This window comes from Prionailurus viverrinus, chromosome C1, assembly GCF_022837055.1.
Source record: "Prionailurus viverrinus isolate Anna chromosome C1, UM_Priviv_1.0, whole genome shotgun sequence".
Taxonomy (NCBI): domain Eukaryota; kingdom Metazoa; phylum Chordata; class Mammalia; order Carnivora; family Felidae; genus Prionailurus; species Prionailurus viverrinus.
Window position 1 is genome coordinate 126172203 of NC_062568.1, and position 288358 is coordinate 126460560.

General features: G+C 34.4%; 1 protein-coding gene and 1 pseudogene across 1 annotated transcript; both read left to right on the plus strand.

Moving 5' to 3' along the window:
* Positions 1 to 25702: 25702 nt before the first annotated feature.
* Positions 25703 to 208265, plus strand: COL11A1 (collagen type XI alpha 1 chain). Its single transcript, XM_047868859.1, has 67 exons — positions 25703 to 25826; positions 28851 to 29038; positions 45060 to 45064; positions 45785 to 45947; positions 69404 to 69532; positions 75150 to 75266; positions 75873 to 75965; positions 78306 to 78560; positions 79327 to 79389; positions 80908 to 80949; positions 81919 to 81981; positions 82651 to 82725; positions 84358 to 84441; positions 86585 to 86641; positions 90167 to 90220; positions 93437 to 93490; positions 93624 to 93677; positions 93850 to 93903; positions 95091 to 95144; positions 95273 to 95317; positions 96493 to 96546; positions 97021 to 97065; positions 97321 to 97374; positions 97833 to 97877; positions 103705 to 103758; positions 104899 to 104943; positions 105988 to 106041; positions 106122 to 106166; positions 111155 to 111208; positions 113263 to 113370; positions 116333 to 116386; positions 121185 to 121238; positions 121372 to 121416; positions 121557 to 121610; positions 122125 to 122169; positions 125960 to 126013; positions 132185 to 132238; positions 137207 to 137260; positions 139953 to 140060; positions 140667 to 140756; positions 141014 to 141067; positions 155912 to 156019; positions 160399 to 160506; positions 162155 to 162208; positions 163354 to 163407; positions 163903 to 164010; positions 168354 to 168407; positions 170008 to 170061; positions 171321 to 171374; positions 176557 to 176610; positions 177434 to 177541; positions 177835 to 177888; positions 178774 to 178827; positions 179854 to 179907; positions 185890 to 185943; positions 186069 to 186176; positions 186636 to 186689; positions 195872 to 195925; positions 196811 to 196918; positions 197396 to 197449; positions 197551 to 197586; positions 197679 to 197732; positions 199496 to 199745; positions 202493 to 202605; positions 204006 to 204074; positions 206375 to 206608; positions 207837 to 208265. Exons 1-67 carry the CDS (start codon positions 25703 to 25705, stop codon positions 207981 to 207983), a joined length of 5250 nt encoding a protein of 1749 aa, XP_047724815.1. The 3' UTR covers positions 207984 to 208265.
* Positions 208266 to 228138: 19873 nt separating this feature from the next.
* Positions 228139 to 240599, plus strand: LOC125171704 (glutathione S-transferase A4-like; annotated as a pseudogene).
* The last annotated feature ends 47759 nt before the right edge of the window (positions 240600 to 288358 follow it).

The following is a 288358-nucleotide window of genomic DNA, read 5'->3' on the forward strand; positions in this document are numbered from 1 at the left end:
GTATGGATTCCAAACATAGGTGTTTTATAAAGCTCCACAGATAATTTTGATGCACATCCAAGGGCTTATGGATCTTCTGTAACAAGAAATTAAATACACACTAAAATGGGAATGTGTCTGGCTTGTATAACAGGGTACTGGAAGTCAAGTAAAAGGTTATTTATCTGCTATGTACAGATCATTTGATAAATATTCAATTACCCAACAGTAATGACTCTGCAAAAACTGATTTGATAGATCAGCTGATTGTAATATAGAAAATGCTTTTTTCTAATCCTCCTCTCCATAGCATGTAATAAACTAAATACTAGCAAATATTGATTTTCTCAACATTAAAGTCAAATGCTTGTATTGAAACTGTAATTTTAGTTTTATAATAAACATTTTAATCGGTTTGCCCACTGTAAATCAGAAATGCCAAACTTTTTAAGTATCACCCTCTCAGCTGGCATTTCTTCTTTCCTTTGCCATCCTCAGAGTTGTGATATTATTTCTGCTTTCAATTTTTATAGAAGCTTTTTATGATACAAGAAAGTTCAGGGTTAAGGTGTTCAATAACCGTGAAAATTAAATGACTCACTTCTATGTGCAATCAGTGTTAAGTGCCCTGACTACAAGGATAGCATGCCAGTGTCTATTCTCATGGGGCGTGTGTGTTATCAGGAGAGTGCTGTGGTTAGGACAATGGACTAGGGCCACATAACAGAAGACCGTATGGATAAATTTTTCTGCATAGCACAGAATCATGTGACTAATTAAAAAAAATACAAGGAGGTGGCTAAGTTGGCAAAGCCAGTATATACTTTGATATTTATCAATATTAGCTGGTTCCACTTGGCTGCAACCATTGGGTCTTCTGACAACCTGAGAACTGGGGCCTTGATGCTATTTCTGGAATAGCCAGCTCACTGTAAAGTCACCTGAAGTTCTCCAAGATAATTAGTACAGTCACACTTGATACAGAGTTATGGTCATTATGAACTTGAAAGATATATGAATGAATTATCTTCCTATTTTATAAGGGGATACATTAAACAAAATGTGTGTACATATTTAGAAAATTTGTTAAAAGACAAAGATGAGCCTGACATTTTTAAACCTTAAATGTGATCATTCTTGTTAGTATCCAAATTATAGCATGTTTTAGGACATAAATTATAAGTAGTTTTTTGTTGTTGTTGGTGTTGTTGTCTTTGAGGATTCATATATTGGACCAAGATCTCTATTTAGATTAATTGAGAGGATAAGATATTTATTATAAGCATTTAAAACAATTTTTAATGTTTATTTATTTTTGAGAGACAGAGAGAGTTAGAGCATGAGTGGGGGAGGAGCAGAGAGAGAGGGGGACACAGAATCTGAAGCAGGCTCCAGGCTCTGAACTGTCAGCACAGAGCCCGACATGGGGCTCGAACTCATGGACTGCAAGATCATGACCTGAGCTGAAGTTGGATGCTTAACCAACTGAGCCACCCAAGTGCCCCTATTATAAGCATTTTTTAAGTCATAATGATTTCTTTCACAGAAAGTTATATCAAATAGAGTTTTAAAATAAGTGTCATTAATTAATTACAGTTTAAATAAAGTTAATAGGCTGTCACCCCCAAAGTTTTATTTCTACCCCAGGTATTTTCCCTGAATTCTAGACTCATACCCAACTGCCTATTTAGCCATTTCCAGTGGAATGTATTAAGTCATCTCAAAATTAGCATGCCCCAAACTGAATTGCAGAACTCCTGAAACCCATTCCTCTCACCATCTTTCCCATGTCAGCTAATGGCAAAACAATCAGTCATGATGTTCAAACTAAAATGCTTGAGTAGCTTTGACTCTTGTTCTCTCCTACTCCAGTATCCAACCCATCAGCAACCCTGTCTGCTATGTTTTCCGAGTATATCCAGCATCTGACCCAGTATTTCATCTCTCAGTCCAAAACAGCAAAATTGACAAAATTTTACACCTCGAGAGTGGCAAGTTGCTTCCTGTCTGCTCTCTATACAGTCTGTTCCACTGTAGTGCCCTCTGTAGTCGGTTCTCAACACAACAGCCACAGTGGTCTGGAAAATGAACTCATTCAGGTTATTCCTCTCTTCCCCTTAACTTCCAGTAGGTTTCCATCTTAACTTGGAATAAAATCTAAACTCCATGAACATCCCAGGACCGATACAACCTGCCTCCAACCTGCTTCACCCTTACTTCTCTGACCGCTTTTATTTTCTTTGCTGAAGACATAATTGTCTCCTTGCATTTCCTCCAACTCCTCCCATTTGGGGCAACTCCTACATCAGGTTCTTTGTACTTGTTATTCCTTTTGCTTAGAATGCTCTTCTGTCAAAATATCAGGACAGAGGAGCCTCTTCGGCCTTGCTAGACTTTGCTCAGACATGATCTAATTTGAGCCCTTTCTACCTTTCTTACTTGATATTAACATCCATGCCTCCTCAACCTTCATTTACTGATTTATTTTTCTCCTATGAATCTATTTGTCATTTATAAAAAGTAATGACTTATTTAAATTAAAGGTAGAGATTTTATTTTAAGACCCTATACAAAATGTAGAATTAGTTATTTTTGGAGTATAAGGAGTACAAATGTTGTCTTAAACTATTTGGATAGCATCTAAGCCATTCTTATCCAAATAATTTCCATAGTTTTTAATTTTATTTTACATATTTTCAGACATAGTCAATGTGACACTTCAATTCCACTTGGTAGGGGCTCCTGGGTGGCTCAGTCAGTTGAGTGGCTGACTCTTGATTTCTGCTTAGGTCATGATCCCAGGATCATGGGATCAAGCATGTTGTTGGGGTTCTGTGCTGAGGGTGGTGGCTGCTTAGGATTCTCTCTCTCTCTCTCTCTCTCTCTCTCTCTCTCTCTCTCCCTCTCCACTCCTCTCCCCTGCTCATGCACACACTATCTCTCTCAAATAAAAGAAAAAATTAAAATAAAAAAAATCTGCTTGGTAAATCATTTTACTTATTTGATGGACACCATGCACATTGATCCAGTTGTTTTAAGAGACTATAATTGCATCAAATGGTAATGGGAGTTTGTATTTTGTTTCCCTGGTTTAACAGAGCAATAATGTGGGACTTGTGGTTACTTAGAAAGTAGATGGGTGATATTTGCAGGTGAAGACCTAAAAGACACTACATATAAATATATTAAATGTTGTTAAGGAAATGAACATACATTCTGTTATTCAAAGCAAATTTATTTGTTATTTCGAATCAGTGCTAAATCGAGGCTAGGATCCTGCGATTTATGCATTTCTTTCAACCACCGAGTAGGTCAGAATTAGAATGAACAGTCCATAGTGGGATGTGGGTACAATGGATTGTGGTGGGAGTCACACTTTTTCCATTACTTCTTCTTCAGAATATTTCACTATGTATTTCTTTTACCCTGGCCTATCCAATTTTGAATTTCACTGTGTAACTGATTTTTTAAGCTGGTATTTTCGTGAGAATGTAAAGAAGTACATTTACATTTGATTGTTGGGTTTCTGTTTTCTGAAATGGTATTACCATTAGTCTTTTTAGGTGCCTGGTTTTGATGAAATTAACTTCAAAATTCCTAAAACTACAGGCTACTCTTTTATATGTGTCTTTGTTCATGTCATTATCAATTTAATGCTATTCTTTGTTTGAATAGCAATGATACAGTTTTTCCAAGAAGCCCAACAAAAACTTGAGCCTTGAGATACTTATATTAATTTTATTCATTTTTTTTCTGTAGGGATATATACTCTCTCTAAATATACATTTAAAAGGACAAAACATTTCAGTTTATTACAGAATCTCTTAGGGATAAAAGGAACTCTAAACACTTCCCATACCCAGGCGTATTTAGGTGTAAGCTCTACAACCAAAATCTTAGAAGCTTGCAATTTATTAATGTATTCAGTTACTTATCCCATTTTATAGTACAAATATTATATTATAGAATACAGAAAAAAATCTGATCATTTCAGGTACAAAGACATATGTTGGGACATAGGAAATTTATGTAATTTCTGTTGACATTATTTGTGCCACAGAGTCACTTAAAGATGAACTTCCAAACCTATGTTTTTTAATATGGGAAAATTTAGGTCAATATGTTTTATTTTCTAATACTTCATGTTTGTTTGCAATACAAGGTTGGTATGTAGCATATATGTGTTGATATAAATGTAGAAATAGTATCAGAAGACAGACATTAAAATATTAGTTTTTGAAACTTTTTTTAAACTTGTGTAATTATTTAATTTATTTTTTTAATTTAAATTTTAGTTAACAAACCTTTTACTAAATAACTCACATCACAGTTGCTGTATTTAACTTACACTTAAGTTATTGAATACAATACAAAAGAAATTATTGAAAGGGGAAAATGCCAATGATAGTGTATTAATGTCTGTTTATGCTATAGAGTAATAATGGAAATGTGAACATGAAAATACAGATTCAAACTCATTGGATTGCATAAGCTGTCAGGGAACTTCCTGGATGATATCTGATGGACCTTTAGAGATGGAAACCTGTTCAGTCTTCTATTCTTTTGTAAGGAGATTTCCCAAAGTGGTCAGGAGAAATGGATAGCAGGAATCAAGAGAATTCTAACTCTGGGGAAATATGGGTGGTGCTCACATGAACTATAAAAGATGTTGAAAAAAGTTGAATATTTAAGGACAAAGTGCTTTTAGATATTATTTTGTATTTTTATTATTTATTTATTTTATATTTTTAAATAATTTTTAAAAATTTTTTACTAGTTTATTTATTTATTTATTTTTAAATTTACATCCAAATTAGTTAGCATATGGTGCAACAATGATTTCAGGGTAGATTCCTTAGTGCCCCTCACCCGTTTAGCTCATCTACCCTCCCACAGCTCCTCCAGCAACCCTCAGTTTGTTCTCCATATTTATGAGTTTCTTCTGTTTTGTCCCCCTCCCTGTTTTTATATTATTTTTGTTTCCCTTTCCTTATCTTCATCTGTTTTGTCTCTTAAACTCCTCATATGATTGAAGTCATATGATTTTTGTCTTTCTCTGACTAATTTCACTTAACATAATACCCTTCAGTTCAATCCACGTAGTTGCAAATGGCAAGATTTCATTCTTTCTGACTGCTGAGTAATACTCCATTGTATATATATATACCACATCTTCTTTATCCATTCATCCATTTGATGGACATTTGGGCTCTTTCCACACTTTGGCTATTGTTGATAGTGCTGCTATAAACATGGGGGTGCATGTGTCCCTTCGAAACAGCATACATGTATCCCTTGGATAAATACCTACTAGTGCAATTGTTGGGTCGTAGGGTAGTTCTATTTTTAATTTTTTGAGGAAGCTTCATACTCTTTTCCAGAGTGGCTGCACCAGCTTGCATTCCCACCAGCAATGCAAAAGATATCCTCTTTCTCTGCATCCTTTCCAACATCTGTTTTTGCCTTAGTTGTTAATGTTAGTCATTCTGACAGGTGTAAGGTGGTATCTCATTGTGGTTTTGATTTGCATTTGCCTGATGATGAGTGATGTTGAGCATTATTTCATGTGTCAGTTGGCCATCTGGATGTCTTCTTTGGAGAAGTGTCTATTCATGTCTTTTGCCCATTTCTTCACTGGATTTTTTGTTTTTTGGATGTCGAGTTTGATAGGTTTTTTATAGATTTTGGATACTAAACCTTTATCTGATATGTCATTTGAAAATATCTTCTCCCATTCTGTGGGTTACCTTTTAGTTTTGCTGATTGTTTCCTTCGCTGTGCAGAAGCTTTTTATTTTGATGAGGTCCCAATAGTTCATTTTTGCTTTTGTTTCCCTTGTCCCCGGAGATATGTTGAGTAAGAAGTTTCTGTGGCCAAGATCAAACAAGTTTTTGCCTGCTTTCTCCTCAAGGATTTTGATGGCTTCCTGTCTTACATTTAGGTCTTTCATCCATTTTTAGTTTTTGTGCAAGGTTCAAGAAAGTGGTCCAGGTTCATTCTTCTGCATGTTGCTGTCCAGTTTTCCCAGCACCACTTGCTGAAGAGACTGTCTTTATTCCATTGGATATTCTTTCCTGCTTTGTCAGAGATTAGCTGCCCATACATTTGTGGGTCAATTTCTGGGTTCTCTACTCTGTTCCATTGATCTGAATGTTCATGTGCCAGTACCATACTGTTTTGATTACAGCTTTCTAGTACAGCTTGAAGTCTGGGATTGTGATGCCTTCTGCTTTGGTTTTCTTTTTCAAGATTGCTGTGGCTATTCGGGATCTTTTCTGGTTCCACACATTTTTAGGATTATTTGTTCTAGCTCAGTGAAGAATGCTGGTGTTATTTTGATAGAGATTGCATTGAATATGTAGATTGATTTGGGTAGTATCAACATTTTAACAGTATTGTTCTTCCTATCCAGGAGCATGGAATCTTTTTCCATTTTTTGGTGTCTTCAATTTCTTTCATAAGCTGTCTATAGTTTCAGCGTATAGATTTTCCACCTCTTTGGTTAGATTTATTCCTAGGTATTTTATGGTTATTTTGTGCAACTGTGAATGGGTTCAATTACTTGCTTTCCCTTTCTGTCAATTAATTGTTGGTGTATAGGAATGCAACCGATTTCTGTGCATTGATTTTATATCCTGCAACATTGCTGAATTCATGATTTCAATTCTAGCAGTTTTTTGTGGAATCTTTTGGGTTTTCCATATAGAGTATCATGTCATCTGCGAAGAGTGAAAGTTTGACCTCCTCGTGGCCAATTTGGATGCCTTTTATTTCTTTGTGTTGTCTGATTGCAGAGGCTAAGACTTCCAATACTAAGTTGAATAACAGTGGGAGAGTGGGCATCCCTGCCTTGTTCCTGACCTTAGGGGGAAAGCTGTCAGTTTTTCCCCATTGAGGATGATATTCATGTTGGGTCCTTCATATATGGCTCATGATCTTGAGGTATGCTCCTTCTATCCCTACTTTCTTGAGGGTTTTTATCAAGAAAGGATGTTGTATTTTGTCAAATGCTTTCTCTGCATCTATTGAGAGGATCCTATGGTTCTTGTCCTTTCTTTTATTGATGTGATGAATCATGTTAATTGTTTTGCAGATATTGAACCAGCCCTGCATCCCAGGTATAAATCCAACTTGGTCGTGGTGAATGATTTTTTTAAATGTATTATTGGAGTTGGTTGGATAATATCTTGTTGAGGACTTTTGCATCCATGTTCATCAGGGAAATTGGTCTATAGTTCTCCTTTTCAGTGGGGTCTCTGTCTGGTTTTGGATCCAAGGTAATGCTGGCATCACAGAAAGAGTTTGGAAGTTTTCCTTCCATTTCTATTTTTTGGAACAGCTTCAAGAGAATAGGTGTTAACTCTTCCTTAATTGTTTGGTAGAATTCCCCTGGAAAGCCATCTGGCCGTGGACTCTTGTGTTTTGGCAGATTTTTGATTACTAATTTGATTTCCTTACTGGTTATGAGTCTGTTCAAATTTTCCATTTCTTCTTGTTTCAGTTTTGGTAGTGTATATGTTTCTAGGAATTTGTCCATTTCTTCCAGATGGCCCATTTTATTGGCATATATATAATTGCTCATAATAGTCTCTTATTATTGTTTGTATTTCTGCTGTGTTCGTTGTTATCTCTCCTCTCCTATCTCTTGATTTTATTTATTTGGATCCTTTCCTTTTCCTTTTTGATCAAACTGGCTAGTGGTTTATCAATTTTGTTACTTCTTTCAAAGAACCAGCTTCTGGTTTCATTAACCTGTTCTACTGTTCTACTGTTTTGTTTTTTTTTTTTTTTTTTTGGTTTTGATAGCATTAATTTCTGCTCTAATCTTTATTATTTCCTGTCTTCTGCTGGTTTTGGATTTTATTTGCTCTTCTTTTTCCAGCTCCTTAAGGCATAAGGTTAGGTTGTGTATCCGAGATCTTTCTTCTTTCTTTAGGAAGGCCTGGATTGCTATATATTTTCCTCTTATGACCGCCTTTGCTGCATCCCAGAGGTTTGGGGTTGTGGTGTTATCATTTTCATTGACTTCCATATACCTTTTAAATTCCTCTTTAACTGCTTGGTTAACCCATTCATTCTTTACTGGGATGTTCTTCAGTCTCCAAGTATTTGTTACCTTTCCAAATTTTTTTCTTGTGGTTGATTTTGAGTTTCATAGCATTGTGGTCTGAAAATATGCATGGTATTATCTCGATCTTCTTGTACTTGTTGAGGGCTGATTTGTGTCCCAGTATATGGTCTATTCTGGAGAACATTCCATGTGCACTGGAGAAGAATGTATATTCTGCTGCTTTAGGATGAAATGTTCTGAATATATCTGTTAAGTCCATCTGGTCCAGTGTGTCATTCAAAGCCATTGTTTGCCTGTTGATTTTTTGATTAGGTGATCTGTCCCTTGCTGTGAGTGGGGTGTTGAAGTCTCCTGCTATTATGGTATTACTGTCTATGAGTTTCTTTGTTTGTGATTAATTGTTTTATATATTTGGGTGCCTCCACATCTGGCCCATAAATATTTACAATTGTTAGGTCTTCGTGGTGGACAGACCCCTTGATTATGATATAGTGCCCTTCTGCATCTCTTGATACAGTCTTTATTTTAAAGTCTACAGACTTTATTTTACAGTCTACAGTCTACAGACTTTATTTTAAAGTCTAGATTGTCTGATATAAGTATGGTTACTCCAGCTTTCTTTTGTTGACCATTAGCATGATAGATGGTTCTCCATCTATATATATGAATATTCAGAGAGTCCCCCTTAACATTTCTTGTAAGGCTGGTTTAGTGGTCACAAACTCCTTTAATTTTTGTGTGTCTGGGAAATTTTTTATCTCTCCTTCTATTTTGAATGACAACCTTGCTGGATAAAGAATTCTTGGCTGCATATTTTTATGATTCAGCGCATGGAATATATCCTGCCACTCCTCTGGCCTGCCAAGTTTCTGTGGATAAGTCTGCTGCAAACCTGACCTGTCTTACCTTGTATGTTAGGGACTTTTTTCCCTTGTTGCTTTCATGATTCTCTCCTTGCCTGAGTATTTTGTGAATTGGACTATGATATGCCTTGTTGATGGTCAGTTTTTGTTGAATCTAATGGGGGTCCTCTGTGCTTCCTGGACTTTGATGTCTGTGTCTTTCCCCAGGTTGGGAAACTTTTCTGTCATGATTTGCTCACATAACCCTTCTACCCTTGTTTCTCTCTCTTTGTCTTCTGGGACCCCTATGATTCTGATGTTCTCCTTTCTAATGAGTCACTGATTTCTCTAATTCTTAATTTGTGCTCTTTTGCCTTCATCTCCCTCTTGTTTTCTGCTTCATTATTCTCTATAAGTTTGTCCTCTATATCACTGATTCTCTGTTCTGCCTCATCCATCCCTGCTGCCGCTGCATCCATCCGTGATTGCAGTTCAGTTATAGCATTTTTAATTTCATTCTGGCTATTTTTTACTGCTTTTATCTCTGCAGAAAGGGATTCTAATCTATTTTTGACTCCAGCTAGTATTCTTACTATCGTGATTCTAAATTCTGGTTCAGACATCTTGCTTGTATCTGTGGTGGTTAAATCCCTGGCTGTTGTTTCTTTGAGCTCTTTCTTTTGGGGTGAATTCCTTCGTTTCATCATTTTGAAAGGAGAAAAGGAATTAATGAAGTAGAAAAAATTAAAATTAAGAAATTAAAATTAAAAAAATAATAAAATTAAAAAAATTAAATACACACACACAAATCTAATAAATGATGCTAGATCCTAGATGTGTTTTTGTCTGGGTGTTGACAGTTGTTTGACATATTAGAGAAAAAAAAAGGGAGAAAAAGAAAAAAAAAAAGGAAATTGGTTGAGAATTCGAAAAATGAATACACTGAAGGGGATTAAAATGAGATGATTGAAGTAAAAGAGAATTTAAAAAAGTTTACACAAAAGTAAAGAATACAGTCGGAAAAATAAAGGAAAATATTTTTAATATAAATTAAAAATAAAAATGAGTATTTTCTTGTTCTATTTTCAAGGAAAAGAATAGAAAAGAAAAAGAAAAAAGAGAAAAAATGGAAATCGTTTGAAAATTTGAAAGAGTGAATAAACTGTAGTAGACTACGATAGTGATAGAAGTAAAATAGAATTTGAAAAAGTTACATAAAAGCAAAAAAAATTAAGAAAAAATAAAGAAAAAGTTTTTAATAGAAATTGAATATAAAAATTAATTTTTTCTCTTTCTGTATTGAAGGAAAAAAGCTAGTGTAAAAGTGAAAAAGAAAGAAAATTGAATAGATGTACCTGTTAACAGATTGAAATAGGACTGAAATTACTTCATTTTCCCCTAAAAGGCCAACTGTGTAGCTCTTTATAGTCCATAAACTAAGTAGGTGGTGAGACTTGTGTTCTTGAAGAGCAAGGTTGGCCCAGTTGGGTGGGGCTCATTGTAATGGCTCCATTCTCCACTAGATGGCGCTGCTAGCCTACTGCGGTGGATTGTTGTGGGGCTCATAGGTGTATATGCACATGCGCGGAAGTGGTGAAAATGGTGCCAGCCAGCTACCCAGTCTGTTCTCCTGGATCAGCAATCATGCACCAGTCCTCTGTCTTCAGCTTTCATCCACTCCCTGCTTCTTCACTGTCTGTGACAAAGCCCCAGGCAGTACCTCTCTCTCTAGTTTTGTCTCAGATGCGGCTGTTTTCCCTGGCCCTTAATTCTGAAGGACTGCGGCTCTGACCCGTTCCGCCCCTCTGTGGGAGGGTCTCACCAAGCAATGGCTGAATGTCGGCTGCACCCAGGAACGCTTGTGGGACCCTGCTGCTGCCAGTGCCCCGAGACTGTGGCCAGGTGCCAGCCCGCCCCAGAAAAAGTTCACGAGGTAGTGTAGCAGCAGCGTTTCAGGGACTATAGAAAATCACAACACACATCTGGCACCAGGCTTCACCCTTAAAGACCTTGTTTCCAGCACCAGCAAATGTGGCCATTTTCTGGGGTCTGCTGGAACCAGGTGGCTTCAACAGTCTCTACCAAAAGTCCTTCCAACAGTGGTACCTCTTTTCCCCATGTGGCCCAAGAACCTCCCGGACCCCACTCTGTTCCTGGGGATTCACCCTTCCCACCAGAGCACCACCAGGTATGGAGCTGTGGAGTTGCAGAGTTTCCACTCCCCTCGTTTACTGTCTTAATGGAATTTAAACCGTCTTCTTTCTCCTTTCTCCCTTTGTAGTTTAGTCCCTGCGGCTGTTTCCAATTTTCTACTTTCTCTCCAGCTGCTTTTGGGAAGGGGTGCTTTTCTCGTATTCTGTTCCTCCCCCCACCAGTCTCCGTCTTCTCTCCACCTGCAAAAGTGGCTCCCTGCCCTCTGCCGGCTTCTCTTTCCCCAAGTTCACCTCTCCATGCCACGTACCTGCTGAATTCTGTGGTTCAGGTTGTGCAGATTGTTGTGTTAATCCTCCAATCATTTCTCTGTGTAGGATATTTTAGTGTTGGTCTGGCTGTATTTCATGGATGCGAGACACAAAAATCTTCCATGCTGTTCTGCCATCTTGGCTCTTCCTCAGATACTATTTTTATTTAGGACTTACTATGTGTTAGACCTTATCATCAGAGATTAAAATGCTTTATCCTATTTAATTCTCAAAATGAGGCTAAATTAGAGAAATTAAGTCTTAGAGGCATAAGTATGTTACCCAAAGTCACAGGGATAATAAATTCTTGGACCAGACATTGAACTAGATGTTGGAAAAACTTGGATTAGAAGTTGGGCAGTTCCAGCCTTAGAAGCTAAGTTATTAACTGTTGCCTATTCACCCGTCATATCCTACCTTTTAGACTCTTTATTAAGACCTCTTGTGATTCTGATGTAGAGAAGTGTATTGGTGTTAGTTAAATTATAATACTAGTCACTTGACTCTGACTTTTCTTTTGTCAACCCTGCATTCCACCACCACATAAACAGTAGCACTTCTGGTGTTTTGATATTTATCTAAAGCAGCAAAGCATTCCATGACTGGATGGGAGATAGTTTATAACTCTTTCTGTGTTTTGTTTTATTTTTATTTATCCGATAATATGTCTGATATGTGGCCTGTGATGTGAGGTACAAGGTAAGGTAAGTGATTCCCTAGAAGTGGGAAAGCACCTACTTTACAAAGGCCACTTGAGAACTGTGTTCTTGCCACACTTGAATAAAATGGAAACAATCTGATTTGGAAAGCACTTCAAGGTGCTGTTTGTAAAGGCCATTTCCAACCCTCTTCATGTTCCTTCTCAGACTGGTGGGAAAGAAACTTTAGCTCTAAGTCAGGATGTAGCTGCTCAGTCATTCATTTATTCATTCATTCATTAAATGTACTTTTATTGATTACTTACTATGTGTCAGCTGCTATGTTATTTATGAATACTATAGTGAACATCTATAGTGCTGATGTTTGCTGTCAGAGGGTTTACAATCTATTAGGGGAAGCAGACATCAAACAATAAATTATAAGTTTAGCAGAGAGAGAGAGGGAAATTAGGTGGTATGAGTTTGTAACAGGGAGTTTAGACATACCCTGTGCCTGAGTGAAAATGAGATAATTAAGCAAGCAAACAAAATAGAGTGTGGAGTTATCCAAGGGGAGTATAGGGTACTTGAGATCATGTGAGTGGGTCATATAACCAAGCCTGGGAGAGATAAGTAATGATTTCCTGAAGGAAGTAGTGATTAGGTGGAGATCAAAAGGTTGATTAGGTCTCAGTCCACCTGGCTTTAATCCTGGCTACCCATTAGATTAATCTGGGAAACTTTTAAAACATTAATGCCTGCCCTCCCTGCCTCCTGCTTCACCTAGTCATTCTAGTTATAAGTTCTTATGTAGTACCTAGGCATTCTTATGTTTTAAAAGTTCTCTAGGAAATTCTAATCACAGCTAGGGTTGAAAAACAATTATCCTTAGCCAATTTAGGAAGGATTGAAAAAATAAATCCCCAGAAAGGGAGCACAATATATTCTAGAAGCTAAGAGAAGTTTATTTCAGCTGGATCATAACATTTGGGGTAGGAGAAGTAGATAGGAGTTAGTGTGGATGTTTCCTTTGGAGATTGTAGCTCTTAATATCCATGGTGGATATCTGATTTTTCTCAAGAGGTCCTCAGCAGCCATGATACACCCAGGGAAAATTTGGACATTTAAATTTATTCAGTGCTGATGTCTTGTCAGGCAACTATGAGTAGTTTCATTTCCTTGTACTCTATGCTGTCTTGTATCTGTGTTGCATATCTGATATTTCTGTCACCCTCCTCTTGGCTTATAAACTTTTACCCATCCTTTAGGACTCAGCTTAAAAGGACCACATGGTAGAGGGGCACCTGGGTGGCGCAGTCGGTTAAGCGTCCGACTTCAGCCAGGTCACGATCTCGCGGTTTGTGAGTTTGAGCCCCGCGTCGGGCTCTGGGCTGATGGCTGGGAGCCTGGAGCCTATTTCCAATTCTGTGTCTCCCTCTCTCTCTGCCCCTCCCCCTTTCATGCTCTGTCTCTCTCTGTCCCAAAAATAAATAAACGTTGAAAAAAAAATTAAAAAAAAAAGGACCACATGGTAGATATTTCAGCTACTGTTAGCTATACAGTCTCTATCACAGCTATACAACTCTTGTAGGGCAAAAGCAGCTATGGACAGCATATAAGTGATTGGGTGTAGCTATAGTATTATAAAATTCTTATTTGTAGATGCTGCAATTTAAATTTCGTATAATTCCCCTGTGCCACAAAATTATGCTTCTTTTAATTTTTTTAGCCATGTAAAAAAAACATTCTTATGTCATGTACCTTTGCAAAAATAGTCAGAAAGGTCTTATCCCACAGGCATAATTTTTCCTGCTGCTGTGCTAAGACATTGTCACAAATGCCAGCTCACAAACTTAGGTAAATATTTTTATTATTTTCATTTTACGGATATAGAAACTGAGGACAAAGCAGTTAAATACTGAGTCCAAATCACACATATGCTAAGTGCCAGGGGTGGGATTCAGAGCAATCCCAGTTCTTCAACACTATGTATTGCTGTCATCTACTCCTTACTGGTCATGGGAGTGTGTGAAGTTTAGAGGAGGAATTAATTAGAGATGAAACAATCAAAGCATTGTGAGCCTTTACATCAGTAATCCATGTGGACACTGAAGGCAACAGAGGGAAAGGATTAAAGACTTGGGACAGACTAATCAATGAATGAGTCGGGATGTTTAAGAGATCAGCAGAACATAATAAAAAAGACATCGTAGGCCCTCAAATTTTTTGTTTCAAGACAAGAGAGCCCTGTGAACTTCAGAGAAAGTTGCTTCTATGTATTTTCACATTATCGTGTTTCATACTCAGCCAGTATTTTATAGAGCTCATGTACGTGTGTGTATGTGTGTGTATACATATCTGTTCTTTTCTAGTTTTAGTAAAAAAAAAAAAAATTAAGTATAGGCAAAAATTAAAACCAAGGGTGAAAAGTGCTGTAATAGAGGTAAGCATATATCTAAATGAGTTTTGGGAGATAGGAAATGCTTTCTGGAGCAGATTACACATCACTTATATCCTAGGTATTCCTCAGGTGAAGCTAAGTGTTTCAGACAGGGGAAATGTAGGAGAAAGAAGATGAGGGGTTCTGGCCAGTCTGAGTTCAGTATAGCTACAGTGCTGAATGAGGAAGGAGTTAGGGGAAATGACAATGAAAAAAACCAAAAAAACAAATGCTGGAGGTGCATACCACACTAGGGGTGGTACAGGCAGGACAAATGGATGTGTTCAGATCTTCAGGATTTTATATGCAAGTTCTGTGCATACCATCCAGAAGTTACTGGGTTCACTGAAGGAATTTAAGCAGCAGAGTGACATAAAGCCTGGTGTTTTGGAAACTTACTCAAGTTGTGGTATGTAGAATGATTAGAAAAGACATGGAAACCAGTTAAATGGCTATTGTAGTAATGCACTGGGCTCTGATATCTTATTCTCCCATTTAATAGACTGCGACAGTATACAATAAAAGGCAGGAAAAACATTGTTTAACAAAATATTGTGCTGATTGGGTACATCTGAAATTCTAATCATGATCTATGGCATCAGCTATTGGCAACAAGAAAACAATTCCAATACAAAGGGCATTTAAGAATTGCTTTGAAAATGGAAATTTTGCTTTTTTAGATATATCAAGTTAAGCTATAACAAATTACTGCTTTTAATCTTTAAACAATTGCAATTCAGTTAATAAAATATGAAGAAGCATTTCGCTGTGTGTGTATATGTATATGTGTATGTGTGTATGTATAAAACCATGGAATTCTTATTATGAGAATTTGTTAAATGCTATGATTATGAAATCAAATAGCAGGCAGATTTCAAAGTGGCTTAATTTATTATTTAGTTTGCTTGAAGGGAAAAACTTTAAAACTTGATTAACCAGGTTTTACATTTTTTGTAACTTGATATGCCTTTTTATCTTTATTTTATTTTTTAAAATGTTTAGTTATGGGAGGGGAGGAGCAGAGAGAGAGTGAGACAGAAGATCCTAAGTGGGCTCTGTACTGAACCTACTAACCTTGAGATCATGACCTGAGCCAAAGTGGGACGCTTGACCAATTGAGCTACCCAGGTGCCCCTTGATATGCCTTTTTAGAAAAACAAAAAAAAAAAAACCTAGTTGAAATCTAGGTTTTTACTTGTCGCTATTTTTAATTGATTTTTGAAGAATGAATTATTTCATATAATGCGTCTCTATAAAGAATTTTGTGAGGCTTTAAAAATAGAGCTCTTATTTTGAATCCTGTAGAGGGAATGTGTTTTTATCACACTATTTCAAAGTAGGAAGAAGCACGTGTGACAAAATCTGTACTCTTGGAAAATATCATCCTGTGGAAAGATATTTTGGAGAGGTGGCATGTGCAGTTTATTTTAGTTATTATTTGCCCATAAGCAATTGGGACCATGACCATGGGACTGCATCATTTTCTTCATAGAATTACAGCCTTCATAGCTGTGTTCATGTCTGTCCTTGAGTCTTTACCCTATTCAGATGTACTTTTGCTAATGGCCTCAGAGCAAGAAGATAAGACACAATAAGCAGATAAGATGCTATGAATTTTATAAATAGTCTCTTTAAGAGGAATTTAGACCCTGAAACATAAATTGAGTTTAATTTAAAGCAAATATAAACATCAGGAATCAATTAACTGTCTCAAGATAATTGTATATTTATATTTATGTTTTAACTTTCTTTTACAGAGTTTTTATTTATGGGGTACAGCAATGAAGGTGGTGAAGTGGAAAGAGCCTAGATTTGATGTTTGCCCAGATCTCAGGAGTATCCTTAGTCTGTTTTCTGGCTCTCAATTCCTTCATCTGCACAGTAGGGATAAGAACATATGCTCTGAAAAGTCTGTAAAGAGCTTAGCTTAGTGACTGGCACATATTAGGCTTTCTAGACATGAAAGCTATTAAAAATTACTACTTTCTTGGGCGCCTGGGTGGCTCAATTGTTAAAGAGTCTCAACTCTTGGTTTCAGCTCAGATCATGATCCCAGGGTTGTGGGATCAAGCCCTGCATCGGGCTCTGTGCTGAGCATGTGACCTGTTTAAGATTCTCTCTTCCTGTCCCTCTGCCCCATCTCCCACTTGCATGCTCCCTCCCTCAAAAAATAGAAATTATTAAAAATTTAAAAATATTATAACTTTCTTTTTTACTTTATGATAAGAGAAAAGAAAGTTAAGAACGTCCAGTATCCCTATGGGCCTAAAATAATTGACCATCACAAGCAGGACTACAGCAAAAATGTTCTTGAATGCTGTTATTCTTTTAAGTATTCCAAGGCTAAACTAGAGAGTGTCATATTTGGTAGAGTTGATGATCCCTTTGAATTGTCTGATTTCCATAAAGAGAATGTTTTTCTCTTCTTTTTTAATAATTTGGAAGAATGTGCCCTATAGTGGATAGTATGTTGATTTTCACTCAGAGGCTTGATAAAATAGGTATACAGAGTATTGTTAAAGGAAATTACACTTGTTATACTCTAAAAGGAAAATTATATAAACCTTCATCCACATATATTTGTACATGTGGAAGTAAATGCCCCTAAAATTTAATTAACTAAGGAAATGACCAAGTATACAGTGCTCACAAGCACTCATTCATTCATTCATGTATTCTGTAATGAACTGGTGGTTATTATAAAAAAAATAGTTAAAAATAATAATTTTATTTTTTAGAGTTTCCTAAAGTTTATTTATTTTGAGAGAGAGAGAGAGAGAGAGAGAGAGAGAGAGAGTATGCCCATGCACAAATAGGGGAGGGGCAGAGAGAGAGAGAGAGAGAGAGAGAAAGAATCCCAAGCTGGCTCTGTGCTGTCATTGCAGAGCCTGACATGGGACCCAAAACCACAAACTGAGATCATGACCTGATCCAAAATCAAGAGTTGGTTGCTTAACTGACTGAGCCACTCAGGCACTCTGAAATCATAATTTTCAAAGAACAACACCCCGTTACAGGTCACTCTTTATGGATCGTGATGAATTGTGATGATATTTTCTGATTCTAAAATCAGTCCCATTCCCATTCTCATTAAGTCCTTCCAGAAACAGTATATTTATAAATCCTAGCATATTTTGAAATTTGATAGAAATTCCGTTTTGTTTTGTTTTGTTTTGTTTTTTTACCTGACATCAAAACTTTTCAAATCAATAATATTGGTTCACTTCTACTGGTAGAAGTGATCTCTTTTACTTCTGAACTAGAACCTATATACTTGCAGTAAGGACTTATATCTCAGACATGCTCAGTAATACATTGGCCAACACATAGCCTTCTCTGAATATTTTTATTTTTGAATAAAGACAAAAAGTCAATAGAATATAGGCATGTTTTGTTACCTATTCTTTTTAACAACTTTTAACTTTGTGTGTACAATATGGCCAAGTAACTGCACATTTTGCAATCATTATGTATAATGTTCATTGTGAATTTGAACCATGAAAATCACCTTTATGTAGCTTATAAATAGTTGAATAGTAAATCTATTAGAAATTAATGGAATATGTCCAGATGCTGGCCTTCACTTTAACTCCAGATAGTGAAATTACTTAGAATGATTAAAGACTTTATAAATTGTAATGGAGATGCATCAGATTGTAAATTTACATATATTCTATTATATATTAAATACATAATATATACCAGGTAACAAATATTTTATATATTCAATTCCAAATCTGCTTATCCCCCCCAAAATATGAATATCTTCTGTTTGCTTTTCCACAAATATATTCTTGATTTGAGATATTTTGCATTGAGAATTTTTTAGTTTATATTTTACCTGCTGCCCCACTTCTCAGTCTCCTACCCAGATAACAGGGAGATGTGTTAAGTGACAGATTTGAGAGTAGAATAATAAACAGTTTTCTCTTTTAAAAATACTCATTTTTATGCTAGATTATTTGTTCAATTTTTTTTGCCTTTAATTTATTTTTCAGCTGCTCCAGTCGATGTACTAAAAGCTCTAGATTTTCACAATTCTCCAGAGGGAATATCAAAAACAACGGGCTTTTGCACAAACAGAAAGAATTCAAAAGGTTCGGATACTGCTTACAGAGTTTCAAAGCAAGCACAACTCAGTGCTCCAACAAAACAATTATTTTCAGGTATGTTCACTTTATTACTAGAACTGTCACTACTTTGCTAATTATTTTGTGTCTTTTTATCATGCTGTATAATGCACAATTATTGGGGCAGATATAATTCTTTCCTATATAGGACACTGAATACGTTGTGGTCACTAAGGTGACTTAATGGAAATAACTGATGATTTAATAATTGCCAGTTTTAATTCAACACAATCACAGAAGATATGTTTATTTGAAAATTTAATAATTTATCATTTTATTTCCAGATGATAAAAATTGAAAACAACATTATATCTAGCTCATTTCTGCATAATCCTATAGAATTTATTCACTGGATAACATGGCAGTTTTACCCATAATGACTACCCATGTGGCTTGAATGGGCATGTGGATTTAGACATACTTAGTGAGTGTCTTTATGAAATTAATTTAAGTTTCTGTTGAAAGAAATACTTCTTTAGAATATATTATAAAACAGATAATTCAGTATTATTTTGGGATCCTGTTCTTCTCTTAAATAGAGTAAAAGCCCCATGTCACAGTTATAAGGAGATCTGGGTTTAGAGAGTTTGTAAACCTTTACCTGGAAAGTTTTTGTAATGGTATTGAAAAATACCTGGTGAATATTATTTCTTTCCATGAAAGTATTGATTAACCTGATAACACTAATTATCTGCAATCAAGATAATGTAGGGAAAGGGAGTTGAGTGATGAGCTGACAATTTCTGAGTGTCACATAGTCAAAACAGTAACTTGTTACAAGTCTGCTGTTGCACACATCAGTTATTTTTTTCTTACAACTGTACTGAATTGAGTGTTCCCATCCTTATTTGATGGAAGAGGAAATAGAGTTTCACTCAGGTTCTTGGACTTGTCCACATTACGAGGGGTCTTGATTTAATCCAGGTCTTGTCTGTTGCCAAAGCCAATATTCACTATATTATCAAGTGTTTCTTTTTAGTGCTTTGGAATCCTCTCAGAAATAATTTATTGTTTATTTTTTTTTAATGTTTATTTATGTTTGAGAGACAGAGAGACAAAGAAAGAGCACACGAGCATGGGAGGGGTGGAGAGAGGGAGACACAGAACCTGAAGCAGGCTTCAGGCTCCAAGCTGTCAGCACAGAGCCCGACATGGGGCTCGAACCCACGAACTGCGAGATCATGACCTGAGCTGAATTCAGATGCTCAACTGATTGAGCCACCCAGGCACCCCAAAACAATTTATCATTTAAATTCTTCATATAATCCTCTCCACTGTCCCTACCTGAAGGGATTTGAATTATCTCTTTTCACAAAAAACTGTTTTCTAACAATAGAAAAATTAGAAATCAAGGGACTAACTACAAAACAAGGTAATATATTTTTCATGGATGGACATTTTAAAGTATTTTTGCAAACACATTTATTTTGATCAATTCATTGATCTTTCCCAAATATTTCTTGTTTTGCAATCCTTTGTGATGGACAAAAGCAACAATCCACAAATACAAAGAATGCCAATGCACAATTTTTCTGACTTTGGAATTAAAAATTAAAATAGTTATTAAATCCATAAAAGTATGTTAAAAATCAAATTTAAAAGCTGCAAATGTAAAAATAATGTTGCTTTTCTATTTATCTGCACTCCAATGCAGAAATAGGATAGGGATGGGAATTGTCAAGAGAAAAAAACAGGGAAAAATACATTAATGGAAAAGCTTTAGAAATACTCAAAAAGTTAATTTTTAATTTTTTATATTTTGGTTCATCACTTCAGGGTCAGTTTTTGTGCCTTCCAAATTGGTAGTTAGTTTGATTAATCCAATCATTTCTGTTATCCGTGGAAAAGAATATAATGTATGCCTCTGGGCTCTCCTTTCATGAGAGTTAACAATATTCCTTTATACTGAAGGGTTTTTTTTCCCCCTTCTCACAGTATTGTGACTTAGGCACATAATTCTCAAAACAGTTATTTCAGATAGGAAGAGACTCCTCTGATAGAGACCTCATCCGCCCGTCCCACACAAGTGAATTTAACTTAATCTTCCATTTGGGTAAAGCTTCCTGTCAAACAATGCGAAATGGCAATTAATAAAAATGATCAGTGACATTTTCATAGTTAAAAACATCCAAACAATGAATATTATTCTTTATCAAATGAGTAAAAAAGATCTTTGAAAAATTATTTGGAATACTCTTTCTTCCATTATGGGAAGACATAATAGCGACTTCTTTTCTAATGAAAAAAGTAAGTAGTAGTATTGGAAAGTTCAATATTGGGGTGGGGTTGAAGGGTTATCAGATGGTCACTGCAAAATTCTGTTTAATTAAGGTACATGCCCTCTAAAGTCCTTATTTGAGACCTTTAATTTAACTGTCTGAGAACACTGTACATGTGACCTGAATAGAAGCTATAATTTACAAGTTCTATCTGCCTTCTCTAGAACACCTGCTGTGGGACAGATGCTATACAAGAAACTTTGTGTATATTGATCTTTATCTTCATATCCATCTGGAGAGAAGACTATTTAAGCCCAAGTAATGGATTAGGTGTTAGAAATGTAAAGTATTTCAATATAATCACAGAACCAGTGAATGATGTGAAGCTGAGAGACAGTCTCTGTCTCTTTTAGATTAAGTGAGCTTTCTCACTATGCAAAAATGGCCTTCCCTCCTCATTTTCAAAATCCTGCTGACCACCAAGCTACATCAAAAGGTATTTTAGTTAAAGGGAGACATATGACACATGGAAATATATTAACCACAATTTGAGAAAATTAAAATCAAATAATGAAATTTTGTGACTTTTCTATATAAAATTTATTTATGCATGCACTGTCTATTGATATTAAAAGCCCATTTTAAGAATCAGTATTTTTTCTCATTGCCACGTTTCACTCTTATGTGGACCCTGAGAAACTTAACAGGAACCCATGGGGGAGGGGAAGGAAAAAAAAAAAAAGAGGTTAGAGTGGGAGAGAGCCAAAGCATAAGAGACTGTTAAAAACTGAGAACAAACTGAGGGTTGATGGGGGGTGGGAGGGAGGGGAGGGTGGGTGATGGGTATTGAGGAGGGCACCTTTTGGGATGAGCACTGGGTGTTGTATGGAAACCAATTTGTCAATAAAATTCATACAAAAAAAAAGAATCAGTATTGAATTTGATATATTCAGTGTGAATTATGATTATTATATATGTATGATTTTATGTTTACATGCATATCAAAAGTAGTAATAGTATTTTTTCTTTAACAGCAGTCATTCAACAGAGTGGATGCTTTTACTTTACATTTATACATTTCAAAACACAAATTATTTAAGTTGAAAATTTTCACATTTTATTTTATCATGTGTACTGATCACTGTTATTTGAGATAAAATTTCACATAGTAAGTGGTTGCATTCCTGTTGTTGAAGTAATATCATAATGAATTCTCTCTGATACATTTAGTCAGTTATGGACAGTTTTGCTTAGTGTTTTATAGGGAAGAAACTAAGGTGAGGTGCCTAGGTTAGGCTGAATATTTTGACATCAAGTCATGATTTTTTAGGTAGCTAAATTCTCTTTTTCAAATGTCATAGCATAAAGATTATAATTATAATCTTATTGCCTAATTTGAAATTGGGAAATACTTTGGGGTGCCTGGGTGGCTCAGTCGGATGAGCGTCTGACTTCCACTTAGGTCATGATCTTGTGGTTGTCAAGAGCCCACGTTGGGCTCTGTGCTGACAGCTCAGAGCCTGGAGCCTGCTTCCTATTCTGTGTGTCTCTCTGCCCTTCCCCCACTCATGCTCTGTCTCTCTCTGTCTCAAAAATAAAATAAACATTAATTTTTTTTAATTGGGAAATACTTATATAATTGAAAGATTTTACTCATTAGTGGTTAGCACATGACAGTTTCAAAAGTCGTTCTGTACAAATTGGATCATTAATTATAATTTGTTATAACTTATTTAATCTTATATGAATATATTCTTTCCTGGAATTCTTTTTTCCCTAAATGTCTCTATGTAGACATTAATTCATGATGGTTTTGCAAAAATGGAAAAAAAAATAATTGTTTTCCCCTAGCTCATAATATTTTAGCATCTTTTTTTTTCAATGTAGGAGATATTTGAAAAATTGAGGTACATTTAGGGAAAGAATTCCTGTGATTCTCAACATTCTGAGTACTTATTTGAAGAAAAAGTTGGCCATGGAGCTTCTTCAATAGCAGGCTGATTACCTACCTAGATTTTTATTTATAGTATAAGCAGGTAAAACGCGTTTTATTAATTAATGTTTTATTACTTTTCCATTTTATTTATATGATTATCTTTCTTCTGTTGATTTATATACAAATAAAATTGGATGTCTTTGTGACATCTAAATGAAACAAAACTATATCTATATTTAAATAATTTTTGATGTGATAGCAGAGCTTTTATGACCTACTTGTGATATGGCAAAGTTGTTTGGTAAATTATTTTTTAAAATAAAATTAATAATTTTAAATAAATAACTTTTTAGTTTGGAGATACCTATTTATCTATGTAGATATAGATACGTATGGATAAAGATATAGAAATACATACAGATATAAGTAGATATTATAGAACCAAATACCTAACATTAATTGACTGCTTTCTCTGTGACATACTCTTATTTAATTTCCACATTTTAAATAATTCCAGGGGCGCCTGGGTGGCGCAGTCGGTTAAGCGTCCGACTTCAGCCAGGTCACGATCTCGCGGTCCCGGAGTTCGAGCCCCGCATCAGGCTCTGGGCTGATGGCTCAGAACCTGGAGCCTGTTTCCGATTCTGTGTCTCCCTCTCTCTCTGCCCCTCCCCCGTTCATGCTCTGTCTCTCTCTGTCCCCAAAATAAATAAAAGTTGAAAAAAAAAATTTAAATAATTCCAATTTCATAAAATGTCTCCTACTACTTTAAGTGTCTACAAACACTGCATATGCAGATGTTTTATATGTTATTTAGCCTGTCCCAACCATTACAGGCTATTTTAATATTTCAGGATTATAAATAGTGTTTTGGTGAATTGATGTAAGATACCTTTACACACAAACATTTCTCCTATTCCAATAAAGTTTTAGAATTGCTGGTGTCCTATAATCTTTTGAATTTGAATCCGTGGCAGTCATATTCAGAGTATTTTTATTATTTTATACTACCATGTAGAATAGAATTTAGAATGAATGGATTGAATATGGAAGCTCCTGGTGTTGTGCTAGATATCACTGATTACACACGCACATAAACACGAGTTTTGCACACGGAAAACTTTTTAACTGAAATAATCTCATCCTTTGAATTATAATGCCCATTTTACTTCTATTCCAGGGTAGATAGAGGCTCAAATAAGATATATATGTAAAAGTATTTTTGAAGAGTAAAATGCAAAATTTAACATGCAATGTTTTTATAAAACATATACAAGCAGCCATTGCTTAACTATCTGAGAAATATTTGTGATAGTCATTTAACTGATGTGTTTACTTAATAAATACTTACTAAGCACCTAGGTAGATCTGGCCCCATGCTGGATATTTAGAGTATAGTGGTAAGAGGGAAAAGAAAAAAAAAAAAAAAAAAAAAAGACAGTTTGCCCTCTTGAATTTAGAATCAAATTAACCAAGTATCTGATAGTTCAGATTTATAATGCTATAAGCTTTTTATTGGTGAAATTGCCTTTTGTGTGATAGGAAAAACTGATGAGAAACTCTTTAGCTTTTTTTTTTTTCTTTTCTTTTTTTTAAAAAAAATTTTTTTTTTTTCAACGTTTATTTATTTTTGGGACAGAGAGAGACAGAGCTTGAACGGGGGAGGGGCAGAGAGAGAGGGAGTCACAGAATTGGAAACAGGCTCCAGGCTCTGAGCCATCAGCCCAGAGCCCGACGCGGGGCTCGAACTCCCGGACCGCGAGATCGTGACCTGGCTGAAGTCGGACGCTTAACCGACTGCGCCACCCAGGCGCCCCGAAACTCTTTAGCTTTTAATGGATGACAAAAAAATACCTTCATATATCGTGTCCTTGCGATGCCTCTTTAAAGAGAGGGTGTATGGTCACAGATTAGAGAATGCTGAAAATACAAATCTTAGATCAAAGTGGTATTTTTTTATTTTAAAAGTTCTTATTGTGCATTTAATATTGTACTGGCAAAATGATTGATATTGTTTCCTAACTTTGAGTTAGGATTCAACTTTGAGTTGAATTCTACATAGTCATTGTGCTTTAAATGAGCAGGTTTAAAATTTGAATATAGCTTGGACAATTATTTCAGAGAAAGCTTATTATCATCCCTTTCCCATTTGTTTTTTAATCTGTGTTGTTTGAATTTACATGACTTGTTTTTTAAAATTTATTTATATTCAAGTTAGTTAGCACACAGTATACAGTCTTGGTCTCCAGAGTAGATCCCAGGATTCATCACTTCCATGTAACACCCAGTGCTCTTCCCAACAAGTGCCCTCCTCAATGCCCATCACCCATTTAACCTATCCTCCCCACCTCCCTCTAGCAGCCCTCAGTTTGTTCTTTGTGTTTGAGTCTCTTATGGTTTGCCTCACTCTCTGTTTTTATCTTGTTTCTCCTTCCCTTCCCCTATGTTCATCTGTTGTGTTTCTCAAATTCCACATATGAGTGAAATTATATGATATTTTTCTTTCTGTGTTAGACTTATTTCACTTAGCATAACACATTCTAGCTTGATCCATGTTGTTGCAAATGACAAGATTCATTCTTCTGTATCTCTAAGTAATATCTCGTTGTGTATGTGTGTATATATATATATATATACACATATATATATATATATATAGAGAGAGAGAGAGAGAGAGAGAGGGCACCACTTCTTTATTCATTGACCAGTCTATGGACATTTGGGCTCTTTTAATAATTTGGCTATTGTTGATGGCACTGCTATAAACATTGGGATGCATGTGCCCTTTCTAATCAGCATGACTCATTAAGGCCACCTAAGAAGTTAAAAAATTAGGGTGATCCAGGAATAATTTGGGAATTTGACATTCCTGAGCCTTTGGCCTTCTCTTCTCAGGAGGAACTTTTCCAGAAGATTTTTCAATATTATTTACAATAAAACCCAAAAAAGGAATTCAGTCTTTCCTTTTATCTATATATAACGAGCATGGTATTCAGCAAGTCGGTGTTGAGGTTGGGAGATCACCTGTTTTCCTGTTTGAAGACCACACTGGAAAACCTGCCCCTGAAGACTATCCCCTCTTCAGAACCGTTAACATCGCTGACGGGAAGTAAGTAACATAATAATTCAATGTTTTCACCACGTTGAAAGCAATTATCTCATTTAACCATTCAACAAATATTCATAAAGTATGAAGCAGTTTTTTCTAGAGATTAGAGATACGGCAATGAACAAAACAATAAAATACCTAATTGCACATAGTTTCTTTTAGTCTGGGTAGACAACGAGGAAGATAGGAGATGGTGGTGGAGGGTGCAATTTTAAGGATTGAGATCAGGGAAAATCTCACTAAGAAGGTGACTGGTGAAGAATCTGGGGTGCATGCCTTGCTAATAGTATATACTATTATATACTAACTAATAGTATACTAACTAATTATACTAACTAATAGTATATACTATTCCAGGAGGAGGGGAAGCAAATACACAGCCTCTGATTCCAAGTGTGGCTGATTTGTCTAAGCAATGTCAAGGATACCCACGTGGCAGGAGCAGAGTGGGATGATGAGGATGAGCCATGGGAGGCCAAATGGTATAACGCTTTGTCGATGGGTCTAACACTTTGGGTTCTATCTTGAGTGACGTGGGAAGTCACCGTAGACTTTTTGAGCAGAGGAATGACCTGACTTGACTTGCCTTTTATTCAAGCATGTTAATATTGACAATCATAAGAAGTTTTCATAATGCTTGATATGGGGTATGTACTGTTTGAAGCAATTTATATGCAGTCAACTCATTTAATTTTCACAACTCTTTGAAGAAAATAATGTTAATAAACCCATTTTACAGAATAGGGGACCGAGGCACAGAAAGTGTAAGTAACTTGCCTGAGATCATATATTTTCAAAGTGGCAGAGGTAGTTAGACTCGATAGTAACCATCATACTCTTCTGAAAATCATCCTGAATTCTGAATTCTGCATTGTGAGCATTGCCTTTCACTTAGGGAACAGCTAAATACAAATAAATGTTTGCTAAATTTACTTGGCATTTTATTGCTGAATCTAGGCTTCTAAAATTAGCCTGATCTGAAATATGACATTTAGTCATAAATGTAGGAAGGAAATGGCCATGCAGATGAAAAAAAAATCCACGCTCAATGTATCTTTGTCAGGACCATGGAGAAAACTTCATCTTAGTGGCAGGAAAAACTAGGCTTTTATGAGCAATTTAAATACTATCCTTAATAATGAATATGAAAAGTGATGCTATGACAATAAATCAGGGTAAGGAATTTAAGGGGATGCTGTTTTCAATAAAGCATCTCTTTGATATTGTTGCACTGAGCAAAGGCATGTTGAAAGTGAAGGAGTGAGCCATGTGGGGATAGGGAGGAACAGCACTTCTGGCTGAGTGAAGAACATGTGCAAAGGACCGCAAAGAGGCAGCAATGTGGCTGGAGTGTAGGGAGCGAGAAAGCAAAAGTTGGGCGTGAGGTCGGCGGGCCAGAGGACACTCCTGTGAGACAGAGTAAGGACTTCAGCTTTACTGGGAATAATACCTTGTTTTTAGCAAGGAGACTTTATCTGACTTGTGTTTTAAAATGGTCACTACACAGTTGCATGAGAGTGGAAGCAGAGACCATTAAGGAGTCTAGATGAGAGAGCTTCCAGATTGGGTAGTTGAGACACACTGGATTCTGTATATACACTGAGTAAAAGATTTTCTGATGATGTGAATGTACTGTGTACAAAAAAGAGAATAATTAAGAATGGTTTCATATTTTGATAATTATATATGATACCATGATTATGACATATCGTTATTATCAGAGCTGAAATTAATCAACAATAAGGTCAAGTTTAGAGTCCTAATCAACTTTTAACAATTGAATTCATTTTTATTTTCTGTTAATGAAAAGCACATACTTACAATAGTGGAGATGGTTTAAGTTAAGACACAGGCTTCTTGGCAGAAATATGTGTAAATTTTACTCTCACAGTATTAAGTGGCTCCAAAATAAATCTTTGCTTGATTCAAACTAAGCAGACGCCTATGCTAGTTGAATGTGCTATGGAAAGACCAAAGATTAAGCGTATATGGAAATATACTTGGTCCTCATCAGTAGCCATGCCAAGTCACATGAAATAGACATTTTAGGAAGGCTCCTGCAACTTTTTAGGTACTTTATTTTATGGATGTAGTCCTAGACACTTCTGCAATATTAATCTAGCGTTTTTCATTTGGAAAAAAATATATAAACCAGAGTGGTTTGCAAAATCCAAATGACGTTCACTCAGTGGTTTATGTTAGCACCAGATAGTGTTAATAAAACCCACCATTTTATAGTAAGATTAGGGTATATATGTTTCCACAGAGCTGGCCATGTCTACCCCCTAAGCCTGTCATCGCTGCCCTGAATTAGCTGGAGCAGTAGCTTCAGAGTGAATTGAGACTCTCATTCCACACATGCGTTGACTATGCTTTCTTTCAGTGTTCCCACTTCCTGCCAACCCTGGAAAGAAGGAGAGATATTGTGTCTCAGTTTTGGATCCTGCCCACAGTAGTGATCTATAACTGTCTTGAAATTAAAGTGGAAAAAGAAAACGAAAGCACTTGAAATAAATGTGAATAAAGACAGAGAAGCACATTGTGTTTTACAATTAGAACGTTCAGTTGTTCCAGATGGAGCAGTCATTCAATAAGTAGACGTACCCTTTTACAGTTCATCTCAGGGGATCTCTAGAGCAAAAACAGAACAAAAAAATTAAGTGGAATTCCTTTTGGAAGAAAACATTTACGTACATAGAAACTATTACTTACCTCATGTCCCACCCCTGATCTCTATCACATATACTCATCAGGACATGGTGAGATTAAGCTTTTGTTGCAACAACACAAAGTGTGGCAAAGGATGGGCACTTCCTTATCAGCATAGACAGCCACCCCTGGTGTGCATTTTATACCACTTGTACCCTTTTTAGTATCTAGCACTATTCTGGGTAAACAGTAAGTCGTCACCTGTTAACTGATTAATAAATGAGCCTACTTTTTGTACATTTTCAGCTCACTTTCACAATTTAAAATACATTGTATTTTAAAATGAGTAATGGTGTGGCAACAATATCTTTGAAGCTTACAAAGGAATTGGCTTTTTTAGGTGGCATCGGGTTGCAATTAGCGTGGAGAAGAAGACTGTGACAATGATTGTTGATTGTAAGAAGAAAACCACAAAACCACTTGATAGAAGTGAGAGAGCAATCGTTGACACCAACGGAATCACGGTTTTTGGAACCAGGATTTTGGATGAAGAAGTTTTTGAGGTAAAAATAAATCAAACCTTATTTGAAGCTGAATATTATTAAATCAGATGAATTGAGCTAATAACTGTAACAATCAATATATGCTATAAAGCAAAGTTGAAAACGAAAGGATGACCTACTTTCTTCCCCTGTGGGTATAGTGGTGATGTTTTCTATTGTTCCGTAAGAGAATGAGTACACAATGATGGCTGTAACGACTGGGAAACATTACAGAGATTGGTTGATTTGAACACAGGCATGCTTTTCTCTTGGGAAGGGCAAATGGCTTTACTTTTGGTACTTTGTATTATTTTCCTTGGAGAAAAGAACATTTTCTTTGCTTCCTTCTCTGGGAGATTAATTTAAGGAAATGTACAAGTCAGATATTTTGCTTTTCTCTGTTCTTCTAATGCTTCTAAAGTATAAAATAGAGATCATATTGCAAAAGTTGAACTTAGGTCTTTAAAACCACTTTTTAAATAATGTCAAGGTCATAGTAAAAAGTTTTCTTCCAATTATATTTCACCAATTATGGTAATTACATTCTTTCTTTTAATTCTTCAATCATTGGATCTGGTAATGCATGCTTTAATTTTCATTGAGTCAATTATTAACATAACAAACAGACTGAGTCCTGATCCCACAAAAGGATGCACTCCTGAGACATCATTCAGTACTCTGATCATTGTTTTTATCCAGTTTCTGAGTAATTTATTTTTCAAAGTGTAATAAAGTAAACTTCTGTGATATATAACAGATTAATAGACAAGGTTTACACAGAAGATTTTCTGTATTTGGATATACACACAGACAGTGTGTATGTTCATAGAAAGAACAACATACATTCCGAGTGTCAGTAGAATGATGCATTCCTGTACTTCTATACATAACCTATGGCATAATTTTAAATATAATTAACATTTGTGACACTTTCAGGTTAATTGAGATTCTGTTTGTTTCTGATTTTTCTCTACTTGTAGGTACGTACCTAAGCCTTTGACTCCAAACAAAATGTTTTAACACATTACATCATACTAAATTAAATGATAAACTCATTCAGGCAATATATAATAATATAGTCTCAGATCTTCCAATATCATCTATTGATTGCATACAAATGATAATGACTATTTATTTATTAGATGAATATTATAAACAAATTAACTTAATTTCTAGTCTCGCAAAGTTCTATTTTGAAATTAAACTACCTATGAACATCAGTTTCACAGGCTAAATTTATTTTTGTAATACACACAACCTTATTTCCCAGGAACATAAATGAGTAATACGGACAAAGTATATCAGTGGATGGTTTCATTTCATATATTAGCTTAGTCTATTGTTATACATAGTTACAGAGTCTATGAAACTTAAAGCAATGGAAATTAAGAGTAAATTTTGTTCATCATAAGTGATAAGAATATACACAGAAATACAAAAGAGGGGTGCCTGGGTAGCTCAGTTGGTTAAGCCTTTGACTCTTGATTTCGGCTCAGGTCATGATCTCACATTTTGTGAATTCGAGCTCCACATTGGGCTCTGCGCTGACAGTGCAGAGCCTACTTGGGATTCTCTCTCTCTCCCTCTTCTCTGCCTCTCCCCTGCTCTCTCTCTCTCTCAAATAAAAAAGTAAATAAATTTTAAAAAGTTAAAAGAAAGAAATATAGAAGAGAAAAAATATAAATATGTTATATAAATAAGAATATAAATAAAACATGTATGTTAATACATATCAATTATTAATATTCTCAAAATTTACTGCCCTGAAAGATATTTGTTATATGTACATGTTGATTACGTCTCTTTTTCATACAGCTCTTCCCCTCTTACTCCTAAATCCCCACATACAGACTATACACCCCTTTCTTTGCCATACACTACATTCATACTCACTGGGGTCCAGTTTAGTTTTTGAATTAGGATTTTAGGCTATCAGAATATGTTCTTTTTTTCAAAATAAATAATTGAACCTGATGTTGCATCTTTTAAAATATGTAATAATAGCCTCTGTGTTTCATAAGCTGATTACAGTATCAACTCCTAAAATACATGAAAATGATTTCCATGAAGTATTTCCATATGTTTTCACTACTTCTAACCAAACTACCTCTGGTCAAGAGGGCCTCTAGTAAATTACCAAAGACAGATGTACTAGAAGCAAAGATTATTATATATTCTTTGATTAATTCTTAATTTTCTAATCCATAATCCACAATCTAAATCCTAGAGTAACTCCAGCTGTTTATTTGGAGAAACTGCTAAACTACTAAGAAGAATAATTTTTAAAACACTCATTATTGAATTCTTTAGGCGTGTGATAGTGAGTAGTGAAAATAAGTTTATTATGCAGCTTTGCATCTTGGAGTTTCGTGAAACACTGTGGAGCTTTAAAAAGAATATTTATTTAAAATATCAAATATAAGAAGATGTGGTATATATACATACAATGGAGTATTACTTGCAATCAAAAAGAATGAAGTCTTGCCATTTGCAACTACGTGGATGGAACTAGAGGGTATTATGCTAAGTGAAATTAGTCAGAGAAAGACAAATATCATATGACTTCACTCATATGTGGAATTTAAGATACAAAACAGATGAACATAAGGGAAGGGAAGCAAAAATAATATAAAAACAGGGAGGAAGACAAAACATAAGAGACTCTTAAATATGGAGAACAGAGGGTTACTGGAGGGGTTGTGGGAGGGGGGTTGGGCTAAATGGGTAAGGAGCATTAAGGAATCTACTCCTGAAATCATTGTTGCACTATATGCTAACTAACTTGGATATAAAAAAATAAATTATAAATATAATATATATTTATATGTATATAAAATATATATTATATATAATATAATATGTTTAATATAATTTATAATATAAATATAATATAATATAATATATTTAATATAATTTAATATAATATATATATAAATATAATATAATATAAATTATAAAAATAAAAAAATAAATTATAGAAAGTAAAATAAATTAAATAAAAATAAAATAAATTAAATAAAAATAAAAAAATAAATTATAGAAAGTAAAATAAATTAAAATAAATAAAATATCTAGTATAAAAATATAAAAATAACTTTTATTTCATATGAAGTACAATTAGTTTTGAAAAAGTAAATAAATGCAGATACTTCACTATAAGGTTTATCATTATCACTATATCCAAAGTCATTATACATAAAATTAAACTTTTGTTTCCTAAATTGTGTTATTGTGTGGGTATATAAATTTCAAAAGCAATTTAGTTTTCCCCACTTGAAAAAAGAATATGAAGAAAAGAAGTAATTCAAACACAGATTTTTAAATCAGAATAAAACTTTCTGACTCCTTTTATGAAATTAGTTCGTCTTATCTGAATCTGATGTTAATATATCATTCTCTAAAAATTTACTCAAATACTTTTATTTTCATTTTGTTTTACATTATGGTATCTGTCTATACTTTTGAATCTCTCGCACTGAATGTGTAGAAGTTAAACTAAAACAGTAAGAGATGGGAATGGTACCATGTATGCATATTCTAGTGTTTGATAAACAGTTGTATTGGTGAGATGATATAAAAACATCCGTGAGTTATTATTCTGAAAACTGGAAATGTCATTTCTTTGGAAACAGTATCATTCCAATTTAGATGCAAATTTGTTTATTATATAATTACATCTCTATCATCCCTACATTACCCTACATTTATGGAATGGTACTGGTATGGAAAAAATGCTAAACATGGCCTTACTTGAACTGCAATCCGAAGATACTTAAGAATTCAACATTAAACAGATAAAAGCAAACCCGATTTTTTTAAAGTATGACGAATTAGTTTATATGGAAATGCCAAAATGAATATATAGAGTCATCATTCAGATTATATAATTTCATCATAGTGGAGTGAATATAAAAATTGACTATGGAATCAGAAAAATCTGATTTTGAATCTCACAATAGCTTAATTATATTTCTCTATGTAATTACTTTATGTAAATTTTAATTTCTTATTCTTCAAATGGGAATAGTAATGTAATCTGTCTATAAGTATATATTTTAAAAAATGAGCTCATGTATGTAAAGTACTTAAAATACTAGTATTAATTATGCATGTATATGGTTGTATATTATGTACATATGGGTAACTTAATTATGTATTACTGTGTAGTTTTCTTAATAATAATGTATTAATTACTTATATTTAAAATCATCTTACAACTATGACATGTCAAACATTCTTTTAAGTTTATTTATTTCTTTTGAGAGAAAGCAAGCTTGAGTGGGAAGGGGTAGAGAGAGAGAGGAGGAGAGAGAGAATCTCAAGCAGGCTCTGCACCATCAAGAGTTCGATGTGGGGCTCAAACCCACGAACTGTGAGATGATGACCTGAGCCAGAATCAAGAGTTCAACGCTTAACTGACTGAGCCATTCAGCACCCCAACATGTCAAATATTCTTATACATTTTTGATAGGGGTGAGCAACAGTGATCCATATATCAGTCAAAGGTTTTAAGTGGTCTTTTTGTCTTGTAAATGAAGTACTTGAATAGGTCCTGGATTACTGCTTGTTTACAAGCTGTCCTGCAGGGATTAGATAAATTTTCCCTTCTGAAACAGGTAGCATCTAGGTATAGACCTTAGCAAGCAAAACGTGGTCTGGGTAGATGAATACTTTCAAACAGACATAAAATATCCAGCCAACCCTAATCCACGGCCTTTTGGGGTTTTGTTTTGTTTTGTTTTGTTTGTTTTGTTTTTTCCTAGCTTGATAATACACTTCAAAGATGTGTGGAAAGCTGAATTAGAAAAATAACTACATTGCCTGTATTCACTATCAATAAAATTACTTTTGTAGTCTTTTTTTATTTTTAATTTTTTTAAATGTTTATTTTTGAGAGAGAGAGACAGAGTGCAAGGGGGGACGGAAGGGCCAGAGGCAGAGGGAGACGCAGAATCCAAAGCAGGCTCCAGGCGCTGAGCTGTCAGCACAGAGCCCAACACGTGGCTCCAAGTGATGAACTGTGAGATCGTGACCTGAGCCAAAGTTGGATGCTTAACTGACTGAGCCACCCAGGCGCCCCTACTTTTGTAGTCTTTTAAACAGGAATTTTCTTCACTATATATCAAATTATAGCCATTATAACTCAAGTTTTCAAAGCATTGCTATTTCAATCTTTTTTTCTTTTTTAATGATCAAAGCAGGTTATTACAAGTCTTTTTTTTTTAATAGTCTTCTATTTCTTTTGAAGCAATGAGAAGAATATAATGACAATTTAAGTGGAAAAACTTGTTGATGAAATTTTTCATTTTTTCAAACTTCTCAGAAAAGATTTTAGCATTCAGTTTTCTTGGGAGAAATCAATGAATAATAATTTATATAAGCTACACAATTTCAGTGGTTTTATGAGGCCAGAAAACCTACCTTAAAGTAATAATAGCCATCTCAAATATTCCAGTAAGAATTTGATTACTGCTTTATGATGCCTGAGTATCTTTTTACTACATATATTTTCCAATATATATGCTTTTTAAAAACTTATGTCGGGGGGTGTCTGGGTGGCTCAGTCAGTTAAGTGTACTACTCTTGATTTCTGAGTTCAAGCCCAGCATCAGGCTTTGTGCTGACAGCGTGGGGCCTGCTTGGGATTCTCTGAATCCCTCTCTCTCTCTGACTCTCTCAAAAATAAGCAAACATTAAAAAAAAACCCAAAATTAAATTAAGTTTCATTAAAAAAATTACGTTGGTAGACATGGTTTTCCTATAGAGTGACATAACAGGATGAGGTAGCTTTCTTATTTGTCTACCTTTCCCAGTATATATACATTTAGCTCATTGCATCTGAGATTTTTAAACTCTATTTATTGAGATATAACTGAAGTAGAATCAACCGCAAATATTAAAAGTGTACATTTGATCATGGTCTACATTTACACCTCCCATGAAACCATCATAATCAAGAAAATAAACATGGCCATCACACCCAAAAGTTTCCTCCTGCACTTTTATAATCTATCTCTTCTCCTCCCCTAACCCCAGGCAATCACTAATTTGCTTTTTTATCGCTATAGCTTTTTTATTTTTCTGACATTTTCATAAACAGAATGATACTGAGTATACTGTCTTTAGCTTGGCTTTTATCACTCAGCATAATGTCTTGGAGGCTTATCCATGTATCATATATTTCATTTTTTTTTTGCCTTTTTAAAAATTGCTGAGCAGTATTACAGTGTATGAATAAACCACAGTTTGTTCATGCATTCATCCTGTTGGTGGGCATTTGGATCATTTCCCGATTTTGGCTTCTACATATAAAGCTGCCATGAACATTCATGTACAAATTTTGTGTGGGCATTTTTTTTTGTCTTTAAAAAAAATTTTTTTTGGGGGGGGGGCCCTGGGTGGCGCAGTCGTTAAGCGTCCGACTTCAGCCAGGTCACGATCTCGCGGTCCGGGAGTTCGAGCCCCGCGCCGGGCTCTGGGCTGATGGCTCGGAGCCTGGAGCCTGTTTCCGATTCTGTGTCTCCCTCTGTCTCTGCCCCTCCCCCGTTCATGCTCTGTCTCTCTCTGTCCCAAAAAAATAAATAAACGTTGAAAAAAAAATTACAAAAAAATTTTAATGTTTATTTCTGAGACAGAGAGAGAGAGAGAGAGACAGAGCATGAGTGGGGGAGGGGCAGAGAGAAAGGGAGACACAGAATCCAAAGCAGGCTCCAGGCTCTGAGCTGTCAGCACAGAGCCCGACTGGAGCCTCGAACTCACAGACCACAAGATCAGGACCTGAGCTGAAGTTGGTCGCTCAACCGACTGAGCCACCCAGGCGCCCCTGTTTGCCTAACTTGAATACCTAGAAATGGAATTCTGGGTTATTTGGTAGGTGCATATTTACTTTTCAAAAACCAAAGAAAGTGTTGAACTGCATTTCAAAGTGTCATTAATCATTTTACATTCCCTCCCACAGTGAATGAAAGTTCCAGTTGTTCTGTATCCTTGCCAACCTTTGATATGGTTATTCTTTTAGATTTTAGCCATTCCCAGTGGTTGTGTAGTAGTATTCATTGTGGTATTAATTTATATTTCCCCTATAACTGATAATGTGAAGCATTTTTTAGGTTTTCATTGGCAATTTCTGCATCTTTGTGAAGTGTCTTTTGCCCAGTAAAAAGTGCTGCTATATTTTGATTATGGACTGTTATTTATTTTTTTATAAACCCTTAATAGTTTGTTTGATAGAGATTTGCAAATACTTTTCTAGCATATGTCTTACCTTTTTATTTCATTAATAGTGCGTTTTAATTTAAAGAGTGAATGCTTTTCATTTTTATAAAGTTTAATTTGTCAATTTTGTGGTTATGTTTTACATGTTTTGTGTTCTAAGAGATCTTTAAATTTTTTTTAATGTTTATTATTTGTGAGAGAGAGAGAGAGAGAGAGAGAGAGAGAGAGAGAACGAGCAGGGGAGGGGCAGAGAAAGAGGGAGACCCAGAATCTGAAGCAGGCTCCAGGCTCTGAATTGTCACCACAGAGCCCAACGCGGGGGCTTGAACTCACAGACCGCAAGATCATGACCTGAGCTGAAGTCTGCTGCTTAACAGACTGAGCCACCCAGGTGCCCTATTCTAAGAGATCTTTATCTACAGCAAGATAATGAGAATTTTCTCCTGCTATCAAACATACTGTAGTGTTAGGTTTTACACAAAAGTCATGCCTCATTCTGAGTTAATATTTGTGTATGATGTGAGGTAAAGGCCAATGTTGATTGTAGACAAGGATATCCAGTTCATCCTTTATAAAAAATACTTTCCTTTGATTCATTGGATTGCCTTGGCTTCTATGTCAGAAATCATATGTAGTAATACATATGAGTAGATTTATTACTGAACTATTTATTATCCTATTCCATTGATTTGTCTATCTTTTCACTAACGCCAAACTATCTTAATTACTATAGTTTGATATAAAGTTTTGATATTAGGTGAGGTAACTGCTCTTACTTTTTATCCTTTGTGCGTGTTGCTTTAGTAGTTTTAGGTTATTTACATTCTATATAAATTTTGGAATAAGCTTATTGAATTCTAAAATAAAATTGGGTTTTTAGTTAAATAAAATTTGGTTTTAATTGGAATTTCATTTAAGCTATAGATCAAAATGAAGAGAATCAAACTAACAAACATTAAGTTTTCCATTTCCTGAATATGGTATAATTTTCCATTTATCTTGTTCTTCTTTAATTCCTCTCACAATGTTTTCTAGTTTTCAGTGTAGAGGTCTGTTTTCCCCTGAAAATAAACATGATATGATCTCATTCTATGTAGATTTGTTGACAATTATTTTATGACCCAGCATGTAGTCTATCTTGGCAAATAGAGCACATGCCCTTAAAAAGAAAGTGTGTCCTGAAACTTTTGGATTGAGTGTTTTATACTTGTAATAGATATTTTAAAGTCTATAAAGATTTTTCACATCTGGGTTATATGAGTTGGCATATATTATCTGAGTTGGAATAATGGAAATTATTCATTAATACACTTTGTTTTTTAGAGTTGTTATAGGTTCAGAGCAAAACTGACCAGAACTTAGAGGGTTTCCGTATATCCTTGTGCATGTGCATGAGTGTGCACACACATGCATACCCAGCCTCTTCTACTATTAACATCCCCACCAAACCAATACATTTGTTGCTATGTGTGAACCTGCACCGACATATCATTATCAACCAAAGTCAATAGTTTATATTAGGGATCACCCTTGGTGTTGTACATTCTATAGATCTTGGCTAATGTATCATGACATATATTCACCAATGCAGTATCTTATGAAATATTTTCATGCCTCCCAAATTTTCTGTGCTCTCCCTATTCATCCCTCCTTCTCTTCTAAATCCTGACAAACACTAATCTTTTTAAAGTTTCCATAGTTTTGCCTTTTCCAAAATGTCATAAAGATGGAATCATACAGTTGTAGTCTTTTCAGGTTGACTTCTTTCACTTAATAGTATGCATTTATGTTTCCTCCATATACTTCATGGCGTGATAGCTCATTTCTTTTTAGTGCTCAGTAGTATTCTGTTGTCTGAATGTTACACAATTTATTTATCCATTCATCTACTGAAGCATATCTTGGTTGCTTTCAAGTTTTTGATAATTATGAATAAAGCTTCTATAAACATGTATATGCAGTTTTTTGTGCAGACATGGTTTTCAACTCCATTGGGTAAATGTCAAAAAGTATGATTGCTGATACAGTAAGAATATGTTTACTTTTGTAAACAACTGCCACACTGTCTTCCAGAAGAGCTATGCCATTTTGCATTCCCAGCAGCAGTGAATGAAAATTCCTGTTGTTCAACATTTGGATATTGGCCATTAAAATAGGCATGAAGAGGCTCCTGAGTGGCTTAGTTGGTTAAGCATCTGACTTCAGCTCAGGTCATAATATCGTGGTTCATGAGTTTGAGCCCTGCAGTGGGCTCTGTTAATAGCTCAGAGCCTGGAGCCTGCGTTAGTTTCTGTGTCTCTCTGCCCTTCCCCTGCTCATACTCTGTCTCTCTAAATTGAATAAACATTTAAAAATTTTTTTAAAAAATGCATGTGGTAATATGTCATTGTTTTAGTCTACATTTCCCTGATGACATGTTGAACATCTTTTCATATGCTTACATGTTGAACATCTTTTCATATGCTTACATGTAATCTGTGTGTCTTGTTTGGTAAGTTGTCTGTTAAGGTCTTCTTCCCATTATTTATTTATTTATTTATTTTAGTTTTGTTTTGTTTTTTACAAATATAAAGGAAATTTATTTCTTTACAGAAAATGAGATTATTCATATTCATTGTTCTGCAACTTGCTTTTATCACTTAATAAAATATCATGGATAGTAGTGTAAACTTTTTTTTAATGTTTTATTTTTTATTTTTTAAAATTTACATCCAAATTAGTTAGCATATAGTGCAACAATGATTTCAGGAGTAGATTCCTTAGTGCTCCTTACACATTTAGCCCATTCCCCCCGCCCCGGCCCCTCCAGTAACCCTCAGTTTGTTCTCCATATTTATGAGTTTCTTCTGTTTTGTCCCTCTCCCTGTTTTTATATCATTTTTGTTTCCCTTCCCTATGTTCATCTGTTGTGTCTCTTAAAGTCCTCATATGAGTGAAGTCATATGATTTTTGTCTTTCTGTGACTGACTAATTTCCCTTAGCATAATACCCTCCAGTTCCATCCACGTAGTTGCAAATGGCAAATTTCATTCTTTTTGATTGCCAAGTAATACTCCATTGTATATATATACCACAAGTTCTTTATCCATTCATCCATCGATGGATATTTGGGCTCTTTCCATACTTTGGCTATTGTTGATATGCTGCTATAAAAATGAGGGTGCATGTGTCCCTTTGAAACAGCACACCTGTATCCCTTGGATAAATGCCTAGTAGTACCATTGCTGGGTTGTAGGGTAGTTCTATTTTTAGTTTTTTGAGGAACCTCCGTACTGTTTTCCAGAGTGGCTGCACCAGCTTGCATTCCCACCAACAATGCAAAAGAGATCCTCTTTCTCTGCATCCTTGCCAACATCTGTTGTTGCCTGAGTTGTTCATGTTAGTCATTCTGACAGGTGTAAGGTGGTATCTCATTGTGGTTTTGATTTGTATTTGCCTGATGATGAGTGATGTTGAGCATTATTTCATGTGTCAGATGGCAATCTTCTTTGGAGAAGTGTCTATTCATGTCTTTTGCCCATTTCTTCACTGGATTTTTTGTTTTTTGGATGTCGAGTTTGATAGGTTCTTTATAGATTTTGGATACTAACCCTTTATCTGATATGTCATTTGTAAATATCTTCTCCCATTTTGTTGGTGGCCTTTTAGTTTTGCTGATTGTTTCCTTTGCTGTGCAGAAGCTTTTTATTTTGTTGAGGTCCCAGTAGTTCATTTTTGCTTTTGTTTCCCTTGCCTACGGAGATGTGTTGAGTAAGAAGTTGCTACGGCCAAGGTCAAAGAAGTTTTTGCCTGCTTTCTCCTTGAGGATTTTGATGACTTCCTGTCTTACATTGAGGTCTTTCATCCATTTTGAGTTTATTTTTGTGTACAATGTAAGAAAGTGGTCCAGGTTCATTCTTCTGCATGTCGCTGTCCAGTTTTCCCAGCACCACTTGCTGAAGAGACTGTCTTTATTCCATTGGATATTCTTTCCTGCTTTGTCCAAGATTAGTTGGCCATATGTTTGTGGGTCCATTTCTGGGTTCTCTACTCTGTTCCATTGATCTGAGTGTTCTTGTGCCAGTACCATACTGTTTTGATTACAGCTTTCTAGTACAGCTTGAAGTCTGGGATTGTGATGCCTCCTGCTTTGGTTTTCTTTTTCAAGATTGCTTTGGCTATTTGGATATTTTCTGGTTCCACACAAATTTTAGGATTATTTGTTCTAGCTCAGTGAAGAATGCTGGTATTATTTTGATAGGGATTGCATTGAATATGTAGATTGCTTTGGGTAGTATCAACATTTTAACAATATTTGTTATTCCTATCCAGGAGCATGGAATCTTTTCCCATTTTTTTGTGTCTTCTTCAATTTCTTTCATAAGCTGTCTATAGTTTCCAACATACAGATTTTCCACCTCTTTGGTTAGATTTATTCCTAGGTATTTTATGGTTATTTTGTGCAACTGTAAATGTGATCGATTCCTTGATTTCTCTTTCTGTTGCTTCATTGTTGGTGTATAGGAATGCAACCGATTTCTGTGCATTGATTTTATATCCTGAAACATTACTGAATTCATGAATCAATTCTAGCCATTTTTTGTGGAATCTTTTGGGTTTTCCATATAGAGTATCATGTCATCTGAGAAGAGTGAAAATTTGACCTCCTCCTGGCCGATTTGGATGCCTTTTATTTCTTTGTGTTGTCTGATTGCAAAGGCTAAGACTTCCAATACTATGTTGAATAACAGCGGCCAGAGTGGACATTCCTGACTTGTTCCTGACCTTAGGGGGAAAGCTGTCAGTTTTTCCCCATTAAGGATGATATTAGTGTTGGGTCATTCATATATGACTTTCATGATCTCAAGGTATGTTCCTTCATTCCTCTTTTCTTGAGGGTTTTTCTCAAGAAAGGATGCTGTATTTTGTCAAATGCTTTCTCTGCATCTATTGAGAGGATCCTATGGTTCTTGTCCTTTCTTTTATTGATGTGATGAATCACGCTAATTGTTTTGTGGATATTGAACCATCCCTGCATCCCAGGTATAAATCCCACTTGGTCGTGGAGAATAAGATTTTTTAATCTATTGTTGGAGCTGGTTGGCTAATATCTTGTTGAGGATTTTTGCTTCCATGTTCATCAGGGAAATTGGTCTATAGTTCTCCTTTTTAGTAGGGTCTGTGTCTAGTTTTGGAATCAAGGTAATGCTGGCTTCATAGAAAGAGTTTGGAAGTTTTCCTTCCATTTCTATTTTTTGGAACACCTTCAAGAGAATAGGTGTTAACTCTTCCTTAAATGTCTTTTGGAATTCCCCTGGAAAGCCATCTCGCCCTGGACTCTTGTTTTTTGGGAGTTTTTTGATTACTAATTCGATTTCCTTACTGGTTATTGGTCTGTTCAAATTTTGTGTTTCTTCCTGTTTTAGTTTTGGTAGTGTATATGTTTCTAGGAATTTGTCCATTTCTTCCAGATTGCCCATTTTATTGGCATATAATTACTCATAATAGTCTTTATTATTGTTTGTATTTCTGCTGTGTTGGTTGTGATTTCTCTTCTTTCATTCTTGATTTTACTTATTTGGGTGCTTTCCTTTTTCTTTTTGATCAGACTGGCTAATGGTTTATCAATTTTGTTAATTCTTTCAAAGAACCAGCTTCTGGCTTCATTGCTCTATTCTACTGTTTTTTGTTTTGTTTTTTTTTTTTTTTTTTTTTTTTGGCTTTGATGGCATTAATTTCTGCTCTAATCTTTATTATGTCCTGTCTTCTGCTGGGTTTGGATTTTATTTGCTGTTCTTTTTCCAGCTCTTTAAGGTGTAAGGTTAGGTTGTGTATCTGAGCTCTATCTTCCTTTTTTAGGAAGGCCTGGATTGCTATATACTTTCCTCTTATGACTGCCTTTGCTGCATCCCTGAAGTTTTGGGTTGTGGTGTTATCATTTTCATTGACTTCCATGTACCTTTTAAATTCCTCTTTAACTGCTTAGTTAGTCCATTCATTCTTTAGTAGGATGTTCTTCAGTCTCCAATTATTTGTTACCTTTCCAAATTTTTTCTGTGGTTGATTTTAAGTTTCATAGTGTTGTGGTCTGAAAATATGCATGGTATGATCTCGATCTTTTTGTACTTACTGTGGGCTAATTTGTGTCCCAGTATGTGCTCTGTTGTGGAGAATGTTCCATGTGCACTGGAGAAGAATGTATATTCTGCTGCTTTGGGATGAAATGTTCTGAATATATCTGTTAAGTCCATCTGGTCCAGTGTGTCATTCAAAGCCATTGTTTCTTTGATGATTTTTTGTTTAGGTGATCTGTCCATTTCTGTGAGTGGGGTATTGAAGTCTCCTACTATGATGATATTACTATTGATGGATTTCTTTTTGTTTGTGATTAACTGATTTATATATTTGGGTTTTGCCACATTTGGCGTGTAAATGTTTATAATTGTTAGGTCTTCTTGGTGGATAGACCCCTTGATTATGATATAATGCCCTTCTGCATCTCTCGATACAGTCTTTATTTTAAAGTCTAGATTGTCTGATATAAGTATGGCTACTCCGGCTTTCTTTTCTTGACCATTAGCATGATGGATGGTTCTCCATCCCCTTATTTTCAATCTGCAGGTGTCTTTAGGTCTAAAGTGGGTCTCTTGTAAACAGTATATAGATGGATTTTATTTTCTTATCCATTCTGTTACCCTATGTCTTTTGATTGGAGTATTGAGTCCATTGATGTTTAGAGTACTGAAAGATACGAATTTATTGCCATTATGATGCTTGTAGAGTTGGAGTTTCTGGTGGTGTTCTCTGGTCCTTTCTAGTCTTTGTTGCTTTTGGTATTTGTATATATATACACACATATATATATACATATATATACACACATATATACATACATATATATACATGTATATGTGTGTGTACATATATATACATATATACACATATATATACATATATACACACACACACATATATACACACATATATACATGTATATATGTGTGTATATATATGTTTGTATATATGCATATATATATGTTTGTATATATGTATGTATGTGTGTGTATATATGTATATGTTTGTATATGTGTGTGTGTGTATATATATATATATATATATATATATATATGTATATGTATATCCCCCTTAAAATTTTTGCGGGTCTGGTTTAGTGGTCACAAAATCCTTTAATTTTTGCTTGTCTGGGAAACTTTTTATCTCTCCTTTATTTTGCATGACATCCTTGTTGGATAAACAATTCTTGGCTGCACATTTTTCTGATTCAGCACATCGAATACATCCTTCCACTCCTCTGGCCTGCCAAATTTCTGTGGCTAAGTCTGCTGCAAACCTGATCTGTCTTCTCTTGTAGGTTAGGGCCTTTTTTTCCCCTTGTTGCTTTCATGATTCTCTCCTTGCCTGAGTATTTTGTGAATTGGACTATGATATACCTTGTTGATGGCCGGTTTTTGTTCAATCTAATGGGGGTCCTCTGTGCTTCCTGGACTTTGATGTCTGTGTCTTTCCCCAGGTTAAGAATGTTTTCTGCTATGATTTGCTCACATAACCCTTCTACCCCTATTTCTCTCTCTTCCTCTCCTGGGACCCCTGTGATTCTGATGTTCCTTTTTAATGAGTCACGGATTTCTCTTATTCTTAAATCGTGCTCTTTTGCCTTCATCTCCCTCTTGTTTTCTGCTTCATTATTCTCTATAAGTTTGTCCTCTATATCACTGATTCTCTGTTCTGCCTCATCCATCCTTGCTGCCGCTGCATCCATCCATGATTGCAGCTCAGTTACAGCATTTTTAACTTCATTCTGGCTATTTTTTACTTCTTGTATCTCTGCAGAAAGGGATTCTAATCTATTTTTGACTCCAGCTAGTATTCTTATTATCATGATTCTAAATTCTGGTTCAGACATCTTGCTTGTATCTGTGGTGGTTAAATCCCTGGCTGCCGTTTCTTTGTGCTCGTTCTTTTGGGGTGAATTCCTTCGTTTTGTCATTTTGAAGGGAAAAAAGGAATAAATGAGGTAGAAAAATTAAAATTAAAAAAATTAAATTAAAAAAAACATTGAAATTGAAAAATTAAACACACACACACACACACACACACCCCTAATAAATGATGCTTGACCTAGGTGTGTTTTGGTCTGGGTTTTAAAAATGGTTTAACAGAGGAAAAAAAGGGGGGAAAAAAAGGAAATCATTTGAGAATTTGAAAAAATGAATACACTCAAGTATGTTAAAATGAAATGATGGGAGTAAAATAGGATGTGAAAGAATTTACACAAAACAAAGAATATAGTAGAAAAATTAAAGAAAAATATTTTTAGTAAAAATTAAAAATAAAAATGATTTTTTTCTCTTTATTGAAGAAAAAGAAAAGAAACTAAAAAGAAAAAAAGAAATCTGTTGAAAATTGAAAGAGTGAATACACTGTAGTAGAACAAAATAAAATAATGGGAGTAAAATAGAATTTGAAAAAATTTACATCAAAGCAAAACATATAGTAAAATATTAAAGAAAAGTATTTTTAATAGAAATTGAAAGTAAAAATGAAGTTTTTTTTCTTTCTGCATTAAAATAAAAGAAATGAGAAAGAGAAAAAAGAACAAAAAAGTTAATCATTTGAAAATTTAAAAAGGTAAATACACTGAAGTAGACTAAATAAAATGATGGAAGTAAGGTAGAATTTTTAAAAAATTTACACAAAAGTAAATATAGTACTTTTATAGTACTATAAAATATAGTAAAAAAAACTATAAAAATATAGTAAAAAAATCAAAAATATATGTAATAAAAATTGAAAATAAAAATGAATTTTTTCTGTTTCTGTATTCCAGAAAAAGTAGTGCAAAAGAAAAAAGAAAGAAAATTGAATAGATGGACCTGCCTACCGATTGAAATAGGACTGAAATTACTTCGTTTTCCCCTAGAAATCAGGCTATATAGCACATTATAGTCTATAAACTAAGTAGGCGGTGAGGTTTGTGTTCTTGAAGAGCAAGGTTGGCCCAGTTGGACAGGGCTCAGTGTAATGGCTCCATTCTCCACTAGATGGCGCTGCCATCCTACTGGGGTGGATTGTTGCCATGCTAGTAGTGCGTATGCACATGCGTGGCAGCGATGAAAATGACATCACCCAGGTACCCAGTCATTAGTATCAAACTATGTTCTCCCCGATCAGCAATCGTGCACCCGTGTCTTCAGCTTTCGTCCACTCTCTGCTTCTTCACTGTCTGTGACAAAGCCCCAGGCAGTACCTCTCTCCCTAGTTTTGTCTCAGATGCGGCTGTTTTCCCCGGCCCCTTACTTCTGAAGGACTGCGTCTTTGACCCGTTCCGCCCCTCTGTGGGAGGGTCTCACCAAGCAATGGCTGAATGTTGGCTGCACCCAGGAACGCTTGTTGGTCCCTGGTGCTGCCGGTGCCCGAGTCAGTGGCCAGGTGCCAGCCCGCCCCAGAAAAAGTTCGCGAGATAGTGTAGCAGCAGCGTTTCAGGGGCTATGGAAAATCACAACACACATCTGGCACCAGGCCTCACCCTTAAGGATCTTGTTCCAACACCAGAGAATGTGGCTGTTTTCTGGGATCTGCTGGGACCAGGTGGCTTCGACAGTCTCTACCAAATGTCCTTCCAGTAGTGGAACTGCTTTTTCCCCGTGTGGCCCGAGAACCTCCCGGACCCCACTGTGTTCCTGGGGATTGGCCATTCTCACCAGAGCACCTCCAGGTATCGAGCTGTGGAGTTGCAGAGTTTGCATTCCCCTTGTTTACAATCTTAATGGAATTTAAATCCTCTTCTTTCTCCTTTCTCCCTTTGTAGTTTAGTCCCTGCGGCTGTTTCCAATTTTCCACTTTCTCTCCAGCTGCTTTTGGGGAGGAGTGCTTTTCCCGTATTTCCCCGCCCCCCAGTGTCCGTGTTCTCTCCGCCTACAAAAGCAGCTCCATGCCTGCCTCCAGCTTCTCTCCCCAAGTTCACCTCTCCGTGCCACGTAACTGCTGAATTCTGTGGTTCAGGTTGTGCAGATTGTTGTGTTAATCCTCCAATCAGTGTTCTAGGTGTGTAGGATGGTTTAGTGTTGGTCTGGCTGTATTTCATGGATGCGAAACACACAAAAAACTTCCATGCTGTTCTGCCATCTTGGTTCCTCCCTCTTCCCATTTTTAAAAATCAGGTTGCTCTTTTTCTTATTGTTAAGTTTTACATTTGCGTGTGTGTGTGTGTGTATGTGCATTTTGTATAATGGTACTTTATCAGATGTGTCTTTTGAAAATACTTTCTGTCATTCTGACTTCTCATTCTCTTGATATTGTCTCTCACAGAGGTGAAGTTTTTAATTTTAATGAAGTCCAGCTTATCAGTTATTTTTCATGAATCCTGCCTTTGATGTTATATCTAAAAAGGGTTCATTGTACCCAAATTCACAAAGAATTTTCTTCTGTATTATCTTCTAGAAGTTTCGGTTTTGCATTTTACATTTATATCATTGATCCATTCTGAGTTAATTTTTATGAAGGGTATGGGGTTTGTGTTTAGATTCACTTTTTACACGTGGGTTGTCTGGTTTTCCTAGAACCATTTGTTGAATAGACTAGCTTTGCCTCATTGTATTGCCTGACTTCTTTGTCAGAGATCAGTTAACTCTACTTATGAGGGTCTCTTTCTTTTCCCTTGACATATTTGGTTATTTTCAACAATACCACACTGTCATCTTAATTATTGTCACTTCATAATAAGTCTTGAAGTAAAGTAATATTAGTTCTCCAACTTTGGTCAATACTCATTCAATATTGAATTCTCTATTTTGGGTCTTTTGTCTCTTGTTATAAACTTTAGAATCAGTTTGACAATATACATGACATAGTCCTGGGATTTTGACTGAGAGTGTTCAATCTGTATATCAATTTGGGAGAACTAACATCTTGACAATTCTGATTTTCTTATCCATGAATATAGAATATCTCTCAGGTATTTAGTTTTTCTTTGATATCTTTCATCAGAGTTTTTCCATTTTTCTCATGTAGATTTTAGACATATTTTGTTAGGTTTAACCTAAATATTTCATTTTTTAAGTGTTAATACAATGGTATTACATTTTTAATTTCAAATTCACTAGTTAATTGGTTGTATATAGGAAAGTAATTGACTTCTGTATATTAACCTTATATCCTGTAATCTTGCTCTAATTACTGAATAGTTCCAGGAGTTTGTGTGTTTATTTTGGATTTTCTATGTAGACAATCATGTCATCTGTGAACAAAGATAGTTTTATTGTATCTTTTTTTTCCTTTCTTTCCTTTCCTTTATTTGTATCTTTTATTTTCCTTTCTTGTTTTATTGTATTAGCTAGGACTTCCAGTACGGTATTGAAAAGCAGTGGTGAGAGGGGACATCCTTGCCTTGTTACTGATTTTAGTGGGAAAGCTTCAAGTCTTACCAGTAAGTATGATGTTAGTTTTAGGTTTTTCATGGATTTTAAAAAATCAAATTGAATTAGTTTCCCTCTATTTCCAGTTTTCTGGGAGTTTTTTGTCATGAATAGATGTTTGATTTTGCCAAATGCCTTTTCCTCATCTATTGCTATGATCATGTGGTTTTTCTTTTTTGGCCTATTAATGTGATTACAGTAACTTATTTTCAAATGGAGAACCAGCCTTATGTACCTGGGATAAATTTCATTTGATCATGGTGTATAGTTCTTTTCATATATTGTTGGTTTATAAATTATCGATTTGCTGATATTTTGCTGAGGATTTTTGCATCCGTGTTTATGAGAGACTTTGGTCTGTAGTTTTCTTGTAATGTCTTTGTCTGACTTTGGTTTAGGAAATACTGTCCTCATACACTGAGATAGAAGTATTCCCTCTGTTTCTGTTTTCTGAAAGAGAATGTAGAAGATTGGTATAATTGCTTGCATAAATGCTTTGTAGAATTCACCAGTGAACCATTCTTGGTCGGATGCTTTCTGTTTTGGAAGGCTATTAATTATTGAATAAATTTCTTTAATAGATATAGGCCTATTCAGATGATCTATTTCTTGTTGTATGAGTTTTTGCAGATATGAGTTTTGCAGATTGTGTCTTTCAAGCAATTGGTTCATTCCATCTAGTTCACATTTGTGAGCATGAAGTTGTTCATAATATTCCTGTATTATCCTTTTATATCCATGGGATCTATAGTGATATACCCTCTTTCATTTATAATATTAATAATTGCATCTTTTCTCTTATTTTCTTAGCCTGCCTAGAGACACATTGCTCTTATGTGATGTACACACACACACACACACACACACACACACACACTGCTATTTTCCTTTTTACTGAATTCTGCTCTAATTTTATTATTTCTTTTCTTCTGCCTACTTTGGATATAATTTGCTCTTCTTTTTCTAGTGTCCTAAGGTGGAAGTTTAGATAATTGTTTTTAGATTTCTCTTTTATTTTACTATATGTATTCAATACATATTTACTATATGTATTCAAAATAAATTTCTCTGAGAACTGCTTTCACTGCATCCCACACACTTTGATAAGTCGTGCTTTTATTTTCATTTAGTTCAAAGATATTTTTAAATTTCCTTTGAGATAATCAGCTTTGACTCTCGTGTTATTGAGAAATATGTTGCTTATTCTTCCAGACTTTTGGAACTTTCCAGATAACTTTCTGTTATTGATTTCTTAGTTTAATTTCATTGTGTTCCAAGAACAGATACTGTATGATTCTTTGTTTTAAATTTGTTATTGTTTTGTGATCCAAAATATAGCCTACATTGATGAATGTTCCATGTGAGCTTAAGAAGAATGTGTAATCTATTGTTTTTGGATGAAGTAGTGTATAGATGTTAATTACAGTTGATCCTCGAACAACATAGGTTTGAACTACATGGGTCCAATTATATGCAGATTTTTTTAAATGTATAAAGTATAGTACTGTAAATGGATTTTCTCTTATGATCTTCATGACATTTTTTCTTTAGCTTACTTTTTGTTAAGAATACAGTATATAATGCATGTAACTTACAAAATATGTGTTAATTGACTTTTCATGTTATCATTAAGGTTTCTGGCAACAGTGAGCTATTAATAGCCATGTTTTGGGGGTGTCAAGGGTTATACCTGGAGTTTTGACTGTGTGTGGGGTCAACATCTCTCACCCCCATGTTGTTCAAAGGTCAACTGTGTATCTAGTTGATTGATAGTGCTGTTCAGTTCAGCTATGTCTTTGCTAATTTTCTGTAGCTGGATATGTCCATTTATGGTAGAAGTGTGTTAAAATTTCTAACTATAATATTGGATTAACCTATTTCTTGCAATTGTGTCAGGTATTGCCTCACATATTTTGATGTTCTGTTATTAAGTACATACACATTGAGGATTCTCATTTCTTTTTGCCAGTTGACTCCTTTATCATTCTGTAATGTCTCCTTTTATCCCTGATAACTTTCTTTACTCTGAAGTCTACTGTCTGAAATTAATAGACATATTCTTGTTTCCTTTTGACTAGTGATGGCATGGTATTATCTTTATCCATCCCTTTACTTTTGATCTATATGTGTCTTTATATTTAAAGTAGGTTTCTTGTAGACAGCATATAGTTGGGCCTTGTTTTTGATCCCCTCTGACAATCTCTGTTTTTTAATAGGTATATTTGGACTTTTGATATTTAAAATGATTATTGATATACTTGAATTTATATCCACCTTATTTGTTACTGTTTTCTGTTTGTTGACCTTATTTTTTGTTTAGCTTTTGTCTTCTACAATTTGTCTGCCTTTTTTTTGGTTTAAATTGGATATTTTATATGATTACATTTCACTCCTTCTTTGCATATTAACTATACTTCTTTTTAAACTTATTTTAACTGTTGTCCTTATATTTGCAATATACATTTTCAGTTAATCCAAGTCCACTTTTAAATAAAACTATACTATTTCACAAGTAGTGCAAATAACTTATAATAACAGAATAGTCCTAATTCTTTTCTCCTATACCTTGTATCATTGTTTTCACTTGCTGCATTTTTTCATAATCGTGTATAATTATACATATATATTTGAATACATTTTTGCTGTTATTATTTTAAACTAACTGTTATCAGATAAATTAAGAATAAGAAAAATAAAACTTATTATTTAACTTTTACTTATTTATTCTTCAGTACTCTTCTTTCCATTACCTACATTCAAAAGTCTGACCTATATATTTTTTCTTCTCTCAAAAGAACTTTTAAAATTGCTTGAAATTTAAAAAATTTTAAATTTAAAAAGAACTATTTATTTATTTATTTATTTATTATTTTTTAATGTTTATTTATTTTTGAGACAGCGAGAGACAGAGCGCAAGTCAGGGAGGGGCAGAGAGAGAGGGAGACACAGAATCCGAAACAGGTTCCAGGCTCTGAGCTGTCAGCACAGAACCCGATGCAGGGCTCAAACCCACGAATCGTGAGATCATGACCTGAGTCAACGTCGGATGCTCAACCCACTGAGCCACCCAGGCGCCCCCCAAAAAAGAACTAATTTTTAAAATTGCCAACAGATTCCCTCAGTGTTTGCTTGTCTGAGAAAGTGTTTATTTCTCTTTCACTTTGAAGAATAATTTTGTAGGATATAGATTTCTAGGTTGATGGGTTTTTTATTAACACCAGAAATATTTTACTCTATTCTCTTCTTTCTGTGTGGTTTCTGAAAAGAAGTCAGATGCAATTGTGATCTTTGCTCCTTTATAGTTCAGGTGTCTTCCTCTGATTCTTTCAAGATTTTTCCTTATCACTGATTTTCTGAAGTTGAATATGATATACTTAGGTGTAGTTTTCCTTTGGCATTTATGCTGCTTTAGGTTCTCTGAGCTCCCTGGATCTTTGGTTTGGTGTCTGACATTAATTTGAGCAAACTCTCAGTCATTATTACTTTTAATTCTTCTCTCTTACTCTCTCTCTAATTTATTCTGGTATTCTCATTACATGTATGTTATATCTTTTGTAGTGGTCCCACAATTCTTGGATATCATGCTCTTTTCCCCCTCAATTTCTTTTCTCTTTGCTTTTCATTTTTGGAAGTTTTCATTTTTGTGTCCTCAATCTCAGAGATTCTTTCCTCAGCCATGTGCAGTGTACTAATAAGCCCATCAAAGAATCTTCTTTATTTTCAATCTCTAGCATTTCTTTGTAATCCATACTTATAAATTCCATTTTTCTACATATGTTATCCATCTGTTCTTGCATATCATCTGTTTTTTTCATTAACATCTTTAAAATATTAGTAGTAGTTTTTTAAAAATTGCTAGTTGGATAATTCCAAAATCTTGCCATATTTGATCGTGTGTGGTTCTGATGTTTGTTCTATTTCTTAAACTTGCCATTTTAACCTTTTAGCATGATTTTTAACTTTAATGTCAAAAAAATGGACATTATGTGCTGGGTAAAAGAAATTTGGTAAAGAAGACTTCGGTGATGCATTGGCAAGGTGCAGAGAGAGGGTGAACGTTCTGTAGTCCTGTGATTAGGTCTCAGTCTTCTAGTGAATCTGTATCCCAGATTGTGAAGTTTACCACTGCATTTCAGTTCTTTCCCCCCACACTAGGTGGGACAGGATGGCAACATGTAGCTGGAGATGTGTATTTCTCTTCTGCCACATGGAAGGGGGCTGGAGTTGGGTACATCCCTTTCTCCAATTCGGTTTGGCTCTAATAAAACACCAGCAGGTTAGAATCTGGGAAAATAGCTTCTCCTGAAGGTAGTCCTTGTTAAGAAGAAAAGAATGCCATGGTGTATTTAAAACCGGTTCATTTTTTCCCTTATGAAAGCATTTTTTCTTCTGGAAGGAGGGAATTTTTCTCCAATATTCACTATGAGGACCTGGTAGAGCTCCTGGTGGTAAAACTCAAGAGAGGAGGCCTCCTTATGACTGAGTGTTAAAAAGTGTTTGAAAAATAAACTTTCTTCTCTTGATTATTTCTGAAAGTAGGTGAAAATAGCAGATTGTGCTAACATAGCAGCTACATTGGCTTTGTAAAGGACTTCAGTGTATAGTGTACTATTTTAAAGACTTCCATAACTGAAAGAAAAAATGAAATGTATTCTGGAATGGGATTGTATTACTTACTCTGTCAAAATAGCATAGTGTTAGCAAAACAGAAAAACAACCAAGCTTTGACTTTACCACGGTTGTTTAGTTCTTGTTCTGTGAATCTTTAGTTAACATGTACATTTGGGAATGTGACTGTGGCTCTTTTTTTTTTTAATTTTGGAAAACATCGTCTGGAATCAGTTTTGTGATGAATGTTTTGTGTAATGTAGTAAGACATCAAAATTATTTTCTAAATTTTATGAAATATGTACAATATTAAGAGAAGTAACAAATGTGGATACCAAAGACGAGGTACAAATTTGATAGGGTGGTATTCAAGCACAATCCAAGTAAAACTTGATTGTAACAAACACAGGTTCAATACAGATTAGAGCAAAAAATCTCAAGGCCTACTAAACACCCATGTAAAATTAGGATTCAGCAATAACATTGCTTTAAAGACGCACTCATTCATGGGCATGTTGAATTTCTCTAATATATAGAAAAGCTAAATAGATTTTTCTATTGTTTTTTAATATATAGAAAAAATAAGTATGTCTGATTTCTAAAAGGGGATCTTATGGCTCTCATGAAGAAATAGTCTAATATATATGCACAACAGTATCTTATACTAGCACATTTTCATTACTTTAACAAATTTAGAAGTCAGATTTTGTTAATTTTTGTGAATAATTTTTGTTAATAATTAATAATTATTTACAAAGTTGTGATGAAAAATAAGATATTCACCTTTTGATTTTTCTGTTTTGGGGAGCTATTTAAGTCTGACTACTGACCACATATACCAGTAGACCAAAGTATAACATTGGGTTCTTTTTTTGAGGGCAATCCTTAGCCAAGTCTGAAAGGAACATCTGTTTTTGGCTGTTTGACATGTAATTACATTCTTCATTGCTGCACTTTGAGTTGGTATGACAAGTGTGGTGGGGGCCAACACACAAAAATGTGCCACATTATTTATGAGTGAGCTTCAGTGATGCTGGTAGGACATTTCTGAAGTTCTCTCCAGACATCACTGTACTTCATTATATAACAACCATGTGGTATACTGTTGCCATTCAGACTGTGATCAGATCTGCACCATTGTAGTGTGGTATGCAGAAAACAGGCTACATTTGGGGACTTTATTGATAGTTTATATAATTTTATAGTTAACAAGATTCATGGTTGAAACTGTTTTAAGAAACTCAATGGAGCATTCATTTGAGTTGGATTGAGATTTCAGAGCTCTATAGAAGATCTGTAGTACCAGTCACACAGGATATTGCCTGTCCTCTCAAAGGAACTTTGCCATTATGGTTAGGTTCTTTATGTTTAGTGCATCACTGGATTATCCACCGCCACAAGGGCACAATAAAATGTCACATTGTATTTTGTCCCTTTTATAAATTTTGTCTCTGATTACCCTGGTGAAAGGTGATACTCGTCTTCTTTGTAATTTTTTTCCTTTTAAGATTTATTGTTCATCTGCAGCATTTTGTTAACTTCTCAAAGAATAAGCCATTTTGAATTGCATTCTTGTTGCCGTATCTCTGCTACATTGTTTTATAATTACCTACTAATGGTTAGCTTTCTCATTAGACTATAAATTCCTTGAAAGCAGGATTTATAGTCTATTAATTTAGATATTCCAGCAGCAGCACCAAACACAAAGCTTGACACAGAGTTTATAACCCCTGAAGATTAGTAGATACATGAATGAGTGCTGTGCCTGGTAGTGGTTAAGACTTTATTAGAAGTGTCTGGGAGGAAAAAGGGCAGGGATAGCTATCAGATAGTGTGACTTGGCAGGTGTTTATTAAGTAGTTGACTATCTCCTGTTGAAGCAGAATAAACATCATATGCCAAATATTGTGCTTAAATAATTGATAGACGTAAATAAATAGTTGTAACAAGATATGATTGTGTCCATAATAAAGATAATGTTCAAGTGAGGGAATCACAACTATATCCAAAATGATGAAAAATAAAAAGATATTTAAAGATGAGGGCACAGGTACAAAAGATGAAAAGTCGAAATGAGAACAACAGATATAAGAAATGTCATTAGGTTTGGGGGCATTTGATATATGACCTGGTTGAATATGTTAGTGCCTGTTTGTGGACTGCCTTTTATACCATGCTGAGGGGGGTGGGCTATAAACCATAAGTCATGAGATGTCTCTTTACATTGTGGGGTGCAATTGACAGGACTTGGGGATTTATTGGTTATGTGGAGTAAAGGGACAGAGGAACTCATTACTATGAGATTTCCATAGCAAATAGTTGATGTTTCCTTCTTGCAAACATGAGCTGTTTGGAATTTTAGCTAAGTTTAAAAATCTTTAATTTTCTTTTTTATGGTTTATGCATTATGTGTTTTAAACAAAGCTTTATATTGGCTAAAAAGGCCATAGGATTATCCTGGACAAAATAATCTTATCTCACCAACTTCCTATATCTTTGGAACTTTAGAGTAAACACACAGTTAATGTGAAATTATTATTCGTTCAAAGGAATATAAGAATGTGATAGATTATTAAAATATGTTTTAAGTAAGTTCTTTTTAGAAATGAGATCTTTTTAAGGCATGACCTAGTTAATTTCTATTTACAGTATGACTTAGTCCTTAGAGGAGTGGCAAGTATACAGAAGTACCAACAAAGTATTATCTATTATTCTAACTATTAGTGTTATCTGTTACTTGGATATTTGCAAGAGCCTTTAATTGATCTCCCTGCTTCTGTCCTGCCCATCCATTAGTCTGTTCTCTAAACCTCAAACAAAGAAGAGCAAACCTATTCCTGTCACATAGCACCTGGTTGAAATAAGGAATAAGTGAATGAGGAATGTCACCTTTTAAAAAGTAACCATCCAGTAGCTTCTCATATCATTTATAGGGCAAGTTAAAGTTCTTTCAGTATTCTTTAGGCTCATATGTGAACCAACCCAACCCCCTGCCCCTTTTCTCTGACCTTATCAAAGGCTCCTCTCCTCCTTGCTTTCTGTGCTTGACAAGGCATCCTTTCCTTGAACACACCAAGTCTTCTGCAGCCTTGAGGCCTGGGCATCCATTAATCTATTCTCCAGATATCTGCATTATGTCTTCAGTTCATCAGGTGTCTCTGTCTCAGTGTCTCTTTATCATTGAAACCTTTTATGATTACACATCTCCCTTATCCTGCTTTATATTCTTTATGGTACTTATCACTTTCTGATGTACTATATATTGTTTATTTTCTATTTTTCTCCTCTGGAATGTAAGCTCCAAAGGGTGTAGAGGCTCTGTGCTATATCCACAGGACCTAGAATAGTGCTTGAAACTTAATACATATATATATATATATATATATATATATATATATATATATATATATATATATTTTAATTGTAATGATTATTTATTTTAGAGAGAGACAGAGCATGAGCAGGGGAGGGGCAGAGAGAGATAGGGAGACACGGAATCTGAAGCAGGCTCCAGGCTCTGAGCTGTCAGCACAGACCCCAATGTGGGGCTCGAACATATGAACTGTGAGATCATGACCTGAGCCGAAGTCGGATGCTTAACCGACTAAACCACCCAGGCTCCCCAAAACTTACTATTTTTTAATGAATGAAATAAATCTACTTTCTAGCATCCATTAACTCAAGAGCTATAGATCATCTACAGCAAACAAAAAAAACAGGATGCAAGGTCTGTTACCATATTTGTAACCATTTCATAATTTTATTTTGAACTGAATAGAGCCACATTGGTAGTTATCTTTCAGTAAGAAACCTTGTTAGAAAGTATAAGATAAATATGCACCTTGTATGTTAATGTTTTCTACAATTTTAGTCATTTTCTGTGTTACTAGGTGAATAGCTAGTACATCAAAAAGCAGTACATTCGAGTAACATAAGAATACTACCCATTTTCTTAAAACTGATTTCTGAAGCTGATTTTGGGATACCAAGAAATGTAAAGTCTCGTGCGAGTAGCAGTTCTGTCTGTGATTATGTGGTTTCCCTCATTCTTCCCTTTGAATTATAGCTAAGATGCAATCTCTGATGCATTTTTCAATTACACTAAAATTCTGAACATTTTGGCAGCTTTCCTTTTCCACACAAAATAGTTTGGAAAGAATCGTTAACCGTATGGAATGTTCAAAAAAAACTACGATGGAGTTAATGTTTTGGCAGATTCAGAAGTCTGAGTAGACAAGAAGCATAGGTTTCAATTAAACTTCTGATAATGAATGTCAGTTCTTGAGAATTTTATGTTATGTTTAAGATTTAATGTCAGTTTTGTTCCTGGATATACAATCAAAAGCCTCTACAAAGAAGGATCATACTTACAATAAAGCTCTAATATCAAACGTGAACAGAAGTTTTAGTGTCCAGGGTGTATCTTATGAAAATGTTGTATAATTTTGTTAAGCTATTGCTTTTACAGTGACATATGCTGGAAACATGCTATTGTAAAAGCTATTGCTTTTACAGTGACACATGCTGCTTAGCTAAATGCATTCTTCTTTTTCTTCTATATGGTTTTTTTTTTTTCCTGATGGGCTTTACTTACAGAATAATGACTTTAAGGCTCCTGAAACTCAACTTCTTTGGAATTTATTATTGGAACAATTACAAATGGATTCTCCAGCAACATTTCTTAGATTTTATAGTGTCTATAAAGTTGTCTAGAAGTTTGCCATTCAAAGCTGTGTTCTCCTTTATTATTTTTTTTATATATGAAATTTATTGTCAAATTGGTTTCCATACAACACCCAGTGCTCATCCCAAAAGGTGCCCTCCTCAATAAGCTGTGTTCTCCTTTAATTGTCCTCAAATAATATAATAATTAGACCTTGTTTGTGAAGATGTTACATTTTAAAAACTATTTAAGTACATATTAATTTTTAAAGAATCTCTAGGGAATAGAGGAAAGATAATAGTATTCTCGACTTACAGGTATTGAAATCAAGTCTTGTAATGATGAATAAATTAATATCCCAGAGATCCACTTATTGAACAAACATTTAATGTGTACCCACTATGTGCAGGCCTATTCCAACCAAGCATGGTAGAAGCCTTAGAGAACAAAATGGACAGGTTCTTGCTTTCATGAAGTTTATATTCCAGTGACTTTATTTAAACAGTATAGATTGGCTGATTAAGTGGAGGAGCCTAGACTATAAACTGTGCTTTTCGTCTAGATTGTTTGAATCCTTTAACTGAGTACATACATAAAAGGAAGATGCCAGTTACCATTTTAAGGCGTTTCTTTGGTCTTAAAGACCTTAAGGTCTTTATTTGACTTCTCACACTCCTTGTGAGCCCACACCATGTTCCAGAAGAAAACAGAATTTCTATTCAGGTGATTACAGAGGTGTGAACAAGGAGTCCAGGGAACCTGGGGATGAGCATTACTTCCTTAGGGCTAAAGAGGCAAGGAGCAGAAATAGTGGCCCAGAGCTCACTGAAAGCTGGAGCCATGCAGAAGTGCTTTCTGGCAATGGCAGTAGTGGTTAGGGGGCCAGACCACTGTGATAAACCCAGAGAGTGGGAGGAAAATGACTCCAACTCCTTCTCTTCTCACCTTGCAAATTCTTGATAGTAACTTTCATTGTCTGAACTGGATCCAGCGTGAGAGTCTAATGGTGTCGGGTACAAGGGTCAGGTTTTTGGACACAGAGTAGGAGAGAGAAGTGTGATTAGGATTGGGGGGTGCCAACAAAGAATACCAAGCATTTCTGTATTTAAAAGAGACACTGGATACTTTATCATTAATTGTGTCATTTATGCCAACCCTTTCTGGATCATTGTTCTAATTTTCCCAGATGGAAGTTGTTCCCACTCTCCCCACCCGCTAGCTGCCATTTTCTTTCTTCCTCATAATTGGAGTATAGTAGGTACTCAAGAAATAAGTTTCTTATATATTACGTTTTGTTCGTTATTAATCTCCTTTACCAGGCTATAAGCTATCCGAGAATGGGATCCGACTCTGATTTCCCACTTTATTCCTCTTCCTTCTACCAGAGAGTCAGCATGTTACTTTGCCTTAATAAATATTTATTGACTGAACACATAGATGGATGATTGGTAAACCACCAAGGAGAAAAGTTCTGAAAGTTATCTGGCTGTTAAATTCCCCTGTCAGTTACGATTAAGAGCTGTAGAAGAAAAGCGATTATTATCTGGCTGATAATGTATCTGTGCCTATTAACACAAATTATCATATATGCTAATATATAAAAAAGAAAAATAATTTGTCTTGGGAAAATATGTAGCTTGTCCTAAAATTGTAAGGCATACAGTACCTCCTGAAATTAAGAATGTTGTATAGCAGGTTTGCTTTTGCATTCAAGAAAAATACAGTTCTTTCCAAATACTCCCATTTCAATAGGGAATTCTGTCTTTCAACTTTGAAAGCAGACCCCCTATTTTTCACTGTTCAATAGACATGTGTACAGATTGGCTATATTCTGTCATAAGCTAAGAGGTTTTCACATTGACATCAAAAAAATCTTTTTTTTTCAAAACTAAAAAAAGAGTAAAGGGTGTATTTATTGTTTTATATACTTAAATGCATAATTTTAAAATGCTCTTAGGCTTATATGTCTTATAAAATGGCCAATTTTGCTTTAGTAAAACTTCAGTTCATGCAAGGAAATGTATCATTCATTGTTACACAGCAGAGGAGTGAACCAGTGTAAACATAAGGAAGTATTTTTAAAGCTCTGTTATTTCTGGCACAGCGTCACTGTATATAGAACTAGAATAATGAATGTATAGAGATGCTACAACCAATGATTTCTTTTCATCTAGTGAGAGATATTTTCTTTACTCTTAAAAATAGGCAATAAAAAAGGTGATGTCGAATTGATATGTAAAAAAAATGATTTCCAAATAACTGGCATATTTGCTTAGAGGAGTAAACGAGTATGTTTAACTGTTAAACTCTTTGTGGAATGATGAAGATGATCTTTTTTTTCATATTCAAAAGGTGATAATTACTTTAAAAATAAGCCCAAAATTTACTGTCGAGTCAAAGGCTATGAAAGTAAATGTCAAATTCTGCTGTTAACTTTGTGAGACAGTCAGTGAAAAATCATACCTACATACAAAGGCCATATTTGACCTATGATTTTTTTCTTAAAATTACTTTTTAAATAAGTCTCAGTATGACTTCCATTTTGTTTTAAAATCCTCTTTTTAGACTTTTGAATATTATTTTCAATATTCTTTAAGAAAACAGATCTTTGTAAAAAGTATGAGATAAATTTGTTTTGGGAAAGTAATTAAATTGTGACATGCATTTTAAATGTTCATTATTTAATGAAATTTGAAATGAAGAATCCTTTTGTGATTTAAGAATCATCTCAGTATTTTCAGACTTGTTATTTAAAATCTTTATATGTGTTTTCTAAAATCAAGAAAGCACTAACTGTGTTATTTTACTTCTGATTGCATTAGTTTAGACAGATAAAATGCAAAAATGCAAAAGATATGTAATTCTGAGGTAAATATTAGTGTATATATATATATATATAAGTCTGATGAGAATACATTTTTCTGTTCTTTTTTCCCATTGCTGACATGAAGTTGTCATATTTCATTAATATGGAATTAATGATACAACCAGGAATTGTTTTTTTAAAATACATTTATTTATTTTTAAATTTACATCCAAGTTAGTATAGTGCAATAATGATTTCAGGAGTAGAATCTAGTGATTTATCCCAAGTGTCTTCCTTAATGCCCTTCACCCATTTAGCCCATTCCCCCACCCACAAACTCTCCAGCAACCCTCAGTTTGTTCTCTATATTTAAATCACTCATATGTGGAATTTAAGATACAAAACAGATGAACATAAGGGAAGGGAAGCAAAAATAATATAAAAACAGGGAGGGAAACAAAATATAAGAGACCATTAAATATAGAGAACAAACTGAGGAATTGTTTTTTTTATTAAAACATAATTGACATTTAATATTATACTAGTTTCAGGTATATAACATATTGATTCCATATTTATATACATTGTGAAATGATTGCTACAATAAACCTAGTTACCATCTGCCACCATACATAGTCTTTTGCAATATTATTTACTATATTCTCTGTGCTGTACATTACAACTCCATGTCTAATTTATTTTATAACTGGAAGATTGTGCCTCTTAATCCCCTTCTCCTATATCGTCAATCACCTTTCACCCTCCACCCCTGGGCAACCATCAATTTGTTCTATCTGTGAATCTGCTTTTGTATTGTGTTCATTTGTTTTGCTTTTTGTATTCCACATGTAAGTAAATCATATGGTATTGTGTTTCTCTGCGTGACTTGTTTCACATAGTCCATTACCCTGTAGGTCTATCCATGTTGTTGCAAATGGCAAGATTTCATTCTTTTTTGTTGTGGCTCAGTAATATTCCATTACATGCACACACACACACACACACACACACACACACACTCACACCATTATCTTCTTTATATGTATTAGTGTTTCTGTTTTCATTGTATGAATACTCAAAAATTATATTACAAGATCGTATGATAGTTCTAGTTTTAGTGTTTTAAGGAAACTCGTAGTGTTTTCCATGGTTGCTACACCAGTTTTCATTCCCACCAATAGTACGTGAGGGTTCTCTTTTCACCGTAGCTTCACTAATGTTTGTTATTTCTTGCTTGGTTTTCTTTTTGGTGTGTGTGTGTGTGTGTGTGTGTGTGTGTGTGTGTGTGTGTGTTTGTGTTTAATGCCTTTTTAGCCATTCTGACTGTTAAGAGGTAATATCTCACTGTGGTTTTGATTTGCAGGTCCTTGATGATTAGTGGTGATGAACATCTTTTCATGTATCTGTTGGCCATATGTATTTTTTTTTTTTTGGAAAAATGTCAATACAGGTGCTCTGCCCATTTTTAATCAGATAGTGTGTTTTTTGATATTGAATTGTAGGAGTTCTTTATATATTTTGGATGTTAATCCCTATCAGCTACATCATTTTCAACTATTCAGTAGGTTGCATTTTTATTTTGTTGATGTTTTCCTTCACTGTGGAAAATATTTGTAGTTTGATGTCCCATTTGTTTGTTTTTTCCTTTTGTTCTCCTTGCCTGATGATACAGACCTCCCAAAATATCGCTAAGACCAGCGTCAGAGAGTTTACTGCTTATGTTTTCTTCCAGTTTTTTGGTTTTAGATCTTACACTGAAGTCTTCAATCCATTTTTGAGTTCATTTTAGTTATTATGTAAGTAGATAGTCCAGTTTCAATCTTTTGTATGTAGCTGTCGAGTTTTCCCAGCACCATTTATGGAAGAGAGTGTTTTTTTTCCCCATTGTGTAATCTTGCCTTCTCCATGGTAGATTAATTAGCCATATAAGCGTGGATTTATTTTAGGGCTCTCTCTTCCATTGATCTGTTCCATTTGGGCTCCTTTGTGGTTTCATATAAATTTTAAATTTATTTGTTGTAGTCCTTTAAAAAATGCCATTGGTATTCTGATAGGAATTGCATTAAATTTGTGGATTGATTTTTAAGTTTTTTACTTGCATAATTAAAATGAATTTTGAAATAGTCTTATAAATGGCTATTTAAACTCAGTATGAACTCTAACATAATTTAGTTTGATGATTTTTTTTAAACCTCTGGTAAGTTTATGTAAGAACTTGTTCCCTTCAAATTCTTTATTTATGCTTAGGAGTATACTTTTTTAAAAAAATAATTTCTCACTTTATATTATCTCCAGTAGACTGAGGGATATTTACGTGTGGTGATACTATTAAGTTTGTGATCATCTATGAGTACACTGAGTTCTAGCTCTTTGCCAAATTAAATCAGCCAATATTACTGCAGCATCTACTTAATACCAGTTCCTGGATATAGCCAGGTATTACCCTAGTTATAAATAAACAAAACTACTTTGCTAAAAGCATTCTTTATTCAATTATAAAGACAACACTTACAAGGTATACATTTAAAAAACAAACTAATATTAACTCAGTCTGTATTAGTTTTCTAGGGCTGCCATAACAAAATACCAGAGACTGTCTGAAACAACAGAAATTTATTGTTTTCATGGTTCTGGATGCTACAAGTCTGAAATCAAAATGTCATTAGGGTTGATTTCTTCTGGGGCCTCTCTCCCTTGGCTTCTAGGTGGCCTTCTTCTCCCTGTGTCTTCATGTAGTCTGTTTTTATTGTGTCTGTGTCCTAAATCCCCTTATAAAGAGACCAGTCACATTACATTAGGAACCACCATAATGACTTCGTTCTACCTTAATGATCTCTTTATAGGTTCTGTCTCCAAATATGGTCATATTGTGAAGTTATTTAAGACTTAAAAAAATATGGAAAAATCTGGGTTGGTTGGGGGTGGGGGGACACAAATGAGCCCATATCACTAAGTCTAGGCAAGTTCATTTTATCCTTCATTAGCAATGAAAAAATGGATATCAATTGCTACAGAAAATCTCCCTGATTCTTATTGATTCCTATAGCTTAGTTTGGCTTCAGTGATATGACCATACAATAGGATACAATTCAAAAGTAAATGAAGGCCATTTTCTTAGACAAAAAATTGAACTTATTCCAGAAACAATGATTATCATTCAATTTTGTAGACATAAGAGTTTCATCCAAAAATATTTCCTTTTGTTATGTTTTTTTTAACTGAGTAAATGCTTTTGCCATCCTGCTATTACTTCCTCCAGAAATTAAAGAATTGCCTTCCATTCCTCTTTAATGCACCTTTCTCCATCTTTCCTGCCATTCTCAACACACCCCATCATCAGCACCCAGTCTCCTAATCTTTTTTTCTAATATGTCAACTCTGTCTCCTTTGTGTGCTCCTGCTTCTGCTTAGTTTAGTTTCTCAAAACTTAACTACGCATACTCCTAACAGATTCCCATGCTTCCAAAATGGCTGCTTCCAATTCATCCTTTCCTATGGCAGCATTGATCAATGTCCTCCATTGTTCAAAACAATGATACTCCATAACTACCAGAATTCAGTTCACACACAAGGCTTTTCTTAAATTGCTCCCCCTCTTTATCTCTTTCCACTCTCAATGCTCACTACTCATTATCATCAGCTAGGGCTATCCTTCCAACTGTGTGGCACTGAGGGTACTTCTCAGACTTCATCATGCAGTTTTATACCTTCAAAGTTTTGGTTAAGATGCTTTTTCTCTTTAGTGCTATTTCCCTCTGCATATTTTTTATCAAAGTAACTCCTATTTTCTTATAACTTATCATCAAGATTTTTCCAAGAAGCATTTCATAAAACATTCATTCCCATTGAAATACCTGCATGTTTTATCCTTGTGAGGATAAAAGAGACAGGAATGTGCTATGGGAAATTTGGAGGCTAGATGATTTTATAGAACACAATTGCAGCTGTGTGATTTATTTCAGCATTAGGGGAGATGAAAACTTTAATTCTAGAAACTTATGAAATTCAGTGACATACATCATCAATAGATAACTTGGAGTCTATTTTTCATGGTATTACAAAAGTAAATTATTCTCTTAGAATACAAGTAATATCCAAGTTTTAATATTAAAAGTCTGAGTCTTCCAAGATTACGAGTGGAATTAAAAGCTTCATGCCTTTTTATACATACTAGTTTCTAGACTGACATTCAAGAGACTATTTATATATAAACTGTATAAAAATGAACTCTTGGAACACCTGGGTGGCTCAGTGGGCTGAGCGTCCAACTTCGGCTCAGGTCAGATCTTGCAGTTCGTGAATTCTGGCCCCACGTCCGGGTCACTACTGTGTGCCTGTCAGCACAGAGCCTGCTTCAGATCCTCTGTCCCCCTCTCTCTGCCCTTCCCCTGCTTGCACTCTCCGCCGAATAATTTTTTTAAGTGAACTCTATTTGAGCCACTATAGTTGAAGATTGATCTAGCCTCTGCATTTGCTGTTTTGGTTATATCTGAATTTCGTCTGCCATTCTTGTGATTTTATTATGTCCCAGGCACATAATCCATTCACAGGTCACACTGAATTGAACATGACAGCTGATAAGAGCTGGTTTTCCATTGCTCACACTCAGGAATCAGCTTCTGCGCCGTACAATTCAGTGGATACTTAGGCTGGGAACTGACTTCAACCAAGCACAGGTTGGTTTCACATAGGATGAAGAGCTGAATTTCAAAAATCAGACACTTAACATTGACACATTGACATTTGACCTTAAAAACATTAGACCAATTTCATATACCACATTTTTTTTCAATAAATCTGATCTCTTGTAAATGGGAAAAAAAGCTAAATGTGTATTAACTTGTGCACTTCATAGACACAATGTAATTATATTCATTGCATAGAAAATAGAAATTGCTAGGCTTTATAGAGCTACACATACACACGCAATGCCCACACATACATCATAAACAAAATGAAAAAAAAACAAATATAAATTACTAGAATATGTGCATTATATTTAAGTTTTGAAAAGAAGATATGCTATTACTTATTCATTGGTTTTGATAAAAATGTGGCAGGATCCTTTTGCAAGGCATGTGACATTTAGAGGAACCTCATTTTTATAGATAGGTGCCATTTGGTTTTCTTACATTTGCTTTGCTTTCTACCTTAGTCTCATCCTGTCTGTATGCAAATACTACTCTAGAGACTTGGTTGACACAGCTGTAGATAGTAAGGTAATTGCATCAACTCTAATTTTGGCTTTGTAGATCGTTAGAGGAGGAGGCTGTCTTTTTCATACTTTGTATGCTGCAGATGCCAATATTACTTGGTAACTTCACCCTTTCCCAGCTGTGGAAGTTTTTATGAGTATTGAATATAAATATTTACAGTTTATTCAACCTGTCAGGGTGCTTTTGTTTATCTACAGACTGTCTCACAACATGTCCTATGATTAACATAAAACACTGTAAAATGCCTTCTGGGGAAAATTATACTGTAGTTTTTAAGTGATTTTTTCAGTTTCTTTCCAGTACTATATTTTATGGCTAAATATTAAACACCTGAAATAAGAATTTATAGTGGAAATATTGGCAGGATTCCATTTAATGAAGTCAAGTAAGAACTTAGAAAACCAGTATTCTTCTCAAAAATTTACTATTTAAAAAATACCATATGCTTATAAGATAGGGAATTTTTTTTTTCTGTTTCAGCAACAGCTTCACTTAGTTCGTTATATTTCCTATAATTAAGTATGGAATTCTGGAGTTCTGGGAAGGACCTTAGATATGATCTCTACATGTATTCATTTTACAAATGATGAATGAGATTAAGTGACTTGCATAATTCCACATAGTTAATGGCAAAGTTTGGAGAAAATTCAAGAGTTAGGATTTCTAATTAGATGCCAATACTCACGATGTACTCAATGATGCCTCATTATTATTTTTTTTGACAGTGGAATGACAAATTGTGCATTCAGAATTCTGTTTGTTATTTATTATTATCCATTTATATAATTATAGAATTATTTGTATATAATTCAGTAGTGGCTACTCAGTAGTATATTGATCAGGTAATGTTTGAGAATGGCTATCAATAAATTTTAAGAACTTATATTAATTTGCTGTGAGCATGTTTAAAATCAGAAGACATTAAGGAAATATTAGAGCCTTTCTAATCTATTTACAAAAAGAATCTTGAAAAAATCTCAGAAACAGTCTAATTTGATTAATTAATTATATTGCCTCATGACATATGGAAGTAAATAATTTTGATGTTGGAAACACTAATAATAGTATGACTACTATAAACCGTATAATTTTCAGCTGGATATTTGCTGATTCTGCTTTGTTTTATGTTTTACTGGGAAATAAAGTAGATGTTTTCTTATTTGGGTATTACCTGACATATGAACATGCTATATGCACTTTTAAAACACTGTTTGAATGAATGATTTAATGAAAAAATTAAACAGCTGTTGTATAAAATTGCTATGAATTCTTTCTTAGTATTCATTGTTAGAGACTCTTTAAATTTAATGTTGATATTTTCAGACAATAAATAGCTCTAAATAGCTCCTGTTAACAAAATGAAGAAAAGCTGGAATAATTTGAAATTATTCAAAATGGAATCAGGAGTTCTCCTGTGAATCATTCTCATGTACTCAAACTTACAAGGCCTTGAATCACCAAGTCAGATAGGTATTAACACAAACATTCTTCTGGGCCTGAGTATAGTTCTGAATTAATATGGCCATGACCCATAGATTTATAGAAAACAGTTTCATGTTGAATTAGACCTTGTGGAAACATTCAGATTGTTTCAGGAGCAGGATATTACAATTTTTCTCTTGTTTACATAATTTCCAGAGCCAGTTTGGGGAACCTCCTGAAATTAAACTCTTTAGATAACCCTATTACTAATTACTCATAATGTTTGTTATTAAAATTATACCGAATTCAAAGTAAGTGAATTTTAATGTGTGCTTGGATACTCCAATTTTTTCTTAATAAAAATATACCAAATTTATGCTTTTTTATTTATAATATGAATTTTTCTGGTTTCTGCATTTCTTATTCACCTTTGTAGGTAGAAGTTCCTTTTAATATGGACTCCTTTGCCAGAACACAATAGTAGGATCTATGTTTTCATTTAAAAATTTTCATATATCGGCCCCTTGGGTGGCTTAGTTGGTTAAGCATCCAATTCTTGATTTCAACTCAGGTCATGATCTCACAGTTTCATGGGTTTGAGTCCTACATTGGGCTCTGTGCTGACCACGAGGAGCCTATTTGGGATTCTCTCTCTCTTCCTCATTCTGCCCCTCCCTCTGCTCATTCTCTCTCTGTCTCTAAATAAATAAATAAATAAATAAAATTATCATATAAGTTTGCCTAACAATAATAATTCAGTTCACTTTTTTCATTTTTATTTTATTTATTTACTTTTTTTAAATATGAAATTTATTGTCATATTGGTTTCCATACAACACCCAGTGCTCATCCCAACAGGTGCCCTCCTCAATGCCCATCACCCACCCTCCCCTCCCTCCCACCCCCCCCCACCCCCCACCCCCCCCGCATCAACCCTCAGTTTATTCTGTTTTTAAGAGTCTCTTATGGTTTGGCTCTCTCCCTCTCTAACCTCTTTTTTTTTTATTCCTTCCCCTCCCTCATGGTCTTCTGTTAAGTTTCTCAGGATCCACATAAGAGTGAAAACATATGGTTATCTGTCTTTCTCTGTATGACTTATTTCACTTAGCATAACACTCTCCAGTTCCATCCACATTGCTACAAAAGGCCATATTTCATTCTTTCTCATTGCCACGTAGTATTCCATTGTGTATATAAACCACAATTTCTTTATCCATTCATCAGTTGATGGACATTAAGGCTCTTTCCATAATTTGGCTATTGTTGAAAGTGCTGCTGTAAACATCGGGGTACAAATGTCCCTATGCATCAGCACTCCTGTATCCCTTGGGTAAATTCCTAGCGGTGCTATTGCTGGGTCATAGGGTAGATCTATTTTTAATTTTTTGAGGAACCTCCACACTGTTTTCCAGAGTGGCTGCACCAATTTGCATTCCCACCAACAGTGCAAGAGGGTTCCCATTTCTCCACACCCTCTCCAGCATCTATAGTCTCCTGATTTGTTCATTTTAGCTATTCTGACTGGTGTGAGGTGGTTTCTGAGTGTGGTTTTGATTTGTATTTCCCTGATAAGGAGTGACTTTGATCATCTTTTCATGTGCCTGTTGGCCATCTGTAATTCAGTTTACTTTGATTGAACTCTTTAGTTAATATTGAAAATATATTACCCTCAAGGCACTTGGGTGGCTCAATTGGTTAAGCATCCAACTTCAGCTAAGGCATGATATCTTGGTCCGTGAGTTCGAGCCCAGCATCAGGCTCTGTGTTGTCATGACAGCTCAAGAGCCTGGAGCCTGTCTCAGATTTTGTGTCTCCCTGTCTCTCTGCCCCTCCCCGGATCACACTCTGTCTCTCTCAAAAATTAAATAAACATTGGGGCACCTGGGTGGCTCAGTCGGTTGAGCATCCGGCTTCAGCTCAGGTCATGATCTCACAGTCTGCGAGTTCGAGCCCCGCGTCGGGCTCTGTGCTGATAGCTCAGAGCCTGGAGCCTGCCTCGGATTCTGTGTCCCCCTCTCTCTCTTCCCCTCCTCCACTCATGCTCTGTCTCTCTCTGTCAGAAATAAATAAACATTAAAAATTTTTTTAAATAAATAAACATTAAAAAGTTTTAAAAAAGAAAATATAATCATCCTCTTTATATATTTACAGTTGTTAAATTTTATTTACTTTTTTATCAGCTTAATATTTACATTTTATTTGTCTTATTTTATAAAGAATATACTGTGAATGTAGTAAAATTGTTTTACCGAATGGATGCATATAGTATAGATTCTATGAACCACAAAATAATAGAATAAAACCTTAATATTAACAGCTAATTTGTAAAACAGGTGTGAATTTTTCTCTCAAATCTGTGAGACTAGTTTTTATTAAATTTTTAATTTTAATCCCAGTATAGTAAACATGCAGTGTAATATAAGTTCCAGGCATACAATATAGTGATTCAACATACATACAACACCTGGTGCTCATCACAAGTGTCCTTCTTTAATCCCCATCACTTATTTCACCCATGTCCCTACCCATCTCCCTTTTGGTAACCATCAGTTTGTTCTCTAGAGTTAAGAGTCTCTCTCTCTCTCTCTCTTGCTTGCTCTCTATTTTTCCTTTGTTCATTTGTTCTATAAGGCTATTTCTAACATTGAAATGTAAGTGTTAGTACTTCAGGTAATTAAAAATAAACACACGGGGCGCCTGGGTGGCTCAGTCAGTTAAGCAGCCGACTTCAGCTCAGGTCATGATCTTGTGGTTCACGAGTCTGAGTCCTGCGTCGGACTCTGTGCTGACAGCTCAGGGCCTGGAGCCTGATTCAGATTCTGGGCCTTCCTCTCTCTCTGCCCCTCCCCTGCTCATGCTCTGTCTCTCTCTGTCTCAAAAATAAATAAACATTTAAAAATTTAAAAAAAATAAAAAAATAAATAAAAATAAACACACAAAACAATAAAACAAAAATAAACTGCATGTTGTCTTGAATAAATCTTGCTCTAAATATATGTGTATCTATATATACTGATTACATTCATGTTTGTTTCTTGACAGGGGGACATCCAGCAGCTGTTGATCATAGGTGACCCTAAAGCAGCATATGACTACTGTGAGCATTACAGTCCAGACTGTGACTCTTCAGTACCCCAGGCCGCTCAGGCTCAGGAACCTCAGGTTGATGAGGTGAGGACCATGAGATCAGGGCTCATTTTCTCCTTTCAGCGGTACAGACATAGTCTTGCAGTTTTGAGGCTTATCATTATTATTCAGTTTTAATTAAACCTATACTTTCTATTTAATAGTGTTTTAATAGTTCTAGGAAGAAGTGACTTAAGGAAGATTTTTGGTATTTTTTTCCTCTTAAGTACTCTGTTTCTTAAACTTCTTAAAAATAGAGATTCCTTACTTATATGCTATATATATGAGCATATTTCATTTTGGGAGAGGTGAGAAAAAGGTAGTTCTCTAAAAGCTATATTTCTGCCCTTGGCATTTAAATAATTAACACACAGCCTCAAGATAAGGGTGACAATTCTTCTGGTGTACTTGCCTTTGGCAATTCGCACAGATGAGAAGGTGACATTAGAGCTATCTTAAAGTTTCAGGCTCTGTTGAATACTTAAAGAGATTTTTTTTTTTCCTATTTCTTAGAGGGCTAGGCTACATTGATATGTGCATTTTCTTTTTCTTCTACAGAATTTGACATAAAGAACAATGAAATGAAAAGCAGTAGGATCTAATTGTAGCTAAAAATATTCATATACTTTCATTCATATTATGTCACTGTATTTGAAGTTCAGGTGTGAAACCTTTTTTTCCAGGCTATTTTTGCAAGAAAATTTACTGTAATGAAATTTGACCCTATTCTCTTCCAGGCCAAAAAAAAAATAGCCATAGCAATTTTATCAAAATTGAATACCCCCAAAAAACAAAAATATAGTACAACACATCCTTATCCAGATTTTTTGGTAAAATCCTTTGGTGTGGGTCTTCTGGAAATTAAAAAAAACAAGCAAGCTGGAAGGAAGTTACTCTTTAACTGACAGCAAAACAACTTAGATTCTTTTTTCTCAAGGTGGGGAGTGTTACATTTTAGAAGTGGGGGTTGGAAGTTTGAAAACATCAAGGCTGTCTTTATGTTTGAAAATAGCTCAAATGGCATTCTTCTTTCTAAATATACTAATTGGTGCCACCTTTTGAGTTTTACTCTTTTAAAAGAGGTTAGGATCTTATCTTTTAATTTATTGGTATGTTTGCATGTAAATTCAATTGGGATTTTACCACTTAAATGCTTGAAATATCTTTTTTGACATCACTTTTCTTTTTAAAGTATGACAGTAAATTCTGTTGCAATGATCTTTTCCATGACTTAATATGGATGTTTTTCTTAAAACAGGATAAAGGCTTAAGAAGCTGACAGAAAAGCAAATATGAGAGAGAAAAGAGAAATTACTTGGGTAGTTGTTTGCTTGTTTCACGGTTCACCAGTGGTTCATTCTTCTTATTCCTTCATGATTTATTTAAATAATTTTTTTTTGTGAATTCCAAAAGGATAGGTTAAATACCATCAGGTTTAGTACTTTTATATCTTAGAGATAATGTGTTAAATCAGTATTGAAATTTAAAACATTTATACATGTTGTACCTGTTCGATATTGATGAGATTTATTTTGCTCCTATTTTAAGAAAGATAAGTTTGTCCCTTTTAGCAACAGATATGGCTCTGATTTTTGGAAGAATGAAGGTATGCTTTCTTAATATATCACCTTGAGGTGTTTTGTTACTATATGTTAATGCTATCATGCCAGTTAAACAGTTATTTTAAAGCAAAATAATTCTTATCCATTTTTTTCTTAAGTTCATTTAAAAGTAAATTTGCTCTTTTCTACTTTGAGTTATTGATAACATATATTTAACATTCGTTAAGAAGTTCAACTTGTTTTTACTAGAAGAGTGTGTGGGGAAAAACAATGTATTGCTGTAACAAAAAACTGCATGAAAATCTGGTTGGGTGATGCAAAAATAGATAGCATTTCTTACCGCTTTCTATATTGAATGTGTTACAGTAAAAATTTTTTTGAAGAATCAGCTGTCACATTTTTTTCCAATTCTGATTACATTGATACTTCAATAGTAAGTAACCATCCTATGTTATACACTTATTAAATAAACTGGTTAACCAAATTAGTAACCAGTTCTTATAATAATAATTTTGAACTATAGCCATTAATATGTCATTATGTTTCAAATATGCATTTTAATAATTGATCTACAGATGTTATTCCAGTACAGCATAGTAAGCAATGCTATTTACCAGTGAATAAAGAAAATAAAGTGCAATACAGAGCATCAACCATTCATGTTGCACTTTATATTGCTTAATTTTCCATTAACAAATTTGTAACAATGCATATTCATTAATCTATTTGGATTAATAGGTATGTCAGTTTCTTTTATAAATTAACTCGTGCTTTTTCCAACTTGTAATTGTGGTTTACCTCATACACTCTTAATAACATCTTCTAAATCGTTCTTAGGATTCAATTGTGTATGTGTTTGGCACATCATCATCATAGAGTGAAATGCATAACAGAGATAGATTTAAATAGAGCCAAAATATCATCAAACTTTAATTCTATTTGAACTTACACAATACCATTTACGTAGAAGAGTAACTGATACCAAAATTATAATGTTTGGGGATTTTCTCAAGTAAGAGTATCCTATTATCTTTACAAGAAATTAAATGTGAAATCTATATATGGTTATTTCTTAATTTATTATGCAAACTATAGTAACTTATACATAGTAGGCAATTGACATTCTTTTTTTAAAAGGATGAACAAGGAAAATAAAGCAAAGACAGTATTTTATAGACAAATTTAAAAACCAGTGTACTTCCCCAAATATATTACCCTAATATTTTTTGCACTTAATATTTATCATATATTCTAGTTCTCATAGATATTTAGTGATGCCACTATTTTTCTACAAGCTAAATAAGAACAGATTATGACATTTCTAGAAGACTTCCTTCTCACTACAATTTATGCTAGGCTACTAACATATCCAAGCTGAAATCGAAATCATTCCATCAATGCATGTCTTTTTGCATGTATTCATCTAATTTATTACAACTAGTTCTCTCTGTTTTCAAGATTTTCAAAATTCCATGGTAAGGAAAGACGGCCATCTCCAAACATAGGTTATAAAGCTTCATGTATACTAGCAAAGTGCTAAATACACTCAATACCATGACTAAGGGGATGCTGTTTAGAAAAAGAAATAAGAACAGAAGGAGTGATTCTTTACACTGACTCCTGAAAGACTCTAAGAAAAAAGATATGCTTTAGTGCCTAAGGAGGTGAGAATATTATTTTCTGCATTATTCCAGAGTCACAACTAGTCTGGTTAATCTTAATTTGGAAAGAGTTTAAAAAGAGGAGAGGCTTATGGGGGTTAGAAGATGTTTCCTCCTACAAGAAAAAGAACGACATGAAGTTAATGTACATTAGTATATTTTTGAATACCATGCTTCATTTGAGATCCATTAAACCATGGACTTTAAAAATCAGCCCTTTATGTCTTTGTTTATTGTCTTATGTTTTTAAAATTAATTATAGATGCACACAATTTTGAAAAGTCTGCTTAATTTTAAAACTCTACGGCATAAAATAGACTATCAAATCTTTTGTTTTTAGTGTTTTACTTCCAGCTGGCAGCTAGTAGTTGTATAAATTTCTTATTTCTTAGTTCAACATGAGTGATCATAACCACAGAAAAGTTATTCACTATACAATATTCAGTCACCATTTATGTCTTTTTAATATGTATCTAAATCCAGTATTTAATTATTTTATTTACTTAATGATGTTAATAATGTTTACATTAACTTTCCTAGAAGTAATTGGCCCTTATCTTTTTTTTTTAAATTTTTTTTCAACGTTTATTTATTTTTGGGACAGAGAGAGACAGAGCATGAACGGGGGAGGGGCAGAGAGAGAGGGAGACACAGAATCGGAAACAGGCTCCAGGCTCTGAGCCATCAGCCCAGAGCCCGAAGCGGGGCTCGAACTCACGGACCGCGAGATCGTGACCTGGCTGAAGTCGGACGCTTAACCGACTGCGCCACCCAGGCGCCCCATAATTGGCCTTTATCTTGATTGCAGAGGCAATTAAGAAACAAATGCTCAGTGTTATATATGTGCATTTTTCTATTTACCAAATTCTGTACAAATTCAGTTAGAATAAAGCTCTTGTTGAAGTTCTTCAAATGGATGTTCATTGATAATGAAGCTATCACTGAATAGATAAAAGTATGAATCTGTTTCAGTTCATCTAATCAAATTACAGTGTTTACAGTCATAGAGAACACTAAAGACATGTCTGTTCAAATTTCAATATGACCTTCAGCTGAACCATTTGAAAAGTTTACTCTAGTGAGGCTCATTTAGGGCCAGATGTATAATGATGCCAGGAGATCAGTTTTGGACATGTCTCATTATATGTCTGTGAAATTTGCACTCATTTGCATTGCTATAGTTAATAGAGCTAATTAGAAGGCACAGTGATCACAACTTTCTAAAAGACATATGGTTAACAGTTACTTTCCTGGCAGATTAAAAAGGATTTTCTGGCAATTTTGAAATGCCAAGATTCCAGTTGGGATATAATTGGAATTTTATCAAATATAATACTAAGGGAAACCCAAATAGGTTGCCTTTAGCTTGTATATATTAGGAACACAGCTTGTTGAGTTTACTGCTTAATGTTTTTGTATGTATTACTTAGTGTATTTACAGTTATTTTGCTTAAAGCCAATGATTAATATATGTTTCACAATAACTATATTCTTGTTTATAAATTAAAGTTTTGATAGAGACATTTGGCTGTGAAGGTGAACACATTATTTTCCTTATTCAGTATATATGACTGTCTTGTACATCCCTCTATTAAGAAACATACCTCTCTCCAACTAAATTTTTTCAATACAGAGGAATCTAGTATAAAATATCATTTTCCAATTTGAGTTTAGTTTAAGTAGTTTACAATGTCTGAGTGCTATGCTTTTTTGATAGAGGGAAAAAAAGCAGGATTTTTAAAAGGTGAATAATATGTTAGTTAGAAACAGATCTTACTTTGAATCTTTTAATGTGTTGCTAGTATTCTGTGCTCATTTTGATCTTAAGTCTATGGCAAATTAGAGATTTCTGAACAAATTTTAGATTTTATTTTTCATTATTCTAGCGTTTGGTTTAGACTTACCTTATGTTCCTTGCATTTCCTTTTCCTCCTCTCCACTCTCTGACTTCCAATTTAAATATCCTTTCATACTTGGAAAGACTATCCTCCATATTTAATATTTTAAGCATGTAGTTTAATGAAAAAAAAGTACCCATTGGAAATACACTAAAAGTCTTTTAGAGGAGCCTTGTGTAACAATTTTTACAAATAAAAATTAACAAGAACATTTAACAACTGTGACCAAGTATATTACTGCTGTGTTCAAAATAAGTCATTGGCTACAAATTTTGAATATTAATTAAGTTTGGATTAATATTCACAATTTTTAGTTTCCTCACAATCCTAACCACTGTTCCGCTTAGAAAAACAGCTTTGTTGCTCTTATGTTATTATACTCTGTACACTGACAGTATAATACTTCTTGTAATATAAAATAACATTTAAATACTTGCCTCTTAACCTTTACCCTGCGTAAAAGTTAAGATGATTACCACTTTGTTATTAGTATTACCTGCAACTAACAAAATCGCCTGATATTTTTTCCTTTGCGAGGTAGTATGCACCTGAGGATATTCTGGAATATGACTATGAGTATGGGGAAGCAGAGTATAAAGAGGCTGAATTTGTAACAGAGACACCCACTGTAGCTGAGGAGACAATAGCACAAACTGAGGTAAAAACAAAGTAGCACCTGTGTATATGGTGTCCTAGTGTTTGTCATTCCGTGGTTTCTTATGTCCGCTGTTCCTCAAACTCATTGTAAGCCTTTCATCCACCTGATTTCTGTGACCCAATAACTGTGATTCTTATTTGACAGTAGCTGCCCCGAAGGAATGATGCTCATTTTGCTTTGCTTGTCCTTCCTTTCATCCATGCCCTGCATTTCCCTTTTCACTGTATTTATGTTTTCCATTCCATCTTTCACCACGTTTTACAGAAAAAGAAATCCAATTTCAAAAAGAAGACGAAGACAGTGGCCACTAACTCAAAGGAAAAGTCCAAAAAGTTTACACCCCCTAAATCTGAAAAATTTGCATCCAAGAAGAAGAAAAGTTATCAAGCAACAGCAAAAGCCAAACTAGGGGTAAAGGTAGCAAAGAAAAAGCAATCAAGATCTCTCCTAGATAAGCTGGAAGATCTCTGATGATGAGTCATTGTCCTAACCCAACTAGATAAATCCTCATTTGGCTAATACGATAACCCAGTTAAATCATGTTTTTCCTAAATTGGGTATTACTTTACATTCTTAGAATTGTTTTTCTTTTGAATTTACCACTAGGCAAATATTGTTGATGATTTTCAAGAATACAACTATGGAACAGAGGAAAGTTACCAGACAGAAGCTCCTAGGCATGTATCTGGAACAAATGAGGTAAGCTCATTGACACTATTAAATCACAGCCCAGATTTTTTAAGCGTGTAATATTTCTAAATATACTTCACTCTGGAAGAATATAACTTGCGAGAAGTTCCATCTTTTTATTCCTTTATTGAGGTAAGAGAAACAATAGCATTGGCTCACTGTTACTAAATTAGTCCATTCAGGTTTACATGACTCTTTGCTTCATGCAGACACAAATTGATTAAACTGGATTGGCTGCTGTCATTCTCTTCATTGCTCCTGGGATTGAGCAAGCTTCTCAACATGTTGTGATGAAGGGTATTCACAACATGATTTTTCTGTGAGGAGGAGACTCCTCTAAAGAGAAAATTGTATCATGAAATGATACAATTAGAATTTATTTCATCTGACCAATAATCATGCATTTTTATGACAGAGAACTTCTTTTTTTTAATAGTATTTATTTTTTTAAGTGTATTTATTTATTTTGAGAGAGAGAGAGAGAGAGCACAAACAGGGAATGAATGGACAGAGAGAGAGAGGGAGAGAGAGAGAATCCCAAGTAGGCTCTACACTGTCAGCACAGAGCAAGATACAGGGCTCGATCTCACAAACCGTGAGATCATGACCCAAGCTGAAATCCAGAGTTGGATGCTTACCTGACTAAGCCACCCAGGTACCCCGACAGCAAACTTCTTGAGAAAATTTAATCTTAGTGGATTTTAATAGCTATGTACATTTTCATACTTGTTAGGAGAATGATGTTAATTATTATTAAACACACTATTAAAATAATGTGTCTTAACGTTTTCATTCTTTTCTATGAAAATGTTTAAGCACATACAGGTGTAAAGGTAACAATCTTCATATTATGCATATATTATTTCATATTATCCATACATTCATAATATTCATATTATCCATAATATATTTATATTATTACTCATATTATTAAAAATATTCATAATGTATTCATATTGTGCGTACATTCATAATATTTCATATTATGATATATTTGTATCATGAAAAAATGAGTGTACAATTCAGTTTAAATTTGTGAAACACCTGTCATACTGGGTATGAAGAATACCTGAATAATTTAGCTGTGAGAAGATTTATATAACATTTGTGTCAGTGAAGCAAATAAACGCAGTAGTGTATGACATACAAACACATACTTCAGAAAAATAACATTTTAGGGGGAGAACAGATTTTAAATTTCATCTGGTCCAAATTTATCGTTTTTCAGAAATGGATATCTTGATTCAAGATGCCTATTTATCTAACCAAATTTAACTAGCTTTTTAGTTCAGAGCTATGAACATAGCAATATTCAGTTTTTGGATAACATGCATTGTCTATAGATAGTGTATCCTCTTTGGCTAAAAATACAAAAATATTATGGTTACTAAATATTTTATTTTGGTTAACAATTGCTAAATTAATCATTTAGCTGCATTTCTATTCACATGATTTTGTGTACTACTACTTATTTATTCAATGCTATTTTGTCATCTAGATTCACTATGTCTTGGAAATCAAGTAACTTAAAAAATCCAAAAATTAGCAAGATAAATTATTTCATTTGAACCTCATCAAGATCATTATATGGCTAAAAATTGCATAATAAATATGATTAAGATTTATGCTATTAATAAAGAATTACTTATGTGAAAAAGATAATTATACTAGGTCTATTTTTCTGTCTCTGAGGGAGTTTTATTGATATAAAATTCCCTTGTTAGTGCATATTTATTCTCTACCCTTTATGAGATTGTGCAGTGATATATTCTATTTCATTTCTTGAATTTCAAGGCCTATAAGTTATATTTTATTTGCTTTAAAGAACTTTTTGGTGATATAATACTTCCTTATATACTATATGCTCTAAAAATTGCTATGACAAGTCTCAATATTGACATTAATATTTTATTTTTGTGATTGAGAGTCAAATTTACATGGTTTTTCTGGTAGTAGTTATATTTCCTAATGATGATCTGTGAGATTTGAAAATTAAGCGAAGTTTTAAGTGCATATTTCATTATTCAAATCTTAAACCATGAAGTAAATATAAAATTGACTAACAATTTTTTTTAATGGAGCTAGCAAATACACATGTTGAGTCCATGTGAATATTTGCAGTTTATTGGGAAAAGTACTTTGAAAGCAATATTTCCTTGTACATACCAACGTACAAAAATATTGCTTTCAATGATACTGAAAGGCTATCTTTTTCAGCCTTCAGGCTTGCTTTAGTAGCTTTTAAATTGCTTCTCGTCACATTCCATCAAACTGTAATTGCAAATGCTTACCTTGCTTTACTAACAGTAAACTTCATGTTCTTCAACTCTTTGCAACTTAAATTAATAGCCAAATCCAGTTGAAGAAGTATTTACTGAAGAATATCTAACTGGAGAGGATTATGATTCCCAGAGGAAAAATTCCGAGGATACACTATATGAAAACAAAGGAATAGACGGCAGGGACTCTGACCTTCTGGTAGATGGAGATTTAGGCGAATATGATTTTTATGAATATAAAGAATATGAAGATAAACCAACAAGCCCCACTAATGAAGAATTTGGTCCAGGTGTTCCAGCAGAAACAGATATCACAGAAACAAGCGTAAGTCAGTATTACGCTCTGTGTCATTGTATGTCTTATTTTTGGAGTATTTTCACATTTATCTTGATGTCTTTTCAGGTTTAAAATACAAGTTGTGTTTTTATGTAAATTATGGATATTTATCACTACTAGGACACCTTGATAGATTCTTCCACATGGGAATCTACAGCAGTTGTATCTCTGCCTCCACTACCAGAGTCTTCATTTGAAAGTATAATCGTGAATAGAATTGTATCCGAATTGTATTATCATTGATAAGATTAAAATAGTCATTATTATTTGGGATAGTAAATCTAATTTCTGAATTTTAGACTATTTTATTTTTTAATTTTTAAAAATATTTTCTGGTGATGTTCAGTAGAGGTACCATATTTATTATTATTATTTTTTTACCTTTGACCCCCTTCACCCATTTCTTCCACCCCTTACCTCCCACCTTTATTTTGTTAAATTCAATTTGATGATACTTGCTGCTTAGTGCCTTGGAATGATAATTGAGGTCTACAGATGTCTTTAACTTTCTATAATATGTCTTTAAGAAACAATTGTTTAATCTCATTCAAGATTTGTATTAATGTTTATCATGCTTTCCTTCTTATATTTTCAGTATCTAAACTTTTAATAGGTTTCTATTTTCAAAACACGTTTTAATTGGTTGTTTTTAAATGCACTTAGATGATTAAATTTTCTTAAAAAAAAAACCCAAAAAAACCTTAAGTGGTCTTATTTACTTAAAGACAGGCTGCTTGAATTTTTCACTCAACAGATAAATGGCCACGGTGCATATGGAGAAAAAGGACAGAAAGGAGAACCAGCAGTAGTTGAACCTGTAAGTACTGTTGTGAATACATTGTAAAGGTTGGTAACAATGATTTAATTTATATTATGAGCCATCATCACCTTAAATTATTATATGTTTATATAAATTAGTATATAAATTATTACATATATTATATATGTTCATAATATATAGCATATATATTATTAAAAACTCTGATGTCCAAATATTTAAAATTTGCCACAAAGAAGTGTTAGTAAGGTCATTTCTGGCAAGTAACACTTCAATCAGCCAAAAAATATAGATACATAAATTTTGGAATTTGAAAGTAACTGAAATTGTCTAGTCTAATTCTCTCATTTTACTCAACAAAGGAACCTGAGACCTAGAGAGTTTAAGTACCTTTGCTGAGGTTCAAATGTTGGTGGTTGAGATATAAATATAGATATAAATAGATATAAATAGATAACTTCCTTCAATTTCTTTAACTTGGCATTATCAGAAATATATTATTTGACGTAGATACTTGTTTCATATCCAGATAACATCATGTAACAAATATGAAAATATTCTTTTTAAAATCCACTTCCCGTTCTTCCATTGAAGAAAAGGTGTAGTTCACTCCAAAAGTGATTTTAAAATTCATATTAATGTTCTCACTACTCAAGATATTGGTAAAAAGCAATCCTACTGGAAAGCAATTTTACTATTGTTGTCCCTAATCAGCAACTCAGGAAAACTGTTACATTAGAACTAAAGAAAATATGCTTAACTGTTTGCCTCAAGATCATGAAAATCCATTTCAGAAATTGCAAGGACATACACATTGAAAAACTGGATAGAGGGAAAGTTATAGGTTAAAAAGATATGGCTCTAAGGAGATTAGTGGCTATCTACTGTATTACTCCAAAATCTGATAAATCATGCCATATATTCATCAAAGAATTTTCAAATATTTTTCAGAATGAATTTGCCCTTATTACAAAAAATTACAATCATGTTTTTGAGTGATAAAATAATTTCTGGAAGTAGAATCATAAACATTGTGGAATGAGTTTTTTTATCCTGAGATAGTACTCTATTCTCTTATCTATTTAGGAGCTTATCTCATGTTTATGCCCGATTCTTTTGCTTGGACTTTTTTTTCCTTTTCCCTGAATGAAAGTGCTTAGATGCCACCTAACTTCCATTCTTTCATTCAAACAGTAAATAGTTATTAAATCCCGGCTTTGTGTCAGGCATTATTCTGGGTGCCAGGGAGAACTTGGTCAAACGTTTTTGTTTTGTCCTTCCTGGGAGAACTTAGCATATTTTCCTTTTAGTATTACTTTTCTGAATATTTATTCCTTTTCTAATTAGTTCACAGATTCTCTGAGGACAAGGGCTATGTTTTCTATCATTTTAAATTCCCTCCCTTCCCCATAGAAAACTGTTTATAATTGATTTTATATGGTAGAAATAGAGAATTTACTTTTTAAAATGCAATGATGTACTTTGTTAGAGCTGCTTAGACGAGAGGTTACAGGTTACATTTCCCTAGAAATGAATCTCTATCTTGTTTTATTATAGGGTATGCTTATTGAAGGACCACCAGGGCCTGCAGGACCTGCGGTATGTAAATGTGTTGAGATTATTTTCATCTTGATTTTTTAAATAATCAGATATAACATTTCTATTACATTATTGAATTGATATATTTTATACTAATTTGAGTATTGAATTATAGAGGCAAACATTTTTTCAGAGGGCCTGATGGCCTTAAATTGCTTTCTCATTTGGCTATCCAAATGTTATTATTTTGAGAGCAGTGGAATTAAATTTTGTTTAATTTCTTTTGGAGGGGGCTTCAATATCTCTGCATCCGCTAACCTCATTTTCAACTTTCTATCTGAAAGTTATGATAGTGAAAAAAAAATTCTTGTTTCCATTAAAGAGGTAAAGATATATCTCAATAGATGGAGTTGAGAATTCTAAGTAGACAGTAGCAGCCTTATCTGTACTTCCAAATGGAGTGATTATCAGCTTCCATTGTCACTTCCTAGGAAGGCTCATGTTGCTCAGTGTGTCTTTATTCTCAGATAGTTGTACTGATCTGACAGAAATCTCTATCTTTTGTGGAATTAAATTCTTGTCATCTGAAATGAATATGTTATACTGATGCCTTTAAATACTTTTTATCCAGGAAATGTAAAAATGCCTCCAGGCTAAATGATTTCTACATTTCAACTTTGTTATCACATTTTTGAGGTCTAATTGTCTGAATGTACCATTTGTTCATTAAGAACTGGGAACCAACTTCTACTTCAGTGACTTTGTATTGGTGTGTTCTCCTTTCCTGTATTTCCTTGTAATATTTACCTGTACCCTGAGAGCAGCTTCATAGAGGAAGAGTTAAGCTAGCTACAAAGTGGTTCCTATGTATTGTCTTTTTATAGGAAGATAAATAGGGAAATTGATTGGAAGACCAGTGTATATTTATGAAATATAAAATGAGCTTTTCTTGGATTTTGGTAGGATGAATTTGCCTGAATGATAATGAGATCAGGAATCTGACTCAGATCACGGTTTGTTTCTCTATAGGGTCTTATGGGTCCCCCAGGTCTACAAGGCCCCACTGGACCCCCTGGTGACCCTGGAGAGAGGGTAAGTGAAGGGACTCTTTATAACAAAAGAGTATAACATAAATGAAAATCATTAAAATGTATTCCACAAGTTAAACATGTTATCTTTCTCATGAGAGAAGAGGAAGTCTGTGAACTCAATGTGCAACATTTTGGTTAAATTTTCTAACTATAATTTTAGAAGTGAGGATAAAGAATGTGCGCTTATCTATGTTATAATTAATAAGAAAACTTTTATTTTCAATAAATTGCAATGCTGAGATAAACCTGTTACATTAGTTTCAGTTATTTAATCTGAATTGAAACCCGTTTTCCACAAACTGTGATGAGTATTTAGCTGGGTTCTGATAAACTGAGTTAATAAGCCTGAATTCTAATTTGAAGAGCATGTCCTGGATAACATGGTGGAATAGACCATTTGTGTTAAGTCTGTCCAAACTCTTCTTGTAAAGCCCCTTCCATTTTTTTCCTCCATCCTTGAATAGCCAATAACTTCGTGCATGATTAAAATCCTGTGAAAGTAGGGAAATGAAAAACAACCCTTTCTAGGTATACTTACTAAAAGGAGATTAACCAAGAAAGGAGGGACAAATGCAAATTAGTTAATGTAGACTAATGTTATTAAAGGTTATTCTGTTTCTAATAAATTTGTTTTAATTTATTTATTAATTTTGCTGATTTACTTTCCTAGGGCCCCCCAGGACGTCCTGGCTTACCAGGGGCTGATGGTCTACCTGGTCCTCCTGGGACCATGTTAATGTTACCGGTATGTTTTCTTTTTTTAATTCTGTAAAGATGATTTAATATTTCATAATCTTATTGCTGAAAAGCATTGTTGAACTGTATTACAGAGCAATTAACTAAAAACCATTGTATGTGGTAGAGATATTTGAAATCATGCAGCCTTTAGAAATTCTAGAAAATTTTATTAAAACAAAATTCTAGTAAACATCAATCTCTGTGTTAGAGCAAAGGTTTCATTATTTCAATAGGCTTTTTTTTTTTTTTTTGAGACAGAGAGGGCTCAAGTGAGTGAGGGGCAGAGAGAGAGGGAGAAAGAAAATCCCATGAGGGGCAGAGAAAGAGTGAGAGAGAGGTAGAGAGGAAGAGAAAGAGAAGTACGGGGCTTAAGCTCACCAGAAGTGGGACTCCAGCTAAGTCAATGCGGGACTCGAACTCATGAACTGTGAGATCATGACCTGAGGCTGTCAGATGCTTAACCAACTGAGCCACCCAGGCGCCCTTCACTGTTTGATTAGACTTTGACAACAAAGCTTACAGGTTGCTCTTCGTATTTCCAGTCATGTGCTTTATCCTGAGTGGTATGATTAACATACATTTCATGTGATACTTAACATAATATTAAGATGCTGTTTATCACCATAGATACAATAGTTGATACTTTTAAAAGAAGATATATCTGTAGGGTCATTATTCTTTGCTCAAAAATTGTTTGACCATAAGATTGCTTTTTAAAATTGACCTTGTTCTCTGGGGAAAAAAGTGTGATTTATTTGTTTAAATGTAATAAAATTTCAAGTAATAATCATGTAGAGTAAGAAATTGACTCATGCTGCATTTGGAATTAAAATTAAGAAAGCTTTAGAATTTTAGAATTTTATGGAAGGATACAGGGAGGGTGAGTTTCTTATTATAATTATTTGAGAGACAGTAAACAAATGAGTATATCTCAAGGAAGATTTCCTCCGTGTTCATACAGATACTAGAAGTTTTGCTCAACAAAATAACAACTGATCTATAAACACCAATGAACTGAACACACTTGGACTTTTTACAAATGAGTGAATAGAAATGGGTAGCATTTGTGCAGGTAAAATATATGGTGACTTATTCCAGATTTTTCAAAGATTATGGAATATAAAATTGGAAGTCTTGGGGCACCTGGGTGGTTCAGTCAGTTAAGCATCGACTTTGGCTCAGGTCATGATCTCAGGGCTGGTGTGTTCGACCCCGCATCAGGCTCTGTGCTGACAACTCAGAGCCTGGAGCCTGCTTTAGATTCTGTGTCTCCCTCTTTCTCTGCCCCTCCCCTGCACACACTCTGTGTCTCTCTCTCTCTCAAAAATAAATAAACATTAAAATGAATGAATGAATGAGTGAATGAATGAAAATTGGAAGTTTCTTTTCTATAAATGGTAAAACATGGTCTAGTGAATGAATGAAAATTGGAAGTTTCTTTTCTATAAATGGTAAAACATGGTCTAGGGAACTTGTGATATGGGCAGGAGAACCCCCCCAAAAATCTAGGTATCTTGATTCATAATAAAGTTATCTTGTACTTTTATAAAACCACACCATTTTCAGGAAGCAGTTTTTAATCTAGTAATTAAGGCACCTATTTGAAAATGGCTAATTTTGAGCTTCTTTATTTTCTTAGTTTCGTTATGGTGGCGATGGTTCCAAAGGACCAACCATCTCTGCTCAGGAAGCTCAGGCACAGGCGATTCTTCAGCAGGCTCGGGTAAGAAGGAATAAAAATGTATTCCTATAAACTGATATATGTCAGATTGTGTGTGCATGCTTGTGTGTGTGTGTGTGTGTGTGTGTGTGTGTGTGTGTGTCTGCATCTGGAGGATGCTACTATTATAAACAAAACACTTCTGAAAAGTTCATTGAATTTTAGCTATAAAAATTGCTAAGATTATATCTATTTTTCCAGTGGGAATATTTTCTTTAATTGAATACTAAAATTAAATGATTGACCCTGGCAGTATTGCCATATATAATTCTGGCAATAACACACAAACAATAACACACATTTTTCTAAAATTTTTTCAGAGTACTGATGGATTTATACCTAGCACTTTTTCACATACAGTTTTTCTCTGCTAAGACAGAATTTGATGATTAAAAAAAAAGTAAGAGAAGAAGGTTTGAAATAATTTTTTCCTCCTAATCTTCTAAATTATTCAGGATATCCTAAACAAGCCAGCAAATTAAGTTTTTTAAGCATTGTCATATAGGAAAGAATCCTTCAAATATGTATTTAAGTTCTAATTGTTATAATCTATAGTGTTTTTGCAAAATCCATTTAGTTTATAGATCCTTCATTAGCTGAAAGCTTCCACTATCTCTATCTTATACAGATTTTATACATAAGGAAATCTTATTTTATACATGTCTTATACATAAGGAAATTTAAATAGTGGACGATGAAAGAGTTGAAAGTCATATAATACTTTTATTTGTAGTAGGGGTTTTGGTTTTTTTAAGGAAAAAGGAAATAAATGGCTCACATTTGGTATGGATACAATTACCCACTTTCTAAGTGACATAAATCATTTCTGTAATAACTTTGTATAAATTTATGAATATATAAAATTTATCATTTGTGTATTTTATACACATATAGTTTTATTGTGTATGTGTATAAAATATCTGAAAACATAAGTGAAGGTTGCAATTCACTCTCATATTTATTTATATATTTACTAAGTCTATTAATCTGCAAAGATTCCATTATTTGATTACATCCTGTATAAAGACAGAAAACTTTAAGTGTTTTGACCTTGGTGTAACACATCCCTAAAAATATTTAAAATAATTTGCTAATGATTCCTACAATTCATCTTATAATTTATATTACTTTCAACAAACTTAAGATAATTATTTGAGCTTAAATGTTTTATGAGGCCATTAAATTCCTCCTTTTATTAGTCCTTTTATCCTACTTGTAAATAGGTAGCAAGCATTATAATTCCAATTTTTCAGATATTTAATCTCAAGGATTAAGAAGTATATTGTCAAAAATCTCATGGTGAGTCAGTAGTGGAACCTTGGAGATCCTACTGTTTTTATCTTGTGCACTTTTCTAATATGATTTTACATATTGTTTCTATTACAGTATTATTTTTGATATCTGTTTTGATAATCTAAATATTCATCTTTTGGAATCACTAATATTCAAAGATAGCTCACCATACTAATTTAACATCTATTGAATATTTATCCTTTGTACTCCACTTGTTCCAGCTTTTCAAATATGCTAATTTCACATTTCTAATATTCAGTATCAAAAGTGCATGTGATCAATCTATCATGCCTATGATTATACAAAATGAATGTGTTTTTCTTGTAATGTTAAATTTGAGATTTGTTAAAAAGAAGTGTATGAGCATATTTTCTGATCAATTTTGCTTGCTATCTGGCTTTAATTGTCAATAGTTTTTCCTAAATATTGCTAGAAACTTTTTATTTCAAGCACCTCAAATTGTTCATCTCTAAAAGGATTTTTGATGATAATTGTGCCAACATGTTTAAGAGAAGTCTATATGTTATTGTGAAGTATGCTTCAGAGTAGAAAAATTACAGGATATTAGGTTTCTTGTACTGAAATCTATTTTAACTTTTATCATTGAATAAATCATAATAGTATATGGTACAAGATTGTATACAAGCTATAACAGTTGAGAGCAAATCTGATAGATCATTTGTCATTCTAGAAGCTTGTAATTCTTCAGTTATCAGGCACTCTTTCTAGATTGTAGCTAATATACCTTTGTTTATTATCTGTTACTTACAGGTAGCTTGTGCAAATGAATATTGTGGTTTACTATTCTTGTCCAGAAAGGGCATCCCTGAGTTTGATATACTTTATTTTCTAGATTGCTCTGAGAGGTCCACCCGGCCCAATGGGTCTAACTGGAAGACCGGGTCCTGTGGTAGGTTACTCAATAAGATAATGTGTGTTTAAATTTGCATAGTAGTATTTCCTTGTGCAACTTTGGCCAAGCATTGTTCATATTTCTAGCTGATAAAAATAGGATATGCATATCTACCTATGCTTGATTTTGTTCCTCTTTTTAAAGTCTATTTCAATTTAGTCCTCAGTAAGTTTTGATAAAAAAAGTTTCACTGAAGAATTTTCAAATCAAATACATACAGTGAAAAAAACAATTGAGTCACATGTCTATTAATTTTTGAAGTATAATTATAATTTATTTGCATAACATTCCAAGTTATTAAAATTCAGTTTTACATTAAATTATTGGACTTAATTTTATGTTAAATAGAATTTTCATTAAAAAAGAAAAAAAGTATTTGAAGTCAGTTAAATTATTCCATAATTTGGGAAGCAAGCAGGATACTTGGCTTAAACTTCAGTTTGCCTTCCATATTCCACAAAGTACTTCAGATATTAGAGAAATTAATTTGTCTTCTGGAGACTCTTGGAAAATGACAGTGTTTTATTTTTCCATACAAGCTTGCTAACAAGCTAATATTTTCCAAGTGGTTTTTAATATAAAAAATCTCCAAATATTTTGAAACTTTTACCAAATGTTGAGCAGTGTAGCAATTCACAAAAAACACAAAGGTTCTTTTCAAGTCATGTTTTTCCTTAAGGGAAAAGAAGACTGCATGAGTCAAACCTTGCTTCTGATTGATCTTACAATTAATTAAATAAATAATTTCTCTCTTTAATATTTATTTTTCTATATAAAGAGCTATTCCTCCTGTTCTTTCATATGATTTTATATGCTTTCAGTATGTTTTATTGAAATAATGGTATTTATAGAAATTATTACTATGAACATTAAAATCTTAACATGTGATTTACTTAGTAGACACAGCAAAATAATTTTACTCAAGTTTACATCAAGTGAATAGTCTTCTAATTATTTAGTTTGTTTTACTGATCTTATTAAGGTGATAAATAGTTTTCTTCATGTATTTTATTCAAAGGTTTGTTAATGTAGTTTACATAAACTATGGTAATCTTAATTCAGTCTTAAAATTCGTACATCTTATATATTTTGAAGGGGCATACACTCAATCATATGGGCTCATGTAGAACATATGTTCTGGGAAAGTAATAAACATGGAAGACTCTATGTTACTTAACAAAGGAAGAAATGAAATTAATACTTCATTGTTTGTTAGTGATAACTCAAATTTACGACTGAGGAAAGTCAGCAGTATGCAAATGTTTTATAAATCTGTGGCAGAAGAATTATCTATATATTTTATTAAAAAAAAGCTCCTGGGCCCTTAACTTGAGATTCTGATGATAAAGGTTCAGGGTTCAAAGTGGCAAACTATATTTTTAATGAGTGCACCAGGCTATTTCTTACAGTCAAGCATGTTTGGGAAATACTGCCATATGTTACATAATTTAAAAATATCAGTCAAGGATCTCTAAAACTGCATTTTCCAAAGGAATTTTCCTATGTATCATCCTGACAAGGATAAGCTCAGCAGATTTGTAGAGGGTCAGGGCAGTGATGAGCAGAAGCAGTGAAAGCATTTTCATTAGCGGTTCCTGTTTTCACCACCCGTTTGAGGGTCAGCCATTCCCAGTTTGTTGGCAGAAAGGAAACATTGGCAACCATGTACACATTCTTAGTGTCAAACATCGGATACAAGACTAATTAATTTTACTACCTAAGCCTTTGTTATGGAAAGTGTTAGCTTCCTTAAATATTAAAGGTAGGTATTGAGAGAAAAACATCATATTGTTTCTTTTCAGTTTTCTCCTCTATTATCCTTTCTCCAAAGCATCAAATTACTAGAGACTGTCAAATTCTAGAGTCTTAAAATATTTTATATAAAAGAAACAGAGTCGGGGCGCCTGGGTGGCTCAGTCATCTAGTCATCTGACTTCGGCTCAGGTCATGATCTCACCACTTGCGAGTTCAAGCCCCACGTTGGGCCAGATCTGTGCTGTCAGCTCAGACCCTGGAGCCTGCTTCAGATTCTGTCTCTTTCTCTCTCTCTCTCTGCTCCTCCCCCACTCATCCTGTCTCTCTCTGTCTCTCAAAAATAAAATAAAACATTTAAAAAAATTTTAAAAAAAGAAACAGAGTCTACATCACTATATTAAGATACAAACATATGCATTCTTCCAATGAAAAATTCTTAATTCAATTGTTTTTTTCAATTGCTTTTCTAGACAAATGGAGGCTTATAAATATGCAAGAAACATAGAAAATATTGTGGTTATTTTCGAATTCTGTTACTGTCAATTATTGCATGATAATTTTTAGAGTGTTTAGACAAAGTAATTATAATTTGTTGAGTAGGTAGTCCTTATATAGAGAGAATATAATGCAATAAATTAACTATCCTATAATTGTGTTCAACTCATTGATTCATAATCTGATTTAATATAGAATCCCAGGTTTTCTGTTGAAAAAACTTAGTTGCAAGAATTCTTAATTAGGAGCTTGAAGGCTATTATTCTATAATTTTTAAGATTAGAATATTCCTGTTATTTGACTTTTTTGTATTTTTTAGGAGTCAGATTAATAGTTATTTTACTTTGGAGCCACCAGGAGGCTCTAGATAGCTAACATTTTCAGACTTAGCACAATTTTGATCTTTTTGTATGATGATTCAATGCACTATTATTTGAATATGTATTGATTTAAATAAATCAGAAACTTCTTAAACACCTAAAATATACTTCTTCAGTACAAAGTAACTATTATCACCATGTTTAATTTTAATGTCCTAAATCTTTTTAGGGGAATGGACAGTCTGGTATTTATTTTTAAAACCCACAACACTTTTATAAATTGATTTTATATTTTTTCCAGTTAATGTGCTAGGTTTTTGTTGTACTTTTTTGAGTTATGTATACATTTGTAAGAAGTTTTTGTCATAAGGACTTATTCTTCTGGGAAATAAACAAACCATTTTGGGAAAAAATGCTTTGACGTTATTTCAGGACAATTGTAATGATGGTGGTAGCATCTGTTCTTGACATTTTATTGCTATAGAATTCAGTGTCTGAGAAATTTCTGAGTATAAAAGCAATAGCATTTCACCAAGTCCTGGCTGTGTAAATAGATGCAGCATATACCTGATTCAGTAAAAATGTGTTGCCTCTGTACTGCATCACAGCTTAATAATAAATAATGCCTTGTGTATTATCATAAGTACTGTGATGGTGCACACATTAAAGAAAATTTCAATGTGATTTCTCATGAAATTGGCTTCTGTGTAATTATGTGTAAAATGGAGACTTAAAATACAGCTTTCACACTGAATACATTCAAAATCTGAGAAAAGATGTATTTCAATGAAACAGGACTTAAAATTTTATTGTATTAATTAATAAAATTATACTAATTTGATGAAATATATGTTGAACAGTGTTTAACCATTTCATGTGAAAATGGTAGGGTGAAATTGGTTAGGGAATTATTACTCAATTAAATTATTATATCCTTACTTTTTCTCTGCAGGGGGGGCCTGGTTCATCTGGTGCCAAAGGTGAGAGTGGTGATCCAGGTCCTCAGGTAAAAAAACTAATGTATTTCACTTATCTTATTTTTGACTTCATTTTATCCAGTAGGATAATTGAAGTATCTGCCATCTGTTTTATGAGTAAAGAAATTACATTACTTTTAAGTTCACATCACCTCCTTTAATTGAAAAATCCCTAGTGGCCAGTCGACTGCCAATAACTTGATTAATTTAAACAATATTAAAAGAAGATAATAAGCTGGGATGGGAAAGGCTTGATAGTAATAGGCCTTCAGAATCTTAAACTGGCTTGAGATTGTACAGAGCAGAGAACTACTGTAGTTGTACTACTTAGAGGCCCTGTCTCAAACCCACGATATTTTCTGTGGAAAGTGAACCTAGCATATAGTTTCAGAAACAATATTTAACATACTTAAAAGAAGCTAACTTCAAACCTTTTGTAGAACTGAGGAAATTATGAGAATTGAAAACATCTGAGCTGAAATTTCAAAAACAGATCTTAGGTTATATTACATGGTACCAAGTTAAAAGTATTGTCTTTCCTTTAATGATAATAAGTAGAAACATTCAATATAAGCACATTAGGAAGTATACTCATTCTAGAAAACAGAAAAACAAAATGTGACATTTTAAAATACATTTATTTTTATCTTTATTTTTTAAATGTTTATTTGTTTTTGGAGGAGAGAGAGAATGCGAGCGGGGGAGGGGCAGAGAGAGTGGGAGACACAGAATCCAAAGCAGACTCCAGGCTCTCAGCACAGAGCCCAGCAGGAGGCTTGAAATCAGGAGCTGTGAGATCATGACCTGAGTGGAAGTCAGACGCTTAACTGACTGAGCCACCCAGGTGCCCCCCAAATACATTTATTTTTAAATGAAAATACTTCTACTTTTTTTTTTTTACATTTGTTTATTTATTTTGGAGAGACAGCGAGAGACACAGCATGAGCAGGGGAGGGGCAGAGGGAGAGGGAGACAGAATATGAAGCAGGCTTCAGGCTCTGAGCTGTTAGCACAGATCCCAACACTAAGCTTGAACTCATGAACCATGAGATCATGACCTGAGCTGAAGTAGGACACTTAACTGATTGAGTCACCTAGGTGCCCTAAATGAAAATACTTCTTGATATACTCAATAAATAGAAATTCAGATTGCGCTGAAGGAACTCTCAAGTGGCCATCCACTAATTATTTTTCTTTTCCCTAAAATTACTTTTATTTTGGGGGACACCTGGGTGGCTCAGTCGGTTGAATGTCTGACTTCAGCTCAGGTCATGATCTCACTGTTCCAAGCCCCATGTCGGGCTCTGTGCTGACAGCTCAGAGCCTGCAGTCTGCTTTGGATTCTGTGTCTCCGTCTCTTTGCCCCTCCCCAGCTCGCACTCCGTCTCTGTCTCTCAAAAATAAATAAATGTAAAAAAATCTTTTTTAATAAAATTAATTTTATTTTTAAAATATTACAAGGTGAAAATGAATTTCAACACCAGTGTATATTCATTGTAACCACTACCATAATCATCAGGAGAGAGAATGGCTCAATAACCTAAATAATTTCTTGGAGCCAACACTTAATGATCACATCTCCCTCCTCCACCCTTAATACCTGACAGTCACTGATCTTTTCTTTATTACTACACTTTTATCTTTTCAAGAATACTGTACAAATGAAATCATGCATTATGTAACCTTTGAAGCCTGGCTTCTTTCATTTACCATGGTGCCTTTGAGATTCATCACAGTTGATAAGTGCATCAATAGTTCATTCTTTTTTGTTGCTGAGTAGTATTCCTTTATATGGTTACACCACAATTTGTTTTGGAATTAGAAAAAAATCAAAGAAAATTGAGAAAGATATTTGGGTGATTCAGAACATGGCAGCCTTCTATTTCATGCTTGGTTAATATTGCCAGAGGGGTATAGAAAGCATTGGAACTTAACTGAGAATTGCATAAAAATACTGAAGTGTCACTATATGAAAATCTAGGGAGCTTAATCTTTTGCAAAATTTGTAAATTTTTCATCAAATTTACCCCTTTATAAAATAGTTGAAACTGAAAACATTTTGCAGTAGTTTTTGTGGCTTTTGTGGCTTTCCTTGACTCAAGTCCAGAGAGATACAATATCAAGTGAAGAAGGATCATTTTCATTAAAAACTAAGATTTGTCCTGTTAGTATTGCCCTTTGCTTTCCAGCTGAGATATAGGGTAGAGTCATTTCACAACAATAATTTTCTTAGAAAGGTATATTCTTTTAAACTCCAATTATCAGATAACCTTAATTTCATATTTCTATAACCAACATTTTACAAGGATGATAAAAAATATTTGTAATTTCAAATGTGTGTTACATTTGCTACCACACTCATCATATGCATATTGTTTAAATTAACTTTAAAAAGGATATAAAGGCCTATATAATGTTTACTCTGGAACTACATTTGATCTATTATTAAATGTGTAATTTTATTTTAAAAAACATGTAGATCAATCCCCACAAAAGACATTGTTTGTTGACATAACATTGTATTCTGCTCCAAGAAAGAAACATACGGAGAATATTTAGCCTTTGATCTGAAATGACATGGTTCCAGACAATAATTTGCATTAGGGATCACCAAATCATCCTGCAGCATTTTGTAGGTGATTGAGAGAAACATGTATCAGTCACTATGCTAAGTTGTAGGAGTATAATGGAGAAAAGACAGATGTAATGTAAAACCACTACAGCAGTTAACAATTTAATGGGAGATTCAATTATGAAAAATGGCAGTTATAATCCATGTGATAAGTCAAATAAAAGAATAAATACATAGGAGAGGATCTCCAAAAAATAAAGGGAAAGATGAAAGAAAAGTGATTGGAAAGAAAAGAGAAAATAGATGGGTAGTTAAGAGTGTTTTCAAGGGAAATGTAAAAAAACTCAAGTTTTTGAGAATAAAATGAGTAGTTGAGGAATTTTTTAAATGTTAAAATATTACTTTTTATTACTTTTATTTAAATGTAATCAGCTGTCTCTAGAAACTTAACAAAATAATATGACTCTTTTTTGTGGCAAGAAGCCTTTTAGAAAAATTATTCTTTTGTCTTCTGCTTTATCTGAGCTTTTACATAAGAAATAATTTTCTTTATTTTAAAGTGATTAAGGTAAAGCTAAGAGAACATACATTTCTAAAACCATGTCTCTCAATGTGATTCAGTTTATTGATAAAAAATTCCATAAAATGAATAAATTATGATGTTTTGATATAGGGCCCTCGTGGTGTTCAAGGTCCACCTGGCCCAACGGGAAAACCTGGAAAAAGGGTATGACTGGTTTTTATTGTGTATTTTGAGGGCATCTGAAATCATCAGTTATCTTGTTTGTTGTTGTTGTTATTGTTGTTTCTTTGTGCCAGTAGGAATCCTTTTTGCTTAGTCATGTTCTTGGCATTATCAGGGTCGTCCGGGTGCTGATGGAGGAAGAGGCATGCCTGGAGAACCTGGGGCGAAGGTCAGGAGCTCACACATTTGTATATTCAGATCTTGTATGTCAGTTCACCTCTGAAAATTTTATATTTTAAAACGGAGTTTCTTGATATCAATGAATATTTCACAATTAAATTACAGTATAGAATTAGATTGGGAATATGATGATGATGATGATGATGATGTTTATTTTACAGGGTGATCGAGGATTTGATGGACTTCCGGGTCTGCCAGGTGACAAAGGTCACAGGGTAATATATACTATTCTGTTACTTTGCATACAGGGACAATATAGGAATGTTATGAACTATTTTAGAATCATTGGACTTTAAGAAATAAAAAATAATAATTTAAATATTTGTAAAGACAATAATTTAGTAAATTACTGCATCTTCTATATACTGGAAGAAAGATAAGTAGAATTACAATGTAGAATTACACTTGTAATACCAGTATGAGTTCTTTAATTATTTTTAGACATTAATCATGTAAATATAATTTCTGGCATAATCTTTATGTACATGTATGTGGAAGATATAGAAACACAAGAGTGGAGATTTAATTTTGCCTCTTATTTTTTGATAATCACCTTAATTTCCCTCTTATATTTTATGTGTGGACTTATACTCAATAGAGTCCTCTTTAGGCAGTCTGTCATTAATATACTGGACACTGTATTTTATTATCCTAAGTTAAATGGTACCCATTGACAGAGACACCACAAGCTATTTCTTGTGATAATATGAGCTTGCAATCCAACACAAGAGCTTATAATTTGCAAAAGCTAAATAAACCACCATGCTGAACAGGAATCTAGGGGATATTTTTAGTGGGAAATTAAACTAAGAAGCAGTCTCTCAAAGAACAGCTTTGGACCTTCACATTTTTCTTCTTCAGAAGTTAAGAATGAAGATAAGACAAACTTTATGTAAATTAAAGAACATAAAAAAAAAGAAAGAAACAGAAAAGAGAACATTATGGAAGCCTAGTAAGATATTTAGTGTATACCTACTATATGTCAAGAGAAATATACAATATTCTTTTTTAAAAAATCCAAAATTTCTTTAGTCTTGAGTTGTGCTGATTGTTATGAATTATTTTAGAAGCAGAAAAAAATAAAGTCAACCAAGTGTATCTCTGTTTAAAACAATCGTCAGCAAAATAACTTTCTAAATGATTTAGTTTGTAATAATTATGTTAGGTATTTTATTTAAACCTTTTTGCTTTTAGAATTGAAGGAACTTTTTTTCTAGCATAGTAATATATAAATCAGTTAATGTAAAAATATGATTTATCTTTCCAGTGTCCTGAGAAGGACAAAGAAATCATAAGTTTTTCCACCAAATGGTCTGTTATATTCAGCAGGATAGCTATAGGGTAGACTTCTGAATATTCTGCTTTATTTCATTTTCTAATCGTATTTGTATTTGTTTAATAGGGTGAACGGGGTCCGCAAGGTCCTCCTGGTCCCCCTGGAGAAGATGGAATGAGGGTATATGAAACTTCATTTCTTTTAAGAAATATTTAAAATGAAAACATAAGAGAACAAAGTTTATCAATTCTTGTTGAATTGATATATTGTCTAATTGCATTACCTCCCATTCATTTTGTCAATGACAGGGAGAAGATGGAGAAATCGGACCAAGGGGTCTTCCAGGTGAAGCTGTAAGCAACTTTCTTTCTTTTAAATGATACCCTAGTTTGGAAAAATAGTGACTGGTGTCATACATGTATAGTCACTAATAAACTCAGGTGACTATAGAAGTCTTACCTAAGCTAACCAGGCAGTTGTTATGGGAAGACATTTTAAAAGAAAGGCACATAGAGTTCCAAGTTATAGAGAAAATCAGAGGTAACGTCTTTTCAGCCAAAGAACTTACCTAGTTTTTGTTGCTGTTTCTTTGTTTTATTTTATTTTTTATATCATCAGTAGCTCCAGAATCTATATGTTTAGGATAAATGGATCTCATAACCAGAAGAAAAAAAAATTTACAAGCTTAGTATATATCATATATAAGGATGACATGTGCTAAATTATATTATTTTTTCCACCAAATTATATAAATGAGGAAACTGATTGGGAAGGTTTACCCAAAACTAATCAAAACACCAGACTAGAACCCAGGCCTCTTAATTTCAGTCCAAGCTTGCCACATTATATGGCCTGTCAACGCAAAGGCATAATAGTTCAAGGGAATATGAGAGGTAATAAATTACTGTACTGATTTTTCTAAAGAAGGAAAAGAAGAGAAGATAGAGGAGGGGAAAAAAGAAAAGGAGATATTGATTAATTTTAAATAATAATAATTAAAAACAATCTTCTCTCAGGAGAATGGCTTCTATAATCTGTATATATAGTTATCCAGCTGTCTATTTCTTTCCCTTTGTGAATATTCTCTCAAGACGAAATATACCTAAATATGAAATGAGTGAAAATCAGGATTTTTCTGTTTGTATAATTTATTTGATTGAAATATAATACTTAGTAAGATTCAGTATTGCCATTCCAATCGGAAAATGACACAAAAGTGGCATAAAATATGAAATTATTTCCTATTTAAAAATTTCCCAAGTGATTTATATGTAAATTTATAGAATCAAAGATACACAGTGTATGTGCTAAAACTCCCTGCTACCCATTCTGGCTTTTGGATCAGCATAAACATGAGATATTTGTGTTACATAAAAATGGTATTTTAAACACTACTTGCCATGTGTTAATAAAAGATGTATAGATATTTTTGCTCCAAACATCGCATTAAAATGTCTTTAGAGGAGGAAGTGTACTTTGAGCGCATTCCTTATGAGGACATGCTTTTTTTTTTTTTTTTTCGTTCTAGGGTCCTCGAGGTTTGCTGGGACCAAGGGGGACTCCAGGACCTACAGGGCAGCCTGTATGTATTGCTGGAAATATTCAGAATTTTCTAGGAAAAGCTTGTTGTCACTCTTTAAAGCCCAAGGCCATGACAGCTTTCAGTAGACAGCTAAGTGTTTACTGCCTTATTGTATTCTGAGACCTAATGATGCTGCCTATTGGTTACACTGATCATTCTCCACTCTACCCCTTTCTTTCTTTTCTCCTCCTTTTTGTTTATCCACTTCACTGTTTCATGTTAAATTTCCAACACACAGTACAAAATGCTGCTAGGTTGTCTCCATGTGGACACAGAAAGGAGAATATAGACCTTACCTTTTATCTCATCTCCTCTAAATCGTAAAATGAGTTTTAGTCACCCTAGACTAGTGGGTGCCATGCTATTAGGTTAGTCTTTTGATTTTCTGTTGAGGGATTTAAACTTATAAACATCCATATGTATATTATATACATATACATATATATATATATTTTTTTTTTTCCTTCATTGAAGGGTATTGCAGGTGTAGACGGCCCCCCAGGACCAAAAGGAAACATGGTATGTAGATAACATCTGTAAAATAACTCATTTCTGCCATCTAGGTTCTAACAAATCACTTTTGTTGCTAAGTCTAAAATAAAAATTTCTTACATTTTGCTAAGTCCATTAAGTTCTGCTAGCATTAATATTTTCCAAGTTTTTCAGATTCTCCATAGGGAAAACTGATTTAGGGACTGATTTTCAATTGAGAAGAAAAAAAAAAAACTATGCGAAATAGCCCTATTAAAGACTCTTTATATTTTCCTGTGGCAGGGTCCCCAAGGGGAGCCTGGACCTCCAGGTCAGCAAGGGAATCCAGGACCTCAGGTAAGTCTAAGCCACTGCAGCTCCTTTGAGATAATGGGGTATGATCGTATCTTTTCGTGAGAAAACTGACAGCCTCAAAAATTCTGTGTAGGGCTGAAAATGTTTACAGCGTGAAAGTAGGAAGGCGATTCTTCCCCCCCCCCCTTTTTTTAAATTAAGCAAATGTGCAGAGGCCCCTTTTTTCCAAGAATAAAATGAGTCATTCAGTGTTCATGGAATGCCAGGGCGAAAGCCACACCTGCAGAAGGGTCTGAATCGGATCACATTACAATCACGCTGCCAAAAGAGTAGCTTGTGTAAAATGCCTCATAGTGTTCCAAAACTTTCTGGGAAATGTGGGGAATGTATACAGATTCTCATAACTCATTGCATGTGAAATAGAAGGTTATTTTACTTTTTTAAAAAATTCGTTCTTATGATGTGATTCCTGACATGTGAAATAAATTCTTTTAAAATAGGGTCTTCCTGGTCCACAAGGTCCAATTGGTCCTCCTGGTGAAAAAGTAAGTTACTCTGTTTGTTCTAGTAATCTGGCGACCAATTTCGGGTTGTCAACCTTAGCCAGATGCAATGCCTTGCCGTCTGGTTTTGATAAGATGTTGAGATGGCTCAGCACATAAGGAAATAATCCGGAGTAAAACCTTGAGGGTACAGTGTGAGGGGAAGCCATTCATGCATCTCTGAACTATAAATGATAAAATATCACATATTTCCATTTGGATAGCTTCCAAATGTGACATTCTCAGCTATATTAATTTTAGAAATGTACTGGAATGAATGAATGCTTTCTCTTCCTTTCGGTTCTCCTTTTCTTTCTCATTATTTAAAAAATGTCATTAGATTTGCTGTGACAAAGGGTTTTTTTGGAAGATCTGATTAAGGGAAAATTGTGAAGTTATGGTTCCCACCATTTTTTATGTATAAATGGCAAAGAATGTTCTTGTTAATAACTCAATGTCTGGATCAAAAAAATAATAAATCTTTAATTAAAAAGATGTTTTTCTCTGATTTCTTCTGTCAGATTCCTTAAGTAATATTCCTGTCCCCTATAGTTACAGTACAATGTTAACAGGTTCTTTTTAATGTCTTTTTCCCCTTACTTGTGTTGATTTATGTGAACATATAATTTAAAAAAAATAAACAGTTTTACTGGGGTGTAATTTCATACCATAAAATTTCACTCATTGTGAGTGTACTGGCCAATGATTTTCAGTAAATATATAGAGTTGTGCCACAATCACAATTTTAGACCATTTATACCACCCCAGAAAGAAACTTTATGTCAATATGCACTTGTGTTCTACCCACTTAGACAACCACTAGACTTAGACAACCACTAATCTGTTTTCTGTCTTTATAGATTTGTCTTTACTGGGCATTTAATGTGAATGAAATACATGAGTGAATATAAAATATGAATTTAATCATATAAATGAATATAATATGTGACCTTTGAGTCTGATTTCTTTCATTTGACTTAAAGTTTTTGAGGCTTATTATGTTGCAACATACATCATTTTTTTTTTGCTCCTTTTTATTGCCAAATGGTTTCCATTAATGGAATATACCCCATTTTGTTTACTTGTTCAGCAGTAATGGACTTACAAGTTGTTTAAGCTTCTTAGCTGCTATCAATAGTGCTGCTATGAATATTTGCATATAGGTCTTTGTGTGGACAAATTTTGATCTCTTTTGGGTAGATACATAGGTTACCATGGGTTATATGCTGCACGTAATGCTTAACATTTGAAGAAGCTTCCAAACTGTTGCACCATTATTTCCTTCCCATCAGCATTGTATGAAGATTCTAGTTTCCTTAGATCTTCATGAATGTTTGTTTTTCTTTTTGATTATGGTCATTCTTCTTGGAGCGAAATGGTATCTCATTGTGCTATTAATTTCCATTCCCCTAACCACTAGTGATGTTGAGCATCTATTCATGTGCTTACTGGCCATTTCTCTATTTCCTTTGGTAAAATATCTTTTCACATACTTTGGTAATATTCTAATTGAGTTATTTATCCCATTATTATGTTGAGAGAGTTAACATCAAATTTAAGTTGTCGTTCAAGTACTTTTTTTCTGTGCATATTTTCTTTTTGGTACAGTATTAGAGCTCTTTTGGAGACTGCCCTATGTATTTAAAATGTAAAGTACCAAAGATGATTTCACATATGTACTTTAAGACATTTCTTTTTAAAGTTTTTTTTTTGTTTTGTCTTGTATTTTGTTTTTGTTTTTGTTTTTTTGAGACAGAGAGAGAGAGAGTGTGTGTGCATGCAAGTGGGGGAGGAGCAGAGAGAGAGAGGGAGAGTGATAATCCCAAGCAGGCTCCATGCTGTTAGCTCAGAGCCCTACATGGAGCTTGATCCCACAAACTGTGAGATCATGACCTGAGTTGAAATTGAGTCAGATGCCTAACCGACTGAGCCTCCCAGGTGTGCTCAAATCTTTACTTTAGATCAGAAATTTTAATTTGGGCCTATTTTACCATACTTTAGATTAGCTCATCATGACCAGAATATATTCATAGTAAATTGTACTTGAGGCATATGCCTATTAAGTTTTCTACCATGCATTGGATTACTAAGAGGAATTTGCTGTTAAGGTAAACTAGAATATCTGAATTCCCTTTGTCAAGCCAAAGGGAAAATACAAGATTTGGTTCATTGTACTTGTGGTAAGAAGAAAGCTGTCTTAAGCATTAGCGGCTTCCTTCTGTGGTCTGAACGTATCTAATTTGAGGGTTCAAAGATAGTCTCTTTTTATCAAAACAAGAAAGGAACTCAAGAACACAAGAGAAGCATGTTCTGTTTATATTGCATCTATGTTACATTTTATTTTGCATCTATATTACTTTTATTTTTTTTTATGATACACTGTATTGTGTTCATTCTGGCTCAAGAGCCCTTTCTCCCAAAACTTGGTGAATAATATTTTCAGTTGGATCATGGTATAATCTAACAGATATAACTTAACTATTGTCATATATTTTAAATTCCCAGTAACTTTTATATTTTTCCCTAAGTTATTATAGCCTTTACTTTTATTATATTTGTGATAAAATATTTGATAAAATTTTTTAGTTAACTAAATTGGATAAAACAACAGTATCCTTTATCCTGACATTTTGATAACTTATATATGCTGAATATTTCCTGTGATTTAATTTATGACATCAGAATTTACAGCACTCACATGTTAATTTCTTTACAGAAAACTAATAGTATTATATAATGTTATGAGTTAAGAATGAAATAACAAGACACAAAATAAAGATTAAAGTCAAGGACTTTGAAGACATGGATATGGATCTGGGTTCATTTATATTGAAACTGTCTCATATATTAACATTAGTTAATTTACCCATACCCATGATGATATTTCATGGAATTGAGACTTAAAATGGACGGTATATTAAAAAAAGACTATCTAATCTTTTGCTTAACATAACTCCTCATTCCATCTCTCTCTCTCTCTCTCTCTCTCTCTCTCTCTCTCTCTCTCTCAAAATAAATAAACATTTAAAAAGCAAATAAAAATAAATAAAAGAAATGGATTTATTTTAACTTAATATTTTTCTCCAAGTTGGGGCACCTAGGTGGCTCAGTCGGTTAAGCATCTGACTTCAGCTTAGGTCATGATCTCACAGTTCGTGGGTTTGAGCCCCGAGTCAGGCTGTGTGCTGACAGCTCAGAGCCTGGAGCCTGCTTCGGATTCTGTGTCTCCCTCTCTCTCTGCTCCTCCCCAACACATGCTCTGTCTCTACCTCTCAAAAATAAAGAAAACTAATAAAAAAATTTAAAAATATTTTTATCTAAGTTTTTATTTAAATTCCAGCTAGTTAACATATAGTACAATATTAGTCTCAGGTGTAGACTTTAGTGATTCATCACTTACATACAACATCCGGTGCTCATCATAGCAAGTGTCCTCCTTAATACCCATCACCTGTTTAACCCATCCCCCTGCCCACCTCCCCTCCAATAATTATCAGTTTGTTCTCTATAGTTAAGAGTCTGTTTATTGGTTTGCTTCTCTTTCTCTCACCTATGTTCATCTGTTTTGTTTTTTAAATTCCATGTGTGAGTGAAATCATATAGTATTTGTCTTTTTCTGACTGACTTATTTCACTTAGCATAATACTATCTGGTTCCATCCACATTGTTGCAAATGGCATGATTTCATTCTTTTTTATGTCTGTGTACCATTCCAGTGTTTGTGTGTGTGTGTGTGTGTGTGTGTGTGTGTGTGTGTGTGTGTTGCATCTTCTTTATCCATTCATCAGTTGATAGACACTTTGGCTGTTTCATAACTTGGCTGTTCTTGATAATGCTGCTATAAACATTAGGTTCTTACTAGATATGTTTCCTGAGAAAAGGAAAGCAAAAACAAAAATAAACTATTGGGACTTCATCAAAATGTAAAGCTTCTGCACAATGAAGGAAACAATCAACAAAACTAAAAGGCAGCCTACGGAATGAGAGAAGATATTTGCAAATGATATATCTTCTAAAGGGTTAGTGTCCAAAATATATAAATAACTTATCAAACTCAACACCTAAAAAACAAGTAATCTAGTTAAGAAATGGGCAGAAGACATGAATAGACATTTTTCAGATTTCCAGATGGCTGACAGACACATGAAAAGATGCTCAACATCACTCACTGTCAGGGGAATACAAATTAAAACTACAATAAGATATGACCTCACATCAGTCAGAATGGTTAACTCAGTTTAAAAAATCATTTTATAGCTCAAGAGTTTTCATATTTCTAGTCCATTAAATATAGCAGCAACAAAAAATCCATGTAGTCTTGTGTGTAGGTGATGGTTGTGGAAATATCGTGTCTGTTGATAAGAATAACTAATGGAGGGGCGCCTGGGTGGCGCAGTCGGTTAAGCGTCCGACTTCAGCCAGGTCACGATCTCGCGGTCCGTGAGTTCGAGCCCCGCGTCAGGCTCTGGGCTGATGGCTCAGAGCCTGGAGCCTGTTTCTGATTCTGTGTCTCCCTCTCTCTCTGCCCCTCCCCCGTTCATGCTCTGTCTCTCTCTGTCCCAAAAATAAATAAACATTGAAAAAAAAATTTTAAAAAAAAGAATAACTAATGGAATAGTTCTGCATTTGTAGTCTACATCTTGTTTTCAAGAAATAAGACAATTGTCTTGAGAGAAAAAGATAATGTATGTCACAGACAAAATACTGCCATTAAAAATACGGTGTTTTACAATTATTATTACATAATGTTAGATTACTTGACTTAAAATGACTTTTCAGAGTGGTAAACGGGATTGAAACATTTAAATCTTTTAAATGAGAGGCAGTTAACCTCAGTTATAAAATAAAAATTGTTCAATTTAAAGGATATCTTCATTTTTTTGTTATTCTATTGTGATTTAAGTTATACCTCTTATAACATTATACTGTAAATCTACATAAATGTAATGCTTTTCCTAAATACCCTTTGAGAATGAAAACAATGCTAAATTGTGTCCACTATCTAGGCTTGCTTATATATGTTTTCCCTTTCAATTGTTTCTAAATTCTGGCTAATAACTTGACCAGTAAGCAATACTTGTTTGAACTCTGGAGACTTGATATGTTAATTATTCTCAGCAGAATGCCCATGTTCCTATCAAGAAAGAGTTTACTTTTTGCAATAGTGATTCTTACTATGTTCCAACTGTAGTAGTGGCATGTTAAAAGAGATTTGAAACCCTCTGTGGTCAAATGGAAATTAAGAGTGATGTGTTGAATAGATAGTTACTTTGTTGTTATTTGTTAGTTGCATATTAGCTTATGAACTTTGACATCAAAATATTAGATTTGTTTTTATGTCCTATGAATAACTGTCGCAATATAATGTATTTCTAACATATTTTAATAATTAGTTATATTTTATAAGTATTACTATGTAATTATTTGAATCAATACATATCAGTATCTTTGATAGACATGTGCATTGTTTATTTTTCAATGATATAAATCAATATATTTCTGCTCTATATTGCTTTTCTTTTTATTCTCTAAGCTCTAGTTTATTGTGGTATGCAAAACCTAATTTGTTAATAAAAAAAGATACATTTGGGACTACTAAGCAGGCCAAAACTAGCATGTTTTTGATGTATGTCAAATTTGGTTTTCATTTATCTCTATATATCATTTTCCACATATGTTTAACAGTTATTTAAATGTTTGTTGCTTATAGATAAAAACCAGTGACTTGAGTTAAGAATTTTATTAATAGTATATTCCTGCATAACAGTTATATTTTTCATTATTCTCATTTAAAAGAGAAATAAGATATGCTTTTTCTCTGTTTAATTAGGGACCACAAGGAAAACCAGGACTTGCAGGACTTCCTGGTGCTGATGGGCCTCCTGTAAGTAATAGTTACTTGTCATTAAAATTTCTACATATTTATATTCAAAAATACGTTTCACATGTGTTTTAGAAGTGATTTTTTTTCTGAAGTTAGTAATAAAAACAAATTGAGCCAGTAATTAAACATTAATCCCTCTCAAATACCATTGCATCATGTTACTTCCATATTGCAAAATCTTTAATGATCATGCAATGATTCTTGGATAAACTCATTCTGGTGCTCTGGTGCCAGAATCTCAGATGCTCAGATTTTCCCACTTCCTCATGAGCCATTAGTTCCAGGCAAACAGATCCACGCACTATTCTCTCAGCGTTTCTCAAATCATCTTCACCTCTATACCTTTCGTAGCACTTTTTTTTTTTTCATTGCACTTTTCCATTCTCTCTTCTTTTTCAAAGTACCTCTTTCTTGAGGGTCCAAGGGGTAATTTCTCACCATTTGTAAATTTCCTCAAACACTTTCCATGAAAATCCTCAGCCTCCAGGGATTCCTTCCTTCTAGAAATATAGCAGTGTTTATTGTACCTAAAATGTAATAATAAATAATGTAAATATATTATCTCTACAGTTGTTATATATAAAAATTGGTTATTTATGCTTTTTTTTCTCTTCAAACTATTTAGATTTTTGAGCTAAGATGCGAAATTTTTATTGGGTATAATTGTGATGGAGTAATACATTTTTGCTTATTGAATCTCGAGAGTTTTATTATTAACACTATTAGTATTTATGTTCTTGCTATATTATCAAATGTCCCGTTCATATGCCTTAGCTGCCTTTTGAAGGTGTGCATTTCATTATTTGATCAATCTGAGAAATATAAGTCAGATTAAAATGCCTCTATATAAGAACTGTTGATACCAGAGTTGAATTGTTAATGATGATCTGTTTTGTTTTATGTACTTTTTCCAAACTCTCAAATACATTATGTAGTTGGTGAAACTTACATCCATAAAATTTAAGCTTATGTTTCCTTCCAAATGCTACAGTTTATAATGTTGTTTAGGGCCATATGCACAGATGCAAAATGTTCATTATCTTTTTAAACCATAGGTTTGAAAAAAAAGGAACAATTTCATAGTATTATAAACTACCATTAAAATTGCATCTTACCAGTATATGTTTTTGCTAAATATAGGGTCATCCTGGAAAAGAAGGCCAGTCTGGAGAAAAAGGTGCTCTGGTATGTTACAGAGTATCTATGTAGATGTCCTGTCACCTTATGTCTAAGAGAAAATGCTTTACTTCAGTCATCTTTATGATATATATATGTATATATGTATAAATATATAAACATATAATATATATGTAAACATTACATATATATTCTTATCATTTAGGGATAGGAATATTAGAAAGTAAGTACATAAAAATAGTTTGTTTCTACCTTTAAATATGTCTTTACTCTCTAAAGATTTCTTTTGCTATCATTTAAATACAGTAATGTTCTGGTAGTTATTTTTATTCAAGGTTTAAAAAAACAGATGTGCCTTAGATAACTTTTAATTTTGTAATAGTAATTTTATAAATTAGAGTATATTCTCTTTTAAATAAATATTCTCATGATCAGAGATAAATCTAGATTTTGCAAAGGTAGTATATGTGGAATGAATGGCCATAAATGATAATAATGAAACTGGGTAAGAATTACTAAATATCATTAAACTATTTATGTCACTCCAATTTTACTTTATTACTCTCTGGTAACTTTTAAACAAGAGAATATTTAATTGTAAGAGCAATAATTATCAAAATATCTAAATAAAATATTAAAATAAGAGCTTATTTATTGTTAGTACTACCTTGGATTATAAGAGAAGGGGGTAGGATCAGTGTGTTTAGAGTTGGTAGTTTTAGGTTTTTATTAAAATAGCATTAAAACACAGCATTACTATAGAAATTATATATTCTATTTAAAAAATTGTTTCCTTTAGGTAAACTAATTAAATGAAGCCAGCTGTGGAAAATATATAAATTTTGATCATCTTCTTGATAATGTTTATCTTACTTTTTCATAAACATATAATACAATAAATTTGGAGTAGGTAGGGCTAATCACATGGTTTGTTCATCCTATCTGACTTCAGAAACAAATGATAAACCTCAAATAATCTTTACCAGTAGTAGAAAAATATCATATTCTTGTAGATTATTTGGTAAAATTACTGTGTGGATGAGTAGCACTTTCAACATAATGCATGTTTAAATAGCAATGGGTCTTTTTCAGGGTCCTCCTGGTCCACAGGGTCCTATTGGTTACCCTGGTCCCCGAGGAGTAAAGGTAAACGTTATTTTTTTTCACACCATTTATTTTCAGTGAAAAATATTACAGTCAGTTAATCCTTCTAATTTATTCTATAGGGAGCAGATGGTGTCAGAGGCCTCAAGGGCTCTAAAGGTGAAAAGGTAAGACATACTTTATTTAGGTGATTTTAATTACTACATATCTATTAGATCAAAATTTTAAATTCATTCAACAGCTATTTCATTTCCCCATATATTAAGTGATTACTTGATAGCAGACATTTGTACTGTGTATCATGGAAACTTTTTTGAAAAAAGATTATACCCTGGGGTGAGGACTACATTATAGAACAGAAGCAAAGATATGTCATAAACAGAATTAATCCTGTATCCTTTTTTTTCTTACATGTGTTTACCTTTTATAAATCATAGAGTTGCCTATGAATAAATTAGCCACAGGGCTTGTACATATCCAGCTATATGCCTAACAGAGGAATGTTTATTCCCTTCTTTCTTTACTGAAATCCCCAAAGTTAAGCTGAAATGCATTGGAAATTATGAAAGTTAGAAGTACTCTAAATCAATTGGGGGAAGAAGAAATCTTAGATATTAATACTGTATGCAAAACAAAAATATTAATGAGAAGAAATAAAGATTAAAACTAGGCAGAGGTGAATGAAAGAATGGAATCTTTCATAGAGCATTTGTAGTTTAATTGTCCTTGGGAAAAGAATCTGAAAGTGAGGTGGTTTTTTTGTTTGTTTGTTTACATAAATGTTTAATGTAAGTGTAGAACCCCCAGATCCTTCACTGATTATGTTAAAATAAAATGGCAGGGGCACCTTAGTGGCTCAGGTGCCCAACTCTTGATTTCAGCTCAGGTCATGATCTGCGGTTTGTGGGTTCGAGCCCCATAACAGGCTCTGTGCTGATAGCTCCAGAGCCTGGCACCTGCTTTGGATGGATTCTGTGTCTCCCTCTCTCTCTGCTCCTCCCCTACTCTCTCCCCCTGTCTGTCTCTCTCTCAAAATAAACAAACATTAAAAAAAAAGTAAAGTGGCATTACTCACAGGCAGTATTATTAATTCTTAATACAATATTATATTTTAAAATAGTGTTTAGAATAAAATGTTTATAGCTTTGTTGAGAAACTATGGAACATAAATTTTTATTTTAATGATAATTTAATTCCCATAGTCATAATATTATTAAAAGCACCAAAAAAAAAAAAAAAAAAAGAAGAAGCACCTTGTGTGGATTTGATACCAATGAGGAATGGAAAACAAGGACTGAAGGGATGGGACTATTATATCCATTATAATTTTTTCTAAAAAATAAAAAGTAACATACTGAGGCATTGTTAAGTAATGCAACTATATTCAGTTCTACTGTATAAAAATTATTATGAATTTGAAACGAACTCAGTTACTTTGATAAGAATCCCAATTCATTCTGATCATCACAGATGAACTTCAGGGATAATGTCCTATTGAGTCGGTAGCTGAGCCCAATGATTGGTCAGATAGGGTTGAACTTGTAATTATTTGCAGATGGCCTATGCAAAAAAAAAATACATATATACACACATATAAGCATTTTCTCTGTTTGCAATATTTCTTAAGACATTTAAGAGTTAATTCAAATTTTTGTCTGCAATAAGTGCCTTCCAAAGAGTTTAGGAAAGACAGTGTTTAAAGGAAAGGTTAATTGGGGTGGGAAAGTTGTAAACTTGCTGGAAAAGAGATAGTGGCAAAATGACAGAAGTAAGTAAGAATATAGATGATGAGATACCTGTGAAGAGAAACTCACACAGGAAAATAATGTATACTGCTTACATGTAGAAAAACAATTGGAGATTATTGGTTGTTTTGAATGGTGTGTGATCTCAGAAGCAACAAGTAGATATAGAGAAAAAGAAGTAAAAAAAAATTTAAATGTTTGTTGTTTAATGTTTTTTAATGTTTATTTTTGAGAGAAAGAGAGCCAGCTGGGGAGAGGCAGAGAGAGGGGGAGACGCAGAATCTGAAGCAGGCTCCAGGCTCTGAGCTGTCAGCACAGAGCCCACGACGGGCTATAAAAATTTTGAGTTCCAATTCTAGTTCTCATACTAAGTAGACTGGTAAACTGAGGCAGATTGTTTAATTTACTGAGTCTTATTTTAAGTGTGTAAAATAAAAACATTGTCCTAAAAAATTGCTAAGGTAATTTTCAGCAATACTTTTTTTTGTATCTTTTATTATATTTTTACCTGTTATTTTATCAAATCTAATAACGTATTATCTAGATATCTAGATTAGAGAAATTCATATAAAAGTTAATGAAAACTTTGTTCTAATACAAATTCTCCCTATTTTCAAACTGTGAAGAGTCATTAAATATTAGTGAATTTTAATATCTATTATTTATTTTGTTTTTCTGAGAATGTTTATAATTAGCCATTTTTCTTGAAAGAGATAAGGAAGGATGTTGAAACTTTTTTTCTTTTTACACATAACAATGTTAATTGTTAACTAAAGGTGAAAAAGCAATTAGTACCCTAACTAGGATTAGAATTCTTCATTGTACAGACAGATGTGTTCCTTAGACCTTACGCAACATAACCCAATGACAAATGGCATAGGTGAATTCCTTGTTTACCCCTCTCCTTTTTTCTTTCTGAAGATTAATTCAGACCTGATAGTTTTAGGACTGAAAAGCTTAGTAACTTGATAGAGTCACTTGTTTTAAAAAATGCCACTTATTGTAAGGATACACCTAATAATTTAAGTCTTCTAATTTATTTCTTATTTGCTTTTCTAATTTATTTTCTAATTGTGAACATACTGAAAACAAAGATGTGCCAGAAATAGCTTATAGTCAACGATGTTCTCTCCTAAAACAAAAATTTCTGCCTGGAAAAATTGTAAAATCTGTTATTGATTTTTTGACTTAGATTTCAGTGTTCTTTAAACTAAATTTGGCAACTGTGTAATTACCTTTCTCTCTAGAGAGAAGGTAATGAAGACAATGGTCAATAGGAAGTTAAATGGTCATTTTCAGCTTTTAAGCCTCTATTATTGCCCAGTTGCATTCAGTACAGAAAGAATCCTACTTACACGGCTACTTTATAGCCAGAATACTGAAAACATCATGCTTTTGTCTTAAAGGTAACTTCTAGACCTGTCATAATTTTTAGGTTTAAGCAAGATACCAGATTGGACCCCGTTTCCAGGTTTAGGTCTCATATCCATAATTACCTAATATGTTCTGGATCTTAACATACCTTGCTAAACACACACTGAGGCATGTTCACTTAGTAAGGGTCCATTTAGTAAATGTTTATTAAATGGCATGGTTATTGAGGACCAAAAATGTATGAGGCACTGGAAGCACAGAGGCTAATTAGGCATAAGTCTTATTTTCTACCAATTAATAAAAGAAAAAAACTATGATTTACTAAGTGCAGGGTGGCATGTTCTGATAATAATAAATGTTTAGTGGGAGCACACAAGACAGGTTAATTTCAAGGTGGGAGAAAGACTGAGGTCATAGGAAACTTCATAGCAGAATTATGAACTGAGTCTTGGAAGAAGAGTAAAGGTAGACAGAGGTAGACAGAGAAGGTAAAGGGTTTGCAGGTGTGTGTATGACAATGGCAACCAATGCAAAAATTACAAATGGAAATATAGGTAATTAATTTTTTCTAGAACTCAATCTCAGTGCATTTGGGTAGGGGGTAGAAGGAAGATTCAAGATCAAAGATATGACTGCCAAAATGAACAAGCAAGGGCTAGATCATGCTTGTCAGAAGGGGAGGGGAGAGATGGCAGCTTATATTCATTATTAACAATTTGGAACCATTGAGTTGTTTTAAAGTAAAAAATTGTGTGATCACTTTTGTTTTTTATAGAGGTCACTTGGCAGCAGAATGTGGAAGTATATGTGCCAATCTTCTTAGCTCTGTTCTCATACTCGGCCTGAAATATCCTTTCCTCAAACTTTTAAGTAATATCCTTTCTCTAACTCCTAATTAAGATACCAACTGCCCTGTCAAACCTTCTTCAAATAGTTTCTTGCCTCACTACCACCAACACCAGAACCATCATCATCTTCATGCTTTTATCATCTGAACATCCATCTCCATGTGTATCAAAGTTAATGCAAATGTTCTTAGTTTTTCTTGTTAAAAATCTCAAAATACTCCATACATGGACTCAGAACAGAGTAATGCTCAATTAATGCTATTGAAAATTTAATGGTTATTCTTTAGGAATTTAATTTTTTTCTTGAAATTAAGAGACATTAAGTTTGTTCATGAAGCTTACTTTTATTTATTCTTTATTTTTAATTTTTTTTTTGAGGGAGGGATGGGCAGAAAGAGAGAGAGAAAATCTTAAGCAGGCTCCACACCCAGTGTAGAGCCTGATGTGGGGCTCGATCTCACCATGAGATCAAGACCTGAGCCAAAAACAAGAGTGGGATGCTTAACTGACTGAGCCACCCAGGCAGCCCTATGAAGCTGACTGTTAAAAATCTAAATTTCACTCAGAATAGTATGAAATATTTCTGCTTTCTTTACTAAAGGAAGCCCAGTTTTCAGTATTACTGAACTGATGTAATAATGAACATTCTCTATTGACATGTAAAGAATAATGTTGGCTTGCTTATTTTGCATCTGAAAAGAGATTGTAATATAGAATACAAGTTGAGCTACAAGGCATTTATCTAAAGCACATGATACAAAATGCATACTATAATATTCTTTGGTGTGAATTAGTATAAAATTAAGGGTAAAAACATTTTAATTGGTAATCAAAAGTCCTTGTATTCCAAAGTTTAAATGGTAATTATTTAAATATTTACTTTTTATGTGTTCAGATGGCATAAGATATATGTTACTATAAGGGAATGGTTATATCCCCCATAAGACAGAGATCTAATTGACATATTGGAGGAAAATTTCCTGGAGTAACTTGGAGCCAATAATAATAAAAAAACGACAGGATACAGGCAATAAAGATTAGAATAGGGAGAAGGAGATTTCACAGCTAGGATTCACATTTCCCAGAACAATTTTCCCTAAATTATCAGTGTTCATATTTTATATAGCCATGTTTTAGATTCATTCAAGCAAATCATTAAACACCAGTTTTATTACTTTTATTTTTTAGGGTGAAGATGGTTTTCCAGGATTCAAAGGTGACATGGGTCTTAAAGGTGACAGAGTAAGTAAGAGGAAAATTCGTACTAAAATAAACACTTACATGTGTGTGTATATGTAGGCATGCGTGTGTATATCCTTATATTTAAATATAGAAAGCACAGAATAAATAAAAATGTTCGTACTGAGACTTTGCTCACTTTGATTTTTATATGAAGATTAGACATGTTAATTTTTGTGGAGACAATATAGTCTTTCAGATATTATACTAAATTCCCATGTTCTACATCCTGCGTGTGTGTGTGTGTGTGTGTGTGTGTGTGTGTGTGTGTGCATAAAGTTGAGTAGTATTATTTATAGGTATTTTCTAAGTTGATGATCAAATTGTTTAAAAGAAGTGGTTTGAAGGGCGTCTGGGTGGCTCAGCAGTTTAAATTGTCTGACTCTTGATTTTGGCTCAGGCCACAATCTCTCATTTTGTGGGTTTGAGCCCTGAATTGGGGTCTGTGTTGACAGTGCAGGGCCTGCTTGGGCTTTTCTCTCTGCCTCTCTGTCTTAAAATAAATAAATAAGTAGTAAAAAAAAATAAGAGGTTTTATAGGTTTCTTCTAAATTTTGTGGTGAACTATTGCTTGGAAACCATGTATTTGCAACTTTCTTGAACTTTCATTATTAGTGATCTTGAATTTTTGAGCATAAAAGTAGTACACTTTTTTTCTGGTAATGAATGTCTAGAAAACAGAAATACGAGTTTCCCCAAGTAAATTAAACTACATGCTTTATTGGGAAGATTTATTTTATCTAACACCATAATACCTAATATATCTAAGCAAAGAAGCATACTGCAGAATTTTTTTGTTTCCCTAAAATGTATGTAATGCTTGTTTCCAGAATGGGGGCAATGATTTACACATTTCAGTCCCTAAAACTATAAATGTGAAAAACAAGTCTAAAATGGAGGCATTTTTCTTGTGTTCCAAAAGTGTTTTCCAAAATTGGTATTGTCAGAGAGGAAAATTACTTTTTCCTACTAACCTGCTAGGTTCTCAGGCTGGGGTCCTGTAAAATTAGATTGACAAAAGACAAATTAACAAAAGAAAAACAAACAGAAGTTTTCTAGCCTGTGCCTCAAGTTTACACATGGGAGCACTCCATGATAATTAACTCAAAGGGGTGGTTAGAATTTGGGCTTATATGGCATTTCAGCAAAGGAAGAATAAATTTTTAGAGAGATGACAAAGAAAAGGACTTTTAGTTTCTAGGGCTGCAAATTGTGGGAAGGTAGATATATTGGAAACTAAAGGTAGACAAAGGCTAGTTAATGAAGTTTGTTGAATAGATTCCTCTGGTGTCTGCTTTTGGCTCCAGACTGATAAGGGTCTAGTTGTCTCCAGTGATTAACATTTGTCTTTTCTTGTAGAAAGGGGAGGGAGGTCACTTTTGAAAATTTATATCCTGCTGTTAGCAGCTTCTCTTACATCTGCTTCTTCTCAGTTGCTTTCAGTTCAAAATAATCTTCACACCAGAGTGGCATGTTTTGGGGTTGATTATTCTGCCACCCTATACCATCTAACTTTGAATCTTATTTTTTTTTCTTCCTCTGTACAACACAGATGTGTTAAAATTACTTTAATATTAAACATGGTAGCATCAGGCTGTTGTAGGTTTTCAAATGTCAGACTAGGATGGGAGGGCGATCTGGCTGCGACATCTGTCACCCCATTGATCGCCAGGGTTGATTCAGCTGATCTGGCTGGCTAGGCGGGGGTCCCCTTCCTTCCTCACCACTCCACGTGTGTCCCTCCGGAAGCGCGCTCAGTCGAAGAGGACGACTTTCCCCAATACAGGAGGACCCTTCTTCGATCAAGGGTATACGAGTAGCTGCGCTCCCCTGCTAGAACCTCCAAACAAGCTCTCAAATGTCAGACTATATTCAGTTGTCTATTTACCAATGGAAAGGTTGATGAAGTCAAACGTTTTCAGGCCTCTTTGTCATAAATAAAACATAAGGAAATAAATGAAGAGTTGAAGAATATGACTTTCTGATAGACTGTAATGTCTGTTATTCAATCTCCAATGGTTTTTAAATTATAAGAATTTTGCTACTCTGTGTTTCAGGGAGAAGTTGGTCAAGTAGGTCCAAGAGGAGAAGATGGCCCTGAAGGACCCAAGGGTCGAGCAGGTCCAACTGGAGACCCCGGTCCTTCTGGGCAAGCAGGAGAGAAGGTCAGTGAACAACTTTAAATTCACAGATGATGTTTCATTGTCATTTAAAAATATTTTTAATCATCTATGTCAGAAAACTAGAGGATTCTATTGCGTTTCAAGCATATCCGTATACTATTAGGAGTACAACCATGAGAGGGCTACATTGATCCTTTTTCACTCTCCCTTGTCACCTATCCCCTCTGCTCTCCTTGGCCTTGCAGAATTAGCAGTTCTTCAAGCTCTTGCACGTTCATTAGAGATTAAGAATTTGAGTGTGATTGGGGCGCCTAGGTGGCTCAGTTGGGTAAGCGTCTGACTCTTGATTTCGGCTCAGGTCATAATCTCGCAGTTTCTGAGTCTGAGCCCCACATTGCTTGGGATTCTCTCTCTCTCTCTCTCTCCCTCTCTCTGCCTCTCTCTCTCTCTCTCTCTCTGTCTCTTTCCCCCCATCCCCCACTTATGCTCTCTTTCTCTCTCTGTTGCTATCGTTCTCTCTCTCAAATAAAATAAAACTTAAAAAAAGTTTAAAAAAGAATGTGCATGTGATTAACAATGGATCAAAGAATCAATGAAAGATGGTATACTTATTGTTTTGGAAGAGGTAGAATTATCTTTGCTCCTCATACCAAAATGTACACTTTATATTTTTTTCACATGAACATGCATTTTCACAGGCAAGTGTTTTACAAAATGATGATGTCAAAGCCCAACTTGAAGAGATTAATTTTAGTCTAGTGTTAACCCAGGCATCACTATGTTTTAAAACGTCCCCATAATTGTAATATTCATTGATTTAAGAGCCACTGTGCTATATATACTATGTCAGAAAATATTTTCAACCATTACATTTACATTTTCATGTAATATTAGACAACATTAAAACTATGGCATCATAGAGTATTTAGTGATATGGTGAACACCTCATAATGTAACTATGAAGTTAAATTAAGAAAGAACTAGAAATTCCCATGACAAGTGTTATCCTATTTTACACTAAAGAAAAATGTAAATACGAATTATTTCTTGGTGGTATAACTCAGATGATTTCCTTCCTTTTAATATGTATACCTGCTTTCCAAATTTTCTATATTGAGCATGCCACTATTCTATAAATTATGAGAATTCCATGCTGTTTAAGAAAACTCTTAATTTCCCTCCTTGCCATCCTGGCTCAGAAGAACAATATATAAGGATTACACAGGCACTGTGACTGCATAGGTAAGAAGATGTTTCCTCATGTCATTATGAATCATCTGATGTAGTAGTTCTTCTAAAGTTTCACCCTCCCAGTTGCCATTTGTGAACTGATGAATAATGTCATCATGTTTAGGCAGGGAAGGAAAGGATGAGAGGAAACAAAGGCTTCCAAGGCCCTATCACCCTTCCACTTAGAGTACTCACTAGCCAATAGTTTCAGACTATTATGGGAACTTCCTCCCATCCTTCCTCCACTTTATTCTTGTAAATGACGCCAGAGTCTCTTTAGAGGCATCAGGACTTTACCCCACAATTCTTCTTTAACATTTCATTAACATTTCCCCTTTATGGAAGTTGCCCATCACCATATTGAAAAGGCAAACAAAACTTCTGCCTGGATTTATTTTGAAATGACTCTAAAGTGAGTAAGAGTCTATATTCTAATACAGTAATTAACATGGAACACAAAGACTTCATGATCATAATTAGAGAATTTCATTAACCTTGAAATCAGTGGCATAAAACAGACATGATAACTTAATGCATCCAAAGGGACATCATTATAAGCATACTTCTTAGGGCTTGTTTGCATATTTTCCATCTGAAGACTGCTTACCTATGCAGTGTTGATCGTGAATCAGACAACTCTTTAGTTCAATCTATAATAACAAGGTCATAAACTATATTCCTATTTTCTTACCTTGTTTCATCCAGTAAAATATTTATTGTGGTTCATAAAGTTGCTGTTCCTCTCTTACTGTTACATGTAGTAATTTGGATTTGTTTTTGTTTTTATTCTTATTTTGTCTAAAAGTACATGGGAAACAATGATGCTATGTGCTTCCCAGTGTTTTAAGACTTTGATAAATAATATTATATATATATGGAGTGTGCTTTTATAAAATCTTAAGGAAAATAGTCACAGTAAAATTCCACAAACATTTTATTCAGAAATTTAGTTTAATTTTCTCATTACCTGTATTTTTAAGTTAATGCTTTGTTCAGGGTGAAATTTTGCTAGTGTAGCATTTTAAACCTCTTGGTATTTGTTACACATCTTTGGACTTTGCTTCAATTTACTGTTTTAGCACTTTTTGAGAAGTAATCTCATTGCACTGGAGCAAAATTGTTGCACATTTAAGGTCCCACCTGCAGGAATTAACACTCCACAAAAATCATCATTACTTAGCTATAGTTCTCAACATTTGATGTGTCGATTAACCCAGATTTTCCAGATGTTTGAAAAGAAGAAGCAGCTTGGCCCTAAAATTAGGTCAGAATTTCTTGTATAGTTCTTTAAACTGCTCAGTGAGAAATACCTAAATAACTCAGGATTGCTTACTTTGTATTTACATGAGAAATGAAATCATTTTATAAAAAGGATTAACTCCAGCTGAAATGATAAAATCTAAATGCAGTTCTAACTACATCAACTAACTTTAAATAATTTTAATGTTGAAAAGCTTAGGCATTTTCTTTAGTCATGTTTAAGAGTTCAGAGAGAGTCCTAGAATTCTTTTTAGCTCAGGGTCCTGCCCCCAAAGAAGGCACTGTCACTTAGACAGGTGTTAAGTTAGAGAACGTTATAGCATTAGAAATATGTCCGAAACAATTTTTCCCTATGCAAATGAAGAAATGTAATGTAAGTAAAGTATGGTGAAAACTTGTAAATCTTCCCTTTGACTGTACAAATATGTGGTTCTAACTTCTAGAAAAATGGCTAAAATCATCATTTAAACTTAATTCAACTTAGAATCTTTATTATTATTTTTTTTAACTTTAGGGGAAACTTGGTGTTCCAGGATTACCAGGATATCCAGGAAGACAAGGTCCAAAGGTAAAACAATTAGCTTGATGTTTATAGTTTATCAACATTTTGTAGAAATTAATCATACATAATGGTTTGTAACACAGAGATGATAAATCCTTAAAATATAATTTCACAAGGGAAAGACATCAGGTTTGTGAGTGCCTGGTACACAAGGAGCTCCGGGAGCCTAGGTGATTATGGACTGGAGTATTTTAGCAGACAGTGTCGTAAAAGGAAGACATTGTCAGCTACTTCCTTGTAATTGGAATCAGGACTATTCCAGAGTGACATACTACTATATCTAGAAGTTATAAAGGGGATGATAAATGATGGATAACAGTTTTTGATTTCATTTCTAGTACCCTAAGGGTTTGAATTTCCACTTGCTGCCTTTAAAAAAAAATTACAATACATCTTTCATCATCTTTTTCTTCCCTCCTTTCCCCAGTATTTGTTTCCTAGGGCTACTGTAACAAATTTCTACAAACTTGGTGACTTAAAACAACAAAGATTTACTCTCTTATGGTTCTGGAGACCATAAGCCTAATAAAATCAAGGTGTCAGCAGGGCCCCAGTCCCTCCAAAAGCTCTAGGCGAGAGTCTCTCCTTGTCTCTTCCAGCTTCTAGTAAACCAGGGCAGTCTGTGGTTTGTCTCTGCATAGCTCTGCCATCTCCACATGGCCTTTTTTTTTCTCTCTGTCGTCTCTTCTGTCTCTTATAAAGACACTTGTCTTTGGGGCGCCTGGGTGGCACAGTCGGTTGGGCGTCCGACTTCAGCCAGGTCACGATCTTGCGGTCTGTGAGTTTGAGCCCCGCGTCGGACTCTGGGCTGATGGCTCAGAGCCTGGAGCCTGCTTCAGATTCTGTGTCTCCCTCTCTCTCTGCCCCTCCCTGGTTCATGCTCTGTCTCTCTCTGTCTCAAAAATAAATAAAACGTTAAAAAAAAAAATTAAAAAGACACTTGTCTTTGCATTTAGGGACCACATGATCTCATTTCAAGATCCTTAACTTAACCTACACTTACAAATACCTCTTTTTCCAAATAAGGCAACATTCACATGTTCCAGAGATTTGAATATCAGATATATGGATTTGGGGCCACCATCTGATCCACTACAGAACTAAAATTTTATTTTTAACTATTTGAAAGATACATATTTTAAGCATAAAAATAGATGGTTTTAAAAATAGATGTTTACCCTGGTATACTAATTTTCCTCAAGCTAATCTTAAAACTTTGTCAAGGCTGCACTTCTTGCATTGACTAGTTAATTAAAGTGGTTAAATAAATTAATACATGCATTTTGGTTTCTACTATTAAAATACTTATATGCCCATGAGACAGACTATCTATCTATCCATCTACCTTTCAATCTGTCTCTGTTTGACCCATTCAGGCTTGACAGGAATCGTATATAAAGATAAATCCTGTTTATATAATACTCTCCAAACATATTTATTAATAAGTTCCCCAGATAATCATTGGGAAACCAGAATGTCCTTCCTCTTGACAAATGTGAACTGCATGTACTTATGTTCACTCATTGTCCTGTGATGACACTGTATTAGGCTTGCTATGTGGTTTTGTCTTATAAATTTTCATTGAGTTTCTAGAAAATGTGGAATCCCTTGTATAGTAAGAGGTAAACATAATGCTTTGAGCTTTTCATGTGTGACTTAAAAATAACACATGCATCATTTAAAGATTTCTAGCTACATTTAGAATGCTTATTAGTAAGTTTTACCTTTTAGATATTGTCTCTAATACACTGCCCCGTCTCTTAGCTACCTTCCTTTCATATGTCAAGCATTTTCACAAGTATTATGAGTGAAAAAAAAAAACAACATTCACTGCATAACCCACAACTTTAAGCTATCATTAGATTGCTGGATAAGTTCTTGATATAATTAGGAAGTTGAATTGCAATTGTGCTGTTTTGATTTAAAAACAGAAAACTATCATATAACTTGAAGGCTTAGCACAATATTCTTTTATTTGACATTCTTATTTCCTTCTGTTTTTCCTATGACAATACTCTGTTCAATATTCTTTGAGTTATTTTTATTAACAAAATGCACCAGAGTGACTGGAGAGAAATGTTTCTTCCTAGAGAAATCAAACATTTTTCTTTACTCCTTAACCAAAATGTCTGAAACCTTGGTTTTTATTTTTTCATATTACTGTTCTTCACAATAACTGTTTTTATGATCAAAAATGATTAACGTTTCTTAGTTCTAAAACAAAAAATAATGGTCTCATCAAAGATCAAAGATATCTTCACATTTTTTTTCCTATGTGGAATCTAATGAATTTTGAATATATTTAAATCTATATTGCACTAAAAGTGAAATTCAACTGCTAATCTCTTAAGCAGTTTAAGGACTATAGTTAGACAATATAATTTATTTAATATCTTACTAGCAATGTAAATCACAATGGGTATTTGAAAGTTGCACCATCATTGGTACTATAAAAAGATCACTACTTCAAGAAGTAAATCTGTTTTAATGTAGGATTATTTATATTTAGAACAGCATTCAAATAATTTTGTAAGTTTCACAATTGGTGAGCCAATTTTACCATGAATCTTTGACTTTTCAGCCTTTCATTTGCTGTTTGTTTTTTCCATTTAAAAACCTATAATTCCTGAGGTGCCTGTGTGGCCCACTTGGTTAAGCATCCTACTTCAGCTCAGGTCATGATCTCACAGTTCATGAGTTCAAGCCCCTCACTGGGCTCTGTGCTGACAGCTCAGAGCCTGGAGCTTGCTTCAGATTCTGTCTCTCTCTCTCTCTCTCTCTCTCTCTGCCTCTCCCCTGCTTGCTCTCGCTCTCTCTTTCTCTCTCTCTCTCAAAAATGAATAAACATTAGAAATAAAATAAAGTAAAAACCTATCATGGAAATTTTATATTTTGGTGATAACTCCTTATGTGAGAAAAGAAGAAGAATATGCCTTTATATTACAAACTATTTAGTTGATGGATTGGGCATGCTTGTTTTTTTCTCATAAATTGCCTAGAGCAGAAACTTACATAAGAAAATAAATTTTATAACAATAAAATTGATGCATAGAACAATTTGTTTGAATGGAGTCTCTACAAATGTGATTAGTTATCTATTCTATTCAAGACAGAAATGAATATTTGTTCATAGATAAAATCTGGTAGAGTAGGTTATTTCCATATTGGATTCTACTCACTTGTCAAATTCCTAGAGTAGTCCCATAGTAATCCTCTACCAGATCTAACTTCTCATTCTCCATAGAGAAAAAGGCTTTGAAAGCCCTTCAAAAAACATAATTTTCAGACATTATTTCCCCATTATGTGAATATTACATGTCCTAACAATTGTCCTCAGGTGAATCACATAGTAACCTCTATAGATATGAATTAGAATATATTGGGAAATGGGTCATAAAAAGAAGCTCAGCAGTGCATACAATGGATGATTGTTTTGGCCATCAGCTCCCATAAGGCTTCACATACAACTTTCTCCTGGAGGAAATATACATTGGTATCTATTATATACATCACCTGGAGGAATTGTTAAAGATGCAGATTCCTGGGTCCTTCTGCTAGAGAGAGAAATCTGCAGTGGGATTTGACAATCCACATTATTAGGAATTACTCTGAATTATCATGAAATGGAGGGGACACTTATCACTTAGATAAATATTATTTTAGGGGTAATTTAATCCAAATGAATGGAAAGAAAAGCAAGAAATATATTCAAGTCAAAGGAAGGTTTTGTTTTATCTCCCTTAACACATGGGAAAGTATGTAAAATCTGAATGTCTACTACTCTGCTGGATATTTTATACAGTATTGCATTTAATTCATAAAGTGGTCTGAATAGGACAAGTGAGTATTTGGAAGCACACACTTTCCAAAGTCTCATAGTTAGCACATTGAGGAGAAAAGATCTGAACTTTAATCTGTTCTGTTTCATGATACGATAAAGCAAACCAGTCACAGTCATGTTCAAAGGAATCTGTAAACAGATAAAAATCTGGAATATGCACAAGATGAAATGGGGGACTATATTATATTCCATCTGTAAAATGTGACTGTCTGTGGATGAAGTATTATGCTTTCACTGTGCCTATTACACCTTTAAACAACCAATACTTATTGTTATCTATTATTATCATTTGTATACCTTGCCTTCCTTTATTCTAATCGCCCACAAAGTAAAAGAACCTATAAGATGTGGGTGAGTGTCCTCATTTTGCAGAAAAACTATGCTTGGAGAGGATATGTAATGTACCCAACTTAGGTGAATGTATGATAAACATAAGTTATGAGTTTATGCCTTTGGAATTCCAAAAACAGGACTTTAATGCTGGACTGCCTGACTTAAACTCTCAGCTAGGTTTAACCACATTCAAACATCAAGCAGAAAGGTAGAAGAAGTTTTTAGCCTTTATGATTTGATTCAATTCTAAAGGTGTAAAAATATTAAATTAAAAGTTTCAAATATATAAATACAACAATGTTAATTTAGGAAAATTTTTATAAAATTCTTATTTTAATATTTATTCATGCTCATGAAAAATAAGATTTTTCTTCCAAGTTGAAGCAAGTGTGTAGAATTGTAAGTCAAAATTATTTTATATAGTGTTCTCTAGTTGCTATTTTCTAATATGAGAAATGATACTTGGTTCATTATTTTAAAGTGAAAAACTAAAATGTGTTTTATCAATTCATGCTTTCACTGCTTCCAGGATTTCAGATGTTACTGTAAGTTCATTTTCCTAAAGGCCTGCAGCTTGTGTCTAAAAACGTTAGTTACCATACTCATTGTTTATTATTTTTATTTTTGTAGGGTTCCACTGGATTTCCTGGGTTTCCAGGTGCCAATGGAGAGAAAGGTGCACGGGTATGGTATAGAAGTCTATTGTCCTGGACTATCTCATACAAATGTTCTTGCATGAGTACCTGTCTTTCAGCACCTGACTCATGATTCACTGTGATATGCTGCCTACTGAAACTGTTTGAACTGTCTTTGGCAGGGTGTAGCTGGCAAACCAGGACCTCGGGGTCAACGTGGCCCAACGGTGGGTGGCTTTATTTAAAATAATAATTTTCATTTTGGATTTAATGTTTCAAGATAAGTTTCTTCAAAAATAAAAACAGATTCTGTGCTTTGGGGTGTGCCTGACACTCGATCGGTTTCATCTTTTGCTCTTGTATGCAGGGTCCTCGAGGTTCAAGAGGTGCGAGAGGTCCCACGGGGAAACCTGGTCCAAAGGTATTAGAAGTACTTGTTCTATCATGGATAGAACTGGAGGGTATTATGCTAAGTGAAGTAAGTCAGTCAGAGAAAGACAGTTATCATATGTTCTCACTCATGTGTGGATTTTGAGAAAGTTAGCAGAAGACCATGGGGGAAGGGAAGGGAAAAAAAAATAGTTACAAAGAGAGAGGGAGGCAAACCATAAGAAACTCTTAAATACAGAGAACAAACTGAGGAATGATGTGAGGGGCAGGGAAGAGGGGAAAATGGGTGATGGGCATTGAGGAGGCACTTGTTGGGATGAGCACTGGGTGTTGTAAGCGATGAATCATGGGAATCTACTCCCGAAGCCAAAAGCACACTGTGTACTCTACAGTGTGTTAGCTAACTTGACAATAAATTATATTAAAACAAAAAGAAGTATTCTATTTGCGTTTGCTGTAAGTTCCTCTTCCAGAGGACAAATGCTATCAGAAGGAATCAAAACTGATTTTTCTTTTTTTCTCTTTTCTTTTTTTATTTTTGATAGGGTACTTCAGGTGGTGATGGCCCTCCTGGCCCTCCTGGTGAAAGAGTACGTATGATACAGGATACAGTAACATAAAATAAATATTAATATTTTGCAAGTATTTAAATTTCTGGGAAAAAGTACATGTGTCTGCAAATACATGTACACAGAAATTTGCAAAATCTATTCAGAATTTAAAAGTTCTTATTTTTTAATTTACTTCTTAAAAAATCTTAATCACTTATGTGCTACCAATTTTGTTATAGAAATGAGAGAAATAATGTGCATAATTGCCCTATGATGTCTCTCAAACTCAAGCCAAATAAAATTTTTTTGAATATCCATATGACACCTATGCCTTCTCCTTCAGTCCTCCTGTGTTCCCTGTTGATATTCATTTTGTCCATAGAGCTGGAAGCAACATTATGCTGGTAAAAGGCAAGCTCCCAGTAGCCATTAAGTCAGAATCGATATACATTCAAATCAAGATAAAACATCTATTCCAGTAAATAGAAAAGCTATTTAGTAAATTGATTTTCAATTGATATAAAATAAAGCTAAATATACATGAGTAAGCATGCCCTTTATTTGTTTTCTTTGGGTAAAATAAAGCATTTTTGTAGCCAGAGTTTTTGGAAAGTGATCTTCTTGAATTTTAAATATTCAATCTGTATTACTGTTAAAGAAATTAGACTCCTTTCTGAATATTCTATAACAATGTTTAGTATTATGCAGTTATAGTAATATATTTTTGTATATTATTATTTGAAATTTATAATAGATGTTTCACAAAGAGAAAACTGAAATACCCCATGATATGTAACTTAAAACTGAGAATAAGTAATTTTTTGGAATGAAGTTTCTATTTGTGACAGAAATGTCAGTAGATAAGACTTAAGAATAAACATTTAATTATAGTTGTTTCAAAGCTTTGGTTCATATTTAATTAAAGTAAAACTTTCTTGCTAAATATCTCTCACTATTGATGAACTATTCCCAAATTAAGTCCATCCTGTACATTTTAAAATCATAAATAACATACACATTTTAAAAATTTGATAGTCAAAGTAATCTTAATAAGAAGATGCAATTTAATTAAAATGGCTAAATCATTAAATGGAATAGAACCACTTGACAAATTATAGCAAAACTAGGAGTTTTGATTTTAAAGCATAAACTATTTTTCTTTCATATTTTGTTTCTGCATTCCAAAATGTCACGATCAACCATATATATTCACAATTTTGGAACATAACAGTGTGACCCAACAGCATGATTACTCGTAATTGTAAAAATACTTTGAGAGTAAGGGAAGTGTATTTTGAAGCTTAAAGTAGAGGTTATTATAAAAAAAAATTAAGTAAGCTGGAAACCATTTTTAAATAGCATTCATACATTTTAAATATACAGGACATACTTCCTATATTCTGCATAGTTGATGAAACCTTTTCTCCCTAACATATCCTCATTTTCTCCAAAGAATTTTATGTATCATAAACTATTTGGTTATGTCTTAGGCATAGTTGAAGAATGATAGAAATGATATTACCAAATATTTTCTTTAAAATAAATGACTTGGGAAGTTTAGGGGGAGAGTTTTATAGTACTATTGAACTAGAAATGGAAATACCTATTTTTGCCCATTTCAATGGACTTCTTTAACAATATATTTGCTTATAAATATATATATATATAGTATTATATGTACATATTATGTACATGTTGTAGGATATTTTAAATATATACTATTATATATTTACTAATTAGGATACTCTGCAGCTTAAATATAATAATTCCTCATACTCATGATTTGCGGATCATGGATGCCTATTATTAAAGATTTAGTTAAGACAGCTTTTAGTTGTTCTAAGATTACCAGATTTAGCAAAAGCCAAAAACAACAACAATAAAAAATGAAATGAAATAAAATAAAAAGACAAGACACCCAATTAAATTTGAATTTTTACATGAACAACAGAATAGTTTGTGGTATAAGTATGTCCTTCGCAATATTGGGGAATATTATTATTCACTATTTATCTCAAATTCAAATTTCACTAGGCACTTGGTTTTTATCTGGCAACACTTACTGGGTTCCAACACTGTCTTTACACTGAGTATGTATTTTCCACATCACCTGGAAACTATTTTCATTAATATGGAAGGACTATGTCAACACTTTCTTGTGGAATTGTATACAGGTCCACTTTTTCTTCTATGTATTCTGTAGAGAAGTGATTTTTGAATTTTTTTTTTCCTTAAAGAAATTTAAATCCAAAATAAAATTTTGGTTGAAAAGGAGCAGAAATTTAGAAGGCAAAGAAACTACATATTAAGGAATTAGAAAAATAGAGCTTGCTACATAGCCTAAAAAAAATAATATTTAAAAAAATTTATATTTAAAATTGTTTTAAATGTTTAATTTTGAGAGACAGAGAGAGACAGAGCATAAGCAAGGAAGGAGCAATGAGAGAGAGAGAGAGACAGACAGACAGACAGACAGACACAGAATCTGAAGCAGGCTTCAGGCTCTGACCTGTCAGCACAGAGCCCGATGTGGTGCTCACAAACTGTGAGATCATGATCTGACCCGAAGTCGGATGCTTAGCCGACTGAGCTACCCCAGAACCCCCTAATATTTTATATTTAAAATAAAACTTTGTTTATAATATTAAGTTATTATGATATATATTTAAGAATGATAGTTCAATACTTCAATGAGAGTACCAAAATTTGTAAGTCCCAAAGGTTGCCCAGTGTTTTTGGTAATTACACTGTGATATCTATTTATTTAATGACATATTGAAATTTGAAGTTTCTTTTTGATTTTAAGATAAGATGCTGGTAATAGCAATAATTTGTGCTGATTTCTGAACTAGCATTGGCTTAAAAATGATAACGAAATTTCCCTTGGAAAGGCTAAACTGATAAACTGAAAAGAGTAAAGACCAATTTTAGCAAACTTCATTTTTTATTTAAATATAAATAAATCCTATTCTAGTTGAGTTATTTAAGAAATCCTATTTATATTATGTTCCATTATATATATATATACATATATATATATGTATATATATATATATATGTATATATATATATATATATATGTATTTCTTTTGGAAACGTAATTATTATGTTCTGGGAACATAAAGGATTATCTTCACCAATTATTTTGCTGTCACTATAATAGGGTCTATTTACTGCATTTTAAATTTATATAAATATAAGTATTGAATAATGTTGATTAAAGATTAAATTAAAACGATATTATAAATGTATTTTTAGATTGAATGTTAATGAGAAAAATAATACAATAAAGCGTTTTTTCTCTGATCTACAAAAGAATTTTATATATGAGTAAAATGAGATATTGGCATCTTCCAAAATATTTTAAATATAGAAATTAGTTAAAGGTCTTTCTGAATTAGTCACTTATTTTTTCCTTTACTTTTGTATGACTGGAATCAGAAAATTTATAGAGTCAATTTTAAAAATAGTATTTTGGGGGTGGCTAGGGAATTGAATTATTCTGTCCCAAGGATGTTTCCAACTAATGTTAAAAGTATGGAGCTTCTTGATACATCTATGTTCTGCTCACTTTATTATGAATTCTAAATATTTACAGTGCTCATGATTTAAGGCCATTTGTGTGGTTTTGAGTACTGAATAAGGTGAAAAATCATGCATTTAACTTTTAGGTTAGCTTACATTATCTTGTTACATTACGGTAGTTCTGTCATGATGATGAAGAAGCTGTATGCTATATTGTGTTTCATCTGTAGAAATAAACGGTAAAGTATAAAGATGTATCTTTTAAGGCATATTCTTAAATTTCTCCACTGCTTTTTATTTTCAGGGCCCTCAAGGACCTCAGGGTCCAGTTGGATTCCCTGGACCTAAAGGTCCCCCTGTAAGTACCATAGTTTTTGTTTATTTCTTCATTTGACAATGTTTTCAAATTTTCAAGAGTCACAGTTTATATTTTAATTAATTTTTAGATGCAAATATTGACAAAAATTCTAATAAAAATAAATTGCAATTGGTGACGTCAAAGAATGTACATTTTTCAATTTATGACGTTTATTGAATGTTTCTGATATAACCCAAATAGATCTTCATAAAGATTCTTGAAAAGTACACCAAAGACATGAACAACCTGGATGTTATTCTCTCAAATACTCCTCCACTGCAGTGCACATTACTGATGGCATTAAAAATCGTTACTGAATCTTAAATATTTGTTACATCAGAACTTCTCTTTTGTCTTCCATCATCCAATGTATCCTTCAAAATATCACTTCCTAAACATTCTCTGGCATTCTGACATTACTTACATTTCATTGTAATTTGTTTATTTGTATTTATTATTTTTGTCTATAATCCGTGCTTTTAAAAAAATAATGATAATCCTTTCTGAATTATATCCCTTTTATAAAATTTGCTCATTCAAATATCTTCACAAAGTTAATGGAAATCCTTTATTTCCACACTTAAATGTATATGGGAATATCAGACATGCTCATTGCTCAGTTGTTTTATTTTTCTTTTCTTAGTAACCTACTCAGTTTATTTATGAGAACTGGAATCAGCTTAATCACTGGTTTAGTCCATTCTGGCTGCTATAACAAAAAACAAGCAAACAAGCAAACAAACAAAGCACACAGTGTTGTTTACCCACAGAGACTAGATAGCTTATAAACAACAGAAGTTTATTTCGCACAGTTCTAGATGCCAGAAGTTCTAGCTCAGGGAGCCAGCATGGCCAGGTGGGGGCCCTCTTTCAGGTAACAGGGCAGAAGGGGCTAGGAAGCTCTTGGAGTCTCTTTCTTAAGTCACTGATCTCATTTATGAGGGTTCTACCTTTATGACTTAAACACCTACCCATGGCCCAACTTACTAACATTGCCTCTGAGGATTAGGATTTCAACATCATGAATTAGGCATTTCAATGTGAATTTCAATACGAATTTACAGGCCATAGCACCCACATGTTTAAGGAAGTTGTTCTCAAAGTGTGGTCCTTGGACCAGAACATCAGTACTACCTGGGGTTTGTTAGACATACAGTCTTCTCCCTACATCACTCAGCTAACTCAGAACTCTAAGAGAGGGACCCAGTCTGTTTAACAAATTCTCCAGATAGTTCTGATGCATGCTAAAGTTTGTGAGCCACTCTTCTAGTCTACATTTGACAATGCTGTCTAAACTTTAATGTGCACACAAATTATTTTGGTATCTTGGTAAAAATGTAGATTTGGGGGCATCTGGGTGGCTCAGTCGGTTAATCATCTGACTTCAGCTCAGGTCATGATGTCACAGCTCATGGATTCGAGCCTTGCATTGGACTCTGTGCTGATAGCTCAGAGCCTGGAGCCTGCTTCAGATTCTGTGTCTCCCTCTCTCTGTCTCTGCTCCTTCCCTGCTCATGCTCTTTCTCTCTCTCTCTCAAAAATAAATAAACATTAAAAAAAAATGTAGATTTGATTCAGTAGGCCTGGAGTGAGTCATGAGTCTTGAAGTTACTAACAAAGGTCCAGGTGATGCCAATACTGTGCTCCTAGGCCATATTTTAAGTAACAAAGCTCAAAAATATTTTGACTGAAAATATAACCAACATAGTTTGAATATGATTTACTCAGCAGGAAACAAAGTATAGCTAAATTTTCAGTTAATAATTTGAGAACCAAATGTTTTTTCATTATAATGATACAAATAACTAAATCATTACTAGTAGTTTTACTCACATCCTGGATATTTTCATTTAGAGGCTCACTGATATATATTTTTTGACTGAATGTTCTAAATTGATTTTGAACTGAGTCTTTTTGACAAAACCACAGCATGCATCCTGTATCAAGAAATGTGAGACTATTTATATATGCCAGTATTTCAAAAAATTGTATATTCCAGTTCTCTATTTTCTAATAATTATAGTTAACCAAATATAGTCCAATAGTAGTCTTGTATAAAGGAACAATTTGGAAAATTCTGAATTAAGATGTTAAAATTTTAAATAAATGTTGCATCTGGTTACATTATACTTTCAAGCATGTTGAAAATAATTTATAACTAAGTGCATATGGTCTTCAACTTCTTATTGAGTTTGAAGAACCCTCTATTTCCACTGATAACTTTCACATTTGACTTTAGCTCACAGGTTTAAAAATGAATTATTTATCATTAAAAGCAACTTTTTTTTTATTTTATTTAAATCCAAGTTAGTTAACATATAGTGAATAATGGTTTCAGGGTTAGAATTTAGTGATTCATCACTTACATATAACATCCAGTGCTCATCCCAACAAGTGCCCTCCATAATGCCCATCATCCATTCAGTCTATCCGCCCATCCAACACCCCTCCAGCAACCCTCAGTTTGTTCTCTGACGAAATACTGGCTTAAAGTAAATATTAAATGTTGAAGAAATCTCTTATTTTTTGCAATAATTTTAGACACTGTTTGAAATATTATTCTAACGGTTTTGCTTTATTACTGTGACACATCAAGAAAGGATTGTTATCTGTATTATAGTATTATAAAAGGATTAATGTAAAGAGCTAGTATTAAATACAGGGTAAGATTGATACTACTTGTATATAATGTTGTTTACCCACTATCTCAGTTGCGTTCCAAATGTAATATTGTCATGCAACGTTTCACATGTAGAGAAGTGAAAATACAGTTCCAAGAAATGATTTCATACATAAGACGTTTTTCATAAGTATTTTGAAGCCATGTGCATGCATAGATCATTGTTTAGCAACATAAAATCCAGTGATATGTATAACTTCCACGTTATCATACCGTTTATATTTGTACAGATTGCACAGATTGCTAAGAATTGTTTCCTTCATATAATGTAATTTTATTGTCAAAGAAAGCCATTTGACCCATTTTTCCTCAGACTTTTTCAGTTCATTCTCTCATATATCTTTCAACAAGTTTTGAGCGATTAATCAAGCATGCATTTTGTCTCTAAGAGGCATTAAAAGTGTAATAAATGCCTATACTTGAGAAGCATGCCATCTAGTTGGAGAGACATGACACTATTCAGGAACATTGCTTTCACTGCTAAACAAAATGATTTTTATACACTGTTTCTCTGTCAAGTGAAACATTAGAGCATGAAATAAAAGTACCTATTATTTCTCTGGTATGCAGTTTTATAACATTTTTAGGACAGAAATGCCTTCATCTCTTGGATATGGAAGGAAGAAATTGAGTGGAGGGATAGAGCCAAGCTTCTTTTCCTGTCTATTAATTGGTTCATCTTCATTGTAATCAGAAAATGTGCATATGTTTTTATATATAAATTTACATAGATATACATTCACAAATGTTATTTATTGAGTGCTTAAAATGTTCATGTTTAGAGTCTGTTAACCTCACGCCAATGTCAGCATATAGTTACCCCATTTAAGAAAAATTTTGAGGTGATTAAGACTTATAACTATTATAAGATACAGTCTATTTATAGAAGACAAAAAATCAAAACTCCTTGCCAATGGGAGGTAAAAAAAATAGCCTTAACATTTATTTAGTAAGTGTCTTTTCACAGATTACCTTGCTGTATATGCACACCCTCATTTAGATAAATTTGTTGCCACTGCCCTTCAACAACATCAAAGGGGCAGTATTTTTTGACCAATAAAATTATGATTTTAAAATTAATGCCATGAGTAGTTAATCCACTTTCTTTTATTGGATAGAGTATTGAGCCATTATGATTATTTAGAATTAATCACTTAATATTTGGAATATATACTTAAAGAACACTGTTCCCTCAGGATATGTAGGAAAGCCATTAAAAATCGTGTTGCTGTCACCACTAGGTGATGTCATTTTGATCTAAGATCAAATTTAACAGTTTTAAAAGGTTATAATATTTTGCAATAAAAGTATAATCTATATGTCTCAAACTAGCAAATATAAGATAGTGAACATTTATACTCACAGATTTGTAAGAAAACATATAAATGGCTTATGCTGATGGCAAAACACATAATTTGAGAGGCATTTTAGTATGGGCGGGGGAAAAGCCTGCTACATATTTATTATCCTTTAGTGGTCACTCTCTGTGTCTTTATTTAAAACTTTTACTAGTTCCCCCAATTGGCAGCACATTTATTCCTATATGTGTCAAAATAATAATAAAGTACAAAATGTGTCCTTATTTACTGTTTTGAAATACTGAACCTGCATGAAGTCTACTAGCAATTAACTACTTATTTCTGCGTTTCACCTTTAAACGGAGGGCAAAGCTAAATCTTAGATTACTGTACACATAGTGCCTAAGACATAGATCTGTAATATATGGCTTTGAAAGAAGAAATGTTTAAATGATGGCCGAAAATGTTTTCGGGCCTTGGTTAAAAGCATTCCAGTTTTGGTCTTTTCGGAGCATGGCACTGGAATCACTCAGGTGATCCTGGGAGACATGAGCAAATCACTGAGCGAACAATAATCTTGTGAAATGTCATAATAACAGTCATTAACTAGAGCTGCTAATTCACATGGCAACCAGTATGTCAATAAAGATGAGATCAGGGACAGAGCTGGTACCGTCAGGAAGCCTTCCTCCTGAGGTGTTACAGCCAATGTAGAAAAAAGTCTTACTCCTGGGGAACAAAGCCATCAGTGAAAAGAATCTCATTTTTTTAATATTAAATATAATTTATTGTCAAATTGGTTTCCATAAACACCCAGTGTTCATCCCAACAGGCGCCCTCCTCAATGCCCATCACTCACTTTCCCCTCTTCCCTAAGCACCCCCCCCCCCATCAACCCTCAGTTTGTTCTCAGTATTTAAGAGTCTCTTATGGTTTGAAACAAACCTTTTTTCTAACCCAGCATTAAAAAGCATTGATAATTTGAAAGTAGAGTTTTGTAAATAATCTATTTTTAAGATAGATTTATTTAAATAATTAACATACAGTGAGAGGTATGTCTGTTACCATTTAAAAAGTTATTAAAATGGGGGCGCCTGGGTGGCTCAGTCGGTTAAGTGCCCGACCGGCTCAGGTCATGATCTTGCGGTCTGTGGGTTCAAGCCCCATGTCAGGGTCCGTGCTGACAGCTCAGAGCCTGGAGCCTGCTTTGGATTCTGTGTCTCCCTCTCTCTCTCTGCCCCTCTCCTGCTCATGCTATATCTCTCTGTGTCTCTTAAAAATAAATAAATGTCAAAAAATTTAGAAAGTTATTAAAATGATCATTTCTTTCATTTCTCCAGAGGGTGAGAATATTTCCGCCTCTACCTATTAAATCTGTTTTGAAATCTGACCCCAGTACTTAATGGTTTCTGAGTAGGGTGAAGGATCCATAATGCAGACTAAAGAAGCAATCTATTTCTACTAAGTATCTAAAACACAGGAACCACACAGAGTTGTTTGCTTTAAGTACTTAGTTAATTGCTTCATTTATTTCTTTGGTCGTGACACAGACAGCATCCCTTAAAGAAAGTGATAACATGGTAGATTTGCTGTCCAGTGCTTAATAAAAATGATGTGTTCAGGAGGATATTTAAGAAAACCAACTGGGAAAATTTGGCCCCAATGACACCTAAAATTGAGCAAACCTTACCCTGTTTCCTTTACTTGAAGAAATTGAGAGACAGAGTGTAATTTGGAAGTTTGTGTTTCTTTTCATTCTTATCAGGTAGAAGCTCAGACCACCACTAGAGGACACTATCTTTCTATTGTACAAATCTTGATGCACAGGAAATTGAATTACAAACAGAGCACCAAAAAGAGGGGAAAATGTTCATTTGTCAAGTACTGAAGAATTAACCTTTTTGTAAAAATTTTAAAAATCTATATGAATGTTTTTTTTTAAAAAACAGATGCTAATGAAATCATTTAAATGTAAAATGTTCATATTGGAATTACAGTTTTCTCTTGGTCACAGTTACAGATAGAATTACCCCCAAAGAGATATACACACATACTACTGTATGTAAAATCAACAGAACATCGAAATATATATAATGAAAATATGATGATAAAATTGTCCAACATATACATTTAAACTATAAAACAATTCAATAAATATTTGTGACATATGGTGTTTAACATTTCTGATTTCAGGGACCACCTGGGAAGGATGGCCTGCCAGGACACCCTGGACAACGTGGAGAGACTGTAAGTGACCCCATTCTTTTGATTGAAATTTTCCATCCCTGGCTCCTCATCATCTCACAGAAAGCTACTTTATTATTAATAGCTCCTTTACTAGGTTAAGGGAAATGGAGAAATTAATTTCATTGAAATTTTATTTTATATATATATAGAGAGACCCAAATTTGTATCCAGCTACAAATGAATATACTTAAGGATGGAGGTGTTACTTGATTTGATTGTCCTTACTGTCAATAATAGCACTTTGGGGATGAGTTTAGGGAGAAGACCCCATTATCATTTGGTCACCTCTGCAAGGTTGTTGACCTTGACCCTTTCACAGAAGTATTTGTTTATAGATATATTCCATCCAACCCTATCACCCTTCCACTCCCTAACAGAAATACATTATACTTAACCATGCAAATAATGCGTTCTTCTGTGTAGAACAAAGGGATGAAATATTTTCTGATGTTGAAACCATAAGGCTATAATTAGGTTGAAACTATCTCAAATGCATCCTCTCACCTCAAGTAGGAAAATGTAAATGAAAAAAAATGTATCTGAATTTTATTTTAAAATTATGAGGAATATAACATTAAATAAATGTCTGAACAACTTCTGTGAATAGCAATGATTTGGACAGGGGAAACTGACACTTTAAGCACAGTTTGAGGCTGCTGGTGGGTTTGTTTATTTATTCTGCCACTGTTACAAAATCATGTGTCTGGCTTTTGCACTGGGATGTTAGTCTAATCAGAAGTTATCATAGCTTAGCACATTTCCTTGGAATCAATGCTTGGATTGCACCATTGATTAATTTTATCCAGATTTCTTAAGGAAATCACAGCACAGACCAGCTTTGACGATGTGATTCAAAGTCATTTTAGGGCATGCAGCCAGCATGAAGACATATTTGGAGTTGTATCGAGTGCACACACAGCAACAAATCTGAAAACAGGATGATTTTCTGCGTAGGATAAACAATCTATCAGCAGCAACTCAATTCCAGTTTTGCTCACCAACCAATGATTCTTAGTGTAGCAACTTCTTAATTTTAGTCAGATTGTAAACTTCAAAGTCTTAGATTTCAAAAGCAGAATCAAATATGATTTAGTGAGACCAAAGAGTAAAATTGTTTGGGTTTCCTCTGGGGAATTACATCTGCATGAGGAGCATAAAATAAACCTTTTAATGAAGAATCCATACTCAGATTTGCAAATGTATTCTCCAATCTTGCAGTCAGTCATTTTTAACTAAGTCATTGTGTAGCTATGTCATGGGAGTGACTCTAGAATGTTTTCAAAATGTCTTTTGGGGAAGGGATACCTAGAGAGCGGCTATTGTAAAATTCCTTTTGTCTTCAATTTAATCAAGACCTCTGTTTCTATCCAAAGGAACTATATTATATATATCATTTAAATTTAAGCAAAGAGGACAAATAGCATATTAAGTAGTGATTCTAAGATGAATGTTCTCACCTAGTAGTTTCTTATAGACAAAGGTTAGAATTACTTCTAGAAAATTGTATTCCTGATTTCAAATCCACTTTTAAGAGCAATAGTGAATCAAACTATGGTCAGGAACCTTTTTTTCTCACCTTGTTATGTGCTGATGGGGATTCAAAGGATTGCATTGTACAAGAAAGAGTCAGAATCTAGAGAAACCATATTTTGCTGCATATGTGTCACCTTATTTTGAAGAAGAAATTCTTTTGTTATATCGAGATTTGTCTCGAGTAAGAAAAACTTGAAGTTTCATCTGACGTTTTATAATTCAAAGCTTTTTAAGGCCACTGGTAATAATAAGAAATAATTTCTATTATACTGAAACAACGCAAATTTTTCTCCAAAACACACTGCCAAATCCCACAGTGATCCTAAGATTAACTTAGTCTCTTACAGATTATCAGAATGCAAATGAACATTTTTCTTGGGTCTTACCGCAGATGCAATGTGGCAAATTGATCTCAGTTTTCAGGAACTTTGAAAAACATAATTTAACTTGTAATTCTAAAATTAAATGGCAAGTGTAGTCTTATTAGATGACAATATTGAACAAGCACACTCCATTGTGAACTATAAAATTTTCTTGTACATGGTTTATTTGTGTCACATTTATTAGATATTTGCAAACACTCTGAATGTTTTAAATGAGCAGACATCGACACTATGCTGTCCCCCATCTCCTCCCAAATCCGTCACCCACTCAGATGTGCTAACATCTCTCCCTTTCCACATTGTTTGCAGAATTTCCCCAATTAAACATTGATTTTTAATCAATTGATTTTCACCATTAATTATTTATTGCAATTGTTTTTTCATGTACTGTTCTTGTTCTCACAGTTACTAAAAAAAAAAAAACTTGCAAGACTAATTTTTTTTTTTGAAGTTCACAATTGCATTTACATCTTCATGTCAAATTTACTGATCAGAAATTGGGAGAAGGGTAATCTATAATCTAGACAGAGGGAACAGGCTATGCAAATATGTGGTATAGGGCTATTTAGGGAAAGGTTAGAAAATCAGCACGGCTAAACTTTAAGACATATTTTCAAAGCAGAGAGGTAGCTAGAGTGACACAGCCTAGATCCAGATTGTTTAGAAGTTGGTAATGGATGTTGCAGGATATGTACTTAATAATGAGTTGATTAGATTTGCTTTAGTGAGATGGTGACTCTAGCCAAAGTGGACGAGTGTGTGAACCTGACCTGAAAAGCTGAGTGGTCAAGGACAATGGTGACTACAATTTGAATAAAAACAGGTCTCCTCCACAAGAGAGAAGAAGCCGCATTTGAGAGAGGTTCTAAGATGACACAGTAGGATGAATGACGGAGTCTGAGGATTGAAGGGAAGCCTGGGATATCTAGTCTCTCTGCTAGTAATAAGAGAACACAGGAGGAAAATCAAAGGAGAGTATTCATTTAGTGAGCTCCATGTTGAGAATATAAAGTTGAGGAGAGAGTGTGAGGTCCAATTAGAAATGCCCAGTAAGCACTTATGAGAGAGTTATAGGGTTTGACACAGATTAGAGATTGAGGAAGAGTTTGTTGCAGAGGAGTTCATCAACATATAAGTAACAATAGTAGTCCAGAGGGTTATTGAGATAATCTAGGAGTAGATAGAGTGTGGGAATAAACCCTGTGAACAAATTGGTAAGAGGAACAGCAAGCTGTTATCTGTCAATGGGAAAGAAACATGTATATATACATACACATCATACACACATGTATATAGGTATGCTGATATGTGTATATACATGTGTGTGTGTGTAAATTTCCAAACCAATAACTTGAAAAAAAGTTAAAATACTAAATAAAATCTACAATATATTCTCCTTATATTAATTTGTCTTGCTATTAAAAGTGGTATCTCAAGACAAACCCTGTTGGTCTTAGGAATTAATGGATGTAGGGGTGCCTGGGAGACTCAGTCCATTAAATGTCCAACTCTTGATTTCGGCTCAGGTCATGATCTCATGGCCATCAGATTGAGCCCCACATAGGGCCCCACGGTGGAAGTGGAACCTGTTAAGATTCTTTCCCTCTCTCTCTGCCCTCTCCTGTTCGCTCTCTCTCTCTCTCTCAAAAACAAATAATAAATAAATAAATAAATAAATAAATAAATAAATAAATAAATAAAATTTTAAAGTTTTAAAAATTTAAAAAAAGAATTAATGACTTTAAAAAATAGAATGGATCTATTTTTTTTCCCTGTTACGTCAAGTAAAGTAATTCCAAATACAGCTTCTTTTCCTTTTCCCTACTTACAAAATTTTGTTATTATAATTTAATCAGTTGCCTGTTATATAAGCACAGGGCTACCAGTTTCTGCCCTTTGCTTTCTGGTCTTATTATTTTTAGTCTCATTTTACCATAAATACTTTTACAAACACTATTTGCTTTAATTCATTTCATCTGAAGTTTTTCTCCCTGTATTTTGAAGCTTCTTCTCCAACTGTTAAGTGTAAGTTAACTTACATGAGAGAGAAATTTGCTAATCATAAAACAGTCATACAGGATGAATAACCCATGAGTCTAGAGAAATATAGACACCAAAATATATGCTCAAAGGCTTTGTTTATTGGCTACATGCTGCTTACATCTACCAGATTTTCTCTTAATGGCTGCGTTATTTACAAGGTACAGTTGTAACTACATTTTGGGATATTTTAAGAAAGAAGACTGATAAAATGCTAAAATGATTACTAATCATGCAAAATATTTTTTTTATAAATGTACTCTACATATGCTCTGGTTTCTCTTCAGATGGCATAAATCTTTCACCTTTTAAATGTACTCTACATCCTGTTTTGTTTTATTTTTGTTTTTATTTTGTTTTGATTCTATTCTTGTTTTATTTTACGTTGGAATGCTGGAAAGAGAAATGCATTAATATGACAGACCTTAGATTTATCTCTGTACACAGAGCCAGTGGCCTGTTTCAAGAATGCCAGGGGACGCCTGGGTGGCTCAGTGAGTTAGGCATCCAACTCCGGATTTCTGCTCAGGTCATGATCTCACGGTTTGTGGGATCTAACCCTGAGTCAGGCTTTGAGCTGACAGTTTGGAGCCTGCTTGGGATTCTCTCTCTTCCACTCTCTTTGCCCCTCTCCCATTTGCTTCCTTTAACTAAACAAACAAACAAACAAACAAACATTAAAGAATGTCTAAATCATCATTTATTTCATCCATAAGCATTGCTGTGTTAAAATTCTCACTCTGACTAGGTAGATTAGGGCTAAGAACACGTTTTTTCTTCATCTTCATCCCAATGTCTTATTTAATTTTTTAAGTTTATTGAAAGTAATCATTGGACTATAATGTGAAATAGTGAGGACGGTCAATTTTGAATTTCAAAGAAAACTAGAATATAATTTATATTTAAACATTTAATAATGAGTATTTTTAACCAAAAAGTGACTTTGTTTTAATGTGAGTTACCTTACAAATTTGAATCTATGCTTTTGTAACGTCTAGCTTTCTTTCCTCAGGGATTTCAAGGCAAGACTGGCCCTCCAGGACCAGGGGGTGTCGTTGGGCCACAGGTATGTCCCTGTACTTTATTTCTCTAAGAAGATTTATTTTCCTATTTATATTTTCATCTTTTCTATGCTGTATAAAATCTGCCCATTTTATTATGATTCAAAATGTTGTACTTTATGTTTTATATACCAGATTTAAATGCATGCCACTGGCCTATCTCAAGTAAACTTTAGCAAACTTTGCTTAGCTGAAGTGATTATTTCAGTTAGAGGCATAGAGAAAAGAGAATGAAGCAAATAATGAAAATTCAGTCAGAAAATTCACAATTAAGTTAACATAAAAGCCTGACTGACCATGGTACTACCTACTAACACTACCAAAATGCTTTATTAGAAAGGCCAACCATAATATTTTCCTAGAATTTCAAATTACAAAATGACTTCAGGTTTCTGAGTATAAATTAGATTTAGATGTATAATATATTACAAATATAATATAAATCTTTGAGCACAACTTTTTTCCCCTAAAACTGTAATATTTGTCATTATTACATGTTTCTTAATATTTTTGTCTTTGTAATTATTTCCATCAATGATAAAATATTAGTTTGTAATCTTTGAATATGTCTAAACAATGACAAAGACGAATAGCTTTTTCGACATAGGTGGCAGAAAGAGTCCCAATGATTGATGCAGTATACTGAATCATGGAATAATTTGTGGGAATAGAAAATATTTATTCTGACAAAGTGGTATTGAATGGACAAAACATATTAGTTTATTCAGCTGGAATTTTACCCCTGCTATAGCAAAAGAGCAAAAGCAGTTGAATAAGTGTTTTAATTATTTAATTGCATTAAATGGCTTTTTCTCAGCCTATAATTCGTTCTTAGCACTTTATGCATCCACACACACACACCAACACACAAGCATGCACATCCAAATACATATGGAATTAAAGAAACAAAAAACTGCATCATCTTTCTAGGAACATGTGTGACAGAAGCAAAAATGAAGAATTCTTGGATTGGCTAATCATTTAATTCCAAAGATGAATCCCCCAAAAAGGGAAATGCTGTTTGTTCTTTTATAAAGAAAATGTAGTATGCATTATTTTTTTTTTTGCATACTTTTTTGTGTGTGTGCGCTGACAAGCTCTTAACTGCTTACCAGGTTTAGTTAAAAAAATACTCCCTCAATAATTACCTTCAAAATATCTTATTTTTTCCACTGCAAGCAGGTTCATGGCAATTTTCTGTGAAAAACTATAACTGAAAGAATTATTCCTTTTGCATTAAATAAATGAAGTTAAAATCCAACTAGAATGTAGACATCAAGGGGCTTCCCTGAATATTTCAGGACCTTATACCTTTTGGAAATTCATCTCTGCCTAAAGTAGACATCTGGCTTCTGAGATCTTTGTTGTTGTTGTTCCTCCCTACTTTAAGGCATAAAAGTATCAGGTGTTTTGTTGAGGATGCATTTTCATTGAGTTAGTTTTCTTCATTGGTTCTTTTAAGAGAGAAAATCCAATGTCCTATTTCAATAGCCTAATTTTTATATTAGGACAAAGGAACTGATTTACTAGGAACTATATTGATTGCAATATTTAATATTCACTCCATTTTTTGTAGTCATGTTGCTCATTTTTGTCTCAATAGTGATAGCCATTAAATTAGGATCAATTTTACATTGCTTACTATTGAAATTCCAGTGATCAGATATTCAAGAACAGTTCCTTTCCGGGCGAGTATTTGCACATTAACGATAAATTGAGGACTTTAAGTAATACATAATAAAAGAATTTAAACTAGAAATTTACACTCAAAGTTGAGGCAGATATGCTCTGTATCCAAGACCAGAGGCAAAGAATCTGTTGCATTTTTAGAAAAATAACAGAGAATGATAATGCGTAAACAACTTCAACAACACATGCCGCTGTTTAACAACCTTGGCATCTGGAAACTTTCTCTTTATATGCCTTTAACTTAAAGCCTTCATTTTGCTTTATTCTAAGTGGAGATAGAGAGCAACTGGTCACCATTCTCTATTTACACTTGAAAGCTCATTAAACTTTAGCACCACCAAACAGCACCACTCAGGGGACACATAAATGACCTGATATTTTTCACTTTGGCATTCTGCAGCAATTTAAGGCAGCGGGCTATTTGTTACAGCTTTTGGCCGGGAGGAACTGCCAGCCCAAACTCACAGCCTTCAGGATCTCCCTGCTGCATTCCCTAGATTTTGTCAAATGAATATAGATTAACTGTAGGGAGGTCTCCAGTCATGGAAATTCCAAGGAGAACTACTTTGGTTGTTTGGTTTCCAGGGGACCCAGGCTTCTTATCGAGCAGTGATTCATTGAGTAGCTACCCCTGTGGTACCAATGCCTCTTCTACTCCTAAACTCATTGATATCTTATATAAAAAAAGAGGGAATGGGATGAAACTGTGGTTAAAAACTGTGGTTTTAACTGGCATTATTCTGAAGCAATTCTGATATTAAACAAAGAAAATAGCTTTTTGAGTTTACCTATGTATGTCCCTTGTACACTCAGATCCTTACCAAGGACAACACTTACTCTTTTCAGACTCCTCCTGGATCCGTGCTGCTCTTATATGTTTTGTAGGACATTATGAAAATAAATGAGAATAATAAACTATTGTAAAAGGGAGTAATACTTATTTGGGGTTTATGTTATCCTTATGAAAAACAAAAGCACAATCTAATGAGGTTTTGCTTTCCAATTTAGGGACCAACGGGTGAGACTGGTCCAATAGGTGAACGAGGACATCCTGGCCCTCCCGGCCCTCCTGGTGAGCAAGGTCTTCCTGGTGCTGCAGGAAAAGAAGGTGCAAAGGTATGACATGCTTACGGAATTTTCTTGGCTAAAAACATCCATTTACTTTCCACTGTAGCTTTTCATCACTTGTCCATAGGGTCTCTAACTGTTAGCACAGTGTTTCAATGGATCAGAAAGATGTATCAGTAAAATATTTAGTTATTGTACTTCAAGGTGTGACTGAACAATAACATAAGACCACTTAGCATCACTTACATAAAGCCATCCATGTATCTACATTCTTTTTTTTTTTAATGTTTATCTTTATTTTTGAGGCAGAGAGAGAACATGAGCAGGGGAGGGGCAGAGAGAGAGGGAGACACAGAATCCGAAGCAGGCTCCAGGCTCTGAGCTGTCAGCACACAGCCTGATGCGGGTCTCAAACCCTGAACCATGAGATCATGACCTGAGCCAAAGTCAGACGCTCAACCGACTGAGCCACCCAGGCGCCCCTGTACATTCTTAAATATGATTAGTTCATTATAATGTATGTGGCATTCCACACAATATTCTCATTATTAAATAACATTTAGGCCTTACTTCCAGGTTAGACATAATAACAGTTTTGCTTATAGAAACCTGTAGAAATTATTCTCCGTGACTAATGTGTACTATATTCTTTAGGGTGACCCCGGTCCTCAAGGTATCTCAGGGAAAGACGGACCAGCAGGACTGCGTGGTTTCCCAGGTGAAAGAGGTCTTCCTGGAGCTCAGGTATAATCAGCATATAGATAAAGCATCTGAATGAGATTGCTTATTGAAACATTTTTCTCAGGACTTGACTAGGTAAAGATTCATGAGTAATAAAGGGGAAATATGTAACCATAAGCATTGATTATCATAATATATATAGCAATATATATTTGTGTCTAAAAACACTTCTTAACATCTTCATTTTAGAAATCCTACCTCCCCTATTTATATTCAATTCACATCGATTCATTTTCTTTGTTTTTATTCTCATTTCCCAGGGTGCACCTGGACTGAAAGGAGGGGAAGGTCCCCAGGGCCCACCAGGGCCAGTTGTAAGTATGATTATAATAAATAGCCATGCTACCCTTGGTTGCAAATTATGGCTCTTCTTTCATTACTCTCATGCTGTGATCCCACAGTGTGTGGGAGAGAAAATAAACACACGTCAATCAAATCAGTCAATGCCTGGTTTCTACTAATTGCATGTGCTAATGAGTGCAGACACAGAAGAGTTTAGACGATTGGAAATATTTACTCCAGTGCTGCTGTCAGGAGGTAAAAGGAGCTAACTTGCTTCATAAATGCCCAAGGAAATAAATCATAATTTGTCTTATTGTGAGTACTTGATGAGACTTGAATTTTGTCAATGCTTTTAAAAAGCAGGTTAATGTAACCTTATGAAATAACCGGAAAATGAGAAAATATCAGATTGTTACTTCACCTTTTCTTTTTTGAGATATAGATCAATCCAATCCCTCTGAAAGCAATTGAATACAGTCTTCATTTTCTCCCATGAATTCACCTTTGTTCTTACCTTTTCTCAGAAAGGTTACCAGTAATAGCCAAATTGCCAATTTTAGTGGCCTCATCTCATTCTCTATTTTATTTCACCAGTCTGAAAAGCTGGAAGTGGCTTTAAATCCTCTCTCAACTTTCTAGTACAAAATGTTAAAGTCATATTAGTGCCCCCTCCAATGTTTTTTTAAGGTGTCCCTTTTCTTTCTTTCCACTGCTACCACCTTTGCCCAGACTCTTTCCTGTCTCTCCTTGCTTAATAGTGTCTTCATTCATGCCTTTGACTCCATCCCTTTAGCCTCTGCAGTTTTGCCCATTGGTTCTAGAATTACCAGTACACTGTGCCATTCCTCTGCTTTAATGCCTCTCATGGTCCCGTGCCACCTTCAGAAACAGACTCCTTAGCATGACCAAGTCATCCTCATGGCTTGGTGCCAGTCACTGTAGCTTATTTTATTTGCCTTATTGACTACATCTAATTCTACCCAATTTAATGCACTGAACTTCTTGCTTCTCAAACTACCATGATCTTTTACACTTTGCAGAGAGTATACTATTTACTTTTCCCCTTCTTACAGAAGACCCCATTTTCCCTTTTCTACTTGACAAAAATTCTACTTATCTACAAAGATCAAGCTTAAATGTTAAATCTCTATGTGGTCATCTCTCGACACTTTACTTCCATTTCATTTTTTGGTGAAATTTTTTCACCCTTAGTGCTCTTTGTTATGGTTTGTGTTTCACAAATTACTTTGGAATATAACCGGTTGTCTCTCTCATTAGAATGTGAGTTTCTGTATTTTAGTACATTCACAGCATGGTGTCTGACAGACAGTAATCATTCCATATCTACCTATTTGAGTTGTCAGAAAGCCTTATATTGGAGTAAAGTGTATATGGCATAACTAATACTGAGAACGTGGCATTTTTCCTTTGGCTGATTGATTAACATATTTAAGCTGAAGATCACATAAATGTCATATTACAGTGATTAAGGTAGGTGTGGACATATTGTAAAGATTTTTTCAAAAGAAAAATAAATATTTAAATAACTATATTTGACCTTCTATATGTGCAAAAATATGTAGAACACTTAAAATATCCTGATAAGTAAGTGCTGGTAGCACTAGCAGGAACAAAAGTTGAACACAACAGAAGTTTTTATTTGAGCATAGAATCTTCAAAATGTTCAGCACAATGCAATCCATTTAATCAGAATTTCATATTCTAAACTGATTTTATTTTAGAATATATATATACTTTTAAGATCAAGTTATTGTATCTGTGAAACCTGAATCACCATTACAAGAATTAAATTGTTTAGTTTTAGGGCCCAAATAATGCTATCTAAGTGTTTGGAAAAGTTAATATCCATGTATTTGTATTTGTATTTGCATAGTATACACAAGAGATATACTTTAATAGACTGTTAATCAACAAGTATTTGCATATATAATTATGTATTAAATATGATATAAAATCTAATATTTATTTAGTCAGCTTTAACACCATTTATTTGGCAATACTACCTACTTCCTTATATACAATTAAGTTCGATAGAACATATCCCTTTAAGTGACCTTAAGGTAAACCCTTTCGAAAAGAAACACACCAGCCTCTAAACAGCACTGCAAGACAGTCAATGATTAGATGCCTAATGGCATACAAACAATAAACATTAATTCTGCAAAGTTGGGAGGCAGAGAAGAGAAAGCAGCAAAAAAGGTCATGCAGGAGGTGGCCCTTGAACTTGGCTTCACAGAGTGCAGAAGATTGAAAGATCATTTAAGAGTGAGAAAAAAAAAAGATAAGGCATTAGGGGATATCCGATCTTATTAAAGCGAGTGCTTTGAGAGGAAGGACTAAAATTTGATAAATTCTTGCTAGGATCCAGGCACTCTGCTACATATTTACATAATTTAAAGCTAGAGCAGATATATAATATGGCATATGATTATTGAAGTTCTAAAGTCGTAAGTTGAAGTAATTTGAAGTTTTGAAGGTTTTGGAGCAAGTGGAGTAAAAAAATACAGTCTTTTGGAGTAAAAAAAATAAATTTTAGGGAAAATATCATTGTGTATAATATAGAACATAAATGGGAGAGACTCGAGCATGAAAGCTGTGATCAATGTCATAATATGAGTGAGCCAGTGACAAGGCCAGTGGGAAGTCGAAGGACAGTGCGGATGTCACAAACACTGGGATGGCAGGAGAGGATTTATTACTAAGATTGGATGTGGGCAGTGAGGAAAGATGAAAGCTGAGTGATACCTTAAGCTTGTGTCCTTGTGGGAATGACAGCTTAGTGTTGCCTTCCATTCCCAGAGCAATTTTACCTGGTCAGGATCAACAACAACAAAGACAACAACAACAAAGACTTTCACATGGAAACCCAAAACCTCTCAGCAGTCACAAGAGATTTTAAAAGGCTTTATATTTTGCTAATAGAAATGTTCCACAGATGCTCACTGTGAGTTCAGTTATTTTGAATTAACACCTTTTCCCATAATAAATTCACATATCTAATTCTGTATCCATCATCCAATGAAAATTCTTCATCAAGAGGAACCACTGAAGACATCATTCATATTTATTAGTTCCTTATGCTATTTCTATAATTGCTATAAAATGTACTAAAGAGGTTCATGATGATGACTTCTAGTTCGTAATAAGTTTTAACCAAGCCTTGTTTACTCTATCTAAAACAATTTTTTGCATGTGAAATTTGATTGGAAAAGTTTTTATTCCAAATGAAAAGACTAAAAGAAAAAAGGTTGGGTGCCTAGGTGGCTCAGTCGGTTGAGCATCTGACTGTTAATTTGGGCTCAGGTCATGATCTCACATTTCATAGGATTGAGTCCCTCATCGTGCTCTGCGCTGACAGCACAGAGCCTGCTTAGGATTCTCTCTCTCTCCCTCTCTCTCTGCCCCTCCCCATTCTCAAAAATAAATAAATAAACAAACATTTTTTAAAAAATAAAGAAAACTGTTGACTTTCTAGATGTAAATCATATTTTAGCCAGAAAATTTATTCATGTTAATTCTTATTTTTTGTGGTTCAAGACTTTTTATGGTTTTAGGTTGCAATTGATAGTGAACACAAGGAATCAGGAGTGGTGACTGATTTATCAAGAAAGATCACAAGTTCTATTTTGCAATGTTGATCAACGGGTGACATCAACATATCAGAGGAAAATATCTGGTCATTTGGTGAGAGACAGCCAAATTCTAAGTCATAAGGGATGAAGGGGTAAAAATAACCTGTAGAATTTCTTGACTCTATAATAGATAGTTCTCAGTTTTTATCAATCTCATACTAACTTTGCCTTTGAGATTTTGACCATGTCATGGTAAATGCAGGACTGAAATTCATAAGAATGGAGAAGGATGGGATTTTGCAGTTATTCATATTAAAGAAAAAAAATATTAACGTGATGAATTCTCTGTGGGAAAGAAGGTGGATAAAGAATGTGAAGGGTAAAGGAAATAAAAAAAGGACAGTGAAGCAATGTTAAAAGTGTTTATTCTTGGGACGCCTAGGTGGCTCAGTCGGTTGAGTGTCTGACTTCAGCTCAGGTCATGATCTCACGGTTTGTGAGTCTGAGCTGTCAGCACAGAGCCTGGAGCCTGTTTCAGATTCTGTGTCTGCCTGTCTCTCTATCCCTCTCCCACTTGCACTCAGTCTGTCTCTCTTTCAAAAATAAATATTAAAACAAAAGTGTTTATTCTTTCAAACCTTAATGCTAGGAACTTTATAAATTTTATTTGATTTGATTCTTGCTACCTCAGTAGATATTATCATTACATTTTTAAAGGCAAAAAGTCAGAGGTTTAGAGAAGGTAAACAACCTATCCATGTTCATGGTCCTTTGGAGATAAAAAGCCAAAAAGCCTTTGGAGACATTACACAGACTCATTTCCAGATAAGTATGCCTCTCACTCTGCAAGCATTTGCTTAATTAAGTGTTCTCTTTCTCTATCTCTCTCTCTCTACCTCTCTGTACCTTTCCACCTCTCTCCACTTCTCTCTGTCAGTTGCGTTTTCCCAAGTCTTCCTGACCCTTCTCCACTGCTGTGAATAATTTTGTTCAAAGGAAGAAAGTTACAGGAGTTAACATGAGAGCTAACTGGCTTTAGTATTCCTTTACGTGGTCTTTATAACTAATTTGAATGAATGTGAGATCAAACTGCTTAACCAGACGTACAGTTTGAATACTTAATGACTATAGATGTTTTCCGTATTCCATTGTATCTTTAGCTTATTAATCCTATAATGCAATTTTTAAGGAGCCTAGGTGTGCTGTGTATTTCTGGATTACTAGAGAAATAAATTCCCTCATTGCACAGGATATTGATGAACTAAAACTAAAAGCCTTAAGTAGGGGTTTTATTAATTAACAGTTCTTGCTCACAGTGAGATTTTTAAGCTTCGTACATGTCACAATTTTGTACCTTATGCACTATATTTTTTATGTATTCTAATCCATACAAAGCAAAATATAATATTTAATAGCCAGCCATCCAACCTTGTGTCCATATGTTTATTTATAAATATTTTTGACATTCAGTCTCTTTATTCATAATCCATTCAGTCAGAAATACAGTCTGGGTTATCTTTGTCACATTGCTATGATATGCTACGGAAGCGGGCTTACTGAACTCTGAAAGGTCTAGCTGTGATGTCATTGGCTTATGCTTGGAGGAACTACGATGTGTAGAGTTTTATCAGCCAAAGGGATCTGTTTGAGGATATGAGAGATTGCTTGATGCAGGGCCCTCGTTATGAATATCCTTAGAAGAAATCTCTTGCTACTCCTAGCTTTAGAAATCTTTGTAATTTCTTTAGCAGTTAGCTAGCTTCCCCATCCCCTTTTAACTTATGAATTGTGAAACTGATTTCTCTTTTGGCTTTGACTTACAGAAATCATAGGGTCAAAATTTAGGAACTTTCCAAATTCAGTTCTATCAAAAAAGTACATGTGATATGCTTTAATATTATCTATACTATTTTATTATAATTAATTTTTTAAGTGTTGGACAGGACCCATTGAATTGATTTCATAACCCATCAGTAGATTATGGCCTGAAGTTGGGAAGGACATTTGTCTATAGTATGCATTTTTAGATTACTAATATTGTTGGTTCTATCTTTTGCCATAAAAGGCTACTGTCTTATCTATTTTTTTGCCTATTTCTTTTTCTTTGTCTTTTTATTTATATTTTCTTAAATTTTATGTCTTCTTTGTAAACTGCTATACATCTTTTCTTATGGAAAAACTATAATTAAATATCTGAATACATTAGCCAGTCTATTAAGCTAAAATTATATAGATTCATTAAATAGATATTTCCTGCAAATAGCTTATGGTATACTGAAGAAGACAGATATGAAGTAGATAAAACAACGTAATAAATAATAAGTAATTTCTTAAAATATAGAATAAAAAAGACAAGATGAGAACAATGATTTTTCCATGTTCTAATTGTAGCTATAAATAAAAATCAGTTTTATATATGGAAAGCAAATTTTCTAAAGGTTGTGCTACCAGAAGTCATAATATATTAATAAACAGTTTTTAGTGTTCCCACTTAAGATAAACAAAATGATCCCAACAGGTGCTGTGACTTTGGGCTTTTAAAGTCTGGCAAAAACCAACCGCTCATGTATGCATGATGTTGTACACAAGAGTTGATAATAGATGTCAGTCAAAGCACAAGCATGTTTTCTGATCTCAGGGGGTTTACTTACTAAGTGGATGTCTTGATGAACACACACAAAGCAGAAAGCAACCAAGGACTGAGTGGCAAGAGAGGAAGGCAGTGAAGAATTTTTCTCACATGTTGAACATAAACTTGAGTAAACATTTTATATTTGTGTAAATACACAATATATAAACATACTTATGCAAGTAAATTCTCAGATTGTACCTACCACTTATATTTTCACAAAAGAAAATCAAGGAAAGTGTATTCCCTAAACAAACTCTCTTGTGTATATGTTTTTTTCTGATATGGAACCACCTCCTTACCAATAGTTATTTCTCTAGAAATAAGAAGATTAAAACAGAATAGTGCATTTAATAAAAGGCTTACATTCTTACAACCACATTTTTCCCCCTGAGAATGGTTGCAGTTAATGTGGAGATAGTATATATGAGAAGGGGCCAGACGTATAGCTTATAAAGGTGAATGTCCAAGATTTCAAAATTGTGCCATCCATACTTTCCTATGATTTCTATTTCATGACTATCTGCTGATAATTTTGACTTTCCTTTTCCTCTTTGTGTGCTTTTATTTTTTCTTGTCATCTCTTTCTTAGGAGTTTGCATGCATTTCCTATCATAATTCTTATTTTTGTCTAATTTTTTTTCTACACCCAATTCCAGAGAATTTTCTTTTCACTGGCTTTTACCTAGTCCTCAATCAAAGGAATAGATAAATTCTTAAAAGGATTATACCTACTGATTAATTCATCATATACCATACTTTTTGAGATAGAGCGCATTTTCTCTATTGGAATCCAGGTTTATTATAATAGGTTTATTATATAGGTTTATTATAGTTTATAATAATAGGTTATTATGACATCCAATCAGGGATGACCAAAGGATAGAGATGGTAGGGATTAAAGGCCAAAGACTGAGATATTGCAAGATTTTGACTTAATCATTTAGTATTTATGCTTTATATTCTGGTAATGCTTGATATTTTATCTGAATTTTTGGCTTTATGATCTATGACATGTGTAATCTGGGGAGTTTGGGGGTTCCTCAAACTCATTTTGCCGTGAAGGTCAAGTTTGCCTTAAAAGAAAGGGCAGATTTTTTTCCTCCTTCTACCTGAATTATTGTAGTTTGTAAAAACTTGTGTTCATGCTTTAAATAAAAAAGGGTGGAAAAAATCTCTACCCTTATTTTAACAGTGTTACCTTAGATGTACCGTATAACCTGGATCTTAGTTTTCTCTTCTTATAAAACTCCTCTCTAGTGGGCTGCCTTTTAACTGGATCCTGATGAGATCATTTCTCTGTTTACCACATTTGTTTACTTTACAAACGTTCCTCAGAATATGAAACACCCGGTGAAAATAACAGGAAATGCTTATCTGGATGTTCTCCTGTGTCTGAACAGTTAGAGGAATAACCACTGTTCTCTTTGCTCCAAGAACATAAACTGATACTATTGCTTCTTGTTTTATTTTCATTGTAAAGTTTAGGGGAAAGGGCTGCAGAAGAGGATTGGCTAACATAAAGTTAAAGAAAGGTAACTAAATCGAGAAATGTAAAATTCTCCCTTTTAAAAGCAGCTAAATGTTCACCTTTCAACTGAAAACATGTGACCTGTAGTGATTAATATTTACTATTAAAATCACAATATTTTATGATATTATGGTTATTATAATTCATGCAAGTCAACATATTCTATTGCCTTTGCTTTTGCACAGCAAAGAAAACAATAAAACAAAAAGACAACTACTGAATGCCTTTGGAAAACTTTTAATTTGCCATGTTCCCATTGCTATGGAAATAATGAAGTGGGAAAATGATATTTCTATAGTTTTTAGCCCTTTTTTGTGAGTTATTTCCATTTAAGCAATTTTGATGTGTTAAATATTCACCATTGATGTAAAACATGAGTATACAAACAGTTTAAATTAGGATTAAAGATACTATTCTGTGGAAAAATCTCTACCATTCTTCTAATAATATAACCTTAAATATATAAAATTCTGGACCTTAGTTTTTTTTTTCCCTATTGAATTTTACCACTACGCTCTTTTGAGATTGCATATCTATTTTTGAAATATATAGATGTTCATGGACAGTTCTCTTAAGATCTGTTGCATTTATACCTCACGACAGACGTTGCTCAAAGAAACTTAGAGGTATCACCACATGAAGCATCACAAAAACCTGAAGGCAAACTATTTCTGTCCCCATTTTATTGGTGAGAAATGTGAGCCATTGAGTGCTTGGTCAGTTTGCTCAAGATGGGAATGTTAGTGGCTCCATTGCTGGAAAGGAAAAAGATCACATATACAACTGACACGTTTATTTACTTAGGGTCTGCTATGTTCTAGTAACTGTTCAAAGTTCTGGAGGTCAGTGAAAAAAATAAGCAAAAATCCCACCTTTGTGGAGCTGATCACTTATCAATTTAATCTATGTTGAAACCCAAATGCATTTGTTTTAAATGGAAAATTTTATTTATCTGACAATTATAAAGCCCTCTGCTCCTTACCTAAGCTGGTTAAAGAGCTATGTAATAATTTCTATCACTATAAATGTCTACCCTTCATGGAAAAAAATGCATTTGCAACGTTTCTCAAGGGCTGATACCTACCCTAATACATTTTGTATTCCCAGTCACTGTCAGAAGAAAGTAGATTCTAACTATGTGTTTGTGGAATGTGTAAATAGGTTCTCTTTTTAATATTGGTTTTACATTTTTTTTGATGAGATTTCTCCAATGATTCAGTTGGGACTAAGCGATTCATAAGGCTTATTCTTTTAAAAGTTGGCCTGGGAATATTTTTAAAAGATTTGCAAGTTTGTAAGACCATTTGCTTAATAGGTAGGTATCATCAGAGATTTTCACTATTCATTTACAGATGTATAAAACAAAATCATTGCAGAGCATGCTGTTATTAGAAATATCTAGACTTATAGAATGTTTGAAATAACTAATGGAAAAAGAAATCACAGTTGTACTTTAGGGCACAAATATACATCCAGATAGTCTCTTCTTATTGTTTTCATCTACTGTTTCAAAGTTAATGATCTGTGACAAGATCATGAAGCAATATTTTAACTGCAGGAAAGTAATATGTTTTTATTGTTAATTTTAATGCAGGTTCTACAAGCAAGATGGCAATCTGAAATTTAATCTTATGAATGCTCCAAGGGAGTAATTAAAATAGTTAAGCTTCACCATAAAAATAGCATATAATATCTACAAACTGTACACATTGTCATTGATCCAAATCAGCATTCTTTCTTTTTTTTTTTTAATTTTTTTTAACATTTATTTATTTTTGAGACAGAGAGAGACAGAGCATGAATGGGGGGAGGGCCAGAGAGAGAGGGAGACACAGAATCTGAAGCAGGCTCCAGGCTCTGAGCTGTCAGCACAGAGCCTGATGCGGGGCTCAAACTCATGGACCGTGAGATCGTGACCTGAGCGAAGTCGGACGCTCAACCGACTGAGCCACCCAGGCGCCCCTCAGCATTCTTTCTTGACTTGATGTACATGACATTTCATTTGATTAATGTTAAATATTAAACAGACTTTGGTAGAAAATTAGTAAGCATTCTTTTCTTAAGTAAGGCTAATCATTATTTTCATATAGCTTCTTGGCATAATGTATCCAGTTAAGGAAATACATATTTCTCTTAATTGTAATACCACATTTTCTAGATAAAATATATATTCAATTGATTCTCTCTTTCCTGCAAATTTGGGAAATTTCTATTGACTATACATAAAAACATTTAGATCCTAATTTTTTTAAAGTTAATTTATTTATTTTGAGAGAGACAGAGATACAGCGCAAGTAGGAGAGGGGCAGAGAGAGAGGGAAACAGAAGATCCAAAGCAGGCTCTGTGATGACAGGAGAGAGCCCAATGCAGGGCTGGAACTCATTAACTGTGAGATCATGACCTGAACTGAAGTCAGACGCTTAAGTGACTGAGCCACCCAGGTGCCCCTAGACCCTAAATTTTCAACATATCTATTGTGTTCATATATTTCATGGAAACACCAGTGCATATCTCTAATTCTATTATCATGTTCTTACATTTATTGCTGTTACTTATAATTATTTGATGCATACAGTAAATATTTTCTGCTTTGGAAGCATTGATGAAGAAATCATAGGGATATTTACAGAACAAAATTCAGTATGCCCAATGGTGCATTTATTCCTTCAGAAAATAATGGTAGAAAGCCTAGCATACTACGGTAAGTTGTGCAAGAAACATTTAGAAGGATGTTTCATGCTTTAAATTCTCAGAATAGTACAACCTTTAGAAAAGACAGTTGTCATCCTGTGCCTAAAGAATGGCTAGAATTTTTAAACAGTGCAGGAAAAGACCAAAGACTTTCCAAGGTAGAAGGTAAGTGTGACCAACCATTCAGAGGTAACAGCAGGCATATTGTATTAGAGGGACAGTGAAATCTATGATATATTAGGAGAAAATAATTTACACATTACAATACTAAAATCTAAAGTAAAAAAATTCTGAGTATGTGTATATGAGTATTTGGGCAGGGGGAGATCAAGGATAAATACATTCTCAAAAAGATACATTAATCCAAATTGTTTATAGAGTTCTGTACATAAGAAGGAATAGTTAGCTTTTAAAAATCAAAGGTGGAACATAATGAAAAAGTCCCACACATGTGTTGAATAATTCTCCAAACTAAAAACAATTCTTTGGTTTTGAAAGTTAAATAAAAAACAAAAACAAAAAAAAAGCTTGTAAGTAACAGTGACAAGAAGCAAAGATTCTAATGATTAACAAAGTTTAAATGAACTATATGAATGACAGAGAATGACTATTAAGATGAATGACATAAGCATTGCCATATTCTTTGAAGTTTTCTCATTTTAGAGGATGTTCAATGAATATGAGCTCATTCTGGTAGAAGTGGTCTTAAATGGCTCTTTCTCCTATTTATTAAGATTTAGCACAGTATGTTTGAATTATAGTGGTACAAACAATCAAGGATTCTTTTTTTTCTTTCTAACACTATTTATGAAGTACTCAGTACTTAGGAAGATCTTTGTGTGGATTATGGCACATCAGGCCCTTACGGTATTTATCTGAAAAATAAGCAAACTATATTGGAATTAAATTATATTGCATATACAGAGTAAATAACACAATAATTGCTTAATAGTCCCGATAACTGGAAAATAATACATTTTTTAAATATAAGTTTCTGCTTCCTAGTGAATTTCTTATCATTCTAGTCTCATACTTGTCGACCTCAATACAGTCTAATATGATATCTTCTTTGGGTAGTCTTCCAACATTTGGGGGTTCAATGTCAAACAGAATTAAAGAGAAAGATTTCATGGCCTGACAAATCAAAATTGCATCTCTTTTTGTACAGTCAATTACAAATAAAATAGCACTTAAATTGGATGCTTAGTTTATATTTTGATAACACTAATGAGTAGTAATCCTTTTCTGAGATTTTACAAGTAAAATGTTAAAGCAGAAATGTAATGCGGTCATGTGGTCTGCACCAGTGTTTCAGATAAGTAGAGACTTATCTTTAGGGAGCCACATTATATACTGTCTTCTGGTGATATTTTTCTATTACAAAAAAAAAAAGTGCTTTATCTTTCTCTCTTTGTAATTCAAAGAACACCTTTTTATTTCTCTCAGTTTCATGGTCCTTTTTCTTATTCCTCTTGTTCTTCTCCTCACTCTTCCTTTCCTCCACCTACTTCTCTCTCTGTCTCTCTCTGTTTCTCTCTCTTCTCTCCTCCTCCTCTCTGTCTCTGTTTCTCTCTCTCTGCTCCTCCCTCCTTTCCCTACCTCTCTCTCCCTCCCTCCTCCTTGCCCTCAACCTTATCCTCCAGACTTTGCTTCTGACCTCCCTCTCTCTAATAAGTAGAGACAAATCTTTATATTCCTTTCACTTTTAGAGCAGTACCTCTTGAATGCAAATATACTTAGAGGACTCTACTCTTATTTTTTTCTTCTGCACTGGCCTCTGAAATTATTCATCCAAAGTATGCCACCTGGTTAATACTTATGCCACTTGTGGTTGACTTTTTTTTTTCATAAAATATTTTAACAGGGGCGCCTGGGTGTCTTAGTCGATTGAGTGTCCAACTCTTGATATCCGCTCAGGTCATGATTCCAGGGTCCTGGGATTGAGCCTCGTGCAGCATGGAGCCTGTTTAAGGTTCTTTCTCTCTTGCCCTCTGCCCTCTGCCCCGCTCACGCTTTCTCTCTCTCTCTCAAAAAAAAAAAAAAAAATATATATATATATATATACACACACATACACACACATACATATATATATATACACATATATATGTATATATATTCTTTAATATTATTGAATTTCAAAAACATTTTTACAGAGGCTAGATGTTTATTGTCTAAAAAACTGCAATTTTCCTTTGTAATTGTTTCTTCTTTAGTATTTGAAATATGTAATTGGTGAAAATTTAATTTTCAAACAACTCTTGATTAATTATTATGCAATATGAGGAACAATTTCTGGGTTTGTTTTTAAATATATACTTATTATAGCTCAAAAATGTCACTTTTTGTTTATATCAAGCTTAAATTTCATGATTTCTTTTACCATATTTTTGGAGTTTCTCCAAATTATTTGTCTCCTAAATTTAAGATACACTGTAATTAAAAAATCTACAACAGTGGTTCAAATAGTCCTATAACAAACAAGCAAAAAATTAAAGACAAAATCACTTTTTCTAGTGGCACTCTTAAGATTATTGCCAATAATCTCAAATCTATAGTCTCTTAATTCCTTTTTAATTGCTTTAGCATTCAGATACCTGGCTACATAAAAACTATTCTCTGTACCTTGTGAATTTAGCTAGAAAAAAATCATATCAGGAAGTTAAGTAGTAAATATTTTTGTAATCTTTTGTAATCACTGACTATTTAGATACAATTGAATAGGCACTAAATGTAAAGAAATTCCAATTAAATAACCTTTGGGAGTCACTGATATCACCAGTAGAGAGAAACAGTGGGTGGCTTTGTGGACAAAGCACAAGGAGTGCAAGGTCAGGATTTATTTTGTCCAGCTACATGATTTTTCTTTTTTTTTTAAGCTTATTTATTTTGAGACAGAGACAGCACGAGTGGGGGAGGGGCAGAGAGAAGGAGACAGAGAATCCCAAGCAGGGTCCATGCTGTCAGCCCACAGCCCAGTGTGGGCTCAAACCCACAAACCGTCAGATCACGGCCTGAGCAGAAATCCACAGTTGGATGCTTAACCAGCTGAGCCCTCCAGGCTCCCCTTGACTAGCTACATGATTATGAGAAGGATAAATGACCCCTGAGCCACAGGGGTCTCACCTTTAAAACTGACACGCTAAGGCTTCTGTCAACTCAGTGGGTTTTTTGTGAGAATAAAAATGACAAAATGAATGTGGAATGGCTTTGTAAATTGTAAAGCACTATGTCAATACAAACTGTTGTCATTATTATCACTGTTCTTGTGTTCATACAGAATTGATTCTCTACCTAATAAAATATAAATTAGAACAAAGTCAATAATTCATATTTGTATAATAAAAAGATTTCCAATTATATGGGAAGTATAATGTTAGAAAATAAATGTTAAGGTATTGTATTCTCCAGCTTTTATAAGTCATTTCTTCTATAATTTTTGAAATGATGTTATTATCTAAATATCTTAATTTTAAGGAAAACTGCTAGTAATCATATTTTCTAATATTTCACATTTAGTTCAATCACAAAAGAAAATGGCAAATTATAACTTAGCCATCCATCCAGGGATCTAATCCAAAGAAAAAGTTCTTGTTATTTTTCATTAAATAAAGTTGGAAATAGTAAATAGGTTAACTTGAGCTTTACATGACTTAGTAAATATGTTTGCATTTCCTTTATTCTTTCTTTAAATAATGATTTCTTAAATGTCTTACATGTTATTTTTTTAAGTTTACATATTAGGTATTTTTTAAGCAAATTAGTTGAAAATATATGGCATCTTCTTTGAAACCCAATTGGACATACCTAATTATATGAATTATACTGTCAGTGTTCATAATAAAACCCAACGATCCCTGTCAGACTCTAAGATAAATTAAGGACCTATTTTCTGGGAAAAAGTCCAATCTCTGGGATAGTGATTATCAAACTTTATTATGTAAAAAATTATATTTGTAGCCTAATGCAGTGACAATTTCTGAACTCTTTTTTAGGACTTTGAAATTATGATTCAGCAAGTTTGAGGTGAAGCCCAGAAATTGCTTTGAGAAATACTAGTCTAGAAAATGTATTCTGCCAATCCGTAATAATACAGGAGTAAATCATATAAGTTATTTATTGGATTCGTGTTTCATAAAGCATTGTGAACCATTTTGAACACTTAAATGAAAAAAAAGATACTTGTAAACATTAAAGCTTTAAAAATTAAAATTTTTATATCAATGTTTCCTAATTTCAATATCTGCGCTTAATATTGGGGCTAGAAATTAATCATTCAAATAGTACAACTATTCCTATTTGAGATCTTTGAATTGTCTAAAAGTGACTTTACATTATTTACTATACTATGAGACTCTACTATTAAATAAGTGATTCTTAAGCCAGTTTCCCATCACTAATAATAAAATACCTTTTTTCCCCGTGTACTAGGGCTCACCAGGAGAACGCGGATCAGCGGGTACAGCTGGCCCAATTGGATTGCCAGGGCGTCCAGGACCCCAGGGTCCTCCTGGTCCAGCTGGAGAGAAAGGTGCTCCTGTAAGTAATTTCAAGGAGAAAATACATTATACTGCCATTCTGCACAAGTTATTACTTTTTATTCAAGGATATTAGTTCTTCATACTCCACTGCCTTCTCTCTGCATATGTGCCTGGCATATAAACACACCTCTTTTTATATTTATAATAGAGAAAATTTCAAATTCAATTAAATGAGATGACATTTTCCCACACTTTATGAAACTCTAAGACCTGTGAGGGAGTTGGATATTATGAATGTAAAAGGCTTCTGATTTTGCTCCTTTTAAAAAATAAAATTGGAGTTTTGATTAAAACTATACTTTGCTGCTTTATATTAGAAGTATGCACTTTTCACTCCTCTTGTATTACAAGTTCATATCCAATATTTCCAAAGTCTGTAAACGAAACCCATAGAAAGTGGCTGCTCTTCTCACATAATTTGAATTTTGATCTACAGTGAATGAGATGGAAAACATTTAACCAATTATTTTATCTTATATTTATTGGATTTAAAATTTTTATTTTTAAGTGATTATGGGCTATAGTCTGTTCATTAGGCTTACGTTTCTTTGTCAAGATTTCTCTGTTTTTGTTTCTGCTTTTGATTTAATCATATAAATGTTCCTAAAAAATTCTCATCCTCCAAGATTAAAACAAACTCATTCATAAATGTGGATAAAATGGCTTTAAAAAAAAGGTCCTTGAGTGCTAGAAAATATATCCAGGGCACACCATCATGAGGGCCGAGAGATTAAAAAGTATCCTTTGTTGAATATTAGAAAAGACCACGAATACTGAAAGCTGAGTAGAAGGAAAATGAGAGAACAGGACTTGGTCTGTTGGGCATTCATGATAATTCTTATGGATAATTACAGTGGGGTTCAAATGAAGGCGGTTGATAAAGAAGTGGGATAGGTACACATAGAGCAACCCAAGTAAGCCATATGGCTAAAAAATAGTGGGACAGTAGGTAGCAATACAAGCAGAATTGAATGCATTGCCTCTTGTCATTATGATGCACATGTATTTATCCACAACCAATAATAAGAAAAGAATCAGTGAAGAGTGAGGAAGTTAAGGGTGTCAGAGTAGACTAGAGCTGCCAACTTTGAGCCAATCAGAATTCGGCTGGGAATTCAGGTCTGTAATTTGTTTAGCTCATGATTTTGGCTAAGCTATTTAACCTCCCAAAACCCAGGAAAAGAAGATAAGTACAGTATTTCGTGAGGATTAGATGAAATGGTAGTTCTAAATTACTTTGTAGAATTGTGATAATAAGTCTTCAGTGAGCCATCATCATCATGTTTGTGGACCAGAGTTGTCACAAAAAAGGGTGGATTATAACCAGAAAATAAATTGACTTTTGAGTAAGGAGGGGTGGATTCTGTGAATAGGGTACAGGTACAGGCTAAATATAAGATCATGCCAAGTGAAAGGACATGGGGATGAGTATCTGCTTCTATCAAAATGTTAAGGTAAGATTCAGCTGTTAATATTAGCAAAGGGGTAGGAATGATGAAATAAAGACTGCTTAAGGAGAGATGGATGATGTTTCTGGTAGTCCCGTAGACTGTGGGCCAGGAGATGCATACATAATGGAGGAAGAGTTTGTCATCTTGCAGAGTTGTAAATGAAGAATCTAAATTTAGTGTGGTGTAGAGCAATTGAAAGATTTTCTCCTGACTCCACACAGACCAGAATCAGAAGAAATAAATGGCAGGTGATTCTTGGCTAGCAATCATGTGTACTATAATGAAGGCAGGTAAGAATTAATGTGTCTTATTTATGGATACTCTCGTATAAAAGAATTGATTTTTGGAGTCCAAGCTCTAAAAGAAATCCACATTTAAGGAGAAGTATCTGAATCAGCAATGTGGTTAAAATAGTGAAGTTCCCTGTGAATAACACAGCACATTTTTGGAGTATAAATAGGTTTGAGATATTGCAATATTTGATTTAAAGGAAATAAAAGGTCTCCACCAGGGGTATGTCTTGCATGATAATTGGGGAAAGTTTTGAGAAACCAGGTCATATGGAATCTAAGAAATTAATGAATCGGTTTACAAGTTAACTTTGTTTTATAGATAGTTTGTTATTTTTGTTGTCAGTAAGTAATCAACTCAACAAATATTCCTTAAGTGGCTACTCTGGGCCACAGGCCAGAGGGATGCAATGGAATGCAAAAACAGACATAGTTCTGCCCTCACACAATTTATTGCCTGATGGGGCAATTAGATAATAAGCGAAGGACTACTAAGTACATGTATAATTACAAGCTGTGGCTAGTGATATGAAGGAAAAGTCAGCTTGTAACGGAATGGAGCTGGAATCAGGGCATTTCCTTGGACGGGACACTGATGGTAGAATATAAAAGGTGAGGAGGAATTATCTAGGGGAAGGGTCCAACTAGGTAGATTCAGGCAAAGTGACAGGAGTAGCATGGAATCAGATTTGACTGAAAAAAGGTCTAGAGGGAGTTGGAATTCTAGAAAGCCAGTGCAAGGGGGAAGGCCAGATGCTGCTGGGCAGGTAGGAGGAGATAGATAATGATAGGCTGCACTAACAGCTTAGTCTATATCTTAGGAATGGTAAACAAGTAAACTGATTGAAGAATGTTGGTAAGATGATCTCATTGTCTTTCTGGTTACAGCATGGGGAATAGTTTGGAGGTGAGAATAGAGGTGAGAAAAGAAAAAGGTTATTTCAGTTGTTCAAAGGAAGGCTGATAGTATCTTGGGATAAGGTGTTTGTGGTGGAGATAAACTGAAGTAAATACATTCAAGAGATAAAACAGATAAAACTTAGTCATTGTAAAGGGACAGGAGGTGGTAAGGGAAGGAGGGTAGGGAACAAAGGCAGGAGCTTAAGAATTGTGGATTCCCAGCCTCTATAACAAGAGAGCAGAGAGAACCACTGGGAACAATCAGCCATATATACCTTCTGCAAAATTGATGAAATCTTGACCTTTAGGAGATAGTTTACTTTATACTTGGAAAGAAATTTTAATGGAAAATAGATGTCATCTTCATTATCAAGGCACTATTTTTTTCTTAAATTGTACAATAGAGGTATTTTAAAAATAGGAAAATATTGCCGTTGTCAAAAAATAAACAAAGCTAACAGCCTTATCATTTTGAATCTGTAAAGGCAGGAGTGAATTCAAGTATAAAAATCTAGGAAAATCCATGATGCATTTGTTAAAAGGAGAAAAAGCTGATGCATAAAGCAAAAAGTTGGTTATATGGGAAAATGCATTTTATGATTTCTTAGGCCTGTTTCAGAGCCCAGCTATTTCAGTAGCACCACCAAAAAAAAGTAAAAGCTCAGTGAATTTTCATAAACATCAAGCATCTGATTTACCAAAATACAATGCTTGATTAGGAAATGTGAGTTTGAAGGAAAAATTCTAAGTTGAGTCTCAATTACTTTTGTGGGCCATAGCCTGAGATTTATAAATTGTTAGTGATGAAGTTTTGGGGTGATGGTGGGGTGCTCCAGAGCCAATGACCTAGATAACTCTTGAAGATGTCTTTGGTGCAAAAAGGTGATTTTATGAAAGCATGGGGACAGGACCCGTGGGCAGGAAGAGCTGCATGGTGTGGTGACGGGTAACTCATTATATACCTCAGGTTGAGAGGGGGTCAGGGATAGAGTAAGTCTCTAAGGAATTTTGAAAGCAAGGTTTTCAGGACCTTGAGGGGCAAACTGTTGCTAGGAAAATACAATTTATTGTCATTTAATAAAACCTCAGTCACGAGACCCTTTAGATGTATATCATGGGACCATAAGCTTGGAGTATGATTGCCAGCATATATATCTTGGTGCAGTTGAGATAAAGGAAGTTGACTATAGGATCCTGGAGGTTGGGACAATGTTAAGCTAAGGTTCTCTTTTGTCCCTAGCAGAGTGTGATCCTTGAGTTGAGCTCCTAGAGAGAGGTCACTTTGCCTATTTCAAGGGCTTGTCAATGGGCTGTGGGCAGTAAGGGAATTTAATTTTTCATTTGCCTTAGTTTCCCACATCACCATGGCAAGCACTTAAACCCCTTTCCTTTGTTCTTGGCTAGCCAGGAGTGTCTGAGGAATATCACACAGATCCCACCTGGGGTGTGGGGGGGGGGGGCGGGGAAGCACCAACTTGTGCTTTACCCCTCAGCCTGCCTCATGCTCCCTCATCAGTTAGCGAGGATGGTGTTCTTAGTCAGGAAAGTATGTAGGTATCTTTTGTGTCATCATTTGTTAATTGAAAATATTTTCTACTTGCTAACATTAAATAATTTATCTGTCAAGTTTGGAACTCAGAGTATGACCTGCTGCAGCTGTACTTAAAAATCCTAATAAACAGCTAACTTAAAGGTTTCTTACAGCAGAGTAATGGTCTGCTGGATTTTCAATACAGGGAGAAAAAGGTCCCCAAGGCCCTGCAGGGAGAGATGGAGTCCAAGGCCCTGTGGGTCTCCCAGGGCCTGCTGGGCCTGCAGGCTCGCCTGGAGAAGATGGAGACAAGGTTGGTATTCTGCGTTCATATGAGTACATCCTATGAAAATGCAAGTTTTTTCTCAAGAATCCCAGATTTAATATTTCTGAAGATTAGATGCCAAATCTCAAGACAGTTTTTTCAAAGTTTCATGCATGTTCCATGTGCTCAAAGGTGGTTTTAATTTACAGTTTGAATACTATTATCTATCCAGGAAATAGTGTGTTGGATGTAAACAAAAAAAGAGAACACAAGAAAAATGGTAGAGAGAAAAAATAGCACATGGCAAAATTGCTTATTTATTTTCAAATATATGTGTTTCTGAACTAAATGTAAAACTAATTGAAGTCATTGCTTGTATAGGCTCTGCCCTTGTGTCTTGGATATTGCAAAAGAAGACTTAAAATAGGTTAAATTCTGGGGCGCCTGGGTGGCTCAGTCGGTTGAGCGTCCAACTTTGGCTCAGGTCATGATCTCGCAGTCTGTGAGTCCGAGCCCCGCATCAGGTTCTGTGCTGAGGGCTCAGAGCCTGGAGCCTGCTTCGGATTCTGTGTCTCCCTCTCTCTCTGCCCCTCCCCCACTCACACTCTCTCTCTCTCTGAAAAATAAACAAACATTTAAGAAAATTAAAAAAACAAAAAACAATAGTTTACATTCCTATTTGATAATACTGGACATCTCTTTTACCAAACGTAGAAATGAAGATTTTAAGCTTTTTATTTATTTTTTATTTATTTTTTTAACATTTATTCATTTTTGAGAGACAGAGCAAGAGAGTGTGAGCAGGGGAGGGGCAGAGAGAGAGAGGGAGACACAGAATCCGAACCGGGATCCAGGCTCTGAGCTGTCAGCACAGGGCCCGACGTGGGGCTCGAACCCACGAACTGTGAGATCATGACCTGAGCCGAAGTCGGACGCTTAACCGACTGAGCCACCCAGGCGCCCCTTAAGCTTTTGATTCTGAATGCATAGCTGTATTGTTATGTGTATGTATCTAAGGTGTTTTCTAATATTGTGAAATGCCATAACACAATTTATGAGCCAGTAATCTGATAATGGGCAACATTTTTAGCATTTGGAAAACCAGGAGAAAGAAGTAATTAATTAAGAATTTTGATTAATATGTAATTATATTTTTGTTAATATACTTCCATTATCAGCTTGTTGTGGTGATTTTTCAGATAAAATTGATTTTGTGAATTAAAAATCCAGTTGCAATATGCTTCAAAGTTCAGTCGACTTTGGGTTATCTATATCTTTACTATATCAATATCAATATCAATCTATATCAATATTAGAAACAGAGTAGCAGAGAAAACCCATATTTTCATTTTTTAAAGTTTATTTATTTATTTTGAGAAAGAGAGAGAGCACAAGTTGGGCAGAGGAAAAGAGAAGGACAGAATCCCAAGCAGGTTCCACGCCATCAGCGCAGAGCCTGATGTGGAGCTCGAACTCATGAACTGTGAGATCGTGATGAGAGCCCAGATCATGAGTCAGATGCTTAATCAACTGTGCCATGCAGGTGCCCCCAGATTTCACAAGTTAAACAGTGACATGAAACACTAGTATAGAATTACTTTAAAGTAAAATTTAATAATGGATGATAGTGATGACAATTGCAACGGCAGGCATGACATATTAGGGATAAACTTTAACTCAACTCTTTCCAATACAGGGTGAAATTGGTGAACCAGGACAGAAAGGCAGCAAGGGTGACAAAGGAGAAAACGTGAGTTTCCTAATTCTTATTGAGTGGAATTACTCATTTAACTTTTGTTTTGTTTTGTTTTGTTTTGTTTTTTGGCTATTGACCAGGGATATTTTTCTGTAGTATTTACTACCTACTTGTAATGTCCATACTACATTATCTCTTTGACAACTATTCAGTTGAGATGTAGTCAGTTCTAATTAAACCTCTTTTTGAACTTATGTGTTAAGATACACAGTACTTCTAACCCTAAAAGTCTTACAATAAGACTAAGTCATCAGCAAGTTTACCTTCATTGCTTTTGCATCAAATATCCCTGTGATTTAATGAGAAATGGTGTCTTAGTGTGGTTATCAAAAGGATTTTGACCTGATGGAAGCCTAAAAATGCCTCAGGTACCCCAATGGTTTATGAACCATGCTTTTGGAACCTTTAAGTACTATTCCCAACACATAGCAGTTATTGTGACAAACAATATAGTCCAATGACTGTTTTTCTTTAGTGCCAGGATCTTTTGTAGTGTAGTAATGTATGTAGTTATGTATGTAAAATGTATGTAGTTATGTATGTAAAAAAAAGACAGTTAAGAAGCAATATTTATGCATGTAAGACTCATAAACCTATTGAAATCTATTGCTCAAATAAGGAGGCCTGGTATACTTAATATATACATACATACATACATACATGCATACACATATGCATGTGTTTTCATATGAAGGAAATTCTAAATTTTTGTGTATCACTATATTCTGTCTGTATGGAATCCTTACCCCAATATTCACTAGAAAATATTGTATAGATAGATCTTTTAAGTGCTCTTTCTGAATCATACATATCTCATTAAAGAAATCTGGCATTTTGAAATTTTTCAAATGTGAAACTTCATTGTGATTTGTGTTAGCATAAAAATCCATCTTTAAATATCCACTGCATTACAGATGAGAGTGCTTTCGATAACTACCAATTTAAAGCTGATTACAAATAGGCAAGTCTGAGTCTCAAGAAGTAAAATAAATAATGGTTGACTGCTCCAAATGCAAGAGACTTTTCCATAGAAGTAGAAAGATGCATAATAGACTTTGATCAATCAAATGTTCTGCACTATTATAGCTGAGGCTCTTCTGGCTTCGGTTTCAAAATTACTGATTTTTATCTCATGACAGGGTCCTCCTGGACCTCCAGGTCTTCAAGGTCCTGTTGGTGCCCCTGGAATTGCTGTAAGTATTTCTCTTTGTTCAGCGAATTTATATCCTCATGGTTCCCTGATTAAATTTATGAACTGTCACATAACCAGTTGATTTTGTGTGGTTATAAGTATGTCTAATGTTGAGCCAAATATAAATTTTCTAATATAGCTAACCAGGCTGATCTTTATAAACAAGAAATGTTATGACTTCATTTCAAAAGAATAATGAGTTAAAAAGTACTTAATTTGTAGTAAATTGTGAACATTATTTTCCCCTTGATAGACAGCTTTTACTTCACTTGGCATAGATGAGAAAATCAAACTCAGTCATGCTCCAGAAACAAAGAATGTAAACCAAACAAACAGTGGTGCATTTGTGGCAGATAATGGAAATTTAATCTTTTTTACTTGGTTCCTTGTAAATAGACCAGCTTTGATTAAATTAGAAATAGCTATATTTTTGTGATGCCTTGTATCAGAATTGTGATTTTTCCGGCTTGTGATCATTGTCATTGCTCTTCTCTAGGGGGGTGATGGTGAGCCAGGTCCCCGAGGTCAGCAGGGGATGTTTGGACAAAAGGGTGATGAGGGTGCAAGAGGTTTCCCAGGACCTCCTGGTCCCATAGGTCTTCAGGTAAGATGCTCTGGGCATTTTGTACGCTGTCCTGTCCACCTTCTTCTCATACCAGGTTTTCAGGTGGATGTAAAACAAAGTAGCTTTCCTTTTTTCTATCTAGAAGCCTGGATACAATGTTTAACCGTAATTACTGTTTTATTTAAATGTTAGCCCTACCCTAGGTATTACACCTCCATTCTTCATTCCCATTTTGCTTAAAAAATGAACTACAACCGTATTTAGGCTGAGAGTTAAAAGCGAGAGGTTAGAAGGATTCTTTTGCAAGTCTCATAGCAGGACAATTAGTACTTCAGATGACTAGCAAAAATTAAAAGCATTTTGAGAAGAGCCATCTGCCCATCCTACTACCAACAGACACTGCCAAGAACAAATGTTAAACAATAATAGGTGAAATAAACAATTTGCAATAGATTGATCATTTAAAATAACTTACTTTAAATTATAATTTGTATTTCATGAAGCACATTCAGGACAAGAAATATGAAATTATAAATCATTGTAGGCTAAGAAATTTTCATTCAAATATGCCTTACAACTGGACTGTTAGGCAATACTTTGCATTGTAGACATCTTCTATGCTGAGTTGTTTTTCTACTCTTCCATGTGATGCTCACGGCTTCCTACAAACTTTGGAAACATCTGGCTTTCTTCTTTCACATACTTATTTTACACCTACCTAGTGATCATCTGAAAGATTATAAAATTGTGCTTTAAATGATAATTTGGGTAACACATGGATGTGAGTTATGCCACATTAACAATTTTAGAAATGATTAAATTAAACCATCTAGATCACTGTCCTTAACAATTTGTTAAGTTGTAGAAAAGTAAATAGAAGTTGAGTTTATATAAATTTATTTTTTTGCCTTTATTTTCATAAGTAAAGTCACAGACTGCTTGTTTTTAATATTAAGTAGCCTATTATATACATAATTATACAAATTATATTGTAAATAATATAATTAGTATATTATCATAGTTATTGTTATAGCACTCAGTGAATATGATATTGTAATTTTCTGCTTTTATTTTAATCCGAAATAATTCTTTTTAGATTTGGGAAATGCAAAAACTTCATTTCATATTTGTGTTTACCCCTTTATATTTATTAGGCAAAAATAAATGATCAATTATGAATACTAAAAATCAACATGTGTGAAAAACACACATATTTGAAAATAACAACAAGGCATTCAAAATTAGATTGCCAGTAAATATGTTACCTTTCATTTTCTGCTTTTTCATTTAACTGATTACTCTGATTCTATAAGGCTGTAATTTAGGAGTTTAGTTCTCCTGATTAAAGAAGGTGCCTTGTAGCTTATATTTATAAAATATTAAATGAAAAATTACCTTCATCTCCACAAATGTAAGAAATGTGCTCTTTGATGAGGGTGACTCAAGAAATTAGTTCACTACAAAATTGATTATATTCTCCCACAGCTACCTCTTTAAATCAGGAATCTGAAAAGATGCTAATGTAATTAACATGTTCACAATTTCATCTGCACCCTTTAATTGAGTCTTCATGGCAGAATAGATATTAGCAATTATAATACATAAATAATAGTCATCTAATATTCTGATGAAGTGACTCCATTTTTCAGTTTGATGTTTACAATTTGTCTGCATATGAAGGAGATGTAAAGAAGGATAGTTCTTGACCTAAATTCTTTTTTTTTTTTTTATCTTACCACTTAAGTGGCAAATGATTTTAAATTGACAGACCTTAAAACAGAATATCTCCATGCATAAATTATTCCTTAGGAGAAAGTTAGGGCATGTGAACACTGATTAACACTGTAGCGCCATTTAGCACATTTAGTTTCCTGCAACAAAAGAATTTGACTCATTATGTCTCTATTAATTTTAATGATAAGAACATTCTGTCTTAATCAACTTAAACTATAACCAGACTTCATCAGAAAGAAAGAAATATTTCAATGTTTTTCTATTGGGAGGTCCCTATCGAGCTAATATTAGGAATACTCATATGCCTAAAAATATGCTGGCAATACAGAACTGGGTCTGTTACAGAAATAAAAGAAAACTATGAACTCTACTATTTTTATACTCTTCAATTTGGGGATTCTAAATCAGATTCACTCTATACTAAAAGGAGGTGGTGGAAACATAGACAAAAGATAAGAATGTGAGTATTAATTTATATGATGTTTATACTTTAAGTTGCAATCCAGGCTACTTAGCGAAATCAACTTGAAATATTAAATGTTAAAATCTACCTGCCTACTTAAGAATTTAGTTTTCTGTGCTCTATCAATGAATTATAATCTCCAGGTTGTGCATCTTGGAATCTAAAATTTTAGCGATCTCTCCCAGGTAGTTTTTAGGCAGGCTAAACTCTAAAATACTGCCTAACTATGTCCTCCTAGGAACTTCTCCAGTGATTCTAGAAGCTACTTTCAAATGATATTAACCATTTGGGAATAACTGGCTATTTTCCTAGACATCCAAGTGACTTTTGAGAAAAAGGAGATTAAATCCTGGTATATATTGTTCATTATAAATCCGTAACTAAGATTTTGTCATAAAGATAAATACATGCCACATTAAAAAAGGTTTACAAATATACTCAGTAAAGCACTTGCTCTCCAAACTGAGAGTCATGTGGAATTAGTAGGTCACAAAAACCGTATAGTGTGTTATTACCAGTATTAAAAAGATGAAATATAACAGGATAAGGTAAAACAGATTAAAAATATCAGAGATCACCATCATCTATGCATTAAGGGTATTACTTTTTGAAACTCATCTTTCAGCTATTTTGCACATGCACATTTAGGGGGTAATAAGTGAAATGTATTTATTACTGTGGGTCACGGTCAAATAATTTGCAGCCACTGCAGTGTAGTGCCAAGTTAATAAGTGACTAAAATACCAGCAGAGATTTAGAACTTTGTATTGTGCATTTTCATTTCTTACATAGATTATGTCTGAAATACTATTTTACAAGTATTAAAAATAAAGCATATATAGAGTGTGTAAGTTGTAAATAAATAATGGCAATAATACTAAAAACATTAAAAAATTAGAACAATCCATAATCCTACCATATTAAAAACTGTTGCCACTTTTACTATTTCTGTCCAATAATTATCATGCCTATTTTAAACACATATTTCACAGATAAATTTACACTATGCATATTTATTTATATTTGTGTTTTATTACTTATTATATATCATTCATATTTAGAGTATTAGTAACACATTAATAGCCTTATAATATCCCAATATCTTATATAACAAAACTTATTTAGCTATGTTTTCTATGATTAAACATTTAGAATAATTGAGAATCTTAATAGTCTTAGCTACTGTTACAATCAACACTTTATTACATGTAGCTTTTCCTGTTGATTTATTTTCTTAGAATTCATTCATTCATCATTCATTCAACATTTTCATGAACTCCTACTTTTGCCTGGTCCTCTGCTAATTGCTAGAGATAAAATATTGATAATTACTGCAAAGTAGCTTATAATTGTAAGTATATAAACAAGTGACATCATTGTGTTTTTAAGTATACAATTCAAGTATGTGCAATATATGGTTGAGATATGAAACAGGAAATATGAACAGTTCTGCATGGAAGAACTGGTTAGGAAGACCAAGAGGAAATAAAATAATTTTCCCATAAAGACATAGGTGAAATTTGAGTGTAACCTGCCCTGTGAGTTTATTCAGTAACACAGAACCCTTCCTAAGGCAGTGTGACACTGCTATTGGATATCAAGGAAATGAATTTGAGAGAATAAAGGAAATTCAATACAGCAGGTTTTATGACCTGGTAGTTTTTTAGGACTAGAAGTGAAAGTAACAAGGTTAAAAATTCAGAAGATATTTATAATCCTGGAAATGTATTGGAAGTTTTATTTTCAAAAGAGTTTGTCACATTGGTACCCAACTATAAAACCTCACCTGGATAGGATGTTCTAAAATAATTTGGGACAAGATTTTTTCAGAAAATCTTTGCAATGGCAGCCTTGTATACATGTGTATATGTTCATAAAACATGGAGCAAATGATTAAGCATCCATAAATTCCCAGGTTAAATGATATATTCATTCTTGTAACTAAAATCAAACAGTGTAATATTATAGAAAGCATGAATTTTATTTGTAAATGTACATATAAGATTTTATTATATGTAGTTAATACTTGCGTTTCAAGTATTTTGACACATGATAACTTCTAAATCTTAATTTCATGTTCTAATTTGACTTTATATCTAATTTTGGTTTTATATTAGAAATTGGCCAAAAGTTTCTTTTTAAATACATGAGTGACGTTTATTGTTTTTTTATTATATTTTCTTAGGGTCTGCCGGGCCCACCTGGTGAAAAAGGTGAAAATGGGGATGTTGGTCCCATGGTAAGTTTATATCTTATAGGATATTATGGATATTGTGAATTTTCACATTACTAATATCTTTAAGGGTTAGTAATCTGAACAAAATAGTCCTAAAACCCATGACTTTTCAGATTGATGCCTTCTCCTTTCCCTGCCCAATCTGTATCTGTGACCATTGAAGTTTCTTTCATCACATATCACTTTCTTTTCTCTTTCTCACTTTGGACTAATGTTTTATAAACATACAGCATTAAGTGGTTAATATATTGTTGCATATATATTTTTTCTAAGTGTATGGATTATTGAGGTGTATATAAACTGCCAAACTTCAGTTATTTATTAGTCTTTAGCTCCAGACTTTGAAGTGGACCAGGTAAAGAATAGATAATAGTCACTCTTCATTTGGATAAGTAGCAAATGTTAACATAGTATTAAATATGTGTACTTTTAATCAAATTCTTAATTTAATAAGGAATCCTATTTGAATTAGAATGCTATGACAAAATAATTTGCATTTATCGATTCTGGCTTTCTGCTCTAAGTATAAATCTAAGAGTTAACTGAAATTTTGAAATACATATATTTGTTTATTAAGCATTACCTTGGATAAGGAAACAATTAACCCAAGGTCATTGAAATCTATTATGAAATGTAATGAATGTATTTTTAATTGTTCCTTCCTTTCAATAAACATTGCCCCCAGTTCTTAGTTCCATCAGAATACGTATTTTGATATTTTTATACTTTCATTTTAGATGTTATTTTCTTCAAAAAAGAAATAATTATTTTCATCACAATGAACTTAAAGACAGTGAACATAATAAACATTGCTGACTCACATAACTGACTAATACTCTTTAAGCAGCATCAGATACATAGAAAACTCCTTTCTAGGTATGACTGCTGTGGTTCCCTGAATCATTAATACATTTCTCTGTGACATATTAGTAAAAGCTAATAGTAAGAAAGTTTCCAACAATGACATTAAAATAAACTGTGACCTTTAGAAATAACACTAATGCCCTGGTATTCACTACAGACTAATTTAATCACAACCTTGAAGGTAAGGGGTTCTGGCCATCAGTATTTTGTAAAAAGTAGTCCTGAGGTAATTTTAATGCACAGCCAGGGGAAAGAACATTTATCTTAGGAAGACAACTAAGTAGTTAATCTTATTTCACTTCTAACATATAGAACATGAGAGCTGACATAAAAAACACAAAATATACAAATAAAAAATACTTTTGTAGAATTAATAAATTTTAAATCTACTCAAGCACCATTTCTATTCCAAATTTATGCTCCTTTTTAAATCTAGCATTCTAGCATATTCTAGTATAACATATTTCTGTTCCATTATGAATTAATTGTACCAGATAGTAGCAATAGCCTAATTTTCAAATTTTTAACCATATCGCTTGCCTGCAGTCTGAATTTCCCCATAGCTATGTGTAGAGAATCATTTGCTAACATGATGTTGTATCCATCAAGAATGACTTATAACCCTGCTATGGTCCACTGATTATGATTTTGGAGCGTGAAACTTCTTGGTCACAAAATGAAAATATCAGAAATGCATTTGGGTTTGACACTAATAAGCCTTAATATTCATCTCTTACAGGGTCCACCTGGTCCTCCAGGCCCAAGAGGCCCTCAAGGTCCCAATGGAGCTGATGTAAGAACTGTGAAATATATGTTCCCTATTTTGAACTTACATAATTGTCAGTATTATTTAATGGTGGATGGTATCTAAGACATAATGGAGATGATTGCACTATTGATAAATATTTAAGTGAACAAGAGCTCAAAAATAATCTACTCACTACATTTCATTTTACAGAAAAATAAACAGGCTTTGTAGGGAATTAGTCAAAACAAGTATAAAAGAATTTCCAAGTTCACATTCATTATAAAATATGTTAGAGAATTATGTGCATAATATGTGCACCTCTTACCATGTAAAATATTTTCTCTCAATTGTATAAAGACAGTCTCCCCCCTGCTCTCTTGCTTGCTTCATAATTGAACCACTCTTCCAATATTACAGGATTTGAAATGCAATGCGATACTTATCTTATTGTTACCATTAAAAAATTTCTAGATTTTGAAAACTCTCTTCTGATTTCACCTTTTTACAATGAAAAAATAATTTATTCTTGTTTTTAGTTGCTCTTCTGTCATGCCTGGTTACAATTCGGGCAGGCCAGAACTGGATAAAATAGACAAAGAGCAGATGTACTAAAAGAGCTTTTGGGTTTTAATTCCCTTTAAGTAATATAAAGACTAAGAGATGATATAAAGGCTAAGAGATGGTTCAGATTGGTTTTTGCATGGATTGCATAATTCTTTTTTTTTTAAGTTTATTTATTTTGAGAGAGAGAGAGAGAGAGCACGAGCAGAGGAGGGGCAGAGAGAGGGAGAAGAGGATCCCAAGCAGGCTCTATGCTTTCACACAGAGCCTGATGTGGGGCTCAATCTCACAAACCATGAAATCATGATCTGAGCTGAAATCAAGAGTCAGATGCTTAACTGAATGAGACACACAAGCACCCCTGGATTACATAATTTTTAACCAGAGTCATACTTAGATGCACTCCCCAAATCTACAAGCTATCCTCTAAATCTGACCTATTCAATGGGAAAAAGATTGAAATTATGATCTGAGTATCAGCCAGTATGACTAGAGTTGGAAACTCTTCTGTCATATATTCAAAATTCTGGTGAAATTAAAAACCCACATAATATAATTCAGTTATTTGCTATCTAGTAAATTTGGCAACTCAATAAAGAGCATCATTTTGTCCCATTGTTCAAATGTCTTAGAATAATCTTGCATATCCTTCTCCCTCTTTGAGAACTACTAGATATATATCTATGAATATGTTATTTTATTACAAGAATAAGGATAACTGTATTCCTTTTCCTCCACTGCAGGGACCACAAGGACCCCCAGGATCCATTGGTTCAGTTGGTGGTGTTGGAGAAAAGGTAAGAAATGTAGTGATAGACACTTTGAAACAGCAAGAATTAAGAACTTTGATGAAATTGGCTAATATTTTAAGCGCATCTAATAGTACTCTTTTTAAGTATTTTATACATAGTAATATGAATCACAGCCCATCCACTCTAGTAGTTAAATTATTCATATTATTAGTTAAATTCTTCATATAAATATTAGTTAAATATGATTTTAAGATATCATGATTTTTATTTCCAGATATTGTGTTGAGCAATATACATAGATTATTTCCTTTAATCTACACAATCACCTCTGATGATGGTATTATTATTATCCACATTTTTAAGCTGAGACAGTTGAAGTTTAGAGAATTTCAATAATTGCATCAAGGTTTTGTCCTTAGAAACTAAGTCAGGATTTACTCCCATGTATGTCTGACTAGACTAAATGTCTCTAAGTAGCACTTTCAAAAAGAAGAGATTGGTTGATGTGACTGACTTAAACGGGAAAAAAGAATCCTTTGAATCACAAAAGAATTAATCATTCATTTTGTAATGTTTGGAGTTATATTTTCATTACTAATAATATGACCTGCCTTTGGCACTTTTCAAAATACTTGGCATGTGCCATAACATCTGGGCTCAGAATAACTTCGTTTTCTCCTGAAAATGATTTCACTTAAAACAACTTTCTTTTTATGAAAATGTCAAATGATTCTCTGATTTCTTATTTATGCACCCATGCTCATTTCTTAATACAATTTTTAAGAAAATTGACATTGGTATTTGCTTTATTTAAAAATATAAATTATTTGCCAGTTTTGAGGGATGAAAATTGCATTTCATACCATAAAATAGTATATGGTGAAAAAATGTATTTCCTGAATTTTATAGTCATTAAGTGATATCAGAAGTATAGACATATCCTAAAAATGATTCTGTTGTTTGGTCTTAAAGATTTTTGACTGAAATTACTTTATGTTAATTAAAAGATTTATCCCTCAGAAAAAATGCAATAAGATCAGAATGTGGTATTTTGATGTTTATATTTACTGAACACTCACATTCTACCATTTTGATTATAATTAATCCTATATTATCAACTATTCAAATACTTTCTTCATTACGAAATTAGAAGCATTTGAAAATTATCTAATTCTTACTGCATAAACAGTGTAGTTTTTTTACTGACCATTTATATTTTTAAATTTAATGTTTTGTGCTGAAAAAGTGTGAGTTGAGGTAAAATTTAAAGCACATTTTTCATTGAGTGCAGTTGTCATGGGAAGAATTAGCAGCAAAGGCAAGAGGCCTCTGAGGGTAAAACTGTCTGAGACAGATGAAGACAGACTCACACCTTTCCCCTTTCTTCCCTTGGTTTTTATGTTTACTTATTTTTTGAGAGAGAGAGAGAGACAGAGCATGAGCAGGGGAGGGGCAGAGAGAGAGGGAGACACAGAATCTGAAGCAGAGTCCAGGCTCTGAGCTGTCAGCACAGAGCCCCATGCGGGGCTCAAACCCACGAACTGGGAGATCATGACGTGAGCTGAAGTCTGGCTCTCAACCGACTGAGCCACCCAGGCGCCCCTCTTCCCTTGGCTTTAATGTTGACTAGATAGTTGTAACAAATATTTTCTCGTTTTAATTTTGTCCACATAGAAAATTCCGAAATAATTCTAAATAAATTAATTCTAAATTTAATAGCCTTTTCAGTTTATCTTACTGGTTTCCTCAAACTTGTGGGTACAGTAGGAACAGGTTTAAATACTTCAGTTACTTCTATGATTTTATCTCATGTTACTTTTGGTGACAAACATGGATGCCAAAAGTTTGGAGTTTGGCCAAGCTGTTTGTTTAAAAACTATCTGGTAACACTTGTCTATCTTGGAGTCTTAAGAGAATGATACAGTGAACCAAGATAGTGCTTTAACCTCTTATAATTAAAATGTACCTGATCTAACGTTGTTACACTAAAAAAGAGTTTTAATTTTTTTTCTATTAAAATTGTTTTTCTGTGGCATGATAGAAATAAAATTATAATTATAATTTTTCTTCAGAATCTAGGGTAACATAGTTTGCTATAGATTACAGATTTCCGATATCAGCTTTGATTCTGGCTGTATGCCTCCCCATTTCTATTTTGGAAAATTTATTCCCAATCACTAATTCAATAAAAAAAGAGAGAAAAGAAAACTACTATCCTGAGTCATGCTCCAATTTGCTTAAATATGTTTAATGTGTTTTCCATGTCATGTAATATTTGCTATAGATGGATTTGCACTTCAGTGATCTCCTCAAAACAAGGAAATATTAGCTAACAAAGATATTACCTTAATATTTAATGTGTACTTTGTGACTAGATTATAATTTGTTGTTCCTTCTGAAGGGAATTTTAACCTGAATAAATGTTTCAAAGGGGTAAAATGTTACATAAGTAATAATAAATTTATAATCTAGAACCTCCTTCATATGCATTGTTCTTCACAGGATATATATAATTGAATATCAATTATTATTTTTCAGAATAAATATGGTGTATGTTTGTTGATGCCAGAAATGCAGATTCAATTTATATAATATGGTTTGTTGCAATATTTTATTTTGCTACCTGTAATTTTGTCCTATCCCCTTTCAAAAGATTTAATATGGTACATTTTAGATAATATTAATTTTATCTTAAGTACTGGCTATTTATATTATGCATACTGGCTCTAATATACACAAAGGTGGTTTTCAAATGTATTTTGGGCAAATGAATATTAATGCATTATTCTCAAAGTGAAGAGACTTTGTAGTAAAAACTTGTCTTTAAATTTCGATCATTATTTTAAATCCATCTCTTTACCACCTAACATTTCCTTCAGTAAAATGGAAACAATCCTTACAGAATCTACTTTTGTTTGACTTTACACTGGACAAAGATTAAAGCGGAACAACAAAATATACGGAGTGTGACATGAAAAAGGTACTTATTTCCCCTCTTGTTCCAACTTTTGTGATATCACCATGCATAAGAAGATGTTTTGTACCCTGTCAGTAGATGACCTGCATTTTCCCCCAGCTTTACTGAGGTATAAATAACAAATAAGAACTGTACATATTCATAGTGTACAATTTGGTGTTTTGATATATGTGGACATTGTGAAATAATCCCCACACGCCAAGCTAATTAATATATTCATTACCTCACATAATTACCTTTTTTGAATGTGGCATGAGAACACTTAAGTGTATTCTCTTAACAAATGTCAAGCATACAAGACAGTGTTGTTAATTATATTCACAATGCTGTGTATTAGATCTCCAGAACCCATTCATCTTGTGTATCTGAAAGTCTGTAACCTATGACCAACGTTTCCCCATCCACCCCACACCACAGCCTCTGGTGATGAGCATTCTACTCTCTGCTTGTATGAGTTTGGCTATTTTAAATTCCAGGTATAAGTGAGATCATGCAGTATATTGTGTATATTTAAAATTTAAAGCATTTAATATGGACATTTTATAGTTGATTTGAATGACAAACTGCTTAAGTTTTATTTCAGAGCTATGAATCATGGGTCGTAAAACTATTACTTATATATCATTCCATCCACCCAAGATAGATTATTTCACAATGTACACGTATATCAAAACACCAAATTGTACACTATGAATATATACAATTCTTATTTGTTATTTATATCTAAGTAAAGCTGGGGGAAAATACAGGTCATCTATTGACCAAATGCAAACATCTTCTTATGCATGGTGATATCACCAAAGTTGGAACTAGAGGGGAAATGACTACATATTTTTAGTCACACTTTTTATATTTTGCTTATATTCGTTGCTTTTTAAATAATGTAAATGTAATATTTTTCTTGTAAGGTTTATCTAAAATAATAGGTATTTGCTACTCCTCTTGAGAGAGAAAATAATTTACACACACTAGTATTACTAATAAATTCCTAGAAAATACTTGATATTTCCATCATGATGCAAATAATTCAAGAAATTAAAATATGTGCATATTCTCAAAGAATAAGGAATTATGTACACCAAACAGTCTTTCCCCTGGAGTTATGTTTATATTTAATATAAGGCATTTCAAACCAAAATTAGGAGCAATGGGTTTATACCAGTATTACTGGAAAGAGCAGAGTTGAAAGTTAAAGGAAATTCAGACCTCACATTTTTTTTAATTTAAAACTATTTCCACTTCAAAATTTCTAGTTCCACTGATTTTGTGTAGGAATACAGCATTATTATAAAACATCATGTAAAAATAATGTAGAAACATTATTTCACTTGGAAGATTAATTGGATACAATAATTTTCTAGGTGTAGAAAATTAGTAATAGACTTTTATAACTAAAACATGCTAGTCTAGGAGGTTTATTTATTAGCCTGCTAAGCTAGGAAATAGCCATCCATACTTTTTTAAATGTTTGTTTACTTATTTTTGAGAAAAAGAGAGCAAGCAGGGGAGGAGCAGAGAGAGGGAGAGAGAGAATCCCAAGCAAGCTCTGTGTTGTCAGCACAGAGCCTGATGTGGTACTCAGTCCCATGACTGCGAGATCATAACCTGGGCCAAAATCAAGAGGCAGATGCTCAACGGACTGAGCCACCCAGGCACCTCTAGCCATCTATATTTATACAAGGAGATCATAAAAGTGAACAAATTTATAATATTTATATCCTCAAGAGGAGTTTTAATTAGTATCTAAGTATCTTTGTGTATCTTATAAGTACAGTACTTTTCTGTGACCTCAGATCTCTATTAAACATATTTTATAGAATATAGAATCAGTATACTACCAACTGATTTGCTTTTTTGTTATTGTAAAGATAAAGCAAATTAACATAGTAAAAATGAAAGTTATTTAATCAATAAACTAAATTATAATATGAATATTGATGCAGCACAAAAGCACAATATAAAATTGGTTAGGAAACATGCAGATGTCTGTTTTGTGTGGTTTGGTGGTAACTTGGGTTAATGCTCTATTAACTACTTGCTGCGACACCCACTTCTGTCTCCTCACTTGAGAAATAAAAATACTGAGGTCAGTAATAAGAAAAGTTCCTTCTTAAAGTCTTCTACTGACTTTTAAACAATATACTGAATTAAGGTCTAGTCTAAAATGTCGTGGCCATCATTGAAAGCAGTTTTACAAGCATAAAAATATCATTTCTGTGTTTTGAAGCTCATTTCCTCTTTTCTTTATAGGGTGAGCCTGGAGAAGCAGGGAACCCAGGGCCCCCTGGGGAAGCAGGCACAGGCGTAAGTGCTGGCCTATTGTCAACATGGGATGGTAACAGTTTGGGAATTCCTTTTCGAGTATTTTATTTTATTTTATTTTTTAAATGCTTATTTATTTTTGAGGGAGAGAGAGAGTGGGGAGGGGCAGAGAGAGGGGGACAGAATTTCTGAAGCAGGCTCTCTGAGAGCCCAATGCAGATCTTGAACCCACAAACCGAAAGATCATGACCTGAGCCAAAGTCAGACACTTAACTGACTGAGTCACCCAGGCATCCCCCTTTTAGAGTATTTTAAACATGTGACTTAACTCCTACCTGTAACTCAGTTATTTACTTTTCTTTTCCAACCCATTACAAACAATCACAAATGCAGAGCCTATTTGTTTAATAATCTTGCATACCCGGTGCATATTTTGATTTACATAGAAATCGAAAGAAAATGACATTTGCATAAGTTAGAACATTAAAACTATAAGCTGTTTATACAATTTGGGGGAGGGGGCTGTCCACGAAGGACACAAACCCTGCTACATCAAACCCACATTTATGAATTGTAGTAGGATTGTATTAATTCTCATTTAGATTGGTTTAAACCTGGAGTGAATTTGACCCCTAGGAAACATTTTGGCAATGTCTGGAGACATTTTTGGTTCACACTAGGAGGAATGTCACACTTGATGTCACACACCGGCATCAAATTAGTAGAGACCAGGGATGCTGTTAAACATTTTGCAGTGCACAGGACAGCCCCCCAGCAGCAGAATTATCTGACCCAATAGGCTGAGACTAAGAAATCCTGATTTAAAGCTTATAAGGTAATCATTCTTTTTCCTACTTTGTTGTAGGGCCCCAAAGGAGAAAGAGGAGAGAAAGGAGAAGCTGGTGCACCTGGTGCTGCTGGACCTCCTGGTGCTAAGGGACCACCAGGCGACGATGGCCCTAAGGGTAACCCGGTAAGTGAGCTTGGTCCCTTTCAGGTAGAGCCTATGTCAAAGCCACTTAGGAGTTTTTCATAGAAAGATTAGAAATCATGAAACTCTGGCCCATAGCTGGTGAAGCTGACTTTTCCTTATTTCATATATGCATAAGCATTCTCGATTAATTTCATTTTTTGAACATTTTCTAGTGGAAGAAGGGAAATCCTCTCATACGGTTTTACCATGACTTAGCTCTTAAACATCAGAATATTGTGACTTTATGAAAAATATTTTTATTTATCTTCTTTCTCTTAAAAACATCCCTCTAGGGTCCTGTTGGTTTTCCTGGAGATCCTGGTCCTCCTGGGGAACCTGGCCCTGCAGTAAGTATCATGGGAAAATAAAGGAATTATTTTGATGGGGAGGTTACCCGTGTCTTGGTTGTTAATAATTAAATTCTTGATTACTTAATTGGACCCCCCAAAAATAGAAAGGAAAAGAAAGTGTAAACTGCAGCTATAAAATCCATATAGTTGAAGACATTTAGACCTCTGTTGCATGATTATTTTCTTCATTTGGGTTAGTTTTCCAGACTTTGCTGCATCGTATGAACTGATTATCTGAGTAGCAACATTACTCTTATTTCAAAGTTGCAGCATCTTTGCTTTTATTTCTGTGTCTCCTCTGGTGCAAATACTGTCTCAGAAACTGCCGTATCTGTTCATGGTGAACAGATCCACTGGCCTTCTACACTAATTCCATCCTCTTCTTTTCTTGTATTAACAACACACTATTTTAAACTTGATGTGGTAGCAGTTTCACAAATCTTTGTCGAAAGAGTGAGGGAGGGGCGCCTGGGTGGCGCAGTCGGTTAAGCGTCCGACTTCAGCCAGGTCACGATCTCGCGGTCCGTGAGTTCGAGCCCCGCGTCAGGCTCTGGGCTGATGGCTCGGAGCCTGGAGCCTGTTTCCGATTCTGTGTCTCCCTCTCTCTCTGCCCCTCCCCCGTTCATGCTCTGTCTCTCTCTGTCCCAAAAATAAATAAAAACGTTGAAAGAAAAAAAAATTAAAAAGAAAAAGAAAAAAAAAAAAGAGTGAGGGATACCACAATCCTTAAAATACAATCGAAAGAATTTAGTAATACTTCTGTTTGTCCCTTTAGTAATCATTTATCTCAGGGACTCAGATAGGATATCATACCCTTTTTTTCTAATAAAAGCAAATTCATAGTGAGAAATATCTGTGTTCACTTTCTATTGCCCATTATAGGGTCAAGATGGTGTTGGTGGTGACAAGGGTGAAGACGGAGATCCTGGTCAACCGGTAATTAAGCACACTGTTTTTATTTACTCTTTACACAGTCTCAAGACATTTTAAAGAAGTAATCAAACTTTCAAAAGCATAGCTAGGTGGGTACACATTTTTCTGAAAGAAGTGTCAGTTATCATTGAATTTCAGTTCAAACTTACGTGGAGTTTCTTACTCGATGTGATTTAAGAAATATAAGCAACCTTCATAATAAAAAATGTAGTGGTGCCATACTAATGATTTTGTTGTATTATGTCAAATTCAGTATCTATCCATTTGTGTTAAATAAAAAGTTATTTTAAAAACACAAATAAGGCTTAAATGAAGACAGCCATGTTATCAGCCTATCATTAGCATGATTGCACTTCAATTTCTAACCTAAATGAACTCCGTATTGTATTGGACTATCACCATTATTTTGTTTTACTTTGAGAATGACTCAACAGGGGCTTTGGCCACATATGGGTATTTAGGGAAGAGGTAAAGGAAGGCACTAAATTAAATAGGAGCCAAAGACAAATCACACCCCTAACATAGTTTTGTCTCCAGAGCCATCCCCACTGGATATTTGTAGGCTTATTCTGTGTAGATAAGACTTGCAGATCATAGCCCAACATGCTGAGTACTCCTTGCCATAAGAATGCTGGTTTTGTACAAGAAGAAATTAAGAAGTAACAGTTTTATGGTTTCACAAATGCATGTGATATGAGAAGAGTTATTAATCATATGATTCAATTAATTAGTATGGCTACTGGCTGCTTGTCAGATATAAGTTAGCAGTTTTTAAAAAGAGCACAGTTTTAAGAAGAAAGAATTTGAGTCACTTTCTTCCAGCTATGAAAAAGTTTTCCATCTGAATTTACTAGCTCTAATTATAGATATCTAGAGGAAGTTTAGGAATCTGAAATACGGCTGAGATTATCCAGGAAACATAGATGTGGGGAGATGAAGAAAGAAGTTTGGATTCAGTCCAGATTTAGAAAACAATGCTGTGGACCATAAAACAATGCCCAATTAAAAGCTATTTTTCACATTTTATAGGGTCCACCTGGCCCATCTGGTGAGGCTGGCCCACCAGGTCCTCCTGGAAAAAGAGTAAGTTTTTAAAATTTGTTATTTGAGGGGCACCTGGGTGGCTCAGTTGGTTAAGTATCCTACTCTTGATTTCGGATCAGGTCATGATCTCACATTTCATGAGATTGAGCCTGGCGTCTGACAGTGCAGAGCCTGCTTGGTGTTGTCTTTCTCCCTCTCTCTTTCTGCCCTTGCCCACTCGCTCACACATGCACATGCATGTACTCTTTCTCTCTCTCACAATAGATAAATAAACATTTTTAAAAAATAAAATTCTTTATTTGAAACATCCACTCATCTACTATGTGTATAACATAATATTCTTAAGCTGTAGACAGCATATTATAATGATGCTGAAAAAATATAAGTCTTAGAGAATAGGGTAATTTCTTACATTTGTCAAAATACTTATTTAAATGGAACATACTTTAGTGACAGATTTAATCAGTCACAATAGACAGTAGTTTCCCACTTCCCTGTGCTTAGGTCTCCCCTCTGTACAAATGCAGTCTGTTGTAAAAGACTGATGGAACCCTGAACTTCAACTACAGGGAGATGAGACGCCAAAGTCCATTGCTAGCTAAAAACATTGCAAAAATCTGAATGCAACTATCAATAGAAAGAGCCCAGGAATCAGCATGTAATGTTAGCTTGCTTGACACCATCAAACTTCTCTGATTTGGAACCATGGCAGGATTTTAACAAAACACTACAGCAAAATGTAAATAAATAGATCTTGTTCAAAATATTGGCTCCAAAAGCATAAGAGACTCTTAAAAACTGAGAACAAATTGAGGGTTGATGGGGGGTGGGAGGGAGGGGAGGGTGGGTGATGGGTATTGAGGAGTGCACCTGTTGGGATGAGCACTGGGTGTTGTATGGAAACCAATTTGACAATAAATTTCATATATTGAAAAAAAAAATATTGGCTCCAGTGGATGATAGGAGATTAACTTTTTCTTACTACTGTACTGTTTTCATAATGAAACCATTTCTGTTGACCTGCCTCTTACAATACTTACGTCATTATCCAGTGTTCTCCTATCCCTCCTTTAGTCTATTTTCTGACCTACCTGCAAACAAAATATGTGGTAAACATCAAAATGTATTTCTTAGGTTCATTCCCCTTTCAGTAATCCAAAGGCACAGAGCCATTGGAACTACTGTGGTTTTCTAATGGTAGTTTTGCTTTAGTGGGATTTTCACACTCCACATTCTCACAGAGTAGGAACAGAATTTAATTTTCTCCTTCAGCAATATAAATTTGAGTCACTATTTATAAACATTTTCCTTTGCCAGAAATAAATTTATTTTATACTAAACATCTTCCTGAATACACTTGTTTCTTCATTGACCAAGTGCTTTTTAACCTTCCACCTTCCCTGTTCTTCTTATATTCTAACTATATTCTAAATAATATTCTTATTGCTTTTGTTTTGTTTTGTTGACAGCCCTGAAGCATGGTCTTGGTAGAAAAAAAAATGTCTCACACAGCAACCACTGGGCTGTTATTCTTAGAAAGTAATTACAAAGTGTAACATGATTTTTGAGATCTCCTTCCTATTTCTGCCTGCAGTCTGAATGCCATTAAAACTTTCTAGATGGATGAGTAAATGATACTAAACCTTCCTAATAGAATATTGACCAGAATGTTACGAGTGGCAGTGATACTGAGAAACAACATTCTAACAGTTATTGAACAAGTAGGAAAATTAAGTTGTCATTTGTAGTACATGTACATTCTGTCATGTATTTGTAATACTAGAGAATAAATGTACATTTCCTTAAGGCACTAGAAGATTGTATGGTTTGTGTTGATAAAACATGGAATTTTGATACTCAAGTTATCATTATAGCTGTTTGAAACCAAGAGCTAGGTCCACGCTCTTTTATTGAAAAACCTCCTAGAGGTCACTAAAATAATTTAAACATGATAACTTGAAACTGCTCAAAATGCACCATTAAATGGAATTCTAAAGACTCCAGTATTAACAGAAATGCAGACAAAACTTTAACCTGTATATATACACCACATAATATATATATTCTTATTACATACATACATGTTGTTATATATGTGCATATATTCTCATTATATATTCTTTCCATCCTTATGCGTTTATGCATGAATGTGAATGGTCAAAAGATAAAGTGTTAAAAGGAAACATCCCTTCCACATTTAACCCACACTAAGATTCAGATCAGAGATTAGATTCCTAGGAAAGCCTTCCCTACTGTCAAACTACAACATTGTGCCTATTTTTATATACCTACCTCATCTCTGCACATTTTATAATGTACTATCTTTGTTAATTTTGGTGTCTATCTTCAGAAATGAAACTTCATAATGAAACTTCATGAACTCCTTAGGATTTCATGGTTTTTTGTTTCTTTTGTTTTTTGTCTTTTTTTTTTTTTTGGTGTTTTATCTTTTTGTATTCTCCGTGTACATTTCTGGAACACAAGGACAATTTAAATATTTTTTACATGAATGGAAGAAGAGATAAATTATAGAATAATATTGTAAAATGTGAATAGTGGGGAGAGGTTATGTTGTGTATTTTATAGGAAGTATATTTCTCATGGTGAAGAAAATCCTGTGTAACCATGGCTACTGGTGGAGAATTAACTGGGGCCTGTTTTACTGTATTATGTTTTAGGAGGCATTTTCTAATCAGAACACTCATGAAAGTACAGCAAGTAGTTCACTAGATTAAGTCCTTGCCCATCTGTTTATGCAGATATATGAGAAGTAAGACAAGAATTTGTCCATATGCACTATTAATTTTTTTCAAAGGAAACTTCATATTCCCCTAGAAAAAGTGTGTTTTCATCCCAGTTTTTCTTTAAAAAAACAAAACAAAACAGAAAAAAACACTCTGTGCCATCTGGAAAAATTATAGAAGAAATAAATGAAAATGGGAAAAATGAGATAAAGAACAGAGAAAATCCACTTAATATGGATTTCCACCGTGACAGATATCAGACGTTCATTCAGAGAAGGAAGAAGTCCTTTTGGGATGGAGAAACTCTATTTGAATCAAAATTTTGTGGCTGTGTTGTAGTTTACTCATGTTTAAATTCTCTAGGCTCTTCAAACTCAGATTGTCTTTACTCCTTTGTGGTAAAAGCAGTATTTTTGTTACATTTTTAGACAGCTGATGACTAGCTTTTCTCCAAAGCTAGATATTTATAAATCTTCTGTTCTTTATGTCCATGTGTGTCAGTGCAGTCCTTCGAAAAATTCCATACCCTTATGTCACGAGTTTAAGGGAAACTTCTATGAAGTTTCATAGAATAAGGAATAAGGAAAAGGACAGAATAAGGAAAAGCCCACTGTTCAGTTGAATCTCATAATTTCTATTTCCAAAATCACAGTCATTATGGTTGTTTTGGTTTGCATACGTTAATAACGTTAATATCTTAAACATCACACCGAAATAACTTATGACATTTTAACATTAAATTATTTGAAGTTTATGCTTCTATACAGAAATCCTCTTGCATAAATAGCATGAAATTAAAAAGAAGCACTTAAGTTTTAAGCATATATTAATGTTAGCATAATGCTGCTGCCTCAAGAGACTGCTTCAAAATGTATACATTTCCTACCTTTTGGTTGAGGCACAATAGAGTTACCATGATGATATTGAGAAAATTATGCTATATTCGATTCTCTCAGAGATAAATGAGTTCACAGAATGCTCCGAGTTTGATGAAGTGCTTGATACTCCTTTTAAATGTGAATTTAAAAGACCGAATGAAAGACTAGCTCACCATTAGCTCACCATTAGCATATTAATATGGCACCTGAAAGAGAGGAGTCTTCCTCCTGCAGCACCTTATTTTCACCAGTTAACACCATCTCCCCTACTCTCCCCAACCTCCAACCTCAATCTCAGTTGATGATTTTGAGTACAATTCATTACACAATTGAAGTAACTGATGGAATACGAGAGAGAGAGAGTTTGGGGAAAAAGGAAATGCAGTTTCTTAGAGATCATGAAGTTTCTTTTTTAAACCTTCTGTGGTTATATTTGAACTTGAGCAGAAAATTTCAACATTAAATTGAATCTTAATGCTTGTTAAGTGATAAAAACTCAGTTAATGAGTGTAAATTAATGTTTTATAACAAAATTGTAAATCTTCTATGTCTTTGAATGAATTGAAAATGTATATTGGGGGGTCATTCTATAGGCCAAAAGCATTTGTATTGTGCTTCTATTAAGCTATCAAACCAAGTGCTCAGCTTCTGTTGATTTGAAATGTTACTAAAAATGACATGAGGATCCAATATAATAGAAACAAAATTTAGATGTGTCAATTATAATTGAAAAAATGATTTATTTGATACTTTCTTTGAATGTTATATCATGTAATATAAATGATTATAGATGATTTTTTTTCTCATCATTTTGTTATAAGGTTTAGAAATGTCTTATATTTCACAGATGACTATATAAATGTAAGAAGGAAATATGAATATCAGGTATCAAAATCTGATTATATACTGCAGGATCATCTTATATATTATTTTTTAGCCAACTCAAAAATCTCCAATTAAAACAAGTTGTTGCAAACATAGAATTTATATTTTTCAGGTATTAGAAACAGCATGCATGGAAAAAATAATTTGTTGACATGGTGTCAACAAGTGTATTTGAGAACTTATTTTGTTAGACCTGACTCTTAGGTTGCCAACATGGTGAAAAGTATAGGTAAAATACATTAATGGATAATAATAATTATACTATTTGCTAATGTTACCAATGATAGAACCAAAGCCAATGTTTGTTCAGTGTTTTCTATGTCCCAAACACTGTTATATGCCATTTACCTTTATCAATTCATTAAGTTGTTATGATGACTCTAGGAAATAGCTCCTATTCTTATCCACATTTTGCAGAGAAATAAACTGAGGCACTGACCTGGCGAATAACTTTCTAGAGATCACAAGGCTAATTGGTGCCCGGGACGAGGATTTGAAGTCAGGAAATCTGAGTCCAGGCTTTATGCCCTTAAGCCCCAGATTCCGTATCTGTGTTTGATACCACTACCCAAGAAAGCTTGAAAAATACTTTTACGTGTGTTATCTCATTTAAATTTAACAACAATTCTATTGCAAGAGAATTTTTATTGGTAATATTTTATGGATGAAGTTCAGGAATGCTAATAAATTGTTAAAAGTCACAAAGCTAATGAAAAAAGAACTAAAGAGAATTGGGTAGACAGATATCTTACAAAGATACCTATATAGTCAAGGAGGAGTATTATGAACAGCTTCAAACAGATAAGTAACTAGCATCTCTCCATAGCAATCTGTGCAGCTATACAAAAGTCAGGCAAACACCAGAATATCCTCATAGGCTTTTGGATGACATATGGAGAGTGAAGATTTTTTTTTTCTGCTCTTGCTCTAATATTAGGTTTTAAAAAGTGATAACTATTTTTATGCCACTTATTTATGTGAATTGCATAGTCCCAGAAAATGAAAATAAAATTTCTGCTGACAGTCAAGATTTTAAATGTGATGCTCTCAGTCGGACATGATCCTATAAGAATGTATACATAACATATGGATGTTCTATGATTAAGAAAGGAGCCTAAAAATAAAAAAAGGAGTCAATCTTAAAATACCTTTAAGGATGAAAGTGAAATCTGATACATGCATTCCTAATTATACAACATAATAAATGATACCTGAGTATTTAACACACTAAGGGTAACTAAGTCATCAGCTTTTCTTAAAGAAATTATCTTTACTGTTTCCTTACATTGATGTGTGATTATCTGTCAATGTGTGCTTCATTTATGTTTACTATTCTAACTGAAAGTTTTTATATAAAAGGGTTTTGATTTTTCTCATTGCATTTTAAACTAAATAGCTATACGCAGTCCCTATTAGAATCTGTTACAAATTAAACTGGAGTATTTGTGAATAAGTCCTCAGTTACATTACTCTTATATGCGATATATATTTTACGTGTACTTTGATGTTTATAGGGCCCTCCTGGAGCAGCAGGTGCAGAGGGAAGACAAGGAGAAAAAGGCGCCAAGGTAAGATATACAAGTATTATGTTTGAAAGGCTTATACATTGAACAATACCCATTTCAGTACTTTTAATAGCATACAGGATGTCTTTTCTCATTATTAATGTGTTCAAACATTTTATTTCTAACAGGGAGAAGCAGGTGCTGAAGGCCCACCTGGAAAAACTGGCCCAGTTGGTCCTCAGGGACCTGCTGGAAAGCCTGGTCCAGAGGGTCTTCGGGGCATCCCTGGCCCTGTGGTAAGCACCTGTGCTAAAAGACGCCATTTTGAAAATAATGTTTCATTTCCAAAAAATTGTGAATGAAAATATTTATGACAGCATTATTTCATAAGTAATCGTGTGGATGTCTCATAGGAATTCAGTAAATGTCATGTAATCATTAAAGTCAGATATTCTTAAAATATTTAAAGATATCATTTATTTAGTAAGTTCATGGTGAATTCCAACATAGAAAGGCAGAAGAGAAAACCCAACCCTAAGAACTCAACAATATGAAGTTTTTATACGTGTATCCATCTAGACATGCACACACAAAGTAAAAACACTCAAAATTGCTTATAACATTTGTAGATGTTCTCCATGGGATGGAATTCATAGATGATGTTTTCTTGCTTTCTTTTTGTGTTTCCAAAATTGAAATGAAGAAATATCTATGCTTTTGTTAATCAAAAAATCAATTGTGTTTATTTTCCATAGGGAGAGCAAGGTCTCCCTGGAGCTGCAGGTCAAGATGGGCCTCCTGGTCCTATGGTGAGTATGGTTTTTTCTGTTACTTCGAAAGGGAAAGCTCCAGAAGCAAAATTGTTTACAGGCTAGAATTTCCAAAATTGTGTCTTACAAAATAGTTTATATTTTGTACAATATTTCAGAAAGCATTTTACTTAGACCTAAAAAGAGGAAAGTAATCCTAAGGGATGGGTTATTTGGAAATTTTTCCCCTTGATCAGATCTTTCCTTTTTGTCCTTTGGAGAAAAAAAAAATATTTCCACTCTGAATAAAATGCCACTAATGGCCCAGCCAGTTCTTTTCCAAATGTGGACAGTTCCCCCAAATGCATGCAATTACACTTAGTTTCCTGGCACTTCATTTAAAAGAATGACATTGGCACAGGCACATAGTGATTCCTTCACCAAATAAATTGTTCTCTTCGTGAGTCACACAGGCTGAAAGATAAAACATTAACCTCCATTAGTGGAGAAAGGTATAATTATTACAACTGAAGCTGGGTTACAATCATCAACCCTGTGTTCAAACATGGCTTTATAAATCCAACAGAGCACTTTGTTGACCGGCATACTGTTCATAGTTGGGAGTTTATTATAGGTGCCAAGGCTATCCTCCCTACAAAATTTGGACAGAAGTGAGAATCCAAGTCTCGCCTTAAATCATTGTCTTCTGGGTGACAGATTCTGTTTTATGGTAGAGGTGTTTGAAATTCATTGTCCAAAAATAGTTATGCGTGAAGGGATTAATCAAAACAGCAAATAACACATACAGCATTATGTAGGTGTGATGCATGTTGGTTCAAATAGTCAAACACCTCCTTATGCCAATTTAAATTTTACAAAAATACCTCTTATCATGAATATATTAATTACCTGACAGATGCTCAGAGAGCCATCAAAACTGATATTCATAATCTTAATTATGAGGAGGAATGTGGGTCATTCCTTTTAGTAAAAATGCCACAATATATACCAAATACTTCATAACTGTTACAGAGGTTATTTTTTTAACTGTCATTGAAAGTTAAAGAACATTTATTTTAGTAAAGGGATAAACATTATCAAATTTTGAGTGACCTCAAGCCGGAGATTATCACATCTACAGGTGACCCCCTCAGCATAACAGGAGCCTGGCTGAAGCTGGGTGAGTTCCCGTCTACACCACTATTTAGGGAATTACTTAGATATGGTAAATTCCTAACTGCAGTCAGTGCCTGGAAAAAAAAATGCACCTTAATGTAGACTTAAAATTTGCCAGAGATTTTTTTCTTGTTATTTCAGATTTTCCAGTAAGTATTCTGACCTTTATCCAGATGAAATAAAAAACATCATGCTGGAGATTTCCTTCAGATAATATTAAAATTAAAACCATCAGACATTCCACCTGATTCCAGCTTATAAAAGTTTATATTCCTGACTCTCCGATAGATGTGAGTTTACAGAGCAAGGGACTGAACAACTCAAACCCTTTTAAGCAGAGTGAAATGAAAGGCATCGGAATTTGGCAGTTTAGGTGACTTGCTTTTCTCTGGATGCTTGTTTTCTCAGAGAGTACTTATGTGAATATATTGCAGCTTTCTCATAGCATCAACCACTTTGACAATGACATCTAATTTTAATGAAAATGCTAGTCAGTCCTTGTGAAGTGAGGACTGTCAGAGAAACCATCTTCAAGATGCATTTTATGGCAATTTAATGAGCTTTTCAACTCAGCTATGAAAAACTTTAGTAGTCAATTTTTGATCATGGTTATTTGTTAAGGTCCTTGACCCTGAACCCAAACTCCCTGGTTTCACAAACAAATACTACCACTGACTTGCTTTAGGAAGGTTATTTTTTTTTCAAAAAAATTTTGTAAAGTTTATTTATTTTTGAGAGAAAGAGACTGTGAGTGGGAGATGGGCAGAGAGAGAAGGAGACACAGAATCTGAAGCAGGCTCTAGGCTCTGAGCTGTCAGCACAGAGCCCAACACAGGGCTTGAACTCATGAGCAGTGAGATCATGACTTGAGCTGAAGTCAGATGCTTAACCTACTGAGCCACCCAGGTGCCCCAGGAAAGTTATTTTTTTTAAGTATTAGGTTCCTCATCTGAAAAATTAGAGTATCAATAGCATCTATCTCATGGGATGTTATGAAGTTTAATTGAATTAAATGGGATTATTAATATATTTTTACCCCATGGGGGTCTTATGTTAATTAAATGAGTTATATGTAAAACACTTAGGCCATAATTGGCATTAGGAGCACCAAAGAATTATTAATTGAATGAAATAGTGTTTTGAAAAAGAAACAATTTCATATTCTTAGTGAAAAGTGACTAAATTTTTGGCACCTGATTGGCTCCGTCACTAGAGCATGCAACTGTTGATCTTGGGGTCCTGAGTTCGAGCCACACCCTGGGGGTAGAGATTACTTAAAAAAAACTAAATTTGACCTCATTCATGCATATATACCATCAATAAATTTTTTTGAAAGACACTGTTGAAGCAAATGAAAAGACCAACAAATAAATTATGCTGACTTACAGCAGTTAGAGTATAAAGTGGTAAGTACTATAATAGAATCAAGCAGAGAATGCTGCTAAATATATTCAGAGTAGAACTGTTAAAATGCCATCTCCTCTGGGGACCTTTCCCTCATAGGAAATATAGTAAGATTATTAAATAAGGACGAGAGGGGTTTAAATGTGTCTGGGAGGCTTAAAAATGTGGGAGGTAAAAACAAGAGACGTCTTAAAACCCATACAAATTGGCATTAGTCTCTGAAATTAATCCATGTGAAATTCATGTGAATATTTCCTCCATAATGTGTTTTCTCCTCATTATAATTATAAATATATTCACACCCACATCCACGTCTACACAAATTTCAGAAGTCTGTTATCATTGCATTTCTGCAGCTACCCTTTGGGTCTCTTTTCCTCTTCTAGAAGCTGCCTGAAACTTCCTGCTGTAGGGTCCACTAGTCAAACAAAACCACGACAATCCCCTTTCCCCAATTTTTAAATGCTACTTCGCTATTCTATTCAGTAAGTACAACTTGCTCTGCTTTTATCATTCAGGACAGGCAGCTACCCAGTTAGACAGTTGCACTCTATCTAACGGAGCAGTGTGGGTGCTGTTTTGTTTTCTCTGGCTTTTGTTTTATCAGAGTATTTATACACTTACTTATACACTTACTGTTACTTGCCAAGATATTTTATAGGTCTTTTATATACAATTTTATATCAACCTTTGGAGTGGAAATTCTTTGGGGCAGGAATGAAACATCTTCTAAAAGTTTTAAGATGATAATATGTTTGGTGTTTGCCCCCTCTGTGTAATTAGATATACTAGAGTTTAGATAAGGTACAGTATATATTTTTGACTTTCAAAGTTAGACATTTCTCAGGGTAAAAATTAAACTTCTATATATGCATGAATTTTATGTGCATATATAATTAGAATCACCATATGGAACTGAGAGGATAGACTAGTACATATGAGCGCTAACAGAAAGCTAAGGACAATGATGAGATTATATAAGAATTTTATTTGAGGGTTTTTTTAATTTGAATCAATGATTTTTTGAGTATGTAGTCAACAAAAACTAAATGGAATAAAACAGTGTTTTAAAGAGAACAGAAATTGTGGCTACGTTCTCTTCTCTGCATGTACAGTCAAAATTAACAGGATTTCATAATTTTAAACTAATTTTTATGTTTTGAAGGTCAGATTAGCATCTGTTTTAGTTTTGAGCTTTCACTTTATTTCATGTTCTTTTATTAGATGAACCTATTTGTTCCAAAATAGCTAAAAAAGAGATGAAAAATTACCACAGTATAATCATACGTTCCTTCTTTTCACATACTGATAAATATAAAATATCTGACAGCATTATTTCAAACCACAAATGCCTGAAAAAATGGTAGATGGCTTACTGAATTGCAGTTTGTTTGTTTTTTAATGCTACATCTAAACTATCTGTAAATAGGGTTGAGATGTGTAGTATTCCATAATGATTAAACAGGTTTAAACAGCAAAGCATTTGCTTTTTACCAAATTAAACATTCTTTCACAATATGACATTCTAAATAAAGTGCAAGATCTGCAGTTTCTTTCAACATCAATGCACTAGAGTTTTGAGATGCATATCAAAGCAAATATCCTGTAAAGCATATAATACTGCAGGGGAAAATGTTTGATTGTATATTCTAGGCACTTAAGAATGTATCATCCCTGTTTTCCTTTTCACTTTATAACTTATGAATTATGTATTTCCCTAGGGTTTCTCAATTTACAATATCCTAAATAAGAAATAGAAAATATGTACTTGGAATAATCTTTTTATGTGAAGAATTGATATTTTTGATATGTCCCAAGTTTGGAGGGTTATTTATAACTGCTATCAATAGCATAACGTTACCAATTTCTATTTCCAACTGATGAAAATGTTAAGAAACTGATTTTTCTTGGTAAATGTGTCCTCAGATAAAGTTTGCAAGTTCATACGAAATTATTAGCTTCTAGGAATTAATACTCATTTCCTCTAACTCCTTTATGTACATTTATAGAAATGATTTAAAATGCATTATAGGGCCCCAGGGTGGCTCAGTCATTTGGGCATCTGACTCTTGATTTTGGCTCAGGTCATGATCCCAGTGTCATGATATCAATCCCCATGTCGGGCTCTGCACCGAGCATGGAACCTGCTTAGGATTCTCTCTCTCTCTCTCTCTCTCTCTCTCTCTCTCTCCCTCCCTCCCTCCATCCCTCCCTCCCTCCCTCCCTCCCTCCTTCTGCCTCATTCCATGCTTGCACTCTGTCTCTAAAATTTGAAAAGAAAGAAAGATGCATTGTAAACACAAATAATGTCTAGTATATTTCTCATTAAGCCTGAATAATTAGAATTCCAATACTCCTCCTCTTCCTCCTCCTCCTCCTCTTCTTTCTTTTTTGTCATTTTAGCTTATACTACTAGAATGTGGTGAGAGGGCTGATTGATAACTGTAATATAAAAAAAAACAAATATCAGTAATTAATATGTATGTTATAATTCACTATACAGTAATTTTGCAGGTCTGCTTTTTATTATATTATGACACAGTTATGACTATTAGAGTACTTTCATAAATGAAGCTCAGAGATAATAAGTAATAGATCCAAGATTACTCAACTAAAGGGTGGTTAGACTTGAGACTCTGAATGAAGCAGTGATTAGAATATTGATATCCATTGTAGAGAAAGGGGAAACCTCTTGCACTGCTGGTGGGAATTCAAACTGGTATAGCCACTCTCGAAAACAGTGTGGAGGCCCTCAGATAGTTGAAGATAGAACCACCCTATGATCCAGAAATTGCATTACTAGGTATTTATCCAAAGGATACAAAAATGCTAATTTGAAGGGGCACATGTGCCCCAATGTTTAGAGCAGCACTATTAACGATAGCCAAATTATGGAAAGAGCCTGAATGTCCATTCACTGATAAATGGACAAAGAAGAACTAGTATGTATGTATGTATGTGTGTGTGCATACACACACACATACATACAATGGGATATTACTCAGCCATCAAAAAGAATGAAATCTTGCCATTTGTAATGATGTGGATGGAACTAGAGTGTATTGTGCTAAGTGATATCAGTCAGAGAAAGACGAATGTCATGATTTCATTCATATGTGAAACTTAAGCAAAAGAGATGAACCTAGGGGAAGGGAAGGAAAAATAAGATAAAAACAGAGAGGAAAGCAACTGTAAGAGACTCTAAACTATAGAGATCAAACTGAGGGTTGCTAGAGGGGAGGAGGGTGGTGGGATGGGCTAAATGGGTAGGAAGCATTTTAAGGAAGTCACTTGTTAGGATTAGTACTGGGTGTTGTATTTAAGTGATGAATCACTAAATTTTACTCCTGAGACCAATACTACACTATATGTTAACTAACTTAAACAGAATCTTGGAAAGAAGAAAAATAAGAATATTGATATTCAGCATGCAGCATCTGTCAGTTCTCCCACTTAAAGCAAAATTTCTGTAAAGTGTATCACATGCCTAAAACAGTTTGAATGTAAAATGAGAAGTGAAGAAAGAAAAAAATCTGGCCGCTGCAGAGTTTTATCTTTTCAATCTAGAGAATGTTTTTACTTTGACATACGTCAGTTTTAACCAGTATTCTTAAAGGGTTTCTGCTACTGGTATGAGTATATGGTTCTTTCATGCAGTTACATTTTTATCAGAACTATTTTTTTTCATACTTTTTATGCCACTTTTTTCTAACATATAGAGTCTTTGGCATTTATCCTGATGATAACATGGTCTCAAGAAATTCTGAGAGTTTCCATTACTCATTTATATTATTCCTTTTAAAATGTGCTATTGGGCAACATTATTTTCCCTACTGATGATTCATCATGCATTTCTGATAAGATCAGAAAATAGTAGATATGAAATATATTACCTTACTTTAAAAAATAGTAAACTAGTAGAACTAAATAGGTATTGCTTTTAACATAAATGAGATTTTTTATGCTGTTCTGATTTGCATATTGATTTAACTCAATTTGGGACCTAATGCCACGGAGCCAAGTCTCTCAAACCTTAATGAGTATCAAACCTATGAAACAGACTGCTGGTCTCTTCACTCCAGCATTTCAGATTTAGCTGGTCTGGATGAGGCCTAAGAATTGGCTTTACTCATAAGTTCACAGATGATGCTAATGATGCTGGTCTGAGGTCACACTTTGATATCCATTATGATAGGGTGTTAGTGACTGAGGTGAAAGTTAGGTTTTCAAACCCAGCCTTAGAATATACGTGAATATAATTTCTTTGTGATCTACATTTGTCTGTCAGAGATTTAACAAAGTGGCATGGTTATTTTTATACAAAATAGATTCTAAACTGAACTAATTTAAATTTATGTCTGAGGATTAATAATTTTCTCTTTGAAGAATATTATTAGACACATTCACATTTAAAATAGCACATATCTTATATGAAAATGATTTTTATCTATTGTTAATGGAATGATGTAGAGAAATTTCCCACTTTTATATCAATACTTACAGAATTTCAGATTTGTTCATGCATTAAAACAAATTAAATATATTTAAGTAGCCCCAAATACTATTGTTACATAGTACTAATTGATACCAAAGCTATTCTTACTTTCTCCTGATGATCAGGATTTCAGTTTAAGATATAGATGTGAGAAACTAAGGAATGGAAAAGGCTCATCTACTTGATCTCGTGAGACAGGAATTATAATCCTCAATCTATAGATGAGAAAACTGAAGCTCTCTTTCGTTAGCTAATTTAAATTGCTAATAAGAGAGGCTGGCTTCTATCCCAAGTCTATCCTATTCTGAGCCCATACTTTTTATATTACATCATACTACTTGGATCAGATCCATCGCTCTTAATACTTTAAATTCACAAAAGTTATAGACTGGCACATTTTTTTTCACACCAAAGCAGTGTCTGTAGAGAAAGGAAAAAATCACTCATGGTAGGCTTGAAGAAGATACAATTGTGAACACTCCTGGTATAGCTTGTTACAAGTTAAAACAGTTTGCTAAGTACTATGTTAAATCATTATTAAAATTATAATTCTAAAATTCAGTCCAATATGAATAATTCTATTTATAGAGAAACTGTATGAATATTTTGCTTCCCCCCTCTCCCCCACCAATGCCTTTCTGTTGCAGGCAGTTGTGACCTACATTTTGTAACATTATCTTGGCTCTGATTTCATCAATCACATACTAACCATCTTTTAGTGTCAGTTACACTTCTTCTGACAGAATCTCTTGCCTGCATCATTTCATTTGTCATTAATTTCAGGACAAGGATATTTTGTGTTGTCCTCAATATAGAGTACCCTGACTTTTGTATTAAAAAGTTTGTGGGGCGCCTGGGTGGCTCTTAAGTGTCCAACTTCAGCTCAGGTCATGATCTCGTGGTTCCTGAGTTCGAGCCCCACATGGGGCTCTATGCTGAGAGCTCAGAGCCTGGAGCCTGCTTTGGATTCTGTTTCCCTCTCTCTCTCTCTGCCCCTTCCCTGCTCGCACTCTGTTTCTCTCTCAAAATTAAACAAATATTAAAAAATTTTTTTTTAAGTTTAAGTAATCAATATGAATATTTCCATGGGTAGGGTCAGGGTTAGTTGTTGAGGTCATGCCATAATTTCATAAAAATACAATTTAGCAAAATAGATAAGTACCTTATCCTTGGACCATAAAAATTTATTAGGATAGAGATAATTATATGAGAAAAATTATTTACCTTATTATTAAATTTACAAATCACTTTTTAAAAAATGTTTATTTATTTTTCAGAGACAGAAAGAGCAGGAGCAGGGGAGGAGCAGAGAAAGAGGGAGACAAAGAATCTGAAGCAGGATCCAGGCTCTGAGCTCTCAGCACAGAGCCTGCTGCAGGGCTCAAACCCATGAACCATGAGATCATGACCTGAGCCGAAGTCGAATACTTAACCAACTGAGCCACTTAGGCATCCCAGAATCTTTTATTTAAATGATTTGCAGATTTAATTGTAGTGCCTGGGTGGCTCAGTCGGTTAAGCATCCGGCTTCAGCTCAGGTCATGATCTTCTGGTTCATGAGTCAAGCCCCACCTTGGGCTGTGCCTACTTTGGATTCTGTGTCTCCCTCGCTCTCTGCCCCTCCCCTATTTGTGCGCGCGTGCGTGCTCTTTCTATCTCTCTCACAAAATAAATCAACATTAAAAATATTTTTGAAAAGATTTTTCAGGAATTATAGTTAAAAATACTATCTTAGGAGTTTGCTTAGGAAAAGTGGTTATCAAATGTCATTTGACTGTCAAAAATTTATTGAGTTTTTTTTTAAGTTTCTAGGAAATATTGTAATTTATTTGAGCTTAGCACCAAAATATTTTATTGAATCGACGTGTACTTTGGAAATCCCTTCTTCTAAAATTAGTGTGTTTAAAAATTTATTCTTTTTCTGTTGTAAGTCCATGTAAACCAAGTCTTATTTCTAACTGCATATTTATGTAACCAATGTTAAGTTAAATATCAAGCCATGGAATTTTAAACAAAATTATTTAGAATTCTGATAAATAAACCTTAAGCATTGCTAATTATTTTTGAACTCTGTCATATTACCAAAACCAAACTTGCCCTATGCATAGTAATAGGATTCTCTAATTCATGCCTACTTTATGTATGTTTATTATTTCTCATTATTTAGGGACCTCCTGGCTTACCTGGTCTCAAAGGTGACCCCGGTTCCAAGGGTGAGAAGGTGAGAATAAAAGCATGTGTTATTACAATTTTGATATGCTAACAGCAGAGACAATAATTTTGCAGATTAGAATCATTCAAAAGGAAATTTCAAAGAATATCTTTGTCCTTTTAACCAAGGCAAAAGCTTCCAATCCTCTGCTTCCCAGATGAATTTAGAGAAGAGAAAAGATACAAAGTCATAGTGAAAAATGTATTCAAATCCATTGTTATATTTTCTCAATGTCCCCTTGTAGGAGCCATATGGAGAAAGCATATGGTTATACTAAAATAACTCTTCAGAAAATAAACAGATGGAATAACAAAATGCCCATTTTATGTTTTTAAACATGAAAATAACAAATTTAAACTAGAATACTTTTGAAATAGTAATTTGATCTTCCAGAAAGGACACAGAGTTGCACCAAATAAGGAAAATAAGCCTTTTTATAATGGCGTTAATTTTTTTTGGGTCATTTTTAAATCTCCAAATGTCTCTTAAAGACCACAGAGTCTCTGAAGGATAGAAATCATATCATATAAAATATCATGCTTATTAAAATAATGAATTTTCAGTTTATTTGATCAATATGGTCATTATTGGTCTTTTAGGGAATTACTTTTCAGTAAATGAAACACTGAAGATGATTCTTTTAGAAAGCATTTTGTTCCCTAATACTTCTCTCTATAAACAAAAGATTCACTTAATGTAAGCGTAAACGATCCTGTTAGGTAAGAGGAAAGAGGTTCTTAATCCTATATATAATTCAGAAAGGGTTAAAGTTTTTATCTTTTTTTTTTTTACTTTTATGTTCCATAAAATTAGTGTGCAATTACTTTATGACTATAATTTAATATATGGTTGTAATTTACATATGGTCAAATTTCTTTTCTCTGCCTTCTAAAGGGACATCCTGGTTTAATTGGCCTGATTGGTCCTCCAGGAGAACAAGGTGAAAAGGGTGACAGAGGACTCCCTGGAACTCAAGGATCTCCAGGAGCAAAGGGGGATGGAGTGAGTAAAGATATAAAGTATTCTCCTGCTCCTTTCCAAACACACACACGCACGCACACCTGTGCACATTCCATTAAACGTGACCAGCAGGGTGATTTAGAGCATCTTTAACCTCTTTAAGTCAATGGTGTTTTCAAAAAGAAATTTATTTAACCTTAAAGTAATAATTTAAAAATATGTCAAGTTGGAAATCATAAAGATTACAGTTCAATAGTTAATTACACAGCAATTTATTGAATCACCAAAACATACAAATCATTATTCTGAAGGCTACATAAGTCTAAACATAGAGACATTGAAGCAAACGGGAAAAAAATACAGATTATCTTACAAAAGTTATTTCTTAGGTTCACAATGGAAAATTTCAGGTTATTCTTATATACTTTTGCATAATCTAAGTTTTCAGTGTATGTTGTCCTGCAATATAGAGAGTAGCATAGCTGAGGAAAACTCTAATTTGGATGATTCTCTTTACAGGGGATTCCAGGTCCTGCTGGTCCCATAGGTCCCCCTGGTCCTCCAGGCTTACCGGTAAGTGCGAGACAAAAGAATTTTGTAAAGGAAACTTACACCAAAAGAGTCATGATTTCTCCAGATTTTTATCTGTACTTTTGCCTTTGCATTTTGTCTAGGGTCCTCAAGGTCCAAAGGGTACCAAAGGCTCTACCGTAAGTACTTCTCCCTTTGGACTTTGATTGTTCAGTGAAGCCTAGTCAAATGCCTTGTTCTCTGTTTATCTTGTTCCTTTTGTTCCTAACAGGGACCTGCTGGCCAGAAGGGCGACAGTGGTCTTCCAGGGCCTCCTGGGCCCCCGGTAAGTGCATGGGAACAAAAGTGATGTTTAGGTCTGTTCACATCCTAAGACTGCCAGTGATTTCTCCAAATTTGTAAGAAGGACAAAAAAAGACATTCTGTCAAAGTGGTGATTTTTCTAGGAAACAGCAACTCCATTAATTACATAATCAGATCCACATGCCAAGGTGTGTCTTTTAATTGATGCATTAACTGTATGATAATCTTGTTTGTATTTATTTTTCACGAAAATTATATACTTTTTAATGTCATGTTTTTATGAAAGCAACTGACTGTAGGCCATAAAAATACATACATACATATACATACATACATATATGTGTGTGTGTGTATCTGACCACACTAGGAAAAGTTCAGATATTTTGCATTTTTTCCCTACTGTATATAATGATCATAAAAGCAATAATAATTTCTAACATTTATTAATGCTGACATTTTCCAGGCTCCATATAACTACTAAGTGATAGATCCATGTGAAAAAACATTAGTCTCCTCTCTTGAGTTTGTTTCCAAACTATATGTGTATTAGTTTACTAGGGCTGCCATGAGAGGCACCACAAATAGGGGGCTTAAATAATAGAAATGTATTCTCTAACAAATTCTAGAGGCCACAAATCCTAGATCAGAGTGTGGGCAGAATTAGGTCCTTCTGAGGGCTGTGGAGGAAGGTCTGTTCCATGGCCCTGTCCTTGGCTCATAGATAGCTGTCTTCTCCTATCTTTTCCCTTCAAATTCTATGTGTGTCTCTGCACCCAAATTTCCTCCTTTTACAGGGACACCAGTCATATTGGATGTTTTCCCATTGGTGGATACCCCCCACCCAGTGCCCTTACATTTACTTAACTGATTATATCCACAGTGACCCCATTTCAAAATAAGATCTTATTCTAAGTACTGAGGCTGATAGCTTCTACCTATGAATTTTGTGGGACACAATCATAACAACATGGATTGAACTATTTGGTATAGTTCTCCTTTTACACATATGCAAATTCAAATCTCTGCATTTATTTTTTTTAATTTATACAGTTTTAAGTTGTATTTGAAGCAAATTAATGTGTATATTTAGAAGTTTAATGTTTCATAATATAAATTATTATCAAGCACAATAGACAACTCATTAGGTAGGTTAAGAACCTTAAAATGGTATTTTAATCTTCAGAGACTAAAATCTAGTTGTGGAGACAGGACATGTAAATAAGGACTAATTAATAAATAAGAAAGTTACATACAATATATCCACACAAAACTGGGTTACACTACTTATATAGAGAAAGGTCCAGGGGCACTTAGGCAGCTCAGTCACTTAAGCATCTGACTTAGGTCATGATTTAACGGTTCATGACTTCGAGCTCTGTGTCAGGATCTGCATAGTGCAGAGACTGCTTGAGATCCTGTCTCTCCCTCTCCTTCTGCTTCTCCCCTGTTTGTGCTGTCTCTGTCTCTCTAGGAAGAAAGGAAAGGGAAAGGGAAGGGAAGGAAAAAGAAAAGGAAAATAAAAGAAGTTCCAGAAATCATCTGATTTGTGTGTCTACCTCAGTATCTCCACTAGATTCTTCTTAAAAGAACTTAACACAGTTTCTATATAAATATTTATAACATGTGTATGTATATGTAGTAACAATTAGAGAAAATATTGAAAGTAGGGAAAACATTGAAAAGCTAAACCAACTATAATTTCTCATAATAATGACCTCATCAGTAATAATTATGCAGAATATTTTACCTTAGGAAGCAGTTACATGCACATTATCTCTTTCACAGGGTCCACCTGGAGAAGTCATTCAGCCTTTACCAATCTTGTCACCCAAAAAAACAAGAAGACATGCCGAAAACATGCAAGCAGATGCAGGTGATAATATTCTTGACTACTCAGATGGAATGGAGGAAATATTTGGTTCCCTCAACTCCCTGAAACAAGACATCGAACATATGAAGTTTCCCATGGGTACGCAGACTAACCCAGCTCGAACGTGCAAAGACCTGCAACTCAGCCATCCTGACTTCCCAGATGGTATGTTAATAATACATGTCACAGCAAAGGGACTGAGCCTCTAAGTTATGGAGGTGCATGGTCAGCCCATTACTTCTAGTTAAATGTTTGATATAGACTCTAAATAAACTAAAGTAAATGATTATTAATTCCAGTCTTGTAAACAGAAAAAGTCCTTTATACTGTGTAATTCAAGAACTGCTTCAGAAAATCCTTACCTGCTTACATAAGGTTTCATTAAATTATGACAAGATCATTTTGGGACAATTATAGAACACAAATGCATTTTTTCCCTGTAATAACTATCATAGAATGGGTTTTATGTGTGCACACATGTGTACACATTAGTATATATTTATATCCTGTAACCGAACTTATTTTACCTTGATATGAAGTTAACATGATTAATAGCATAACTGAATCATATTTTACCTATCAGTTTAATAATAATTTGGTGAACAGAATATTTAAGACTTAGCATAGTAGCTTGGGGCAAAAATTTATGTCATTGATCCACAAATAATCAGAACTGTGAGCAATTCATTTCTAATAATAATCAGGATAATTTATTATACCTATTGTTTAACATAAACCTTATCATACCCTTCCTGAGAAGGAAACAGTTTCAAGTATCATGAGTTAGTTAATAAACTCACACAATTACTAACCTAACAAGGGGCAGATATTTATGTGATCTTAAATCTCCCACTTTATATGGAAATATTTTGTCACTCTTTTTACTCTTGGGGCAATATTATTTTGCACTATCAATCATATAAGAATGTTATAACTGAGATATAAATAAGTCAGTACAGAGGGAAAAGTTTAATGTGATTCAGAAACAGCCACCACCATAAAGGAAAATGTCATAAAATCTTCCTATCTTAATCAAGCATAGCCTGTTAACACTCAAACACAGGTAGCTATTAAGGACTCCATTCAAACTAATGTCCAAGGTTTTCAAATTTATAATGTTTATTTGGAAAAGATATGTTTAGTTCAATAGTAATTCAGTAATTTTAAAGAGAATGACTCAGACTTCTGCTCTTGCTGAGACAATCATACATAATTGAAGTTCAAATGTAAAAGATTACAACACAAATAAAACAAATATGATTAATTAGAACCTGAGCAGTCAAGAAAAATTTTTGTGAATTTGGGAATGGAAAGCTCATTGTGGACCACAGCTCCCCATGGTTTCCATATAATGATCAGCGTTATTAATTCCTTAATGGGTTAATTAATTGCCACTAAATATTAATTAACTGACTTAGCAGTGCCAGGCACTGTTCTTCAGGCAGAGATTTGTAGACACACAGAAGAAATAATGCCCTTGAGCTACTATTATCAAATGAAGGAGACAGGAAAGGTGTAAGTATTAACAATAGCATATTATGACAGATACTGTGGGAAAAAATGAGTATTTAGATAAGGTAAGGATGATCCATTTTGTGTAAAGGATGTTAATATTTGAGGAGGTGACATTTCAGCTGAAACCTTAAAGAGGTAGCCAGTCATGCAAAGAATCAAAAGGGTATTTCAGGCAGAGGATATGGGTCATTTGATAGGTTTAAAGAGGCCAAGATCTTGGTGCCTTCAAGGAACTGAAAGGTCTCTATGGCTAAAAAATAGTGAGGAAAGTGAAAAATGACTTGAAGTAATTTGGAAGGAAGCAAGGTGAAATCAAAGGAAGCTAGTTAAAGAGCTGTTGGTTTAATCTAAGAAAGAAATTTATGGTGACTTGATTTAGGGATTTGACAGTAAAAATAGGAGATGAATAAATTAGAGGTAAACTGGACATGGTTTCCAGAGTATACTGCATTTACTGAACAGATGTATCTTAGTAATTAAGCTATTATTATGTTATCTGAAGGAAATTTAATGACAATATTAACCGAATAAATCAAGAGAAAAAATGCTTACCACAGAATTCAAAATTATAGGGGCACCTGGGTGACTCAGTCAGTTAAGCGTCTGACTTCAGCTCAGGTCATGATCTCGCAGTTCATGAGTTTGAGCCCTATGTCAGGCTCTGTGCTGACAGCTCAGATTCTAGAACCTGCTTTGGATTCTGTGTTTATTATTTTTGAGATAGAAACAGAGAGACAGAGTGCAAGCAGGGGAGAAGCATAAAGAGGCAGACAGAATCTGAAGCAGGCTCTGAGCTGTCAGCACAGAGCCCAATGAGGGGCTCAAATCCAAGAACCATGAGATCATGACCTAAGCCGAAGTCAGACGCTCAACTGACTGAACCACCTAGGCACCCCCCAAAATTTTTTTTAAAGTAATGCAAGAAATGATTCTTAAGGCTAAGTAGATTCCACCATCTCCATTGTTACAAATGAATAAACCAAGGGAAAATATAATGATTATTATACTCAGATTACTTAAGTAGTAAATAATACATATAGGATTTAGGGTTAAGTTTCTCTGATTCCAAATGCATGTAATTTATGATAGTGGATAATTAAATGTTAATATTTGAGGAGGTGACATTTAAGCTGAAACCTAAAAGTAATAGGCAGGCTAGAAATAAGAGTGTTCCAGGCGAAGTACATGGGTAAAGCTTTGATGCAGACAAGACAAAGGGTCACTCTTTAACTATCTGAACTCCTATCCCAATTTGACCAAAAACATAAAAGGGATTCTTGTAGGAAAAGATCCATCAATATTAATTTTTCTTTATTCTTCTAATAAAATGTGTATACCATGCAATCAATTTTTTATTTAAATGTATTTTAACATGACATATTTTTTCCTACTTCTAGGTGAATACTGGATTGATCCCAACCAAGGTTGCTCAGGAGATTCCTTCAAAGTTTACTGTAATTTCACGTCTGGTGGCGAGACTTGCATTTATCCAGACAAAAAATCTGAGGGAGTAAGTACCAGTCTGTTTTGGTGGTGATTGTTGACAGTTCCTGCCATGTTTTTGCAATATTGAACTAAACAGGAAAATTATACTGTCATATTTTCATTTATCTGCTTTTCTTACAGGGTAATTAGAGCATTTCATTTGCATAAACATGAATAAGACACCAAAGTGATGCACAGAGTTAACAAATACTTCTCTCCTTTATTTTTTTACCCAGATGTATTCTTTATGCACCTGCTTGTGCTCTAAAATTCTATGGTTTTCCATGACACAGCACAGCTGATGCTTAAATTTTAGTGCATGTATAGTACTCTTCATTCCAATGACACGACAGAACTCACAGCTGTATATGATGTTCAGAATACACAATTTATAATCGTTTACATAAGAATATTGTCTACATTTGCGTACTTTTTAAATGTTTTGTCTCTTCAAACAGATTTCTTGATTTTCACCTAGCAGTATCAATATATTTGAGCTAAAGGCAAATTACTAATATAGGGAAAGGTTTTTCACTAGCATAATTGTATTCTTCAAACAGTTTCTGGTGGTAAATGTTGCCTTTATTTGTATTCTTTTAATAAATCACATTCTTAGTAAATGGTATGGGCATACAGAGGCACAGAACCTCCTTAGGGCAAGACAAGTAGCTTTAAGTGTGGCTAATCTCTTTAGGAGGGAAGTTAAGTTCTCCAGTAAAGGTTAGGTAGTAGGAGCAGGAGACAAAGCAACTTCTGTTTCCCATCCAAACTTGGCAGCAAAGCATAATAAAAGTTCCTGTAGCTGCCAAAGAAATAAGGGAACGTGGAAATGCCTCTCTTTACACTGATAACTCAAATTCCCTGTAGTGAAGCCTTATATACTGTTACATTTTGCTGATCTTGCAAAGCAAAACAATAAATGCAGATCCATAAAGGGTTCTAAACATTCTTCCCAGCAGGAGATGATTACGCTTGCTTCCTGCAATGACTTTTCCATGCCACCCTTAGTTACTGGCTGAATACTTTCAGGATGCTTCCCTTGGCTATGAAATACTGATGGGATCTGTCTTGATGACTGATTTCGACTGGTATTGTGAGGGGTTCCTTTACAGGGGGTTGCTTCTGAGTTCCACCTTTGTCCCCTACAGCCCTTAGTATGCCATCAGCAGGTTGTTCTCCACCCCCCCCCCTTCTTCTTTTTGAGCAATTAAAGAAAACAGGAAGAAAATGACTCAATCTTTACTAAGTGGGAAGTCACAGGATATATCTCAAATTTTGCTGTTTATCTCATTTTCTATAATTCAGGATAGACCATTTTAAAACTTCTTTGGCATCTTAGTCTTACAGAAAATTACTGATGCATACATAAACAATACTGTTCATAATTTTTACCTACTTTCTAATTTTCCTGTTCCTTTGCAACAGGTAAGAATATCATCGTGGCCAAAGGAGAAACCAGGAAGCTGGTTTAGTGAATTTAAGAGAGGAAAACTGGTATGTTATTACCTCAACATGAAATGGTTTATCTTAAACTTCATAAATGAAGCTCAAATTATATATCTTAGACCCTGACTGTGAAAGTCTGAGTTATACTATTTAGTATAGTTTGCTATACTATAGCAAACTATAGTTTGCTTTATAGTCTCTGGTTTGCTCCTTCTATATCTCTTAGACCACAGTTGTATTTTAGAGAATTTTTCTAAACGTTTTCTATCAAAATACATGGAAATATGCTAAATTCAATAAGTATGATCAGATAAAGTATGCATTTCATTAAGTACCTGATAGACATCATAAAAATGAATTATGTTAGAAATATCAGGTATAGAGAATGTAATACGTGTTTAGTGTCTCAGACGCTATATCTTTTTTTCTGTTTGAAACCTAATTTATTTTTTTATTCTCTATTTCAGTAAAAACTTTTGGAAGGTGAAATGTTTTTTGTTTTTTTTTCTGATCGTTACATTTAGAAATAAAGTTCACTATTAATAATTTTTACAGGTATTTTAAGATTAGATGCCAAAACTAAATTTATATTATAAAAGCTGTTTACAAATACATGTGTATTCAAAATAGTAATAAATGTATTTAAGTGAAAGTTTTTCACTTATCCCGATAATTATTCAACTGTTTAATGTTCTTTAAGAAGCTATTATTTTTGGGTCGCCTGGGTGGCGCAGTCGGTTAAGCGTCCGACTTCAGCCAGGTCACGATCTCGCGGTCCGTGAGTTCGAACCCCGCATCAGGCTCTGGGCTGATGGCTCGGAGCCTGGAGCCTGTTTCCGATTCTGTGTCTCCCTCTCTCTCTGCCCCTCCCCCGTTCATGCTCTGTGTCTCTCTGTCCCAAAAATAAATAAACGTTGAAAAAAAAAATTAAAAAGAAGCTATTATTTTCTATTGATGACTATTTTATGGTTATTCATCTTATGTAAAACCTACACGTTAATTGACAACTTCAGTGAAGTTTTCCACTTGACATAATTCTTCAGTTTGGTCTTCAAGTTACATATTAAATATCCATGTGACATTCTTACCTGTGTAGAATTTAAAAATACATAACACAGAACTGTGTGTGTGGTGTTATTTTTTGTTGTTTTGGTTTGTTTACCTTACTGTTCATTTCCCAAGGTTTTTTTTTTTTTTTCCTTCAACTGAACAAGTCTTCTCATTATCTGAGCTGTTAATCAGTAAGGATTAAGTAAATTCAACAAAAGAAGCAAGCCATAGATAATTACCTTCACATTAATCCATAGCCTAGGTAAATTTCCTACTCAATTTTCTAAAAATATCTATGTTCAGCTGACGCCAGTCTTTCAATTTTACCCAATAAAACCATTTATGAATTTAATAAAGGATTTTAATAATTTGTAGTTAAAACTACTTTCCTGCCCTAAATGTAAAATAAGTATTTACTGACTCACCATATATTCTTTTGCGTTGTCTTGGGCATTATGCTTGGTGCTGGTGACACAGTGATGAATAAGTACATTGTCTAAGAACGAACAAACAGGCAGATCTGTGCTGGAAATAGAAGACCAAACATCTTAGAAAACTATGGCGTCAAAAAATGCAGAAACATGTTTAAAACTTTGGGTCTAGTGGCTGTACTATGAAATTTTTAAAGGAGTAGGTGAAATAAAAACACAAAAATAGGTAACTTTCCATTGCACCGAGATTCCTCAGTTCTAATTGTTTCACTATTTTGCAATTATATAATTTAAAAATATACACAGGGGCGACTGGGTGTCAGTTAAGCCTCTGACTCTTGATCTCACCTCAGGTCATGATCTCACAGGTTCATTCTTGGAGCCCTGCTTCAGGTTCTGTACTGACAGTGCAGAGCCCGCTTAGGATTCTCTCTCTCCCTCTCTCTCTGGCCCTCTCCTGCTCATGCATGTGCGCTCTTCATCTTTCTCAAATAAATAAACTTTAAAAAAATAAAACAAATAAATAAAAAGATACACAAACATAATGAAAGATCTTTTGGAAACAAAAGCTTTTCTTTTGGAAATTTTTAATGTTAGGAAAATGAAGCATTGAAATAAAGTGAATATTTTTCAAAGATAAGTAGTGCTCATAGTAACTCAGGTGGGAGTACAATAGTGATTTCATAAAATCCTGTCCCTGGGTCTTATGACCCTCCTTGCCCACTTTCATTCCCTAAGTGAAAATGGGACAGTTGATTCATCCACATGCTCCTGGGATCACAGTTCACTGTCGACAGTGATTTTATTCTTTTATAACATAAAAAAGTAAAAGAACCTATGTCTGTCTTTTTATTCTTTTATTCCCAGCTTTCCTATTTAGATGTTGAAGGAAATTCCATTAATATGGTGCAAATGACATTCCTGAAACTGCTGACTGCCTCTGCTCGGCAAAATTTCACCTACACCTGTCATCAGTCAGCAGCCTGGTATGATGTGTCATCAGGAAGTTATGACAAAGCACTACGGTTTTTGGGATCCAATGATGAGGAGATGTCCTATGACAACAACCCTTTCATCAAAGCACTATATGATGGCTGTGCGGTGAGTATAATCACTTGCCTTCTTTCACAGGGTGAGAGGCTGTGTGCAACCATCTCAGCTTGGCCCTAAGTCAGGAATCTCTCATGAAATGGATGTCTGTTGTTTTTAAGATCTGATGCTTAACACTGGCATATTGAAATGTGATATATTAGAAGCCACTAATATTCACATACATACACACAAACTCTGAAACTTAAGTATAGGCACATATTTAAAAGCCATAACAGAAGGTAATCTTAGGTCATATGCTATTTGTATGGAATTATTCCTGATATTTGAATACTATTATATCTAGTCATTCTTGAAATAAAAATAATAAAAAACTTTATTTCATTTGCTTCCTTCATCCATGATTCTAAAATGACAAAGGAATCAGTATTATACCATTTACACCATAGCTAATACTTACCCCTGTATTTTGTCCATAAGGGCTTGTCTGTTGGGACTGTGTTATACCAGGTTAGGCAGTTACTATCATTTTTGTGATTTCTATCCTCTGGAACCATCCTTTTCACACAATGGGAGTTCCATTTAAGAAAATGATACAGAAAGCACACTAAAAAAACTTGGTTTAGCTGATGACTAAAGAGAGGTCACAATTATAAATAAATAGGTCCATGCCTTCAACAAAGTGAGTATGGTACCCACAGGTTAAAGAAAAGAAAGCATATTAAAAGTAGCAAGTGTTTGGATTTCCCAGTAGTAGTGTACTGATAATCATTCATAAAATTAATATATAGCAGCAGAAATGCTTTGACTTTTGACCTTATGTACTATAATTTCTATAATGTATTTAAATTTTTCTTTAGAAACCTTGACATATATTTATGGACACACACACATGTGTATATATATGCATATATTGTATGATTATAATGGTAAGAATATATTCTTATGTAGGAGTCTAACCCAATACTAACATCAGTTTTCAAATTAAACTGTATTTATCAATTCAGTAAGATTCTCTTCATCTATGCAGTGTATCCAAATATTATAGTTGAGTGGTAACAGCTAAATATTAAATGCAGCTGTCAACGTTCAAAATTTAAAACTACACATGACATCAGTGATAACAAGAGTTAATTACAACATAGATAATGGCAAATCTGCTTCTTACTCTCTTCTTTCTTACCCTCCTGCCTCCATTCAGAGGCTAAGGAAAAAAAAAGCATGTATGTTAAAAGCATGAAATGATTGTATAAATTTTTCTTTCTGCTTAATTTTACAGTCCAGAAAAGGCTATGAAAAAACTGTGATTGAAATCAATACACCGAAAATTGATCAAGTACCTATCGTTGATGTAATGATCAATGACTTTGGTGATCAGAATCAGAAATTTGGATTTGAAGTTGGTCCTGTTTGTTTTCTTGGCTAAGATTAGGACAAAGAACATCTGAAATCAACAGAAAAAATATCTTGGTGCCACCAAGCCATTTTATGCCACATGCAAGTTTTGAATAAGGATGGTATAGAAAACAACTTGCTGCGTATATACGTACCAATTAGAAATCCCGATGCCCTTGTGGGGGCAGAATCACATGACAAAAGCTTCGAAAATCATAAAATATAAGAGTGTGGCTGAGATGGAAACAGGCCTTATTCTTGATTCCCAATTTTCATCTCTCCCTTTCCTATTTGGATTTCTTTGGTGCTGTAGGAAAAAAAAAAACAGAACAATATATATTCATAAGATATGGTGCTCATTCCCATCCATCAAGGATGTGCTAAAAGTATGTTTAATAAATTGTAATTATTTTATGTACAGTTCTATACTGTTATCTATGTGTCCATTTCCAAAACTTGCACGTGTCTCTGAATTCCATCTGACTCTAATTTTATGACAATTGCAGAACTATCATGGCAATAAATATATGTATTATGAAAAAATAAAGTTGAAATTTCTGATGACTCTAAGTCCCTTTCGTTGATTAAAAATAAAATGCCTTTGTATATATTGATGTTGAAGAGTTCAATTATTTGATGTCGCCAACAAATTTCTCCTAGGGGTAAAAACCTAGAAGATTCTTGGAAGCACACTTGGATCAACTCTTCTCTACTGACAGTAACTTTTCTGAATTTCAGCCAAAAATACCATTGCATTTTAATGCTTTATTCAGTGCTACACCTCAACCTTTTTCTTTTCAGAGTCCAGAATTTCACAGGATACTTGTATATATGGAAAATAAGCAAGTTTATATTTTTGGACAGGAAAATATGTATAAGAAGCTATTTTAACAAAGCAATGCCTCCATTAAACAATCAGGTGTACAATTTTTTTACGACCTTATCTCATTGTTTCAGTGTGCTTCAATCATGCAGATTAATATTAAAAGATGGGAACTAAGCAATTATTTATGAATTTGTTCATTGTTATAATTTCTAATCAGTCAACTTCTTGAATTTGATTCCAAGCTGCATATTATAGTCTTCAAATATTATTTTCCTGCACCTATCCAACAATTACTATTCCTTTTCTTTCAAAATAATATACATTATTTGACCTGCCTAATTCCTAAATAACATATGGGTGGACTGTTACTAACAGTGCTTGTTTTAAAAGTCATACTTATTAAAACAATCAAAACCTTTTTTTTTTCCCCCACTAAGGTATTTTCTTCCAGGTAGCTAGCTTGATATAGCAATAAAATTTAAAAATTACAAATTGAACTTTGTATCTATTTTAATATATGTAAGACTTGAAAATAAATGTTTTATTTCTTATATGAAGTGTTAAATTAATTGATACCAGATTTCACTGGAACATTTTCAACTGATAATTTATCACAAAAGAGCATACCTGTAATATTGAAATTAAAACGTGAACACTTGTCATTCAGAAATTCTTTTATTTTTGAAATCAAGTTTGTAAATGTCCTTTAAAGAAGGGAGATATGAATCGTATAAATAAACTCAAGTCTTGTCTACCTGGATTAGTCACTCTCTTTCTTAAATAGGTTCCAAATTACTCTCTCTTGCAGAAAAGGTTTTGATTCTGTTTCTTGACCATACAGATTAGAATAGTTTTACACTTCTGGAAACAAATATTAACCTTCAGAGATCAAATGTTTAAAATTCTCCACATGTCAAAAATAAAAACACCCCATAGGAATACTCTGTTTACAAAATTAAGGTAGGTTATACTTAAAATTTCAGAAAGATATTTTTCATAATTAAACATTTTGCAAAGTCTCAAACATATGTTCATAATGTCAGCACTACAAATATTTCCAGATCTTTTGTTTGAAATACAGCCTCTAAATTATACACAAAGTGTATAATATGTAATATGTAATGATGTTTATCAAGAGAAACTCCATACATCAGGCAATTTAATGAATATATGGCAATAGGAGAGAATATTTTGCATATTGACATGCATTGGGGAAGCTGCATTATTTGTCCATTTAAATGAAACAGGCTCAAATTTGGCACTCAGTAGAATTAATGAATAAATAACTGAATCCCCTATCCTTTTCTATGCCTTGACATCTGGATATGGCCTTCCACATAGCGTTGGAGTTTTTTCTCTCCTTTATAGTTGATTTAATCTGAACAAAAAGAAATTCAGTGGAAGGGAAAAAGCATATAATATGACATTCTACTCTTGGCCCAAGTATGGATAAACTATGGAGAATAATATTCGTCTTGGATGGAACCTGGCATGAGTGGATGCACATGAAATTTGGCATTACTCTTTAAATGTAAATACAAAATAACAAATACAAAAAAACATTACGGAAGTTACTATTTTGAATGAAAAAAGTATTGCAACAATTTATTAACTTAAAAAATGGACCCATACCAAAAGTATCACAAAATCTACATGGAAAAAAAAATCAATGTTTTCATTAATTACTTTTGTAATACTTTTATTCTATGTCTTTATGTTTTGGCTTCAATCTCTGAATGCCTCTTCATATGAGAATTTTATAATTTAATTTCCGATAGAAAGAATGTTTCTCTAACTTAAAAAATGACTTTTATTATCAATAGCTTAGAGCTATTTCTTTCCATTTCACATCTTGTTACTGGTAAGTATTTAAAAATTTTTAGGTTATTTTTTTTATTAAAAAAATTTTTAATGTTTATTTTTGAGACAGAGAGAGAGTGAGGGAGGGGCAGAGAGAGTGAGTGAGAGACACAGAATCAGAAGCAGGCTCCAGGATCTCAGCTGTCAGCACAAAGCCCGATGCAGGGCTCAAACTCACAAACTGCAAGCTCATGACCCGAGCCAAAGTTAGATGCTCACCTGACTGAGCCACCTAGGGTGCCCCTAGGTTTTTTTTTTTTTTTAATTTAAGAAAATCTCTATACATTTATTTCATATGTGCACTACAAATCTGTGAGTATTTTCCACAAGCTAGCTTCTGATTCTGCACATTTTATACCTTGTTTTCTCTCCACTACCAATAGATTTCAGGCTCTGGGCACCATAAAATACATGCATGCCATGATACAAACTCTGTCCTCACACTTTTTGTTACAACACAGTAGGTGATAGGATTATTCCAGAAAGCCATTCCTACACCAGGATTACTAGCATTAACTATACATGAATATTAACCGAAAGCTGTATAATTATACCCCAACCATGTAAACCTATTCAATAAACTCTAAATAAATGAATCTCTAATTGAATTTCCTCCTTCCTGGCTTCTTCCTTACCACCCAACATAAGAAAAAATGCCAAAGAGAAATTGGAGTGGAAAGACAATATTCCTAAGAGATCATAGTTAAAGAATACTACTTGCGCAAATCATACCAATTATAAGACCATGAGAACATATTTCTAGCTGATCTCTCAAGGGCTTAGATGGGGTCCATGAAAGAGAAATATCCAGAAGCACAGTCCTCTGTATGCTGAGCAACTATGAAATAAGTGAATTAATTAAGGGCCTAGCACACCATCAGCTAAATGGATTGTTGCTACTGCTCTAGATTTCCTACAGTTACTATCACCACCCTAGTGTAAGTTCCTTTCTAAAACATAACCATTAGCATATGCACTTACACTGCAGAACTTTCATAAAGATTTAATTTAAAAATTTTAAAAAAAAACATTATACAAATTGCATGATCACAGAGGCCCAGATTGCCAAGTAGGATGCCATGAAATCCAAGCTTTTTACAAATGAGTCACAAAGGAAACAAAATAGGAGAAGCAGCATAAGCCTTGTAAAGACCCAGGAACTGCACATTCATCAGACACAGCTTCTCAAATCCTCTTTTACCACTATATGTTTTGCTCTCCAGAAGGATGAGTTTAGTAGGCTTTAGAGTCTCTCAAATTTTACCCACTTCTAATCTCGTATTGGTATAATGGTCATATAACTAATAATTCTTTGTGTAGCTGCTGCCCAGAGATCCAGAGATGGCAGGATTATTTACAATTGAAAACCTTGCAGAAGTATATCCTGCTAGAAGATTCCGGGTTCAGTAACTGGCACATAGCAACTCTTCCAGATTCCTCATTTATTTTCTCTCTAGTAAATCCATGGTCTATATAAGGAGATTGGTCAGTATCAAAACAGAGGTAGAAAAGAGCTACAGAACCACTGTTAACTGTTTCTTTCTAAAAATATAAGTTGAGATAACTTCAGAAATGTTTTATGTTACAAAACCAGGACTTATTTTATAATTATCCGATGATGGCATTTCTACCTATAATACTATTTACAGGAAGTTACACAAATATACTGAATACATTCCCATTTTTAAATTACCTATATATGTCTACAAAGAAATAAAGAAGTAGGCTTTTTTCCATAATGGAAACATTTGGAAGATAAAAACCATATGTCCTAGTAGCAGATCTTATTCTAGTGACAACCAAGGGCACAAAGTAAGCTAAAGAGTCTACTACCTTAATTTGCCATCACTTAGGGTCTCTGGTATAAATAAAATGTTATTTTTTGGCTCACTGAGGGAAACACACAAAGAAATTTTCCCCTGAAGTGGCATACACTTCTATGTTCAACACTGGAATGGCCAGACTGAATTAAATAAAATGAACAAGTCCCCTAAGAAAGAGACAGATTTGCAGGTCCCCACATCAACATGGTAGAAAGGTCTGTGTAACCAATTCTTTGAAAATATGAGTTTTGGCATCTTATCTATTTCAGGAAAATGAAATTACTGAGTAACAGTTATCATAGCTAATATTCTGTAAGGTAAAATGTATTTTAAAAATCTTGGATAAAGAAATTGTGGTTTATCTACACAATGGAATACTACATGGCAATGAGAAAGAATGAAATATGGTCTTTTGTAGCAATGTGGATGGAACTGGAGAGTGTTATGCCAAGTGAAATAAGTCATACAGAGGAAGACAGATACGATACGTTTTTACTCTTATGTGGATCCTGAGAAACTTAGCAGAAGACCATGGGGGAGGGGAAGGAAAAAAAAAAGCTGGAGAGGGAGGGAGCCAAAGTATAAGAGACTCTTAAAAACTGAGAATAAACTGAGGGTTGATGGGGGGTGGGAGGGAAGGGAGGATGGGTGATGGGCACTGAGGAGGGCACCTGTTGGGATGAGTACTGGGTGATGTATGGAAACCAATTTGACAATTTCATGCTAATAAAAAAAATCTTGAATTGTATTTTTATGTGAATAAAATTTAGCTATATAGAAAGAAGTACACATGTTAGATAAATTATTACCTAGTTATTTCCACATAGCTATAGAGATTTTTCCATCACTACTGAGAAAAATGAGTGGAAAAAGAAAACCACTGATAACAACAACAAAAACCCTAAAGGTATTAAGTATTTAACTAAAAGTAGAAAATCAATATGACTAGGTAAGTTAATATTTTATTTTATATTTTTGGTGAAATAGTTGAAAGTCTCATCAGATTTTTTTTTTCCCTCTGTGCAGGGGACTTCCCAACTTCCCAGACCCTGCCATCCATCACTCCTGGCCTTTCAACCCCCACTGCAGGAAGAGAGTGGGAGAGGGAAGGAGGAACATGACAAGGTAGGAGGGAGATAGCTAAGTATGGGTAAGGGGGTAAATTTTTTAAGTAGGTATTTTCTAAAGATACAGTCAAGTGGTTTTGAACCATGGAATACTGATACCAGAAATCTTGATAATCATCTAATTATTAATTGATCAATGAGCAAGTATATGATTTAGCACCATGATGAGGCTAGGTTTCTACCATCAACTTTACAAAATAATTATGTCATAATGGGTCTACACTGTATCCTCATTTACAGTTTAATAAAAGAAATAAAACACCACATCTAAAATAACAGTTTATTATCAAGGTTCTGACTCTACAGATGTGTGGAGAACTGAAGGAATAATAAATGTTAATTTGTAAGTGTGCTTCATGAGAAAGATGGTAGGTCTACAAAATGTTTGTGGAGTCCAGATGGGTGTGGGTGAGTGAGAGAAGGAAGACCACTTCATGGAGAGAATTCCAGAGGCACATGTGAGTGTGAAACATGAAGAGACAAGGAGTCTGATAAAATCCCAGTGGAATGGTTCAATGCCAAGTCCTATATTTAGGGTAGGGTTATAAAGACTTGAAATTCATACAAAAGAGTCTGGATATTATGCAGTAGATAATAAAGAATGAATGCTGGTTGTTGAGTAAGGTAAAGTCATAATAAAAGTCATATTTCAGATCATTCTATGCTGGATGGATCTAGAAGTTGAGTCAGACAATAGGAACAAGTGCCATAAGGCAGTTCCTGAAATTTAAGTGGGCAATAATACAGATTTAGATTACAGTAAAAATACCTGCATGACTTAAAAGGAAGGGACAAGTATAAAACAATTTGAAAGAAGAAATTACTATAGTTTACCATTTAAAGATATTCTAGAGCCATTCACCGGATACATCTAAACTATATTTGGCTAGCCTTTAAGAACATATATTATAAAATCAGAGAAAAGAAAAGTTATATTTATAAAATCTGAAGAGCTGATGGATCCCAGTGAAATAAATGATATCTGGCCCAACCCTATCAATTGGCTTTGTATCTCCTCTCGTATCTCATATACTATTGCAGAGTACATATGAAAATAACTTGTGATTGCTTCAACAATATGTGCTTACAACACTACAAGCAAGTACCCATCTCCTATATAAAGAACAGTTCATATACATTATCAACTACAGAACACATACATTTATAGAGATATCAACTGCTAAAACTTATTATATAGCTGTGTCTTCTGATGTTGAAATTTTCATAAGTAAAAATTGGGGCATAAGGAATAACCAAATACATGGGAAGTCTGGGAAATAATTATATATAATTTATATGAAAAAATACCATCTAGCTGTAAAAAGATTAGGACATTGTAGGCACTCAATATATATTTAAATATGTAAATACACGAAGGAAGAAATCATATCTATATGCTCTCTGTTGCCTGCATTTCGAGGTGGAACTTTTTATAGGTGGATTATAAACACTGCTTCCACTTTCTTATCCACCATTTACTCTTCAGTCCAGCACAGCTGAACTCATCCTCTGCGTCATATTGAAACTTTTCATACCATAAAGAATGGACTATTCATCAAATCCAATGTGTATTTTCACAGAAATGACAGCTTTTTGTCAAAACTGGCTCCCTTTCCTGTGCTCCTAATCTCAGTTAATGACATCTCTGTTCACATAGTCACCTGGGCCAAAAACATTCAGAGTCATCATGAATTGCTTGCTGTTCTGCTGGTCAGTGATCTATTTCTGTTAATTCTCCTTCCTAAATATCATTCACACCTGTGGATCCCTTTCATCTTCGTTACCACTGCCTAAGTTTGGGTAGTGATTTTTTTCACCACAAAATTTAGTAGCTTGCTATATAATTTCCTATTTCCAGCCATCATTATCCCCAAAATCTAACTTCTGTACTGAGAAAAAAAAACTTCTTTATAAGAAGTACAAATGCAGACAGATTACTCTCATTTACAAAATTCCTCAGTGGCTTTCCATCAAATACAGCATTGTCTTTCTCTTTTGTTTTACTACACATGAAAAATACATTTACAACCTCTCTCTTCTCTCTCTCTCTCTTTCTTTTATCCACAAGCACCTCACATAAAACTGAAATAACATCTTGCATACTCATATTGATCCACCCTGATTTGTAATATTCCATTTTATGGTATTATATTTCATCTCAGAAAATATCAGTTGTATCCAATAAGCTGATAAATTATTTACTCTTGAAAATACTGGTCAAGACTATAAAGGTCAAACACCTTAAATTGTTGAGCAAGACCATCTGGGATGCTTCCCTATTGTTTTTACACTCATCTTTGGATAAGTTTACATTAAAGAGCCACATTCTGCAAGACCTGAGCACAGGGAGACCAAGACGGCTGAGCTCTGGCCACAGTGGTTCACTTTGTTCTCGCATGTCTAGGTACACTGTGACTTGATATTACCATAGAAGTTAAATGTCATGATCCTGTTACATGTATCAAGATTTTGCCTAAAGGCATGGTCACTGCAATACTGTATCCGGTACCATTGGAAAGATGGAAAAAATCTAAATGAATACAGTTAGGGAATTGATTTTTTAAAAAGGTAATAGTACATTTGTAGATTGAATGATAAGGTTATTTAATTCAGCGTTAGAAGATTTAATGACGTGAGATGTTCCTAATTTATTTCTAAATTAAAATTTGAAAAGTATAGAAAGCATCAAATGACATAGATGATCTTTCCTATGTTGGAGATAAATGTAGCTTCTGTTCTGTGTTTCTTCTTTTTAATCATCATATATTGGGGAAAATCTGCACAGATACTCTGGTTCTGTCTTCAACAAAAGGCATGGCAATTAGTAATTTCCACATAAAGTTGTCATTCGTAACAAAAAAGAAAGATGAATTATGAAATAAACACCATACGTTAAAAACGGAAGATCTTCAAGCTAATTCCAGTGACTTCATTCAACTAGGGCACATGGAGGCAGACTCAGTGCTGGATTCATATTGTACACTGGCATCTGTTACTAAGGATTTTAAGGCTTCTCAGCAAGAATCCTTCACAGTGATGCACATGTGTATGCGTCATTTGCATTATCATCTGAAGCACTAGGATTCCTGAGGTCTCCACGTTGTTGTCATTGAGCAACGCTTAGGTGGAAAAAAGGAAAGCTGATGTACAGATGTAGATTTTCAAAGAATCCCAGGAACTAAAGAACCAAAGGGAGACATTTCCACTTTATCTTTTCCTCTCCACTCACTAATTTTTACCTAAACTTAATGTCTTGTCTCTTAATGAATGCTTTGTCTGAGAGGAGTTCTTTATGAGCAAAATATAATTTTCTAAGGAAATTCAGGGAAGGAAAGGTTACATTGCCTACATTAATATAGACCTATAAAAAATAAAGTTAAATAATCATCTGATGAGAAGTTTTGAATAAACGAACATTGTCATTCGTCTATCCTTGATATATATTCATGACCATAAAAATATCAAATATTCAAAATTTTATCTTCACTTACTACTACCATGAACCATTAAAAACAAGTAATTCATGTCTTCATTGTTGTTATATATAGGGGTTTGCTTCCTATGCTTGTTTTAAAAGATTTCTTCCTCTTAGAATCTCACATCCTTTGAAACAAAGATGTAGATTAGAAGACAAGCATAAAGAAGCATTATGACTTTGGCAGCTGGGCAGCAAACTGTTTAATCTTGCTTTATCTTTGACATGCTCTGGAACTGGAGCATGTGGAAATCTTACTAAGGGAAAGACCTCAATTTTCTCATGCAGTCTCTTAGCTCTTACCATAACAAAAAGCCAAACTGCTCTCCCAAGATGCAGGATATCTTTGGTGTTTATATTTTAAACCAATCATTCCCAACAGACTTTCTTTTTGTGAAACGTTAAACAGTGGCCATATATTTTATAGAATGTGTCTTAATTTCCCATTCTTAGAACCCCAAAATGACTCGGTGTATTTTGACAAGCTGATGAAAGAAATAGCTTAAGGCAAGTTCTCCTTTGAGTCATAGAAAATCACTTTAGAACTATTTTTAAAGGGAATGGCAAAAGTTTATCTAAGTATTTGGCAGAAAGTCAAATAAAATTCCTTAATTCTTCCCTCTCATTTTTTTAATTCACAAAGTTTGCCATTTTTCTCCTCAAAATGTTTTTCATGACACCCTTACTATATTAGTATCCTAGTCTAGCTCCTTCTTAGATCAATTTCCAACTTTTACTCTTTATTCTAATTGCCTGCCTCTACTTTCTATATACTCACACAAATAAGCTAATCCATACTACAATTGCTGCCAGGTTCATCTTTCTTTAATTACTCAAATGTCTCAGTTTGAATTTCTACTACAATAATACTGTCTAACAATTGCATAACTTAATGGTTTAATTATTGTTTTTTTTAATGTTTATTTATTATTTTTGAGAGAGAGACAGAGCGTGAGTGTGGGCGGGGCAGAGAAAGAGGGAGACACAGAATCCAAAGCAGGCTCCAGGCTCTGAGCTGTCAGCACAGAGCCCTACTTGGGGCTCAAACCCATGAACCATGAGATCATGACCTGAGCCGAAGTCAGACCTCCAACTGATTGAGCCACCCGGGCACCCTAATTATTAAGTGTTTATTATTGCTTATGAGTCTATGGCTTAGATGGGACGATTTGCCAGCCTGCTAGATCTGGCTAGGCTGGCCTTGCTTGCTTGGGGTCATTCACATGTCTGCAGACAAGTGAATGGTCTTTTGAGGGCTCGTGATCACAAATGACCTTGTCTGTGGTGGGCTTCTCTCACATGGTGTCCTATCCTCTAGCAGGCTACACCAGGCTTCTTTAACTGGTGATCACAGAGAGAGACAGAGACAGAGGGACAGGAAGAAGTAAAGAGACAGAAAGTATACACAACCATTAATTTGAGGCCAGGGTCAAAACTGCTCCGGTGTTAGGCCCCCTGTTAAAGTAAGTCACAGACCAGCAGATTCATTGCAAAGAGAAAATAGTCTTCACCTCCTAATGGACAGACCTGAAAAGTCACATTACAAAGTACACAAGTATGGGGAAGAGTAAAAGATTATGAAGATTTCTGCATTCTACCACATCATTGTCAATCTCCTGCTCAAAACCTTTCAGTCATTACCTATTTCATGACCTGATCAATTGTAAACTCTGCTCCCAAGATTTCAAATACAAATACATTTAGCCCATCCTTCATTTTCCACCTTAACCTTCTTTTCTATTTTTCCTCAACATGTTGAACCAGCTCATCCTCTCACTGTGACATGAATTATGAGCATTTTTACTCACTCATACCTCTATGCTCTCACCCCTACCTCCTACTTTATATGCTATTTTCCGTTTCTTACACTTAATCTAAGTTCTATTTTATTAAAGTCCAGCTTTTTCTTTTGACTAAGCCTTTATTTTTATCAGAGTCTCAGATGTTTTGTGATCACTCCAGTGCACATTGCTACTTTTATTTATTTTTATTTTTGCACTCCTACAGTATAGACATACTTTCCACACAATTTCAGCTCTGGTTACATAGTCTTTGTATCATATACTTCTCCTTAATGAGTGTTGGCTTGGTCTACCCCACAAAAGTATAAAATGCATATTCCCTAGAGTATAAGAATTAGTTCTAATTATATAATAGGTATATTCCAGATTGAATCATACCCACCAAAAATTCATATGTTGGACTTCTAACCCCCACTTCATAAGAATGTGATCTTATTTGGAGATAACGTCTTTATAGAGGTAGTTAAGTTGAATAAAGCTGTTAGGGGGAGCTTTAATCTAGTATCACTGATGTCCTTCTAAAAAGGAGAAACTTGAACACAGAGATAGACAAAAACAGAGGAAAGACAATGTGAAGAGACACAGGAGAAGACAGCCATCTATTAATAAGCCAAGGCAGGAGGAGGCCTGAACAGACCCTTCCCCCATAGCTTCCAGAAGGAACCACCACCTGCATTTTGGACTTTTATCCCCCAGAGCTGTGAGACAATACATTTCTGTTATTTTTCCCCACTCACTTTGTGGCACAGCCTTAGTAAACTAAAATGAAGGATTAAATAAATATTTGGTTTTGTTTGATTTATCAAATAGATGAAAGACTCATAAGTAGAAACTATTAATTCTATGTTCTTGGACAAAAGAAATTTTGACAGAATTCCTAGGAACTTAAAATTTATGGATCACACATTCACAATATAGAAAACAAGGGATTTGGGGGTGCCTGGATGGCTGAGTTGGGTAAGCATCTGACTTCAACTCAGGTCATGATCTCACAGTTCGTGGGCTCAAGCCCCACTGCTGGCTCTGTGCTGACAGCTCAGAGCCTGGATCCTGCTTCGGATTCTATGTCTCCTTCTCTCTCTGCCCCTCCTCCCACTCACATTGTGTGTGTGTGTGTGTGTGTGTGTGTGTGTGTGTGTGTGTGTGTGTGTCTGAAAAATAAGTAAACATTAAAAAAAAAAAAAAAGAAAACAAGGGATTTCGTCCTTAGAGTGTATCAACCAATATTAAACTACTGATCGTTTAACTAAATTCTCGACCTTATATTTTAGATATGAGAAGAAAAGCATGCAAATAGAGTAAAGATGACCAACAGGTACTGCATTTGGAAAGTCAAGTGGGCTGTTTTGCTCTGTGCGACTACAAAATAATGGTTGGCAAACAGAAGCTGAATGTTAATAAACTGTGTGAAATTAAAAATTGAGTATGAATAAGGTTATATGAACATGTAATAGATTCAGCTGAAACATACATTACTTATTTTTTCTCTTGGGGATACAGTGAATGAGACTGACTGATATAATCTCCTCGCCTTTGAGACCTTAAAGTTATGCCATATCTTAGCAACATGAAAAATTGATAATATTGATAATAAGTAAGTAATCTTGTGATAGGCAAAATGTAGGGACATGAGGTAATTTACGGCAGGGCTTCTCACTTTGATTAGAAACCTAGGAAAGTAAGTATCTGTGAGTAAATGAGACCCAAAGGGTGTATAAAAATTGTCCATCTCAGGGTCACCTGGGTGCCTCAGTCAGTTGAGCATCTGACTCTTGATTTTGGCTCAGGTCATGATCTCCTGGTTCATGAGTTCAAGCCCTGTGTTGGGCTCTGTGCTGACAGAGTGGAGCCTGCTTGGAATTCTCTCTCTCCCTCTGTCTCTGCCCCTCCCCTGTCCGTGTGTGTGTGCTTGCTCTCTCTCTCTCTCTCAAAATAAATAAATAGAGTGGCGCCTGGGTGGCTTAGTTGGTTGCGTGTCTGACTTCAGCTCAGGTCATGATCTTGTGGTTTGTGAGTTCAAGCCCTGCGTTGGGCTGTGTGCTGACAGCTTGGAGTCTGGAGCCTGGAGCCTGTTTTGGATTCTGTGTCTCCCTCTCTCTCTGTTCCTCCCCCACTCACACTCTGTCTCTCTCTTTCTCAAAAATAAAGATTAAAAAAATTAAAAAATAAATAGAATGTTCTAAAAAATTGTCTATTTCAATAACAGTAAAAGAGAGAAAGTATGTTAACTAAAGGAAATACAATGATTATATCATGAATCTGGACAAAGAAAATCTTGGAAGACAAAGAAAACTGAGCATGACTCTTTTTCTTCTGGAGTATGGTTAAACTGATTTTTTTCTTCCTTCTTTTACCACACTATCAAGTTCTTTCACATTGTTCTGAAACTCTGTGAAACAGGCGGCAGCTCCCACAGGCTGCTGCCCAACCTGGACACTAGAAACAAGGAATAAAACAGTAAGACATGCCTCAGAGACTTGCTTAAACCTCTGCAGTGAAGAGAAACACAGGTCTGACCACCAAAATTGAAAATCCAACCCAGTACTTCAGGGAGAAAACGATACCAGAAATAGAAGCAAGCAATCATCAAGAGAACGATTTAAAGCACCTGCTGATGATTTAGTCTCAGAGCCTAACTCAGGCAGAAGAAAATTCAATATTGTTCAATGAAGTAAATAAAGTATTGAGGAAAATAAAATCCTGGTGCCTAAGATAACAATAGTATTGATGTCTGCAGATTCTGCGTGACAGACGCACTTGGCTGCTGCTGCAGAGCTATATGCCAGCTTGGGGCATCATAAACTATTCAATATAGACAGACTCATCCTCAGGACAGAGTGATTTGGGCAGTTATCTGGTGTCCTGGTGTCCTGTTCTTTGGAGGAGTGCTGCTCTACTGCCAGCAGTCAGCTGGGCAGTGATTCTTTGAGCCGGGGGGGGGGTGGGGTGGGGTGGGGGGGGGGATACTTGCCAGACAGAGCTGAAAAAGGACATAAGCCATGATTCCACCAAAAGCATGACTTAAATTGGCCCGATCTCCAAAGCCATCTAAGGGATATTAATATGAGCCACCAGGAGAAACTATTTGCATACTAACCTCTTGGGCCCCTGGGAGAAATCGTTAAAGAGATTATAGTAGAAGTCCTCAATTGGGGGCCAGAGAGCCAAAATCTGGCCCTGAAACCTATGGTGTTTGGCCTGAATGATGTTGACCCACATACATCTTTTTAAAAATATTTTTAATTAGTTGCTAACCTTTAAAAACTTTAGTTTCTGTATTCTTTTGAAAATTTAGAGGATCTGACAAAATGTAAGTGCCAACTGCAGCTTTTCAATGGCGGCACACATTCTCTAATTTGCTAGCACTCCACATTGTTTTGCTTTTATCTCATTTGCTTCATGTGGGCTGGCCCTTCTACGCGTTTAAGTCCTAAACCTAGTACTGATACTTTGCATAAGAAGAGGCAAAGGAGGATGGAGATTAGGAAATATTGACCAGAAAGGTAATTCATTGTCCAGACAAAAAGCAAAGGCCTAAAATACTTACAGTAATTAATTCAGGAGAAATTGGAAAGATTACTCAGATATCAAGGAAAGGGAATCAGATTCATGAGAGGTAAGACAATAAAACAAGGAGATAAAACAGGCTATATTGTAGGATGGTTTATACTCTTTCAGCAAGAATAGTGAAAGCATCCAGAGAACTAGAAAGAGCCTGGCAAGCAAAAGTCTCTGTATTATTTAGCTGTAGCTGCCACAGCAAAAAACCATAGACTGTGGGACATAAACAACTGAAATTTACCACCTCACAGTTCTCGAGGCAGGAAGTCTAAGATCAAGATGACACCATGGTTGGTTTCTGGTGAGGGCCCTCTTTCTTGTTTTCTGCCTTCTCACTGTGCCCTTACATGGTGAAGCTTCCTGACATCTCTTCTTATAAGGACAGTAGTCCCATCATGAAGACCTCATTTTCATGACTTCACTCCTTAGTTGCCTGTCAACGGTTCTATCTCCAAATGCACATTGGGGGCTGAGATTTCAACATATGAATTTAGAAAGGGGACATTCAGTTTATAATAATCTCAATGAAAGCTACCCTTAGAAAGCTACTGTCTCCCACTTGACCCCACATAATGGCATTATAATGAAAACTGTATTCGTCAGGGTTCTCCAGGGAAATAGAACCAATAGGAAGATACTCAGAAGAACTAATGGCATCAGTTCTAGTCCAAGTCCAAAGGTTTGAGAAACAGGACTTTAGATGGCATTAAGTCCTACTCCAAGGCCAAGACATCAGTGTTTCAGCTCATGCAGTCTGTCAAAGAGAAAGAATTCTCTCTTCCCTGCCTTCTTGTTCTATTCATACTCTCAACAGTTTGAAAGAGGTCAATCCATATTGGGGAAGGCAATCTGCTTTACTCAGTCTACTGCCTATTCAAATACTAATCTCTTATAGAAATATCTTTACACATACACCCAGAAATAATGCTTAACCAGATATCTGGGCACCTATGATCTAGTCAAATTGACATATAAAATTAAGCATCACAAAAACATATTTTGCAAATGAAGTGATCTGTAATTTAAGATCGGAATATCCCTGGTTTATTTTCCTCTGCCTAAATACCCAAAGAAGACTTTAGGAAGAGTTTCTGTCAGAGACAAAGAACAATATCATGAGAGAGAAATTAGGACTTTCACACATAAAGGGTAACTTGAGTGTTTGTCTGTCAGAGGGCTTTGTGATACTGCTGAATGGCAGCTACCCTTTCAGACTCAGATAAACTCAGTATAAATAACAAAAAAGTCACTGCTTTTTATAAAGAAACTTCAGAAATCTAAAACTCTGGACTAGAAGAAAACAAACCCTCTCAGGGGTTCCTATGTAAGTATTTGGAACAATCTAGATGTAACAGCCTGGACTACTCTCCCTGCCCTTAACCTCATGTTGGAGGGCTGGACTTCTAAGAAGGAAGGAGCACAGACAACTGAATGCTATATGAGCTGACCTCTCCAACAATCTGAGAAATTAATCTCCATTGACTGGTGGGGAGTATTATGCACCTGGGCTGGAACTATGCTCTGCAAGACCAACTGTGCTAAACGTCTGAATGGAGTGCTGGATTCAGTCCACTATATTTTTTATTTTGTTTTACTTGTTTTTTTTTTTGTTTTTTTTTTTTTGTTTTACTATGTCTCCCCTAAAAATTTCTTGAGGAAATTTAGGAAGGAGGTTAAACGGCAGAGTTTTCTAAAACTGCTCTGGAGTTCAAAATTTCGAATGACTTGTGTGTTACTGGGAAGATAGAGAAGAGCTACTTTCTCCTATTACTTCCACTAAGCACAACTGAAAAAACCCTATACATTTTACCTAAAACAAATATAAGGAGATTTAAAAAGAAGAAAGCAGATCACCAAGGGGGCAACCTTGTTACAGGGATTGGGGCAGAAAATCAAGATCCCCTCCTGCTCAGTCTCCACTGATATCACAAAGCGGTGATCTCATTACTGCTGGGCAATGGTGAAAATGTTCACTCTCCTCTAGGCCTTGGACACCACCCCAGTGGAGGTAGATGGGAGCCTCTTTACTGCCAGTTGGAAGTAGAAATTCAGGCTTCCCATGGGCTTCCCTTGACAACACAGGTGGGGTGGGGGTGCAGGAAACAATTTATTTCCAGCCAGTGAAGATTAAAATGTCCAGTTCCCCAGCTGGTCTTCTCTGACACTCTTTCCATAGGGATAATGGGGAGCCTGTTACAAACTCATAAGCGTAGAAGTTTACCCTTGTTCCTTACTCGGGCTTTCATTATGTCAATGAATATAGGGCACAAGGATTTGGTTGCATTGTAGCAATGTTTTCTACCTTGCTATACTTCCCTTTTCATATTACTTTGGATAGACAAAGCGAGCTTTTTTTGAGGGGGGAGGCGGTATGTCTACAACTGTTGCATAAAATCCATGTTTACTTAGAACTTCAGGATATTCCCTTATTTGTAAATACGGTCTTTGTAGCGGCAACCAAGGTAAGATAAATTCATCCTAGATTAAGGTGGATCCTGATACAGTAAGACTGTTACCTTATAAGAAGAGAAGCAAAGACAGACACAAGGAGGCACATATTGAAAAGGAAGAAATAAAATTGTCCTTAACAGATAAAATGATTGTCCACATAGAAATTCCAAAAGAATCTACAAAAATAAAAATCCTATAATAAATTAATTCAGTAAAGTTGAAGTATATTAGATTAACATGCATAAATCAACTGTATTCCTATATACTAGCAATGAACACATAGATACTGGAATTAAAAATACAATACCATTTAACATTCTTAAAAAATGAAATGCATAGGTGTGTAAATCTATCAGTATATGCAGGATTTGTAAGCTGAAAGGTACATAACACTGATAAAAGAAATCAAAGAAAAATTAAAAAAAAGAAGGGATATACTGTGTTCATGGATTGAAGCATCAACATAGCAAAGTTGCCAAACCTTCAATTGATTACATAGGCTTAATTTAAATCTTATTATAATTCAAGCTAGACATTTTTCAGATATGTACAAGATTATTCTAAATGTATATTGAAAATCAAGGCAACTAATGTAGCTAAAACAATTTGAAAAAACAAGAAGAAAGTGGGAGAATTGATCGACCTGGTTGTAAGACTTATTATATAGCTACAACAATTAACACTCTATGATATTGGTAGAATACATAAACCAGCAGAAAAAAAGAGAGAACCAGAAAGAGACTCAGATATGTCCGAGTAATTTTTGACAAAAGTGCAAAAGTAATTCAGTGGAGGAAAGACAGCCTTTCCAACATATGATGATAAAGTCACAAATTGGGGTACCAGGACAAAGGAGCCCTTCTGTAAGATTTTGTTTACAGGCCTAAAGCTGGATGCCTGGGATGAAAATTTTTAGATAGCATTGTACCAGGATTATGGTCACAATTTTGGGATAATTAGACTAGACCATGGAGAACCACTTTAGCCATTCATCCCTGAGAAATTTTTGTCCAGGCCATTCAGGCAATGGGAATAAAAGAAAAGCAGCAAGCATAGTTCAAGTGAAATGTTTGCCAAGCCGATGAGGATCTTACAAGGGTAGGAAGAAGGGTGTGTGTGCTCATTTTGCTCTGTCATTAATAGATAAAATGACTGAATCTTATGGGGGTTATGGAGATTGGGGACAGACCCCATTCTTGATTACTACAACCAATTTCACAACTTTGGCATTAGAAAAGATGATAGTTAAATACATTAGCAAAGAATGTACAAACCTTACACTAAAATCTCTGGTGCCCCATCTGAGTCCTGTTTCCAATCCTCAATTGAGAAACTAATGTGGCTAGAGAGATTAAGGGGATACGAGGGAAATTAGGAAGACAAAATGGCACCTCTGTGGGTAGCTCTACCTTCTAAGATAGAAGAAATCACTGAAAAGAATTAGATCTCTAGGGCAACTAAATCAAGGGAATTAGATAAATGACAAATATTTCCAATGTAAGAGGGCATCCCATTGCAAAAATTCTGTCTTCATTGTGTTTCCATACATACAAAATTAGCCAATGGAGGGACTGACCCTACGTTAAAATTTGAAAGTGAAAACTAAAATAACTTTGCTAAATACATTTCCTTATAGATAAAGGACTTCACCCTTTGGTTTTATTGTTTGTGAAAATACACTGTGATCAAATGGGGTAAATTCTTATTAAGAAATTTCAGAGTTTATGTAAGTTGGAATATGATCTTTCTACTACTGCAATTATAAGCAAATATTAAAAATTCAACCAAAACAGGGTGTGCCTTTGACCTATCCAGAAGAAATTGATGGAACATTAGACAGGTGTGGTAGCGGGAATTCTGTGGTAGCTTCATGAGCTCCACCTTCTGGTGTTAAACCCTGTATAATCTCATCCCCTTGAGTGGGACAGACTTCTGTTTTGCTTGTAGAAAGTAGAATATGGAAGAAGTGATGGGATTTCACACTGCCTGCTTAGGTTACTTTATATTGCGACAGGTGTTAAGATGTGTTTCCCGAGATTACATTATGTTAATGTGAAATTCCATTTTAGTAGATTAGTAAACAGGAAATTCTCCCTCTGGGCTTGAGGAAGGAAACAACCACGTTGTGAAACAACCACGTTGTGAACCTCTTCATACCTGTGAAGAGGGCTACGTGGTCGGGAGCTGCAACTGCCTCTAGATCTGAGAATGGGTTTCCATCCGCAGACAGTAAGAAGCCTGGTCCCTCAGTCATATAGCCAAAAGAAATGAATTCTTCTAACAGTTAGATGAATTTGGAAGTGGAACCTTCCCCAATCAGATGAGAATGAAGTCTATTTGCCCCCTTGATGTGAGACCCTGAACAGAGGATCCAGTTAAGTTGTGCCTAGGCTTTTGAACCACTGAAACAGTGAGAAAATAAATGTGTATTATTTTACGCTGTTATGTTTGTGATAGGTCGTTATGCAGCGATATTTCTAGAACGAGTCATAATTGCTCAGAATTCTGAATGGTATCAGTTTTGATAAAGCTGAATTGAAGTATTATAAAATGAGTTGTTTTCATTATTGTTTTCTTTCTCTGGCATAAAATTGATGAGTGAGACATGTTTTTTCTAGACTGGGTAGACTCTAAAGTATAGAGTGGAAGAGGACAGTATATTCACATGTCAATACAATCTGAAAAATTATTATTGAGTAGTTCTTCCCTGAAGCTGAAGTTCTCAGTTTTTTATTAGAATTTTTATCGTGTGACCCCAGCTTCTGAGACTTCTGAGCTGTTAATAGGTCCTAATGGAATTCCTTCTACTTTTTCTAGCAAAAGATATTTTTCTGATTTACAAATGAAATTGGCTGTATTTGAGGGAGCCAAGATGGCAGAACAGCATGGAAGTTTTGTGTGTGTCTCGCATCCATGAAATATAGCCAGACCAACATCTAAACCATCCTACACACCTAGAACTGATTGGAGGATTAACACAACAATCTGCAAAACCTGAACCACAGAATTCAGCAGGTACATGGCATGGAGAGGTGAACTTGGGGAGAGAGAGAAGCCGGCAGAGGGCAGGGAGCCTCTTTTGCAGGCAGAGAGAGGAAGGAGAATGGGGTGGGGGGGGGGGGTGGTGTGCAGAATACTGGAAAAGCACTCCTCCTCAGGAGCAGCTGTAGAGAAAGTGGAAAATTGAAAACAGCCGCAGGGACTACACTACAAAGGGAGAAAGGAGAAAGGAGAGGGGTTTAAATTTCATTAAAACTGTAAATGGGAGCTCAAAGGCTGCAACTCCACAGCTCCATACCTGGTGGCGCTCTGGTGGAAAGGGCGAACCCCCAGGAACAGAGTGGGGTCCGGAGGTTCTCAGGCCACACGGGGAAAAGCAGTTCCACTGCCAGAAGGACATTTGGTAGAGACTGTTGAAGCCACCTGGTCCCAGCAGACCCCAGAAAATGGCCACATTCGCTGGTGCAGGAACAAGGTCGTTAAGGGTAGAGCCTGGTGCCCGATGCGTGTTGTGATTTTCCATACTCCCTGAAACGCTGCTGTTACACTATCTCATGAACTTTTTCTGGGGCGGGGTGGCACCTGGCCACAGTCTCAGGGCACCGGCAGCAACAGGGTCCCACAAGTGTTCCTGGGTACAGCCAACATTCAGCCATTGCTCGGTGAGACCCTCCCACAGAGGGGCGGAACGGGTCAAAGCTGCAGTCCTTCAGAAGTAAGGGGCCGGAGAAAACAGCCGCATCTAAGACAAAACTCAGGAGAGAGGTACTGCCTGGGGCTTTGTCACAGACAGTGAAGAAGCAGGGAGTGGGCGAAAGCTGAAGACAGAGGACGGTGCACGATTGCTGATCAGGGAGAACAGCTTTCGATACCTGGGTACCTGGATGACGCCATTTTCATCACTGCCACACATGCGCACACGCACCTACTAGTCCCGCAACAATCCACCCCAGTAGGCTAGCAGCACCATCTAGTGGAGAATGGAGTCGTTACACTGAGCCCTGCCCAACTGGGCCAACCTTGCTCTTCAAGAACACAAGTATCACCCCCTTCTTAGTTTATGGACTATAAAGTGCTGCACAGTCTGATTTCTAGGGGAAAACAAAGTAATTTCAGTCCTATTTCAATCTGTTAGCAGGTCCATATATTCAATTTTCTTTCTTTTTTCCTTTTACGCTTCTTTTTCTTGAATACAGAAACAGAAAAAAATCATTTTTATTTTCAATTTTTATTAAAAATATTTTTAATTGTTTTACTATATTTTTTACTTTTGTGTAAATTTTTTCAAATATTATTTTACTTCCATCATTTTATTTTAGTCTACTTCAGTTCATTCACCTTTTCAAATTTTCAAAAAGTTTCCTTTTTATCTTTTTTCTTTTCCTTGTTTCAATTTTTAGTTACTTTTCTTTTTCTTGAATGCAGAAAGAGAAAAAAACTTCATTTTTACTTTCAATTTCTATTAAAAATATTTTTCTTTAATATCTTTTACTATAATTTTTGCTTTTATGTACATTTTTTCAAATTCTATTTTACTTCCATCATTTTATTTTAGTGTACTACAGTGTATTCGCTTTTTCAAATTTTCAAACTATTTCTTTTTTCTTTTTTTTCTTTTCTTTTTCTTGAAAACAGGAAGAGAAAAAATTCATTTTTATTTTTAATTTTTATTAAAATATTTTTCCTTTAATTTTTTTCTACTATATTATTTTGTGTAAGTCTTTTCAAATTATATTTTACTCCCATCATCTCATTTTAGTGTACTTCAGTGTATTCATTTTTTAAAATTCTCAAATGATTTCCCCCCCCCTTTTTTTCCCCTAATCTGTCAAACCACTTTCAACACCCAGACCAAAACACACCTAGGATCTAGCATCATTTATTAGATGTGTGTGTGTGTGTGTGTGTTTAATTTTTTAATTTTAATATTTTTTTAATTTTAATTTTTTTAATTTTATTTTTATACCTTCTTAATTACTTTTCTTCTTTCAAAATGACAAAACAAAGGAATTCACACCAAAAGAAAGAGCAGGAAGAAATGACAGCCAGGGATTTAACCAACACAGATAGTAACAAGATGTCTGAACCAGAATTTAGAATCACGATAATAAGAATACTAGCGGGAGTTGAAAATAATTAGAATCCCTTTCTGCAGAGATACAAGAAGTAAAAAATAGCCAGAATGTCATTAAAAATGCTATAACTGAGCTGCAATCATGGATGGATGCAGCGGCAGCAAGGATGGATGAGGCAGAACAGAGAATCAGTGATATAGAGGACAAACTTATAGAGAATAATGAAGCAGAAAACAAGAGGGAGATGAAGGCAAAAGAGCACGATTTAAGAATGAGAGAAATCAGTGACTCATTAAAAAGGAACAACATCAGAATCACAGGGGTCCCAGGAGAGGAAGAGAGAGAAATAGGGGTAGAAGGGTTATGTGAGCAAATCATAGTGGAAAACTTTCCTAACCTGAGGAAAGACACAGACATCAAAATCCAGGAAGCACAGACGACCCCCCTTAGATTCAACAAAAACTGACCATCAACAAGATATATCATAGTCCAATTCAAAAACACTCAGGCAAAGAGAGAATCATGAAAGTAACAAGAGACAAAAAGTCCTAACCTACAAGGGAAGGCAGATCAGGTTTGCAAGAGACCTATCCACAGAAATTTGGCAGGCCAAGAAGGTATGGCAGAATATATTCAATGTGCTGAATCAGAAAAATATGCAGCCGATTCTTTATCCAGCAAGACTGTCATTCAAAATAGAAGGAGAGATAAAAAGTTTCCCAGACAAACACAAATTAAAGGAGTTTGTGAACTCTAAACCAGCCCTGCAAGAAATTTTAAGGGGGACTCTCCTGATATAAATATACATATATAATCAACCCAAAGCAACAAAGATTAGAAAGGACCAGAGAACACCACCAGAAACTCCAACTCTGCAAGCATCATAATGGCAAGAAATTCATATCTTTCAGTACTCACTCTAAACGTCACTGGACTCAATGCTCCAATCAAAAGACATAGGGTAACAAAATGGATAAGAAAACAAGATCCATCTATATTCTGTATACAAGAGAGCCACTTTAGACCTAAAGACACCTTCAGATTGAAAATAAGGGGATGGAGAACCATCCATCATGCTAATGGTCAACAAAAGAAAGCTGGAGTAACCATACTTCTATCAGACAATCTAGACTTTAAAAGAAAGACTGTATCAAGAGATCCAGAAGGGCATTATATCATAATCAAGGGGTCTGTCCATCAAGAGACCTAACAATTGTAAACATTTATGTGCCAAATGTGCAAGCACACAAATATATAAACCAATTAATCACAAACATAAAGAAACTCATCGATAGTAATACCATAATAGTAGGAGACATCAACACCCCACCTGGACGGATCACCTAATCAAAAAATCAGCAAGGAAACAATGGCTTTGAATGACACACTGGACCAGATGGACTGAACAGATATATGCAGAACATTTCATTAAAGCATAAGAATATACATTCTTCTCCAGTGCACATGGATTTTCTCCAAAATAGACCATATACTGGGACACAAATCAGCCCCCAACAAGTACAAAAAAATCGAGATCATACCATGCTTATTTTCAGACCACAACACTATGAAACTCGAAAACAACCACAAGAAAAAATTTGGAAGGGTAACAAATACTTGGAGACTGAAGAACATTATACTAAAGAATGAATGGGCTAACCAAGCAGTTAAAGAGGAAATTTAAAAGTATATGGAAGTCAATGAAAATGATAATACCACAACCCCAAACCTCTGGGACACAGCAAAGGCGTTCATAAGAGGAAAGTATATAGCAATACAGGCCTTCCTAAAGAAGGAAGAAAGATCTCAGATACACAACCTAACCTTATGCCTTAAGGAGCTGGAAAAAGAACAGCAAAATAAAAGCCAAAACCAGCAGAAGTCAGGAAATAATAAAGATGAAAGCAGGAATTAATGCTATTGAAACCAAAAAAACAGTACAACAGATCAATGAAACCAGAAGCTGGCTCTTTGAAAAAATTAACAAAATTAATAAACCATTAGCCAGTCTGATCAAAAAGAAAAAGGAAAGGACCCAAATAAAATCAAGAATGAAAGAGGAGAGATCACAACCAACACAGTAGAAATACAAACAATAACAAGAGACTATTATGAGCAATTATATGCCAATAAAATGGGCAATCTGGAAGAAATGGACAAATTCCTAGAAACACTACCAAACACTACCAAAACTGAAACAGGAAGAAATAGAAAATTTTAACAGACCCATAACCAGTAAGGAAATCGAATTAGTAATCAAAAAAACTCCCAAAATCAAGAGTCCATGGCGAGATGGCTTTCCAGGGGAATTCCAAAAAACATTTAAGGAAGAGTTAATACCTATTCTTTTGAAGCTGTTCCAAGAAATATAAATGGAAGGAAAACTTCCAAACTCTTTCTATGAAGCCAGCATTACCTTGATTCCAAAACTAGACACAGACCCTACTAAAAAGGAGAAATATAAACCAATTTCCCTGATGAACATGGATGCAAAAATCCTCAACAAGATATTAGCCAACTGGATCCAACAATACATTAAAAAAATTATTCACCACAACCAAGTGGGATTTATACCTGGGATGCAGGGCTGGTTCAATATTCACAAAACAATTAATGTGATTCATCACATCAATAAAAGAAAGGACAAGAACCATAGGATCCTCTCAATAGATGCAGATAAAGCATTTGACAAAATACAGCATCTTTTCTTGATAAAAACTCTCAAGAAAGGAGAGATAGAAAGAGCATACCTCGAGATCATAAAAGCCATTTACAAATGACCCAACGCTAATGCTAATATCATCCTCAATGGGGAAAACCTGACAGCTTTCCCCCTAAGGTCAGGAACAAGACAGGGATGTCCACTCTTGCCATTGTTACTCAACACAATATTAGAAGTCTTAGTCTCTGCAATCAGACAACACAAAGAAATAAAAGGCATCCAAGTTGGCCAGGAGGGGGTCAAACTTTCACTCTTCGCAGATGACCTGATACTCTTTATTGAAAACCCAAAAGATTCTACCAAAAAACTGCTAGAATTGATTCATGAATTCAGCAAGGTTTCAGGATATAAAATTAATGCACAGAAATCGGTTGCCTTCCTATACACCAACAATTAAGTGACAGAAAGAGAAATCAAGGAATCAATCTCATTTACAGTTGTGCAAAAAACCATAAAATACCTAGGAATAAATCTAACCAAAGAGGTGAAAACTCCATACACTGAAAACTATAGAAAGCTTATGAAAGAAATTGAAGACACCAAAAAATGGAAAAAGATTTCACGCTCCTGAAAAGGAAGAACAATTTTTGTTAAAATGCTGTTACTACCCAAAGCAATCTACATATTCAATGCAATTCCTATCAAAATAACACCAGCATTCTTCACAGAGCTAGAACAAATAATCCTAAAATTTGTATGGAACCAGAAAAGACCCCGAATAGCCAAAGCGATCTTGAAAAAGAAAACCAAAGCAGGAGGCATCACAATCCCAGACTTCAAGCTATATTAGAAAGCTGTAATCGTCAAGACAGTATGGTACTGGCACAAGAACAGACACTCAGATCAACGGAACAGAATAGAGAACCCAGAAATGGACCCACAAACTTATGGCCAACTAATCTTGGACAAAGCAGGAAAGAACATCCAATGGAATAAAGACAGTCTCTTCAGCAAGTGGTGCTGGGAAAACTGGACAGCGACATGCAGAAGAATGAACCTGGACAACTTTCTTACACCATAACACAAAAATAAACTCAAAATGGATGAAAGACCTCAATGTATGACAGGAAGCCATCAAAATCCTTGAGGAGAAAGCAGGCAAAAACCTCTTTGATCTTGGCTGCGGCAACTTCTTACTCAACACGTCTCTGGAGTCAAGGGAAACAAAAGCAAAAATGAACTATTGGGACCTCATCAAAATAAAAAGCTTCTGCACAGAGAAGGAAACAATCAGCAAAACTAAAAGGCAACCGACAGAATGGGAGAAGATATTTGCAAATGACATATCAGATAAAGGGTTAGTATCCAAAATCTACAAAGAACTTATCAAACTCAACACCCGAAAAACAAATAATCCAGTGAAGAAATGGGCAAAAGACATGAATATACACTTCTCTACAGAAGACATCCACATGGCCAACTGGGACATTAAAAAATGCTCAACATAACTCATCATCAGGGAAACACAAATCAAACCCACAATGAGATACCACCTTACACCTGTCAGAATGGCTAACATGAACAACCCAGGCAACAATAGATGTTGGCGAGGATGCAGAGAAAGAGGATCTCTTTTGCACTGTTGGTGGGAATGCAAGCTGGTGTAGCCACTCTGGAAAACAGTATGGAAGTTCCTCAAAAAACTGAAAATAGAACTATCCTATGACGCAGCAATTGTACTACTAGGCATATATCCACGGTATTCAGGTGTGCTGTTTCAAAGGGAGACATGCACCGCCATGTTTATAGCAGCACTATGAACAATAGCCAAAGTATGGAAAGAGCCCAAATGTCCATCGATGGATGAATACATAAACAAGAGGTTGTGTACGTATATACCCATACATACATACACCTACAATGGAGTATTACTTGGCAATCAAAAAGAATGAAATCTTGCCATTTGTAACTATGTGGATGGAACTGGAGGTTATTATTATGCTAAATGAATTTAGTCAGAAAAAGACAAAAATCATATGACTTCACTCATATGAGGACTATAAGAGACCAGATGAACATTAGGGAAGGGAAACAAAAATAATATAAAAACAGGGAGGGGGACAAAACAGAAGAAACTCATAAATATTGAGAACAAACTGAGTGTTACTATAGGGGCTGTGGGAGGGGGGATGGGCTAAATGGGTAAGGGGCACTAAGGAATCTACTCCTGAAATCATTGTTGCACTATATGCTAACTAATTTGGATGTAAATTAAAAAAAATAGAAAATAAAAGAAGTTAAATAAAAGAAAATAGACATTGGCTGCATTTTCTGTGTAAGAAACTTAATATTTAAAAGTTTTAATAAAACATGACAGAGATATATGACATAACTGAGAAAATTATAGGATATAAAAATGCTTCAAAATGAATAGGGAAAAAGAACTTTGGTGAACTAAGTTGTTTTCTGATAAATTTAAGCTTTTTGAGTGAATGTAGGCTTTTATCTATATGGTGGTCATTCAATTACACAAATGCAAAATTGGAAGTTACCAGACAGCTATATTTTACTTCACTCAAATATCTGAAAATGACACCCAATCTTGTTTTTGCTATAATTTTATGGATTTTTTGTGCTTATTTTATATGAAAGTGATGTCCAAGAACTGCTAAAGTTATGGGAAGAATACCTAAAAATTAAGTGCTTACACGGCCATATGTAGTGTAAGTCACATGAAGGTTGTTCTTCATGTTTTCTGAGTATATTTAAAATAATGATACATGACCTGTTTGATGGTTCTGAACATTATTTCTTATACTTTGTGGTACTTTTTGACATACTGGGGGGGACTGGCTTGTGAAAAGCACCACCCTCCCCCCACCCCACACACACATACACACACAAGAATATGTAATGATAAAACTTAGTGACACAACAATGGTCCTAGTTAAGGAAAAATAATATACTGTGGAAAACAGAATGAATTAAAAGAGTGCAGTTTAGATAGAGGGAGAGAGAGGAGAATTTTAACAAAACTTGAGAGAGGTTTATTAAGTATTTAGGGGCTCTGTGACACCGGATTCCCTGATTAGTAGGGAAAAACAATTTTGATGGTCAGAAAGGATTTCTCTTTTTTACTTTTGGGTGACTAGAGCATCTTCTTCTGCAAACTCTGGAGTCAACTGAAAGTCAGATGGGACAAGTTTTAAAAAGAGGAAAGAATAATTTCAGGCCTCAAAAGATAGAGGGACAAAATGCTAAGTTAACAATACTCTTTGTTTTGACTATATGTAATAGCTTACTGGGGATGTTAAAATTACTGACCAAATTGTAGCCTATAAATATTCATATAAAAAAAGAATAAAATAGGGCCAAATAATCAAAATGACAACTCAGATTTACTAACTTTAATTCATGGCTTAAAAAAAGAAATGGAAAATGTTCTTTGTCCCTACTGAGATGACATCATTAAAGAGGAAACTTGTTCCACTTGAGTTGGGAAAATGGTCCGTTGAGTTCAGTATCACAGGGAGTAGTGAAAAGGATGGGCAGCAGGGTAGCCGGCTAGTAAGGGGAAGGATAAAAAAATAGCAAGAGTAACCACTGGGGCCCAAAACATGAGTCTGCAGCAAGAGGCACTTCCAAATCTAAAGAGCAAAGCTTCAGCAGTGTTGGAGGAGGCAACTTTCAGATGGGACCAGAACCAATGGTTGTGGCCACTTGGGATCCTCCTAGGTGTTACAGCAAACTACTCATATCCCTGAGTAAGGCAGATTAGGTAAAGTTTGCTATACCTCACAGCAGCAGGCTGGTGGAGATGAAGTCCAATGATAAGCCTGAAAGAAGGAGTAGCCAAAGCCAAAAACCCCAAATGGGAACAGTAATATATGAAGAGAAGAGTGTTTTATCTATGCTGAGCTACTTAACAGTCTTCTGTATGCCCTACCATTTCACTCATTATCCCATCACGTTGAGAGCATGGGTGTTTAAAACAAGATAGCCTCAAACAGCGTAGTAGCTTGAGATATCTAAGAAAAAGGTACCTACTTCTTTGGGTCAGAGATTTCACATGTCTAAAGGGAAGGGGTAAAGCCTTAGAATGACTGAGGTGCAGGGCCTCAGAGAGTGTCCTGGGGGCACAAAGTAAAGGCTAATTTGTTTGCCCTTTGTCATGCTCTCACCTCTGCCAGGAAGTACTGATCTAACAGTTCAATCCTGATGAAGTTATTTACCCTTCAATTCTCAGTTCTGATCACTTCCTCAGTGGACCCTCATTCCAACTCTCATTTTGGATTAAATCCATTTAGTTTATACTGTTACTAGAATTTGATATTATAGTTGGTTGTTACAATGTTAGTCCATCTCATTAGGTAATAAGTTTCTTGAAATCACTGACTATATCTTATCAATAACTGAAACCCAAACACTGAACATAGGGCCTGGAATAGCATACTCATTAATGCTTTGCTGAAATGATTTGAATTAAATGCATGACAACTCACATCAAAAAGTCTTGCCTTATTTACTTTATTATAAAGCCCCAATCTGCCTCGTACTGTCACACTGGTACTTACTTTGCATGCTTTAGCTTGTAACTCGGATGCACTGCAATGTCTGTTTCTTTTCTGGACAGTCTTTGAGAACACAATTTAAGTCATCTGATTTTTCAGAATCCAGGCATCCACAGTACCAAGCACATTTTCAGTGCCCAATATGTGCTCATTGAGAACTTAAATAAATAAGTGGCTTGATGGTTGAATCTATTAAGACAATAACCTTTAAAAACTAGGAAAATGACATGTAATGAATGCCTACCTTTTAACCCAGGATTTATAAATTTGGTATGATATAAAGCATAATGCATTTTTCATTTATGCTTTAGTGAACCATAAAAAGAAAAGGCAAATTATCAAGTGTAACTTCTTTTTGATCTATTAGCTGGTTAATCTTCATCATCTTCAAATCAAGTTTTATGTTGACTATTATTCCTATTTCATGACTAATATATTTTACTGACAGATTATTTTGCACAGTGGATGGTGGCAAGAAAACTAAATTTTCTTCATCTTAATAGTTTATTCATTTGTTTGTAAAGACAATTACTATGTCAATATATGTTAGCACTAACACAGGCTTAAAAATGTTCTATTTACTGTTCAGAATGTAATAATATCCTGTCTACACAGATCATGATTTAAGTTGTATCTCCTCAAATCTAATATGGTCCTGTCACAGCTCAGCTTAGAGCTTACTGTGATATAGTTAGTGAATGTGGAAGAAATCAATATAGGCTTCTTAGCATGGCCTACGTGGTCTTTCACAGTCTCATTTTAATTCATCTCCAGCCTAATTTCTTAAAAGTCCTGTCATTAACCTCTGTAATAGCCACCCTGAACTCCTCACCATTCTCTATATGTGTCAGATTCTTAAAAAAAAATCTACCTTTATTTCCTTTTTCTTTCTCTCTCCCTTTATTTTCAGTAGAGGTCTTTCTTCCACACCCACTCCTATTTCCCTATTCCAAGGATCTATCTTGTTCTACCTGGACACTGTATATCTCCCCATTGGTCTACCCACATGATTTTTAATTAGCTTTCCATGGTGTATCCAGGATATAGTTACAAAATTCTGAAAATTGTTCACAATACATTACAAAATTCCAGTTGTTCATAGGATGAGGACTAACCAACATGACCTGCCCCACTTCTCCAGTCTCCCCAAATCCCATCTTCATTTTCATTATCTATGCTCAACCACCTTGCCTTCATTGCTTTTTTTTCATTTGCTTCAAATATCATGCTCCCTCATAACAGTACCATGATGCTTCCTTTACCTGGGAATTTCTTCTGGTATACCCTTTTCCACTTAGTAAACTCTTATTCATCTTTCAAATATCAATATAAAAATCATGGCTTTGGTTTTCCAGTTTCTTCTTGGATTGAAGAGCTGTGGAAAGAGTTCTGTTATCACCCTGACAAAACCAAAAATCCAGGCAAAATGCAAATTCATCACTTTTCTTGAACCAAAGAACTGAGGTCTCAGCACAACCAACTAATGTCCAATCTAAGGAGAGACTAAAGCCTGAGGGAATAGGTAGGACCTGAGCACTTCTCCACCTGGGATGATGTAGCCAAGCATGATACGAATAAGGCAGCTTGACATGCTAACAAATTAGCTGCTGACTGCACATCAGTGTGAAGTTTGGAGACCTCAGGTGCTGTGTGTACAGGGGGGAGTTCACACTTGTAGATTTCTCCACGTGCATCTCATAAGATATTCACAAAAAGATTGGTGAAAGTTCTGGGGAAGGGTCTCTCATGGTGCAGGGTTGGGGGAGGGGAACGGTAATGTCAGCAGGAGAAGTGCAAGCCTAATTTAAATACTTGTTCCCCATCTGCCCTTACAGACCTTACTGTGGTAAAAGAACAATACACACTGCAGTTTTTAGGGCATTAGTGAAAACTAGTGAAAAAGTAATGGGGGACAGATCAGAATACTTGTTTATCCGGAACTACAACTGGAATAGGGATGAATATACTTTACTACTAGACTAAAACTTAATGAGTAACAGGTGAACAGTTATCCTGCAAAAGGACCAGGATAGAGCAAGACTGGAGAGGAACTCTCAGGAACACTGAAAGGAGAAGACCTAAAGCTGAGGATGAATCAGAAATGATAAAACCATGTAGAAAACCATCCCCAACCTGAACACAAATTATCTCCAGAGGAATTAGGTGACCAAGGTGCACTGAGGATAGCAACAGCAACAAACAACCAAGCCAAGGCCACTTCTGTTTAGATGGCTTCAAATCTACACAATAAACATCTAGCAGAAGGAAAGGCATGCTAATTTCTAGACCCCCCCCCAAAAAAAAAGTTGTTTACTTCAGTATCTACTGTCTTAGAATGTCCAGTTTCTTTCTACAAAAGATTATGAGGTTTATGAAAAGGCAAATAATGAACAATGCATTTCCAAAAGACAACAAATACTCAATAGAACCAGGCTCATATCTGACATATATATCAAAAAGCTATGAGCAGAATGTTAAAATCAATGCTATACAGTCAGCCCTTGAACGACATTGGTTTGACCTATATGGATCCACAGAACATAGATTAAAAAAAATTCACAGCACAGTACTATAAATATATTTTCTCCTCGTGATTTTCTTAAAACATTTTCTTTTGTCCAGCTTACTGTATTGTAAAAGTACAGTATAAAATGCTTATAACATACAAAATATGTGTTAATCAGTGGTTAATGTTACTGGTAAGACTCCCAGTCAACAATAGGCTATTGGCCTGCAGATCACCTGTGAAGAGCTTTGGGTGTCTCTGGGTGTTCCAAATAGTCTCTCATGGCAGCGAAGCCCAAGCTTTCCCAAGCCCAAGCATTTGCTGATGGAATAAGCAAGATGGGTTTTAGCAGCCGCTGGAGTCGAGTTTGATGAAGAATTCTTAGAAACGAGAACAGTGGCAGAAACTCCAGGGTGGTAACCACCTACTGTTCCAACAAGTGCCGATGGTTGAAATTGATGGAATGAAGTTGGTGCAGACCAGAAGCATTCTCCAACTACATTGTGGAGACCATCATCTCTTTGGCAAGGACCTCAAGGAGAGAACCTGATTGACGTGACTATGGAGGGGATGCTAGATCTCATGGAACTGATTGCTGTGCATCCTTTCCTAAAACCAGATGATCAACAAGAAGACATGATAACATGGCCCAGAAGTCTATAATTAGATACTTGCCCATGTTTGAAAAGGTTTTAAAGGATAATGACCAAAAGGTTTCTTGTTGGTAATTAGCTAAGCCTTGTGAGTATGATTCTACTCTAAACCATTCTGGCTCTGGAAGAGGAACTCCCCAATATCCTGTCTGAACCTCCCAGAGTTCTGCAGTGGAACTAAGTAATATTGCTACAGTTAAGAAATTCCTTGAATCTGGCAGCATGAAGAAAGCTCCTCTGGATGACATCTATTAAGAAACATCTACATCTTTATGCTGTAAAACATCACATTCATCTGTGAGTGAGAGCTAGTCCCTAGAGATTTCTGTGTCCACCGTAGCATTTGAACTGATGCCAGGCTGTCATGATCCCAGCTCTGTCAGGGTGCTATGTATAATTGTCCCTAAGTTGGGTGTTTCATGTCAAGATCTTTGCTAGAAACATTGACATGTTTTTGTCCAGTGAATAATTGTTTTGAGGTTTTTCTGAGAACTTTTTTGGAGAGGCTGGCATTTAACTTAGATCTGATGTAGTTCCTCATTTCCTGATGACAAGGCTGAGTAAGACCTCATGTTCTCCCTTGAGTTTCTGTGTCCTCTCCTTATCCCATCCTAAATGCCCTCCAGTCTCTTCCTAATTTTTAGTGTTCAATAACAACAGAATATCTAGTGAATAACTCCTCTCAGCTGTAAAACATCTATGGTAGCAGCGATTGTAGTCAATAGTAGCCAAAATAAAGAATTTACAAATAACCCCACCTTCCACTGTTGGCTATTGGGAGGAGTCAAAAGTTATATGTGGACTTTTGGCCACACAGGGGGTTGGTACCTGTAAGTCCCCCTTATTGAAGTTTCAACTGTAATATGATAAAGTGACTAATAAAAGAAGTGGACAGTGTGCAGGATCCGATGGGTAATTTTAGCAGAGAAATGGAAATATAAGAAAGAAACAAATGAAAATGCTAGAAGCAAATAAAAAACATGATTAAAGATTAAAAATGATTCCTATGGTCAACATACCCTGCCCCCACAAAAAAAGAGGAAAAGACAAAAAAAAATAAATGGCTTTGAAGATAGGTTAAAAAAAAAAGGTATAAAACTAGAACAGAGGATCCAAGGGCTATTGGACAATATTAACTGGTTTAATAAATGTATTATTCTTGGAATCCTAGGAGGTGAAAAGAAAATGAAGAGGAGAAATATTTGAATAATGGCAGCAAATTTTCCAAAATTAGTCACACACACACACACACACACACACACACACACACACACACACACGCCACACATATCAAGGCCTGTTATATTCAAACTCCTGAAAATAAATGAAAATGAAGAAAACTTGAAGGCAGCCAGAGAAAAAAGACACATTAAACAAAAAGACCAAAGAGTTACAGCACACTTCTCATTTCAAGCCATGCAAGCTAGATACAATGAATTGCCATATTTAAAGTGCTAAAAAATAAATAAATACTGCCCACATAAAATCCTATACTTCCCAAAATATCTGTCAAAGTGAAGGAAAAAATATCTGCTTTCATTTACTCACACACTCACAATTTATTTCTAGTAGACTTGCACCACAAGAGATATTAAGGAAAATTCTTCAGGTAGAAAGAATATGAAACCAGACAGAAAGGTATATAAACTAAAAAGAAGGATGAAGCTTGACGTGGAATAAATGAATAAAAGTATAGAATTCCGTTTTTTTTACCTTACTTTAAATAGCTGTAATAGATAGCTTTGTCTAAAGCAAAAAACAGTGATATATTGTATGCTTAAAGCATACGTTAAAAGTAAAATGTATGACCTAAATAGCACATGGGATTGGAAGGAACAGTTGATATATTTAGCTGTAAGCATCTTGCTCTACACATTAAGTGATATAATATACCTGAGTAGACAGCATTAATGTAACATAACATATAGTGTAAGACTCTGTGCAAGGGTTTAAACCCTAGGAACAACTACTAATTTTTTTTCTATGTTATAAATAATTCCATAGTAGAGACAAAATAGGATTATAAAACATGCTCAACTAACTCAGGAGAAGGCATTAATTCTGTTTATTATATACACTTATATTGCTTTATACACTTATTTCAGCTTATAAAAACACATTTTTGAGTGATTTATTAGCTGAACCCATTTTTTCATAAACTGTAAGCTCTGTGGAAGCTGGGACCATATATGTTTTTGCCTTAGATTATATCCCAACACTCTGGCATGCATAATAGGCTCAATAAATATCTGTTGAATAAATGAATATAATCTACTTGCCTTTGCAAACAATTTTCTCTATCTCAAATGGCCTTGGTCTATTTCTCTGCCTGGAAGAGTTTCTAGGCTTTCAAGACATGATTAACTACCTTCTCTTGTTTTGTTAATTCCCCATTCATAGGATACTCTTATTCAGTACTTAATTTCTGTCAGCACTTAGCAAGGTACTGGGGGGTTGGAGGTATCCAATTATGAGAAAAATGTGCTCCCTATCTTAAAAAAGTGCAGCATAGTTTACCAACATGATAACTAGGTAACCAATATTAGTAATGCAATGATATTAGTGTAAATATACTTAAAGACTTCTGTTGACATTCAGAATGTGAGAGCATACAGAAAACAATTACTATGAAAGACTACATTATACTACTTTTTAAAAACTATTAAGCAATCACAATTGGAAATTCCTCTTGTTGCAAGTCTATCTATTGGTAGTTTTATTTCTGATTTTTTTTTTACAAACAGATTTTGTCTAGTTTTAGAAAAAAAGTGATTAAATGACATTTGTATAATTAAGTACATAAGTTTTTCATGTTTAGTATAATTTGTAATTACAGTGTACACAAAGTGTAACCTGTAGATGCCGCTGAGCTCTGATATAGTTACATATTAATTATTCTGTTAAAATTAGCTACAAAAGGAATCACAGAGGGGTGTTAGATTTCTTTGAAATCAAAAGCTAAAGATGTAAGAGTACAAACAGACAATTAGTGTTATTATGCAACTTTTAATGTTCCCTTTAATGTAGGGGAAGAGTAACACCACATAAGGAGTATTTTAGGGGAGGACTTCTTCCTTTTGCCCCTCTTTCGCCTGTTTTTAAAATATATGAATGATAACATATAGAACTTTTAGAGTGCTAGTACATCCTAGGTTCCCGCTGTGGCAGCACTGGAAATACCCTTTAGTAAAGAAATCTAAGACCTAGGGGTGACTCCTAGAGAAATACAAAATGAAATGTATTCCTACTTCTTATCGTCAGCTTTTCTTGCACAAGATGAAGACTTCAATTACTCTCCACTAGTCTCCAAAATTTCAACACTACTGGCCTGTCACCTGTCATTTCCTTTTAACTCACTCTTATTTAACAAGTATATATTTAAATTTACCTATATGTATTCCTTCTGTAAAAGGAAATGAAAATAGACATTTTAATCCTGAAAAAGATTAGCAGATATTTATCCAGTGATGTATAAGATGGATGATACACATCAATAGCAAGTGGAATTTATTCTGGGAATGCATAATTTGGAGAGAAATCTGTAGTTTTAAATACCTATAATAGAAAAGAAAAGCATAAAAATTAGTGATCTAAGTCTCTACCTTAAAAGTAGTGAGAAAGGAAGTAATTTAGCCCAAAGTAAATGCAAGGAAGGACAAAATAAAGATAATAGAGGGGTGCCTGGGTAGCTCATTTGGTTAAGCATCCAACTCTCTGTTTTGGCTCAGGTCATTATCTCACAGTTTCGTGAACTTAAGCCCCACGTCAGGCTCTGCACTGGCAGCATAGAGCCCGCTTGGGATTCTCTCTCTCCCTCTCTTTTTCTGCCCTTCCCCTGCTTGTGCTGTCTGTCTCTCTCAAAAATAAAGAAACTTTTAAAAATATCAAAAAAATGAATATAATAGTATAGATCAATTAGAAAACAGACAAAACACGGAGGAAATAAGCAAGTCACAAAATTATTTCTTTGAAAATATTGATACAAATCTCAAAATTAGCAGAGAAAGAAATTACATTAGAAAAACTAAATGGAATATCATGATCTACCTTACAGAAATTAAAAAAGAAAGCAAGAGAATACAAGAACTACTTTATACTAATGATTTTACCAATTTATGAAATCAATTCCTTGCAAATCACAATTTACAAACACAGAGTTAAGATAAATAGAAACTTGAGTTATGTCCTCATATCTTTTTTTTTTTTTAATTTTTTTTTCAACGTTTATTTATTTTTGGGACAGAGAGAGACAGAGCATGAACGGGGGAGGGGCAGAGAGAGAGGGAGACACAGAATCGGAAACAGGCTCCAGGCTCTGAGCCATCAGCCCAGAGCCTGACACAGGGCTCGAACTCACGGACCGTGAGATCGTGACCTGGCTGAAGTCAGACGCTTAACCGACTGCGCCACCCAGGCGCCCCAAGTTACATCCTCATATCTAATTGCCTTAAAGAAATTGAAAGAAAATTTATTTTAAAAATAAAAACAAAATGTTAAGAACCAGATATATTTTTTAATGCTGAACACTAGCAGACATTTGAGAACCTCTTACACAAAGGCTTTAAGAAAATAATGGGGAAGAAAAACACATGCCAACATGTTTGATGAGACTGGCATAAACTTGGTATAAAAATCTGGCAAAAACATTAAAAGATATAAAATCATAGGATGACTTTATTCATAATAAGGTGAATGTCATTGTTAATTTCTATGGTAACCCTAAAAATATATATGTAAATTCCATGTTAGTAGAGAGGGAAAATGGAGAAAAAATAGCCCAAGGGAGAAAAAGAAATACAGAAGAGAGGTGAAAGAAAAACACAGAATATGAGTACATTTGTCATTATGCTAAGTGTGAATTGATACAATGTTCCATTTAAAAGTTTAAAAAAAGTCAAACTAAATGAAAAAACTGAAGATGTATACTACAATGAAAGACCCTCTTAAATGATAAGGTTGAAAGTAGAAAATTGAAAAAATATGAAGCACTCAAGTACTAACCAAAGAAAGTTGAAATCACTTTATTAATACTAAACAAAATAGATTTAAGCCAAAAGCACTCTAGAGACAAAGTGAGTTACCTCAAAATTATAGAAATTTAAATTTGCCAGAGCAATAACACTTTCAAATTTGTTTTTGCATAACACCAAATGTAGAAAGCAAAAAATTTGAGAGATATAGAAAAAATATGGACACATCCATAGTTATAAGGTGAAGAGCTCTCTCAAAAAATAAGAGTAAAGAGATTTGAGCATGTTTGAAGATTTGACCTAATGTACGTTAATAAAGCACCATGCCAACAACCCCAGAATACACAGTATTTTTTCTTAAATTTATTTATTTAAAAAAATTTATTTATTTTTGAGAGAGAGAGGGAGAGAGACAGAATATAAGTGGGGAAGAGGCAGAGAGACAGAGGGAAACAGTATCTGAAGCAGGCTCCAGGTACCCAGCCGTCAGCACAGAGCCTGATGTGGGGCTTGAACTCACAAACCATGCGATCATGACCTGAGCCAAAGTCAGACACTTAATCAACTGAGCCACCCAGGCACCCCAGAATACATGGAATTTTTAGGTGCACATGAGATACATACACACAGAGTACATTCTCTTACTAAAATGAAGTTTACCTGGGAGTTAAAGACTATCTAGAAAATGACCATATATTTGGAAACAGAGCACCCTTCTAAAATACCCATGGGCCAAAGGAGAAATTATAAAGAAGAAAAAATATTTTGAATTGAGTAATAATTAAAATATTACATAGCAAAAGTTGTGAGATACAGCTAGTGCTATGTTTAGAGACAAACATATCTTAAGTAGTAAAAAACAGAAAATTAGAAAAATTATAAAAAATAACTGAATATTAATGATCTGAGCGATTAGAAAAAAACAGCAAAAAAGTTAAAACAAATAAGTAAATAAACAATTCAACTAATTAAAAAACAGAGTTTCAGCATAAGGAGAAAACAATTTTCTTCTATTCACACTCACACAAAACACTTCTATGACCAGATGTTTGGGTTTTTCCCATACCACTGAATTCTCTGACACCAGATAGGTGTCCTACAGTTTAGTTCTGATCCTACCTGGAATTAGCATCAGTTTGTACCAGTTAATGGCTCAGTCCCATATGGTTGCCCCCATTTCAGAAACCAGTTGCAAGTACCCCGTTGTCAACTGTATTTCTGACCAACTAGCTATAAACTGGAGTTCTCATAACCCCTTCCTTGGATTCAGTAATATGCTAGAGTAGCTCACAGAACTCAGGGAAACACTTACACTTACCAGTTTATTGTAAAGGATATAATAAAGGATACTGATGAACAGCCAGATGGAGAGATAACAGAAGTTCTCACAGGTGAGGTTCAGACGGGTCTTTAGCTTGGAAGCTTCTGACCCTATGGAGTTGGGGTGCTCTATCCTACCAGAATGTGGATGCACTGACCAACCCAGAAGCTGTCAGAACCTCATATTTTGGGATTTTTATGGAAGCTTCATCGCATAGGAATGATGGATAATTAACTTGATTTCCAGCTTCTCTCCCCTCTCCAGAGAATGGGACGTAAGGCTCAGACTTTCAAGCTTTCCATCATGACTTGGTCTTTCTGGTGATCAGCCCTCATTCAGGAGCCCACCAAGAGCATTAGAACAAAAGACATTCTTATCACCCAAGAAATTCCAAGGGATTTAAGAACTGTGTCAGACCCTGCTACTCAGGAAATTACAAAGGTCTTAGGGGCTCAAGAATCAGGGGCAGGGACCAATATTTCTCTTTTTGATTTTGTCGCACTCAGTGAAAGCAATAGTTGGTTCTTTGAAAGGATGAATAAAATTGACCAATTGCTACATTATTGCTTTTATCAACTAATGAAAACGCTTCAGATAATAAATATCAGGGAAGAGAAGAGGGGGCAGGTGGAAAGACAAAAAATACAAATGCTTCAAGTATTCAATAATAGAATATTACAGAATATTTTGTCAATTTTAAATTTTAAAATAAATATTCCAAAATAAAATTCAATTCATATATTTATATAACTGAATAAAGAATAGAAAATGAGAATATTCTAATAACAATTAAATAAAACAAATTGACTCAAAATATTTGGTCAAAAGTTCTGAATTTATGTAGAAGTAATAATTCTAAGAATTGTTAGCATAATTTTGAAACCACACAAAACAACCAAAAAAATAAGAAAGAAAATTATAATTCAATTTTACTTATGAATATAAATGCAAAATTTGAACAAAATATTAGAAATCCAAATATATATTAAATAATATGCATCTAATAAATTATATAATATCTCGTGAATTCAAGACGGTACTAATATTCAAAATCCACTACTACATCAATGCCCTTTTTTTAGAGGTGAAACTGATATGATTTCCTCAATATGAAAAAGAAAAATTCATTTCATGTACATTCAAGATCTATTAATAACTATATATTGCAAACTAAGAATGGACCGGATGTTGCTTAACCTGTCAAAGCATATATACAATGCAATTTATTCTTGTTCTAGAATTCCCCAACAGAGCAGCAAGGACAAATTAAAGATAGAAGTGACTAAATAAATAAATGGACAAACAACACAAACAAAAATTTCATTATCGCAAGTGACACGGTTTTATACTTAGGCAATCAAATGAACCCAGAGTTAATTCACTATAATAGTTTACTGCATATAAAATAATACACAAAAATATATTTTATATAGTGGCAACAATTAGAAAATCAAATAAAAATTGTTCTGTTTAAAAGTAATATAAGTGCAACAGAAGTGCAAGATATTTATGGAAAATACAAAACTCTATTAGGATACATTAAAGTAAGCCAAAACACACTAAAAACTATAACATTTTGATTGATGAGCCAATATTTTATTATTTATTTATTTATTTTTAAATTTTTAATGTTTATTATTTGAGAGAGAGAGAGAGCAAGCAGGGGAGGGGCAGAGAGAGAGGGAGACACAGAATCTAAAGCAGGCTCCAGGCTCTGAACTGCCAGCACAGAGCCTGACTTGGGGCTTGAACCCACAGACACGAGATCATGACCTGAGCCAAAGTTGGCCGTTTAACTGACTGAGCCACCCAGGCACCCCAATGAGTCAATATTTTAAAGAACTACTTGATGGTTAAAAATCTCAATTCTTGGGGCACCTGGGTGGCTCAGTTGGTTGAGGGTCCTACTCCTGCACAAGTCAAGATCTCACGGTTCATGAGTTCAAGCCCCACATCAGGCTCACTGTTGCCAGCACAGAGCCTCCTTTAGACCCTCTGTCCCTCTCTCTCTGTCCCAACCCCGCTTGTGCTCTCTCAAAAATAAATGAAACATTTACAATTACTTAAAATAATTTCAATTCTCAATGAACTAATCTATAAGTTCAATGACAGTCCACCTAAAATTCCAACTTATTTTGCATGTTGAAAATTAGCAATATTCATCTAACTTTATATAGCAATATATTTAAGAATAGCCAGGATTTGATTCAGTAGAAAAATATAGGAAAATTTGTCCTAGTGGATATCCAGACTTATAAGAAGTAGTCTAATAAATAGGATACTATGGTTTTGGCTCAGGATATAGACAAATATACAAATGGTACATTTAAAAAGAACCCTAAACGGACCTGTGCATTTATGAAGAGGAACTGCAATCCAGTAGTGAAGAACCAATAAACAAACAATAAACAATAAATTATTTTGAGATACTTGCGGCAGAAATTACTATCCATTGACACAACTCTATTTCCTCTTCTTTCTGGAACACAGGTTATATTTCTATCTCATCTGCATTTGTACATTTCTCGGTGACTAAAGTCTCACCAGTAGAATATGAGCAAACTTAATGCATGTCAATTATGGACCTAAAATTTGAGAAGTGTTGTCCCTTCACCACATTCTCTTTGTTCTTTTCCAGATCAGATGCAGAAAATCATAAGGTCCTACCAGACTATTTTGCCATAAAGAGGAGATTGAATCTCTGAATCACCAAGTGGAGAAAGGTCTCCTACCAACATGCCTGCAACTAATAATATGTTCATGTTTGACTAATCTGTTTGAGGTCCATTCAGTAGCTATCCCTGTCCTAAATAATACCAAAACTGTTAACAAAAATGCAGGGCTGGGGAATCTCTAATAATATATGCCTCTGGAGTAGGGGATGGGTGGTACATGGCTGTACAGGACAACAGATGGGAAAGCTTGAGATCTGTGTTGTATGATGTCAATGTACTTAATAAAATGTTGCCTGAGATGACTTAGAAAGCTGACCAAGTCCCTCCTGAGCCCATACTCCAAGAGAAACAGAAAGACCCAGAATAAAAATATAAACTGTTTGTTCTTTACTATTTATACCAAGGTATTAAGAGAGCAAGTAACTCGGGGTGCCTGGGTGGCTCAGTCCATTAAAAACGTCCGACTTCAGCACAGGTCATGATCTTACTGCTCATGGGTTAGAGCCCCGCGTCAGGCTCTGTGCTGACAACTCAGAGCCTTGAGCCTGCTTTGGATTCTGTGTCTCCCTGTATCTGCCCCTCACCTGCTCATGGTCTGTCTCTCTCAAAAATAAATAAACATTAAAAAAGAGAGAGAGGGAGAGAGCAAGTAACTCAGGCAAGAACTGACCGATTTACAATAAAATGAAGCAGCTAGAGTTCTGAAATTTGGGGCCTTGCACTTTTGACATCACAAATTGCTTTTGCACTCCCAGTAGTGGAAAATAGAATTTTAAAGACAATGAAAGCCAAGGGCGTTAAGTCCTTTCAGTTAAACAGTGGGACTCAGCAGTATGGTTGAGATTTGTTAGTTAGTTAGTTAGTTAGTTAGTTAGTTAGTTAGTTAGTTAGTTAGTTAGTTATTATTTCAAGAGTGCCAGTGAGGGAAGGGCAGAGGGAGAGGGCGAGAGAGAATCAAGCAGGTGGGGCTTGATCTACAATCAGGAGATCATGACCTGAGCTGAAATCAAGAGTCAGATGCTTAACTAACTAAGCCACCCACGTGCCCCGGAGGTCTGTTTAGCAATGTTATTTTCCAACCAAAAATGAGCAAAGAAACAAGAAAATAAACCATTTGTGTATTTGTGTGTGCAAAGTGGGGAACAGAATATTTCACTTTATTTTTATTCATTTACTTTTTTTGAAAAAAATTATTTTAAATCAAAAGATTGGTGAAACCTGTCTGCTCTCTACTGATTAAAACTCATTTCTTCTTCCTGGACACAAAAATGAACTCATATCCATAATATATAAAACAATTCTCAAACATGATTTAAAAAGTTGAAAAATAAATTGAATAATAAGCCAGTGGCTTAAATATGTTCTCCAAAAAGAGATTAAATATAAATTTTCAATAAACATGAATAAAGACACCCAATTAATTTATTGGCAAGGATGTGGAATACTCATACTCTATTGGTGACAGTGAAAAATGGTGCAGCTGTTTTGAAAATGATTTTGGAATATCTAATAAAGTTCAGGAAGTGAATATAGCCTGCAGTTCTAGTCCTATATATAAATTTTAAGGAATCTCCTCTCCATTAAAACCAGGATAAATTTACCAAAAAGTTATACTAACATTGTTCATATTAGTTTAAAGTGGGAAATAAGCCAAAAGACCATTAACTATAGGGTAAACAAATATGCTGTACAATAATGTAAATCAATAAAAACAAATAAACAACATCTTCACACAGCATTGTGTGAAGGATTTAAAAAAAAGGATTTACCTTTTTTTAAAATAAATGTTTATTCATTTTTGAGACAGAGAGAGAGCGAGCGAGGGAGCATGAGTGGGGAAAGGGCAGAAAGAGAGGGGACAGAGGATCTGAAGTGGGCCCTGCACTGACAGCAGTGAGCCTGATGCGCAGCTTGAACTCAAGAACCGTGAGATCATGACCTGAGCTGAAGTCAGACGCTCACCCAACTGAGCTACCCTGTAGATTTATCTTAAACCTATGTTGTTGACTACAGTCAGCAAAATTTAAAGAAATAAGCGCAATATAATTGTATGTATTTTTATGTGTGTATAGGTACAATATATATATATGTATATGTGTATATATACATATATATATATCTCATAAGGAGATGTAAATAACATTATTTATAGATGCAGAGAAAATACAAATAAGATAGACTATGCTCCATTGTGTAGTATTGTCATCTTTGGTGAAGATCAGTTGACAACCCACATATCTGATAAGAGGTTAATATTCTAAATATGTAAGAATCTCCCCAATTCAATAGCAATCAATCAATCAATAACTGGATTAAAAATAGGCAAAGGACTTGAGTAAATATTTCTCCAAAGAAAACATACCAATGGCCAATAGGTAGATGAAAAGATGCTCAAAATCACTGATTATTAGGGAAATGCAAACCAAAACCACAATGAGGTATCACCTCACACCTGCTAGGATGATTGTTATAAAAAAAGATAATATAAAGATAATAAGTGTTGGTGAGATGAAGAGAAATTTAAACCCTTATACAGGGGTTCCTCAAAAAACTAAAAATGGAACTATCATATGATCCAGCAATCCCACTCTGCACAGACATCTGCTGAAAATGGAATTGGGGATCTCAAAGATATACCTGCACTTTCATTGCTCACTGCAGCAGTATTCACAATAGCCAAGATAGGGAAACAAACTAAGTTCCCACCAACAGATGAATGGATAAAGAAAATATGTTGTGTACTCTTATGTCAGCATCAAGTCCAATGTGTCTGTTTCTTTTAAAATGGTAACACTGTATCGGGGCTTCTGGGTGGCTCAGTTGGTTCAGCTTCTGACCCTTGATCTCCGCTCAGGTTATGATCTCATGGTCTTAGGGTCGAGCCTGGAGTCCGGTTTGGTGCAGAGCACAAAGCATGCTTGGAATTCTGTCTCTCTCTCCCTCTGTCTCTGTCCCTCCCCCATTCTTGCACATGTTCTCGCTCTCAAAATTAATAAACTTTAAAACATAAAATGGTAACATTCTCTTAATGTTCACTTGGAATCAGGAGATAGGGCCTTAGGTCTGCCTGCATTGGGGATTTAGATTCTATTGGCAAAAGAATACCACAGGGAAAGTTTCCTGTCTTGGCTTGGGCTTTGGTTGGAACAAAAAAACCTCTCATGAGACTTTTAAACCATGCAGTTTCCCCACTACAAATTTATTACTATCAGGTTGATCTACACCAATAATTCACCTGACCTAGCAGAAAGAAATACAATAGTTGACTTATGGGACACATTCTCATTTCAGCATACATGATTCTCACAAGCAAGACCTGCTGGAAAATGACTTGTCAGTCCAAAGTTAGAAAAATGTCCTGAAAGAAACCAAGATGAGTGAGAGAAAGAAATGAAAATAAACAGCAGAATTAGTGCCACAGAAGTAGGATGGTAGGGCTATTTTTAAAAGGAAAATAGTTATAACTTTTGAATTCTTATATGCCAGTACACTTTGTTGTTATTTCCTTTAACCTTCATATCATCACTGACATAGGTGATTTTATCATTTTATAAACGAAGAAATATTGGTGTGTATGGTGTAGATGGCTTTGCAAAAAACACAAGGCTACATAGTGCAGCAAATGGCCACTAAACACCTGTGTGCCAGACTCTGAGGATGCTCCTAGACCTGCCTCTTCTAGAGCTGCATTCAGTTCTCATCAGGCACTTTGGGATCAAGAGGTTAATCCTCCTTCTGACCTACTCTCAATTCTTTGGGGCTTGATTTCTTTTCCTGGCTGGCCACCCAAATACCCACCAAGTGGCCCTTACCCTGTTGAGGACTTAATGCTGAAGACAACTTGGTGAACAGATTCATGGGTGAAATCAGTGTAGAGGAGAGAAAGGGCTACATTTACAGAGAGATTAAGGCAAATTTTATGTTGGATATTATTAAAATGACATTAAGTTATAAATGTGAATAAAGGCAGAGGAACAAGAAGAATGTAGTGTGAGTTTAGATAATAATGAGAACTCAATTATAGGTGGTGATGATGGAAAAAAAATCAATATTAGATGGAGATTTCCTAATAGTGATGCCAAATAAATTTGTCTTACCTCCTTCTCTTCCCTGGGGAATAAAAAAGTAAAATAAAGTCTAAAATAAAAGAAAAAAGAGAAAAATAAGATATAATGAAAATGATTTGAAAAAGAACTTCTAGAAGTCTATTTGAAATAGGACTTCTAGAAACACATACACAAGTCATGAGAATTAATTCTTCAATTTAATATAATTATATAATTCAGATATTTCTGTAGTGATAATCAGATGGACACAGCTGAAAAAAGAATTGATGAGCCACAAATTATGTGAGATAATATTATATAGTAAAATGATGAGATAAAAGAAAATGTTAATAGAAACGGAGAAAAAGAATGAGAAAATCTCATATATTCTAATAGGAAATTTAGGAGAAGAGGATATAGAAACGAAGGCAAAAAACAATGTCCAGGGAAATAGTGACCAAATGGTGATGGAATCACTTATTATTTCCCAGCAAAGAAAAATTAGAATGACACTTTACATCACATATAATATTAATTCTCAGTGTATGAAAGACCATAAGAAGTAAAAACAAACTTTGAAACATTTAGAAAAATATATATACAAAATGAGATGTAAGGCCTCTCATCTGGAAAAAAATGAAAAAGCACAGCTCACGAAGAAAACAAAATTTATAATGTTAAGATTTAAAAATAGTCAGTAAGGACTGCCGCTAACTAAGTGAACAAGTCATAGCTGTAAGAGGGTATTTGTAGCACGGAAGCCAGCAAAGGATTAGGGTCCAGAGTCTACAAATCAATTCAGAACAAAGCAATGGAATTCCCAACTGAAAAATAGACAAGACCTGTAGAAAAAATGATAGAATAGGAAATACGAATGAACAAGAAATATGTGATAAAATGGATCCTTGGCAATTTTCAGAAGTCACTTTACACTCTCTGAACTATTTAGGCTTTTACTCTGTTAAATTATACTTTGTTCCTTCATTGTTATTTTTTAAAATTTATGCAGCAAATTTTACTTCAGATTTTACTGTGCATAATAACGCACAGAGCTATGTAACAAAACGGTAAAGGCTGTATGAAGTTGACCCAACTTGCTTGTCTCATTTACTCACAGAAAGGTTCAGTGGAACTTGTAATGCTCCATCCAGGTTTTAAAAAATAATGTAGTAGAATGCACAATACAAGATTTGGCAAAGTGGGCAATAAATACAATTTTGTTTGAGTTATTCCTCTATAGTTTTCTGTATTCTTGACTAGTCATAAGAAATTAGTAACATTTAAAAATAAAGATATTGGGGGAGAAAGACTAGAAGAAGATAAATGTGCTGTTGGAATTTTACCATTACCAAATTCTGATTACAGGAATTTTGTGAGTTCCAATGCATCTGAAGGTAAAATTATAATTAGTATTCACATCTATTCTTCACAAGTCTTTAGCAGAGTCTGCTTATTTTAACAATTGTATTTGTAATGCAGCCCATGCCTTGACAGATACTAACAAAAGTAAATCAGCAAAATGATTCTCCCTCTTCTTCCACCCTTAGGCTCTGGGCAATCACAAAAACTATGAACATCTGCTTGGATTCTGATTGCCATGTTCACTGATTCAGTGCACCCAAATAAGCAACAATTAGTCTGTTCAGCATGTGTCAAAAGATCTGTCAAGTTAATTCAAATTAAGACAGGATAAATTGAATCCAGTTGGCATCATGAATATTTGTATGCAAAGTTTAAACAAGCATCAGCTGTGCTATGTTATCTTTTATTTACCAGCAAAACAAGAATATATTGTTACATAATTTCAGAAATAACTATTCCTCATCATATTTTTACTACGTCATTGGCTGGATGTGTTTCATGGGGTGAAAAAATTATCTAATGGATTAGAGTAGACTACTGTACTGCATTAGATCAAAATAGTATCATTTTTCTTGGACTCGTTATCTTAGTTCCATTAATTACTTCCTAGGTACACAAATGGGTTTCAAAGCTTGAGATGTGTGAATTTCCACAAATTATGCTTCCAAAGATGAGCGGTTTTTAGATATAAATCTCATATGTCCATTCTACAAAATGTTGATGTTTTTAGGTGGCCAGGTGATAGTTTTCCATCTCCCTTATTGGATAACAATATGTAGTTTCAAACATCTCTGTACTTAAATGAAGAGAGAATGTGAACACTCAGAGAATTAGCAAAACTCTTAGGAAGCTGGCAGGCTCTTAGCAGAAGACAGAATGATTGCCATGGCATTAATTATAATCTATTCCATTTTCCAACCGTCACAGCTAGACAATGCCCCATGTTCCATCTCTATTGATGTTTGGATGGAGTCATGTAGAAGGTCATCTAATGTGCTGTACGCTATTGATCTTCAAAGGAGAAACTACATAGTACTGCTGTATCTCTGACTAATACACTCAGATGAAACATAACTTTTGGGAAAAAAATAGAAAATTGCTTTGCCAGGCACTTAAATGTTTACTTTTAATGAGTCATGTTCTCCCACTTTTTTGACACCTTTTTCTCCCACTTTCAACAGTGAGAGAGGAAGAAAGAGGCTGTTAGAAATTGTGGTTCTGATTGAAGGTGGAAATAGAAAAATTGAAAAAAAAACAGGAAGAAGAATGTATCTTTTAGGAAATACAAAACAATAAGGCCTAGGATTTAGCAGAGGGGAAGTTCACAACAATGGTTAAGCAAACATTTACCAGGAGGCCTGCAGGTCTGGGTATTGGTGAATATTTGTCCAGATATTAAAGCAGGAGAAACTCTAAAAGGTATCCATTTCTACAAAATAGGAATAAGTCAGTCCTATTCAGGCAAAGGAGGTAGACAGTTCTTCCCTTCCTTTCATCTCATATGAGTATCAACTAGACACTAGGTTGGTAAATAGCATCATCTGATATGATAATACATAAATTTTAATATAAGTTCTGGCTGCTAGAATTGGCATTTCAGAAGAAGAAAAAAGGAAGTAATAAATAACATTTTTCTCAAATGGTTAAATCATGTTGACAGTGACATCTTGCTAAAAGCTGATAATGGTAGGCATCTTGGGACTATTTCTAGGAGCTATACCTTGAAGCATGATGTTTTGCCTTTAAAGAGGCCTGATACAGGTTAAATGACTGGTCTTAGTAAGATAGACCATACATTTATTTTTATTTTTATTTTTCATTTTTTGCACAGTGTTATCTAGTGTGGGGGTGCAGTGTGCACATGCAAGTGTGCACATGTACACATTATCAGGTGTACATGTGAAAGCTTAAGCAGAGAAATACTGAAGTCTAGTTAGATTGAGCTGTATTTAATATCCAGTTTCAGATCAAAAGTTTTTCAGTCATTGCCTATTCTCAGGTCACATGGCCCTCTGTTTACTCCATCTTCTATTTTCAGAAACTTGTGGGGCATCATGTTTGGTTTGAACTATCCCATGGAAATGCTAATCTGTCTCTTCAGTGAGAAATATGTAATCCATTTTTTTTGCATTCGAACTATGGAAATTTGAGGAATTGGGGTGTTTTATATGATAGTTATAGTATGCACAGTCAACACATGATGATCTAATCAATGCATGGTGAGATTTACTCAGGGGCTTCAAAGACATGGCAAAGGTAAGGGAATTTGCAAACTACCCTATCTTGAATTGCTTGCTCCTTTTCTTAGATCAGGAAGTCAACATCCATTGCAGAAAGTTTCCATGCCAAAACAACTCTCCAGCCCATGTGAGGAGGGAGAGGGCTGCTATTCCTTGTTCTTTCCAATGTTTCTGCTGAGAGCTGAGTCAATTCATCATGACTTCCTCCAAACTAATACCTGGTACTTATTCTGCCATTTACCTCACAACCACCCCTTCTGCCTTGGAAATATTTACAAGCTTTGGAGAAACCTGGGCAAAGAAATAAGATGAAAAATTGTATAGTCTGTTTCCTACTTTGCATGTTGCTTTAAAAAATATAGAGACTCCTGCCCTGACCGCCAGAGTGCAGAAGCTCTCAAGTGAGCAGCTCCATGAGGAGTGAAAGAAAATAGAACTGAGCGGTTAAAGTCTGCACCATCTGAGCTCAGATACAGTCATTCTGAAACAGGCTGTTTTCACAAGCTTAGTAGAAAGACTAAGATTAGTAAACTCTTCTCATATCTGTAAGCCAGGTTGGCCTTTGTCTGTCATGGAGCTCTTCCAGGAACCCAGGAGTTGGGTCTTCTAAAATAAACCAGGTGGGTATTTAACCTCTTCAAAACCTCTTCTCCCTTCCTGAGTCATCCATGTATCAGGGTCTTGTGAGTATCCCCATATCTGTATTTATTTAATTCTTACATTGAATCTAAAAGCAATAATTTGTTTCTGATTCTGTGTCTCCCTCTCTCTCTGCCCCTCCCCCGTTCATGCTCTGTCTCTCTCTGTCCCAAAAATAAATAAACGTTGAAAAAAAAATTAAAAAAAAAAATAGGGGCGCCTGGGTGGCGCAGTCGGTTAAGCGTCCGACTTCAGCCAGGTCACGATCTCACGGTCCGTGAGTTCGAGCCCCGCGTCAGGCTCTGGGCTGATGGCTCAGAGCCTGGAGCCTGTTTCTGATTCTGTGTCTCCCTCTCTCTCTGCCCCTCCCCCGTTCATGCTCAGTCTCTCTCTGTCCCAAAAATAAATAAACGTTGAAAAATTTAAAAAAAATAAAAAAATAAAAGCAATAATTGTATTATTCTCTATTATCATAGGTCTTTATATTTTTTGTTCAACATTTCAATCTTCTGATTCTTTAAAATGTGTTGCCCTCAAAGATACTAGCTATCTCAACCAAACCTTTGTCAGAAGTCTCTGTGAGAGCCATACCTTCATTCTTGACATCAAAATCGTAAAAAATGTTTCCATAGCTCTGTGTTAAAATCTAAGTTTTCTGTCACAGACAAGAATATTCCTCTAAGTTTAGATTGCATTTAGATAAAAAACACTCTAAGGAACAACATGCTTTACAATTCTATTTTTAATAAGCTATAGATATACATTTGTGTTCTGTAAATATATTCCTTTATCTTGTCCACAAGTTTATCTTGAGAATTATCATCAAATAACTGAAATCAAGAAATCTTCTCTTTGGGAGACATCTGCCATCTGGCCTGAGAAATATCATTCGCTCTACTTATTGATAATTACTCTTCTATTTTCCATCAGGAACTCATTCCATGTGGCATTTGGAAGTCAGTTCAGGACTTTCCCCAAACATGTCCTAATCCTGACCGCTAGGGGAACTTGGTCCAAGGCACAATAATCCCATTCTCCCAGGATGTTATTTAAAGTTTTTTTTTTACAAAAACAAATTTCAACTTATAAAAATAAAGAATGCACAGATTTTCTTCACCCAGATTTTCCAAGGGCATTATACTTGTTTATCATTCATTTTCTGTCTCTCAGTAGATACAGCTATTTTTTTTTCTGAAACATTTCAGAGTAAATTGCAAACACTCTAAATGCTTCAGTGTGATTTAAAAAACAAAAACAAAAACAAAAAACAAAAACAAGGGCATTGTCATATACAACCACAGCAAAATTATAAAAATCAGGCAATTAACAACGATACATTGTTAATTATATATAACAGCAATTATATAATCTACCAGCCTTATTAAAACGCCATCAATCATTCCAGCATCACATTAGTTGTCTCATCTCCTTCATCTCCTCTAATCTGGAATAATTCCTCTACATTTCTTGCACTTTGGAAGAATTCATAGCAGTTATTATAGAGTGTCTCACAGTTTGGGTTTGTCTGATGTGTCTTTGTAATTATCTTCACGTTAGACATATTTGCCAAGAATACCATGGAAATAATGCCATGTTCTTTTTGGTACATTATGTCAGGAGGCATTGTTTTCATTAGTTCCATCACTTGTAATGTTAAATGTGGTACTTTGCTAACTTTGTGTCTGCCCTTTATCTCCAATGTAAAGTTACCGTATCAATAAGTACCTAGTGGGGAAATACTTTGAAACTATGCAAATATTCCATTTTCCATACCTTTCTCCACTAGTTTTAGCATCCATTGGTGATTCTTATCTGAACAATTAATACTGCCCTGGTGGTTTCCAAGTTACAACTTTCTATTTCCATCATGCTTTCTATAAGAACTTCCTCCATCCTCATTTTTTTACATCAGTGTAAACTCATACATACCTATGTTATTTTACAGATTATAACACATCACTATAATTATTTTCATTGCTCAAATTCCTCAGATTTAACTAATGGGATCCTCTTCAAGCTGTGTCCTTCACCTTTTTTCTTTGGTTGGAAGGAATATAATATATTCATGTAATATATATATATATATTATATCATATATAATTTCATGCTATTACTTCTAATTTGTGTTCAACTGGACAATATTTATTCCAACCTTTTTTTCCTTCCATACTTGCAACTCTGTTTTCTAACATTGAGGGTCCTGGCTATCATATCAAGAAAACATTTGTTTATTTTCTTAATAATCCTAGAACACATACAATGTAGCTTCAGAATTCTTAGCCCATTCCCACAAGAGCTGCATATGATGCAGACTAATCCTGTTTAATCCACATTTGGAAACTACATTCTGAAAAAATGTTTTGAAAGATGGTGTAAAATTTATTCCCATTCATCTTCCTCAACAAGATCCTCTCATTTAAGAACTTAAAAAAAATTGAGGTAAAATTGACACACCATAATACTGTTAGTTTTAGGTATGCAACATAATGATGTGATATTTATGAAATGGCCACCACAACAAATCTGGTTAACATCTGCCACCATATATCATTACAGAGTTTTTTTTGAAAAAACTTTTTAACTAATACTATCTGCTTCCCTTCTTTTCTTTGACTTTTTATAACCTACTTTTGTGTCTTCGCTGTATGACTGCACCTTGATTTTCTACTTCTACAGAAACCTGTTTAATCTTTGTTCAGAGGTGGTCTCCACAGCAAACTCTTCTCATTCCTGTCCTGATACCAGCCACCTAGTGGCCAAAGGTTTTGTTCTTAATTTCTTACCGTGCAGATTGGCAGGGCCATTGCCTGTAGCTATTGTTTTTTTCTACCGATCTACAGAATGATTTTTTTTAAGGAAAAAAAAAAGGCATTTTTTTATCTTTTGTGATTTTATTATATTTTATTTTTTGGAGGGTTGGATTTCTATTGTTTTAAGTGGTAAAACTAATGAATATATGATAAACTAAAATTCCATTTTGACCTAATGAAGATAATGAAATATTAGATCATACTGAAAATCATCATGTGAATTCTTCAAGATCTGGCTGATATGTTTTTATAGTAGTTTTGAGAAATCTAATTTGATTCAAAAGTGCTTATACACCAAATGCGTAATGCATGTATTTTATTTACTGACCATATCCTACCGGAAATAAATTAAACAAAATTAATATCTAGAGACAAAATTATGTTTTACAGGCATAAGTGCCATTTAGGGATATTGGATGCAGTCAGCCTTTAAAAATGTCTCTTAACCAAAATGATAATAATATGCAACTTAAGCAAACACTAGGATGAACCGTTTGGTTGTACCTAGGTTGGATTGCAGACAAATTCTCTAAGCTTTCTTTCATTTCAATCTGAAACATTAAGACGGCTGTTTGCTTTGCAGATTATATAGACACGGCCTTTGTAGCAGGTGGTCCATCTTCATTTAAGGCTGCCGTCAGTGCCTTTAGCACTTATTGGTGCTAACAAGAATGTGGGCCACTTTAATCCACTGTCAAATCAGGAGTGAGTGTTGGCACAGAAGCCAAAGAGAGAAAGTACATAAACATAAAAGAAGTTATTACGGAAATGAAAACATGCAAACAATGGATATGATTTAATTGAAAAGAATTTTCAGATGAAATACAAATGTGCCATTTTACCCAGTACATTTCGGGAAGCCAGTAGCACAAGACACATCATGGAAAGATCTACAATGTTTAGATTTTGCTATTTCCTTATCTATGATACTGGTCATTGACGAAGAGGTTCGAGTTATTAAACATCAAATGAATTGAGTATAAACTCGGCCTAAATAAGTTGGGCTTATGTGAAAGGGAATTGTCTGTTGAATTTGGTGTTTACTACCTGGCTTTATTACCAGGTCATTTTTCAAAACTAAGATAGGAAAATTTGGCAAACATAATATTCTTGGTCACCTCAGAACTCATTTTGGTACCTTCAGTCTTACTAATTTACACTGGCATTGACCTTCAATTTACAATTCTATGAGTTTATAAATCTCTCTCTTCATGATATAATACAAAAATGACCCTGTACTTTATCCTCTATAAAATACATTATTGTACTCTGTGAAATGGAATTATTTTCACCTTATGATTAGAGTGATAATATTCCTGATTCTAGTAAATTGCAAAAGCCAGAATAGGACATACGGGATAGGGTAAGGGTGTGATGAACAATTCTATTCATAGTTGAAAAAAAATCAACAGAAACATTTGGATTAAGAAAAAGCATTAATTTCTCTCTACCACATGATCCCATAAACATATTTCACTTGGGAAAACTTCCTTATTTACTTTATTACACTTCATCCATTGCTTCTAAGCATACCACTACTCTTTATAATTCATTTCACAATCTAAGCTTGATCTTGGGGAAAAGTAATTTATTGACAATTTTATTTCTCTTATGCTACATATGCATTTTAGAATGAATAACTTATGGGGTGCCTGGGTGGCTCAGTCACTTAAGCATCCGACTTTGGCTCAGGTCATGATCTCACGGCTCGGGAGTTCGAGCCCCGCGTGGGGCTCTGTGCTGACAATTTAGAGCCTGGAGTCTCCTTTAAATTCTATGTTTCCCTCTCTCTCTGTCCCTCCCCTATTCATGCTCTGTCTCTCCTTCAAAAATAAATAAACACATTAAAAGATTTTTAAGTGAATAACTTATGACTTAGAAGAATAAATTAAATTGGAGACAATGAATGACACGGTAAAAGCACTCCCTACACCTCCGCCTCATTTTCTGATGCTCTAGTGTCAAACCACTCCTGAAAATGCTTTATGCCTCAAAGTCTAAAGCTGCAAGTTCCTAAGTTGGAGTACTTTCTTGCCAGACTTTCATCTTTCGTGAGTATTTCCCAGTGGTTTCTGAAATGACTCCCTCTGAGGATAGTGTTGAAATGTTGTGCGCACGGCTGATTGTAGAAGCCAAGAAATGATGCAGAGCTGCTCACGTGAGCTCGTCTAATTGTTCTTGTACTAGCAACCGAGGAATTCTCACAGATGGGTTTATCATAACACTTTGTTAGCATTTTTGTATAACAACTGCCTTTTCATCTAAAGGAAACCCTGGAGGAAAATGCAGCATTCAGGAATAGGGTCTGAATATTAATTAATTGATGCTTCCAGTAAAAAGTTTTCTTTTCTAATATGCTCAATGTACATAGTGAACTTTGTGAAATTTAAGTTTTTTCAAGTGACACACAGAGGTCATACTTTCTACATTTATAATAAATCACTTCATTGGTCTTTAATTATGTCATTTTAGAATCTTTTATTTTGATATCTGCTATTCTATTGATTAATTCAGGATATTTTGCATGTTTGCTGTTGCAATTAATATTTCTAATCAGTGTTATTGGGTGAGTATTGATTAAGTGCAGATATTTCAATAAAGGGGTTACAAGCTCCAACAGGATAAATAATTAAATTAGAACAGGTTCTTGATGAGGGTTTTAGTTTGCTTGCTTGTTTGTTGTTTGTTGACTGGAAGTGTGATTTTTTTAGCAATGAATATTATTGTTTAATTAGTCATAGAAGCTAACATTCAAGTTACTAAGGTCCTAAAGAAATGATATTGAATATGGGGCTGTTTTTATACTTTAACAAGTTTGACATATTTATTGTTATGATTTAAAATTTTTTTAATGTTTATTTATTTATGAGAGAGGGTGGAACACAGAGTGTGAGTAGGGGAGGGGCAGAGAGAGAGGGGGACACAGAATCTGAAGCAGGCTCCAGGCTTCAAGCTGTCAGCACAGAGCCCGATGTGGGGCCCGAACACACGAGCTGTAAGATCATGAGCTGAGCTGAAGTCGGACTCTCAACCGACTGAGCCACCCAGGTGCCCCTTATTGTTATGATCTAAATCAAAAAGGAAACATAGAGATAATACAGACTTGATTAGGTACATTTCAGATGTCAAGTAGGTGTCCCAAAAAGAGCCCACTTTTGCCTATTGCTTATTGAATTCTGTTTTTAAAGTTGATTCTATATGTGTGTGTGTGTGTGTGTGTGTGTGTGTGTGTGTGTGTGTGTGATAGTAGCAAGAATAGCTTTAATTCAAGGTTGCATAAATCCTTTATTCTGGTTTTGTTTTCCTAAGGTCTACTAAAATTATCTTTCTCCTATTGTTCACATTGAGATGTTAATAAATGAGCAATATTTTATTTAATATGAAAAATGAACCCAATAATCCATCTGATATTCCTCCAATTCATTATTTTCTCTTAATGAAAATATTATTAATTAATTAACACATTTTCAAATAATCTTTATGTCTAACTCTATTAATTTAAAATTCTGTCAATTAACATTAATTTATGTCAATGGTCTGCATTTTATTTGTTTATGGGAAGCGTTATTTTATTAAATTTATTTGCTAATAAAACTATATAATGCACAACTTTTATTTTTTGTGTACATAAAGTAATATTTTCATTTTTTCTTCTGAATTTTTATTTAAATTCTAGTTAGTTAAATAAAAAACAGTGTAATATTGGTTTCAGGGGTATAATTCAGTGATTCATCACTTGCATACAACATCCAGTGCTCATCCCAACAAGTGTCCTCCTTACTACCCACCTCCCTCCATCAACACTCAGTTTGTTCTCTAAGGGTCTCTTATGGGTTTTTTTCTCTCTTTTTTTCACGCTCCCATATGTTCAACTGTTTTGTTTCTTAAATTCCATATATGAGTGAAATCATATAGTATTTGTCTTTCTCTGATGGACTTATTTCGCTTAGCATAATACATTCTATCTCTATCCATGTTGTCGCAAATGGCAAGATTTCATTCTTTTTGATCACTGAATAATTACTCCATTGTATATATATACTACATCTTCTTTATCTATTCATTAGTCAATGGACATTTGGGCTCTCTCCATAGTTTGGTTATTTTTGATAATGCTGCTATAAACATTAGAGTGCATGTGCCCCTTAGAATCTGTATTTTTGTATCCTTTGTATAAATACCTAGTAGTGTAATTGCTGGATCATATATAGGTCTATTTTTAACTTTCTGAGGAACCTCCATACTGTTCTCCAGAGTGGCTGCACCAATTTAATGCACAACTTTAAAAAGTGATACATTTTCTCCTTTCATCAGTCCCTATTTGTGATGTTTATCTTTCTTGTATTCTAGGAATAAAGAAAGATGTTTAAAATAAAATAAGAAATGAATTATTCTGAAAACTATCAGTGCTTTAATTTTGTCCCAAATCTATAGTAATCTATATACAGTGAAGAAAAATATTAGTAAATTTAGAAACAATCATTCTTCTGGTGAAACTCAAAACATAAAGCTACCTCCAATACAAAAAATTTAAAAAAATGCAATGAATGAATAAGAATGATGCAATGAATCAACAACTGCCAGCTATCATGTTATAATGATTAAGACTATTGCCTACTTTTAAAAACATTTATGATCCAAATGCATTCATTTCAATGTAACATGTTTCATTTAAGGAAGCTTCTCTGACATGCAGAATTAAAAGTATAGTTAACCCTTAACACAGGTTTGAACTGTTCAGGTCCACTTACTAATGCATTTTTAAAAAGTGTTTATTTATTTTTGAGAGAGAGACAGACAGACAGACAGATAGAATGCAAGCTGGGGAGGAGCAGAGAGAGAGAGAGACACAGAATCTGAAGCAGGCTCCAGGCTCCAAGCTGTCAGCACAGAGCCTGACACGGGGCTCGGACCCAGAAACAGAGAGATCATGACCTGAGCTGAAGTTGGACACTTAATTGACTGAACCACCCAGGCATCCCACTCATGGATTTTTCACAGTACAATATTGTAAATGTATTTTTCTCTTTTTTATGATTTTTTTAACAACATTTGCTTTTCCCTCGCTTACTTTATCATAGAATACAGCATACAATACATATAAGATACAAAATACGTGTGAATCGACGGTTCATATTTTCAGGAAGGCTTCTGGTCAATAGTAGGCTTTTAGTAGTTAACTGTTGGACTGTTGGGGGACTCAAAACTTCTACATGGATTTCTGAGTGTGCAGGAGGTCAGTGCCCGTAGCCCTAATGTTGTTCAAAGGTCAACAATATTTCATAGAGTAATATCAGAAAGACACAAAACTTTCTTCAGAGGCAGGCCAGAAGTGGCAGATGACACAGCAACCAGGGGGCACTGCAGCTTTATGAAATTACCACAGAAAAGATGACAAGAATTTGCTCTGAGATTTCTTAAGAGTTTAAGTATGATTTTTAACTTCATGTGTTCTAATTTTCAGTGACCTTGAAAGAAAGGTTTTGTTAGGAGTTTATTCTTAAAAATTAAGTCAGACTTTTCTCAGTTGTTCCATTTTAAAATATGAGTTTCATTTTAAACACTTAGATATATAAAAAAAAGGGGATGATTTATTTTCTTTCTTATTATTAGTTAAAGAGCTGATTCTCAGGAACCTTGAGGGATTGGTAGATGAGGTTAGAATTTTAATGTTCTATTCCATTCAATCTATTTGCAGAAAGATGTATTTCTATTAGGGAAAAATCTAGATTTAAAGTTAAAAGTTTTTTTTGTGTAACATTTGGTATTTTGGCCTGCTCAAAAGTTTTTGATATTTCCAGCCTTTAATTTAAAAGATGTTATTATGTTCAATTTTATTGATGAAAATTCAATATATATTACTTCATTAGTACATAGTAGAAGACATTGAATATAGACCAAAGGAGTCTTATTTCTTAATATAAAGTCAGTAATGCAGGCTTTTCTTTAACATATTTTCCTAGAAAAAAATAAAATAAAATATGTTCCTAGAATATGTATAAATTGCAGCTTGAAGGGGGGCAATTAGGTCAATGCTATTTGTTAATTTTTTGTTTATTTTCAACATTGTTAAAATATCAAGGTTGTATGTGTGTATGTAGTAATAAACATTAATTTAAAATCTTGCATAAAGGATAAGTACTCTGAGCCAACATGAGTTGCTGTTGGTTTCTTTTAGTGATATGAAACCAATGATCTCATTCTGTAAACTTGTTATGTGGGCATATAGATAATGGACCTTCAACTGCCTCGGTAGGAAGACCAAGGTAACTAACTGTTCACCATCACTTTTAGACTCTGAGCCACACCTCAGACCACTCATCAGCCATAGGTCAATCAACCTACTGTTTCCTCCCTGAAATGTCTATATCACTTTACCAGAGACATCCAAAGCAGTTTAAGCAACCATAGTACTTATCCTATCCCCTTTAGGCACTATTTACATACAAGGTCTGAATTTGTGTATATATCACTATGGTAATCTCATTATCATAAACTGTATTTCATCTCACTTCCATTTTTTAAAAGAGACAGGGGATTACCTTAAGACAGTGCGTTAATATTGTTTTATCTTCCCATTGCAGTTTTGCAATTTGTATTATATAGATAAGAACACCTAATTCATCAATTTAAGATCACTAATATTCTCTTTAGTTAGAAAACATGAGCTCCATTTTGATATAGAAAAGTTGATATTATACATATATATAATTTATGTTTATGTTACATTTATACTTATTTATTTAAATTTTATCTATCATCTATGTATCTATGTATGTATGTATCTATCTATCTATCATCTCTGACTTTATTATTGCTGGCTTCTGTATACTTGCCTTCTACACTTGCACCTGTATATTTCTTCAGAGAAATACTCCTGTGCTACAGAGAGTGGAAAATGTTTGGGAGTTTGGGAGTTTATATCCTTCTGGATGGCCCTCAGTTGAGTAACTGACTAGTGAGTGAATCTGAAAGTCCAACTAACTCTCTTGTTTTGAGTAGGCCCAATGTAGTATAATTTAGGCTTCAGAGTTCACCATGGGATCAGACTGAAGCTCTGAAGCTGAGATTTTGCATGAAAGCTCACAGTTGTCTGGCTTTTACTTGCTTTTTTTTTTTTTCTTTTTTTTTGCTTTCCCCACTTCTTTACCAATTTCTTTTGGGAGCACTACTTTAAGAAATCACTTGCATACATATCCAGTCTCAAGATCTGTTTTCTCAGGAATCTGACTTAAGGCAAGGAGTAGCTATTCAAAATTTTCTATAACTATTCAAAATTTACTATCTTACAGAAAAAAAAATGTTTTGATATAGATAATCCAGTGAGTGAGTGAGTGAATATGTTTTCACATAAAAGACCAGGAGGGAATAATTGGTGCTTATGGTTTGAGAAACATGGTGGACTGAAATAATTCTGAAACGTCTGCCCTAGTGTGAAAATACAGGATCAAGTATAACTAAAATCAATTAAGTATGTAGTTGCACATGAAAACACAAAGAGAAAATCCCCCATGTCAGGAATGTGCATGCCTCAAACCATGAGGGGCGGGCAGCAAATAGTGAATTCCTTTCATCAATTACTAGTTATTTCCTGTGAAAACACACAACACTGGAACTTCACCAGAACAGAAAGCTAAGTCTGAAGTTATTCGACCAGTGTAGTCCAAGAATCACTGAGGAGTTTCTAAGATGCATAATGAAATAAATATTTAGGAACCTAGAGATAACAAAAATTAATGATCTGATAAAATATATTGTTGCAGCTTAGGTTTCCTTAGGAAGCCAACTCTGGGACAGAGATTATCATACAGTTGGCTTATTGGGGAGGGGTCCTGGAAGTAGTTCTTGTAGAAGAGAGAGGAAGAAAGCAGGATAAGGCAGAGGGAAAGGTTGAACTGTGAAATCTTAAATAAGCTTCAGCTGATTGTATGGGGACTTTTGAAGCTGGGATCGCTCACACATGAGTGAGTCTAGTATCCATTCCCAAAGATGATTAATCTTTTGGTGCAGGATGTTCCAGAGGAAATACGTTGGACCAGGTGGCTTTCTTTAAGCCAAGGCCATCCAGATAGGAGTTTGATGGCTGAGAGTAATCCACCAGCAGTACTGGGAAATGAGCCACTCATTCCTAAATGGGGATCTGAACAAGGTGTCAGAGATAAAGATTCCTATCAAAAGTTAAAAAAAAAAAATCCAAGCGAAATGATGAAAATCTAGAAGTATTTCTTTCAAAGTAAGTCAAGATTTGTGAATATAACCATTTTTGTTAGTATTACCCCAATGGCAGTGGTGAGTAGAACAGGAGTATGAAGTATAAGAATTAGAAATAAAGAAGAAACATTAACATTACTCATAAGTGACAGGATTAACTACATATGTCCATTTTCTCATCATGAGCTTAACCTTTGACTCTCTCCAATCTTCATCTTCTCTCAGACACATGTTTCCCCCATAGCTTCAATTGTCTCAGGTCCAGAAGATTTTTGTTGGACCTTGTGTTACTAGACTTCCCTGGCATGTTAAGCACCGCTGGCTACTACTCCTGGAAAAGTTCTGCTCTCTTGCCTGAGGTGACTCAACTCTCCTTGTTTTTTCCTGCCCATGCCGACGTTTCTTTATGGGTATCTCCTCCCCTGCCAATCTCCATGATGCAATTTTTGGCCCACTGCTCCTTCAACTTTACAGCCTGCTTGGATAGCCACATTCTCATCTATATGCTAATGACTCTCAAACCTCTGTGGCACTCTTTGTCCTCAAGACTCCTTTGTCAAGGCTTTTAGACTTGTTTAATCAATTGCTTCCTCATCACCTTCAGTGTCCTGTAGTCACCTCAAATTCGGAATGTATAAAACTAAACTTATCATTTTTCTCCCTCACCCTACTTTTTCTACATTGCAGATTAATTACTGGAACCTGAATCCAGACCTAACTATGAGAGAAACTATCACTTAACCACATATGCCTCAATGTATTAGATTTTTTTTAATATTTAGGAAGTTGAATTTTCCATACAAGCTTTATGTGTATTCATTTGAAATCAACCTAATCTCACATATAAAGAATTTAAATTAATAAATGACCCTCCTATTATCTTACATATTTAAAAGAGATTTAACATATGCTGTGTATAAAAAGGTTTTCAAATAAGTTTTGTTGGATTGATGTTTCTCAGTGAATTCTGTATCAGATGTAAATGAAAGAGTCTAAGGTCTTTATTCATTTTCACATGGTATGTAATAAAGAGAGATTTATATCATTTAAACATTACATACAGTTGGGAAGTCTTTGAATAAAAGGTTACACAAATTATATTTCAAGGTTCTTAAAAATGTCAACTATCTTATCCCCCTACTTAACTACATTTTGAATATAACCAGAAAAAAATAATTAAGGTATATATGTGGCTAGCTATTAACTCTATGAAACATATTTATTTTCTCTAATAAATATCTCATGTATAAAGTATTACTGCAGGAAATTAGTACAATTCTCCTGCATGGCAATCTCAGAACTATAACAATGGTTTACAATGTATTATATACAATGATTTATATAAATGTATGATCAGTGGCTTATACATATAAGATTGTATCCTCTTACTTAAGAGAACCTGAGTGTAAGCATTCTCTGGATGATATGGCTACTCAGGGAAGTCATCAGCTCTTAGGGTTAGGAAATCATCAGATATCCACAGGTTAAAAACTCTAAGTCCAAGATTGCTGCAAGAACTTCAGGATTCCATTAACCAGTTTGTGAAGGCCTGTACAATACCTGACTCTCTATGTCCAGAACTTGGTAATATGGAAATCATTAATTGCAAGAAAACCTAGAAAATGTAATCTTTAAGTCGAATGATTTGCTTCCCCAAATAAACTTTGCCTATTTTTCTGAGGCAAAAAGAGAGGCAGGATATGGAGTGGCACCTAGTATTCTAATACTTGAGTGAGCAATTACCTTATTTAGGTCTGTTTGAATTGAGCCACACATTTCCATTTCCTCTCTAGCAAAGTGTTCAACATCACCTTTGACTTTTGTCAGACAATAAAATTTAGCTACAAGTAGTGTGTGGAGAAGAAATTAATCTAACAATCTTACAAGGCCTCAAAATTTAATTTGTGCACTTTGTAGCGATAATTCACAGAAAAAGTAATATTGAGCAATTCAGCTACAAGTCATGTTACTCAGAAGAAATTTCAAAAATATTAAAAATAGTTTACTGCAAAAGCTTTGAAAACATTTCAGAGCTACAAAAAATTTCAACAATGCCAGATTATGAATGGCATATCAAACTATCTTCATATGGAAAGAAATAGGCTAGGTATTAGAATTCTCATTTTTGGTTTGTGTATTTATAAGATTTAATCAAATTCAGTCAAAGTTTCTATATAATACATATGTATAGTGCTTATTTTCTGCATAATACTCAGTAATGTCAACTACAAACTGGCCTATACAAGAATCAGTCACATAGAGATTTGATGTCGCAACGGATTATTTAATGTTACCATGGTATGTCTGAGTGGTAAGCTTTCTACTTTTTGCTCCAAGCACTTCTTAATTCTGCTTCTATTTCCACCTTTCTTTGACCACCTTTTTCATTTCCTGAACTAGGGTTCTTCCTTTATTTGTTTCCTTTGTCTCTATTTATTTTTCAGGGAATGCACATTCTGATGAAAATTTAACCAGAAATGATCCAGGAACAACCAAAGTCCACACTCCCACCCCTCAATCACATCAGTCTCTCTCTCTCTCTCTCTCTTTCATGTAATAATAAACAATTCTGGAACAGTAAATAATGACTCACATTCTACTCTAATTATTATTCAGACTATCAATCTGTCAGAAGTATGAATGTCTCTTAGAAATATCCCTAAACCACTGCTCCATCAAAAAGGTGGAAAAACCCAGGTCAAGTTGATTGCTATTTATGTATTTATTGGTAAGTAAGTTAAATACACATCTATAGGCTTCTTTATTTGGCAATGTAATTTTTATTCCATCTTTTCTATACTCACTAGACCCCTTTTATGACTATTTTAATTCAATAAAATTGACTTAAGTGATTAAAACAAGAATTATTTTAAGTTATCTTTGTTGCTACCTGCTCCATAAGTCCGCGTTCTATCAATTTGCAATGATGTAAGAAATAATGTCAAAGTAATCTTCTAATTCTTTACAAAATAATACTGTGATTTTTAAAGAGAGGCCTATGTAAAATGATCTGCTCTATTAATATCTGTTATAGAGTTATTGATAAGCTGAATTTACAATTTATAGATATGGTTCATAAATTTCAAGTACTGAAAGAACCTATAAGAAATCACAAATATCAGTTTTAAAGTTCAGAGTGATTTTGTGAAATCAATGAACATAATTCCTTTGTATGATATAAGCTGCATGCAGGCCACACAGATTCCAGGAATTTGTACTCATAATGAAACAACAAAACCAAATACATTTTTTATATGGATAGAAAATATAATTGTTTTATTCCTTTTTATCTGCCCCTAACTTGCTATGTGACCACAGTTTTTCCATAAATAAATAAGAGTGAGTAGAGACTGTATGATTTCAAGTATCATTTTTAATACTAAGAACCTATAATATTGACTTTTTTTAGATTATACTATGACCAATTTCCGTGCTATCCAAATATGTAATACAGAGTTAGGAATGTGGCCAGAAGGTGGAATTTTACTGCAAACTGAGATGAGATTTAAATTGCAATCATCACTGAAATGGTAACAACAGTAACAATAAAAGAGCTAAAGCTTTTTTGACACATAATTTAAGTTGTGCTGAGTAGTTGGCAAATGTATCCTGTTCCTTGATGTCACACTGACACTTTTCATCTCATGGAAATAGAAAATATTATTAGTTTTACTTTGATCACTGTTTAAACATAGTTTTGATAAATATTTATTTGCTAAATATGTCTCTACTTTGAACCAGAAGGGTCCCTAGGTACTCCAGACATGTTAATTACCAAACACATACACATTGTCACTGCCTTCAAATAACTTACATTCTGATAGGAAAAAACAAGCAGCGGGTCATAAAAAATACAGTAAGCTAAATTGCATTAAATTCTAGGAATAGTAAGTGTGATTGGAAAAAGAAAAAGTGGAGCAGGTTGGGGGAATCAAAATCTCTGGGGCGAGACAGTAGTAGATGCAAGGTGGAGCTGATGGCGTCTCACTTAATTTGATAAGAAAGAACAATCAAAAGTCGAAATTGTAAGATGATGAAATTGGAGGCCAATGGAATTTAAAAGACTACATTCTATTTCCATATAATGTGTTAGCCTATATCTAGGGGAAATAGTAGAAATTTATAATTATTAAAACAAATATTTTGTTTGCTTTCATGTCCCATATCACCCCAGTCCTCTGTATCAAGTTCAAAGTTTTTCATGGGCACTGTCTTTGAACATTCTCTGGAAGATATTCCTTAATGAGTAAAGTTGAGAGCCAAATCGACAATTTTCTCCTTCTTTAATACAACAAATTTTATTTTGCTTTACAACCCCAATAAACGTTATTTATGTTACTGAATGGCTCCTGAAATATTAATAAATTTCCTGGTTTTTAACTCTATTTTAAAAACAGCATCTCAAAATATCCCAGCTAGGCACTTTTTAGGTGTCCTTAGAGAAAAGCAGCCTTCAAGAAAACATTCTTGGTTTTTTAAATAATAATAAAAAAAGTTATATGAGGGGATATAGATGAGGGGAAATGAAAGCTAAAAACCAAGCCTTGGTTAAGGTATCTGGAGATTTTGGTTTCTTGGTTTTTGTTTCAAGTTAGTTTTTTTTTTTTTAATGTTTATTTATTTTTGAGAGAGAGAGAAAGAGAGTGAGAGAGTGGGGGAGGGGCAGAGAGAAAGGGAGACACAGAATCTGAAGCAGGCTCCAGGCTTTGAGCTGTAAGCACAGAGTCTGACAGGGGCTCGAACCCATGAACTGTGAGATCATGACCTAAGCCAAAGACTGATGCTTAACCAGCTGAGCCACCCAGGCGTCCCTTGTTTCAATTTTTTATTTAAATTCTAGTCAATGACACCCAATGTTCACCACAAGTGACCTCCTTAATTTACCCATCACCCATTTAACCCATCCCCCCACCCACCTCCTTCTAGCAGCACTCGGTTTGTTCTAATAGTAAGTGGAGCTTTTGTATTTTAAGATTTTATTTTTTTACAGCAGTTTTGGGCTTACAACAAATTAAACTTTTTTAAACTTTTTTTGTTTTTATTTTGAGAGACAGAGAGAGAAAGAGCGTGAAAGCAGAGAGAAAGAGAGGGGCAGAGAGAAAGAGACAGAATCTGGAGCAGGCTCTAGGCTCTGAGCCTGACACGAGGCTCGAAACCACAAACTGTGAGATCATGACCTGAGCTGGGATTGGACACCCAAATAACTGAGCCAGCCAGGCACCTCAGCTTACAACAAATTTTAGAGGAAGGTATAGAGATATTTCACTTATCCCTTGCCCTCACATGTGTATAACTTCCCCAGTTATCAACATTACTCATCATAGTTGTTTTTTTTTTTTAACTAAGAATGAACCTATATTGACACATCATAATCACCCAAAATCCATAGTTTATTTTAGGGTTCACTCTTGTTGTTGTATTTTCTATAGGTTTGGACAAAAGTCCAATGACACATATCCATCAAGGTCGTGTCATAGAGTATTTTCACTACCTTAAAAAAATCCTCTGTGTTCTGCTGCACCTGAGTAGTTCAGTCGGTTAAGTGTCGACTCTTGATTTCGGCTCAGGTCATAATCTCAGGGTTGGTGAGTTTAAGCATCGGGCTTAAACTACATCGGGCTCTCTGCTCTCAGCACAGAGGCTGCTTCAGATCTTCTGTCTCTCTCTCTCTCTCTACCCCTCCTCTGCTCACACTCCTCTCTCTCTCTCTCTCTCTGTCAAAAATAAATATTTAAAAAAAAAAAACTTTGGTATTTATCCCCGCCCCCACCCCATGCTATCACTGATCTTTTTATTGTCTCCATAGTTTTGCTTTTTTTCAGAAGGTTATACAGTTGGAGTCATATAATATGTAGCATTCTAAGATTGACTTCTTTCATTTAAATATGCATTTAAGATTCCTCCATATTTTTTCATGGCTTAATAGCTCATTTCTTTTTAGCACTGACTAATATTCCATTATTTGGATGTAACACAGTTTATTTATCCATTCACTTGCTGAAGGACATTTGGTTGCTTTCAACACTTGGCAATGATGCATCAAGCTCTTATAAACATATGCGTGCAGGTTTTTATGTGGGCATAAGTATTCAATACCTTTGGTTAAATACGTAGGAGAGTAATTGCTGGATTGCGTGTTAAGATTATGTTTCGTTTTGTAAGAACTGTCAAACTCATATAGATTAATACATATTTTGTAAGATTCATGCCTAGTATTTTATTTGGGAAGGTGTTAACATAAATGTTATTTTAATTTCAAATTCCATTTTGTCATTCTTAGCATATAGGAAAGCAACTGACTTTTGTATATTAACCTTGTAGCGTGGAACCTTGCTATAATCACTTACTGGTTATAGAAGGTCTTTATTTTTGGATATTCTGTTAGATTTTCTGCATAGATGATCATCTGCCAACAAGGACAGTTTTACATCTTCCTTCTTAATCTGTATACCTTTAATTTCCTTTGCTTGATTTCTTGCTTGCATTAGCAAGGACTCTCAGTATGATGTACAAAGGGAATGGTGAGAGATGTGTGGTCACGTTTTTGAGAGGTGACTCAGTTTCCCTCAGCAATCAGTCATATATTCATGAAACTATTAAATAAGGGAAGTCAAATCGGTACCATGTGAAAAAGAGAGTGTTATGCCTCTTTTACAACCATTTGAAGAAAAATAAAATAAAATGATGTGAATATTGAATTAAAATAAAATAATTCTAAGTTGTTTTTCCTTAAGAAATGAGGATAGCAAATAAAAGTCACTAAACATTTATACAACAGGAAATAAAATAGTAAGTAAACAACAGTCTTCAATAATTATAGACAAATGAAAATTAGGAATGTGGAGTTGAGGGATAAGCTGGGGGAAAACCTCAGGGCCAGGATCATTTATTATTCATTCATTCATTCATTCATTCATTCATTCATATACATTTTTGGTACCTATGACATGCCAAGTAATATATTAGGTCCTAGGGATGATCAGAGCAAAAGTTCAGCCTCCTTTGATTTTTAAACTTCTGGAATCCCTTGAACACGAATTTCTTTCTTCTCTTTTCTTTTTTTTAAGTTTATTTATTTATTTTGAGAGAGGGGAGTGGGCAGAGAGAGAGAGGGAATCCCAAGCAGGCTCAACAGTCTCTGCACTGCCAGCGTGGAGCCTGACACAAGTCTGGAACTCATGAACCCGGAGCCAAAATCAAGAATGGGACGCTTAACCGATGGAGCCACCTAGGTGCCCCAGAGCATGAATTTCTTTTCTTTCTTTTATTTTATATATATATAATTTTTTAACATTTATTTATTATTGAGAGACAGAGAAGGACAGGGAATGAGCATGGGAGGGGAAGTAAGAGGGGGTGACACAGAATCTGAAGCAGGCTCCAGGCTCTGAGCTGTTAGCGCAGCGCCCGACATGGAGCTCGAAACCCTGAGATCATGACCTGAGCTGAAGTCGGCTGCTTAACAGACTGAGCCACCCAGGTGCCCCTAAAGCATGAATTTCTTTAGTGGTGAACAACCTTGTTGGCTGCCCCTAGATAACACCTGGGAACTAGGCAGACACCATCCATGTCCCTCTGGAACATTCAGATGTAACTACCTTCAGGCCAGTGTCCTTGAATGATGGTCTGACAGGCATATGAAGTCAGTATGAGTCCATAGAAGACTGGACTTTGCTGCAAAATGTATCTCAGGTTTTTCAAGCCATTGCTTCTTGCTCCTTTTATTTAATTAATACCCCAGCAGCTACCCCTGCCTACACTTGCTCCATAGAAAGTAGGAGTGAAATGGTCTTCACCTATAACACTGAATCCTTTCTCTTAAGTCTGCCTCTTCCTCTCTGGAAGAGACGTAATGTGTGAAGAGATGTGTGACGTAAATATTTATCTCAAATATTTGCTATTTATCTCAAAGAAACAATGAATAATGCAATAAAAATTAAAAAGATAAAGTGTGTGATTCTCCATAGGCCACACAAGTATTTCTAATGAAAAATAGGTATTTTAATTGGGGAAATGAAATACACCATGTTTCTTTTTTTTTTTTAATATATGAAATTTATTGTCAAAGTGGTTTCCATACAACACCCAGTGCTCATCCCAAAAGGAATACACCATGTTTCTTAAATTTTACCAAAAAAATGTCTCTAGGTGAAGATTTCTTTTGTGGGAAAATTTTAAAAATACTGTTAACAGTTCACAATCAAATAAATATATAATGAAATTGTGTATATATGAAGCAAAAATCTTGCTTTATGAGTTCAGCACATTCTCTATGATTGAATCTAATATGTCCTTACAGTTTTGAAAAACTATACTAATGTAATTTATCCATTATCAAACTTAAATTCTCAAGTGAGATATATTAATTTATAGATATATAGGCATTGCCAAAATTATTGGTATTTTATGATAATGATGTTTATTAAGACCCACAGAGTAGAATTTTAAAAATCAATTTGGCAAGCAGAAAAATAAACTGTGATTCCCAGGCCAAGAACTTTATTGTTTTTATTGTCAAAAGTCCCTAAAGTATAATTAAAACTTTTACTCTGATTTTTTTTCTCTATAAGACTGTTCCTGATTTAAAATTTGTTTTCCCTTAAATAGTCCATCATGGTTTGCATCTGACGATCATACATTTGCTGATAATTTGGCCTCTTTTTTTTTTTTTTGCAATTCCGTATTTTCTAGTACCTCTATCATTTTATTTTAGACTGCCAACTGACAATGTTAATTATGAATATTTCAATGATTCTTTATTGCTATAATTGCTAATACTCATATATTTACTTGTTTATTGTGGACACCAATGGAAAAATAATCTGCAGATTATTATTTTCATTTTTCTCTACCACAAGCCTCTGTTTATCTGGCTAAATTAATCTATATCTCATTTTTTTCTCAGTGATCATTGCTCAGTGCTTCACCAAATCTGCCTTTCATTTCTCTGAGAAGTCATTCAGCTCGCGATCTCTCCTCTTTGTTTCACATAATACAGTCATATTTAACACTTTGTTGCTGGTTCTCAAACTTTGTAGACTTGAATTTTTCAGGTGAAATAACTGAGGCATTTTCTTTGCTTATTAACTGAGTGGGTCCTACAGAACATTTAATGTTTCCATAGTTTCGAAGATCCTCATTTCCTATGATGAAACAAGTTTTCATCACAAATAAGAAAGATGAAAACAATACCCCATTGTGTGAAGAATTCCTAGAAAAGGAGCTCAATAGGATAGAAAATGGCTGTTCTGGTTTTGTACATCCCCAGGAATTCATGGTCTTCTAAGTTCACTCTGAGCTCCAGTTAATAAGCATAAGAAACAATGACATATGCTGTCCCTTTGCATCATTGTCTTTATAGGAAACAAACAACCCCGAACCCCCACACACACCCCGTGCCTTCACCTTTGCTAGTGGGCTCCTATCAGTTAGGTGTGTGAGAAACACCTCTTCAATTACAATGTCAAAACCAAATATAGTTGCTTTTCCAGGTGTATAAATTCTGTATTTTATCATCTTATTTGAATTTTCAGTTAAATTATTTAAAAAATTAAATAGAAAATGTACTTGCCAGCTTTTCAGGTTGAAACTAGATCAGGTGGTAATAAGAATCTATTATAAATCTTACTTCTAAAAAGTGATACAAGTGTTATGGAATACCTCGTTTCCTCTGAATGCTATTATTCAAATTTAAAGAAGTACTAATTTCATTCATATCTATACAAAGGGGTGAATTGCAAAGTTGAAGGGAAAACTGAGATATAATATTTTATTCTCTAGTTTCTTGTCAGGATTATCATTCACATTTACTGTATTTTGAAGCCAAATAGGAATGAAAACTCTTAGACTGGAAAAAAGTTAAACAACACCTTTGTTATCTTATTTATGACAATGCTTAGAAAAGCTCTGTACACTGGCAGACACTGAGGATAAATGCCTTGGACAATTATAGTGAAAAATACTTTGGATGATTGTCATGATGATGGCAATAAAGACAATAATAAAGATAAAATCTTCTCTCTTGATGTGTCCTTTACTTTTTGTCAGAAATAGTATCACTATTCAATGAGGGCTCATTTTGAAAACATGATCTACCTTCTGTACAAAGCCCTTGACCTATCATTTATAAAGGAGCTGAAAAACATCATTTTGCTAGGTATTGAAAATCACTAGTTCAGATGAGATAGATAATGTTTATTTCTTTATCTTCAGGTAGTTTTCCTACAGCAAAGAACTGATCAACAAAATAACCCCAAAGTATTAACTCACAAGATTTCATATATCAAACTATCTTAAATGCAAGTCAGATCTTGACAGCTACCTATGTCTGGGTTTGCTGATGTTATTGGAAATTTTAAAAGGAATAGGTTTTTCCCTAAAATAGCTTTATGTGTCAGGTGCAATTCAATTTAAAAGGTGACACAATCTTTACCTATCTGAATTGAATGCAAGAAGCTAAAATAATCTTCCTCATATAGGCATTAGTTAATTTGCGCAACACAAATTATCACTCTGCTGAATGTCATTATTTCAGCTTGTCCATGACTTGTAAGGATGTTTATTTCCTGGTGCCCCTCTTGTTCTCCAATTTGAACTGATTCCAGATCAGCTATAATTAAATCAGGCCTTTTTCTACAACCATACTGGTCATTTTGTCCCATTTTTCATTAGTGCTTTGAAAACTTAATTGCAGGACAAAATGCAATTCCTTAATTTGCCTTACAAAGACAATGAGTTTTTCAAGGAGAGTCTATGATTATTTTAATTAAAAACCCTTTTCTTTGAAAGTTAAAACAACTTGAGCCTAACATCATCATTTCTTTAAACACATTAACTCGTTAGTGCAAAAATGCAATAGTAGCCCTGAGCCTGCATTACAAATTACATATTTAATGTGCCTTTAATCATTCACAATGGGTTCCCTGATTAACTAATATTGCTAAATACTTGGCATTGCATACATATATCATTAACAAGATGAAAAAACTGAAGCTTAATTCCGTTTTATAGGTACATCAACTGTTGCCAAGCATTTCAGCCAATCAACCTTGACCTAAAGTTAGAACTTGTGTTAGTTGTCATGGGAAAATGAGGACATTCAAATTTCAAGCTAGTGAATTTAGAGGAGTTTAAATTAAAATAACTTGGGGTGCCTGGCTGGCTCAGTTGGGGTAGTGTGTGACTCTTGATTTCGGTTGTGGGTTTGAGCCCCATGTTGGGTGTAAAGGTTACTTAAAAATAAAATCTTGGGGCGCCTGGGTGGCGCAGTCGGTTGAGCGTCCGACTTCAGCCAGGTCACGATCTCGCGGTCCATGAGTTTGAGCCCCGCGTCAGGCTCTGGGCTGATGGCTCGGAGCCTGGAGCCTGTTTCCGATTCTGTGTCTCCCTCTCTCTCTGCCCCTCCCCTGTTCATGCTCTGTCTCTCTCTGTCCCAAAAATAAATAAAAAATGTTGAAAAAAAATAATAAAATCTTAAAAAAATAAATTAATTAAAATAACTCTGATAGATATATATAGTACCCCAGAAGTTATTTTTTTATTCTAGGTGAATATAACTTATTTTTTCTTAAATTGAATGTTCTGAATAATCAATCAACATGACTGTATTCTATACCATGTGATATGGTTTTGTTTGGCTTTGTGTTTGCCATTGTTCTATCCGGATAATCAAATATATTTAACTCTTACAGTCAAAAGAAATATTGAATAAAGTCAATTTAATTTTTTCCCTTGTCTCCTTTTGGCTTTAGCCTTCTCCATTATTTCAGAGTTGACAGTATTATCAAAACAGGAGGTACTCAGAGCTAGCCTTATGGTTCATTTATCCATGACTTATTTATTCTACAAAATTTTAGAACATTCAATGTGTTTCAGAAATTAGCATAGACTGTGGAGATACAGACATTAAATGACCTTGTTTCTGTTCCCTGAAGCTCAAATTCCAGTAGAGAATCAGCTATTTATTTATTTGAATCAGCCTTTTAAATATACAAATATAATAGTCTAATTTCCAACTTTAAGAGTCTTCTATGACCCAAAGAAAGGGATCCTGTTTTGGTTAGTCAGATTAAAAAAAAAAAAGTCCCTACTCCAATGGTAAACTTTAGAATATGAGCTCATGACTTTGGCACCATAAGGGAGACAGGTCCCAATTGTGAAAGCAAAATGGATCAATTAGTTATTATGTTCTTGGATTCCATAAATGGCAGAAAAAAATGATATGAGGCTGATTTTCATATGCAATTTATGAACCATGAAACATCAATTAAAGCATTTAGTAGTCAAATACTGAACAGGTCTATCAAGATAACTAGAAAAAGTAATTGACCAATGTTAAATGAATGATTACATATAGTAAAATAACTACATTAGCTGTAAAACCTAAAAAAGAATTACTATTTTAATACCTTATATTTTAATACCTTATACCTTATATCTTAACTAATTCCTTTCTCATTATAGGTTGTCTGCAATAGTCCTCTACTAGTCAATGAGGTGATGTCCCCGTATGTGATAGGCTCTCTGTAAAGATGTGTTTACTTACTGGCTAAGAAACTATTCCTGGTCATTTTATTTCTGTATTCCCATTTTATACCTTTTTTCCACAAAGCCCAAATGTAGTCCAAATTTTCAGGATCATATCCTGTAATCTTCCTACAATGGCTTCAATTTGAAGATCGGCTTCTACTCCTGATAAAGTATGTCATTTAAAATAAAAATTCAAGAGTAGATGGAAATTTACCTCTCAATCCACATCATCTTGGTACTAGGGTCTCATACATATTCACTTATTTATTTTGTCTCCGTGTTCTCCTGATGATTGCTTGTTCTGTTTCTGCCTCTCTGACATTTACTTACTTGTTTTGGTGGCTATACCCTTCTCCTTCATGACTACTTGTATAATTAGAGTCCATTGTACAGTTTATTTCTGGTCTCTGTATATAGTTTGTTTTTAATTGCTTATCGAAACTGAAAAACACCCCTATCTATTTTTGTTTGTAGCTTTTCTTCACCCATCCTCTGCTACCTAATGCTATCCACAGCAACAAGGTCAACAGAAATTCTTAGAGTGCTTTTATAAACTATGACCACTATCAAAGTTAAATTGTATACTTTCATTGTATCATCCTACATATTTATATATAGTTCAACAAATATGGGGAAAGAATAAGAATGTCAAAAATTCATGAGAACATGGAAGCATTTATTTTCCTGATACATATATGTATTTTGAAATAACACAAAATACAGATTATATACCAATTGTGATATATGTATTTTAATAATAATTTACATATTCAAATGTACCTTAAGAGTCCTTGGTAAACATTCATCGATACAGTCTATGACGATTTTAAAGAAGTGTTTCTTGGGGGATGCCTGGATGGCTCAGTCAGTTAAATGTCCGACTTTAGCTCAGGTCATAATCTCACAGCTTGTGAGTTTGAGCCCCATACTGGGCTCTGTGCTGACAGCTCAGAGCCTGGAGCCTGCTTCAGATTCTGTGTTTCCCTCTCTCTCTGCCCTTCTCCCACATGTGCTCTGTCTCTCTCTCTCTCTCTCTCTCTCTTTCTCTCTCTCTCTCTCTCTCTCTTTCTCTCTCTGTCAAAACTAAATACACATTAAAAAATAAAAAAATAGAAAAGAATTGTTTCTTGGGCTTTCATGGAGATCTGAGTTAAATGGAAAAACCAAATTATCCCCTATCTGCTCTATATCATATTCCTCTATCTTACTACCAAGAGCACTATGAAAATCTATGGAATGTGTTTATGCAAAGCTATGATGTACTTTGGTCATTTACTTAATATGGGTATAAGAAGGGTTTTTTATTATTTAAGGGATGGAAGAAATTGCTGATTTTTTTTTTCAGAGATCTAGGTAGAATGTTATATTATCAACCTCTTTGAATGTATTAACTGGCTGTCAAATGCCACAGTTATATTTTCATGGCCATTGTCAAAGTGCATTTTATGTCATAGAATACTTCCTTTGAAGCATACAATGTGCCAGAGTCAGTAGGTAAGCTGAAAAACTAGTCACAAGCAGAGATAATCAACAAAGAAATCCAGCTGCTAAGAGAATAAATCTGATATAACAAACAACTGACAAGTGTTGAGGACAAAAGCACTCAAATTTATGATATCTGGGTCTATGATATTTCCCATTAACTAAATAATAATTTTGTTTACAGGAAAGTAAGCTCTTCTTGTGTGTGAGGGGACTTGAATTATTAGGCTTAGTATCTGCCTATTAATAACCAATCCACAAAGTAGATTCTCTTGGATTACTTTTACTGTGTAACACTCCACCTCCAAATTTAGTGGCTTAAAACAACCTTCCATTTACCTCATGATTCTGTGGGTCAGAAATTTGGGCTGGGCTCAAATGGTAAATCTTCTGCTAAACCTGGCCTGACTCACTCATGGTCTGGTCAACTTGATGGGTTAGTGGGAGCAGATGGGGGAGGGGGCTACCAGGGAACAACTCATTTCTGCTTTCTGTGATCTCAGCAGGCTTGTGTAAACATTTTCACATGGTGCCCAGAGGGTTCCAAGAGCTTTGAGAAAAGAAAATCTCTACTCCCAAATGTTTTGCAAACTTCTGTTGGTACTTAATTAACATCTTATTGTTCAAAGTAAGTCACATGGCCAATGCAAGATTGTGGGAGACCACAAAAAGTTACTTAGAGGAAGTGAACCCAAGAAGAATTTGGGGGCTATTTTTGCATTTTATCCCCATAATGTATGCAAAGTGCTTACTTTGGCAGTAAACTAAAATACTGAGTCATCTGTAGATTGCCAGATTTTTCTTAGGTAAGTCATTAATTAAAATCTGGATCTGATAGGTCTTGGCTCAAAGGACTATTCCTGCATGTATTATCAATTAACTGTGTTACATTGGGCAAGTAAACTGCATATTCAGTATATCACCTTACAATTTATGAAATTGTATGAAGGGTACTGGGGGCACCTGGGTGGCCCAGTCATTTAAATGTCTGACTTCAGTTGAGATCTTGATCTCGAAGTTCATGGGGGTTTGAGCCTACATCGGGCTGATGGTGTGGAGCCTGCTTAGGGATTCTCTCTCTCCCTCTATCTGTGTCCCTCCCTCACTTCTCTCTCTCTCTCTTTCTCTCTCTCTCTCTCTCTCTCTCTCAAAATAAATAAATAAATGTAAAAAATAAAATAATAAAATAAAATAAGGGTACCAGATTATATGACCCCTATCAATTCTTAAAGTTTTGTTTGATATTTTTCAAAAAAAAAATTTTAATGTTTATTTATTTTTGAGAAAGAGAGAGAGAGAGCATGAGCAGGGGAGGAGCACAGAGAGAGGGAGACAAGGAATCTGAAGCAGACTTCAGGCTCTGAGCTGTCATCACAGAGCCTGATGTGGGGCTTGAACCCACGAGGAGTGAGATCATGACCTGAGCCGAAGTCAGATGCTTAACCTACTAAGCCACCCAAGTGCCCCGAAGTTCTGATATTTTTTACTCCAGAAAATAATTCATAAATACTTCCCATAAGCAAATCCCCTTGTGTACAAAATGGGACACTACAAAGAAACAAAAGCTTGATATTGATATGAAGACATTTGCAATCTAATATTAATCACAACAACTACATATTCAGAAACTCTGTTATCATACCTACATACACACTTTCATTTAATACTCATTAAAATCCTGCCAACTAATATTTATTTGCATTTTTGATAAAAGGAACAAAACATAAAAGAACAATTAATTTCCTTGAAATCACATATCTATGAGGTAATCTTGGCTAGGATGTGGATCCACAGTTCTTAATCATTCCATTATATTTTCTCTGGGCCCACTGAGTAGAACAACACATATCAAAGATATATAAAATGAATCAAATATATGTAAGCCACATATAAAAAGATAGGACATGTCCAAGTGCACGGGATGTAATGAGTTTCTGAGTACAAATAGTGAAGTGCGAGTCAGGAAAGGCCTGCTACATAATTTTAGCCAAAAGGTAAAATTGGAAGGAAGTGAAGCTTAGGGTACTTGGGTTACTTGTCCTCTGAAGAAGTAATGAGAGAATGTTTTTGACTTTAGCACAAATTTTGTTTTAGGAAATAGTGGCATTTTCATCCAGAAAGGTAACTTGAGTAAAAATTATATTTGACTTTGTAAATTACCTTGAGTGGTTTGGACTTATTTTTGCTCAATAGGCAGTAAGGATACCTAGAATGTTTATAAACAGGGAAGTTATATCATGAAGTGTGTTGATTAATTTGGCATAACTACCTTTGAGGCTAGGAACTAGTTAGAAAATTATTAAAATATTTGGGTAAAGCATTTCTCAAAGTGTGCTTCACAGAACACTAATTCTTAGAGGTTCTAAGAGCTATTGTTTTTTTGGTTGCTGTATTAAAATAAGATTGGGAATTTTGTATTAAATAAACTAACAAAGTTTCTTTATTGGAAGACATCTCTGCTAATGAGTATTTAAATCTCTACAATGGGATAAAGCATGTGGCATTTTTGAAATGGATGTAAACACACAGAAAGTCCTCTTTTTTTTGAAGAAACTTTCAGAGGGCCAGTGTTCTCAAATGCTCTCAAAAATGCTGGCTTGATTATAAGTGATGGAGAATACTAGCAATAATGAAAGAAAAGAATTTAGGAATATTTCTTTTGGTGAAGAAAAGTGTGATAGGATTATGGATTGGTGTAAACAATATTAAAAATAGATCCACAATTTTGAATTTAAATGACAAGGAGATAAACGCTTAAAATGATGACGTGTGATTGATTAGATAGGGCAAGTAGAAACAGAGGCAAGTTCAGGTTTACGTGAAGAATCTAGGTGCTCACCGGCATTTGATGAATATTCTCTTCATTCTTTCCTCTCTGCTAGCCAGTCAATTTTCTACTCCTGATGTCTCCTTCCATGTGAAGGACTCCTGATAGAGTAATATTGTTGTCCTCTTTCTGACTGCCTCTTTGTTCGATGACAAGAGTGGCTTATCTTATTGGTGAATTTCCAATTTTTGGTTGGAGGAAAGGGGGATCTTATTATTCAAAGAAAAAGAGCCATGTCCTCTTGAGGGAAAGTCTGGTTTTCAGTGCAGTACTGCGAAGTGGTGCAACAATGTGCTGAACTGGAAATACCATAGTAGTATCAAAACTAAGGCATGTTCTCCAATCTAGATTTTCTCTGTATAACAATTGGTATTTTGATTTTCAACTACTTATTGTTTTTATCTGTCTCTCAGTTGGTTCACAACCTAGTAAATGGATTTCATCAGCTTCTTTGAAGCACCCATGAAGGCCATGCCACAAGTCTTGACTTTCATACCTTCTCCATCCAAGACAACGATTTAACCTGAGACCTTAGGATCCAAACTGTAAATTCACAGTAGAGACAATCTAATGGACCATTTGGGACAACTGTCTTTCTCTGGTTTGGAAGGCAGATTCACTTGGTACAAATACAGCTACTGTGGGCAATTATATTACAAAGATTGTTGGTTAGTTTAACATGACTAGCTTTAAGCCTAGTTTATTGTGAGCTCGAGAAAAACTCCATGAAGTATAGATGGGTTACATAGTTACATAACCAGGCAAGACCAGCAATGGACTTGGATTTTAGGGAAAACTGAGTGCATATTAGCATTGGTATATATAAAAGTGTTTATTTTGCTTCCCCTAAGATGTCCTTGTATGTCATGAAGGTCTGAGATAGGACAAGTGAGACAATATGAATTCATGTATATTCAGTGCATTTACAATGGCAATGCCTGAGTTAGCGCAAAACATAACTTTTCCAAAAGTTCCCTAGATCTTTTCCTGAGAGGGACTAGCTCAGTAAACTTTGGATCTACATCTAATTGCTGTTTACATATAGCTTTTTGCATTAAAATTTCATAAGCAACTTCCAAACTGATCAAACCAATAGAAGTATATGAGTTTTTTCTTTCTCAGCTGGCTCATAGCTAGCTCTCTTCATCAATCAAGCCAAGCTGTGCCCTTGGCTTATCTCACTACTGTGGTTGTAAGAAGGTAAATCTTGATCAGTGCTCATTAACTCATTTATTTTTCCACAATGTCTCCTGAGACCACTGATCTGATATACTGTACTTCTCATCTACTAAAATTATAACACTTCCTTTTCTTGATACAATAAGATTTCCTTTCTGATGGTTATTATCCAACCCTTCTGCAAAATTAGAATATATCTTCTACAATTTATTTCTTCCCTTGCTGAAAAAGGCCCTCTCTGTATATATTTTGTTAATATTCCATTTTCATAAATTATCACTCATCATCAATACAATATATTATATCAACAATGTTGAGGTATAATGACAGGATATCCTTTTGGATACAATACTGTACGGGCATTCAACTGCATTGTCAATAAAGTAGGCTCATACCGGTCCCAGAGAAGACTAGCCCATCCTCATGTTAAGTAATCGCCTTGAAAAAGTAGATATCTAAGGTCCACTTAAATGAATTATTTTTTATTGGTTTTGAAGATAGATGATGATAAAGATAACAGTTGAAAAAAACAAAACTTCGTATGGTATCATGAACAATATTTTATCACTTTGATGTGATCTGTTTAATAAGGAGACTAATATGCTTATTTGTTTCATACTAAAACCTGAAAATATGATATGTATTTGATTCTTCTTCCTGCCATTAAGTATTTGAGAATCCCCTAGACTCTCAGTCCTAGAGTGATAATGTGAAATAATAGTGTTAAAGAATTTGCATCATGGTTCTACTTTAAATCATGGAAGAATAAATATAAATATGGAATTTTACAGGCTGTCACTTCAATTTGCCATTCCCCATCTTTATAAATATCCTTTAGCTTACAAAAACAAATATTATTTACAAGAAAGAATTCTCTACTTTAATGCTATGAGAATCAGAGAAGAAAATGAATATTATATTGTCATATCTGGGAGTAAAGTAACTTTCTAAAAATTAACTGATTTTGCCTTCAGTGTCTAGATATTTACCATTAGTAATTTACTATGAGTATCATGACTTTAGGACAAGGATTCAGAAGGTCAGGTTATTTTTTGTCCCATGGAAAATACCTCAGGAATGAATATCAAGGGAGGAGAAATGTAATAATTCAGGTACTTTTATGATAAACAAACCAATTATAAATGTCCCCCAAACTGTGATCTGTTCAGTTTTTCAGCCCTTTAAATATTACCTAAAATTATATTTCAAATAACTTCATGTAATTTGTTGTGGTTCTAACAAACTCAGGCATTGACATATCCAAGAATGATTCCTTTACTTTTGCATGGATTGCATTAATGGCAACAGACAAGTTGTCATAAAAGATTTTCTTGCTGTCTTTTGGTACATCTAATGTAGGGACATATGCACTAATCAGTGTCATTGTTTGAGCTCCCTCCAGCCTCAATTTTAATGTCTTAAGCCTGAGGCTGACCATATGGCTCAAAAATAAGTCTTTTCACCTTCTAAAAGGTCACAGTCTATCTTTAGTTACATTTTTAAAACTGCTTTGAGCTTATGATTTAAGTACCTAGGTGACTTTCAGAAATGATAAATCTTTCCTGAGAATAAATGTGACTTGTTTACTGAGGAACAAAACAAAGCAAGCCCATGTATCCAAATACATTTTAATATGTTGGAAAAATATATCTTAAAAGTTATGGAATATTGAAATTTGAGGGATTTTTTAACTATTTTCACATGTAATGAGGAAGAATCAAAGT

Coding starts and splice junctions, on each gene's coding strand:
- COL11A1 (XM_047868859.1), top strand. CDS start 25,703: ATGGTATTCAGCAAGTCGGTGTTGAGGTTGGGAGATCACCTGTTTTCC. Junction 163,408..163,902: donor TTGGTGCCCCTGGAATTGCT/GTAAGTATTTCT, acceptor GCTCTTCTCTAG/GGGGGTGATGGTGAGCCAGG. Junction 170,062..171,320: donor AAGGTCCCAATGGAGCTGAT/GTAAGAACTGTG, acceptor CCTCCACTGCAG/GGACCACAAGGACCCCCAGG.